The 219,262-nt window shown below is 37.7% G+C and overlaps 8 protein-coding genes and 1 non-coding gene across 18 annotated transcripts; 6 read left to right on the top strand and 3 right to left on the bottom strand.

Moving 5' to 3' along the window:
• The first annotated feature begins 6,335 nt into the window (after positions 1 to 6,335).
• Positions 6,336 to 20,035, top strand: Slc4a9 (solute carrier family 4 member 9). Of its 5 annotated transcripts, none has more exons than XM_078046356.1 (22): positions 6,336 to 6,580; positions 6,914 to 7,074; positions 7,331 to 7,438; positions 7,867 to 7,922; positions 8,042 to 8,199; positions 8,468 to 8,555; positions 8,887 to 9,041; positions 9,384 to 9,500; positions 9,665 to 9,839; positions 9,995 to 10,128; positions 10,290 to 10,552; positions 11,773 to 11,831; positions 12,057 to 12,245; positions 12,371 to 12,484; positions 13,671 to 13,832; positions 13,981 to 14,159; positions 14,896 to 14,968; positions 16,517 to 16,585; positions 16,858 to 17,031; positions 17,566 to 17,721; positions 18,097 to 18,197; positions 19,788 to 20,035. In XM_078046356.1, the coding sequence occupies exons 1-21, from the start codon at positions 6,387 to 6,389 to the stop codon at positions 18,148 to 18,150; spliced, it is 2,838 nt and encodes a 945-aa protein (XP_077902482.1). In that variant the 5' UTR covers positions 6,336 to 6,386; the 3' UTR covers positions 18,151 to 18,197; positions 19,788 to 20,035. The 5 variants fall into 5 exon arrangements, with proteins under 5 accessions (XP_077902482.1, XP_005327341.2, XP_077902487.1 ...); XM_005327284.5 differs by having other exon boundaries at positions 19,792 to 20,035; XM_078046361.1 differs by lacking the exon at positions 19,788 to 20,035 and adding an exon at positions 19,518 to 19,584.
• A 17,268-nt stretch (positions 20,036 to 37,303) lies between these two features.
• Positions 37,304 to 161,322, top strand: Ankhd1 (ankyrin repeat and KH domain containing 1). Of its 4 annotated transcripts, XM_078046339.1 has the most exons (35): positions 37,308 to 37,751; positions 72,089 to 72,242; positions 76,274 to 76,430; positions 77,998 to 78,145; positions 79,733 to 79,880; positions 84,355 to 84,588; positions 86,609 to 86,703; positions 93,249 to 93,486; positions 94,275 to 94,466; positions 99,491 to 99,600; positions 108,191 to 108,247; positions 117,210 to 117,297; positions 120,007 to 120,134; positions 120,314 to 120,457; positions 121,565 to 121,667; positions 129,944 to 130,702; positions 135,631 to 135,776; positions 135,911 to 136,022; positions 136,842 to 136,987; positions 137,971 to 138,113; positions 138,527 to 138,740; positions 140,493 to 140,668; positions 141,391 to 141,553; positions 144,657 to 144,752; positions 145,209 to 145,325; positions 148,989 to 149,163; positions 149,953 to 150,409; positions 150,906 to 151,052; positions 151,927 to 152,076; positions 152,241 to 153,853; positions 157,032 to 157,208; positions 158,478 to 158,729; positions 159,390 to 159,565; positions 160,378 to 160,542; positions 160,810 to 161,322. In XM_078046339.1, exons 1-35 carry the CDS (start codon positions 37,461 to 37,463, stop codon positions 160,867 to 160,869), a joined length of 7,731 nt encoding a protein of 2,576 aa, XP_077902465.1. In that variant the 5' UTR covers positions 37,308 to 37,460; the 3' UTR covers positions 160,870 to 161,322. The 4 variants fall into 4 exon arrangements, with proteins under 4 accessions (XP_005327349.1, XP_077902465.1, XP_077902467.1 ...); XM_078046341.1 differs by lacking the exon at positions 108,191 to 108,247 and having other exon boundaries at positions 158,529 to 158,729; XM_078046344.1 differs by lacking the exon at positions 108,191 to 108,247 and having other exon boundaries at positions 37,309 to 37,751.
• LOC120885927 (U6 spliceosomal RNA) lies at positions 41,012 to 41,116 on the top strand. The gene has a single exon (XR_005728726.1). It is a non-coding gene; the product is annotated as a U6 spliceosomal RNA (small nuclear RNA).
• A 2,581-nt stretch (positions 161,323 to 163,903) lies between the features above and the next one.
• Eif4ebp3 (eukaryotic translation initiation factor 4E binding protein 3) lies at positions 163,904 to 168,523 on the top strand. Its single transcript, XM_005327293.5, has 3 exons — positions 163,904 to 166,782; positions 167,848 to 168,021; positions 168,181 to 168,523. The coding sequence occupies exons 1-3, from the start codon at positions 166,680 to 166,682 to the stop codon at positions 168,207 to 168,209; spliced, it is 306 nt and encodes a 101-aa protein (XP_005327350.1). The 5' UTR covers positions 163,904 to 166,679; the 3' UTR covers positions 168,210 to 168,523.
• Positions 168,524 to 169,196: 673 nt separating this feature from the next.
• Positions 169,197 to 176,254, bottom strand: Sra1 (steroid receptor RNA activator 1). The gene is made up of 5 exons (XM_005327294.5): positions 175,569 to 176,254; positions 175,336 to 175,461; positions 170,737 to 170,942; positions 169,927 to 170,035; positions 169,197 to 169,776 (listed from the first exon to the last, which is right to left on the bottom strand). Exons 1-5 carry the CDS (start codon positions 175,627 to 175,629, stop codon positions 169,565 to 169,567), a joined length of 714 nt encoding a protein of 237 aa, XP_005327351.1. The 5' UTR covers positions 175,630 to 176,254; the 3' UTR covers positions 169,197 to 169,564.
• Positions 176,255 to 176,384: 130 nt separating this feature from the next.
• Positions 176,385 to 182,494, bottom strand: Apbb3 (amyloid beta precursor protein binding family B member 3). 3 transcript variants are annotated; one of them, XM_078046381.1, is made up of 12 exons: positions 182,391 to 182,494; positions 181,565 to 181,728; positions 181,406 to 181,482; positions 180,786 to 180,846; positions 180,445 to 180,591; positions 180,196 to 180,323; positions 179,673 to 179,787; positions 179,444 to 179,528; positions 179,097 to 179,180; positions 178,716 to 178,831; positions 178,400 to 178,591; positions 176,385 to 176,927 (listed from the first exon to the last, which is right to left on the bottom strand). In XM_078046381.1, the coding sequence occupies exons 1-12, from the start codon at positions 182,422 to 182,424 to the stop codon at positions 176,691 to 176,693; spliced, it is 1,440 nt and encodes a 479-aa protein (XP_077902507.1). In that variant the 5' UTR covers positions 182,425 to 182,494; the 3' UTR covers positions 176,385 to 176,690. The 3 variants fall into 3 exon arrangements, with proteins under 3 accessions (XP_077902507.1, XP_040129672.1, XP_077902510.1); XM_040273738.2 differs by lacking the exon at positions 182,391 to 182,494 and adding an exon at positions 181,979 to 182,189; XM_078046384.1 differs by lacking the exons at positions 178,400 to 178,591; positions 182,391 to 182,494 and adding an exon at positions 181,979 to 182,193.
• Positions 182,454 to 184,808, top strand: LOC101976450 (SLC35A4 upstream open reading frame protein). Its single transcript, XM_013359570.4, has 3 exons — positions 182,454 to 182,592; positions 183,580 to 183,678; positions 184,234 to 184,808. Exons 1-3 carry the CDS (start codon positions 182,578 to 182,580, stop codon positions 184,429 to 184,431), a joined length of 312 nt encoding a protein of 103 aa, XP_013215024.2. The 5' UTR covers positions 182,454 to 182,577; the 3' UTR covers positions 184,432 to 184,808.
• Positions 184,809 to 184,846: 38 nt separating this feature from the next.
• Slc35a4 (solute carrier family 35 member A4) lies at positions 184,847 to 186,761 on the top strand. Its single transcript, XM_040273739.2, has one exon. The coding sequence runs from the start codon at positions 184,847 to 184,849 to the stop codon at positions 185,816 to 185,818; it is 972 nt and encodes a 323-aa protein (XP_040129673.1). The 3' UTR covers positions 185,819 to 186,761.
• Positions 186,762 to 187,128: 367 nt separating this feature from the next.
• LOC101961911 (uncharacterized) lies at positions 187,129 to 200,820 on the bottom strand. The gene is made up of 14 exons (XM_078022317.1): positions 200,778 to 200,820; positions 200,519 to 200,604; positions 200,133 to 200,252; positions 199,514 to 199,591; positions 199,170 to 199,252; positions 198,521 to 198,607; positions 192,118 to 192,266; positions 190,592 to 190,800; positions 190,436 to 190,519; positions 189,850 to 189,910; positions 189,095 to 189,159; positions 188,596 to 188,757; positions 187,710 to 187,868; positions 187,129 to 187,627 (listed from the first exon to the last, which is right to left on the bottom strand). The coding sequence occupies exons 1-14, from the start codon at positions 200,818 to 200,820 to the stop codon at positions 187,415 to 187,417; spliced, it is 1,599 nt and encodes a 532-aa protein (XP_077878443.1). The 3' UTR covers positions 187,129 to 187,414.
• Between the last annotated feature and the right edge of the window lie 18,442 nt (positions 200,821 to 219,262).

The raw sequence follows: 219,262 nt of genomic DNA on the forward strand, positions 1-219,262 counted from the left end.
CTTTCCACTTCTGTGGATGTAACATCATCAGCTTTACTGAGGTTCTGCCCTTCATCTGTCCTGGAGCATGATGATAAGAATCTCCACCTCCCTAGGCTGCAAGGAGGATTAGGTAGGGCAGCAGGGCAGCTAGTGAAATACATACACTCTTGAGAGAGTCGAGTAGATGTGGATTAAAGTTTGGGTTCTGATTTTCTAACTTTGAACATGTTATTCAATTTTTTTTATATCCACAGTTTGCTCCTCTGAAAATTATAATATTAGTTATTATTGTGAGGTCTTGTGATGATTAAATCAGATCAGATGTGCATAACTTCAAATATGATGCCTGACACATAATAGGTACTAACTCAATGACAGCTGTTACTATGAACAAATTCCTTCCTTCCTTCCTTTCTTTTTTCTTTTCAAGTTGTAACTTGAATAAAATTTCTGCTTTACCATGGGCTGTTCTCAGAGATGATGAGGTCCCTTCTGGGAGATGGACATGCTTATCAATGAGATGGTGGAACTGCAAGGCTAACCAGAGTTTTGGAAATGCTACCCCAAGAAAGCGATTCCAGCTCAAAGCTGGGAGAAGCATGTGTGTAAGTGGATGGGTGGGGGGTTCAAGTGCTTTTTTCTTCCACTCTGACTAGGAGAAATGAGTCTTAAGTAGCCCCAAAGCTGTGTTGGGAAGAGGGCTAAAGGAAGGAGCCTCCACTGGGGATACTTCAGGTCACCTTAAGGCCAGAGTTACCCAAACTTGGAAGGTCAGGGTGAGGGATCATTGCTCCTTGACAGGCTGGCTTCTCTCACCTTGAGCCCACTGATCAGGAAGTTTGGGGGTGCATTTGGATTAGAACTCAGGTCTGCTTATTGGCGTTCCCTTGTACCTCCTTATACTGTCTGGGGGGCACCTCGACAGTGTTCTCCATGTGTGGATGGACAGGTTCTAATATGTGACTGTTTGGAGCCAAGATCCATTTGAATGGAATGAAGGATAGGAATGAATGATGTAATGAGAAGCCTTTTGGAGGGGGTGTCAGGAATTCTTGTTATCTCCAGAAGATTTCAAGGAAAGGGACATTTATAATGTGCTGAATTCCCTGCCATTCTTCTCTGTTTTCAGGCCTGTTTCTTTGACTTTTAGAGATTAACATCTCCAGACACAGAACTTTGCTCTTCGGCCATCCCCTAACACAGATAACTCTCTACCAGCAGAGAGCGGGCAAGTGATTCCTCCCTCACCACACAAGCCTCAGATTCCTTAGATGAAAGAGAGAGAGAGAGAGAGAGAGAGAGAGAGTGAGTGAGTTGTACCAGAAGCAACAGCACACACCTGTAATCCCCAGGAGGCTGAGACAGGAGGATGACCAGTTTGAGGTCAGCCCAGGAACTCAGCAAGATCCAGTGTCCCTGAGCTCAATTACAAATAAATAAATAAATAAATAAGGCTAGGATGTAGCTTGGTGACAGAGTACCCTTGGGTTCAATTTCCACTACCTCAAAAAGAAAAAAAATAGTTGAAATGATCATGTTATATTCAGGAACTGGCCAAAGTTGTCTTTCATGAATTGTTTTCTGTCATGTTGCTGTCAAAAGGCTTGCTTAGAGCTGAGATGTAGCTAGTGGTAGAGCTGCTTGCCTAGCATGCTCAAGGACTAGAATTTGACCCCTAGCACTGCCAAAAAGGGGGAGGAGATAATTCTATGACAATCTACAGTGCCGGATCTACAAAGCATGATAACTTTTTTCTCTGTGACTCAGCTTCCTCATCTATAAGTTGGAGAATAACAATCTTCTTAGGGGATGTTCTTGTGAAAATTGAAGGAGATAGCATCTTTGAAGTGCTTAGCAAGATGCAAAACTCTATAAAAACAGGTTAGTACTTTTGGTAAGTTTTTCAGTGCTTAACTTTGGAATGCAATCACATCATAATCTGTACCAGAAATATGTAAGTTCAGTTCTTAGAAATGCAGTCACAGAGCTGCACTTTAACAATTTAACAACCAGTTGCTCTTTCATAACTGAAGGTTGGTCTAAGACAATGATTTGCAAAGGAAGAGACACTGTCCCCTAGGGGACATTTTGGGAATTTGTGATAGAGTTTTTTTTTTTTTTTTTTTTTTTTTTTTTTTTTTTTTTTTTTTTAAAGAGAGTGAAAGAGGAGAGAGAGAGAGAGAGAGAGAGAATTTTTTTAATATTTATTTTTTAGTTCTCGGCGGACACAACATCTTTGTTGGTATGTGGTGCTGAGGATCGAACCTGGGCCGCACGCATGCCAGGCGAGCGCGCTACCGCTTGAGCCACATCCCCGCCCCCGTGATAGAGTTTTTGATTGTCACCAACTGGAAAGTTCTTAGGCATTTGAGAGAAAAGGGGTTCAGACTAGCATAATTAAGAATTGCCCCACTTTTCATATTACTTTTGAGTGTCCTGTTGAACACACATACTGCTGAAAAACTTGATTATGATTACTTGAACCTAGAACCATCTCTAATTTACACAAAAATATAAAGATTTTTACACTGACTTTTCCAGGAAGGAAATTAGTGAGAATTGTTCATTTTGGTAATGTCAAGTTGCCGATACAACATACCTTCATCAGTCAGTATTTACAGCTATTATACTCCAGGTAAGTTTGTGTAAGTATAAGCAACAGGCTATTTCACTGATCACTTTGCCTAGCTTGTTGTGGGTGAATATATACATGAGATAAAATTTCATAAAGCTATACACATGGACTGAGGGTATAGCTTAGAGGTAAAGCACTTAGCATGTGTGAGGCCCCAAGTTCAATCCTTGGCACTGCCAAAAAATAAACAAAAAACCTATACATACACACAAACACACACATTATATGTAGAAACTGGTGAAATCTGATAGGTATTTTACCCATGTCACTTTTCTGGTTTTGATATTGTACTATTGTCATGAAACATGTTACCATTGTGGGAACTTGAATAAAAAGATACCAGCTGGGGACCTCTCAGTAAATTTTTGCAATTTCTTGTGAATATATCTAGACCCACAAAGTTTTTTTTTTTTTTTAATGGGAGTTTGGGGGTATGGCTGGAGGGTAGAATACTTGCCTGGTGGTCCTATCTCCAGCACACACACAATTTTTTTTAAAGTGTATTAAAAACTTTTTGTAAGGGTTACATGAAATAATGTGGCTGGAATAGTGGTTGAACATAATCAGCATTTTAGTACCTGGAAGTTCCTTTCCTCCCCACTCTAGAGTGAATATTCTCTAGACTATTATTGTAGATAATAATGGCCTCCTTTTTTGTGTGTTTACTGTGAGGCCTATTTTGCATGCATTCTTTCATTTAATAAAGCCTACAAAGTGGGGACTTTATTTTTGTCATGCTGGGCTTGGAGCCAGGGCCTTGCACCTGCTAGGAAAATGCTCTATCACTCCAGTCTGTGGGTACCTTTATTATTTACTTCCCTTTTGCTCATAAGAAAAACTCAGGTTCAACAAAGATATTCTCTCCATTTACTAGAAAGTGACCACAACCAAGATTCAACCAGGCAGCCTGTTTGTGAGGTTACTTCTTCTCCACAGGGCTCAGATCAGTGCATAGGATAAAAGTATGCTTTGAAGCCTGGAAATCATCTACTAACTCGCTCTGTGTACATACAGGAAAACTGAGGCTCAGAGAGAAGGGCTTTGTCAAGGACAGACCCAATAAATCTGTGGTTGAGCCAGAATAAGAACCCAGTCTTTGAATTCCAGCCCACATCCAGAACTGCTCAACTACACAGCACACTTTTCTTGGGCCCTATCTGGGCAAACACTGGTGCCAACGGAGGGACTTGGGGTTCCTACTCATGCCCCTCACCAACCTGTCCAGCTCAGAGCACCAGGTCCAGAGCTGCAAATGAGGTCTGGAGAGGCTGACTCCTCTATAATGGGCAGCTCTGGGAGCCAAGGTAGTTGGAGACACAGGACAAGGAAAGATGCTCTGAACTTTGGCAAGAATTGGGATAGGAAATAAGGGTGTGTGTGGGAGGGACAGATATCATAAGTCCATGCTCCCATCCCTCTCAGGTTTCCTTGAGTCACTTGCCCCTAAGGTTGGGACACATTCTTTTTTTTTTTTTTTTTTTGGGGGGGGGGACACATTCTTGAAGGGAATGGTCACAGGGGTTCCTCAAAAGCCTCTGTAGGTCTAGGTCAGTTTCTATTTCTCCTAAGACTGAAACCAACTTCCCCCTCAGGCTCTGCACCCCAATTGGTAATATAGTGACTGGCTCCTCTAGACCTGAGGCTGGAGGAGAGGGACACCTGGATTCCATTTTTTCAGGGGATGAGTCCTTGCTATCCAGTGCGGGGTGGGGTAAGCGGGTTATTCAGATGAACCTGATTGTTCCTCTCTTCTTTATCCTGTTGTGCTCTCCGCATACCCCATCTCTCTAGATCAATTCTCGGTGGACTAGGGCAACGAGGAGAATCAAGGATCCCTCTCTCCATCCCTCCGTTCCATCTCACTATCTCGGAGCCCTGGCGGGGAAGCCTAATAACCACTTGGCTTAAGGGAGCGGCTCTAGCATTTTGGGTCTTGGGGAGCAGCGCCCTCGTGTGGCCTTCAGGAAAAGCGCGGCTCCTTGCCCAGCCCCCTTCCTTTCCTTGCGCTCGCCCAATAACCATTTATTGAGAGCTACCATATGCCACGCTGCTCTAGTCTCAGGGGGCAAGAAAGATAACATACTTGCTCCATGGACTGTACTTCTCTCTTTCTCTCTCTCTCTGTGAGTTTGTGTATGTATAGAGTCAGGCAATAAACGATAAACAAATAAATGAGGCAGTTACTAATAGTGATAACTACTAGGAAGAAAATAAAACAGAAATGTAATGGAAAGGGACCGTAGAGGGCAACCTGGGATAGGATGGAAAAGGAAGGTTTCTTTGGGTAGTTATATCCATGCAGAGATCTAGGTGACAAGGATCTAAGCAGGTGAAAGGGAAAGAGATGGGGGAAATATTTCCTTGCAAAAAAACAGTTTGCGAAGCCCCTCAGGCAGGAAAAGGCTTTGCATAACAGTCAGAAGGATGATGTGGTTAGAAATAAGGGAGCAAAGGGAGGATGGAAGGAGTTGTGGTTAGTGAAGTGGGTTGAGGTCAGGCCATGAATCTTGGAGCCATGACAATAACTTTAATTTTTCTTCTGGGAATGATGGGTACTCACTGGGTGAGTTTGAGTGGAAGAGTAATAATGTGGCTCTATTGGTTTTTGTTTGTTTGTTTGTTTTTGGTGCTGGGGACTGAAGCCAGGAGCGCTTAACCACTGAGTCATATCCTCAGCCCTTTTTTATTTTTTATTTTCAGACAGGGTCTCACTAAGTTGTTTAGGGCCTCACTAAATGGCTGAGGCTGGCTTTGAACTTGCAACCCTCTTGTCTCAGCCTCCTGAGTTGCTGGGATTACAAGTGTAGGCTACCACACCCTGCTTGATTGCCTTTTAAAAGGACTCCTGTGGCTGCCACGTGAAGGATGGACTTTGGGCAAGGAGAAAGAGTTGAAGCAGGAAGATTATTTTTTTGCAAGAAGCTAGAAGGCCACTGAAACAATTCAGCTGAGAAATGATGGTAGCTTGTGTCAGGGTAGTAGTGCTAGAGGTGGGGAAACATGATTGATTCTGTGTATATGTGGAAGGTAAAGTCAACAGTACTTGACAAGGGATCACATTCTCCTTTGCTCATTTAGTACAATGAGCATCAACCACCCCAATTGTCCCTTCCATCCTCAGCAAGTTAAAGGGGCAGGGCCCAGGAACATAGATAAATTGGGGGTTTCCAGATGTTGGACAAAAAAAAATTTAAGATACAGATGTTCTCTGTGACTTGCCTCTGTTTTTCAACATTAGCTCATTTAATGGGCAGGTTCTGTACCTGCTGTCTCCCTTACCCTGCCAGGTTTCTGTAAGACCAATTATTTAATAGGTCCCTATTTGTCCAAATGTGTGTATCTGTGACCCCCAGAGTGTGATGTTGACACCCCAAACAGTTCTGGATGTTTGGTGTTTGCATGTGATACAGGCTAGGGACAACATAATGTGGGGGAGTAAGTACTTAGACCTAGGTTAGCCGTCTACTCCTATTTATTTACACAAAACACAGTGGGGTCAAACCTGATCTCACAGGAAATGCACACATACACTTTGGCCCCAGGTTGGGCATTTCTGGAGAGCCTGAGGAAAACCAGGCTACAAACACTCTCATGCAACAGGGGTGGGGAAGCAAGTAGGGGAACAGGTGACCCGGTATGCTCTGGAGCTAGCAGGTCCTGTTCTGTTTGTGTTGTGCTACTGTAACTGGGGTTGAGGGTGCATTATAAATATAGCCAGAGGGCCCCTAGAATTTCACTGCTCCTGAGACTCTGTGTGATCTTCAGTAAGATGAAGCTGCCAGATGCCCATGAAAATGTTCCTGTAGAAGAGATGGACAGCAGCCTTGGCCTTAGCCCCAGCTTTGATGGACCCTCAAACATAGACAGCAGGGAATTGGGGATATCCAAGGACCCTCTGCTCTTCATCCAGCTGAATGAGCTGCTGGGCTGGCCCCAGGCATTAGAGTGGAGAGAGACAGGCAGGTAAGTGGGACCCAGGCTAGTTCTGTGAGGCCCTTCCCCAGCTGGGGCTTCTTCCATGACCCCCTTGTTCCTCCTATGGGTCTCCTTCCAACTTAAAATAAGGATTTTTTTTTTCTCTCTGCATTCTGCCTTTCATAATATTAGTGTCCTTTGCAGTCTAGCTCTGAGTTCCCCAGGTCCCAGGATGAGGGGTGACTGCCCAAGATAGGCATGCTTGGCATCACAGGGCCCATGACTCCCCCATTGCCCTATCTTCCCTGGCTTTGCTGTGTCCCAGCTCCTGGCTGTGGGAGACATTCCCCAAATAACACTATCCATTCCCCTCTACCACAGGTGGATGCTGTTCGAGGAGAAGCTGGAGGTAGGAGCGGGCCGGTGGAGTGCTCCCCATGTGCCCACCCTGACACTGCCCAGCCTCCAGAAGCTCCGCAGCCTGCTGGCCAAGGGCCTTGTACTGCTGGACTGTCCAGCTCAGAGCCTCCTGGAGCTCGTGGGTAGGCTGTTAACCTTTTCAGGGAGACTGCCATTTCCCTGGGATTTCCCCCAGTCTTGGAATCTTCTAGAGCCGACCTGACCCCATCCCACCCTAGAGATTGTTATAAGAAGGAGTTGGAAAGGAGTTGAAAGAAGCAAGTTCATGGGTCCCTACATTTCCTAAGACCCCTAGAAGGGAAATGAGGTGGGGAGAGGATGATATGGAGGTGCTTCAGAAAACCCTTAAGGACCTCAAGCCCCACATCTGTTCTCCAGAACAGGTGATCCAGGCGGAATCATTGAGCCCAGAGCTGAGAGGACAGCTGCAGGCCTTATTGTTGCAGAGGCCCCAACATCACATCCAGACCAGAGGCACTTGTTGGGGTGAGAAGCTCTTTCCTGGGCCCAGGATCAACACCCTGGGGTGGGAGAATCCAAGATGTCCCTTGCAACTTCCTGAGACAGAAGTGGCCTAGGTTTAGCTCAGACTTCAACCCAAGACTCCTGGGCAAGTTCAGGAGCTGGTGGAAATAGGGGAAGGGATGGTTAGGAGCCCAATAGAGCTCTGTGAAGGGAGGCACTTGGTGGGTTCTGTGTCAGGGGCTTTACACACTGTATCTCATTTAATCTTGACAGTCACCCTGTAAGATAGTACCACAATTATCCCCATGTTAGTGATGAGAAAACTGAGGCCGAGTGGGGAAGAGTGTGCTCCGGTTCTCATAGCTTGTTAGAGGAAAAGCTAGTCAGGGAGCCCTGGTAGATATGCCCCCAAAGCCTGTGCTCTTGACCACTGTATAATCCTTTTGTAGGATCTGCCCATCCAAAAAAGGCTTCCCATGATGAAAATATTCCCCTGAAGGAACAGGTTTGTGGCCCTTCGTTGGGTAGGGTTGGGAGAGGAGTCAGGAATTAAAAGTTCTCATCAGTTGAGATACTATCAGCATTCCCCTCCCCAAATAACCTTTCATACTCTGTGCCACACAGGATCAAAACTCCCTGAGACAGAAGCTGCCTCCAGGGGCTGAGGCAGCAGCTGTGCTGGCAGGAGAACTGGGCTTCCTAGCACAGCCCGTGGGGGCCTTTGTGCGACTGCGGGACCCTGTGGTGCTGGGGCCACTTACTGAGGTGCCCATCCCCAGCAGGTGAGGCTACTGAGGAGTCAGGGTCCCAGAACTCAGAAGAAGGGCCTGAATGGGGGTGGTTTTGAGGGGATCCCTGGGTCAGTCCTCTGAGGGTGTGTGGGGGATGGGTGTAGGGATAGGGAAGGTGAGAGTGGTCAGCCCTGCAGAGCAGGCATGCAATGAGTATATGTATGGAGCTGGTAGGGAGGGCAGAGCGGTGTCAGTGGGCAGAACTGCCTTATGAGAAAGCAGCATCCTGACCCTCCCTGGGATTTGGTTCCTTCTTCAGGTTTTTCTGCCTCCTCCTGGGCCCCCCGGTACCCAGAAGGGGCTACCATGAAATGGGTCGGGCAGCGGCTGTCCTACTCAGTGACCCGGTGAGCTGGGCAGGCATGCCTGTGTGACTGTGCACATAGGCTACTGTGAGTATGTGTGGACTCTGTTATGTGTGACCAAGTACAGCAGTAAGGCAGAGTGTAGCTTTGTGTCTGTAGTAGGGGAACTGAAATTTCCATGGTTACCAATATAGCCTCATTACTGGCCCAATGCTGCACACAGAAGTCACTCAGTACTCATTGAATGAACAAATGCACGAATGATTTGCCTGCCTGTGTGACCTGTGTGTCTAATTTTGAGAAACACACAAATGAAAATGCATGTGAGAGTCCAATTCTGTATTTACTGCCCATTCTGTGTTCCTAAACTCAGCAATTCCAGTGGTCAGTTCGCCGAGCCAGGAACCTTCATGACCTTCTGGCAGCCCTGGATATTTTCCTAGAAGGGGTGACTGTGCTCCCCCCAGGTCGGTGGGACTCAACAGCCCGGATCCCCCCACCCAAATGCCTGCCCTCTCAGCACAAAAGGTACCTGGGGGCCATCATTCCATACAGATCCTTCCTCAAAAGCAGTCTAGGGTCTAGAGCTACTGTGGAGGAGAGGCCGGTCCTATCTTTGAATTTGAGGTCAGGCCAATCTAACTCTGATTTCTGCTCTTTCACTGTCTTGTTATTCGATCTGGACAAGTATCTTCCCCTCTCGAGCCTGGCTTTCCCAGGGCGTGATATGACCTGGACCTTCTTTGCTCGCAACTCTGCCCTGTGAACCGGCCCCTCAGTGGCCACCAGGGGGCAGGGCGCCCCCAGCCCGGAGCAAAGTCGTGGGCTGGTTGGAGATTCTCCAACAGCCTGGGGTTCCCTTCTCCCTAGGCTCCCCTCGCATATGCAGGAGGTCGAGGGCCTCTCCCGCCAGCGCAGAGCCCGCACAGAGGACAGGGACAGCCATGAGCCACACAAGCCTACCCCGGAGTTGCAGCGGACCGGCTGGTGAGGCGAGCTGGTTGGGAAGGATTGGGGGCCTGGGGAAGGGAGGAGTCATAGGGGATCCAGATGTGTGCTCGCCGGAAGGGCTCACCTGGACGCAGGAAAAGTAGCGGGGATGGGGGCGTAAGGTATGGGAATCCGGATCACTGACGACCCACGGGCGGGAGGCTGTTTGGGGGCCTTGTCCAGGACGTGCGACGGAAGGCTCCGTGGTACCCAAGCGATTTCTTGGACGCCCTGCATCCCCAGTGTTTCTCAGCGGTGCTCTACATTTACCTGGCCACTGTCACTAATGCCATCACTTTCGGGGGTCTGCTGGGAGATGCCACTGAGGGTGCCCAGGTGGGTGGGGTGCAAAAGAGGGATTGACACAAGCTTTGGTATCTGGGCTGCCATTCCCTTCTCCTGGAACTACGGGTGGGCTTAGGAGGCTCCCCCAGAAGCCTGGGCTCCTGTGCAGAAGACTCCAGAGTCCTGAGCCCCATGCTGTCTTTCAGGGAGTGCTGGAAAGTTTCCTGGGCACAGCGGTGGCTGGAGCTGCCTTCTGCTTAATGGCAGGCCAGCCCCTCACCATCCTCAGCAGCACAGGACCAGTACTGGTCTTTGAGCGCTTGCTCTTCTCTTTCAGCAGGTAGGAGACCTCTCCCATCTCTCCAGCCCTTTACTAGTCACATCCTCAGCCTGGTCCTGGCTTGGTCAATAGGAAAAAATGAGAACTGTCTCTTTGGCTTGAGAGGCACCTGACCTGGGTTAGGTGGGGAGCAGACAATCCTGCTGTCTCTCACCCCACAGAGATTACAGCCTGGACTACCTGCCCTTCCGCCTGTGGGTAGGCATCTGGGTGGCCACCTTTTGCCTGGTGCTGGTGGCCACAGAGGCCAGTGTGTTGGTGCGCTACTTCACCCGTTTCACCGAGGAAGGTTTCTGTGCCCTCATCAGCCTCATCTTCATCTATGATGCCCTGGGCAAAATGCTGAACCTGACCAGAGCCTATCCCATCCTAAGGCCGGGGTCCCCTGCTTATGGCTGCTTCTGTCAATACCCAGTCCCAGGAGGTGGGTTGAGGGAAACAGGGAGGGACCTTGACCAGGTGAGAACTGATGTGGGATGGGGAGGGGTTCCCCTGGTTAAATTCAATGAAATGTGAACACTTACTTGATAACCAGCAGCACGCTTCTCCTCTATGGTTCTGAATCAATTGAGAAAAAAAGACAATAGAAAACCCAATATTGTCTTTATTTCTAACACCAATAGAAGAACATGGGTTATACCTGAGAGTGAATGGGATTCCTAAAAATAAAGACAAATTAGAATTACCCACTTGGTAAAGGCAGCAATGACAGAGATGATCTTGCCCCAGAAGAGCAGAGCTAAATACATATATCAGATAGGCAGTTTATTCCTGAGAAATGGAAGAGGCAGAGGCAGAGGCAGGGCTAGAAATACCTACCTTCATCTCCTAAACTCACTAATCAAATAAATCATAGTTTTTCCCCTGGAGGGAGTGACTGACCAGGTGAAGAGATTTGGGGAAGGAGTGTCCTCTAACATGAGCCAGATTTGTGCTAGGCATGAGTAAGACCAATTTGTCCCAACAGCTTGGAAAGCTGAGATAGGAGGATAAAAGCCAGGGATAGGCAGATAGGGACTTTGAAGACAACCTCGGCAATTTAGTGAGGCCCTAAGCAACTCAAAGGACTGGGAATTTGCCTCAGTGGTTGATTGCCCCTAAATTCAATCCCCAATACCAAAAACACAAACAAACCCAGTTTGTGCAGTGGTATAAACACAGATTTGGGAGCAGCTCATGCATTTGGCCAACATACATTTGCTGAGCAACTTCTGGGACCTTTTTCTATGATATGCACCAGAGTTACAAATGAGTAGAGAATTGAGGGGCAGCTGGGTGCAGTGGTGCTTGACCCTAATCTCAGGGAGTTGAGAGGTTGAGGCAGGAGGATTGCAAATTTGAGACTAACCTCAGCAACTTAAGGAAATCTTGTTTCAAGATTAAAAAAAAAAATTAAAAGGACCAGGGATATAAGTCAGTGGTAAAGCACCACTGTGTTCAATCCCCTGTACAAAGAGGTAGAGAGGGAGTGAAAACTTATGGAGATGAGGGCAGGAGGCAATGCCCTGACGTAGCATCATAGTTGGTAGTGATAGAGTCAGCAGACAGAGGAATCAGAACTCTGGTTCATCTATACCCATCAGATTAGAATCGTGAGGTTGGAGAAGGTTCTCAGGGGTTCTCAAGGTTCTTTCTGCTTCCCAGGAAATGAGTCTCAATGGACAAGGACAAAGCCAAAAGACAAAAATGACCTCTTAAGCATGGTGAGATCCTGCTCCTGAGAAGGCCTGGGAAAGAAAGGGTGGCAGCCAAAGCAGTGAGTGGCTCTTAACTCTTCCCATGCATAATCTAGATCACTGAGGCCTATGACCAAAGACCTCCCATGCTGGGTCCTCAATGTTTCTGTGGGTCCCCCTTTCCTCGAGGTTGTTCCAGGAGAATAGTATACTTACTCTGCTGCATATAATGCTATCCACCCTTTCATACAGGACCTTGGCCTGGTCAATGCATCCTTGCTGTCTCCACCTGAATGTACCCGGCAGGGAGGCTACCCTCGTGGCCCTGGTTGTCATACAGTCCCAGACATTGCCTTCTTCTCCCTTCTCCTCTTTCTTACCTCCTTCCTCTTTGCCATGGCCCTCAAGCATGTAAGGACCAGCCGCTTCTTCCCCTCCGTGGTGAGTAACACCTTTCTTTCTGTGTTAGAGGTTTGCACTTAGCCTTGGGTCCTGTCTCTGAATAGGAAAGTGTGTGGAAGGAGGGGGATGGCAGGCTGGAACCTGACTATCTACCATGTGGCTAGGTACGCAAGGTGCTCAGTGACTTCTCCTCAGTCCTGGCTATCTTGCTGGGCTGCAGCCTTGATGCCTTCCTGGGACTAGCCACACCAAAGCTCTTGGTGCCTAGAGATTTCAAGGTAAGAATTGGGGATCAGGAGAGGGGCCCGAGGGGAAAGCAGGGCCAGCAGACCCTGGAGGAGGAGGATGCATAAATATTACCCTTTTCTGAGCTTCTTTTCTTACACATAAAAAATAGTAATAATAATGGCTGTTGAAAGCATTAAATGAGGTACTGCAGCAGACATATAAGTGAATATAGAAATGTATACACAGCAGATAATTATTATATGGTAGGGGTCAGGAGGATGGGTTCTAGGTAGACAGATCTGCCACTTCCTGGCTGTCCATTAGGCAAGTTATTGCACATTTCTGAGCCTCAATTTCTTAATCTGTAAATGGAAATAAATAACAACAGTTCCTACCCCATAGGTTGTTGTGAAATTTACAGAAGATCACAGTGTACAGTACTGATTATTGTGCCTGGCACATACTCTCTCCTCAGTAAATGTTAGTCATTGTTGTTATGGGTTTTTCCTACCCTTGGCATGGCCCCACCCACTCCACTACTCCCCACTCTTCTTTGCACCACCCTTCATCACCTGCTCTGATTCATTACAGCTGGAGCTCCTTCCCTAGAGCATGATAGTGTGCAGGACAAGGCTTAGCCCAGATTCTTAGATTCTGCCTGCACATATGGAGACCTTCCACTGGACCCCCATTTCCCAGACAGGAGAGCAGAGGGGCTCCATCTAGGGCCAGGTGGCTCAGAACATTGGGCCACTCCTCCCCACTTCCCAAACAGACGCTTGTAATCAGAGCAAATGCAGACACACCTGGCCCTGCCCTTCCCCTGCCCCAGATCACAGCAGGTCTGAGCCTGAGTTGCCCCACCCTGGATGGGGGCTATGCCCAAGGAGGAGGGCTCTATTATATACTATATACTATATCAAGAAGTATAGGCAGGTTTTATCCACCAACTTTTCTTCTTCCTGGGAGGGAAGGACCCTGAAATCCAAAGTTCAGAGCCCCTGGTTCCAGTCGGCTTGGTGCCCCTTTAAGTCACTGGGATGGTGTATTTGAAACCAGATGCCTATGCATGTGCACGTGTGATTGTGTGCACACATACACATACACACACAAATCTGTTCCCACATAGAATTCAGTGTCTTGAGGAGGGGAGCAGGTTGTAGAAGAATACCAAGGTTGGTTGTACAGGTGAGGTGCTCTTGGTAGACTCTCCAACATGGAATGCCCTCCCCCCAGCCCACACTCCCTGGGCGTGGCTGGCTTGTGTCACCTTTTGGAACCAACCCCTGGTGGTTGACTGTGGCAGCCACCCTGCCTGCCCTGCTGCTATCTATCCTCATCTTCATGGACCAGCAGATCACAGCAGTCATCCTCAATCGCAAGGAATATAGACTCCGGGTAAGGCCTGCTGGGTAAGGTCTCAGACCAAGGGACAGAAGCTCCAAGGTGGGGCCTCCAATCCCTAGTCTTCCATGGAGAGGACAGAGGCCCCAGGCATGGGCTACCCTCATCTACTTCCCATTCTCCTCCTCCTCACTATCTGCAGAAGGGAGCTGGCTTCCACCTGGACCTCTTCTGTGTGGCTGTGCTGATGCTGCTCACATCAGTGCTTGGGTTGCCCTGGTATGTCTCAGCCACTGTCATCTCCCTAGCCCACATGGATAGTCTTCGCAGAGAGAGCAGAGACTGTGCCCCTGGGGAGGCCCCCAGCTTCCTGGGCATCAGGTGAGGCTAGTATTCAAGAGGCTAGAGCAAGAGCTGTACAGCAAGGTGGGGCACAGGGTATGCGACAGAGTTTCTACGTGGCTTAAACTCTAATCTTGTGCACCACAAGCACTGCAGTGGGGTAAATGAGTGGGTTCTGGGAACTGCAATGAGTAAATCAGATCTTCTCTCCTCCTTCAGGCATGGGGACTAGAGGGGCCTTAAGGGTGGAGGCAGCCAAGTGATTCCTAAAAATCCCCACTCAATGTAGAACACATGATTGATGTTACAAAAGATTCATTACAAAAACAATTCTGTAATTGTTGGAAAACCAATCTTTAAAGTATATGGAATGGATTTTGTAAATTTTGAAATGTAAGGCTTTTTTGTTGTTGTTTTTTGTGGTACTGGGAATCAAACCCAGGACCTTGTGCATGCAAGTAAGCACTCTTCCAACTGAAATGTAAGTCTTTATGGCAGTAAAAAAAATTACTAATTTTCCATCAAAATAAAAACAAAGAGCAGCTATGAACTTGAACTAATGGTGAGGCCTGGAAACCTCATTTTGAAGTGCTCTGCCATTTGCCGCCCACCAATACTTCACACCAAACTAAAGCCTTTACCCTGCCAGGTAACCTACTGAGTGATCCCTTTACTTTTCTCCAGCTGCCAGAGTCTATACTGGTGTCTGGTCAGGGTCTCCATCCTGACCCAGGAACTCTCCCAGATCCGGGCTAATTTCTCCTTCTCCCCACAGAGAACAGAGGCTGACGGGCCTGGTGGTGTTCATCCTTACAGGCATCTCCATCTTTCTGGCACCTGTGCTCAAGGTACCTGGTAGGCCAGGATCAGGGTCAATGCAGTAATAACAAAACAGATAGCAAAATCTGACACTGGTTGAATGCTTACTGTGTGACAGGCACTGCTTTCTCCATACTTGACCTCATTTTATCCTCATATTGACCCTAAAAGGTATATCAACTTTACAAACAAGAAACGCAAAGGTTAAAGAAGTAACTTGCAAAAGAGAGAGTTTCTCAGATCTGAGACCCCCAAACTCATATTCAGAAGGATTTCTATCCAATGGAGCAGAATGTGGGCATCTAACCATCCCCTAGGGTCCAAGTGCTACCCTTGCTCCAGCATCCCAACCAGCCTGAGACTAAGGCTTTATCATCACACCCCAGAACAACTTTGAGGCAAAAACCCTTTTCTTCTCCTTCAACAGACTTTTATAGAACATGTGCTGTATGCCACTTCTGCTGGGTATCTGGAAGAAGTGAGGGCAGAGGAGTATAGAAAAGAAATATGAAACTAAGCCCTCTACCAGAAATATACACACAAACAAAAATCAAGTAATAGCAGAAAGGCTCAATAAGCCAAGATAGTAAAACACTTAAGGAGGGTGTGGAGAATGTCAGACAAGAGTCATTGGCAGAAAGACAAGAGAGGTTAGGGGAGGGAAAGGTCATGGAGGCTGGGTGAGAGTGATTCAGTAGAAAGAGCCAGATGGACTGGATCATCCACTTACTAACTAGGTGACTCTCATAAACTATATGCCAAACATATAGTTCCAGGTACTGGGGATATGGTGGTGAACAAAAGAGGTCATGTCTCCATCCTTGCAGTCTGGTGAGAGAGGACATATTTTAAACAAATAAGGATCCAGGCACAACTCTGGAGACTAAAGAGTCAGGTGGATCCCAAGTTTGAGGCCAGCCTGGGCAACTTAGTGAGACCCTGTCTCAAAATAAAAATAATAAAAAAAGCTGGGAATATACTCAGTGGTAGAGTGCGCTGGGTTCAATCCTTAGTACTTAAAAAAAAAAAAGTAGTACCAGGGCTACTTTAGATTAGGTATTATCAGTGAAAGCCAAAGACCTCTCTGGGTTGTCATAAGATGAGGTATGTGTGGTGAGAGGGAATAGTCCATGAAGACATGAAGAAGTCTTATGGAAGAACATTTTAGGTGGAGTGAATAGTAAAGCAAAATACTTTTCATGGGGTAGAAACAAACTTGGCATGTTGAGTGACAGAAAGGAGGCCACTATACTGGGAACATACAGAACAGAGAGGAGGAATGTAATCACTAAGATTGGAGAGGTAAGCCAGGTAATGGGCAAGTTACTTACTCTCTCTCTCTGAAAATCAGTTTCCCCATCTGTAAAATGCAGACAATAATATAATTCACCTCATTTTACTGATGTGAGAATTTCATGCAATCAGGCGATCAGGCATGCATGCAAAATGAGAAAAGAAAGAAAAGAAAAGGCGTGGGCAGGCTCAGATGCTGGAGGCTGGGGTTGGAGTCTGAGTTGGGGCATCTGGGCACTGGCAGAGGTAAACTCCTTCACCAGCTCTATACTTCTTCCTACCAGTTCATCCCAATGCCTGTGCTCTATGGCATCTTTCTGTACATGGGGGTGACAGCACTTAGCAGCATTCAGGTGAGTCCATTAAAATCACCCAAAACCCCACTCCTCCTGTCTAAACTTGCCAATTACCCTTCTGCCCTGTTTGTTTTTTTTTGTTTTGTTTTTTTTTTTTTTTTTTTTTTTTTTTTTTTGCCTCTCTTGAGTGTAAAGAGTTGGCTGCCAGGCTCTGGATGGGGAGGAGAACAAAGGGACCTTTTGCCTCACCCCCTCTGGGCTGGAGTAGCTAACAGTGACACTTTCTAACTACCTGATTGCCCTGCTTTCCTTTTCCTCTCATCCTCCAGTTTATGAAGAGAGTTCAGCTCTTGTTGATGCCAGCAAAACACCAGCCAGACCTGCTGCTCTTGCGCCATGTACCTCTGAGCAGAGTCCACCTCTTCACAGCTATCCAGCTTGCCTGCCTAGGTCTGCTTTGGATAATTAAGTCTACTCCTGCAGCCATCATCTTCCCCCTCATGGTGATTTGGGGCAGTGTTGGGTAATCCTGGGAGTTTCTGGGAGACTCTGATCCTGAGAGGGTGGCCAAGGCCTCCACAAGTGGAAGTCTATCCCCTCTTCCACTTGCTCTAGCTCTTCTTGGTTGGAAATCCTAAGAGAAAGAAAGATGACTGAAGGATACTTACAGATAGGATAGGGCCAGGGTGCTTGATTCACCTCCTTTCCTAACCTCTTTGGGCTGATCTATGAACTCAAGACAAAACTGGAGTCCTGGGGTAAGACAATGTTGAGGGGTAACAGAGAAGGAGTTGAGAGCCATGGATTATGCAGTAGGACCAATCTGTTTACCATATCCCAGTTGTATAACCTCTGAGAAGTTTTAATCTTTTAGGGCCTCAATTTCTTTCTCTATACCATGGGAATAAAATATCTTATAGGGATGTGTTATATTCTGTGAAATGATACTCAATGTCTAGCATATAGGAAGTGCTCAATAAATATTACAGTTATTGCTGTTGTTGCTAACAACCTTGGGCTTGTTTCTATTTCTGCAGTTGCTAGGCCTGGTTGGAGTCCGAAAGGCACTGGAATGGGTCTTCTCACCACAGGAACTCCTCTGGCTGGATGAACTCATGCCAGAGGAGGAAAGGAACATTCCTGAGAAGGGGCTAGAGCCAGAGCACCCATTCAGTGGAAGTGACAGCGAAGATGTGAGCTCCAGGCTGGGTCATCCCAGGGGAATGGGGCAGAAGTTGGGAGCACACTCTGTCCAGAAGCTGTTTCTAAAGTTTAATATCTCCACTAACCCTGAAGATTTGATAAACACAATCACTCTCCTTAGCTCTATGTTGACATAGGCAGAATGGATAGTAAGGGAAATTTTTATTTGTAGGGCAGGGGTCCTGGTTTATGAGTCTATAGGGTGGAGAGGGCTGGATCACAGCTTTAAGGTGTGTCTTTTTCAACCTTGATATGGGTTTTTATATATATCACTGGGGTTTATATCCTGTCACTGGGTCCCTTCTTTGCTTGCCTCTCTATTTTTTTTTTTATTTCCAACTCATCTTTGGATCTCTCTTCCACAGTCGGAGCTGATGTATCAGCCAAAGGTCCCAGAAATCAACATCTCTGTGAATTAGCTGGAGTAAGAGTATGGGAGTGAAGATCCCAGGAAGCTAAGCCTAAGGTGAGGGTGTGAGCCAAGTAAGTGCTCCTAGCGTTGAGGATGGGAAGATGGGGAGGCTCAGGCCTTGGAAACTTCTTTGGATAATTAAGTCTACTTAATTATCTACCTGACCAGTCCTGTGTTCTCTTCATACTCTAGTACCTTATGAACCCTAGGGTGGGGGAGGAAGAAGAAGGATATTTTCAGAGGCAAGAACAAAACGGCAAGAGGGCATGGGCTTGACTCCGTGCAGTTCCGAAGTCTGGCCAATAGAGGGAGATCAAACTCACACCACGAGGGACGTGGAGGTGGAAGGGGCGGAGGATGAGAGGGAGGGGTGCGATGACAAAAGAGCAAGGAAGGAGAGCAAGGAAGGATAAAGCTTAGGCTCCTCTCTCTCGCCCAGGAGGCTCCGCCTCAGCTGTGAGCCACACTCCAGACCAGCGGAGGGATCCTCTATACCATTCGCTTATTCATCCATATATAATTTTCTGAGTTTTTTTTTTTTTAATTAAACAAGCCCATCACTGAGTATCCGGGAACTAGAGATAGAGTGGCAATCATAATCCCTGTCTTCAGAAAGCTTAAATCCCAGTGGCACAGTGGCAGCAGGAGGATCCCAAGTTCAAGGCCAGCCTCTGCAATTTAGCGAGACCCAGTGTCAAAGAGCTGGAAATGTAGCTCAGTGGTAAAGTGCCCCTGGGTTCAATCCCCAGTACAAAAAATAAAATAAAATCCCAGTGGGATAGTGCTGGATAAGAGAAGCCCAGGATGTGGGAGGTAGTGAAGATGGGATGGGTAGGAGTTAGTGAAGTTTCTAACGGGAAGTGGTCCATAATAAGAAATCTGAAGAGAAATTAGCCAGGACACGATGGAGGGGAAATGGTCTATGCTGAAGCCACAGCATATGCAAGAACCCAAAACTGTTTGCCCTTGATGATCTGAACTTTCTTTTTAGCCAAGAACACCCTCTCCATGTCTCTACAAGACCAAGAACCCAAAAGCCCCCACCAATTGCAATGGCAAGTTGGGCGTTAGTGAAAGGGCAATTCACTGGCTGGTCCAGAACAAGATCTCCTGGGCTTATCCCTTAGCATTCCTTTTGCTCTTTGTCCTATTGTGTCCTTGAGCCCTTGCTCTGGCCTCACCATTTCTTCTCCCAGTTCATATGTGTGTCCTCAGGAAGTTAGGACATTGTTGGCCTTTGGCTTCACTGTTATATGCTCTCAGCTGGGGATCTGGAACAATGGGACAGGACTGAAGGGCAGCTGGCCACAGGCTTTAGGCATTTTCTCTAGGTCAGTACACATGTGTCTAGGTCATTCTTCTTGTCATCTGCAGAGAATGAATATTTCCTGGAAGGGAATAGGCAGTTTTGTTGGTGTTTAGGAAAGGCTGGTGAGCCAAAGGGATTTACTTGCTTTCTACACAATTAATGGGACCTGAGCCCAGAAGCCCTTCCCATTTTGAACTATCTGTTCTCACAAATCCTCATTTATGGAATCTGGAGGTTGGTCATCTTTTCTACTTGCAAAAGAAGAAAAAGTCTCTTTCCAGAATAAGGATCCCTTTATGTGAAACTGCTTATTTATTTACTTATTTTATTTTGAGACAGGGTCTTGCTAAGTTGCTGAGACTGGCCTCCAACTTGCCATCTCCTGCCTGCTTCCTGAGTCACTGGGACTACAGGCCATGAGCCACTATGGCCAGCTTGAAGCACTTTTTTATACATATAAAAATAATCTTTCTTATTGTTTTGTTGACCACAAAAGTAAATGAAGCAACTGGAAAATCTCAAAACATTACAGAAATGGGTAATTTTGAAATGGAAATCATTCAAGAAATAACCATTATTCACATTTTGGTGTCTGTTGTTCAGATTTATTTCAATGGATACGTTACTATTTTTTCTTAAAAATAGTATACTATAAAGTTCTGTACCATATGTTTCACTTAATATGCACTGGGCATTTCTCCATGTCAGTACACATGTGAACTTCTCACTACCTCATTCTGTCATCTGCATAGAACAAATAATCTTATAAATTTGAAAAAGACCTCCCCAGCATATAAAGCCTTCTGCAAGTGCAAGAATTTCTCCAGAGTTCATAGCTAGGAGTGGAATTAAAGAATAACAGTGAAAAGAACACCTATATATTCCAACACTCAGGTTAAGAAATAGAATATTTCTAGTACCATAGAAGCCTCTCTCTATATGTCCTTCCCAGACTGCATCCCCACTTCCAGATAACGACTCTCCTGCATTTGATGGTAATCATTCTACTGCATTTTTTGAAACAGGGATTGAACTCAGGGGCACTGGACCACTGAGCCACAGTCACATCTTCAGCCCTATTTTGTATTTTATTTAGAGACAGGGTCTCACTGAGTTGCTTAGCACCTCCCAAACTGCTTGGATTACAGGTGTGTGCCACCAGGCCTGGTGATTCTACTGCTTTTTAAAAGAATTTTAACTTTCCTTATGTACCCTTACATATTTATTATTTTACATACTTTTGGATGTTATATAAATATAAATAGAACCATAGTGTAGAATTCTTCTGTGATGGTTTCTTTCACTCAGTATGTTTGAATCAATCAAGTTGATGCACGTACTTGTAGTTTGTTTGTCTTGTTCTATGTATGTCTCCACCAAAATTCAATTATCCAACTTTCTATGGATTCAAAGAAGTCACTGGTGAAGTTAATGCTCTAGTGCTTCAGCTGTGAAAAGTTTAAATAGGTTCAAATTCTTTAATTTTCAAGCTATCTATTCTTTAGCCAGTTTTGATAAGCTATATTTTTTTGGGTTATTTATTATTTTTTTATTTTCCTTTTGTGGTGCTGGGATTGAACTTGAGGGCCCTTATTGAGCTAAATCCCTAGCCCTAAAATTTATTAATTTTTATCTAAGTTCTCATATTTATTGGCATAAAGTTATTTTAATAACCCTTATATAATTTTAGCTGTGATTCTCTTACCATTTCTTTTTTTTTTAATTTGTAGATGGACACAATACCTTTATTTTATTTATTTATTTTTATATGGTGCCAAGGATCAAACCCAGTGTCTCACACATGCTAGGCACATGCTCTACCACTGAGCCACAACCTCATCCCCCCATTTCTATTATTATTTGTGCATTCTCTTAATTGCTCTTGCCTCAAGTTAGTTTATTTAATAGTATTTTCAAATAATTTTCACATTGTTGATCTCTGTTGAATATTTTCTATCTTATTACTTTCTTTTCTTTGTTATTCTCTTCTATTTCTTTAGATTTTCTCCAGAGTTCATAGCTAGGAGTGGAATTAAAGAATAACAGTGAAAAGAACACCTATATATTCCAACACTCAGGTTAAGAAATAGAATATTTCTAGTACCATAGAAGCCTCTCTCTATATGTCCTTTTACCTCTCTTCTGTTGTTTTTCTAAGTTCTTAGCCCCTACTAAAAGAATTTTTTTTTAGTTGTAGATGGGCACAATACCTTTATTTTATTTGTTTTTTAAATTTTTTTTAATGTGGTGCTCAGGATCGAGCCCAGTGCCTCATGCATGCTAGGCAAAGGCTTTTCCACTGAGCCAGAACTTGGTCCTATTTTGAGCCTAATTAGAATGCATCCTAATGTAAGCATTGCTGTCATAATTTTCCTTCTGTTTTAATTGCATCCTATAATTTTGATACATTATATGCTCAACATTTAAAAAAATATTTTATTAGTTATACATGGGCAAAATGCCTTTATTTATTTTTTTATGTGATGCTGAGAATTGGACCCAGTGCCTCACACATGCTAGGCAAGTGCTCTGCCACTGAGCCACAACCCCAGCCCCTTAACATTATTTTTAAGTATTTTCTATTAGATCCACAAGCTATTGAAAGTGCATTTTTAAATGTTCACATATATTATTTCCCCCTTAGTTATCTTTTTTTTTTTTGTAACTTATTTCTAATTTAATTGCATTTAGAGATTTTTGAGTCTAACTTTATAGCCTGGCATATGGTCGAGTTTTGTAAATATTCCATGGGTACTTAAAAAGAATGTTTATTCTCTTAATTGTTAGGAGCAATATTATATTAATTTCTATTAGGCTAGACTATTAATTATGCTGTTCAAAATGTTTTACATATTGGTCTGTTTGAACTATCACATTAATGTACCTCACATGATAATATATTTGTCAATATCAATTTCTCCTTGAAGATTTTTTTCCCCCCACATTGGGAACTGCACTCAAGGCAGAAATGTGTCTGAATCTACTTTTTAAAAAATATTTATTTTTTAGTTGTAGTTGGACACAATACCTTTATTTTATTTACTTATTTTTATGTGGTGCTGAGGATCAAACCCAGGACCTTACGCGTGCTAGGCACGCACTCTACCGCTGAGCCACAACCCCAGCCCTGAACCTACTGCTTTAATGTAGGTAGAAATTAGGAGAGTTCGGGTAAATCTTTGAATGAAGAGAGAGAGGACTTGCTGACTGGTGCAAAATGAGAGAAAAAGGTGAGAATGAGAGAAGCAATTCCGGTTTCAGGGTCAATTACTGCCTTTTACCTCTCTTCCAGGTGCTTTTACCTCTCTTCCAAGGGCTGACCAGGGATTCACTGATCGTTCATTATACATTCATTCAGCAAATATGTGTTAAATACCTATTGGTGGTGCATGCCTGTAATCCCAGCAGCTTGGGAGGCTGAGGCAGGAAGATCATGAGTTCAAAGCCAGCCCCAGCAAATGAGACCCTGTCTGTAAATAAAATTCAAAATAGGGCTTGGGATGTTGCTCAGTGGTATGCACCCCTGGGTTCAATCCCTGGTACCAAAAAATAAAAATAAAAAATAACCTCCCCCACCAAAAAAAAAATAAAACCAAAAAACAAACAAACAAAAAACTCCTACTATATGCCAGGTAGTGTTCTATGTGTAAGATTTCAGTGGTAAATAAGACAAGATCTTTACTCTCCTAGAGATTTTAGTAGGGAATACAAAATAAATAAGTATAATAATATATATACAATACAATATTGGACAGTGACCAATGTAGTAATCCAGGTAAATGTGATAGTGAGGAAGGCCTTGGTGTTGGCTATTTTAATATGGGGAGTGGTAAGGGCCTCTTTGAGAAAATAACATTTGAGCAGAGACCGGAATGACAAAAATGAGTCAGACTTGGTAATAGGAGAGAGGATATGGAGGGGAAGCATTCATGGCCAAAGGAATATGCTTTCAAAGCCTTTCAGTCAGTAAGGATTTTGGAATGTTTAAGAAACTGAATGAAGGCTCATGGAGCTAGAATGGAGTGAGGGAGAGAATACTGCAAGATGAGGTTGGGAAGGGTAAGGATTAGGGTTGTAGGCTACCATAATGAATACCTTAGAAAAGCAGTGTGGGCGAGGCCTTGTCACTTGGGGTAAAAATAGTAGGGCCCCAACCCAGGGTAGCCAAAACAAGGTTGAAAATAAAAAAAACAAGTTGGAGAACTTATAATTTCTGATTTTAAAACTTTCCATAAAGCTATAATAATCAAGACAGGGTGTGGTAGTAGCATAAGGCAGACATATAGATTAACAGAACAGAATTGACAGTCTAGAAACAAAACCTCACAATTATGGTCAATTAATTTTCACATGGCTGCCCAGATAATTCAATGGTGGAAAGATAATACTTTCCACACATGACACTGGGAAAACTGGATATCCACATGCAAATAAATGAAGTTGAACCCCTACTTCACACTATATGCAAAAACTAACTCAGAATGGATCAATGACCTAAATATAAGAACTAAAAAACACTCTTTTTTTTTTTTTTTTGTACCAGTAATTGAACCCAGGGCACTCTATCATTGAGCCACATCCCAGCCCTTTTTTATTTTTGAGACAGGGTTTCCCTAAGCTTCCCAAGCTGGCATTGAATTTGCAATCCTTCTGTCTCAGTCTATGAGTAGCTAGAATTACAGGCATGTGGCACCACGCCTGGCTAAAACACTTCCTTAGAAGAAAACACAGGCATAAATCTTTATGACCTTGGATTTAGCAATGGTTTCTTAGACATGATGACATAACACAAACCACAAAAGAAAAAAATTAATTGGACATAATAAAAATTAAAAACTTCCCTGCTGCAAATGACACTCAAGAATGTGAAAAAACACCAGGCATGGGGACACACACCTGCAATCCTAGTGGCTTGGGAGGCTGAGGCAGGAAGATCTTGAGTTCAAAACCAACCTCAGCAATTTAGCAAGGGCCTAAGTAACTCAACAAGATCCTGTCTCTATCTAAAATATAAAATGGGCTATGGGTGTGGCTCAGGGTTAAGCACCCCTGGACTCAATTCCTGGTACCAAAAAAAAAAAAAAAAAGGAAAAAAGAATGAAAGAAAAAGTGAAAAAATAAGACACAGAATGGGAGAAAATATTTACAAACATATGTCTGTACCTAAAATATACAAAAACAAATATCCCAAATAAAAAATGGGCAAGGGATACAGACAGACATTTATTCAAAGAAGATATATACATGGTCAGTAAACACATTAAAAGATATTCAACATTGTTAATCATCAGGGAAATGAAAGTGAAATCCACAATAAGATACAATTAAACCCACTAGGATAGTTATAATAATAATAAAAAAAAGTATCTGTAAGAATGTAGAGAAACTGTACCCTTCATACTGATAGTGGGAATATAATATGGTGCAGCTGCTTTGGAAAACATTCTGGGAGTTCTCTAAAAGACTAACATATCATCTGAGTCAGTAATTCTACTCTTAAGTGTATGCTCAAGAAGACTGAAAACTTAGGTCTATATAAAAATTTGTACACAAATCATAGTTACATTATTTATGATAGTCAAAAAGCGAAACAACTCTAATGACTCAACAACAAACTGATGAATGTGTAAATAAAATGTTATATCTATATAGTGGAATATTAGCTATAAAATAGAATTAAGCACTGATTCATGCTCTAGTAATGAAACTTGAAAATATTCTAAGTGAATGAAGACAAAAATTCTATTTACATCAAATACTCAGAATAAGTAAATGTATGAAGACAAAAGTAGACTAGTGGTTCCCTAGGCTTGGGTGCAAGATTTCTTTTAGGAGTGATGAAAATATTCTAAAATAGATGTGATGGTTGTACAACTCTGAATATATTAAAAGCCATTGAAATAAATAATGATCATAAAGGTAGGTGAATTGTGTGATATGAGAATTCTATTTTATTAAAGCTGTTAAAATTTTTTTTAAAAATGGAAGGAGAAAGAATCTAATATCTAATCAGTAGGGTCACAACAGAGAGAATGAATACCTCTAGGGCCTCCAAGACCAAAGGAATTACTATTGCTGGGCAAGAACTGGGGAATTCTCCAATACCAACTCCATAAACTTACAAGCTAAGTGAACCCAAGGGAAGAACTGTGGCCTAGGGAGGTTTCTACAAGTTGTTTTCAGAGACTTATGTTTGTTCACCTCCCATGAATATATCCACGTCCGAAGGGGATAATGTGCAGTGGTGCAAACTAAAGCTGGGTTCTTTCTCTAGATGCTCTGTTCTTTCAATGACAATACATTTATTTCAGAGTCTTTAGCTTTACTGGACTCATTAAATATTTATTGAGCATAGATTCAGAGAACTGGAAGATAGTCTCATTTTAGAGATGCAGACACTGAGTGAGGGCCCAGAGGAATTACTTGGCTCAAGATCATACAACCAGTAAATGGCACTAAGGGGACTCAAATCATGGTGAAATACCTTATCCTTAAATTCCCCATCCATGTCAGTATATCTCTAATGATTCAGTAATAACTTAGGGTAAAACAGGGCTCAGACCAGGGGAAGGAATGGATAGTAGGAGGGAAAGGGAAGAGGGATGATCGGTGGGTGTAGAGGGGCAGGTATGTGGCAAAGTAGTAGTAGTTACTATGTTGGTTTACTTTTTTTTTTTTAAGCTTGATTTCTTTCTATGTTGGCCTATTCTAACTAACCCTGATGCACTGTGGCCTGGAAGAATTATTGTTTTTTTTTTTTTTTAAAGGCCATTGAAAGTTTTCAAGAACTGGGCCAGAGAAGGAGGAAGGGATGAGTATTGCTGCTTTTTTATTTTATTTTATTTTTTAGTTGGACACAATATCTTTATTTATCCATTTTTATGTGGTGCTGGGGATCAGACCCAGGGCCCTGCATGTGCTAGGTGAGCGTTCTACCGCTGAGCCCCAGCCCCAGCCCCAGTTTTGCTGCTTTAGTTTTTGGTTCCTCTCAGTTCTTGATATTGAGTTAAATGAACAAACTGTGGCTTCTGATAGCGTGTTCTAACTTCCTAGCTTCAGGGTTTCTGAATAAACTAATTTCTGGGAAGTCCCCTCACTCCTACCTCCCCTTTCCTAGTTTCTCTCTTCATCCTTTACTCACCAAAGTCTTACCTGGAGACTCAGAGAGGGTGGAGAGACAGGGAATGCCTTTTCCCTTTAATAGTTTCACACTGGAGACACCCAGAGCACAGTTCAGAGTTCTTGCTCCCAAGGTTAGACTGCTAGGCTAAAAAAGATGACATTTGACTGAATGGAAAAAAAAAAAAAAACTGTAAAAAGCCCAGCAGAGTTTCCATATGTCATTTCCATTTCTCTGCCTTCAATGGAACTGCTACAGAGTGCTGCTAAAGTTCTGAAATCTTTTGATCTCAGAACCCCTTTACGTTCTTAAAAAATATCAGAAAGATATGCAGAAATGGTGGTGCACAGTGTAATCTCAATGACTTGGGAGGATGAGGCAGGAGGATGAAGTTGAAGGTCAAACTCAGCAATTTAGTGGGGACCTAAGCAACTCAGTGAGACCCTGTCACAAAAATCTCAAAAATAAAAAGGACTCAGGGTGGGGCTGGGCTGTAGCTCAGTGCAGAGCACTTGCCTAGCATGTGTGAAGCACTGGGTTTAATCCTCAGCACCACATAAAAATAAATACATAGAAAAAGGTCTATCAACGACTACAAATTTTTTTTAAAACATGGTATTCCATGAAAAAGTGGCTAGTTCAGCTTGCAACCAAAATAGTGGTACAAGGGACTGGGATTGTGGCTCAGTGACTGAGCGCTTGCCTCGTAATGTGAGGCCCTGGGTTCAATCCCCAGCACCACATAAAAAGAAAATAAAAATTTAAAAAAAATAGTGGTACAAGTGTTTTTCCCTGATGTACAGCAGAAGTTCTGTGCATACTTCCCATTCCTCACACAGAATAGTTAAATGACATATACTCAAGGGTTGAGGTTTTTTTTTTTTTTGGTGGTGCTGGGGACTGAACCTGGGCAGGGTCTTGTGAATGTGAGGAAAGCACTTTACCAACTGAGATATATCCCCATCCCAAGGGTACTGCTTCATCAAGAATTGTTTTTTCTTTTCGTGCTGATTGAACTCTGGACCTTATACATGCTAAGAATATGCTTTACCACTGAGTACATCTCCAATTCCAGGACTTCATAGTATTTTTTTTCTCTTTCCTCTTTAAATAATACTTAATGAGATAAAATACATTAACTGCTAGTAAAGTTTGATATCAATGCCTTAAATTATGCTAAGATACCAGCAATGTTTATTCCCCATATCATCAAGGCAAAAGTCAACATGGTAAAAAACAGTATTATAGCCAGGCACAATGGCGCATACCTGTAATCCCACTGGCTTGGGAGGCTGAGGCAGGAGGATGGTGAGTTCAAAGCCAGCCTCAGCAAAAGTGAGTCCCTAAGCAACTCCGTGAGACCCTGTCTCTAAATAAAATCCAAAATAGGGCTGGGAATGTGGTTTAGTGGTTGAGTGCCCCTGAGTTCAATCCCTGCTAATCCTCCCCAAAACAAAAACAAACCACCCCCCTAAAAGCAGTATTATGGAGTTACAATGAAAATTCATGGATTCCCTTAAAAAGTCTTGAGGCTTCCAGGAGTCTGTATAGATTGATCATACTTTGGAGAACTCTGGCGATATGCCTGTGTATATGTGCATGTGTGCTGAAGAATATGCAAAATATTTCACATTTCTCTTGAGTTAAATATAATTCCCTGGATTTGATCTTTAAAAAATTGCATTTTACATTTTATTTCATTAGTTTTTTTCCTTCCTATTTTAATTTGTTGGAAGAGAAATAAATAACAATAAAGTTTTTTTTTTTTTTTTTTTTTTTTTTTTTTTTTTGGTACCAGAGTTTGAACCCAGGGACTGAACCCAGGGACACTTAACCACCGAGCCACATTCCTAGCCCTTCTTATATTTTATTTTGAGACAAGATCTCACTAAATTGCTTAGGGCATTGCTGAATTGCTGAGGCTAGCTTTGAAATTGAAGGCCTTCTATCTCAAGTCTCTCAAACTGCTGGGATTACAGGTTTGTGCCACCAAACCCATCTCTAGCTTAATCTTTTATCTATCTATCTATCTATCTATCTATCTATCTATCTATCTATCTATCTATTTATCTATCTATGGTCCTTGGGGTTAAACTCGACCACTGAACCACATCCCCAGCCCTATTTTGTATTTTATTTAGAGACAGGGTCCACTGAGTTGCTTAGCACCTCACTTTTGCTGAGGCTGGCTTTGAATTTATGATCCTCCTGTCTCAGCCTCCTGAATGCTGGGATTACAGGCCTGCGCCCTATGCCCAGCTACAATTCAGTCTTGATTAAAAACATTAACAACTAATGAGAAGAGGTATCAGGGTAGTCTAAGGCTCTTAACCAAACTCCAGAGACCACGAATAGGCCCACTTCTCAAATATGTGTTCTAATCCACAAACCTTTACATCTACTAAATCTCTGCTGAAGTCCAATCCTGGAAGGTTTTCCTCTTTTGCCAGCAATGGAGCTAATGCCGAGTGTAAGGTGACAGGCTGGAGTCATGACCACAATTTCTTTTATAGCTCTGTGAACTTGTATCAGACTTATGTCTCAATTAGGTTTTCTATGGGCGTTGTTTTCTGACAATAGTAGACACAATACCACTTCTTTGGGGAAGAACACCTGGTAGGTGGTATTGTTACCTTGCCCAGTAGATGAATGCCATACTGCGTCTCCTGATTTATAGTCCTGCCTTGATGAGCATGGGGCGTGGCAAACTGAGTGGAGTTCAGAGCCTCAGAGATCAGCTTTGGATGACTCAGTCTTCACCAGTAAATCAAAATGGTAAGAAACTTCCAAACTGTGTTCCAAAGTGGCTGTACCATTCTATATACTCAAGAGTAAAGAATGTATGAGTTCTTGTTGCTTTGCATCCTTGCCAGCAATTGATATTGTCAATTATTTGGATTTTAGCTATTCTAATAGATGGAATACATTTTAAAGAAGGGATCTTTAAGTAGGGGTAGTGGTGGAAGTCTGTAAATCCAGCTACTTGAGAGGCTGAGGCAGGATGATAGTAAATTCAAGGCCAGCTTCAGCAACTCAGCAAGAATCTCAGCAAATCAGCAACACTCTGTTTCAAAATACAAAAGTAAAAAGGGCTGGGAATATAGGTCAGTGGTAAGGAACAAAGCACCTCTGGAGTCAATCTCCAGTACCTTCCCTGCAGAGAGAGAGAGAGAGAGAGAGAGAGAGAGAGAGAGAGAGAGAGAGAGAGAGAGAGAGAGAAAAGAAAGAGGATTTTGATACAAAATGCTACATTTCTCTTCAAAAATTTTGTGTTGATTCCTCTGGATTATGTATGTGAGTATGAACGTAGAGACAGTTTCCCTATGTTGCCAGGCTGGGCTCAAACCCCTCATCCTCCAGCTTTAGCCTCTGGAATATCTGGGACTAAAAGCATGTGCCGCTGAGCCCAGCTTTATCTGGTCACACTTTTGTTCCCATACTCCTTTGCATCCCACATTTAATCAGGCACCAACTCAGCTGACTCTTTGTTTCCTGACAGTTTCTTTTTTCTCATTCCAATTTTATTCCCTTAATCTATGCCTTCATTACCCTACACCTGGGTAACAGGAAAAACTGCTTGTTTCCTGGACTCTAGTATTGCCTAGCTCAAATTCAATTTAAAATATAGCTAAAACAAACAAACATGTTATAATCTTCCTTTAACAATTTTTATCTTGATTCACACCCAAGACCAAAACAAAACAAAAATTTTCTTGCTTTTTAAGAATCACAGTGAGTATCCTACTGGAACAAATTTAAAGCTCTCGTTCTAGTATTCAGTATCCTGAATACTGTATTTTAATATTTTCATTCCAGTATTTCTAGAATTAAATTTCTCTTTCTGACATCTTTGTAATGACCAAGTAGGTTTAACCTTTCTGACAAATAACTTGAGAACTTTTAATTTCTTCATCATTATTCCCATCATTCCTTTCCATTTAGAGTAACTTACATCTTGTTTGCCTCAGTGTATTAGTTCAAAATGCTCTTAATCCAAGTTTTTTTTTCTGAATAAACTTTCTCCATTTTGTCTTGTAATCTATTTAATACTTCTGCATGAGTTTATTATCAAGACTGTCTTGAGTTTGACCTTCAGTTATTTCAGACTTTCTTTCCTGTTTTGCTAGAAAAGTGCTCTCTATCACTAAGCTCACGATCTCCATTTTTCCATATGCATTTTGTCTACCTAATCAACAATTAATAAATACATGCATCAGGATAACAGGAAAGAAGTGCATTAAGTCTTCTGCCTCTTTTATGTTTTCTCTAAAGTACTTGGTACAGTGTCATGCATATAGCAAGAATTAAATAAATACTGGTTGATGAACAGATGAAAAATTACAACATGTATATCTGAAATAATATTTAAAATTTTTATTATGTAAAAATAATATGTTCACTGTAGAAACTAAAAATGAAAAACCCAGAAAATACAAATAGTCAAAAAGAGAAAAATAATTTTATTATTATTATTTCGGTACCAGGGATTGAACCCAGGGGACTCAACCACTGAGCCACATCCCCAGCCCTTTTTATTTTTTATTTTGAGACACAGTCTTACTAAGTGGCTGAAGTTGATCATGAACTTGCAATTCTCCACCTCAGCTTCCTGAGTTGCTGGGATTATAGGTGCAGGTCACCATTCCTGGAGAGAAAAAGAATAATACAAAAAAATCCCTGTATAATTCTACTAACCAGAGATAGTTGCTATTAATATCTTGGTTTTATGTATGATCTACTGTAATTTTTCTACACATGTATGACATTTAACTTGAAATGATAACTGTTTTGTGATACGAAATACCCCTAAAATTATACAACTTTAAAGTGTACCTCTAAAGGTCAAATGGACACACTAATTTTGTCACCTACAGAGAGTTGGTATTTCTGATTCCCAGCTCAGAAATCCTACCATCAAGTTCTGCTTCCTCTATAATCCTAATTCATATTCTCCTTGATAATGCTATCCTTTGTCAAAAATCAAGGAGTAAGAAATCCTGACAGTGGCTCAAGGAAGAAGGTGGATTTTAATTGTTCCCCCATTGTCTTTGTTGAGAATGTCAATAATTCCATAAGAGGTATTTTTTTTTTTGGTGGTGATGGGATCAAACCCTGTGTCTTGCACATGCTAGGCAAGTGTTCAATCATTGAGCCAAACCCCCAGCTCCCTTGCTTCATTTTCATTTCATAGGTAGCAAAGATAGAATGTGGAGTTGGCAAGTGGTCATTTTGTGTGTACATATATTTTTCTCTTTTTCAGGAAGAGTAGGTTCTATAGCAGACTTAATTCTAGGAAATTTTGTAAATAATCTGGTAAAATTTTCTTAGGCTGTGTGGTAGGGGTAGTTCAGTTGCAGGCATAATTTTTCTGTTTTCATATGCCTGTCTCACAGATGTTGTTAGACATCTTTCAGGTGCATTTAATTGTAGCCCAAACAAATGGTAGCCCTAAGTCTGGCTTTTTCAAGTAAACTAATATATGCCTAGCAATTCCTGCATGATAGAGAGTGGGTTAGAAAGTTATATTGTAGCACTGTTAATACACACACACACAAATGTGTGTGTGTGTGTTTATATATATTTCAATTAATACAAGAAGTAGCAAAAAAGAATGACAAAGCTCTTTGTATAAGGACATGGAATATCTCCAGAATAAATTAAGTGGAAAAAAAAAGGAAGGTGAAGAAGTGTGTGTAGCAAGTTGCCATTTGTGTTAAAATGTGAAAAATCAATTGACATATATTAAATGACTCACCTCTGTCTAAAAATCTCTAGAAGGATATTTTAAAAGCCTAATAATATGAGAGGGGATCTGGGTAGTTAGTGGGCAAAGTTAAAGGATTCTTTCCTTCATTGTATTTTTAAAATTCTTTTAAAAGTTTGAACCACATGATGGTATTAATCAAATATATTGGATTTTTTAGTATAATATTATGTGGTTTAAGATATGATAAAATAATATGATAGAAAAAACCAAGAAACAAGTTTTAAACTTAATGTTTTCAACTGTTATAAAAGAATAAGATATTTGGTGGTAATGAGGAATAACTCCCCCTAAAAAGTTGTGTCCTTTATAAGAAAGATATAATTGAGGATGTTTTCCTGATTAATGAATGGAATCAGCATGATATAGTGGCAAGAGCATGGGTTTTGGGATCAGGTGGAGATAAACCCAAATTTTAGTCTTTCCATATACTGGCTTTATAATGTTATGTAAGTTACTTAACCTTTTTGAAGTTCCAACTTCCTCATCTTTAAAATGATTGAAACCTGAATAAGATTATTACAAAGGTTTAATGACATAACATACAAGTGCAACAAATTTGTTTGCTTAGTTTTCCTTTCCTTATATAGATAGACTGACCTGAGTTGGATTAGCATGTAGAAATCAAATGTCTTGAGAAAATGCAGGTTTATGTTAAAGAACTACATGTAAACTAAGTCCCTGGATCTAGGATTTAGTTTGTCAATCTCATATAATGAGGAATGAAGCATCTTGTTACCTAAGAATTTTTAAAAATCCTTGGGATATAGTTTCCCTTTCCCCCTCTCTGTCTAAAAGATGGCCAAATAGAAGTGTATGCTTCTATGCTAAACATGTTACAAATATACCACAATAAATCTTCCCATGACCCAGGCACAGTGGCAAGCACGCCTGAAATCTCATTGACTCAGGAGATTAAGATGGGAGAATTGCAAGTTCCAAGCCAGCCTGGATAAATTAATCTAAAAAAAAAACCAAAAAACAAACAAACAGAGGGGAGGGGGGTTTGGGTATGTGTGCTGGGGTTGTGGCTCAGTGGTAGAGTGCTCGCCTGGCACACATGAGGCACTGGGTTTGATCCTCAGCACCACATAAAAATAAAATAAAGGTATTGTGTCCACCTACAACTAAAAAATATATATATATATATATATATATATATATATATATATATTTTTTTTTTTTTTTTTTTTTTTTAAAAACCTACAAAATAATAGTAGTTAAAAGGGCTGGGGATGTCGCTCAGTGGTATAGCGCCCCCTTGGTTTTGAACAAAATTTCCACCTGGTTTATGTGGGAAAACATTTTATTCTATTATTCATTTTTCATTTTCTGGGGATTGAACCCAGAGCATCATTCATGCGAGGCAAGTACTCTAACACTAAGTAAGCTACATCCTCTCCCCAAACCATTTTATTCTAATGCTCACTTCTAACATATTTTTTTTACTTTTGGCGGTACTGGATGTGGATTGAACCCAGGACCTTACACATGTAGGTAAGCACTGTACCTCTGAGCTATATCCTGTTTTTTCAATTTTGATACAAAATATCCCTAAGCTTCCCAAGCTGGTCTTCAACTTGTGATCCTCTTGCTTCCCAAGTAACTGGGCTTACAGGCATGTACCACCAAACCTGTCTAACAAATTTCTTTTAAAGGAGGGTTTTACAGTAGACAGTGGCTCAGTCTTTGAAGAAAAAAAAATCAGTGTATTAAATTTTTTTACTAGTATAGACTATCTTGGGGCTGGGGATGTGGCTCAAGTGGTAATGCGCTTGCCTGGCATGTGCAGGGTGCTAGGTTCAATCTTCAACACCAAATAAAAATAAAATAAAGATATTTTAAAAAAGCCATGGTTTAAAACAAAAAAAAAATTGTAAAAAAAAGAGACTATCTTAAGATAGAATATATTAAAACCAATGTTACCCAATAAATCAAATTAATACTTACCAATATAATTTACATTCAATACATACAATGTGATTTTACATTTACCAAATACATGACTTGATATGGTAATTTCTCAGTTTCTTTTTTTTTTGTAAAACTACAGGAATATAATTATTATATAAAGTATTAAATCACAAAATACAGACTCTACATAACAATCACCCAAATCAGACACTGAGAGTTCCTAATTCTCATATTGACAAACTACTGATAAGTGTTTTGGGAAAAGGTCCAGGTTTATTAAAAATTAATTATTTATTGAGGTACCGAAGATTGAACCCATCGCAAGGGCTCTTCCACTTAGTTATATCCTTAGCTCTTTTTATTTTAAAACAGGGTCTTGCTGAATTGCTAAGGTTGGCCTCAAACTTTTTTTAACAAAATTTTTTAAGTTGTTGATGGACACAATACCTTTATTTTATTTGTTTATTTTTATATGGTACTGAGGATCAAACCCAGTGTCTCATGCAGTGGTAGGCAAGTGCTCTACCACTAAGCCACAGCCCAGGCCCTGGCTTTGAACTTTTTTGATCCTCTGCTTCAGCCTCCTGAGTTCCTGGGATCAGAGGTGTGTGCCAGGTATCTTGGTAAGGTCCAGGTGAAATAAGGATTTTTGCTCAATCATCTCTCTCTGACTATACTCAGGGTTTGGTTGCTAGGCACTGAGAAGATACTATATTTTTCTCTTTTAAATATAATGGATAAAATGTATATATTCAGGTTTTCTTTCCCTCTGTCCTTGAGATTCATTACATTTGTTTAAAGAATTTAATGAGTTTGCTCAGGGAGTTGCATCAGAAATTATTTTTGTATTAGTGGTAGGAATGACAAATAGTTCCTTTGTAATGTTGCACCAGTCAATACCTGTTTTTGCCTAAGGATGTATCCATACCAATTCTGGATAATCCAGCTTTGAAGTGGGTTAGGCAGTGCTGTTTCTTTTATTATTGCTTAGTTTGGGCTGTGACCTAGTCACACATGTCTTGAAAACTTAAACAGCACTGAAGGTACAGCCTAATTAAGTTCACAAATTCTAGACAGTGTACATGACACTTAAAATTTCCCTATTTTCTACAACTTATTCTAAACTATACAGTACATTTACTCAATATGTACATAAAAAAACTCATTTTTTCTTGCATGTGAAATGTCAAAATGGGCAACTACCAAAGTCAAAGAAATGTTAACATGGCAGCATCAACTTTAAAAAAAAATCTTTATTTTTATTCATTTATTTTTATGTGGTACTGAGGATCGAACTCAGGGCCTCACACCTGAGAGGCAAGTGCTCTACCACTGAGATACAGCCCCAGCCTAGCATCAACTTTTAAAGTCATTTAAAAAAATCATTATATTCTTCATAGAATTTTCAGACTTCAGTTTAAAGAAGGGGAAATATTAAGTACTATACAACCAAGACAGGCAAATCTCTTAGTTTTAAGGAGAAAATGACACATCTTGTTTTTGTCAACCTTTGCTGTCATATGAACATTTTCTGGGTCAAAAGGCATTTGCCATACAAACTTCACCAAACTCCTTTGTGGTGACACAGGAGTAGTTGGAACCTGAATATTTTTTTAACTTCCTCTACTGATAAAGGAGATAGAGATGGTGAGAGAGGGAGAGTAGCGAGGTAGATACACATTCTTGGAGGAGGAGAATCCTCTTAGTTAGCTTTGTTTTGCATCAGCGTCTGGGTGGAATTGGTTGGTCTGGCAGAACCCAGGACTGGCAGAGAACTCCTGAAGGCAGAAGGGGCAGTGAGTACCAAAATTATTCTTTCCTTTGAATCTGGCACTTTAGGTCATCACCGAATTTATTCACAACCACCACCCATTGAGGCAGGTACTGATATTATTTCCATTGCACATGCAGTAACATCAAACCCATCAAGGTCACCCAGCAAATAAGTGGCGGCACCAGAACTCAAAACTCCTCCTTGGCTCAGTTCAGCCCTGAGGTTGGATTCAGCGCGCTGTTCGCGGCCTTGGTGGGACAGTTCCCGGTACTGATGGCGCTGTCCAGCCCCGCTGGCCCGACGCCTTCCACACGCAAGAGAACGCGGTCCCGCAGGGCGATCGCTCCTAAAGCCCGTAGAATCGCCGCGCCCAGCCACGTCCCAGCGTGCGGGAGGGCCGAGTTGTCTCAGGACGGCCATCTGGAGCTGCTCCCCCGGTTCCCTCAGCTCCGCGCGCCGGGTTCAACTTGGAAGGGTCCACAGGAAGCGCCCAGCCCCTCTCCCCTTCCCTCTCCGCTCTCTGCCTCCCACTCCTGACCAAAGAGGCAGAGAGGCAGGGGCAGAGGCAGAGGCAGAAGGGTTAGGCAGCCTCACCTGTCCCAGAGTGACTGACGCTGCGGTCCTCCAACCAGGCATTGGCAGGAAGGTGGGGTCTCGATGAGACCGATTGCTTCTTTCCTCCAATCCCGGTGCAGCTACTTTCCGGCCATAGTCTCGGCACCCGGCGGAGAGCGACAGGTGGAAGCTGCGTTACCTCTGCGCCTCTTGTATCCTTGGCATTCGAGTTTTACCAAGCGCAGGGTTAGGTCTACTCCAAATTATATTAATTCTTGCGAGTCGTCACTTCAAGCCCTCATTTTAATCAGAAGTGGAAATTCCCCAGCCCTTTCCCGTCACCTCAGATGGAGGCGGGATGAATAGCACCCTCACCGGCCAATTGTACCACGCGACGTCCTGTGACAAAGTGACCGACACTTTATGGCGCCAATGGAGTTTCCCATTGTTAGGGGTCACTATGACTGACCACAAGGCTAACTAATCCACTTTAAGGTTGTGACGCTACAGTCAGAGAGGCTGGCCAATAGACACAGAAAAGGACCGGAAGTCGGCTCGTGAGGAGTGAGAGGCGGGTGTTCGCAACCGCCTAGGCCTGCGCGGGTCAACGCAGCTTGAGGGCCGCGAGCCAGCGAGCAGCGCGTGACGGGGAGCCTGAGCGACAGGTCACCTTGGCCAATGATCTGCAGCCGCCGGAAAGCTGCAGCCAGTGGCGGGTTGAGGGGGCGGGAGGCAGCAGGTTAGGCAGTGAGAAGTTAGTGGCGCTGCTGGGACGGGGGGAAGGAGACGCTTCTTCCTCCTGCTGCTCCTCTCCTTCCCGGGATCAGCGGCGGCGGTGGCCGCGAGTGACTCGGCAGCGTCTCCGGCTCCGCGTGCGAACCATGCTGACCGACGGCGGAGGCGGCGGCACCTCCTTTGAGGAGGACCTGGACTCTGTGGCTCCGCGATCCGCCCCAGCCGGGGCCTCGGAGCCGCCTCCGCCGGGAGGGGTCGGACTGGGGATCCGCACCGTGAGGCTCTTTGGGGAGGCCGGGCCCGCGCCGGGAGTCGGTGGCGGCGGCAGCGCTGCGGGCGGAGGGGACGCGGCGCTGGATTTCAAGTTGGCGGCTGCCGTGCTGAGGACCGGAGGTGGAGGTGGTGCCTCTGGCAGCGATGAGGACGAAGTGTCTGAGGTACGGCTCCAGGACCCCCGCCTCCCACACAGCGTGAGGCATGAATTCTCTTTGGGGCCACCCTCCGGTTTCCCGGGTGCAGCCGTTCTCTGACAGCGGTCGGTTCCCTGGCGGCGGTGGCAGCCATGCGGGCCTCGGGAGCTTTCGGCTTACTCTTCAGCTCGTGGCTGGAGCGGGACGGGTTCCCGTCAGCGTCCGTAAACCCACAATAGGGAGTCCTTTGGTCTCTGAGCTTCGCGCGGGAACAAGGACTCCTCAGGCTACCTCCCGCCCACCCCGCTTTGGAGATGGGGGAGGGCGGGGTCTTGCCGGAGTCCCTGCCCTTGGTACTGAGGGATACAGCTAACTAGCCCAAAGAGCATTTCTGCTGTTGGCCTCTCAAAGTTGAGGCGTACATTTATTTACCTTCTACCTTACGTATGCCTTGCCTGCGTATTTTAAGTGGAGCTCTTATTTTCTTTCTCTAGTTTGAGACAGGTATTAAGTAACTCTCAGCTTTTAACCCCGAAAAATCACGTGACTCTTGCTCCTGGGACGTTTTGTGAAGTTAGGCAGGAAAAGGAAGTTCCAGTGCATCTCTGAGCTTCGGAATAGCTGGATAGCTGAACTCTTGAGATTTTTTTAGGCTGGGAGAAGGTGAGGCACCCTATGGACACCTTTTCTTTTGCAGTAAGGGAAATAAGTGATCAATTCTTTCACTTCTTTTAACTCTTCCGTGTACATATTTTTAGGTCTAAGCAATCTAGGATTGTAGGTATCATCTTGTGGGCTCTAGGGAAAACAACACACGCGTGTGTGTGCGCGTGCTTGAGCGCACGGGCGCGCATGCACACACACACACACACAGAGTTTTCTATTGACAATGACTTGATATAGTACTGTCCTGTGATGACCATTGTTTATAGTGCTCAGAGTGTTTCTTCTGTTTCTGTTCTAAGTAGGTTTATCCCTTGTGACCAATTATTTTAACCTCTGGTCTTGGTGTTAAAGTACAGGAATTTCCCTGTGTGTACTAATGATCCTTGCTCTTGCATTTGAGAGGAATAAGGAGAAACTGTGGGTTGCAGAATACAATTAGTGCACTGTCTTATCATCCTAAATTTGAATAGGGCTTTCTTTAGATTAAAAATCTTAGTATAAAACTGACTCCAACATTTGCTTTGGGAAAAAAAATGCAGATTATAAAGGGAATAGTCTCTAGAATGTCTGTATCCCAATATAAGAGGAATAACTTCTAAGGCAAGGTGAAAAAGGATTTTATTTGAATAGGCAGTTAGCGGGGAGAGTCTCTGGAGTACCCGTTTTTTGGGCTTGTAGAAGGCTTTTATCCTTTTAGTGAAACTTGATGAGAGATGAACCCAGAGCTAGGCAAATGAGGTGGGGGCTCTATAGAATTTATTTTTCTTTAAAACTTATAAGAGAGAATCTGAAAGGTTCACTTTGACCTAAATGATCGAAAGAGAATCTCCTTGATTTTTCTGGACCATATTTACTTGATTGTCGTGGATAAGATGAAAGATCACTCATTTGCTTTTATATAGGTAGTATTTAAATTTCTTCATAGGTAGACTGCTAGTGAGTCTCCAAAGTCATAAATCTCTCTCTCCTCCACTCTATATAATTTCGTATGGAGTCACTATACCATGTGGTTAAAGCTGTGAGCACAATCCACACCTTTTGTGTTTTTTGAAGTTTATTGTAGAGGTTACCTGTCTGTGATTCCTACCCATTAGTAGAAGAACAACTTATTCTCCTATTTATTTATATTTTCTGTGCCACAAAAGGACTTTACCTAAGTGTATATAAGTGTATATATAGTGTATATATAGAACTCATTAGGATACTCCATAGAAGTTAGCCTGATCTAAGGTGATGTTCAGTGTATGTGTAGATTCTTAATCTGTGAAGAAAAAATATTTTGTTTTTGTGCCCTATATTCCCTCAAGTCATCTGGAGAAGACATTCCGGAATTACCTTGTCTCTGTTATTTAGTGTGGTAGGGTATAGTCTATGCTTTTTTTTTTTTAATATTTATTTTTTAGCTTTAGATGGACACAATATCTTTATTTTACTTTTATGTGGTGCTGAAGATCGAACCGAGTGCCTCATGCATGCCAGGTGAGCGCGCTCCTACTTGAGCCATATCCCTAGCCCTAGTATATGCTTTTGTGAGTGAAATTATTATTTTTGTAGTTATAGTTGGACAGCATGCTTCGTTTCATTTTTATGTGGTGCTAAGGATTGAACCTAGTGCCTCACACATGCTAGGCAAGTGCTCTGCCACCCAGCTACGGCCCCAGCCCCAGCCCCAGCCCCAGACCCAGATGAGCTGTTTTCTTCCATATTATTGCTTTTGAATTTCCAGTATGAAGAGATCATAAATAATGTTCTTCAAAAGAATACTCCCTAACTGGCATTTGATGAAAAATACTAAAATCCTTATTTTCATCTTTCTAAATATTTTAGAACTATGCTCCTAGACTTCCTAAAAAATAATGAATTGTGTGTGGTTTAATAGGGCAGGACATGGTGAGAAGTGAATAAAAATTTGTTGAAGTACTATACCTTTTGTGTACAGAGGCCTAGATATTCTAAGGACCTCTTTTTCTCTATTATTAGAGCTAATAGCTGGAAACAAACAAACAAGCTGCTTTCCCTCATTGGGCAAGTCAAAAGACCTTTTAGTTAGTTTGAGGAAGGGACTTAGGTCTATTAGTAATTTCTTTTTAATAAATATTAGATTTGTGCTATTTTAGGGAGTGCCATTATTTGTAACCATCCTCCCCTTATTGGTACTGGGAATTGAACTCAGAGGTGCTTAACCCCTGAACCACATCCCCAGCCCATTTTTATATTTTATTTAGTGATAGAGTCACCATGAATTGCTTAGGGCTTCACTAAGTTGCTGAAGCTGGCTTTGAATTTGTGATTTTTCTGTCTCAGCCTCCCAAGCTGCTGAGAGTAGAGGTGTATGAGACCATGCCTGACCATCCTTATTTTTTTTTAAACACTGGGGTAAATATCTCTTTTATATTTCTTTAGGCATATTGAATTTTTTTTTAAATTTTTTTAGTTGTAGATGGGCACAATACCTTCGTTTATTTTTATGTGGTGCTGAAAATTGAACCCAGTGTCTCACACGTGCTCTACCACTGAGCCACAACCCCAGGCCCTATATTGAGTGTATTCTTTAGCTAAGGCCTTGAATAGAAGAGTCTTATTGAAATATACCAGTGATTAATAGTAGATGTTGGGTTAAATTTTTTTTTTAAAAACCAGCTTTTATTTGGAATGGTACAGAGAAGATATGAGTATTGGCCCTGTGCAAGGATGACACACAAATTTGGGAAGTGTTCCATATTTTTCTGGCACTAAAAAATAATAAAAATAAAAAAAACAGTTTCTGTTACTTTCAGAATCATAATCTTTATATATTTTTAAGCAAGTTGAAAGAAAAATAGAAAGTTCCTAAAGAACAAACTTGGTGAGGTTTATAATTTTTGTTTTTTTTTGTCATAAGAATGTATGCATATGCTTTCATAGTTATATATATAAGTATGAAATCTCCTTTTAAAATTATTATAAAATTAATACACTCTGGTGAAAAGTTCAGTGTATATATAGTAGATATAACATGGAAAGTAAAAGTCCTTGCCTCCCCTCCCCATCAACTCTTTAACTCTCTCATTTTTTTTTTTTTTAAAGAGAGGAGAGAGAGAGAGAGAGAGAATTTTCAATATTTATTTTTTAGTTCTCGGCGGACACAACATCTTTGTTGGTATGTGGTGCTGAGGATCGAACCCGGGCCGCACGCATGCCAGGCGAGCGCGCTACCGCTTGAGTCACATCCCCAGCCCTTAACTCTCTCATTAAGACAACTAAAATAAAAATTTTCTTTCAATAAATTTTCTAGGCCTGTGTGTGTGTGTGTGTGTGTGTGTGTGTGTGTGTGTGTGTGTGTGTGTGTATACATTCACTTTTGGGGGAGTACTTGGTATATGCCTAATGGCATTTTACCATTAAGCTACATCCCCAGCCCTTTTAATTTTTTCCAGTTTTGAGGCAGGGTCTTGTGAAGTTGCTGAGACTGGCTTTAAACTTGCAGTTTATCTGCTTTAGCTTCCTGAATCTCCAGGATTACAGACATGTGCCACTGCTTCCAGTTTCTACCTTCACTTTAAACATAAATTAGAAAAGATAGCTTTATACTTCATTGAAATTTCCTCTTTTCTTTTTTTTTTTTTTGAAGAGGAAAAGTTAAGCCAACACTCAAGGTTTCAGCAGTCTCAATCCATAGATGGCCAGCTCTGTAGCTCTGGGCCCAAGGCGAGGCAGAGCACCATGGTGGAAGGGTGTGGCAGAGGAATTTTTTTTTCTTGAGGCATGTATCAGAAATTGAATACATCTCCAAAATTATAGGACAAACCTTATAGAGATTTTTATTTTTCTCTGACAATTTACCACAAGGCCCTGAGTTCAATCCCTAGCACCACAAACCACAACAATAACAACAAAACACCACAGGCCAGCATAGAAATCCCATCCTGATTTTTCTCCAGTAGTAAGTCATCTGGGTCATTTCCTTTAGAGTTACTTAAAATCTATAATGTAGAGTAGAATTTCTCAACAGCAACATATTGACATTTTGGGCCAGATAATTCTTTGTTTTGAGGGGGTTTCCTATGCTTTCTGGTCTCTATCCACTAGATGCCAGTAAAATCCACCTAATTGTGATAGCCCAAAATTCTTTAAACATTGCCGTGTCTCCTGAGAGCAAAATCACCCTTGTTGAGAACCATTAGTTTAGAGGCCATTTTGGCAGGGATGGCAATTTTGTCCTGTATATTCTATATTCAAACTTTAGGTAAATAAGATGAGTCACTGTTTTTAATAGCATCTCAGAGCTTATAATCTGAACAAAGGAGAAATAGAAAGAAGCTACTGAAAAGTTTCCAGTGAAATTAGCATGTACTGCTGTAAATCTTCTATGGCAAATTTATCATTTTGGGGGCTGGAGTTGTCGCTCAATGGTGGAGCGCTTTCCTAGCATGTGTGAAGCACTGGGCTCAATCCTCAGTACCATTTAAAAATAAATAAATAAAATAAAAACATTGTGTCCATCTATAACTAAAAAAATTTTTTTAAATTACCATTTTGAGTAATTATGACTTAAGATATATTATTTTCAAGTTCAGTTATTTTCCATGAAAATGAACTTAAAAAAAAACCTTTTATGAAGATTTTAAGTTTGTTAAAGTGGAAAGGGTTTATTCTACAAAGTATCATCACTAGAAATACATTCATTATCAGAAAGTAGAATTTTGAAATTTTAGTAGGCAAAGTTTGAAGACATTGAAAATACTTACTGAATAAAAAATTACATGTTGTTACTGTAACAATTTGTTATATAATGCAAGAATATCAGCTTTGCACAAGCTTCATTCTGTAAAGCCTTAAGGCTTTAGTATAAACTGATGAGTTGATGATTCTGGTTATATGAATTAGGAATAATGGGTCAATGCGGAGTTGAGTAGTGTGGGTGGAGGAAAACCTTATTGTGAAATTTGGAGTGTCAGGTTTTTTGTTTTATTTTTATTGAGTACATTTTGAATAGGTGGTTACAATCATACAGCTTATAAACAAAAGTAATATAAGGGCAGATAAGTGACGTTTTGGTTCCACCCCTACTCCCACCTATCCTGCACTTTATACTCCAGTCATGTATTCTTTTAGAATTTTTTAATGAAAATACAGTTTTATTTTGTGATTCTGGGGACTGAGCCCAAGTCATCAGACGTGCTAGGCAAGGAAGGTATCTACTGCTGTGCTACACTCCCAGCCCCACAAGTATATATTTTTCCTGTTGTCACATAAAAGGTAACACATTATTCATGTGAGATTTTAAAAAAATTATATTCGTAGATGGACAGCATGCTTTTGTTTCATTTTTATATTGTGCAAAGTATCAAACCCAGTGCCTCATATGTGATAGGCAAGTCCTCTGCCACTGAGCTGCAGCTTCAGCCCCCATGTGAGATTTTTTTTAAATGACAAATTTGAGAGCGATTTAAACTAAAAAAAAAGGTTGGGGGTGTGAGAGCCCTAGATTCTATCCCTAACACTCACTTCAAAAAAGAAAAAAAGTTTTTAAGAGATAAATCATATTACGCATCCAGCACAGAGATGAGTTTAAGCAATTCTCTTTTTTAAAATATATATTTTTTTAGTTGTCAGTGGATCTTTACTTATGTTGTACTGAGAATCAGAACCCAGTGTTTCACACATGCTAGGTAAGTGCCCTACCACTGAGCAACCCCAACCCTAATTACATTCTCTCTCTCTTTTTTTTTTTTTTTTTTGTTGTGCTGGGGATTGAACCCAGGACCTTATACATGTAAGGCAAGCATTTTACCAAATGAACTATATCCCAGCTCAAGCATATTCTCTTTTGAGCCTGTCTGGTAGTAGTGGTAGTAGAGTGATGATGGACTAGATGACCTCTGTAAATCAATCTGGTATTTCTGATTCATTGATAGGTAAGATAATATTTCTTTAAAGAAAAGGCAGTTTTTAAAAGTATTGAAATGTTGACCTGGAGTTGGCAAATGAAGAGAAAATAAATGCCCCGCCTACCTTTTTTTTTTTTTTAACCATGGATTGAAACTAGGGGCGCTTAACCACTGAGCCACATCCCCAGTTCTTTTATGTTTTGTTTTGAGACAGGGTCTTGCCAAGTTGCTTACAACCTCACTAAGTTGCTGAGGCTGGCTTTGAACTCCCAATTCTTCTGCCTCAGCTGACAAACTGCTGGGATTACAGGTGTGTGCCACCATGCCTAGCTATTTACCTTCTCTTAGAACCAGGGTTGTAAGAAATATAATTGAACTGATTTAGTATGTCTTTCTTTTTGAATCTTGTTGATCATATTTCCGTCTCCTTTTGCTTATTTGTAGAGTCATGGAATCTTGGTGATAATCCTCTCATCTCATTTTAGGTAACTGCTAGAATTTATTGAGTGCTTATTATTAATAGTTTTGTACTAGATACTTTGTTATTTTGCTTTTTTTTCTAATTATATATCTTAGTTGTAGGTGGACACAATACCTTTATTTATTTATTTATTTGTGGTGCTGAGGATTGAACCCAGGGCCTCACACATGCTAGGTGAGCACTCTACCAATGAGCCACAACCCCAGCCCATTTTTGCTTGTTTTAACACTCCTTTGAGGTATCATTTACATAGATGAATAAAGGTAGGCTCAGAGAAATGACATAATGAATCAAAAATTAACAAAGTATTGAGGGCTGGGTTGTGGCTCAGTGAACAGCAATCATTGGGCTAAGTGATTTGTCTAGGATCATTACACAGCTTAAGGTGTAGCAGGACTAGAAAAGAGAGGTAATCTGATTCCCATTCTAGTTATCCTATCTGCTAGATTGTCTTGCCATTTCTTCTGATGCATTGTACCAATGAATTTAATTGCTCAAGCAATGGCTATCTTAAACTAGCATTATAATCCATAGTTGGCTTTGTTGGAAAAGTTTTTTAGTTTTGTTTTTTGGTGATACTGGGGTTTGAACCCAGGGTCACTCTGACACTATGCTACAGATCTTTTTATTTTGAGACAGGGTCTTGCTAAGTTGGTAAGGCTGTCCTCAAACTTGCAATCCTCCTGCCTCAGCCTTTGGTGCAGCTGGGATTACAGGTGTGTGCCTCCACACCAAGTTTGAAAAGTTTTGCATAGATCAGTTTATTAGGGAGGTGTGCCTTTGAGTACCATTGAGTATTAGAAGGAAGTAATTTTGGAATTAAATTACTTGAAAAGTGTGGGCTTTCATTATTAATTTTAAAAGGATTAAGAAATAATTAAAACCATTGATAATATAAAGACATGCCCAGCTTTGCATCTTAGAAACATTGGCTTTACAATATTGTTATATTTTAATTATTTTGTAAAAATTAAAATATGTGTGCTATTCTGTTACTAATTAACAATAGCTCTTGGTTCCTATAAATGAAGATCCATTGCCTTAAGGCAACTGATTAACTGGATTTTATCACTGCCAAGTTTACCTAAACCAGAAAGAATTGAAACATTGTATATAAATTTCTTTTTATTTGCTGAACTGAATTTGGCAACTGTTTGTCAAAGAGTACATTTTGCTCTTGTCCATGCTATTCACATGGTCTGTGCTCACAGTTACCTCCTTACTGAATAGATGCTGTTTTCAATAGTAGAAAGGGTGCTTTTTAAAATGTAGACATCCCTCTATATTCTAATGATTTGGTTCACTTTCATTAGTACACAATTGATGATCCCTTAGGACCAAAGATTTGAACAATAGAGTAGTTTATGAAGTTGCCAGGGTGCATTTGATGTGTTTAATAGTTTGTAATGAGAACAGTTGGACTGAGAATAAAGTTTGTATTTTTAAATTATGATAAAATAACCATAATATAAAAATTTACCATTTTATCTTAAAAAAGTGTGTTTAGTTATAGATGGACACAATACCTTTATTTTTATGTTGTGCTGATTGGACCCAGTAACTCCCATGGGTGAGGCAAGTACTCTAATACTGAGCTACAATCCCCGCTTTTATCATTTTATCTTTTTGTTTTTAAATTGTGCTTAAAAAATACATATACATATATATGTATCTATATTTAGATGTATATCTATGGTGTGTATATATTTGTACATATACATATATAATGGTGTATATATATATCTATACATATAGAGTATATGTATACCACATATATATAGTATATATGTATACCATATATGAATACACACATCATTTTAACCACTTTTTTTTTTTAAAGAGTGAGAGAGGAGAGAGAGAGAGAGAGAATTTTTAATATTTATTTTTTTTTAGTTCTTGATGGACACAACATCTTTGTTGGTATGTGGTGCTGAGGATTGAACCCGGGCCGCACGCATGCCAGACGAGCGCGCTACCGCCTGAGCCATATTCCCAGCCCCCATTTTAACCACTTTTAAGAGTATAGTTCATTATAGTTCATTGGCATTAAATACGATGACATTATTGTGTGATATCACCAGCAGCCAACAACTCCAGAACTTATTCAACTTAGATTCAGTACCCATTAAACAATAATCTCCCATTTTCCCCACCTGCCAACTCCTGGCAATCATCATTTTTGTCTTGTTGGATTTGACTCTTTGACTATCTTATTTACCTCATGATTGGAATCATGCAGTATTTATCCTGTGACTGGCTTTATTGACTTAGCATAATATCTTCAAAGTTCATCCAGAAGTAGCATGTATCAGAATTTTATTCCATTTTTAAGCTAAATAAAAAAATAATATTCTGTTGTGTGTGTATAAATATTTTATTTGTTGATGAATACTTGGATGGCTTCTACCTTTTGGCTATTGTAAATAATACTGCTATGAATAGGTCTATAAATTTTTTTTTGAGATTTTGCATTTCATTCTTTTTAGTATATAACCAGAAGTGGAATTGTTGGATTGAATGATAATTCTATTTTTAATTTTTTTGAGGAACTGCCATATTGTCTTCCATAGCAGCTATACTATTTTACATTCCTATCAGCAGTGCTCAGGGATTCCAATTTCTTCACATTTTAGCCAATATTTATTTTTCTGTTTTTTGTTGTTTTGGTAATAGCCGTCCTAATGGGTAGGACGTGGTATCTTATTATGGTTTTGATTTGCATTTCTCATGATTTGTAGTGTTAAGTATCTTTATGTGCTTTTATTGGCCATTTATCTGTCTTTGGAGAAATGTCCACTCAAGTCTTCTGCAGTTTAAAAAATTAATTTTTAAATTATTTTTAGATATACATGACAGTAGAGTGTATTTTAACATATATACATGGAGTATAATTTCCCATTCTTGTGGTTGTACATGATGTGGAGTTACACTGGTCATGTATTCATATGTGAACATAGGAAAGTTATTTCCAATTCATTCTACTGTCTTGTCTGTCCCTGTCTTCTATCCCTTCCCTTCATTCCCCTTTGTCTAATTCAATGAAATTCTATTCTTTCCTGCCCCGCCTTTGCACATTTTTAAAACGGGTTGTTTCATTATTTAGTTGTAGGAATTCCTTAAATATTCTGCATCTTTTTAAAATATATTTAGTTTTAGGTGGACACAATATCCTTATTTTACATTTATGTGATGCTGAGGATTGAATCCAGTGCCTCGTGCATGCTAGGAGAGCGCTCTACTACTGAGCCACAACCCCATCCCTAGTATTCTGCATCTTAACTATATCCTGCATATTAACTTCTTGATAGATACATGATTTGCAAATATTTGCTCTCATTCTATGGGTTGTCTTTTTACTCTGAGGATGTACCCTTTCATGAACAAAAGTTTTAATTTTAGTGAAGTCTAATTTGTCTATTTTTTATTATCGATATCTGTGTTTTTGGTATCACATCAAGGAAGTCATTGCCAAATCCATTATGAAGATCTTCTCTGATGTTTTCTTCTAAGAGGTTTATAATTTTAGCTTTTAAATGTATACCTTTGATTCTTTTGAGTTAATTTTTTTATATGTGTAAGTTAGGGATCCAATTTCATGCTTTTGTGTGTGTATATATCCAATTTTTCAAATGCCATTTGTTGAAGACAAATGGTAGTGGCAGTTTTTTAAAAAATCAGTTAACTAAAGCTGGATGTGAAGGCATATGCCTGTAATCCCGACTACTTTGGAGGCTGAGACAAGAAGATGGCCAGTGTGAGGACAGCCTGGACAACTTAACCGGACCCTGTCTCAAAAAAAGGGCAGGGAGCTGGAGGTGCAGCTCAGCGATAGAGCACTCTGGATTTAATTTCTTACTAGAAATTAAATCAGTTGACCATATATAGGAGGGTTTATTTTTGGGCTCTCTGATCTATTCCATTGGTCTGCATATTAGTCTTTAAACTGATACCACACTATTTTTTGGTTTCTTTAGTTTTATAATAAAATTTGAAACCAGGAAGTGTTCTTCAACTTGTTCTTTTTCAAGATTGTTTTGGCTATTCAGGGTCTCTTAAATTCCATATGAATTTTATGATGGTTCTTTCTACTTTTGAAAAAAAATGCCGTTGGCACTTAATAAGTATTGCATAGATCAATTTAAAGGAGAACATTTTTGTTTTTTAAAGACAGAGAGGGAGAACTGAGAGAGAGATTTTTTTTTAATATTTATTTTTTAGTTTTAGGCGGACACAGCATCTTTGTTTGTATGTGGTGCTGAGGATTGAACCTGGGCCGCATGTATGCTAGGCAAGCGTGCTACCTCTTGAGCCACATCCCCAGCCCAAGGAGAACATTTTTTAATACAAATCTTCTGTGTTTCATCACAGTTGATATTAACAAATCAAATGGCTTGAGCTTGACAAGGATTAAAAAGCATTTATAACAGAAACACAGTTGGAGCTCTATTGATGTTCTCCCTGTAGATATTGAACCCAAATAACATGAAATGATTACTTTGGAGTTATGATCCTTTATTTTTCATGTTTTCTCCTTATATTGACTAATTTGTGGTTGATCAGGATATTTCATATATTGATTAAATGCTAGAAAGAATATTTTTTAATCCTATATAATTAAAAATGTTTTACTTTTGGAAAAACTATTCTAATATGACATTAAACCTACATAAATATGTAGTGTTTTCTTTAATGATGTAGATTGAGAAGGTGTTGGCATTTTACAAAATCCCATGTTAGTTGATTATACAGAGTTTTATACTTTTTTTTTTTTTTTTTTTTGGTACCAGGGATTGAACCCAGGGTGCTTAACCATTGAGCCACATCCCTATCCCTTTTTTATGTTTTATTTAGAGCAGGCTCGCTAGTAACTTAGCACCTTGTCCAGTTGCTGAGGCTGGCTTTGAATTCAAAATCCTCTAGCCTCAGCTTCCCAAGCCACAAGTGTTATACTTTTCAGCTCTTATTAGCCTCTAATTGTGTTTTTTCTTTAAATGTTTTCTTCTGCTACATCTCTACCTTTTTCTTCTTTTAAAAATTGCACAATTGTTAAATTTAGTAATGTGAAACAAACTTTCTTTATCAAAGAACAAACACGAAGAGGGACAGTAGTCCAAATTATATTGGATACATTCATATTTTCTCTGTTTATATTTTGATATATTTTCTTTTTTTTTTTTTTTTTTTTTTTTTTTTAAAGAGAGAGTGAGAGAGAGGGGGGCACAGAGAGAGAGAGAGAGAGAATTTTAACATTTATTTATTTTTTCTTAATTCTCGGCGGACACAACATCATTGTTGGTATGCGGTGCTGCTGGGGATCGAACCCGGGCCGCACGCATGCTAGGCGAGCGTGCTACCGCTTGAGCCACATCCCCAGCCCCATTTTGATATATTTTCAAACTTACTGGAAAGTTGCAAGAATAGTGTAAGGAACTTTTGTCATATATCCTTTACCAAGATTCATCAATTGTGTTCATTTTGCCTTATTGTCTTTTCGTAAATTATTTTCTAAACTGTTTGAAAGAAGGTTGTAGATACTACGCCTCTATACCCCTAAATACTTCAGTGTATACCCCTAAGATCAAAGATGTTCTTTCAATAACCACAGTGCATTTATCAAAATGTGCAACAACAATTGTCTGAAATAGTTTTCAACTTCTCAGTTTTAAAAATTGAAATGTCTTACATATCATAGAATTTATTCTGTAGTGTGCAATGCATTGGTTTTAAATATATTTATAAAGTTTTGTGGCCATCGTCACTATCTACTTAAAATATTTTTATCACTCCAAAATTAGTAGACATTTCTCATTCTCTTTCTTTAGCCCCTGGTAATCATTAACTACTCTATGGAATTGCCTAGTCTGGGCAAATAAACAGAATAATATTATATGCGGTCTTTCTGTCTTTATGGATTTGCCTAATCTTATATAAAAACAGTTGGCAGGTGTAATCCTAGTGGCTGAGGAGCAGGATCAAAGCCAGCTTCAGCAATTTAGTGAGTCCCTAAGGAACTCAGTGAGACAGTCTCAAAATAAGATATAAAAAAGAATGGGCTGGGGTTGTGGCTCAGCAGTAGTGTACTTGCTTGGTATGTGTGAGGCACTGGGTTTGATTCTCAGAACCACATATAAATAAATAAAGATCTATCAACAACTAAGAAAGATATAAAAAAGAGCTGGGGATGTGGCTCAGTGGTTAAGTGCTCCTGAGTTCCATACTTGGTACCAAAAAATAAATAAATATAAAAAATAAAATAACAGGGGTTGGGGATGTGGCTCCAGCGGTAGCGCCCTCGCCTGGCATGCGTGCGGCCCGGGTTCGATCCTCAGCACCACATACAAACAAAGATGTTGTGTCCGCAGAGACTAAAAAAAAATATTAAAAATAAATAAATAAATAAATAAATAAAATAACAGAATAGTATAATGTGTGGTATTTTGTGTCTCTTTTCTTTTACTTAGCGTAATGTTTGTACTTATATCAGTACTAAATTGGAATAATTATTCATTTTGTGGATATACCATATTGTTTTCATCAGTTGATGATATTTGGGTTAATTCCATGCTTGGCTGTTATAATTAATGTTATGAACCTTCAAGTACTAGTTTTAGCATTTGCATATCTTCTCAATTCCCTTGGATATGTACTTAGGAGTGGAATTGCTCTGTCATAGGGCAACTTCACATTTAACTTTCTAAGGAACTGCCAAGTTGGTTTTTTTACAGCATCTGCAATGTGAGTTTTGTATCTTTAGCTCCTATATTAGTCTTTGATCTATTTTGAGTTAATTTTTATGTGAGTTGTGACATAGATATCCAGTCATTCCAGCACCATTTGCTGAAAAGACTTAAAAAATTTTTCCTCAGTGAATTGTCTTGGTATCCTTGTCAAAAATGAATTGATTCTGAGTTAATTTTTGGACTGTCTGCTGTATTCCAATGATCTATATGTCATCTTATACTAGTTCCACATTACAACTGAGTTTTGAAGATGGGAGTCTTAAGTCCTCTTGATTTTTTTTTTTTTTTTTTTTTTTGCACATGGACACAATGCCTTTATTTTGTTTCTTTATTTTTATGTGGTACTGAAGTTTGAACCCAATGCCTCACACATGCTAGGCAAGCGCTCTACCACTGAGCCAGAACCCCAATCCTTTGTTGTTGTTTTTTTTTTTTAAGATTGTTTTGGTTATTCTGGTTATTGAATATGTTCATGTTTTCTTGATCTGGTCTTCAGAAGAGATGTAATAGTATTTAAATGCTTGAGAGCTGGATGCAGTGGCACATTCCTATAATCCCAGTGGCTCAGGAGGCTGAGGCAGGAGGATCGTGAGTTCAAAGCTAGCCTCTGCAAAAATGAGAACTTAAGCAGCTCCGTGAGACCCTGTCTCTAAATAAAATACAAAATAGGGTTGGGATGTGGCCCAGTAGTCGATTGCCCCTGAGTTCAATCCCTGATACAACCCCCCCTCACCAAAACAAACAAACAAATAAAATATTGGAGAATCTGTGGTCACGTTCAAAAGATTCCTTCCCCTCCATCAGTAACATTCTAGTTCATGAAATTTCTGCTTCTGTGTATGCTAAAGTGGATGGGGAAAATTCATGTGATTTAAACTTGTGGTTTGCCAAGCTGCCAGAAAAGCAAGTTATTACATTATCAGTGTTTAGTTTTTTTGTGCATCCTCTGCACCCCCTGCTGCCTGCCCCTGCCAAGCCTGGGTATGGCTATTTGAAAGGAGATAAAATAAAAAGAACTCCTGCTCTTTGATGGTTGTTTTGGATAGTTATAGTCTGAGTGCATCTAATGTGGAATGATTGTCTCCAAGAAAAATATGGACAGAATTTCTTTTTCCGGGATAATGAGGGGATTCACGGAATAAAATATAAAGCATGGTAATTAAGAGTTTTTGCATCTGGTATCTTCTAATAACTGTCTACAAGGTATAAATTCAATATTTAAGTAACATACAATTTGCTTGGCACCCAAGTCACTCTTATCACTTGTGGGATTAAATGAGAAAAATAAATCTTGAATGTCACTACTCAAATGATCTTAATTATGTTACATTACCAGTTATTTTGACTCTATGATGAACAACAGAAGTCTGTACTATATTTTAGTACTTCTTTACTTAGTACTTGACTGATAGGTTAACAAAGAAAAGTTTATATATATTTTTTTAGTTTGAAGCTCTGATTATTTAAGGTTATGACTAAACTGATGAATTTGACCTATTACTATCCCCCCAATAGATTTGAAGGAATAAGAGAACACAGTATTATAGGTACTTACTATTGTATGTTATCTCCTTGTTAACAATTTGTTGAAATTATTCACCCATTCTCTACAGAAGAAAATCTGTTTTGTTTGAGGGTGGGACCTATTTATGAACTTACATCTTGCACAATAGAATTGTGTCTTTGAGAGTTAAGAGTCTTTGGTAGTCTGTTTAAGTATTCTGGTTGGCATTTTAGAGTGGATTTACTCATTCACAGTTATTTATTTGGGCCTACTATTTCTTATTTTTCTTCTTCTTCTCCTTTTTTTTTTTTTTCTTTTTTCTTCTCATACTGGGGATTGAACCCAGGGGAGCTTTCCCACTGAGCTAGCCCTTTTTATTTTTTATTTTGAGACAGGGTCTCACTGAGTTGCTTAGGTCCTTGCTGAATTGCTGAGGTTGCTTCAAACTTGGTAATCTTCCTGCCTCAGCCTCCAGAGTTATATGGATTATAGGTATGTACCACTGTGCCCAGCTACAGCTACTGTTTATTAAAGCACTATACTAGATTTGGAATTATAAGGATGAAAAAAATATGTTTCTTAACATAAGTCTTTTCAGCAATGTGTGAAAAACAGGGTTAATTATTTAAATTATGTTTGTCCTTTCAGATATTAAATTATAGTTTGAGTGTTCCAGGCATTGTGTACTTTAATTGCATTATCTCATTTAATTTTCTCATGGTACCAGATGAGGTGGCATACTGCTATAATCCCAGTGACCTATGAGGCTGAGGCACGAGAACTGGTAAATTTGAGGCCAGTCTCAGAAGCTTGGTGAAGCCCCAAGAGCTTAATGAGACCCTGTCTCAAAATAAATAAAAAAGGCTGGAGATGTGGTTCAGTGGGAATGTGCCTTGGGTTCAATCCCCACTACCCCAAAACAAAACAAACCTTTTTTTTTTTCATGGTTTTATGATAGTCCAAGTTACCAAATTCAGTATATGGATACATTATCCCATATTAGTAGGATGATTCTGTCAACTTGATTTTTTTCCAAATATTTATTTTTTAGTTTTTTTTTCTTTTTAGGTGGACACAATATCTTTATTTTTTATTTCTATGTGGTGTTGAGGATCAAACCCAGTGCCTCACGCATGGCGAGCGCGATACCGCTTGAGCCACATCCCCAGCCCTTGTTTTTTATTTTTATTTTTTTAAGTTTTTATTTTTTTAGATGAGGATCTCATCAAGTTGCCCAGGCTGACCTGGAACTCAGGATCATCCTGCCTTGGATTTCTGAGTAGCTGGGATTTCAGGCAAACTATCCCACCATATTCAGTTTGGTTGGATGATCTTTATAAAGGTTAATGTTAAGAGTGTCTTATTTTAGGCACTGGACTTTAAGTGGCAGGCTTAACAGGGCAGGGATTTAAAATAAAAGCATAGATAGTCTATCAATATAAGATTGTCTTGTGCTTATATTTCAACAAAACCACAACTGCTACTTTATTATGTTCTGTAAATTCTCTAGGCATGTCCTGCTGCAGGGCCTTTGACATTTGCAGTTCCCTTTGTCAGGAATTTTTAAATTTTGAGTTATCCATGTAACTTTCCTCTGCCTTCTTTTAGCTTTTAAGAGGCTTTCCAACTACCTATTGTATGTATTTTCCATAAATGTCTCAGGCTTGTCAATTTTAAAACTGGATTCTTCATTTCCCCTTCCTCTTCTATCCCCGCATGTCAAAGTCAAAGTCTTCAGAGACTGCATCTGCTGCTGGGTTTGATCCTCAGCACCACATAAAACAAGAAAGAAATAAAATAAAGGTATTGTCCAACTACAACTAAAAACAAACAAACCACAGTTTAAAAAATGTCCTTAGCCTTGATTGCCAGGTACTTTATTTCTTGTGACTGATTTGGTGGGGGGAGTATTGGGGATTGAACCCAAGGGTGTTCTACCACTTAGCCATATACCCATCTCTTTTTATTTTTTAGTTTGAGACGGTATCTTGCTAAATTGCTCAGGCTGTCCTCAAATTGTGGTCCTCCTGCTTAACCTCCTGAGTAGCTGGGATTATAGCCGCTTGCCTGGTTCTTTGTGACTTTTCTAATAAATATTTGAGCAGTATTCTTTTCTTTTTTTCCTTTTAAACCTGTTGTAGCCCAAGTATTTTTGTTGAACGTGAACTGGTTAGTAAGTAGATGTAGCTGTGAGAAATTTCTGAATAAAAGCATTATATGACTCTTTAAGAACCCTGATAGGGGCTGGGGCTATGGCTCAGTGACTGTAGCACACTTGCCTGGCATGTGTAAGGCACTTGGTTTGATTCTCAGCACCACATATAAATAAATAAAAATAAATAAAAGTCTATCAACAATTAAAAAATATTTTAAAAAGAGAACCCTGACAGATGAGTTAGTGGGCCTAATAATCTATTACTTTTAATTTAAAGTTTTTTTTTCTGACATTACTATTGTTGTTAATCCATGACCTTAGGATAGCTATAGATTCTCTGCTTACTTTATTGGTTAATATTTTTGGTTTAGTTGTTTAGAAGATTCACTAAAGGTAGTTTGGTATGGTGAAAGGTTGTGCTTTGGAGTCTGAAACACATGGCTTTAAATCCCTGCATGTTTATGAGATCTTAGGCAAGTTACTTAATTTTTCTGAGTTTCAGTTAATTAAGATGAAAATAATTTAATATACTTTATGGAATAGTTAAGATGATTGAATGTATGGAAAACAGATACACATGAAGTGTTTATTAATGGTAGCCTATTTTTAAAAAATTTTCATTTTTTAGTTGTAGATGGACACAATATTTTTATTTATTTATATGTGGTGTTGAGGTTTGAACCCAGTGCCTCCCACATGGTAGGCAAGTGCTTTACCACTGAGCTGCAAACCAGCCCCTATAGCCTACTTTTTTTTTCCTTAAAGAAAATAGTCATAGTAATTTTGAAAGATCTTTATCTCATCTTTAAATAGAGATTTTAGAAGACAATAGATTCTGTATTCAAATTCTACTTTAGAAATGGAGTTTTTGTGGTAGAACAAAGTGGAGTTAGTTTTCTTGTGCTTTGACTTACAATTAGAAGAAGCATAATAATTCTCTCTTATCATATATAAAGCTAAACAATTTCAGAAATCCCAACATAACATTTGTGTGTGTGGGTTTTGTTGTTTTTAAGTCAGAATGGTACTACTGGGGAGTGGGGGAAGGCCATGATAGAGGGGCTAAGAGTGCCCTATAGGCAGGTTCTTATAGTCTCTGGATAGCTCTTAGAAGAGAGGAGACCCTCTTTGAAAGGCTCCATTCTTGAAGTTTTAAGCATGCTCCATGCTGACCATGCAGGGCTCAGGGGCCAGCTTCTATGTCTTGCAGTCCCCACCTCCCCACCACTACTGTGGGTAATCTTTATCTTTCTTAGCTCCTTCTATAATTCTGACTCTGCCGCCACAACCTCCTTTGACTTCTATTAAGAGATCATTATGGTTCAGTTGTATGAACAAAAATCAGTGAGGAGTCATCCAGAGGTATGTGGTATCTGTTAAGGCTGAAATTTAATTTCTTGTAATACTTTTTGTTGGTTGGTTTTATAATGATACAGCACTCCTCTCTTTCACAGAGACACTGTAGACATTCTTACGGGAGATTTTTAATCTGTCACTGGAAACTTATCTTGATGTCCTTGCCCATGGTACTAGAATTTGTATTGCTTTCCTTGCTTAGTTGGGGCCCCAGGCTCCTTGCTTCTGGGGCTACTGGCACTTCTACTTTAAGCTGTACTGGCCCAAGGCCCAAGGCTTCATACCACTTTCCCCAAAGTAGTTTACTCATCTTCATATTCTTTTGCCATTTCCTTCCTGTCTGGGAAAAAATAGTACCTTTCTTCTCCAGCCCTGTAGTAGTGCGGTCCTCTTGGTTGTCTGCAGATCCTCCAACTGACTGATTGTTGCCATCTCTCCTCTACCCAGCAGTGTACCAAGTTCCTTTTTTTTTTTTTTTAACATTTCTAGTTGTAGATGGACACAATACCTTTATTTTGTTTATTTAGGTTTTTTTTCTTTTATAATTATAGAATATAGAATTCTTTTTTATGTAGAGCTGGGGATCGAACTGAGTGCCTCACGCTCTAGGCAAGCACTGTACCACTGAGCCACAACTCCAGCCCTCCCCTGTGTTTTTGGAGAAAAAGGATTTGTGGATCTGAAATTCAGAATACAGTTTTCCTTGTAGAATGAAACTTGAAAAGCTTTTATGTTAATGAATACATCCTGTTCATTGCAGTATTTTACAATGATGTTTCTGATGATTTTTTGTGATTTTTCATATGTATGTATTATATATGAATTACCTCTTGGAACACTGGCCTGTCCTTCTTACTGTTTTGAATACAAATTAATAGTAAATCACCAGCACTCTAAAATTGGTGTAAGGCACTGATTCTGACTTAAAGTAAAGAGCTTCTTTTGAATGGACAATCAATGGTAAGACATACTGGCCTATTCAAATATAAACTAGATAAGAAAGAATAAGAAAATTAGCAGGGACATATTTTTTACATATTTTAAAAGGTTACTTTCCCATTAAAATTTCTTAAGGTAATTTCATTTTTGAAAGGTTTGTGAGGAGAGAGGTAGTGTGCAACAAAGATTTAGTCATTTCTTAAAAACTTTTTAGTAGCTCCAGTTGGAATCTGCAGTGCTGGACATTAAACACAGGGCTTTGCACATGATAGGCAAGTGATTTACTACCTAGCTAATTGTGATGGTTATTCTTAAAGACTTCTGCAAATGAAGTTTGTGGATACTATTTTCAGGTTCCTAACTCAAAATAGAAGTTTGTTGAATATGTAAAGAGTTTCATAATCCATTTGTCTATTAAAAGAGAATCTATGAAAAGCAATGTTTTTTTGACATGTTTGAGAGATAGGTGTGATGTTCTTTGTTGGTTCTTTGTATGATATAACCACATGACCTGAGAATCATATTTTGTGATAGAATTTTTTTTTAGTAACTTATTTTCTCTGTCAGCTAGCAATTACCATTTCTAGAAGAGAAGGTGACATTTGGTTATTGATTCAAGTAACACAAGATTTTATTTTCCTGTTATAAGACTTAAACCATATTGGTATTATTGAAGTTTTAAATTGTTCTCAAGTGGAATTAAAGCTTGATCAAATCATAGCTAGATTAATAAATGATTTTTTTAACTGAATTTTGGCCAGGGTGACAGATGTTTTTTTTTTAGGTGATCCTAACTGGTACTGTTTAATTTCCCACTGTTGCCATCCAGTGGTCACTTCTGAAATGTCAAATGGGATAAAAATGGGGCGAAATAGTTTTCTCCTCTACCCTTCTTCCCCCTTGTGTTTCTTTAGTTGAAACTAAAACAAAAATAGAAACCCTCCTTCTATAAAAAAGGAGGGGAAGAGAAAGACTTTTGAGGAGGAAGATAAACTTTTTGGCAGATGGCATTTCAGGAGAGATAATCTGCAAGGGAAAATAGGTAGTTTTGGGTGGAACATAATTTCTTTCCACTCTTTTTCCTTTACCTTTTATTCTTATACCTAATCAAGGTAGGAGGAACAATTCTGCAATGTTTAGAACTTGAAATACACTCTCTTGCTATTGGCAAAAACGGTATTGCTATAGGTGAATATATTTATTAACTACTGAATATAGCTGGTGGAGAGACCGGAGCTATTAGGCATTAAGCACATTGCTATGATCCTTTAGCTGTATATAAAAAAACTGAGGTTTTTATACTCATTTGTATTATGAAGATTAATTAGATATACCGTTTGTTTTTAGCTTGTTTATTACATAGATAATAAGACTTTTTTTGGTACTGCATCAGCAAGATTCTTTTTTTTTTTTTAAAGAGAGAGAGATAATTTTTTTTAAAAGAGAGGGTGAAAGAGAGAGATAGATATATTTTTTAATTTTCAGCGGACACAACATCTTTGTTTGTATGTGGTGCTGAGGATCGAACCCGGGCCGCACACATGCCAGGCGAGCACGCTACCGATTTAGCCACATCCCCAGTCCTTAATATTTATTTTTTAGTTTTTTGGTGGACACAACATCTTTATTTTATTTTTATGTGGTGCTGAGGAACGAACCCAGCGCCCCGCACATGCCAGGTGAGCGCCCTACTGCTTGAGCCACATCCCCAGCCCCTCAGCAAGATTTTTAAAAATGTTTTTATTAGTGCATTATAGTTATGCTTAATAGTGGGTTTTTAAAAAATATTTTTATTAGTTATGATGGACCTTTATTATTTACTTAATTGCTTACATGTGGTGCTGAGAATCGAGCCCAGTGCCTCACACATGCTAGGCTGGAACGCACAACCCCAGCCCCTGGGTTTGTTTTGACATAGTCATACATGCATGGAATAAAATTTGTTCTATTTCAGTCCCCACTGCCTTTTCTTTTCCTCTCTTCCCCTATTCCCTTTCCTCTACTCTGTTGATCTTCCATTTATTTATTTTCATTTTTTAAAAATTGATACTTTATAGATATACATAAAGGTGAAATTCAGTGTGATATATTCATACATGTATATAATTTGGTCAGTTTCATTCTGCATTTTTTCCCTCTTCTGTCCCTCCTGCCTTCCCCTCAATCTCCTTTGTCTATTCCACTGATATTTCCTCTATTTTTAAGGGTTCCACCCCTTGCCCCTTTTATTCCCTTACTTTGCTCTAGTGTCTGCATATGAGAGAAGATACTGGATCCCTGAATCTGGCTTATTTCACCAGCATGATGTTTTTCAATTCCATTCATTTACTAGCAAACTTCATAATTTCATTCTTTATGGCTGAGTAAAACTATAATGTGTATACATCACATTTTTGTTAATTAATTTATTTTTTTTTTGTGCTGTTGGGAATTGATCCCAGGGCCTCATGCATGCTAGCCAAGCACTCTATCATTGAGCCACATCCCCAGCCCTTAATTGTTGACAGGTACCTCAGCTGGTTCCATAACTTGGCTATTGTGAATTGTGCTGCTATAAACATTGATGTGCCTGTATCATTATAGTATGCTGATTTCAGTTCTGGAAAATGCTGTGTGATAGCTGGGTAATACGGAGGGTCATACGGTGTTTTTTTTTTTTTTTTTTTTTAAGGAATCTCCATACTGCTTTTTAAAATGGTTATACTAATTTGTACCCCCCCAAACAATGTATGAGTATACCTTTTACCCCATATACTTGCTAGTATTTATTATTATTTGTATTCTTGATGATTGACATTCTAATTGGAGTGAGGTAAAGTATCAATGTAGTTTTTTTCTTAAATATTTATTTTTTTAGTTGGACACAATACCTTTATTTTTTTAATTTATTTATTTTTATATGGTACTGAGGATCAAACCCAGGGCCTTGAACATGCTTGGCATGAGTTCTACCACTGAGCCACAACCCCAGCCCCTCAATATAGTTTTTTTTTTTTAATACTTTTTAGTTGTTGATGTACCTTTATTTTTTATTTATTTATATGTGGTGCTGAGGATTGAACCCAGTGCCTCACACATGGTAGGCAAGCACTCTGCCACTGAGCCACAATCCCTCTCATTGCCAGAGGTATTAAACATTTTCTCGTGTACATTTGTATTTCTTCTTTTTAAAAGTGTCTGTTTAGTTTTTTTGCCCATTTATTAATTGGTTGTATGTTTTTGTGGTATTAAGTTTTTTAAGTTCTTAGTATATTCTGGATATTAATCCTTTCAGAGGAGCAGCTGACAAAGATCTCCCATTCTGTAGACTCTCCATGCTATCAATCTTTTCCTCTCCTGTGCAGTAGCTTTTTAATTTGGTGTCGTCCCACTTATTGATTTTTTTTTTCTTTTATTTCTTGAGCTTTTGGGGTCTTGTTAAGAAATTGGTGCCTATGCCAGTATGTTGGGAGTGTTGACCTATGTTTTCTTCTAGCAGTTGCAAATTCCTAGGCCTTTGATACACTTAAAAAATTTTTTTTCTATTTTTATAGATGTCAACAACACCTCTATTTTATTTATTTATTTATTTATGTGGTGCTGAAGATTGAACCTAGTGCCTTCACACATGCTGGGCAAATGCTCTACCACTGAGCCACAACTTCAGCCCCTTTAATACACTTTGTTTTGACTTTTGTGTAGGATGAGAGATGGGGATCTAGTTTCAGTCATCTATATATGGATGCCCAGTTTTCTTAGCACCATTTGTTAAAAAGACCATCTTTTCTCCCACATATTTTTGGCAGTTTTGTCAAGTATCAGATGACAGTAGCTATATGTGTCTTCTATTTTATTGGTCTCTGTGTCTATTTTGATGCCAATATCAAGCTGTTTTTGTTATTCTAACTCTGTAGTATATAATCTGAGATTCTTTTTTTTTTTTTAAAGAGAGAGTGGGGGGGGGAGAGAGAGAGAGAGAGAGAGAGAGAGAGAATTTTTTTTTTTTAACATTTATTTTTTGGTTCTCGGCGGACACAACATTTTTGTTGGTATGTGGTGCTGGGGATCGAACCCGGGCCGCACGCATGCCAGGTGAGCAGCTACTGCTTGAGCCACATCCCCAGCCCAATCTGAGATTGTTTATTGGAAAACGGTCAGCATCATTGTTCTTGCTCAGGATTTCTTTGGCTATTCTGGGTCTTTTATTCTTTCAAATGAATTTTAGGACTTTTTTTTTTTTGTAGTTCTGTGAAGAAGTAATTAGTGTTTTGATGTGGATTGCATTGAATAACGTTTGGTGACTTGGTAATTTTGACAATATTAATTCTGCCTATCTAAGAACCTTGGAGGTCTTTCCATCTTCTAAGTTTTTCAGTTTCTTTCTTTAGTGTTCCATAGTTTTTATTGTAGAGATGTTTTACCACCTTGGTTAGATTTATTCTCAAGTATTTTATTTTTTTGAGGTTTTAAATGGTATAGTTTTCCTGATTTCTTTCCCAGTAGATTAATTATTGAAGTATAGGAAAGCTATTAATTAGGAATGTTGATCTTGTATCCTTCTACTTTACTGAATTTGTTTATCAGCTCTAGAAGTCTTCGGGTGCAGATTTTAGGTCTTTTAGTCATTAGTTCATCAGCAAATAGATAACTTCTTTTCCTATTTTTTATCCCTTTAATTTCTTTCTCTTGCTTGATTGCTCTGGCTATAGTTTCAAGAACTATATTGAATAGGAGTGGTATCATCAAGCTTTTATGATATATACCCAGAATTGTAGCTATAAATAGTTTCCATATTGATTGGCTAGATATTTTGAGGTAAACAAATTACAAGAGTATATTTCTGCAAGTTCAGTGAGTAAGGTACTCACGAACTTTCAAAAGCAATCCTTCAAATATTTTTAAACATAATAAACATAAACAGTAATAAACATAACTGGATATTTTGTCCTTTTATTGATTCTACATTGAGACAGGCTTACTTTTGAGACCCTAGAGAGGTAGGAAAAGTAAACAGAATTGAATGCTACTTGGACTATCAAATTGCCATATATGTATAGAGTTTTGCATAACTGTAATTCATTCTAGGATTCTTCCCACAAGTGTCTTTTTTTTTTGTTTATTTTTATTTAAAATTTTTTTGGAACTGGGAATTGAACCTAGGGGTGGTCTATGACTCAGCTACATTCCCAGCCCCCCCCCCTTTTAAATATTTTTTGGGTGTAAATGGATCTTTAATTTAATTTATTTATATGCAGTGCTGAGGATCAAACCCAGGGCCTCACACATGCCAGGCAAGCACTCTACCACTGAACCACAATTCCAGCCACCTTTCCCAGCCCTTTTTAATTTTTTTTTTTTTTGAAACAGGGTCTTGCTAAGTTGCTTAGGAACTTGCTATGTTGCTGAGGCTAGCCTCAAACTTGCAATCCTTCTGTCTCAGCCTCCTGAGTTGCTGGGATTACAGGCGTTTGCCACTATGCCCAGCTTGTCTTTGTTTTTGAGGAAGAAATTGAATGTCACAAAGGTTGAGTGATACATCTGAGGTTAAAAATCTGAGATCCTGTATTGTGAAACAATATGGAACTTGTAGTTGAACCTAATTCTCCTGATCTCTAGTGCAGTATTTTCTCCTTTATGTCTTGTTGCCTATTAAGATGTGAATTTAGGGGCTGAGGATGTGGCTCAGTGGTAGAGTGCTTACCTAGCATGTTCGAGGACCTGGGTTTGACCCTTAGCACCATATAAAAATAAAATAAAGGTATTGTGTCCAACTGCAATTAAAAAATAAATATATATTTGAATTTACCTTTACTTTTAAGATATAGAACAATTAAATTTAGTGAGTTATGTATTGTGAATTTCAAAGAGAAGTTATAAGCCTTCTAAAGACAAAGATTGTATCTGTGTTTTGTTTTTCTTTTGAACTTAATTTTTCCCAAACACTTAGGAATATGTTTAAAAACATGATTCTTAATGTTCTTGGCACCCAGAAAGGCAGTAATGCTGTTCTTTTTCTTCTTAGCTGTAGGACTCAGATGGGCAAATGAACAATATGTTACCCTTTATATGATCTATTCAAATCCATCCATATTTGTTCTTATTGCCATAATTATATCTTAGGTATACTATGTCATTTTTAAATTGTGGTGTAACTCACATTCCTAAAATTTAGCATTTAAAATTATATTGCAATGTTTTTTAGTATATTCATAGATTGTACAGAGATGACCACTGTCTAATTTCAGAACATCATTATCATTTCAGAATGAAACTACAGACTCATTAACAGTCTTCTTTCCCCTACTCCCAAGACAATCATTAATCTATTTTTGTCTGTATGGATTTGCCCTTGGTGGACATTTCGTATAAATAGAATCATACAATATGTGAACTTCTACGTCTAACTTCTTTCACTAAACATAGTATTTTCAAGGTTCATTCACATTATGGCATGTCTTAGTATTTAAGTCTTTTTAAAATAATATTCCAGTGTATGTATATACCATATTTTGTTTACCCATTTATCTGCTGATGGACATTTGGGGTCCCCCCCACTTATTGGCTATTATAAGTAATGTAGCTGTGAACATTTGTATATAAGTTTTTGTATAAGTATTGTGTTTTAAGTTCTCTTAGGTTTGTATCTAAGAGTGGAATAACTGGTGATATGTTAATTTTATGTTTAACTTTTGAACTGTCTTCTATAGCAGCGACTGCACCATTTATGTTTCTACAAGCAGTGCATGAAGAACCTTACATTTTTTTGAGACTAGATCATTCATCACTTCTCAAATTCATCTTCTCATTTTTTATTTCACTCCTTTCCTCTAACTGAAACACATTTACTCTCCTGCCCTCCTCCACCCTTATGCCTAATCATCTATAAAAATCATATGCATCCTTCAAACCCTACTAGAGCTGGAAGTGATTTCTTGCTCCTTAATGCATATAGTTGTACCATATGTTTTTCTTTGAGGCCTTTTATAATAATTGAAGCCTTTATTTCTTTTATATTCTCATGGTGCTTTGTATATAATAAACCTTTAGCAAATATTGGGAAAATGAAAGAGAGAACTGAAATTCCTTAACTTGGATTTTTTAAATGTTTTATGAACATAATATTTTTTATAAAATGTTAATATGTAACTATCTTTCATAAGAAACATTCTAGAATGTTCCCACTGGAATGATGGTTTTATTTATGTTCCCAACTGGTGGTTATATATATCTGCAAATATAATTTCTCAGCTTTGCAATAAGCTCTTAGTATAAGCAGGTGCCTTTCAAGGCCATCGACAGCTGATTATATAATATATCTATTGGCATGGAATAGGATGTTATCTTTGAATATAATTAAATGTTAAAGTGTGTTGCAGTATTTTACATGACTTAGTGCATCACTACTAATGAAATATATCTAAATTATTTTAACTTTACTGTGTTTAGTAGGGTATCTTTATTTAATGTCCAATACAAAAATAGATTATCAATTCCACCTCGAGACCAGGACGCTGGTTTCATACAAGAGGTTCGTAGCATAGAAGTTAACTAGTGAGATCGAAGTAAACACACAAAACTTAATTATCTTTTTCTTTGACCAGGTCCGAGACGGCCCTCCCTCTAGCTCTTGCCTCAAACCACCCGGTGGGGCAGCAAGGCTTACTCAGGACTAGCAGGAGAGAGAGAGAGAGAGAGAGAGAGAGAGAGAGAGAGAGAGAGAGAGAGAGAGAGAGAGAGAGAGAGAGAACGCCAGAGAGTGGCCTTTTATTGGGGAACAAGAAATTTCAGGGAAAATTCCATCCAATGAAGGTCGAGTGGGGCAACATTCCAAGGTCAGGGTCAGTGATTGGTCTCAGGGTCAATGGTCAGTCACACCCCCACATGGACAGGCTCTCACACCTGGAGAGGGTGGGGATAGCTCCGACACAGTTTGGCCTGAATGCCTCACACCCAATCAGGGAGTGCCCAATCACGTGCGAGAATGGCTCCCCCCAATCAACTAGCCAAATATCTCAAATAATGAATTCCAAATATCGTGGTCTTTTGTAAAATGTGTGGAATAGAATATCCCAGTGGTTAACAGTACTTAACCACATGGGATGGTTAACAGAACTTAACCACATGGGACTCTCTACCCATATGGTCTGGGTTTGAAATCTGATTTTGCCATTTATTAGCTGTGTCCTGGAAGAAGTACTTAGTCTTTCTGTTTCTTTTTTTAAAATGTATTTATAAATATGTTAACCTACCTGGCTATGCTATTCACATATTATAGACATATAAGTATACAGATCTGTATTTAGGAGTGTAAACATGAATATGCATATGTTCAAATTTACATGCATGCACACATGTCCTTTTAGCAAAATAAGGATCATAACATTTTGTGGATTTCAGTTAATTTTTTATTTTTTAGTTTACTTTTAAATTTTAAAATTCTTATTTGTTACATATGACAGCAGAATGCATACAATTCATATTACACATATAGAACACAATCTTTCATATCTCTGGTTGTATTCAAAGTATATTCACACCCTTCTTATCCTACATGTACTTTGGATAATGATGTCCATCTCATTCCACCATCATTTTTAACCCCTTCCCCTCCCACCCCTTTGCCCTATGCTCCCATGCTCCCCTTTCCTACCCCACTATGAAACAGTGTGATGCTGGTTGTTTTAATCAGTTATAACAATAGCTATTATTTATCAGGTGGTTAGTATGTGCCCAATACTGTTAAAACACTTCATGAACTAGATTTCTTTTTAAAGTTATGTTTGTTGAGATATAATTTTTGTATGCTACAATTTGCCCTATTTTGTTTTATAGTTATATGGATTTTGACAACACAATATAAAAAATGACAACATAAATATGGATGTATAGTACTACAGTCAAGATACAGACTATGTTACTGTGTTCTCTTTTTCTTCTTTTTTTTTAAACAAATAGAGAAATTAATTTTAATATATTTTCATTTAACCCAATAGATTATCAACATAATTTGCAAAGAAAATAATTGTTTTGGAACCTAATGTTTATTTAACACATAGCACACCTCAATTCAGAGTAGACACATTTCAAATACTCCATAGCCTCATGTAACTAATGGCTGCCATATTGGATCTTTTCTCCATCTTCACCTTTTGGTGAGACATATGCTGTAGGCTGCAGGATAAGTCCCCTTGTCATGTGGTTTCTTGTTGAGTTCCATCAGAAAGGGGACACCAAAGAGATGAACTTAGAGTATACAAGAGTAGTGCGAGGTGCTTTATTCTTCCCTATAAGACTCTATTAGACTGTGAGTTGGTTTCTTTTTGCTTTTGGTAGGAATAACTTCAGTTAGTTCACCTTCTCCTACAAGTTTTTCATAATGGCTCTCTCTTCTTTCACCTCCTACCTCTCCAAGTCTACAGAAGGAAAGGTGTTTCACAAAATTTGTTGGTTTCTGCCTCGGTCCGGCTGCAGCAAAATAACGGGGGTGGGGGGTGGGGGGGGTATGACGAACAACTTGTGTACGTTGATACAGCAGGAGTGGGAGCCATTTATTGTAGGACAACAGAGGTATTTATACATTCCACACAGCTTATCTTAATTAACATAAACTAGATACAGCAGTCAACCAATAAGAAATCTCCACACTTAATGGCTTGCTGGCGCCACCTCACAAACCACTCCCCCTAGCAAAATACCAGGCGCCATCCTGATTTGTTTACAGACTCTAACATTTCCCCCTTTTGTTTAATTTAAATAACAACCATAGTGGTTTTTACACAAACACCATAAATAATCTGCTACAAGCAGAAGGGGAGGATACAAAATGTCACAATACCAAGCCAATTGATGGCTCTATGCAAGAAGCCCTTGGAAAAATTATACCAGTAATGACACCATTAGGAAAGATACCGAGTTACAATTTGTTGTAGATTACAGTTTGTTGTCTCAGTCCAGGTAACTCACAGTCCAGGTAAGTTCTGTAGGCAGCTAGCCTAAATCACAATCCAGATAAGTTCTGCAGGCAGCTAGCTTGGTCTGAAGTCTCGTGCGGTTCTCAGCAACACTGGAAATTCTTCCACCTTCGTCTTCACTGGCACTGGGATGAAGGCAAGAACTCTAGCAATGCTGGCTAAAGAAAATCCTGTAGTATTCCAGCAGGCACTAAGAAAACAACCTTCTGAACAATTTAGTACATTATCTCAAGGTTTTTTACATTTGAAATAAGCCTTACTGGCCTTGGAAATGATCAAACTTCAGGGACGCGGGCCATCTTCTGCCTGCAGCGTCCCGGGCAGCCCCAGATGGCCCCGGAGAGAGTCTGGGGAGAATCCCAGGAAGCGTCCCTGACTCAAACTGCCACTGGGCACAGGGAGCAAGAGCCTGCGAGACTGTGCCTCCAGGTCAGGTTTGGATTTGGGCTCTCACAGTGGCATCCCACTGCCAGGGCAGGGGGCGGGGAAGAGCCGGCTGCCGCCACTTGGAAAGTCTTTGCTGCGCCATGACCGGCTCGCGCACGTGGCAGCCGCCGCACCAGTTCACGCACCCTCCGGTAACGAAAAGTATTTAGTAATAGCCTTTTGCTGCAACTGTTTTCCTGATAATCCTTCTTCTTCTGAACTTTCTTTTTCTTTCTGACTAGAGTTCTTGGGCTTTTATCAACACATGCCCTAACTGCTCTTGATTCCACTGGGGTGCCTCCTTCCCTTAGTAATTTACTTAACACCCCTTCCATATTTTCATCACAAAGACAATACAACATTTCAAGACAAAACAAGACACAAACATACGGCATCAATCTTCTCCATTTTCTCGAAATGGCCATTTTTCCTCTCGCCCTTTCTGTCTAGGGATGAGGAGTTTTGCTGATGGGCAGCTTTTTTTTTTTTTTTTTTCGTCACCCCCGAGTGTCCCGGGTCTCTATCTGCTTCGGTCCGGCTGCAGCAAAATAATGGGGGGGGGTGATGGGGGGGTGACGAACAACTTGTGTACATTGATACAGCAGGAGTGGGAGCCGTTTGTTGTAGGACAACAGAGGTATTTATACATTCCACACAGCTTATCTTATTTAACATAAACTAGATACAGCAGTCAACTAATAAGAAACTTCCACACTTAATGGCTCACTGGCACCACCTCACAAACCACTCCCCCTGGCAAAATACCAGGCACCATCCTGACTTGTTTACAGACTCTAACGGGTTTCCCTCAACCTTGCCCTTACCTTTATAAATACCTTATTAAACAATTTTTACCCTTGATTTTTTCACCCTTGAATCTTGAATAACGGTTTTTTATAATTACAAGAAAGTAAAATATGTACACATACCAGATTAATTATATATTAAAATATAATGTATAAAATGCTAAAACTTTTAAAGAAAATATTTGTGTAATTTTATGAAGAGAAATGGAAAACAAAAAATACAAAATAAACAAAACCCTGAAAAATTAGATGATATTGTAGTTAAAATTTTTATGTGTAAAATTTATTGAAAGTGCTTGAAAGATATATGAATTGTATTACCTGTAATTTTTGTTTATTTTTGGTATTTAACTTGATTTAGTTTCTTCTTTGATTGGCTTTTCCTTTATTATAGTTTGCATATTTTCCTTGTTTTTCATTTCCTCCTTGTGGAATATTTTGCCAAGAATGTTCTGTAGTGCAGACTTTCTTGCTATAAATTCTTTTAGCTTTTGTTTATCATGGAAGGTTTTTATTTCATCATCAAATTTGAAGCTTAATTTTGCTGGATATAAGGTTCTTGGTTGGCATCCATTATCTTTTAGAGCTTGGTATGTTGTTCCAGGATCTCCTGGCTTTGAGAGTTTGGGTTGAAAAAGCTGCTGAGATCTGAATTGGTTTTCCCTTGTAGGTAATCTGATTTTTCTTGCTTGTGGCTTTTAAAATTCTATCTTTATTCTGTATGCTAGGCATTTTCATTATAATGTGTATTGGTGTAGATCTGTTATAATTTTGTACATTTGGTGTCCTATAAGCTTCTTGTATTTGATGTTCCATTTCATTCTTCATGCTTGGGAAATTTTCAAATATTATTTCATTGAAGAGATTGTGCATTCCTTTGGTTTGAATCTCTGAATCTTCCTCTATCTCAGTAAATCTTAAATTTGGTCATTTGGTGGTATCCCATAATGTTCATGGTTTCTTACCATTTTCACAATAAAGGTCAACTTTTTTTCAAGATTGTTTATTTTGTCTTCATTGTTTGAGATCCTGACTTCCAAGTCATCTAGTCTGTTGGTGATGTGATCTGTTGAGTTTTTTAATTGGCTTATTGTTTTTTTCATTTCAAGGGTTTCTGAGATCCTGACTTCCAAGTCATCTAGTCTATTGGTGATGTGATCTATTGAGTTTTTTAATTGGCTTATTGTTTCTTTCATTTCAAGGGTTTCTGTTCCACCCACCCCCACCCCCAGTATCTCTGTTTCTTGAAGTGATCTCTTGCAATCTGTCTTTGCTCTCTTTTCTCTTTGTTGGGGTGATCATGGTCACCTGTATTTGTTCTCTTATGTCTTTGTTGGAGTGATCCATTTTTGCCTGTATCTGCTCACTTAGGTCATTCTTTAATTCCCAGATCATTTTAGTTATGTATATTCTGAACTCCTTCTCTGACATTTCACCTGCTGTACTCTCTATGGATTCTGTTGTTGTAGTATCTTGGTTTGTTTGGGGCACTTTCCTCCCTTGTTTTTTCATGATGTCTATGTGTCTTCCTCTCTTGCAGTGTAGATCAGAGGTATTACAGCTTCTGCACTTTTGTCTTATAGTGTCCCTATAGATTACAATACCTCACTTTTTAAAAAAAAATGTTTTAGTTGTAGTTGGACACAGTACTTTTGTTTTATTTATTTTTTATGTGGTGTTGAGGATCAAACCCAGGGCCCCACGTTTGCTAGGTGAGCACTCTACTGCTGAGCCACAACCCCAGTCCCCCAATGCCTCACTTTTAAGGGAGAGATCAATCTTACAGCACTCAGTATACCCAACGTGCAGCCATATATCATTAAGCTTCCATTTTTACATTTAGTTTTGTCACTATAATCAGAAATGATGAGTTTGGTTAACTTCTACCATATAGTCAATAGGTTTGCATAATGGTTTACAGTTTCTAATGGTAGAAGGGGGTACTGGGGGGTTGGCTGAGGTATTTATGAGGTAGGATATGAGAATATGAAGGTATTAAATTATATAACAAGTGAGAGGGTAATCATTAGAAGTTGACTGTTAATAGGAGAAACGAGATAGGCAACCCCCTGCAAGACAGGATAACGTTTAGCACCCCTAGTAGAGAGAATCCTCTGGTGCAGCCAGGCCCACAGGGAACTTGGTGATGTCTTACCAGGTCCTTATTGTTGTCACTTGATAGAAGCAGCCATATCTCAGTTTCGTGGCAGTGGCAGCTCTCAAGCCTATATGTACTCTGATGTTGGGCTGTGGAGCCACACTTTTTTGAATAAGGAACCCCAGTATGGGGTGGTTCTCCTCCGGATCTCTTGGCCACGGTATGGTGGGGTGGGCGGGTCTCTCCTCTGGATCTCCGGCCAGATTTCAGTTAATTTTATTAATATTTTCCTGTGCCATTTAATATGTTTTCAAAATCTGTTTTTCGTTTTTTTTTTTTGGTGGTGATACTAAAGATCCTTTTTAGTTTGAGACTGTGTCTTACTAAGTTGCTGAGGGTCTGGCCAGGTTGCTAAAGTTGGCCTTGAATTTGCTGTCCTCCTGCCTCAGCCTCCTGAGTTGCTGGAATTACAGTGCCCAGCAAGGACATGAGTTTTAAAACATATTTTGTTAACAAATTTTCAAACTGCTTACCAGGGAGGTTGTGCATAACAAAATTCACTTGGAATTAACTAATTTTGTATGTTGATTTTTTTTTCTTTCTTTCTTTCTTTTTTTTTTTTTTTTTTTTTTTTTTTGCTTATATGGCTCATTCATTTCAGCAAGTATGTATTGAATACCTGCTATGTACCAGGTACTCTTAGTCCCAGGATAGAACAGTGAATAAATAGGTATTGTTTCTAAACTCATGGAGTTTTTCTATCTATAGGACTCTAGGTGTTTGTTAGTGTGTTTTTAAGACTTTTATTTCGGGGTTAGAAATTGGATAAATTATTTAGTAGAGAGGAAAACTATACCTTAATGACCTATCTGTGCTATCAGTTTTTTTTTAAAAAAAAGCAATTCTCTAGTGCTGTATACAGTATACATCTTCCTAGGGGTTATGTTCATGTATTTATTTCAGTAAAAGTATTGCTTAGACATAGAAGATAGAGTGTTCTCCAGGAAACTTTAGTATGTCTGGGTTTACCTGTTATGTTTGAAGATTACTTGATAGTCAGAATGCGTCCTCAAAGTCTGTGACCATATAGCCCCATGTTTCTAAAAGTACTGGTTATATAAGAAGACATATTATTATTATTTTTTGTTTTAGAGAGAGAGAATTTTTTTTTAATATTTCTTTTTTTTTTAGTTTTCGGCGGACACAACATCTTTATTTGTATGTGGTGCTGAGGACCGAACCCAGCGCCGTGTGCATGCCAGGCGAGTGCGCTACCGCTTGAGCCACATCCCCAGCCAAAGAAGACATATTATTACTTTACAGTTGTTCTAATCATATTGATAATCGTTTTTTGGATTTTACATGTTCAATAGGTCGAATCATTTATTTTGGACCAAGAAGACTTGGATAACCCAGTGCTTAAAACAACATCAGAGATCTTCTTGTCGAGTACTGCAGAAGGAGCAGACTTACGCACTGTGGATCCAGAAACACAGGCACGACTAGAAGCATTGCTTGAAGCAGCAGGTACTTTCTTTTCTTTTTTTTTTTTTTGATTACTTTATTTATTTTAATCTCTTTATAAAGTCTAGATCTCTCTATAAAGTTATACAAGATTATCCTCAAATTATGTAACATACGAAATATGCAATCACTGTAAAATTTATTTTTTATTTCCTAAAGAAAATGTTCACATTTTATATTTTAAAAAAATTCTTGGCTGGGGCTAGGGTATCTAGAAGGTAAATATTAAAAAAAAAATAATTCTTGGCTGAAGGCAATGAGTGACTCAACTGTAGTTTTTTTTTTTTTTTTTTTTTTTTTAATTTGGTACTAGGGCTCGAACCTAGGGGCAAACCTCAGTGCCTCACTGAGTTGCTTAGTGCCTCAATAAGTTGCTGAAGCTGGCTTTGAACTCACGATCCTCCTGTCTCAGCTTCCCCAGCCGCTGAGATTACAGTCATGCACCACTGTGTCTGGCCTACTTATTCATTTTAATCAGTGTGTAACTTAATTAAAAATAGCTCTTTTTATCTAATAGACATCTTTAAAAATTTTTTTATTTGTAAATGGACACAATACCTTTATTTATTTATTTTTATGTGGTGCTGAGGATTGAACCTAGTGCCTCACACGTGCTAGGCAGTTGCTCTACCACTGAACTACAATCCTAGTTCCTACATAATAGGCATTTAAATAAAAAAACGAACATAAACTTGTACTAAAACATGTCAAGCTATGTCAATTATTTGTTCTGAAGTATCATAAAAGAAAAATTTGTGATAAAAACATACCTTCTCAAAATAGTACATATTATTTTATATTGTATAATCTGCTCGTTATTTACTATACAAAGTTTTCATGGCATTTTAATGAAAACCTTTTATCACTCCTAAATGCAAAAATTTTTATAATCTCTGAATATGACCTTTTTGCAATATGTTCACTTTGTATAGCATTCCTTTTATTTGTTTAATGCATTTATGCATGCACATTATACACACATAAGAATTTCATCTAGATGAATAATTTATAACATTAAAAAAAGTGCATAGAAGCTTATTAGGGTGCCATATTTTTACCTTATCCTATATTAATGCTGTTAAGATGTGGAATACTCAAGGTTTAAAAATGTATAGAAAATTTCTTTCAGCTTATGAGTGAATACTTTAATAAACATTAAAGAGACATTCAGAAAGATCACAGCAGCCTTTAAAATAATAAGAAAAATTTGTATTTTGTCAGTTAAGGACTAGGGGAAAAGTAAAACATGAAGGAAATTAACATTTTTATATTGTTCTTGGAAACAGACATTGCATTAGGAAAATATTTACTCAATATCTTGAAACTCTTTAAACTTTCCTGTTATGGAAAAGCATAGTGGCATAAAAGCATATAATATAATTTGTAGCAGATTAACTTTTGGTCTTTGTGTCTTTTAAACTGATAGAATCTTAAGATTAGATGGAATAAAATACTTAAGTATCCAGCAAAGACTGATAATTAAAAAGAAACAAAATGTAAAGATGGATTATGTTGGATTTCCCTCCTAGTCTGGATCTCTTGTGAATCTCCTAGTTATGAGTTATGCATATATTGTATTAGATCTGAAATGTCATTGCTATGTTACATCTAATTTATTTATTTATTTTTCTGTGTTTTAGAACCTTACTTTGTTTTGTTTTGCTTAGATAAGAGAGAAATATGAAAGGTATTTCTCTTCTCCAGGTCTTATAAGGACTAATTTTCTGTTCCTTTCCAAGCCCAAATTTGTTTATGGTTGGTAGTATATATTACTTTCTGGTTTAGGCTACAAAACTGTTGTGAGAACTATTCTGTGATCTCCCCAGTTAAGAATTTTAAACTTTTTCTAATGTGTATATCATGATTCTCATTCAGAGTTTTTGGGGTTCATTAAGCATTCTTTCTCCCTTTTTCTTTGGTTTATAGTATGACTGATATAAATAGCAAGATATATCTTAGAGTGACTTGTTTTTATAACCTATATTATGAAAGAGAAAATAAATCTTGAAAATAATAGTTATCTTTCAGGAAGTATCAGAAAAGATTAAATTTTAAATTTTTGTATATTTTAACAATTTAAACTCTTGACATTGATGGTTATGATGTTGTGTCCAAAGAAACTGTCAAATATATTTAAAAATAGTGTGCCTTTTTCTAAGACCTATGCAAGACAGTATTTAAATTTTTTTTTCCTTTTTTTTTTTTTTTTTTTTTTTTGTGTGTGTGTGTGTGTGTGTGTGTGTGTGGTGTTGGAAATTAAATCCAGGGCTTTCACTCAAGCTAGGCAAATGCTGTATCACTGAGCTACATAACCCCAGCCTTTAAGACAATTGTTTAGTGAACATTTTTGTGTGTGTGTGCAGCAAATATTTTAATTTGCTTTTTGAACATTGTGTAGAGCCTATAGCATTCTAGTGGAATTTATAGAATTATTTTTGTGTTTTTAGTTATGAGATCATGGTAAACATTACCAACCTTTCTTAAGGAAGATAGCTGGATTTTGTTGGTTTGTTTGTTTTTGTGATATTGGGGAATTGAATAACCAGGGCCTTGCACATGCTAGTCAAGTCCTCTACCTCCTAGATCCATAGCCCATGAAAAAATTCTTGTCACTAATTTAACTTAAAGCAGAGCTGAGAATACTCTTTTCTTTAACATTGAGATTCTTAGAAAAAATTGAGACCATGTCAAGAACTTTAATCACATGCATATTTTGATCTATCTTTACTCTAGATACTATTAAAAAATATATATATTTTTATTAGTAGTCAATGGACCTTTATTTTTAATTTATTTATTTATATGTGGTACCCAGTGCCTCACACATGCTAGGCAGGCGCTCCACCACTGAGCTACAATCCCATCCCTACTGTTGAATATTTTTATATGTAATCATTTATGAAGTGCTAAATAAATTCGTTGTTTTTTTTTTTTTTAAGAACATTAAGGGCTGGGGTTGTGGCTCAGCGGTAGAGTGCTTACCAACCACATGCGAGGCCCTGGGTTCGATCCTCAGCACCACATAAAAATAAAATAAAATAAAAGGTGTTGTATACAACTAAAAATAAAACATTAAAAAAAAAGAACATTAAAACCTTCAATTTTAAGGGCTGGGCATATAGTTCAGTTGGTAGAGCTTCCCTTGCATGCACAGATCCCTGGGTTCAATCCCCAGCACCACAAAAAATAAATAAATAAAAATAAAAAATAAACAACAGGCTAGGGATGTAGTTCAGTGGTTAAGTACCCTTGGACTAAATCCCTGGTACCCCCCACCCCAAAAAAGCTAAAAACTTAAATTTTAAATACACACCTATTATAATATAGCTAAAGCAATATGAAATGTACTAAGTAGATAACAAGTAGATAGACCTTCATTGTCTATCAAGGGTGTATATATACTTCCTCGCTTTTATCCTGTAGTAATATAACTACATGTAGATGTTTAAGCATACATAATTAAAAAAAAAAAAAGAGGTCAAATGTGGGACTACACATCTGTAATAATCCCAACTACTCAGGAGGCTGGATAGGAGGCTAGCTTCTGCAACTTAGGGAGATCCTATCTCCAAAAAAAAAAAAAAAAAATGAGGATGTTAGTGGTAAAGTGCCTTTGGGTTCAGTTCTCTGTAGGAAAAAAAAAGGCAGGATCATACTATACAAAATATCTCCTTCATTAATACCAAAAATACCATAGACATATACCCTATACCAGAGATTTATGGTATGACTATTAACTTCTAAATCTTATTTACTTGAAACAATGAGCATCCTGTTAAGTTTTATTTGGAGTTAGGCAGAAGATAAATTAATAAGTGCATTGTGAAGATGGAAGCACTAAAATTTGGGTGGTTATGCCATAGTCTTGACATTAGTGGCAGAATTGAAATTATCAACCTTGTCTTTGACAATTAGCCATATCTATAGAGGCTATGTCCTTTCTTTGCCCTAGAAAATGATGTTTTGAAATGTAATTACAATTTGTACTTTTATGCCTTTTCTTCCCCTGTACTACCTGATTGACGGTCACAAAGGAATTGGCAAGTTGTCAACTGCTGATGGTAAAGCTTTTGCAGATCCTGAGGTACTCCGGAGATTGACATCCTCGGTTAGTTGTGCTTTGGATGAAGCTGCTGCTGCACTGACACGGATGAGAGCAGAAAACAGCCACAATGCAGGACAAGTGGACACGTATGTGTTTAATGCTGTTTATTAAACATCCTTGAGTGGATTTTACCAATTTTGGTTAAATATATCTTTTGGAAGAGTTTATAAACATTAGCCAAATGGATATTAGAATGGATATTACATTTTAAGTGAGTATATAAATGTATGTATATTATTTAGATATAAAATTGATCTTTTTATTCTTGCATCCAACTCCTATTCATTGAGTATTCATGTGGAATATATACTAGAGTATATAAGAAATCCAAATTCAACTTAGTGAGGCCCTGTCTCAAAAAAAAAATAAAAAAATAAAAAAAGTCTGGGGTTGTGGCTCAATGGTTAAATGCCCCTGGGTTCAATCCCTGGTACCAAGAAAAAAAGAAAAAAGAAATGCAAACCAAAAATCAGGTTTCTACTTCTAAGTTACTTATTCTAGAGGTTATAGTAGTGAACTCTAAACTGGCTGCTAGAGAAGTAATAAATGAAATGGGTTACTAATGTTGTAGTCTAGTTGCTTACTACTCAGATATTGCATGAGCATCACATCAGAGCTTGTTAAAAATACAGTATCTTGTTGCTGGGGCTGTAGCTCAGTGGCAGAGCACTTGCCTAGCGTGTGTGAGGCACTGGGTTTGATCCTCAGCACCGCATTAAAAAAAAAATGCTAAACAAATAAAAGCATGCTGTCCATCTACAACTATAAAAAAAATACAATATCTTGGGGCTGGAGTTATAGGTCAGTGATAGAGCACTTGCCTAGCATGTGTGAGGCACTGTGTTCAATTCTCAGCAATGCATATAAGTAAATAAAATAAAGGCACATTGACAACTTAAAAAAAATATATATATATCTTGGATCCTACCCCAGATTACTAAATCAGAATCTGCATTTTTTTTTTCCTTTTTGTGGTACTAGGGATTGAATTTACCAGGGGTACTCTACCTGGGCATTATGGAGCTGAACCCCTCCTTTCTTCTTATTTTTTATCTTGAGACAGGGTTCTACTAAGTTGCTAAGGATGGCCTTGAACTCGTGATCCTCTTACCTCAGCTTCCCGAGTGGGGGGATTACAGGAATTTACCACCATACCACCAGAATCTACAGTTTTTTTCCCCCAGTCATTCTCTAGTAGTTCTCCCTTCCTCCCTTCTCCTGAAGAATCTACATTTTAATAAGAAATGTGGGTGATTTTATGCACAATAAAATTTAGGATTCACTGATATGGTTAGTCATTTTATAGTAAAATTATTTTCTTAGATTTTTCACCTTCACTGTTACCAAATAAGATTGTAAATGGAAATTATTTGAAGCATCTAATACTGCAAAAGATTTTATTTAAAATCTATTGTAATATATTAGAAAATTTTGATTGATAAACATTGTTATTTTCAAATTCACTTTTTGACTTTGTTGATGTGAATAATTAGAGTTGCAGACAGGATGCTCAGCAAATAAGATGTTCCTACAATATAATTTTTCTCTTTCTGTAGTATCATTTTTGTATGTGTGACTCTATACTTGATGTAATTTATCATAGGATCCTGAGTCTTCTTATGTCAGGTAATTGTTGAATGGTTTTGTTTTCAGTCGCAGTCTGGCAGAAGCTTGTTCAGATGGAGATGTGAATGCTGTTCGCAAATTGCTAGATGAAGGCAGAAGTGTAAATGAACATACAGAAGAAGGAGAAAGCCTGTTGTGTTTGGCTTGTTCAGCAGGGTATTATGAATTAGCACAAGTAAGCAGAAATAATCTTTAGTAATTAAAATTGTGGAAAGGTTTTGATGTTTTATTTATTTTTATTACTTATAATTCAAGGCCAGGTTCTCTACTTCCCTTTTCCCTTTTTGGCAATAGGCAAAATATAAATTTACACAATTCATTTTATTGCCTGTACATGCAATGAGCGTGGTTCATTTTTCTACCACTTTCTCAAAACTAGTTCTAATGAATAAGAAACTGATAGAAATAATAATTATATTTTAAACTTTTCTTTAGAAACAATATGCAGATAAAATAGCAAGAAGTGCTTTATTTCCATTGCATTCAGATTATCCCAATTCTTTTAGTGTTTTTCCTTCAGTGTTAGAGCAATATTGGGAAAGTCATATTTTTATCAGTTTAATTTGTATCTAGTGAGTGTAGTTTTACTGCTGTCTTGTTAGATAACCTGAAACATGACACAACATTTTTTTGGGTGGGGCGGGTAGTGGTACTGGGGATTGAATCCAGGGGCCCTTAACCACTGAGCCATAATCCCAGCACTGCCCCTTCTTTTGTGGTGCCAGGGATTGAACTCAGGGCCTTGTGCATGTGAGGCAAGCATTCTACCACCTGAGTTATATCCCCATCCCCCCAGCCTTTTATTTATTTTTTATTTATTTATTTTTTAAAGAAAGAGTGAGAGAGAGTGAGAAAGAGGGAGAGAGAGAGAGAACTTTAATATTTATTTTTCAGTATTTGGCGGACACAGCATCTTTGTCTGTATGTGGTGCTGAGGATTGAACCCGGGCCGCACGCATGCCAGGCGAGCGCGCTACGACTTGAGCCACATCCCCAGCCCAGCCTTTTTTTTTTAATATTTATTTTTTACTTGTATTTAGACACAATACCTTTATTTTATTTATTTATTTTTATGTGGTGTTGAGGATGGAACCCAGGGCCTCCCACGTGCTAGATGAGCGCTCTACCACTGAGCCACAACCCAGCCCCCCCCACACACCCCTTTTTATTTATTTAGAGGCAGGTCTTGCTGAATTACTTAGGGCCTCTTAGCTAAGTTGTTGAGACTGCCTTTGAAAAACTCATGATCCTCTGGCCTCAGCCTCTCGAGCCTCTGGGATTAGAATTGCACCTGGCTTTATAACACAACTTCTTTGACCATAACAGTCACATTTTATAATAGGATGGCTAATGGGATCTTACTTTATTTAAAGATTAATATATTATGGCATTATAAGATATAGCATCTGATCTGGCATTATGAAAAGTAAAAATTTGTGTGTTTTCCTCAAAAGTGATTACTTTTGATTTTTCCTCATCCCTCCAAAATATCTTCCCCATTCAATGTTCTCTAGAAATACTATTAATAGTAAGAATTGATGGGCAGGGGATGTGGCTCAAGCGGTAGCGCGCTCGCCTGGCATGCGTGCGGCCCGGTTCGAGCCTCAGCACCACATACCAACAAAGATGTTGTGTCCGCAGAGAACTAAAAAATAAATATAAAAAATTCTCTCTCTCTCTCCCTCCGCTCTCACTCTCTCTTTAAAAAAAAAAAAAAAAAGAATTGATAATTTCTTTCTGTGTATGTTCTTTTGTTTTAAAGGTATTGCTAGCTATGCATGCTAATGTTGAAGATCGAGGGAACAAAGGAGACATAACTCCCTTGATGGCAGCTTCCAGTGGAGGTTATTTAGATATTGTGAAATTATTACTCCTTCATGATGCAGATGTCAACTCCCAGTCTGCAACAGGTATGCAGAGAATGATAATGTTCATTGGTATATAAATTGATAACAAGTAATTGTAAGCTGAGAGATACAAGTTTGATTCCTGGGGAAACCCAGTATAAACTGTATAGAAAAAATATCTTAGCTTTTCTGTAGAATCTCTGAAGAAAATATAAATTAATTTGATATCTTCTAAAGTCTTTAAAACAAATATAATTTATTTGGTCAATATTAATGCTTTTTCTGCTGCAGTTTCTTTTTTTTGCCACAATAATATGTAATGCCATAAGGAGGCAAAATTATGAAGTGTATCTCCTGTAATTCCTTGATTTTAGGTTATAGATTAACATGAGAATGTTTACCTGGTAGGGTTTTTCATGTGAATTGTGCTGAATACATTTTCTGGTAAGATATTCTTGTGTATCATAAAAGCTACCCTAGTAAGGACTACTCTTAGTTATTGATGTGTCACAGACTGATAGCTATGACCAGCCTTTGTAGTATGTCTTGAGCTGTAGATGTAGATTTGGTAATGAGTTTCCTTGAGTCATAGTCTTAAAAAAGTGTTTCCTGGGGCTTGGGTTGTGGCTCAGTGGTAGAGCGCTTGCCTAGCATGTGCAAGGGCACTGGGTTTAATCCTCAGCACCACATAAAAATAAATAAATAAAATAAAGGTATTGTGTCTAACTATAACTAAAAAATAAAAAATACAAAGTGGGTTTTTTTGGGCGAAGTTATGCAGATGGGGATATATACCTTGCTAAGTCACGTAGTAAATGTAGGTTACAGATAATGGTTAGGAGGAAAATATATCTAAAACAATGAATTGTCTTATGAATAAATCTGTAAAGATAAAGAAGTTAAAGAACATTAAGAAATAAATATGCATAGAAAGAAGGTGTCAAGTTTTTCTAAGTTATATAATGAAAGAAAAATAGTAATTGTGAGTAATACATTAGAATATTTTATGAGACTGATGAGTTACTTGTGCTGAGGAAACTTGCAGTAGAATATTTTTGATAAAGAAGTGTTGAAAGCAACTTTTCAAGATGACATTTAAAGTATTTGAAAAGTTGAGAAAATATTTGAATGTATTTTTGTTCTTCTGCAATTCTTTTAACACAAAGTTTTAAAAATTCAGTTTTAGGAGACATACATTTGTTATGGAAGAGTAATACAGACTTATTTAAAGCTTGCCAAATATTTTTTAGTATTTTATTTAATTTGATGAAAATGTATTTGTTCATTCTTATTTGCTATTCTGCACTTGGCTGGTTGAAGATAATATATCTATTATATTTTCACTTAGTTTATCAAAGAGACAATACTAAGAAATAAATGTACAACAACATAATTTTACAGTAACAGTTTTTCAATAGAATATTAAGTGGTTCAGTGCTATGACAATAATGTAAATGACTAAAAAAAACCATTATTGCTATTGATACTGTTGCTCCTACTACTACCATCATCATTACTACTACCTGATGTTTCCCTATATTTTTTCCATTTTTATATGGAATGAGAATGTTAGTCTTAGGAAAGTGGACTGTTTTGCCTGTCATTTAGTTCAGCTGATTAGCTTGACAAATACTGTGGTTGAACCCTTGAAAATGACTCCTTGTATTAATTTAATTTGGAAAATCTCACATTTACATAAAGAAAATACATTTTAGACAGTATTGGTAAACTACTAAATTTACTTACTTAATTTTTTTATCTGATTATAAAAGTAACATATGCTCATTATAGAAACATTGAAGCTAGATATGGTGGCACAGGCCTGTAACCCCAGCTACTTAGGAGGCTAAGGCAGGAGGATTACAAGTTCAAGGCCAGCTGGGCAATTTAGCAAAACCCTGCCCCCAAATAAAATAGAAAGAGCTGGGATATAGATCAGTGGTAGAGCACTTGTCAAGTGTGTGTGAGATCCTGGGTTCAATTCCCAGTAACTGTCAAAAAAATTTGAGAAATGCAGGAAAGTAAAAAAGATCAAGGAATATTCTCACAATCTTTGTGACACAGAAATACCACTATTGCCATGTTCCATTCGATATTTTTAATGTAAAAAGATGCATAGTTGAAATCATAACCCTATGTGCAATTTGTTTGACTTTGCTTTTTTTTTTTTTAAAGCTCTTTATAAACATTTGCAAGGTTTGTGTAATATTCTATTGTGTTGCTAGAACATCATTTTTGTTTTTTGCAGGGAGGGGCATTCATTGATTGCTGAACCACAGCAAAAGATTTAAATTAAGATGATAAAATAAAGATTTTGATTCTGGTTATCAATGTCATGCTAGGTACATACTCCTTTGAGAAATATACAACAAAATAGTATATTGAAACACAGATACAATTGTACACAGATTAAAAAAGAGATCTAAAGTAGATATAGGGCTGGGGGTATGGCTCAGCGGTAGAGCGCTCGCCTAGTGTGTGCGAGTCCCTGCATTTGATCATCAGCATCACATATAAAATAAAGGTATTGTGTCCAACTACAATTAAAAAAAATATGTAAATTTTTTTTATAAAATAAAGTAGGTATAGATGAGGGGGGAATGGGGTTGTGGCTCAGTGGTAAAGAGCTTGCTTAGCACATGTCAAGCACTGGACTTGATCTTCAGCACCACATAAAAAACAAATAAATAAAATAAAGGTATCATTTCCATTTATAACTAAAAATATTAAAAAAAAACAAAACTCAAATATTGTAGGTACATATGTAATTCCTAATCTCTGGCCTTGCTTGTCTTCTTTCATGGTTTCTGAGGAACCGGGAGGGGATAGGGATTCTGAAGTTATTTGAAACAGTTGGAAAAGCACTGGATTGTTCCTGTATCTTTAGTTTTTTAAAAAGGAAGTGCTGCATTTGAGAGAAAAAGACTTTCTTGAGGTCAAGTTTACTTTTTTTTTTTTTAAAGTTCAAAAGCAGACAGCATATACTTTAAAAAAATTTTTTTTTTAATTTTTGTACTGGGGATTAAACTCAGGAGTGCTTAACCACTGAGCCACATCCCAGCCCTGTTTTTCTGTTTTATTTAGAGACAAAGTCTCTAAATAGTTGCTTAGGGCCTTACTAAGTTGCTGAGGCTGGCTTTTTTACCTCGATCTTCCTGCCTCAGTTTCCTGAGCCGTTGAGATTATAGTTGTGTGGTACTGTGTCTGGCAAGCATACACTTGTTTGTGGTGCTAGGGATTGAAACCAGGGCCTTGTGCATGAGAGGTAAGCACTCTACCAACTGAGCTATATCCCCAGCCCAAGCATACACTTCTTGATAGGCTCCTCTCTACACCTCCAGATGCTCAATGGAATACTCTTCTCGACCATGTACCCCTTCCCATTTCCATTGATGGCTTTAACTTGTACTTCATTGGAAAAATAGAAGATTTCAGAAGGAAATTACTTCATCTTCTCACCAGTAAATTTGTAATCAGGCTCAGTTTTTAATTCATTCGTTCATTTTGTTCAACAAACTGTGCCTACTGCCTGCATGTTAGAATCACTTAGGGAAATTGTTAAAAATATAGGTTCGTGTTCCTTCCAGACTCCAAAGCAGTCCTCTAGGGAGAGGTCAGGTTTTAAAACCATAGCTCTGCACTTCAGCTCTGTTGGGGTATATGTTAACCATTCTAGTCACTTGCTTTTACTTCCAGTTTCTTTGATATTAGATATCCTTTCTTTCCTTTAGGAATCCTATTCATCTTTTCAAGTCCAGTACAAATATAGCTGTTTCTTCTTTGGAAAAGCATAAACCTAACAAACAAAAAAACTCGACAGCTTTATCGAGATAAAATTCACTTGTATAGGGTACAATAATGATTGTTAGATTTCAAGAGTTGTTCCATCATCAGTATAATCTAATAGAATTCTAGAATATTTTTTATTATCACAAAAGAGTCCTATGCCCATTTCAATAATTTCAGACTTAGCCACCACTTGTCTATTTTCTAACTACAGATTTATCTTTTCTAGGCATTTTATATTGCCCAGACACTTATAATATATGGTCTTTTGTACTGATACCCCCCAGTCCTTGGTGATAATGGGGATTGAACCCAGGAGTGCTCTATTACAGAACTACATCCCCAGACTTTTGAGACAGGGGCATTTTTTTTCCTTTATTTTTCTTTGTATCAAGGATTGAACCCAGGGACACTTAATCACCAAGCCACATCCTCAGCCCTTTTTTATGTTTTATTTTGAGACACAGTCTTGCCAAGTTGCTGAGTCTGCCTTTGAACTTGTGATCCTCCTGCCTCAGCCTCCCAAGTCACTGGGATTACAGGCATGCATTACCACTCCCAGCCGTATTGGACTTTTAAGAGCATCTTTTAATTAGGAGAAAATTAAGATAATTCTGTAATTAGTGACAACAACAATAACAAAAGAACTTGAGATGGTAGTTGTAGTGTTTTATGTAAGGGAATTAAAGAACTATAACTGATTATAATTATATTTTGTGTCAGTTTCATATTTCTCTTTGTTCTTCATTAGGAAATACTGCACTAACTTATGCCTGTGCTGGAGGATTTGTTGACATTGTGAAAGTGCTACTTAATGAAGGTGCGAATATAGAAGATCATAATGAAAATGGACATACCCCTTTAATGGAAGCGGCCAGTGCAGGTCATGTGGAAGTTGCAAGAGTCCTTCTAGATCATGGTGCAGGCATCAACACTCATTCTAATGAATTCAAAGAAAGTGCTCTTACACTTGCATGCTACAAAGGTACTCTCTATATATGTATGAATAGTAATAATTTTATTGACAACTTTGAATAGCAAGTATTGAGTATTTGAGTTAACTTTGTTTTATCTGTGCTATAAGATTATGTAGTTTATACGAGATTATATAGAAAGCCCATTTTTAGCCTGTATTTTCTGTAGTATAGTTTCCCAGTGAATGTTTCTTTTATTTTAATTTAAATTTATTTAATTAGCTCTGAAGTCAACCAAATCACTTAGTACAGACTGAGATGGTTTCCATTACTTAATAACTTTTGTTTAATATTATTTTTCCCCACCTTTATTTAAAAATAATACACACATAAAAATATTAATACACGCTTGATACAGAAAACCTGAAAAATATGTTAAAGTGCAAAGGAATTTTTAAATGACATATAATGTCACCATCTAAAGGTAAAGAAGCTTATAAATAATATTTTAGCAGTGTACTTCCAGTATGTTTTTAAGTATGTTTATAAAGAAGCACATGTATATTTATTAAAATAATCATACACTAACACTATTTTATAGGCTGCTTATTTTATTTAACAGTATATCATAAACATTTTCTCATCTCAACAAATGTTCTTGCAATATAACTATTGATGATCACATATAATTATGTGAGTAGCTTAGTTGCATGATTTGAAAAAAAGAGAAGTCTTAAGAGTATGTTCTCTGCAGCTAATATGGGGTTTATTTGTCATCATGATAGAATTTTATTTTTCTATCATCCTAGTATATGAATTCTGTCCTCAAAGTTACTTATAAGCCAAGATGGTAGTTAGGGTCCCAACAATTCATTTTCTAGGAAGGCTGAAAAAGGTAAGGGCAAAACAGGGAGTGGCCATGCCAATTTAGTAAGCTTCCTTTAAGGAATCTTTCAAGAAGTTTTTGCCTTATAACTCCCACTTTCATCTCATTGGCTACACATTGCTACAAGAGAGGCTGGAAAATGTTGATTTTCAGTATTTAAGCATGTTGTCACCCAGATAAAATCAGAGTTATGTTATTAAGAAAGAATAAGACAATGGATTTTGGATAGGTTACTAGCAGTCTCTGCCAAAGACATCAAATGGATACACCATTATTGCCTATTGTTGGACACTTGAATTGTTCCCAGTTTTTCACTATTATTAAAAACACTGTGATAACATTCTTGTACAGACATTTTTGCCTAATCTCTGATTATTTCCTTAGGATAAATTCCTGGAAGTGGAATTGCTGGGTCAAAGGGTATGGACATTTTTAAGGCTTTTGATACATATTGCCAAATTGCCTTCTAGAAAGGTTGAACCAATTTACACTCCCACCAGCAGTGTTTGAGAGTGCCCTTTATCCCACCCTACACCCTCACCAACACTGGGTATTATTCTTTTTAATATTTGCCATTTTGATAGTTAAAAAGTGGTGTCTCATTTTAGTGTTTATTTCTTTAATAGGAAGGTTTAATATCTTTTTCATCATTTTTAATATTCATTTGTATTTGTTTTTTAAATTACCATTTCATATACTTCACTTATTTTTCTATTGGAGTGTTTGTCTTTTTCTTACTCACTACTAAGGCTTTTTATATATTAAATGTTTCAAGAAGATTGGAATTATTTTAAAGGGATTTTTCTTTGCCTGCTTATTGCCACAGTGAGTTTATGGTTATTTTAAAGCTGTTTTTTTTTTTTTTTTTTTTAGAAAATGTGATCCAGAGATACTTTACCTGGCTTTCTATTTGATTGCATTGTTTTGATTTGATAAGTAATTTTATAGAGATAAAATTAAGAAATAATCATTATTGTATTACTTAAGTAGAATTTGGACCAATTTAGTCTTTAAAAATCTAGATAATAGGACCTTGATGAGAGCCTGCTTATTGTTTTTGAGTTTTGCTTTGTAGAATTGTCATTATTTATTGAATTTAAAATAAATAGTCATGAATTGTATGTAGACATCTGAAAGAAAAAGATGCTTTATTTTAATACTTACATATTCAATTGATAGTCAATTCTTAAAATTTTTTTTTAAAGGCCATTTGGATATGGTTCGCTTTCTACTTGAAGCTGGTGCAGATCAAGAGCACAAAACAGATGAGATGCACACTGCCTTAATGGAGGCTTGCATGGTAATTTTAATTGCACCTGCTTAAAATTTAATAAGAAGACATGTATTTAAATGTCTGAAAATTATTAATTAATGTTTGGTTTATATAATTTCTTATCTAATTCTCAATTAAACACAGTGAATGCTTGAATATCTGTATTTTGGGAATCGGACTGTAACATGTAATCCTAAAGTAATGTATTTGTCTTTAGAGATAGTGATAAAACTAATTTTGGAGATAGTAGACATATTTCTAATGTTTTTATAGCTTGATATTAAAACCTTATAAAGAAGATTAGTCTCAAAATATCCTCCTAATATTTTAAGAGTGTACTCTGGATAGTCTATATAACCTTAAAGACATTGCTTCTGTTGGATAAATTTTTAATCCAAATATTTTGTCAAAGAGAATAATCATGTTTAATTCTGCCAAGTACATAGATATCATACACATGTGTATCTATAAAAAATATATCAAAGACATTCAAAGCATTCTAAGAAATTCGAAGGCAGCTTTACTAGTGAGAAAATGACTCTCGAAGTACAAAGTTTGAGATATGATTAAGTAAACTTTTCATTACCTTTGTTAATTCTTATTTTGTTGACTGCTGCTGTGACAAATCACTCAAAATATAATGTCTTAATACAATAGGCACTTAATAATCTTCCATATTTCTGGGTTAATTGAGTAGTTCTCTTGATCTCTTTCAATAGGGGAGAGTTTCTCATGTAGCTGCCATCAGATAGTGACTGAGTGGAATTTCTAAGATGATATAACTCATTTGTCTGGCACCTTGATGAGGTTAGCGGAAACGAAGAGACTTCTCTCACCTTAGTTGCTCTCTCCATGTGACTTTTTTGGGCTTCTTTACTGAAAGCTGGATCCTAAGGATTGCATTTCAAGAGGCAAAAAACTGGCACAGTACCATTTCTACCATGGGGCAGCACAGTTCCAAGTGGGGGAGATGGGCATAAAGTTCATCTCTTAATGAGGTGGTGTGACAAAGAATTTGCAGGCATATTTACACAGCTTTTCAGAAATTTCGTCATTTTTTTTTAATCTGAAAAGTTCTTAAGACACATCTGTATTGATGTATTTCCAAATAGAGCCCTTGTATCCTGTTCTACCAAATATATATGAGATTTCAAGGTATTCAGTAGAGTGCATTGTGGAGAAAAAATATGAACTAATAATCTGTATAACTGATTAACAATTGGAAAATTTAATATATTTGCTTTAATGATTCTCTTGATTGCAGAGTAAACCAGGAATTTACTTTTAGAAACGACTTTCTCAAACTCTTAAAAATTATGAATAAACTATAATGTGTTTAAGTTAGGTACGACTTACATACAGTAAACTGACTGCCAAATCTCAAATGTAATGGCTTGAAATTTTATAATTTTATATATTTATATACCCTTATAACAACCAGATTAAGATATAGCACTCCAGAAAACTCACTTATGCCCCTCTTTAACAGTAAACCCTCTTGTATCTTCTGTCATCATAAAGTAGTTTTCCTGTTTTTGAACCTCATATAAATGATATAATACAATAAGTATTCTTTTGTGTCTGACTTCTTTCATTTTGTTCCATTTTACAGTAATTTTCTTTTTTCATTTCTGTTTAGTATTCCATTGTATATACCATTTTTTTTCTTTTAGTCTGCTATGATGGACATTTGTGTCATTTCCAGATCAAAAGCTGCTATGAATATTCTTGTATGTCTTTTGATTGATAATAGTAACTGTTTCTGTTGGGTATGTCTAGAAGTAAAATCTCTAGATGGGATGATTTTGACTATTAATTCTCTTTTCATTGGTCTATTCAGATTTTGTATTTTTTCTTGAGTCAGTTTTGCTAGTTTGTATTTTTAGGAATTTGTCCATTTCATCTAGGTTATACAATTTTTTGGCATAGTGTTCATAGAATTTTTTTATGATCCCTTTTATTTCTGTATTAATGTTCCTTCTTTTAATCTTTTTTATGATCCCTTTTATTTCTGTATTAATGTTCCTTCTTTTTATTCCTTTTTAGTAATTTTGACTCTTCTCATTTTTTCTTTGACAATCTAATTAAAGGTTTATCAACTTAGTTGATTTTTTTTTCCAGAGAATCAACTTTAGATTTTATAATTTTTCTTTATTTTCTATAGTCTATTTTATTTAATTCCACTCTATTATTTCCTCTGCTTTCTTTGAGTTTATTTTGTTATTCCTTTTCCATCTCTTGAGTTGGGACCTTAAAGATTATTGATTTGAGTTACTTCCTTTTCTAATCTGATGCTTAACTGTTGTAAATTTGCTTCTCAGCAGTGTTTAAGCTGTGTCCTACAAAGTTTGATATGTTTTTTGTTTTCATTCAATTATCTTTTAAAATTTTCACTTCCTCTTTGACTCATGGATTATTTTGATTAGTTTCCAAATGTTTGAAGATTTTCATAATAGCTTTCTGTTAATGATTTCTAGTTTGATTCCATTGTTATTACTTTGTACAAAGAAAGACAACACACTTTATTTCAGTTCTTCAAAGGTTAAGGTTTGTTTCCTGACCTGGAGGTGGTTATATACCCTTTGTGAGCACTTGAAAAGATGGGTATTCTGTTGTTGGGCAGAGTATACTTTGTAAATTAGATCTGTTGATTGATGGTAATTACTACTTTATCCTTTCTGATTTTCTATCTGGTTGTTCTCATAATTGTTGAGATATTGAAATCTTTAGCTATACTTGTGGGTTTGTCTGTTTCTTCTTTAGTGTCTTGACATTTTTATCATATTTCACATTTTAGAATTTTGTTATTTGGTGCATACACATACATTTTTAGAAGTGCTGTGTCTTTTGGGGGGGCATGGACCTTTTTATTATTATAGAAAGTCTCTCTGTTTCTGGTAATTTTCTTTGCTCTAGAGTCTCTTGTTTAATATTTATATAATTATTACTGTTCTCCTTTGATAATGCTTACCTATAAATGTTTTATTCTTTTCTTTCAACCTGCCTGTGTCATAATTTTGAAGTGTGAGTGCCTTATAGGTAGCATATATTTGGATCATGATTTGTAATCCACTTTGTCAAGCTCTGTTTTTTAATTGGTTATTTAAAATAGTCCATTTACATTTATATAATTATTGATATGGTGTTTTATGTTCTATGTCAAAATTTACTTTTTCATCCCCTTTCTCCATTTATTTATTTATTTTAACATATCATTAATAGTTTTAGGATCTTTTTCTGTTAACTCCTATATTTGATTCCTGGGATTGCTTTTATTGGTTTTTTGGTGTCTTGATTATAAGTTACTTTTTTCTGGTCTCTTACTTTATCTAGTAATTTTTTTATTGTAAGCCATACACTGTGGGTAATTGCTTTTAGAAGCTCTGGATTATACTATCCTCCCTTTAATACTAGTAAAATTTATCCTGACAGCCAGTTATATTGTTAGTGGATCATTTTGATCCTGATGAGGCTTGATTTTACCTTACTTCTACAGTATAATGACTAGTTCTTGGGAATTACCTATCATCTCAACTGAAAGTCTGGGGTATTTACCACCAATGGCTCCATTTTGACTTGAACCTGAACCCCCAATGTCTCTAGGTTTTTAGTAGCTATTTTCTGCTACGCATCCTGAAGTCTCATCCTTGGCCAGCTGAACTCAGGACTGGCCCAAGTATTGGTAGAACTTGTGTGTGTGTGTGTGTGTGTGTGTGTGTGTTTTGTGTGTATGTACATGGTGCTATGTATTGAATCAGGGACCTTGCATATGCTGGGCAAGTTACTCTGGTACTTAAGCCTATGAAGAGAATTAAGCCTATGTAAGAAAATTTTATATAAATTTTTGGGAGTTCACTGTTTTCTTTTTCTCTATACCCTGCCTCCATTCTCCAAGTCCTGACTATCTTAGTTACCTTTTATTCTGATATTTATTCCTTTTTCCCAGCCAAATTTTCACTGTTTAGGCTTTATTTCCTTTGGCCAGTTTGGAATATACACTGGGAAAAAGCTGGAATGAGAATGTAGGCTTTATTTCATGTCCTCTTTTCTTTCATAGCCCTGCTTGATTGCTGTTCTCTGAACAGTTGCTATAAACACCTGTGCACATGCTTGCACACACATGCATATATGAACATAAGCATAATACTGTTTCTCTCTCCTTTTTTGTGGTACTGGGGATTGAACCCAGGGGTGCTTTACCACTGAGCTACTACCCTGATTCTTTAAAAATTATTTTTATTTTGAGATAGAGTCTCATTAAGTTGTTGAGAATGGTCTTGAACTTGTTATTTCCTGCTGCCTTAGCTTCCCAAGTCTCTGGGGTTGTAGGTATGTGCCACAACACCCGACTTCCCCCAGCTTTTAAAATTGGGACAGTGGGTTCAATTCCAGCTACTTTTTCATGGCTAAGATCAAAGTCTTAGAATTTAAAAAAGAATAACTTTTTATTAATCTTTTTTAGTTGTAGATGAATACAACACCTTTATTTTATTTATTTATTTTTATGCATACTAAGCATAGAATCCAGAGTTTCATATATGCGAGGCAAGCACTCTGAGTAACTACTGAGCTACAACCTCAGTTCCAAAATAAACTTATTTTTTAAAAATTTTTTTACATACATGACAATAGTGGAATGTATTACACTCATTATTACCCATTTCCAAAACAAACTTTTCATGCTATTAGGCCTCTAAGATTGAATTGTTCTTTTTTTATATTAATTTTTAATTCTTTTCTTGGCAGAAATAATATTGTTCATTAATATCAGAGAGTAGCTAGTACAATTTCTCAATATATGAACTCAAGATATGTGAGCAGAATCCATAGTCTTCAAAAATTTTAGTAAATTCAAGTAAAACAACTTGTTGAAAAGCTTCAGGGTCTAGGTACCACAGCAATTCTCCAATGTGTAGGCACTTATAAATCCTTATTTCATTTTGAATTAAAAATGTGTTTCAAATACCAGATAACTAAATGTACTTTATTTTACATACATTTAAAGTATTAGTAAAACTAAAATTTTAATGTAAAACCATCTGTTTTTGGCATTGCATTAAAAGTAGTTTTAGTTGGGCTGGTCATTTAATTAATACATAATGAAACACTTGATGGATACTGAAATTCATCATTTAATTAAGGTTTCTTTAAAAAAAATTTTTTTTTGTAGTTGTAGATGAACAGAGTGCCTTTATTTTATCTATTAGTATGTGGTGCTGAGGATGGAACCCAGTGCCTCACATATGCTAGGCAAGTGCTCTGCCACTGAACTAAAGCCCCAGCCCTAATTAAGTGTTCTTTAACTAGTTCTATAATAAAAGATCTGCCCAGCCTTGTAAAATCTTATTTTTGTACTCAGCATGTGCTTTTTATTAGTAATATTTTGGTTATTTTTAAAACATAGAACAACATAGCATCTGACTTTATTGTCTCACAAGACACATTAAGGCCTACATCAATTTTAAAGTCAAGAATTTAAAACTCAGGACTAAAGGGGGTAGCTCATTGATAAAGTGCAAGCTAAGTATGCACAGGCCCTGGGTTCAATCCCCAGCACCAAAGGTGGAGGGAAAAGAGAAAGAAAAATTAAAAAGAAAGAAAGAAATAGAATTTGAAACCAGGCGCGGTGGCGCATGCCAATAAGCCCACCAGCTGGGGAGGCTAAGGCAGGAAGATCATGAGTTCAAAGCCAACCTCAGCAAAAGTGAGGCGGTGCTAAGCAGTACAGTGAGACCTAAATGAAATACAAAATAGGGCTGGGATGTGGCTCAGTGGTCAAGTGCCCCTGAGTTCAATCCCTGGTACCCAGACCCTAAACAACAATAACAAAAAAAGAAATAGAATTTGAAATGTGTTAAAGAAGGGTATTTATGATGATAAAGGGACAGAATGTATACCTTCCTTGAGAATGTTTTACTGTTAATTACTATCTATGCAGATAGATTTATGCTAAAATTATTTACAAATAATATTTTTAGTTTTATGTCTTTGTGAAGTTCTTTGCCTCATTACAACAAGCTATTGTGATAAGGAAAATATGAGATTGAATGAATTCACAGTGGCTTATTATCATAGTGACATAATATTTTACAGAGTTTGTTGTGTTATTTTTTTGCCAAGCCTTTGTTTATAAAACAGATCTAATATAGCTACCACAAGTGAACAGGATACCCTGTAAGTTTGAGGGTCAGCAATATTTGACCTGGCAGTTGTATAAATAGTATATTGAGTTTCTATTAACTATGGATTTAATAGTGTTTTGAACTTAAAAGAATGTGGAAGTTAAAATTATTTAGAATTGTAATTATATGACCCCAAGTCTGATTTCTTTTTAAAAATTTTTTTGACTTAATCTTTAAAATAAATTCTGACTCAAAATTAAGGAAAAATAATTTAATATTACTTTAAAATAATATTAGTGGACTTTTCATAAGTCTCAGATGGTATGCTGCCTAAACTAATTCTTCTAATCTTCCTTTCTGTCTTCAATCTATTGCTTCTCTTCTCCAACTTAAAAAAATCTCAAAACAAAAAAAAAAATTCTCTCCTTGCTTTACCCTGAAAATCTGCAGGATGGACATGTAGAGGTGGCACGTTTGCTTTTGGACAGTGGTGCTCAAGTGAACATGCCTGCAGATTCATTCGAGTCTCCATTGACGCTAGCTGCCTGTGGAGGACATGTTGAATTGGCAGCTCTACTTATTGAAAGGGGAGCAAATCTTGAAGAAGTTAATGATGAAGGATACACTCCCTTGATGGAAGCTGCTCGGGAAGGACATGAAGAGATGGTAGCACTACTCTTAGCACAAGGTAAAGTAGTTGTATTGCTTAAGAAAGATTTTTTTAAAAATATTTATTTATTATTATTATTTTTTAAATATTTATTTGTTAGTTTTCGGCGGACACAACCGAAATGTTTGTATGTGGTGCTGAGGATTGAACCTGGGCCGCACGCATGCCAGGCGAGAGCGCTACCACTTGAGCCACATCCCCAGCCCAAGAAAGAATTTTAAATTGGGCATGATGGTACATTCCTATGGTCCTGGCTACTAGAGAGGTTGAAGTGAGAGGATTGCTTGAAAACCCCTGAGTTTGAGACCAGCCTGGGAAACAAAGGAAGACTGGATCTTTAAAAAAAAAAACAAACAAAAACAAAAAACTGGGCATGGTGCCACATGCCTGTAATCCCAGTGACTTTGAGAGGCTGAAATAGGTGAATTAGAATTTCAGGGCCAGCCACAGCAACTCAGTGAGACCCCAAGCAATTTATTGAGACTTTCTCAAAATGAAAAGGGGGTTGGGATGTATAGCTCAGGGGTGAAACGCTCCTGGTTTAAATCCCTAGTACCCTCCCCTTCTTTCCTAAAAAAGAGTTTTCTTCATATGTTTTATGTCAGTGTCAGTGAAGGTTACTATGACTAGAATATTGTTTTTTGTTTTTTTTTTTTCCATTGATGATAACATAAATTCTCAGCATTCTGGAAAGAACCACCAAAGCAGAGAAGACAGAGTTCATAAAGTTGATTATTGCAACTAAGACTAATATTTTTATTGTAATTCTCTTGCATTTAGTCCTATCTATTTTTATGTTTTCCTAGGAGCAAATATAAATGCTCAGACAGAAGAAACCCAAGAAACTGCTCTTACCTTGGCTTGCTGTGGAGGATTTTCTGAAGTTGCAGATTTCCTCATTAAGGCAGGGGCAGATATAGAACTTGGCTGCTCCACACCTCTGATGGAGGCTTCTCAGGAGGGACACCTGGAATTGGTTAAATATTTGCTGGCTGCTGGTATGTGATTTTAAAAATACCTTGTGCCAAAAAAAGACATATGTAAATAATGATTCACTTATATGTAGTCTATAAAACAGTAGAACTCACAGAAATAGAGAGTAAATAGTAATTACCAGAGTCTGGGGGGAGGGATTTAGAGGATTAAAAGGTGGACAGGAAAAGGGAGACAGACCTTGGTCAAAGGAAATAAGTTAGGAGGAATAATTTTTAGTGACCTATTACATAAATAGTAACTATAGTTAACAATAATGCAGTATGTATTTCAAAATGTTCTCCCCATAAAGCAGTTTTGTAGGTATGCCAGAAAAAATTAATCCAGATAGTTGTAAGCTTTTATGTCTTTTGGAAATAATTCAGAATTTTTCATTTTAGCCATGTTTGATATATTGTTTAAAACTTGCTATATAGAGAAATGCATCTGTAAAGAAAAGTAAAATGTTTAGCAAAACTCCATTTACTTTTTAAACTTTTGTTGTTACCATTAGTTTAAATATAGCCCAGTTTCAAAATTTCCTTTCAATTATTTAAGTAATATTTAAAATCAGATTGTTAATGGTTTGGATGATTTACAGTTTGGACAAACCAACCATAAAACCGACCTTTTTCCTGACACAGATACTTGCATTATTATTCACTCTAATTTGTACATGTGTTATTTAGTCATTATTCCTCCATCATTTTCTGTGACTGTGTTCCATTCAAGAGTCTTTCTCTACCAATGGTTACCTTTCTGTATTCTTTCCACATTCCTCACTTAAGCTAAAGTCATACTGTTTCTAAAAGAAGGAATAAATGTTTATTAAGAAATCATTGCAGTTGGGTTTGATGACACATACCTGTAATCCCAGCGAGTTGAAAGACTAAGGCAGGAAGATTGTGAATTTGAGGACAGCTTGAGGAAGTTAGTGATATCTCAAAAGTTAAAAGTTTAGAAAAAGGTTAGGGGTGTTTCATACATAACATGCCTGGGTTCAATGCCTAGTACTGCAGCAACAACAACAACAAAAAGAAATAATTGAACACCAGGCATTCTGCTCAGCTCTTATGTTATCTCTATAAATCGTTCCCAGTCCCTGTGTAGAAAGACATATTAAACATATTCTTGTAGATCAGGAAACTAGTGCACAGTTATGTCACACAACTACTCTAAGGTAACCAGGCTAATAGTGATAGAGCCAATATTTAAATTTAGAACTCTAGACAATTATTGTTTCCTACTCTATCACCATTGATTCTCATATTTAGCTTCTTTTGCTGATTGGAAATATGTAGTTGCCAGAATTATCTCAGGAGTTAGAATCACTTTTTTATATGATTGCCAGCTAAAATTTTTTTCTCCTATTGGGATTCATTTACATGAAGATCTTGTAAGAAGAATCACACATAGAGTGTGATTTATTTACATGAAGTTCTTATAGTGTAGCACTAAAGAAAAATCCAGTAGGTATTTAATGCATTGCTTATATAATTAAAAAAAAAAACAACTTTAAACTTTTTCATTATAGTATTTTTTTAATATTTATTTTTTAGTCATAGTTGCACATAATACCTTTATTTTATTCATTTTAAAAATATTTTTTTGGTTATAGTTGGACACAATACCTTTATTTGGTTTATTTATTTTTTATGTGGTGCTGAGAATGAAACCCAGGACCTCACACTGAGCCACAACCCCAGTCCTATTTATTCATTTTTATGTGGTGCTGAGGATTGAACCCACGGCCTTGCATGTCCTAGGTGAGGGTTCTACCACTGAGCCACAACCCCAGCCCCTTCATATAGTATTTTTCAAATATAGTATAATGAACTCTTAAGAACCCCCATCACGCACTTTTAAGTAGGCAAATATTTAATTTTAATTCATGACCAATCTTATTTTATCTCTATACTTTCTATATTATTTATTGTACTGAGGATTGAAACCAGGGGTGTTCTATGTCAAATTAATTAACTTATTTATTTTTTTGTGGTACTGGGAATTGAACTCAATAACTTGTACATTCTAGGCAAGTGCTCTACTATTGAGTTACATCCCCAGTCTCCCAAACCATTCTTCTCAACCTTTTTATTTTTTTGTGGCAGGATCTTGCTGTGTTACTGAGACTGTCCTTGAATTTGGGATTCTCCTGCCTTAGCCTCTAGAGTTGCTGGGATTACAGGCGTGTGCCACAATGCCCAGCACCCCCATTTGTTATTATTATTATTTTTTTTAAAGAATTCAACCCAGAAAGTTTAACCAGTTTAAATTTTTTTTAAGAGAGAGAGAGAGAATTTTAATATTTACTTCTTTTAGTTTTCGGTGGACACAACATCTTTGTATGTATGTGGTGCTGAGGATCGAACCCGGGCCTCACGCATGCCAGGGGAGCACGCTACCACTTGAGCCACATCCCCAGCCCCCACCATTTGTTTTTAAGAAATCATTTTTATTTAAAAATAAACACTTTACTTTTAAAAATTTGAATATATTTTAAAATTTATTTTTGCTAAATTATCAGTAAATACATCAGTATGCTTCTGTAAAAGATAATTTTAAAACATAGCCATTGTACCATTTTCTACCTAAAATTTTTAGTATTTCTTAGCAGATATCTTAGCACATTTCATATTTCTTTGATAGTTTTATAAATGTGTATGTTTGTGTTTAATGATGAATTTAATCAGGTATCAAATAAGATTCACACAGGCTGGAATGTAGCTTAGTGGTGGTGTATTTGCCTACCATGAGTGAGGCCCTGGGTTTGATCCACAAAAAAAACCGATTCATACAGACACTATAAAGTAGCCTCCCCTTCATTTTTCTTTTTTTTTTTTTTTCTTGTAATGTTTTGTTTGAAGAAATAGTATATTTATCCTTTAGGTTTCCCAAAGTGTGGATTTTGCTGATTATATCTCCATGATTTTATGTATTTGTTTTTCTATTCCTTTCATGAATTAATAGTTAGATTTAGACACCTGTTTATATTCAGGTTTGAATTTTTTTTTTTAAGGGAAGATTTCATAGGTGGCATTTATGTACTTTTTTCAGGAGGGAATAAATGTCATTTGTCTCTCTTTTTGCAATATTATTAGCCGTGATCACCATTGCTTAGATTCCTTAATACACTAGGGTTGCAAAGTGGTGATATTCTAAATTCTATTATTCCTTTCTTGTTTATTAGCTGGACTATGTCTGTCTATAAAGAGAAACTACCCCATATCAATTGTTTAGTTGCCCTTAAGTACAGATCATATAAGAATGGCAGGATAAATGTTTAATTTGTTTTTTCCTTTTTAGTTTTCAAAATAATGAGATGGTACCCTAGCATTCATCAAAGGTAGCCATTGAAGTGGTTTTGTTTTTTGTTTTTGATTTGAACATCATTTTGAACTTTTAGATTTAAACATATATATTGGCTTTTACTTCACCACAATCATCATTCTTTTTTGATGCACAAAGAAAAAGGGACAATTTGAATATCATTTGTCAATAAAGTTGGCCCCTAAATCTTTTTTATATAACCTCACTAGAGTCTCTTGATAGTTTCCTTGCTTTCTGATGTGGCCAGGTGTTCCAGGCTCATCTTGTACAGTTCCTGCTCTGTACTTAGAGACCATAATCAAAGCTTGAAATGCTGCTTCTGCTTGGTTTATCATTGTCCCTAGGCATTTTCAATTGGTCAGGGATAGAAACTATGTATTTTTCTTATAGATAGAAAATACATTGTGAGCCAGGCATGGTTGGTGCATGCCTGTAAAACCAAGGACTCAGGAGAGAGGCTGAGGCAGGATTACAAGTTTGAGACCAGCCTCAGCAATTTTAGTGAGACTCTAAACAACTTATTGAGACCTTGTCTCAAGATAAAATAATAAATAAAAGGACTAGGAATATGGCTCAGTGATACTCAAGTGCCTCTGAGTTCCATCACCATACTGAATAAATAAATAAATATTTTCTATGGAAACTTCCAGTTCAGAATCTCAGGGTTTTTATTTAACCTTAACAATTATATCTGTATTTTCTCTTTATGGTTTGTTTGTTTGTTTTGTTTTTGTGGTACTTGGTGTTAAACCCAAGGCTTCAAGCATGCTAGATAAGTGCTGTCACTGAGCCATATTCCATCTGGCAGCCAGCTGTGGAGACTGAGGCAGAAGTCAGGCTCAGTAACATCGATGCACTGTGAAACTCAGTGAGACCCTGTCTCTAAATAAAATACAAAATAGGGCTAGGGATGTGGCTCAATGGTTGAGTGCCTCTGAATTCAATCTCCAGCACCCAAAAGGTAAAAAGCAAAGAGCTGGGGATGTGGTTCAGTGGTTAAGTGCCTCTGAATTCAATCCCTGGTACCAAAAGAAAGAAAAAAAGAAAGAAAGAAGGAAACTGAGCCATATCCCCATCCCTTTTTAATTTTATATTTTATTTTGAGATAGGGTCTTGCTAGGTTGCTAAGGCTTGATGTGAACTTGAAATCCTCCTGCCTCAGCCTCCCTGGCTGGCAGGATTACAGGGGTGCTTTTTCATGACTGGCACTGTTTTCTCTTAACTATGCCAAAAATTTGGGGTTTTTTTCTACTTATTTACTATTACTTATTTTACTATGATATCCATAGAATCATCTTAGAATACAAATCAACACTGCCACTATGACTTCCAAAAGTGGTTTCTTTATTTTTGCAACTCTTTTATTTCTTAGAGTATGTCATTTTTTTTTTTTTTTTTAATTTGTGGTGCTGGGAATTGAACCCAGGGCCTCACGTATATAAGCACACTCTTATCACTCAGATATATCCCTAGCCTTTAAGATATATCTTATTCGGGATGAGTGTATAGGCAAATTTCTAAGTTCTAAAATTATTTGATTTAGTTCTTTTCTGTGTGGCTAAAACATTTTTATGAAGCATTTTTAAAAGAAAACAAGGCTACTTACAGTGCATTCTGATAACGTTTTCACATTTTGAATTCGGCGGTTTTACCAGATTGTAAAAGTGAACTAATATAATTGTGTAGTTCACAAAATAAATGCATTATTTTTGTTTGCTAGGTGCTAATGTGCATGCTACGACAGCAACAGGAGACACAGCCCTGACTTATGCTTGTGAAAATGGACATACAGACGTTGCAGATGTTTTACTTCAAGCAGGAGCTGATTTAGTAAGATATTTTTTATTTCAAATATTTTTTTTATGACTCTTAATATTTGTAAATATCAATAGTTTGTATACTTTATATAAAATAACTGTAAAAAATGGTTACTTGTGATTCTTGCATGTATTAAATATATTTAAAAACACATTTAAAAGTGTTTAATAGGGCATACTGTTTCTTAGGTAAAACTATACTCCCAACTTGATGTTTCTGTACTTTTTAAACTGCCCTTTATTAGACAAATCTTAAATTCGGTGATATGTTCACAAAATAGAATAATATGTCAAATCAGTTTGATTTCTTTTGTTTATTTGATTTGACATTTAAAAACAAAGGTTTTTATTGTTAACCATCCTCCTAACAGCATTATTAAAACATTCTGTTTCACTGTTCTAGTATTTTTTGTTTACCGTTTAAAACTTTCATATTAGATGGAAGATTCATACATGTAATAATCCTTAGAACCATGGAAAATTATAAATAATACAATTAATAATTATAATGCTTAAAAGGTTCATGTTTCTTACTGAATGTGTGATTTGACTTATTTTGTGAGAGTTTTTAAAGAATTTTCTTCCAGAATTCTTATATATTTCTTAAAAAAACTGAATGAAACTGTGTACATCTATAATCCCAGTAGTTTAGGATGCTGAGGCAGGAGGATCTTGAGTTCAAAGTCAGCCTCAGCAACTTAGCAAGGCCCTAAGCAAACCAGTTGAGACCCTGTCTCCAAATAAAATACAAAAAAGGGTCTGGGGATGTGGCTCAGTGGTTGAGTGCCCCTGGCTTTAATCCCTAGTACCCCCCAAAAAGCTCTCCCACCAAAAACTGCATGAGACATAAAATAGCTATATAATAGAGAATTAACTTTAGTAGTTTTAGTTATTAAAACAAATACTGCAAATGTTTTTTGAATCATTTCCTATAACAAACGTAGATACCTGAGAATATTGTTGGAAAATAATTGACTAAAATAAATGTATAATGTGATTATGCTATTATAATTTTTACAAATACTATGTATTACAATGATAAGAGTGTCAGTCATTCTTTTTAATCAGGATCTGTGCTATCCGTAAAATTTCTGAGAGGTGTACTTTTTAGAATGAGAATTATAAAAGAGTAGATCTGAATCATCTGCCTTCTTTCTATCTTTTACTAGAGTTGCTTTGGGTCATCTATAAAAATGAGGAATTAAATATTTCATCACTTGAAATAGATAACATAGAGCATAAAGTTTAGATACCATAGCCAAAGTTTACTGCTTTTATCCTTTTATCTTTTACTTTTCTCTAACAAAGTCATTATCTTAACCTGTTTATTCAGAGTTCCAAAAATATTAAATAGGAAAAAGAAAAACTGTTAAATGTGCTTTAATGCACAGCAAAACTTTACTTACTCTGACTGAATTAAAAATCTGCTATGAAATATTTTTAACTATTTTATTTTCACAGTCTTTTAATCTTTAGGAAATTAGTGTTTATGATTTGGCTTCTTAGGAAAATTGTATTAAATGAATAGATACAACTACTTGAATTTACCATATTTGTTTATATTCAAAATACAGGGTTAACAAAAGGGTCTCTGGGCTGGGATTCTAGCTCAGTGGTGGAGCCTTGCATGTGTGAGGCACTGGGTTTGATCCTTAGCATCATGTAAAAATAAATAAATAAAATAAAAGTATTGTGTCCATCTACAACTAAAAAATATTTTAAAAAAAGAAAATGGGGCTCAGATAAATACATATCTTAAATATTAAGAAAAATAGTATTACTGTTTTGACAATTGTTTATTTTTCTATTTTACAATCTATTTTTGCATTCATATTTACATGTAATTATACAGTAATAAAGTTATTTTCTATTTTTTCTATTGTGTTCCATCAGTCTTTTCCATATAGATAGTCTCTGTATTTATGAGTATTGCATAATACTCCATCAAGTTGATGAACCATAATCATTCACTTAATTATCCAACTTTTGACTTGCTCTATGTTTTTCACTATTTATGTATGTTGTTAGATTGAATAAATTCATGTGCATAGCTTTTTCCTTTTTTTTCTTTTTTTAAAAATTATTTTATAATTGAGTTTGGCTTTGAAAAAAATGGGGCTCGGACTGTAGCTCAGTGGTAGAGCACTTGCCTTGCATGTGTGAGGTACTGGGTTCGATCCTCAGCACCACATAAAAATAAATAAATAAATAAAGATATTGTACCAACTACAACTAAAAAAAAATTTTTTTTTAAATATCCCATATTCCATGCTTTTGCTATCTGTGGAGTTATATCTCACTTTTAATATTAAGTTTTTCCTATTAATAAAAATGAGAGGGCTGGGGATGTGGCTCAAGCGGTAGCGCCTTCGCCTGGCACACGTGCGTTCCGGGTTCAATCCTCAGCACCACATACAAAGATATTGTGTCTGCCAAAAACTAAAAAATAAATACTTTTTAAAAAATAAAATAAAAAAATAAAAATGAGAAATTATTCTTTAGTATGAGAAAGTATCATTTTGATATTCAAAACCTGTAAGTTTTATAATTTCAAGCTTTACTGAATGCCAGAGGAAAGAAAAAGACCTAATCAAAAACAGGAAGTATTTGTGGCTGAGGTTTATCTCAGTGGTAGAGTCACCTGTCTAGCATGCACAAGGCTTTGGGTTTGGTGCCTCAAACTGTAAAAATAAATGAACAAATAAATAATTGTTTCCTATTCTTTTAGATATTTTTCACCAGAATGCATTAACATATTAAATATAATTATATTAATTTTTATTTTTAATGTAAATATTAAAATTATTTTAATGCAATAATTTTGTTTTTTAGTTTTATTTCCTGAGATGAAACTGAGAAGTTTTCAGACTTTATTCTAAATGTGTAATGGGTATCATTTAGAACTTAGTTTTAACAAAAGTCTTGAGGGCTGGGCTCAAGTGATAAACTGCTTGCCTGGCATGTGTGAGGCACTGGGTTCAATTCTCAGTACCACATATAAATAAATATGAAAAACAAAGGTCTATTAACAAATAAAAACTTTTTAAAAAAGTCTTGAAATTTTCTTATTTATTGCTTTTACAAAATTCACAGCCAGAACTGATGGCATACTTGAATATTTTCAGTATATCTTTAAAATATGTGCATGTTTTAGTTGTATTTATAAGACAGTTATTTGAAACTTCATTTTTTCTGATTCTAAAAATATTTTAAAGTAAAAATATTTATAGATATTTTCTAATCAGAAGAAAATTGAATATCCATACACTTAGAGAATATGGGTTGTATTTTGGCTTGCTTTTCTTATTAATAAGTGCATAATTTTGAATTATAACCCATTATTTAAAACTTTTGGACCAGTTTAGTATTCTTAAATAGATCACTTTGAATGTTCTTTTTGAATATAAAAATATTAAATAAGAGGTTGTCATTAAGTGTAGAGTTTTTTTGAACTTTTTTTGAAAAAGTTATGCACATGAATCTACTTTTCACCATGTAGAATCATTTCAACTACTCTATAAGTATAGTGTTTACCCCATACATTCTTAAAGATCCTTGTTTTGTAAATCTCTTGTTACTACTAATGTAGTGGGAATCATTCTTATATTGATTTAAAGGAAAGAAAAGACCTAATCAAAAATGCATCCTTTATGCATTTTCTTTGCATAGCATCTCTTTATTAGGTTTGGTTTATTTTTAGTATTTGTGGTGATTTGAGGCATAAAATGGTAGAGACCCATTATAAGAAAAATTTCATTGAAACATGTTAGCATTCTGTAGTACACAGATTCTTTAAAAAAAAACAATTAAAGCCTTTGGAAATCACTTTATCTTGTTGCTCTGAAAGGTATTTTTCATAGTATTACTGTCTATAAAATTTTATCTGAGCTATTTGACCAGAAACAACCAATAAGCAACCTTTTTCAAACTGAAGTTGACCAACTCTCGGAGTCTCTGGGCCACTGTTCTAGCATCCTATATTATTCCAGGCTGTTTTCCTCAACTTCTGGTCTTTAGAGAAGAAAACAGAACTTAAATATTTTTTACTGTTTTCATCTTTATAGGTTACTTCAACTAAAGCACATTGGCTTGACTTCCTTTTCTATAGTCCTCTAACTCTCCTTCATGATTCTCGGAAGTTTTGGTGGAAAACTTGTTTAATAATAACTGATTGACAGTATAATTTGGATTATAAATAGTACTACTCTCTTGCTTTCTTTCTCTTGCTTTCTTTCTTTCTCTTGCTTGCTTTAATTTTGTTCTGCTTTGAAGAAAGTATTTTCTAGGTTTCTATGCTTAGTCATTCTATTGTTATAGTCCTGATTCTTATTAATGAAAGAGAACTGTATCAGGTCAAAGTTCCCAAAATCACTTAATATTTAGGTGACAACACTGTATTGGCTAACATGTTAGAATTCTTTTTGATTTGGTATTTGTATTTTCCAAACCATTTGTGAGGATAATATGGTCTTTTTCTTCATGGCATGTTAATTTCAGTATTAAAACTTTCATACATTTGTTAAATGGAAGAAATGTTTGACATTTGTTTTGCCAACAAAGCTCAATTGGAATGGGAGAAAGAATAATATGTAAATTGGTTAATTATTCCTTTCTTGTTCCTAGCTCTTTGACCTGTTTTCCATTTCTAGAAGAGGTATAGTGTGATATAATAATAAGTAGCTTCTGAACTCAAAAGAAAAAAATATTTCTCATAGAAAACAACTAACATAGATATTAGAAAAGACAAATACATTCTAATTACGTTCATATAGAGATTCTATGAGCCAATTTAGTGTTTTAGGCCTACAATGCTATGTAAAAGTACATCTACTGAAAAGAAAGAAATATCTATGGAAGGTCTTCTGTAACTGTACCTGAATATAGAGGCCTTATGAATGACAAAGGCTACATTTAGTTGTTCAGAAAGTGTTAATGCCGCTGTATATTAAAAGAGGCCATCGTTGCCATCAAAATAATAGTCTGTAATCAAATACTTGCCTCACTGTTCTCATCTGTAAAATGAAATTTAATACTATCTACTCTTTTACCAAAGTCATATAAATATTAGTAATTTAGCATCTAGAAGAGAGAAAGTGCCTTTTTCTAGTGCTGAGGGGTATAAAATTTCTATTCTTACTTTGGCTGTTTTCATCGTCACTGGGCAAATCACTAGGTTGCTTTTATTCCCTGTCCTTTTTATCCTTTTCTTTTTTAAAATAAGGTTTTTTTTTTTAACTCAATGATATTTAGTAACCTAGCTGAAGAAATCTTAATTTTATGATTTCTAAAGAATATATTAACTCAACTCCCTGTGTAGAGATAGGGTAGATGGTCTGGAATGTTTTCTTAGCCGAAGGATACATTAAGTGCAATTGAAATCCTTGAAGAAAATGAATTTTTAATATATGAATCATTAGTGATAAATGTTATATAAATTATTCTCTTAAAACTTTTTGTATATGCTGGATGCATCATCAATTATTTCGAACACTTCATTTTGGGGGAATACTTAAAATGAACAGGTAGCAGATTTAGTTCATTCTAAAATAGTCTACAGATTATTTTAATAGATGAAAGATATTGATCTCCAAACCACACAATTAATTTACTAAGTCTACTTCAATAAAGAATAATCTGGCATTGTAATATTGCCATTATCTTTTCCATCCTAAGTGTTTTTTCTCTCATTGTTTTATCCCACTTAAATATTGTTGAAGAAGTGGGAAGATTTTGTTTGACTCTGAATTTTAGTTAGTTGTAAATATAATCTCTCCACTTAATCTTTGTCATTATTCAGTTAAAACTTTTTTTTAACTCTTTCAGCTCTCATTTTGTTCATTTATTTATTTAAAGAGTGCATATTCTCTTTAACTTCTTAGTTCATTTATTTATTTAAAGAGTGCATATTCTCTTTAACTTCTTAGTTAAAATTTTAACTAATTTTAAATTAGTTAAAATTTTTAACTAATAAAATTTTAGTTTAGATGTTTAACTAAAATTTTATTCAGTTTCGGTATTTGTAGGGAATTCTTGATAGGTTCCATTGTGATACTGTGTGCTTATTATTTGTTTGAATGGGACTTGCTATTCTTTGAAAATAATATGGGCAGGGAAAGGAAAAGAAAGTAAGCCTTGAGAGTCAGTGTCTTCTAATCATGTAATGATCTTAGAATACTTTCTTACTAAATCTGTAGCATATATCCCCTAGGGTAAACATATCTCTCAGGAAAAAGAAGTCAAAAAGATAAATACACATTTATTCCTTTGATTTTGAACAATATGTTTGATAAAATAGTTGACAAACAATGTTACAACTTTATATTTATAACATTTTATGTTCTAAAATTAATAATAGAACTGGATGTCTACTTCAGTGGTACAGTATATATTTAGCATGTGTGGAGCCTTGAGTTCAATCCCCAGCACCAAAAAAAAAAAAAAAAACTTTTAATTTAATTTAATAACATATTTCCCATAACGTAAAACAGATTGCCCCCAAATCTCTGATCATTAAACCCTTTAAAAACAGGAATCAAAGTTGTTTATACTAGGGGCTAGGGATGTGGCTCAAGCGGTAGCGTGCTTGCCTGGCATGCGTGTGGCCTGGGTTCGATCCTCAGCACCACATACAAACAAAGATGTTGTGTCCCCCGAAGACTAAAAAATAAATATTAAAATTCCCTAAAAAAAAAAAAGTTGTTTATACTAATTATGAATGTTAGCTTTATTTGTAAAGAGAATATTTGTTCAAGATTAATAAAATTTTAAGATATAAGTTATTTCCATGTTTTTTTCCTTCATAAACACAGAAAATTATTTTCTGAGGTTACAAACTTAGATGATGTGTATTTTAATGTTGTTTTTATGTCCTTGGGAATAGCTAGAACAATATAAAAAATAATCTATTCCTCATCCATTTAGCAAAATTTATTTGTAAATTGAAGCCCCATCTTGTCCCCCTTTCAGTCATTACCCATCACCCCTCAATGGGTGGCTTCTTTTGCTTAATATTATATTTGTGAGATTCATCCATATTATTGTGTGTAGTTATAGTTCATTCATTCAATATCACTTTTAAAATGGAAAATCTAGGGGCTGGGGTTGTGGCTCACTGGTAGGGTGCTTGCCCAGCATGTGTGAAGCAGTGGGTTTGATTCTCAGCACTGCATATAAATAAATAAAGTAAAGGTCCATTGACAACTAAAAAATGGAAATCTAGAAGACTAAGATTAATAAATATATATAGGTTAATGTAAGCATCAAATAATATCACTGTAAATCTCAAACTGTTTCAAAAACAGTTTCAATCTACTTCTAGAAAGTGGCAATATAGCCAGGTTTCAAAGTAGAAAAATAGATTTTTGCCTTGAGAGTCAGTGTCTTCAAATTATGTAATTGTCTTAGAATACTTTCTTACTGAATCTGTAGCATATAGCCCCTGGGGTAAACATACGACTCAGGTAAGGAGATTGGAGTCATTTGGAGGTAAAGCCTTCACTAGGCCACATTTCTTTTTAAAAATTTTTAAAATTTGTTCTAATTAGTTATACATGACAATAGAATGCACTATGATACATCATACATAAATGGAGTATAATTTCTCATTCTTCTGGTTGTACATGATATACAATCCTACCAGTCATGTAATCATATTATATTTGCACCGGGTAATAATACTTGATTGATTCTACTATCCTTCTTACCCTCATATGCCCTCCTCTCCCTTCACTCCCCTCTACCTAATCTAAAGTCACTCTATTCCTCTCTAGCACTCCCCACCATATCATGAGTTAATATCTGCATATCAAAGAAAACATTTGGCCCTTGATTTTTTGTGATTGGCTTATTTCGCTTAGCATGATACTCTCCAGCTCCATCCATTTACCAGCAAATGTCATAATTTCATTCTTCTTTAAGGATGAATAATATTCCATTGTGTATATATGCCACATTTTCTTTATCCATTCATCTGTTGAAGATAGGCCATATTTCTTAATTTAAAGGCTTTACTGATTCCATTCAATGACTGAAAAGCATGCTACCATTTCCTCAGTTGTGTATGTCACATCATTAGGTAGTTTCTGTCAGGAGTTGAGATTTAGAGAAAATACAGATATTTCATCTCAAATTCTTTGAAGGTTCTTGTTCAGTTGTTTAAAGGCAAGCATTAAGTACATTTATATGGGGGCGGCTGCTTATCTAATGAAATTACAGCATTTTTCTTACTATTTTCCCCCAATTTTTGATATTTACAAATCTTTTGATTTCTTTATTTTCCTTGGTTATTTTTTAAATGACACTCTTGCTTTTGTGCTTTTAATTGCCATTTGAAACAAAGGCATGAGTGCAAAGAATTCAACAGAATTACTTTTTTATTTAAGATGGTTTATAATGAAGTTTAATTGGAAGAAAATCACATTATCTTACCCTAAAAAAATCATACTCTGCTCATGAGATTATAGTCTCATAGAGCATCTTTTCAGTTGAAGATCCTGAGGTAAACAAAGCCCAGCACCTGAAATACCAGTCACAAGGTCTTCATGGCCAAATGTGATTTTCATTTTTGGAATAAGTTCCGTGAGTTCTTCTTTTTCCTTTCACAGGACAAGCAGGAGGACATGAAGACATTTTTGGAGGGCATAGATCCGGCCAAGCATCAGGTGAGGGTGGCCTTTGATGCTTGTAAGCTACTATATAAAGAGTAGATGCTATAGGTAACCAAAACTTTGGATATCTGAATTCCAGCCAAGAAGTTTCAGGACCCTGCTGGATGACAAAGAAAGTCCTTTTCAATTAGAAAAGAAGTCCCAATAAAAATAAAAATATTTTTATGAAGTTCCAATAAAAATATTTGCACTACTAGTAGTTTGTATTCCTAGTATTCTTCCTATGTGGTGTTCCTTAAAAATTCTTAGGCAAAATTAGATTTTATTATTCATATAGTTAATTTTCATTTTTCTCATTGGTAGAATTAGGATATCCCAGAGTTATAGAGTCCTATACATTCTAGTTTGTTCATCAAAAATCGGAAACTCTGATTGATGGTAATATATTGGATTGTTATTTTAATTCTCAAAAGAAAAAAAAATAGTTTCCATCTTTACATTTGCTGTTGTTCATGCCCCGATTTCTGTAAAACTAAAATTTTTTTTTCTTAAAATTATTTCATTCTGAAATTGGTTTTTAAAGAGGTGAATACTTATTCATAAGAAGTATTTCTTGCCAGTCACTCCTTAATCCCAGGGGCTAGGGAGGCTAAGGCAGGAAGATTGTAGGTTGGAAGCCAGCTTCAGCAACTTAGACAGGCCATAAGCAACCTAGTGACCCTGTCTTAAAATTTAAAAGGACTGGGGATGTGGCTCAGTAGTTAAGTGCCCCTGGGTTCAATCCCTGATACCAAACAAAAAAGCATTTCTTTTCTTTGCCTTATGATTTAAAAAGTCAAACAAATTTATTATTCATTGTAGCTCAGAGACATTTGTTTAAACTCAGGAGTAATTCTTAACTTTTAAATTAGGGATAAATTGTGATTGGGTCAGAAATAACAGGCCAGGCTAAAATAAATTTCTTAGTACCAAGCTATTCTTAATCAGAATGCATAATCAGAATATATCTTTATTATTGGCTTATTGAATGAAAGGATGTTATTCTATTTTGAACCTAGTAGGTAACTTTATTTCACAAAATATTTTTTAAAGTTTCAATTTTGATTCAGTTTAATATTACAGGCTGCTATCAATAATGTGAAATTGGGCTGGGATTATAGCTCAGTGGTAGTGTGCTTGCCTATCATATGTGAGGCTGGGTTCAATTCTCAGCACTACATATAAACAAATAAAGTAAAGGCCCATGGACAACTAAAACAAAATTTTTTTTTTAAATGTAAAGTCAAGTCTGTTTTTAGGTGCAGTTCTTCTTCCTGTTACAAAGGAAATAGTACTATAAATAATTCTATCTCTGTCTCTTTCTTACTCTAAGTCCTATAACTTTATTTGTTGTTTTTTAAAAAATGAGGTTTGTTGCTCTACTTTTAGAGTTCAGATTCAGTAGATCTAATATGAGCAGTCTTCATTTTAACTAATATCCCAGGCAATTCTAATATTTCACACTTTGAGATACTGCTGCAGTCTGTGCAGATGATTATACATCAATGTTGATTTCTGTTCTTTTTCCATCTTTACTTTATAATTGAGCATTCTTTCTCCATCCAAAATAAATATTTAGTTTTTTTCTTAATTACTTGTATTTTTAAGAAAATGAACTAAATACAAATCCTAGGGTGGTGCCTCTTAATGTTTTTGCCATCTTTGTTTCCCTAAGGGATTTGAATCTGATCAGTAACAGTAGATCACAATATATAGAGGTGGATTGGAAGAACAAACCTCCTTATGAGAAAATATCAGAATCCTCTGGTACATACATGACATAAAATAGTCTCTTCCCCTTTTCCCCCCTTCCTATTATTCTGGTCATTCTCCTTAGAGAATGTTCTCCCTTCAACTTCAAAAGATACTGTCTGTATGATATAGTTACATACCTAATATATATCTTGGCTGCTTTGAGGCTATGGTTTTAGAAAATAAATTTAAAGTTTAATTTTGCAATCTAAATCAAGCAGGAAAAAGTTCCACCTTTTTTTTTTTTTTCCTGCTCATTCACCAGAACCAGAACATTGCAATATATTTTTCATGAATAAGCTTTTAGGGAGCTTATGAACTCTAATTATACACTAATCAATATATTTCAGACAGGTGACTAGCTTACTTTAATAAACCTTAAGCATGACTTCTTGCTTTTTTAATGTTAACTTTTTATTAAGGAATGACATGCATACTTTTAAACATTTTGCCACAAAAATAATATAAAATAAAATAAATTTTGCCACTCAAAACTGGGACATTATTTTCATTTTTTTCTCTAAAATATCTAAAATACATGAAACTCCAAATACAGTTTGTTGGAGGTTTTTATTTTTTAAGGACAAATTCCCTCTAGGTTTTTATGTATTGAATGAGTCATTTTCAGTATCTGAAGGCTATTTAAATATAAGTACAAATGACTAACAGTCAAGAAAGTAAAGTCAGTATTAATGTATTTGGAAACTTCTTGGTGTAATAGAAATTTCTCGGGTATATAGAAATGATAAACAGAATATGGGAGAAAAACAAATCTAAAAATATGTAGCTTTGCCCAGAAACAAGATTAAAGATCTCCATGTGCTAGAAATGAAGCAAAGATCCATATCCAAAGCTATAGTCCCTCGGAGAAATAAGGCTTAAATATCGGGCAGTAGGGGCTGGGATTTCAACTTCATGCATCTCACATGTAGCAGACCAGTAGATCTAGTATACTTATGAAGCAAGGAACTGGAAACTTACTGTTCTACCTGTGAACCAACATGAAAAAAAGCCCCAAGCAACTACCCAAAGCTATTCTTTTAGAGGTAAGAAGCAAGGACAACAATGTGACTAAAAATTTGGGAGGACATCATTCTTTGACTTAGGGAACAGAATTGAAATATCTCCATGGATCAAAAAACCTTAAGATGCCAATGAAAGGTCTACTCCTGAAGTGGATTCTAAGAGCCAGACGGAGACAACTTTTAAACCATTTGATGAAAAGGGATGTTGTGGATGAAAAATAAAACAAAATACCTGCTATGCAAAATGAATTTTATCAAGAAAATTACAAAACTTAAAAGCAAATCTGTGACAAGAAAAATAGTCAAAATGCAAGCAGTCAAACAAAAAGCAGCAAAACAGAATATACACTCAAGGAAATTGTAATGAAAGACTCTAGTCTTGAGAGTTTTAGACACGCTATCTTACAGCCACGAAAAAATGTGAGATGGTAAAAAAAAAGCTGATAATGAGTTGATAACAAGAGTATATGCAATGAAACAAAGGTTTAGTTTGGTAGAGGGGGGAACATCAGTATATCTGACAAACAATATATTATACACTGTTGAACAAATTAGTGAGTGAATTAGTAAATCAGATGATAAAACAAGAAATAACACAATATTGCAATTTAGTCAGCTTTTTTCATTGCTGTGACCAAAAGACCTGACAAGAACAATTTTAGGAGGAAAAGTTTATTTTGGGACTCAACGTTTCAGAGGTCTTAGTACATAGGTGGCCACTCTTGGCCTGAGGAAAGGCAGGACATCACAATGGAAGAGAGTGGCAGAGGAAAGCAGCTCAGGACATGGCAATCAGGAAGCAGAGAGAGCTTTTGCTCACCAGGGACAAACTATATATAGCAGAGGCACACCCCCAATGACCACTGTCTCCAGCCACACCCTAATCAGTACAATCATCCCTTAATAGAGATTAACACCAGTTAATCTCTATTAAGGGATGATTGTACTGATTAGGTACAAACTCATAACTCAAAGTCATTTCACCTCTAAACCTTCTTGCATTGTCACACATGAGCTTTTCGGGGATACCTCAGATCTAAACTATAACAAGCACAAAGATAAAGAGATGGAAAATATGAGAAAGAAAGGATAGATTTAGAAGCTGCACCATCTATTTGGAGTTTCTACAGAAAAGGATAGAAATGGAGAGAAGGCAGTGTTTGAAGAGATTGATGGAGAATATTCCGGAATTGAAGGCAGACATAAATTCTTTATTGAAAACCATATTGATTGCTCAGGAGAACAAATAAGGCTTTAGAATTTTAGGACTAAAGAAAAATATCTTAAAAGCTACAGGGGGAAGGAGGGGGCACATTACTTACAAAGGAACAACCATCAAATTTTTGACATTCTCATCAACAATAATAAATCACAGAAGACAATGGGGAGTAATGTCCTCAAAATACCAAGATAAATAATGCAATATAGAATTCTATACTCAACTACTATTCCAGAGAAGGAAAAATGAGCATTCAGATCTGCAAAGAATAAAAGAGCTTACCATCATCAGATCCTTGCCAAAGAACTACTAAAAGATATATACATCAGTAATCAAACTGAGTCCTGGAGGAAGGCGTGGGATGCAAGAAGCTACGGTAAGCAAAGAAATTGGTTTTAAAACATTATAAATTTTTTAGTTTAAATTTTTGATTTTTTTATGTTTAAAACCAAAGTAGTCCTAAAATTCTAGACAATAATGTGAAATTTAGAAGAATGTGTTAGGTTAACAGTTATACCAGTCCTTTTGTTGTTCAGAAGGATAAAGTGCTGAATTAACCTTTAAGGATTTTTTTTTTTTAAGAAAAATGCATCAGTAATCAGAACAAATACAAAAGCCATTGAACTCCATTGTTAAGAGGTAGAATTTTGAACTAAATTAAAATTAAAAATCCAGCAAATGATGTTTATAGGAGATAAACCTAAAGCAAAATGATAGGGAAGATTGATAAAATATTAGAAAAATTATGTGAGGCAAAATATTAATATGAGACAATGGAATTTTAAGCCAAAAACATTCAACTGCAAAATTGCAAGGAAAATAGTAAGAATACCTCTATAGTGGTAGGATTTTTTTTTTCACTTCTCTATGAAACCAATAAAAGGTCAAACAGATAAAACAGTTAAAAACATAAAAATTATGGGCTGGGGTTGTAGCTCAGGGGTAGAGTGCTTGCCTAGCATGTGTGAGGCCCTGGGTTCTATCTTCAGCACCACATAAAAATAAATGAATAAAATAAGGATATTGTGTCTATCTACAACTAAAAAAAAAAATTCTTAAATGTATAAAAATTAAGTTTCTTATAGAGAGCTAGCATTCTGATTCCAATAAATATTTTTTCTTACACATGGGACATTTTATATAAATGTTAATATAATATAAATATAAAAATTGTCCATGTTTCAGTCCAAAAATGAAGTCTTAAGAAACCCTTAATTCCTTATATAATGTGTATTCTCTGATCTCTCTTGCTTGAAAATTAAGAGTCAGGGGTTGGAGATGTAGCTTAGTGATAGACTGCTTGCCTAGCATGTATAAGGTCCTGAGTTCAACATCTAGCATTTCAAATTTATTAATTAAATTTTTAAAATTAACAATAACATATATATATATTTTTTAAATAATATACATTTAGAAGGTAGGGAAAAAATCTGGGTGTGGTGGCACACTTCTGTAATCCCAGCAGCATTGGAGGCAGAGGCAGGAGGATCTGAGTTCAAGACCAGCTTCAGCAATTTTGTGAGGCTCTATCTCAAAAGAAAAAAGGGTTGAGATGTAGCTCAGTGACTAAGCACTATTGGGTTCAATCCCCAGTTTAAAGACTACATATCAAAATTAGAGGTGGAGAGAATATGGGACCTTTAAAATGAAAATTAGAGCTTTACACATACATATATAGTAGAATTTTAAAAATGAAAATAAATAAGGCTATTAAAGGAGCAATAGCACAAAAAGGAAAGAAATAACAAATATAAAAGCAAATGTTAATATAATAGAAAACAACCAAAAACCGATTTAAAAAAAAAAAGACAAAATAGGGATAGAGAGCAAAATTAAAAGCTGACATTTTTCAAAAAAACTATCAATAAGGCAAAAACCAAACCAGCCGTTTTTTTTTTTTTTTTTTTAATGGTAGAAAAGTACAGGTAAACAATGAAACTTAATGCTGGGAATGTAGCTCAGTGGTAGCACTTGCCTAACATGTGTAAGGTCCTGGGTTCAATCCCCAGTACTGAAAAACCAAACAATAGAAACTTAGAGTTATAATTATTTGATACAGTAGAGAATCAATAAATTTGAATACTCAGATAAAATGAATACAGATTTTTTTCCATAAATATATAAATTAGCAAAATTGACTTCAGAATAGGGAAATCTCAGTGAAACAATAGCCATTATACAAACTGAATCAGTAGTTTTAAATTATGTACCTAATGAAGATAAGAGTACCATATGGATTTACAAATAAATCTCACCAAATGGACAAAGATTAGATTATTTCTTATATTGTTCTAGCTATTCCCAGGAACAGAAAAGAAACATTAAGATACACAATATCTAAATTTGTAACCCTGGAAAATAATTTTCTGTGTTTATGAAAGAAAAAATTAGAAATAACTCATATCCTAAAATTTCATTAGTCTTGAACAAATATTATGTTTACAAATAAAGCTAACATTTATAATTAGTATAAACAACTTTGATTTCTGTTTTTAAAGGGTTTAATGATTAAATATTTTGGGAGTAATTTGTTTTCTGTTATGGGATATATGCTATTAAAAGTTTTTTGTGTTGAGGATTGAACTCAAGGCTCTACACCTGCTAAATATGCCCTCCACCACTGAGGTATATCCCTAGTTCTATTAATTTTAGAACATACAATGTTACAAATATAAAGTTGTGGCATTGCTTTATCAAACATTTTCTCAAACATGTTCAAAATCAAAGGAATTTAAATGTGTATTTATAGAGAGGAAAATAAAATAAATATCTTTTCAAACCTTTTATTTCAGGAATTTTATTAGCAAGTTGAATTTTAAAACTTACCTTGTAGTGAGGATCCAGGAACTATACATTCTGATATTTTATACATATGGTAATATTTTTAAATATATAGAATTAATAGTTATTTTTAAAAGCTTAAATTCTGAAGCAGGGCTTTTAAAATCTTCAGTCTTTGCCATTACTCATGAGACCTAGTTAGGCTGGTGGGTATTACTGTTAGGTTTAGAATGAGAAAAATGGAAAGCAAGGAGAAGTGACATTAATGTTGCCTGCCCATGTCCTATTAATAATGTTTTATCAAATGCATATCATCCCTGTCTTACTTTCAAGCTTAGCTACTAGTCCTTAATTTTTTTGTTCAGCTTTTCTCACATTTATCTAGTAGAAATAAAAACTTAAGACTTTTGTATGATAAGAGGGAGGATTTGAGAGTTCAGTTATGCCTAGATTCCTGGTTAGTAAACAATATTCAATTACTTTGTTGTTTTAGGCATTAATTGTACAATGGTGAGCAAAACATGAACACTATTGCAGCTCTCACAGAAGTTATAGTTTAGTGGAGGAGAGATATTTAAACACACAAACTAGTATATAAGACTATAACTTATGAAGGAAAGATTCAAGTCAAAACCAGGAAGAGTGGTCTGTGTAGTCAGGAAGCTAAAGGAATTTTCCTTTAGGAAATAACACTTGACCTGAGGTTTGTGGGATGAAAAGGAGTTTACTGGAGATGTGTTATAGAGAGACAAACATGTATAAAAGCCCTGAGGCAGGGGGAGAAATAAATTGTTAAAAGGGCAGTTTATTTTCAGGATTTGGTTGGTTGTAATGACAGTTCAGAAATAAGTTGCATGGGAAAACTAGACAAAGAGCTTTGTAGGTCTCTCTGATTAAGGGCTTCTTGGCGTATGTTTTATTTTGTTTGAAGTAAATTGCCAGAATGTTAGATTTACCTTCATTCGCATGTAAGTTCAAAATCCATTCTAAAGCCAAATTGTTTAGGTATTTCTATAGTTACTCATTGTTTAGTAACTTAGGGTTACTAGAGGTTTTTGTCTAATCAACATGTTTAAAAATTAAAAAGTCAAAGCATAAACTAATTTTTATAAGTTGAGTGATTCGGCACAGTCAAGATTAAGAAAGCAAAAAGCAAAACTCCACCTCTCTTAGAATGGAATTTTAGTCACTATACTTCAATTTTAACTTTCCATTGGGTTGATAATCTATTCTTTTTTCTTATTAGTTTGCCTGAATTATTCAGATATAGTTTTACAAATATACTAAATTCTTTTCTATTGGCAGATCGCCTATATCTGGTAACTAAAGGGTTTTAGGAGTTAATTTAGAAGAACAGAGCTGAACAAAGCCTTAAGGAATCACTTTTTCAGGTTTTTCTTAGTAACAAAACAGAGCCAAAACAAAAATTCATGTTTGCATACATAATGAAAAGGAGGTAGGTGAAAAAACTTTTCATGGAAGCAAAAGTTTCAACTACATTTCAACATTTAGGTGAATATAATAAGTAAAGGTTTACAATTCTCTTAGCATACAGTACTGGTCATCATACAGCCAAGCTTCTTTTAATGCCATGTAATATGAGGTCTCCTTGCTGGCAAACTTCCTTGGAAGAATAATGATCTCTCTGCTGTTATAAAACTGCATCTTTTGTCTTTGACTATTTAAATAACTAAATTCTACTCCATTAAAAAAAATCTGCCCTTTGGTATGTTTTTCTTTTCTATTTCCCTTTACTTCCCTTTACATACTATAACGTTTTAATTTAGGAATTTGTTGCCATATTTTGATAGAGCTCTTAGTAGCTCTTGAAAAAAAAGATTACAACCCTTCTTTTAAACACCTTATAGGACTAAGGTTTCTTTTTCATAGTTCAGATGAATTGTTAGAAAAATATCTTTTTAACCTTAGAATTAGAAAAAGGCAGTTATTTCTCTTGGGGACCAAATTGAACATTAACATTATCTTTAGTGATTATTGTTTGATATGTAAAACTGAACTTGCCCATCTCATGTGGACCGAAGTTAATCCTCTATATTGGAAAAATTGAGGTAGGTAGTATAAGTGGCTACATGGAGTAAGTATTAAATCCTCATTATTTCTCATATCATTAATACTAAGTGCTTAAAGTAGGTGTTTAATCAGTAGTCACTGACTGATAGATTCTTTTTCTGTTGAACAGGAGCATGAATCTGAAGGTGGAAGAACACCTTTGATGAAAGCTGCAAGAGCTGGTCATTTGTGCACTGTGCAGTTTCTCATAAGCAAAGGTAAAGAAAGTGCAATTGATCCTGTCCAAGAAACTAATTTCTGAAAAGTCTTAAGCATTTGCAATTTATGTTAAGGCTACTTTACTTGTAGTACAAATATTGTACCCTAGTCTTTTGTTGGTATATTTTATTTAGTAAGCATAGAGTTTGTGAGGTGTTTATTGGCAATTTTTGAATTTTAAAATTTTCATCAGCCATATGGTTTATGATTGCTTCCCCAAATTGGAAAAACAAATATAAACGCCTGTCTCTACTTATGTGGATGTTCGCCTTTTATTTTTATTTTTATTTTGTGTGTGTGTGTGTGTGTGTGTGTGTGTGTGTGTGATAGAGTTGTATTAACAGAAACTCTAAGTGTCCTTCCTAATTATTTTTTGATGAGGTTTTGCTGTGTTGCCTAGGCTAGGCTTAAACTCTTAGGCTTAAGCAAGTCTTCTTCCTCAGTCTCTGACTAGCTAAGGCTATAGGAACATGTCCTCATACTCAGCTATTTTTTATTTTAATAATCTAGAAATTCTTGTTATTTGTAGATATAATAAATTAGGAAAAGTTGTTCAACTGATGGATAAAGAACTAGTTCAAGACTGCTTCTAAAATACTGAAATGGTGCCAAACCCTGTGTTAGGTTGAACCATACTGAATTTATCATTTTCTAAATAAAATTGCTGATGTCAGAAATTTTGTTTGGTTCAGTCTAATTCTTATAGTATCAAAGGTACTATGATATCTGATAAAAGTTCCTAGAAGAGAATGCTAAAATACAAGTGGTGTTGTGTAATTAAAATAAAAATTTTTTATCTGTGTTTTAATAGAATTCTATATTTTTGACATTAAAAATGCAGTATTAGTCTCATTTTAAATTTACCTTTTTTTTTTTTTTTTTTTTGGAGGGTGGGTACCAGAAATTCAACTCGGGGACACTCAACAACTGAGCCACATCCTCAGGCCTATTTTGTATTTGATTTGGAGACAGGGTTTCACTGAGTTGCTTAGTGCCTTGCTTTTGCTGATCCTCCTATTTCAGCCTCCTGAGCCACTGGGATTATAGGCATGTACCACCACATCCAGCTATTTAATTGAATAAAACCAGGTTTATTTTCTTCAGATAACATTTTTGCTGCCAAATAAGGCATATTTTCCCATTATGTTCTGAGACATCATCTGGAAAAACTATTTACCTCAGCCACATAGAAGAAATAAATAGATGACTAACTTAGAGTTCTCTTATGCTTCTTTACTAAAGAGGACATCTGATCATATCCAACAACTCTGCTTGTCAGGAATAAGAACACATGGATTATATTATAGCCTTTGTAATCTATAAAAGCTGCTGAACAATACTACCATCTAAATTTATTGTTAACAACTTTTAAAAAATTTCACATTGCTAATGTAAGGATATTCATGCTGTGTCTTTCCCCAAATACTTTTTTGCAATTTGGAGTTGTATTCAGTTGAATATTTTCTGAAAACTAACTAAATAAATTAAAACATTAGTTTTACACACTGACCTATTTTCCTCTTATGTAAGTTTCTGGAATTAAAAGAAGAAGAATGAATATTTCTGTAGTTTTACCATTCTAGCTGAGACCTTTTGGGATTATAAAAAGTGGTTGAACTAAAAACTAGGTCCTATTTCCAGGGTTCAAAAACAATTTATCAAAAGAGAGGCTAAGAAAAGATTTTGCATTTAAACTTTTTTTCAGATCATAGTGTACAAAGGTATTGAACAGCTTACTAAGGAGTTTTTGGTTTATTTATTTTTGTTTTGTTTTGTGGGGCTGGGGATTGAACCCATGGCTTGCATGTGAGGCAAACACTCTACCAACTGAGCTATATCCCCAGCCCACTAAAGAGTCTTTTAAGTAAAATATTTGAATAATCTTCTGTTCTCTTTCCATATCTCAGTCATTCTGGCTTTTAAATACACAATATTATATTTCTCTTAAAATATTGTTTAGAAAATTTATTTTCTCTACTTTGAAACCTGGCTATATTGCCACTTTCTAGAAGTAGATCAAAACTGTCTTTGAAACAATTTGAGATTTACATACAGTGGTATTATTTGATGCTTATATAACCTACATATATTTATTAATCTTAGTCTTCTATATTTTTCATTTTTAAAAAATTTTTTTTAGAGAGAGAATTTTTTAAATTTATTTTTTAGTTTTTGGCGGACACAATATCTTTGTTTGTATGTGGTGCTGAAGATCGAACCTGGGCCGCACGCATGCCAGGCGAGCGCGCTACCGCTTGAGCCACATCCCTAGCCCCTAGATATTCCATTTTAAAAGTGATATTGAATGAACGAACTACAACTCCTCGAAACAATATGGATGAATCTCAGAAATGTAATATTGATCAAAAGAAGCCAGACACAAAAGAATATATTGTATGATTTCATTCATATAAAATTGAAAAACTAAAACCAGTTTGGAAGTCAGGGTAGTAGTTACTTTTGGGGGTGGTGGGTAATGACTGAAAGGGGCACAAGATGGGGCTTCTGGTATGTGGATAATGTTCTGTTTCTTGATCTGGGTGTTGGTTACACAGGTGTGTTCACTTTGTGAAAAGTTTTCACTCTATACACTTAAAATTTGCATAATTTTTTGTATCTGTGTTCGACTTCAAAAAGATCTTTAAAATGATATTGTCTGAACTGGTTTGATTTCAATCTTTGCCAAGATTGCTATGTTTTCTTTGAAGGTGCCAATGTGAATAGGGCTACAGCCAATAATGATCATACAGTAGTGTCACTGGCATGTGCAGGCGGCCACCTGGCAGTTGTTGAACTACTTTTGGCTCATGGGGCTGACCCTACTCATCGACTCAAGGTATTCTACTTAAAAATAAATAAATAATAATAATAATAATAATTATGAAAATATGGTTGGTCTCTTAATGCTAAATATTTATTACTGTTTAAATGAGATTCAATTTTGTATGAGTTGTATCTATCAGATTATAAGAATAAATTTACAAAGAATTAATTATGATATCAATTTTTTCTTAGGATGGCTCAACAATGCTTATTGAAGCAGCAAAGGGTGGCCATACTAATGTTGTTTCTTATCTATTGGATTACCCAAATAATGTTCTGTCAGTTCCTACTACAGATATGTCTCATCTTAACCCACCTTCTCAAGATCAATCTCAGGTAAAGTAAAATGGACTTTATTTGTTAATAAAAGTATTGTTTAAAGTTATTAACTTTTGTTTAAAATTTAGTTTCATCATAGTCATATTTTCTTCCAAAATACATGGAAATTCTTTTGTCTTATTTACTGAAAATAGTGGTTTTTAAAAATGACATAGATTCAAACACAAGTATTCTGTATTTTTATTTTACCACAACTAGGTTATTTGTGTTGTTGTTTTGAGTGTTACTGGGGATTGAACTAGGGCTTTGCATATGTTTGGCAAGCGTTGTACCACTGAGCTATATCTCTGGCCCTTTTTGTTTGTTGTAATGAATATATTGAGTATAATCTTGAACCATGGAAAAGCTTTTCACTTAACACCTCTCAAGACAGTATCATTAAGATAGTCATTTTTGTCAATAGGAAAGTCTAGTTAACTATTGTATATGCACCAAAAATCATTAAAATAAATGTGAAAACTACTTAATTTATGGAAAAAATATAGAGTATACTAAGCTTACCAAGCTTAGTGAAAGCCTTAATTATTTTCTTCAAAGTTATCCTGATAACTGTTAGCATACCCCAATTCAGTAAATATGTTGAATTTTTGTTTTCTCTCTTTTTTTTTAAGAGAGAGAGAGAGAGAATTTTAATATTTATTTTTTAGTTATCAGCAGACACAACATCTTTGTTTGTATGTGGTGCTGAGGATCGAATCAGGCTGCACGCATGCCAGGCGAGTGCGCTACCGCTTGAGCCACATCCCCAGCCCAAATTTTTATTTTCTCTTTTGAGTCATATAAAATTTGAATAAGGGTAAACTGCTCAGTGAATAGTATGTAACTTGTATTCCTGGCTCTAAATGGGACTAACAGGATCCTTTATTCAGCAAAAGACTAACATTAATTTCATTTAGCTTAAATTATATACTCTTTGCAGATTTTCCATTTAATATTCTCAAAAATTATTTCTTGGTGTAGATGTTTTTTATTTGTTAAGTTTTAAGAAATAAAGTGAATTTGTGGTATATGAAAAAAAAATGTAAAACAATATCTCTGTTTTATTTATGGGCCTTTGTTTCATTTTTTGATCTGAGATGATTTTTTTCTGAGTTGACTTTTTAGGTTCCTCGTGTACCAATGCATACACTTGCCATGGTTGTACCTCCCCAGGAACCTGACAGAACTTCTCAAGAGAACTCTCCTGCCCTTTTAGGAGTACAAAAAGGTTAGTTTTTGAATTCTTTGCTTTAAAATTGGTGTATCATCTAATTAATAAATCTAAAACTGTATGTTTAATGGTACATAGTTACTATGTATCTATGGTTAATTTGAGGTAGATAATTCTGACAAATTCAAATAATTCTCTTACATACTGTTGAAAATAGAAAAGACATAAATACTAGGAAAAAAATGAATATTTTCCTGTTAACATGCTACTAGATGTAATTTTTAGCTGGCGTAGATGAAAATACTTAGGAAACAAACTAAGTTTTTGATTATGTTAGGTAGAAAAATTTATTAGTTATTTTAGTTCCACTTAATTTTTAGCTAAACAATATTATACATATATATACACATATATATGTATATTCTTATTATACTAAGAATAAATATGTGTTTGCTGTCTGGTTAATTCTTTGTAGCAACTAATAAGTAAGAAGTTTAAGAATTACATTCAGTTTTAGGTATGTAATGCTGGAATATATAGTGGGTCAGTATGTGAACCTGAACAGATAACTATCAAAATGTGTATAAATGAGATTCAAATGACTAAGAAAGAGTGTAGACCATGTAAAGGACTCAAGTTTTATGAGCTCTGATATTTTTCTTTCATTTGTAAATACAAAGTGCCTTACTTCTACTAATAATATGTATTGTTCTAATTTCTGAATTCTCTGAAATAAAGGAAATAGGTAATTTGTAGAATTTAAAAATTTACTTTAGGCTGAGGATGTAGCTTAGTTGTAGAGCTGTTGCCTAGCATGTGCAAGGCCCTGAGTTTGATTTCCCATCACTGATGGTACTGCCCATCACCCAGAAAAACCTTAACATAAAAAATTTATGAATATTGTTCATTTAGTATATGACAAATTCTAGCTATTGAAATCACAATGAAATGTCTAAATATATATATTAGGAAAAATTATTATAGCAGCAAACAGAAGGTTTTTTCCCAAATCATGCCAGTTCAATAATTTAAAGTGTTGAGGGCCTTCACAAAGGATTACTTAATTTTTAAACTCTTAATTTCAGAGATGAAATATCTGTAGTCTCTTTGACTTAAACTAATCTAGCTGTTTTCCTCTGTATAATAGGATATTAGCTATTCAAAGCTTTCCTTCCTTCCTTCTTCTTTTTTTTTTTTTTTTTTTTAACTCCTGGTTCATTCCTCAGCCTCCCGAATGCTAGGTACAAATAACTGCACCTAGCTTTTTCCTGTTATTTTTAATCTTACCAATTAAAAAGCAAATTAATCATGTGTTTGTTAAGGAATCTGAAACATCATAACCAGCTGACAGCCTTTACTAAAATATTTAAAGCTAATTGCCTGTTTTGTTTTTTAACTTTTGTTTGTCCAAACTGAATAGAGGAATGTAGTAACTTTGGCTTGGGAAAGTCAGTATTAAATAAGAAGTCATTAAAAAAATTTAACAAAGATCCATAAAACAATCAAGAAATAAACTAGACAGAACCAAAAAATAAACTAATGCAGAGAGGACATAAAACATTTAAACATAGATTTAATATGTAAGTACAATGTTTGAGTGGTGACTTTTGATAATCAAGTGAGTTTTCATGTCTTTTGCTTGCTGAGCTATCTTATACTAAGTATCTACTTAATTTCTTCACTTTGATATTTTAGTAATTATGGAATAGTGTAAAAATGAACTAACCTACTAAGGGATCTTTCGTTTTACTGATTAGAGAAGGAAAAAATTAACATTCATATCTGAACCTTTGAACATTTCTGTTGTTAGCAACTTAACATTTATTTATGTAGCATCAAACTATGATAACACATTGTATTGAGATGTCATGTTAGCATAAATCATGCACATCACAGAATATGATACTATGAATTAGAGAAAGATTCAATTGATAATGTAAAAGCACATACTGAATTGTCAGGATGTACAGAAAAGTCTATTTTAAACAAAGATATTGAGCTGGGATGTAGCTCAGCAGCAAAGCATTTGCCTTGCCTTCACAAAGCCCTGGGTTTGATTCCCCAGTTTAAAAAAAAAAAAAACAGGGCTGGGGTTGTGACTCAGTGGTAGAGTGCTTGCCTAGCATGTGTGAGGCACTGGGTTCAATTCTCAGCATCAGCACCACATTTAAATGAATCAATAAATAAAGTAAAGGTCCATCTCAATTTTAAAAATATTTTTTAGACAAAAACCAAAGATATTATCAACTCTTTTCTCCTTAAACCTACTTTTTATTCTTAAAGTCTCCATGTTTCAAAAAAAGGTCCTCTGAGCAATGAAATTGCTGTTTGACCCTTTTGTTTTTGTTTCTGCTAAGTCAGTATATTATTTCTGTGTAGTATATATTATTTGGAATGGATATAAAGTTCTTATTCTCTAGTAAATCTTTTACTTTCCTCTTCTAGCAATCATCTTAAGTTCTTTCATCTTAAGTTCTTTTACTCCTCTGTTTTTTAATAATTTTTAATACATATTCCTGTCATTTTAAAATACATACACACCCTTAAATCTTGCCCAGATGTTTCATATATATATCCTACCCAGATATTCTTTTCTTTCATGCCTTGTGCATACCATGTACCTTGTCCTGGCTGTATCCATCTTTTTTTTTTTTTTAGGTTTGCAGATTTAAATCTACTGCTTGATCAATTCTTTATTTGTTATTATTTTTAAATCCATTTCTGGCTGTATCCATCTTGATCATATTTGTCTGTTGTTGGTTTTCAAGGATTCAAGATTATAGATGGTATCTAACAGAGATGCCTCAGAATCATCTCTATGAACAAAATATGAAATTAAGTGAGTGTGACATGCTTAGTTTTCTAGCATTCTTTAGCTGTTAATTGTAGATATAAATAATTCAGGTAGGAAAGGATATATAAGTAATGTAAAAGTTTTGCCTTTCCAAAATCAATTTTGTAAATAAATTTGTTGATTTGCAGGCATTTACATCTAACTTAACTTGTTTCAATTGGTCCTACAGAAATTCTAAAAGAGAAGACTCATTTTTGATCTTCTGCAAATTGTATATGACATAGAACTAATCTGCTGAAAGCATTTAAAATGATGTTGGGTTTGGGGATGTAGCTCATTGTTAGAGCACTTGCCTAGAATGTGTGAGGCCCTGCATTCAATTGCCAGTACTACCCAAACAAACATACATATCTTTCCTGTGTACATCAAACCCTCTTGGGAAGTAATTTATTTTCTCTGAACTTCTATAATACTTTACTAGATCTTCTTTTTGGCTCTGGTCACACCTGCTCACTCTTTTTCCCCTTTGGACCTCAAGTGTAGCAGGTTAAGTTAATCATTCTTAATTAATTCCTAGTGCTTTGTCATTATGGCTTTTTTCTTATTTTATTGATTCTTATTTCTTGGCGTATTTCCCTGTCCTCTATTTCCCCTATAGGCAATCATTCTAATGTGTTTGATGTGCATTATTCTTTGTTCTTAGGAAGTATTTATTACTTTGTATTTTTTATTTACATATATCATATTGTGCTGTAGATCCCATTTTGTGTTTTACTTTTTTCACTTAACATTTTTTTTAAGTTCTATCCAAATGTCTTCCTCTAGATTATTTATACCTATAGCATTGTGCTTCTTCACCCTGTATATCCTCCATCTTACCTGTTCTTTTTCTCAGTGATAGGTACCAGATTGCCTGTAATTCCTCACCACCACATATAATACTGTAATGGTAATCCTTGTACTGTCCCTTTATGAATCTTGTCAGAATTTATTTGGGATATTTTCTCCCCTCTTAGACTGTAAGCTCCTAAAGGGCAGGGTTTATGTTGCTTATCTTTGTATGGTCTACCATCCCTTGCTTGTGCTAGGTATATACATATTTGTTTAGTAAATTAGTGAATGCTGGGCTAAAGTTATGCTGAAGGCAAAAGAAAATTATTAAGAATTTTAAAGGAGACATATGTGATTAAAGATGGTGTTCATAAAGAAATAATCAAGAATTAGTATTACAGAATGGTGGAAAAGAGATTAAAAGTTTAAGTGTAAAGTAAGATTTAAATTAACATGCTACTTCATATCCCAAAGTTGTTTCGTGGAGTAGGAAACTTGAAGTTCTTGCATTATTATATCAAGTCATTAAAAGTATATTGAAAATTATATGTGCAGTGAATAAAGTTGAATGTTCCTTTGTAAATTTTACTACTTTTCTAGTCAATTTTCATTATGTATTCATGTTTATGTGAATTTACATATGCCCCAAATTAATAATGCCTTTTTATCTATAACTGCTTTTAATAAAAGGAGAAAGGTTGAATAAATCTGTTATCATGTAAAACAGTTGGTCTATATTTGGACACTCTTGGTTGAAGAGATTTCTATGTTAAAAATGTATGACATACTCTATTTGGGAAATTTTGAGACAAATATTAGCACATAAAGAAAAATGAGACTTCTAGGCCAGTGACTTTAATTTTTGACCATGAACAAAATAAGAAATACTTTATATTGAAACCCAGGATTATACCAGGTATGGTAGTGCATGCCTGTAATCCCAGCTATTCTGGAGGCTGAGGCAGGAGGATTGCTTGAGCACATGATTTTGAGCAGCCTCGATAACACAATGAGACCCCTGTCTCAAAAAGGAAAGGACACATATACGTTTATTTATCAAAGCATAAATTCCCTTAGATAATATATATTCTGCATTTGATGGATTGGTGTCATTTTTAATTCTATTTTATGTGGAAGATCCAGTCAGGAATGTTGTTTTAAAATCATTCTAGTAGGGTGCTATGTGATATTAGAAAGCAAGGGAACTGCAGATAGCATTGATGAGACAAAACCAAGTAAGGAAATAATGAAACCAAGTCCACATGCATCTATAGACAATGCATTATTTTCTGTTGCACAGTGTACTAATTATTTTAGATTTTAAAATGATAGAATTAAGTTCAGTAGTAAACTAAATATTTAACAAGGGTATGTTCACTTCATTCCCTGTGTATCCATAAAAAAATAAAGGCCATGTTTAAACTGTCTCTATATCATGATTTCTGCTGCAAACTTTTTCTAGTTTTGTTTTCAAAGAAAAAGTGGGAGGCAAAAGAAGTAGAATAGAAACCAAATCAAAAAAGATAAGATAGTGATTTAACCTATATTTCTAAATTGTACTTTCTGGTATACTCTGTGATATCAGTGAATAGATTTATTTGTTTGTATCTGGTAGTAGAAGATGTTTGAAGGAGATGAAACTCTTTCATTTTCTGATGCTCTATAATATTACCTAAAACCTATTAAAAATTTTTGTTATTAAAGGAACCCTTGTTACAGTCTATACCCAATATTTGGTGTTGATTTAGCTTCTGGAAGTGATTAGAGAACATTATCTATTTTTTATCAACCTGATTTCGTCTTGATGTTGTAGTCTGTATTTTAGAAAATTCTACTAATAATTAGTTATGAACACTCATCCATTGACCATTTTGGAAATTGCTTTTTGTGCATTGCTTTGACTATCCTAAATTTTTTTATGCTACATATATTCTGAGCTTGTAGTCTTTCTGTTCAGTTAAATAAGTTACTCTTAGTAATCTGTGCTCCAGGCTTCTTGCATATGTTCATTAATAAAATAGTGTTATTCATGTTTATTGCTGTCCTCAAAATTCTAGTCTTATTTTTAATCACCTTACTATTTATAGAGATTTTAAATCTGTGTAAATATCCAGTGTTGTCATAAATTTAATTATCATTCTGGTTAATGTTAACTCTGAATACAAATTATATAGTAGCTATACAAAGTTACTTTGAAATTAAATATTAAAAGAGAGTTCATTCTTAGCCTGGTGTGGTAGTGCATGCCTATAATCCCAGCAACTTGGAGGCTGAGATAAGAACAAGTTTGAGACCAACCTAAGCAACCTAGGCCCTAAGCAACTTAATGAAACTCTGCTTCAAAACAAAAAATAAAAGGGTTGGGGATGGGACTTGGTAGCTAAGCATCCCTAGGTTCAATTCCTGGTACCAAACATATATGTATTTTCTTTATAGAACTTCTAAATTTATTCTGCTGTTATGGCATTTATTACAAAATGGAAAATTTCCTTTCTGTGTTAGTGGATTTATATAGCTGTTTGCTCCATCTTCTTAGCTATTGATTATCATTAAACACTTACATGAAAATATGGGCTCCAATTAGGTCTTATGGAAATAGCAATAAAATTGCCTCTCAAATCTAATGGCTTTTACTTTGAAAGAGTAAAATCTTTCTGTACCACTTTGTTCAGATTGAAATTAAAAAAATGAATATAGACAATATTCTTTGCTGAAGTTTATTTTTAAGGATAAGTAGACCTTTGAAATTGCTTATAATAATATGGGAACTGTGCTTTTCTTACTTTTGTAGATACAGTATCTGATAGGGAAAACTTAAGTTGTATTAGTCAATAAATGTTGCGTGTTTGAGCCAATTCTGGCATTAGCAGATGAATCTTTGATCTAATTCTTAAATTACTTAAGGTATTTACATACATTAACTGCACTCTAAAATAATAGACAAGGTTGTTTTTGTTTGTTTGTTTTTGTTTTAAGAGACAGGATCTCACCAAGTTGCTTAGGGCCTTGCTAAATTTGCTGAGGCTAGCTTTGAATTCCAGGTCCTCCTGCCTCAGAGGCACATCCCAAGCTGCTGGGATTGATTACAGGTGCAGTCCACCATGCCCAGCATGTTTTTTTTAAACCCAGGGTTTTTTTGTTTTTTTGTTTTTGTTTTTGTTTTTCCCCTTCTTGTGGCACTGGTGATTGAACCTAAGGGTGTTCTGCCTGTAAGTTACATATCCAGTCCTTTTTATTTCTTATTTTGAGTCAGGGTCTCATTCATTTGCCAAAGCCAGCCTTCAATTTGCCATTCTGATTCAGCCTCCTGAGCCACTAGGATTATAGTCATGCACCACTGTGCCCAGCACCCAATTCTTTTTTATAAACAGCTTTCTTGTTGTTTAATTTACATTTCATAATTCACTCATTTAAAATGTATAGTGCTATGAATTTTTTTAGTAAATTTACCAAGTTGTGTGATCACCATCACCATCTAATTTTAAAATAGTTCTGTCACCCCCAAAAGCTCTCGTACCTGTTGGCGGTTGAGCCTCATTCTCATTGCTGTAACACCAGGCAGCTACTCTTCTTTATGTCTTTATGTATTTGCCTTTTCTTTATATATTTGATGCAAATGGAATTGTACAATGTGAAGGGTTTTTTTTTTTGTGCCATGCCTCTTTCACTTAGTGTACCGTTTTTGAGGTTCATCCATGTTGTAGAATGCATTAGTAATTTATTCCTTTTTGTTGTTGAATAGTCCTACTTATTCCTAAGCATCATTAATCCCTGAATTTGCCTCAGAGTAATACATTAAAAAGTATATTTCCTCCATTTCATGTAGATGTAAGACTGTTAATAATGATGGTTATTTTTCTACTGACTTGATATATGAGAGTAATAAGTACAATTTAATACCTTAAAATAGCATATATTTATTTCCATTGTTTTAAATGGAAAGATAGAATGAGTAATCCTATTTGGGAAGTCTGATTTTCTCCTAAGAACATTCACTGTTTCTCTCGTAAATGAACTTTACTTGAAGAGTTTAATTAAATGCAGGATATTGTAAGATATGTTTAATATAGTATTCAGGTATGGAAGTGTTAAAGACATTTAATGGAGAATTTTACAAAGATGTCTTGAAAATTGATTTCACATTATATTTTAATATAATATTTTGACAACTTGAAAAACACATTTCCCTGCTTTGATCCATAAGGTTTGGTTTCTTGTGATACCTTTCTTTACTTGTACAGTTATTGCTAAAAATAATCATTTTTGTACGTGGGCATTTAAGCTATCATTAACATGGTTATCCTCAATACTGTCTAGATTCTGCTTTATTTGGTATTCTTTTAAAAGTCCAATCTGGTCAGTAAATTTTGAGATTCTTTCCTCTTTGTTTTTTTTCCTTCTTGCCTCAGTCTTAATTTTCTAAATACTCCTAATCCTAAAGAGTAGATTTTTAAAAATTCACATTTTTTGACTTGTCAACATCCCAGTTTATGCTGCGTGAAACAGATGAAATAGTATAGGCTTTCACACGTAACACTGGTGTGACTCTTTGAACATTTATCCTGTGTAGCATTAGTTACAATGGTTTCGGGAGGGAGGACCACATATGTGGGGGAGGGAGGGTTCTGATTTCTTTTTTCTTTTTTTTTTTTCTTTCTTTTTTCTTTTTTTAGCATGGCACTTTTTCAAACATTTTTCATGTGCTTAGGTACATCCAAGCAGAAGTCCAGTTCCCTGCAGGTAGCAGATCAGGACCTACTGCCACCTTTTCACCCATACCAGCCTTTGGAGTGCATAGTAGAGGAGACTGAAGGCAAGCTGAATGAACTGGGACAAAGAATTAGTGCTATTGAAAAAGCACAGCTTAAGTCATTGGAGTTAATTCAAGGTGAACCTCTGAACAAAGATAAGATAGAAGAACTTAAAAAGAACAGAGAAGAGCAAGTCCAGAAGAAGAAGAAAATACTGAAAGAACTGCAGAAAGTGGAAAGGCAGTTGCAGATGAAAACACAACAGCAATTTACCAAAGAATACTTGGAAACCAAAAGTCAGAAAGACACAGTGTCTCTACACCAGCAGTGCTCTCATAGAGGAGTCTTCCCAGAAGGGGAAGGAGATGGTAGTCTCCCAGAGGATCACTTTTCAGAATTAACTCAGGTTGACACAATCTTATTTAAAGATAATGATGTTGATGATGAGCAACAGTCTCCACCACCGGCAGAACAAATTGATTTTGTCCCAGTCCAGCCTTTATCATCTTCAGAGTGTAACTTTTCCAGTGACTTAGGTTCTAATGGGACAAATTCTCTTGAACTTCAGAAAGTATCAGGTAATCAGCAAATTGTAGGACAGCCTCAGATTGCTATTACTGGACATGATCAGGGGCTATTAGTTCAAGAACCAGATGGATTAATGGTTGCAACTCCAGCCCAGACGCTTACCGACACTCTTGATGACCTGATAGCAGGTGGGTTAAGATATATATCTGTAATAATTTCTCTTTAATCTGTGTGCTCAGCTTCTTTGCACGCCCCTACAAAAACACAGATTTTGTACTTTTCCATTTTTTAGCTACCTTGTAAAATTACTCATTTCTTGAGGTATTTTGGAAATGAATTTAATTAACTAAGCTCAACAGCACTAACACATAAAGTATGCTTTCCCCTCCTCTTTTTTGTCACCTTTCAAAGGCAAAGAAATAAAGTTGCCATAAATCCTTTATTTTAGATATTTGTTATCAAAGCTGCCTTATATTGTGCCTTGGGTAGGAGCTCTCACACTAGAATTTCTTTGTACAGACTTCAGAGGTATTAACACAAGATTAAACATTAAATTTTCTTGCTGGTGAATTTCTTATTTGGAAATCATACTTAGAATCACGCTGCTTTTTAAAATTTATAATTTTTTAATCAATTATTTCAGTTAAATGGAATGTTTGGAGAAAACTAAGCATTCCATGTTATAATATTTGTGGTGAGGAAATAAAAGTACAATTAAACTTATCACCACTGAATGGTTTGTGATTGGAATTTTTCATTAACTCTTGATGAAAGCAACAGACACACCAAATATGTAGACATACACATACAAGAAAGTCCTAATAATCTTAAAGTATATGTTTTTGTTTATTGTTGTGTGGAAAATTACATCTACATATGAAATGAGGTGCACAAGTTTACTTTCCCTTTCATTGTCCTTGCAGCAGTGGGAAAACAGTGCAATTAATCATTTACCTTCCTAAAGATGGCTGGTGAATGTATCACCTCCATGAAAGCCCAGTTCAGAAATGCAGCCAGAATGGCTGTTGACAGTGGATGAAGACCAAGAACTAAGATGTAGCTGGAGTGATATTCAAAGGCAGGCCAGTCCTCTGTCTCTTGATTGCAACATTTTTTTCCTTACTGTTGTCTGTTTCCTCTTGTCATATTCTCCTCCCCACCCCCAACCCCAATTATGCTATCCCAGTTTCCTTTCTTTTCTTGTGAGCCTTTAGTCTTCCTAATCTTTACTGAATCTTTAAAACTGTGGAATAAGATTACTTAAATCAAAATCTTTATTGGGCATGTATATAACTTCCATTGGTTATAGTATTGTGACGTTGCCTTTGAAACTTCTGTAACTAGCATTATAATGTTCCTAATTAAGTACTCAATTCTAGTTTTGAAACCCATATTTCAATACAGTTAAGACTTTTTTTTTTAAATAAAGAATGTAGAGAGAACTCTAAAGGGATCTTGTAGGAGTTAACTTTATGGTAATATTTATAAATGGTTCTTGTAGGAAAAGTGTTTATTTCACTGAAGTATTTGTTAAATGGATATGGTCCTTTACAGTTCACACAAAACTTGAAAAAACTACCTTAGAAAACATTGTTTAATTATCATGTTGATATGAGCTAATAAAATTTAATTCCAATAATTTTACTTTTAAATCAGTTCAAAATTATCTTCATAATTTTTTGAAGGTTTATCAGTTTTGGAATATGTAGCAATAATTATATTTTCTTGGTTCAAGATGTTCACCTGACTCACTTAAAATTTTAAAACATTATTTTTTCCAAGTATAAGTTTCTTTTAATTGAAGGTAAAAGAAATCAGACAAGGTTAATACATTGGTATTTTGGTAGGACAGAAGAGGTCACAGATTTAATTAATTTTACCTAAATTAAACCTATACTCATCCTCGATAAGGAGAAAATTATAACATATAAAGTTTTACTTTAGAAAAATATCTGTATATAATAGCAGTAAATTTCACTCATTTATTTATCTGGTGCTGAGAATTATACCCAGGGTCTCACATGATAAGCAGATGCTTTATAACTGAGCAAAATCCCAGCCTCAAATTGCACTCTCTAAACATAGGAATGTTTTTTTTCTTTATTGCTATCCTACTCAAGATACTTCTCATGATAAAAGTTGGTTTCATATATAACATTAATGTTGTTACTTAATTAGCTAATATAGCTTTTAGTTGGTAATTTTATATGTTTTGTAGCTGATGTAGTTCTTGACAAAGTATATATAAACTCTTAATTAAGAACATGGTTTCTCAAGTCCTTTTCTTCTGAAAGTGAATGTTGGGATTTGGGCAGATATCATATAGCAAGTGTTTCTAAAAATTTACACATCTAGAAATTTAAAGCAATTTAAAGAAATTCAAATTAGCTTTGGCCATCGAGCAGCTGTAGAAGCAGTAAAAATTTAATTCCTATTTAAAGAAGATTGTTTAAAAATAAAGTAATATCAGTTTATTTACATTTATTGAGCATTTATATACCATACTTTGTTCTAAATGCTTTATATTACATTTTATCGTTGGCTATTTATAATTACCCTATAAAATAGATCATTTTTCTATCTTTGTTTTTCTGTTGAAAAACTGAAGCTTAGGAAAATAAAGTTGCTAGTAAATGCCAAGATTCAAACTTGGTTCACCTAGGTTAAAGAACCTTATATCTAATACACATGTATCTGATTCAACTTACTAAATTTATCTTAAGCGTATTACTAAATTTATCTTAAGCATATTACTATTTCTTAGGCTTCTAAATTTCATTAGATAACATCATTTCTCTTATTTTTTAATTAAGATTTGATATACATGTAAGTTTTAATATAGTTTTGTGACTTTAGTTCCTTGTTGTTGGCACTTTATTATGTGCTCTTAAAATATTTCAATTTTAAAGAATCTTGCTTTAAGTAACTCAGTGATAATCAATGTAGATTTAAGAATAAAAAGGTAATTAGGAAATGCTCTTATATTGAGAGGACTCAAAATGGCTCTAATAATTTCCTCTCATCAAAGTTATATTTTTAGGTTTTTTAATTTAAATAGAACTATTTAAGGAAGCTATTATTACATACAACTGATCATAGCAATAAATTTCCTAAAACCTCACAATAAATTTTATGTATACCTAGTATCTGAGTTTTTTCCATAGTGTGATTTATTATCTTTCATACCACTTACAAAACTATTTTTCTTCAATTTCACAAGTTAGAATAGAGCACTCAGTTTATATGTTGATCTTTGTTTAATGGTCTTAGTAATTTTCAGAGGCATTTTGTTTAGAGGTAGAAAACATTTGGGAATTAATGAAATGTCATAGTCCTGGTATAATGCTCTCATAATACAACCTTTATTCCACATGTACCTTTTACATCTCTTGCTATTTTCTTATTTTATTTTTATAACTTTTCATTTGTAATCAATCTCATTAAAGTCACTTTCTATGAATGTTTCTGATTGTCATTATTATAAAGTTAACTCTGTAAAGAAGACTTTCATAGCAACCCATTCCAGTATAACACTCGATAATCAACTATTAAAATTTTAAAAATATCTACTTTTCATTAATAAAAAGAGAACATGAATAAAAATGATAGAAAAGTAGTTCTTTATTAAGATATATGTAAATAATTATAAGACTAACCACTGTTAAAGTCTATTCTATTAGTAAAATAGTAGATATCAGTATATCACTCTATTGCATTTTTGTTTCTTTTTTTTTTTTTGAGCTGTTTTCCAAACAGCCATTTTGAATAGGTATACAGAATATTGTCTACTTTTAATTCATTGAATGACAAATTTTTAAAGCTTTGTCTTCATTGTGTATATTCTTATAGGTAAAACACACACATAATAGCCATTCTTATTTGTAATTAGATAGTTGAATCATGTTGTTTATGTGCTGACAGACGTTGAAATTTATATTGCTGAGATGGTGTTATATATTGATGGGGAGGAGGGGTGATAGCTCATGTAGAAAAAACTGGACATCTTAAATTTTGATAAGTTATTTAAACTAGTAAATAACTGACTATTTCAGACTTGTGAACAGCTCCTTGATTGGGATCCAGTCATATAAAAATTTTAAAGAGGGAACATTTTCCAGCACTTGAAATGCTTGTATTTTTCTTCAAGTTTTACGTGGTTTTGACTGACTTTCAATCTGAGGGCAGTTAGAAAGTTATTGTGATTACCAAAGCTTTTATTTAAAAAAAATTTTTTTTGTAGTTGTGTATGGACAGAATGCCTTTATTTTTATGTGATGCTAAGAAATGGAACCCAGTGCCTCACACATGCTAGGCAAGAACTCTGCCACTGAGCTACAGCCCCACCCTTTTTTCTGTTATTAATGATTGTTTTTTTCTGGGAGTTTTTTCTTTCTTGAGTAAATAATGCTTTTATTTTTTTATAAGTCAATAATAATACTAAAGTCTTGTAAAATATATAATAAGTACATTTATTGAGCACTCACATATGCCAAGCACTGTTAAAATGTTTTAAATACATATAATTTCACTTTAAAACATTGATTTATTTTAGAAAATTTTCAAAGTAAATATTGAATTTTAAAACATAAATTCCCTACAATTTATGTGGAAAATATTCTAATTCATTCCTCTCCTCTTTTTCCTCTACGCGCTGCCCCGCACATTTTTTTTTGCATTGTCTAGAGGGCATTTTTATCTAATTACCCTTTAAAAACTAAGATATAAAATTCATTTTTTAAAAGAATATTTTTTTGAAACTATTTTCTCCCTAATGACAAGGTAAAAAAAAAACTACTATTTATTGGCTCTGCACTAAATATTTAGATACTGTGTTAAGTATTTTACCTGTATTATCTCAAATGATTTTTCCGACAACGTTTCAAGACACAGGTACTATTATTTTCTCTATTATATGTATAAGGAAAATTGAGGTCAGTTACTTTAGAAAGTCAGTGGTCCAAAGCTTATGATTTAACTACTACATTATAGCTTTGCTATGGAAATTTCTGTAGTTTTTTCTTTTCTTTTTTTTTTTTTTTTTTTTTTGGTGATTTTCTATGTACATATTACTTTACTCTCTGAAATGGAATTTAGCGATATGAATATTGTTTTTCAGCTGTGAGTAGCAGAGTACCCACTGGTTTGAATGGTTCCTCTCAGACCACAGAATGTCTTACACCTGAACCCTGTTTGCAGACTCCCAGCAATATGGTTTCACAGTCTATGCCCCCTGTGTATCCTTCAGTTGACATTGATGCACATGTAAGTAAATCAATTAATTTAAACTTATTTTGCCCATTCTAATATTCTTTAGAAAGGAAAATTATCATAACTATATTAATAGTTAAAAGAAATATTATATTCTCTTCACTTGATAATCTTATTTTTACTTCTAGACCGAGAGCAATCATGACACAGCATTAACACTAGCTTGTGCTGGTGGTCACGAAGAACTTGTATCTGTACTTATTGCACGAGATGCTAAAATTGAGCACAGAGACAAAAAAGGTAGGAAATGTCAGTCCCATAATATATGATTATGGTTATATCAGAAAATGGTTGTAGCTTTTTTTTACTGTCAATAAGTAGTTCCTACAATCTCTCTGTAATGAGACGAGTAAACAATATCCGCATTCATTAATCTGCAGAGCCATGTAATTCTTTTAAAAAATCAAAAGTTAATTATCAGCAAAGGTAGGCAAGTTGTGGTTACAGGTTTAGTAGTGTGGCTTACCAGTAGAGTTACTACCTAGCATGTTCAAGTCCCTAGATTCTGTCCCCAGCAACACTGAGGAGAAAAATACTTGGAGCAATGGCACACAACTGTAATAAAAGCTACTCAGTGGACTGAGTCTGGAGTATCACAAGTTTGAGGATACTCTGTCTCAAGATAAAAAATAGGGTTGGGGTTGTAGCTTAGTGATACTGCAGGCGGGGGTGGGGGGGGTTGTGCTTGCCTTTCTCCTTAATATTTCCCCAAAGTGTTTTGTACAGAGGATCAAAGTTCATTGTGAATACAAACTTAAGTTTTTAGTTGACTTAGCATTTTTGGCAGGTGGGTTTTTGTCATGTAAATATTTGGATTTAGAGCATTTTATTCTAAATGGTTACTAGTATCTGCCCTAATACTTTTTTAAAAAATTAAAATAATAAGAGAATTGATGACAGTGGATTTAAAATAAATAAAAACCCACTAATTTGGGCTGAGGATATAGCTTAGTTGGTAGAGTGCTTGCCTTGCATGCACAAGGCCCTAGGTTCAAACTTGGCACCACAAAAATAAAACAAAAACCCACTAATTTGCTAGCTTTGTATTTTCTAATTTAGGTTTCACACCACTGATCCTAGCAGCTACAGCAGGGCATGTTGGAGTTGTTGAAATCCTCTTGGATAAAGGTGGGGATATAGAAGCACAATCTGAAAGAACTAAGGATACTCCACTTTCCTTAGCATGTTCTGGTGGACGTCAGGAGGTATGTCAACATTAATTTTCATCTTGTAAACATTTTGCTTATATTTTTCAACATGTATATGATTAGTATTTTAGCTACATGAATAAAACATGCATGTGTTTTGACACGTTCCAAATAATTTCCAAGGAGTAGGATACTTTGGTTAAGCTAAATGGGCATATAGTTAATGCCCTTTTAAGGAATCTGCTTGTATTAGTCAGCTTTTCCTGGTTATGACCAAAATACTTGATGAGAACAACTTAAAAGAGGGAAAAGTTTATTTTGGTTCATAATTTCAGAGGTTTCAGTCTGTAGTCGCCTATTTCCAAGGCAGAATCATGGTACAAGGATGTAACAAAGGAAAGCTTCTTGGCTTATGGCAACCAGGAAGCAGAGAGAGAGAAAGGGAGAGGGAAAGGGGCCACAGATAAAGTATAGTCACCAGAGGCCCGCCTCCAGTGACCTATTTACTCCAACCATGCCCCACCTCCCTATAATTTCTATTACTGCCTAGTAGTTCAGTCAGCTATCAATGGATTAATACACTCATGAGATCAGAACCATCTTGATTCACTCGTTTCCCAATGTCTCACCTCTGTACGCTGCTTCAGTAGGGACAAGCCTTCAACACATGATCTTCAGGGACATTCTAGATCTAAACCCTAAAACTGTTTTTTGCCCTTGAGGCTAATAAAATTTCTTTGTTTTTACATTTGTTGTGGTTGAATGAATCACAAATCTAAACACACAAAATGCACATTCATTGCTCGCTCAATAACTTACAAATGGAAAGGGTGACATCTTATTATTTCGGTATAATTGGGATTTCAAAGGTCTGAATTTCTTGATATGAAATTGAATCCATTTCTCTATTTAGGACATAATGGAATGTAATTCACATATTTAGACAAGGATGGAGTAGGTCTTATTTCTTTGTGCTTACTTCATTATAAGTTTAGCTCTTAGTGTAAACTGAATTTCTCTATTCATATTTTACTTTGCAGGTGGTAGACTTGCTGCTGGCTCGTGGTGCCAATAAAGAGCATAGGAATGTGTCTGATTATACACCATTGAGTCTAGCTGCATCTGGAGGATATGTTAATATCATTAAGATTCTTCTTAATGCTGGGGCAGAAATTAATTCAAGGTATCACCTGTTCATCCATTTTATCAATCATGATTATTTTGGAGTTAAGTGTCTTTCCCTTAATATCTGGGCAGATACCATTTTAAATTAAGATAGTACTAAAGATGCAAAGCCAAATATTATTTCTACAATGTGCTTTTAAGTAATTCCAGCTTATTTCAGTAATATGGCTTCTTTTAAAAGAGGTCTCATTCCAAAAAATACTTTACTATGTGTTGTGGAAAATTTGTAACCCCTAAGTAGGAATTGTGTTTTAAATTATGGGATTTTCCTATTCCATATTATTGGTCTAAATAATTAAAACTATTCATCGTTGTTCAAAACTTGTCTTTTTACTGAACCATTTTCATCTTTATTGCTTTTTAAAAACGCAGGCTATGTATTTTAATTTTCTGAGCACATTTTCCTCTTAGGACTGGGAGTAAACTAGGTATTTCTCCCCTGATGTTGGCTGCAATGAATGGACATGTTCCTGCAGTGAAACTGCTGCTTGATATGGGGTCAGACATTAACGCTCAAATAGAGACCAATCGGAACACAGCTCTCACCCTGGCCTGTTTCCAGGGCCGAGCAGAAGTAGTGAGTTTGCTTCTGGACCGAAAAGCCAATGTTGAACATAGGGCAAAGGTAAACATTTTATCATTTGCAAACTATTTCAAATATATTTCTATATTCAGATTGACTATAGTATTTTCAGTTATTAAGTTAAAACTGATGTCTCAATGTAGGCTTTGGGAATTATGTCATATAAAGGTCAGTGACATACTTTTCATTGTTGATAACTGTTTATTATGGACTGTAAGGAAAATAGAATCAATTTTTTTCCCAACTTGATACTTGTGTGCTCTGTTATCCCTATTGAAGTTTGCAACTTTTGAGTTTAATAAGATTATTTTATATAAGTCCTTTAACGTAGATTTTTAAAGAATTCTTTTAATGAGATATGCTTACATTGATAAAACCCAAGCAAAATTATTTCATAAATTATAAAATTAGGACAAAATAAAATTATATAATCTACTTTGACCGTAAAAGATTCTGACAGTTTTCTGACTGTTTGACATTTAGAAAATAGGAGTTAGCATTTCAGTAATTAGAAATCCTTTTATTTGAACTATTAGATAACTTAGAACCCTAGAAAAATGTGGCTAAAGTGATTTTTTTTTTTTTTTTTGGTACCAGGGATTGAACTCAGGGGCACTTAACTACTAAACCATAACCCTAGTCCCATTTTGCATTTCATTTAGAGACAGGGTTTCACTGAGTTGCATAATGCCTCACCTTTGCTGAGGCTGGCTTTGAACTCGAGATCCTTCTGTATTACCCTCCTGGGCCACTGGGATTTCAGATGTGCACCACTACACCCAGCAGGTGGAATTTTGGAATTCTTTATAGTTAGATGACAGCCAATCTGGTAGTCATTTCCAGTTGGAAAGGTTTGAATGGAAATTTCATATTTTCTCCCTTAACTCCATTAGCTATTATCCATCCATCCTTCCTCCCTCCCTCCCTCCCTCCCTTCCTTCCTTCCTTCCTTCCTTCCTTCCTTCCTTCCTTATTTTGGTACTAGGCGCATTCTGCTACATTTTATTTATTTATTTATTTGCTTTCTTGCTTATTTATTTATTTATTCATTTTTATGTGTTGCTGAGGATCGAACCCAGGGATGTCTGCATAGTAAGCGAGCGCACTACTGCTGAGCCACAACCCCAGCCTTATTCTGCCATTTTAGTTTGCCTTTTTGATTTTATTTTAAGATAGAGTCTTGCTAAATTGTCTATGCCAGCTGTGAACTGTGATCCTTCTTTTGAAGCCTTCACTTCAAAAGGAGTTGGGATTACAGGGGTGTGCAACCGTACCCAGTTTCCCTCTGACTTTTAATCATATATAGAGAAATGAGCCTTTCCTACCATCTGACTTTTTTTTTTTTTTTCTGTTACATTTGTGGCCCACTCATCTATTAAAAGTCCTAGGGAAATCCATATTGTTTTGAGAATGAGAGTAGGAAATGTCTTTCAACAAAAATATCAAAGAGATTAGTGTACAAAAGACATTAGAAAAAAATTATTAACTAGGATTTTAATCTACTTATGTTTTAATGTCTCTTAATTTCACAAAGTAATTATTATCTAATGAGTAGATTTATGATAGTTTGGAAGTTATGAAATTGTTTCTTTCTTGCATAGGGTATTAGGTTATAAAGTGAATTCTGGCATGTCTAAATTGAACCTAACAGTTATCACTTGCTATTTTGTAAAATTTAAGACAGACTATTGCTTAGCTCTTGGGAGAGGAAATCAGAATCTTCTTAAAAGTCAATTGCTTTAGTCTTTTTAAGAAATTATAAAATTTAATTACATAATTTATTGATTTAAACAGACTGGTCTTACCCCCTTGATGGAAGCTGCTTCTGGGGGATATGCAGAGGTTGGAAGAGTTCTCCTTGATAAAGGAGCAGATGTCAATGCCCCTCCTGTGCCTTCTTCAAGAGATACTGCTTTAACAATAGCAGCAGACAAAGGTCACTACAAATTTTGTGAGCTCCTGATTAACAGGTGAGTCATTTTCTATTTAAAAAAAATTTAAGAACACATATATTATTCATTTTATAACCTATGGGTAAATATATATTTGTATATGTGTATATATGCATGTGTGTGTGTGACACACACAGATTTATTTATTTATTTTCCCTATCTGGGAACAGTGACATATGCCTGTAATCCCAGTGATTTGGGAGACTGAAGCAGGAGGATTGCAAGTTTAAGGCCAGCCTAAGCAACTTAGTGAGACCCCATCTTAAAATTTTAAAGAAAGGGGCTGAGTGCAGTAGTGCACATCTGTAATCCCAGCATCTCAGGAGGCTGAAGCAGGAAGATGGTGAGTTCAAAGCTAGCCTCAGCAACTTAGCTGAAGCCCTAAGGAATTCAGCAAGACCGTGTGTCTAAGTAAATTACAAAAAAGACTGGGGATGTGGCTCAGTGGTAAGCACCCCTGGGTTGAATCCCCAGTACCAAAAAAAATTTTAAGAAGTGGGGCAGGGGATGTAGCTGCCATGAAGGGTTCTTGGTTTTATCAAACCAAAACAAAAAAACACCCAACTTCCTGTGGTATCTTTTACGTTTAAAGTATATAAAATTCTATTACTTTATTGACATTTTAATGTACACTTATTTACATGTTACTCTTTACAAAATAATGAAAGATGGTAGGGAAAAGTAAAAAATGTTAGCCTCTTCCTATAAGAAACAAACTGTATTAACATTTTTGTCTACAGGGGAGCCCATATTGATGTTCGAAACAAGAAGGGAAATACACCACTTTGGCTGGCATCCAATGGTGGTCATTTTGATGTAGTGCAGTTGTTAGTACAAGCAGGTGCTGATGTGGATGCAGCAGATAACCGGAAAATCACACCCCTTATGTCAGCATTTCGCAAGGTAATTTGATATAGGGGTGAGGGAAGATTTAATTAATTGATGTTGGTGAATCAATTATATTTCCGTAAAAAAATCACTACTGTCTTTCCATTATTTTGCAGCCAAACCTAAAAGCTATGGGGTAGTTCACTCTAAGCAGCTTTGTTGTTAAATCACTTGTTTCCTTGACTGTTTTTGTTATGTTGTACATAAAATATGAGACTTAAGGAAAACTATTGTATGCAGGTGGATATTTACCTGATGAGGAATAAAAAGGTGTGACCTTTCATAAAAACTTACACCTCTCATATAAATTAAGGCTCACTGTTCTGATATATTTTTTTAATCCTGCTGGATGCAATGGTACACACCTGTAATCCCAGGGACTCTGGAGGCTGAGGCAGGAGGATTGCAATTTCAAGACCAGCTTCAGCAATTTAGCAAGGCTCTAAGCAAATTAACAAGATACTGTCTCAAAATAAAATTTTTTTAAAAAATAAAGGACTGAGGGTGTAGCTCAGTGACAAAAACACCTCTGTGTTCAATCCCTGGTATGTATGTATGTATGTATATATGTATGTATAAATACCTGTCCCATTGCAGTTAATGGTAAACTATAAACTATATGGCCTACAAAGCTCTCATAATTTGGTTCATGTTAACCTCCTCAGATTGATCATTCATAATACCTTCCCCTTTTGCTTACATAAACTGTAGCACTGTCACTGACCTAGAATGCACTCACCTTTTAACTGCCTAAAGACTTTTTGCTCACTGGTTTTTCTTTTCCTAGGATGTTCTTCATTCCTGTTTACCTGGCTTACCTCCCTACTCATCATTTAGCTCCCATTTTATTTTATTTTATTTTACTCCCCTAACATTTATTTTAAAATTAATTTATCAACCCCCATAATATCCATATATTAAATTCCCAGGAAAATTTATTAATCTAAGATTATATAATATAGTATGTCATTTATGTTTACATCACTTGTCAACAAATTCAGTGGGTAAGTGGATACATAACACACATGAGCCATGTGTTGATATATAATTCTGTTTCAAATACTGACAGGGAAGATTCTGATATATGACTTCAGCTCTGTGGCCTTGAGGAAGTTATTTCACCTTCAGAATCTCACTTGGCTTTTGTGTGAACAGTGAATAATTATGCAGCTCTCCTGGGACTGGGATATAGACTACCTGGCTTATATTCACAGAAAGTCTTATAAATACCAAGCTTTGTTATAAATCAGAATTTTACTTCACATAGTTCATCTCTGCTTCTATAAATCTCCTCTGTGTTTTCAGTTAGATTCAATATACCTCATTATTTTACATTTAGAATCATGTTTGAATTTTCCTTTCATCCATTTTTATTCTAATTTAATTAAATTAATTTTAAGCCAATTTTAAGTTGAAACCATGGAGAATAATTAATTGATGTTCTACATATATCAGCAGAGTGCAATTCATTTCATATTATACATATAGAGCACAATTTTTCAAGATGCTGACTGTACACAAAGTATTTTCACAACATTTGTGTCTTATACCTCTCATTAACCAAAGGATAACTCATTCCACCTTCATTCCTCCCCACTTTCCCCCTCCTTTCCCCTCCCTCCCCTTTGCCCTATTTGAAGTTCCTCCATTCTTTCTATGCTCCCCTCCAAATTGCATTATGAGTCAGCATCCTCATGTCAAAGAAAACATTCGGCCTTTGGTTTTTTGGGATTGGCTTGCTTCACGTAGCATTATATGTTCTCCAACTTTATCCATTTACCTGCAAATGCCATGATTTTATTCTCTTTTAATGCTAAGTAATGTTCCATTGTGTATATATATCAAAGTTTCCCTATCCATTCATCTACTAAACGGTATCTAGATTGGCTCCATAATTTAACTATTTTGTGAATTGTGCTGCTTTTAACTTCCATTTTAAATATCACTTTTCAAATTCTTTCCCTAATACCCAACTTGAAAAAGGTTTCTCTTTTGTAGTTGAATATTTTCCCTTATCCCAACTTGTAATTACATATTTAATACCTGTTTTGTGTACTGGAAGGACTATGAGGACTGAGAGTTATGGCTATCTTTTCACTGCTTTTTATACCTACTTGTATAGCACAGTGCCTGGCACAAACTAGGTAATCATAGCTTTTGAAGGACAGCAGTATAAGTTATATGTTTTAAAAGAAAATCTTAAAATGTTTTCTACACTTAATTCTTTTAAAAAATTATGTTTTTAATTAAAGCAGATGTAAATATAGTAAAATGCATCTTAAGGTGCATAGTTTGGTGACATTTTATAAATGCAGATACCTGTGTCACCCAAACCTCCATAAAGATATGAAATAATGCTATAACCCTAGATGTTTCCAGCATTTCTGTTTTCATCAAGTCCCTGTCCCAGAGGCAAACACTTCTTCATCACACTTATTCTTGAGGATGTTTTAGAACCTTATTAGGAGGGGAAGCTATACAAGCTTGGTTCTATTAAAATAGATAAGCTTAAAACTTATTACAGATCCATGCCACACACATAATCCCAGTGACTCAAAAGCCTGTGACAGGAGAATCATAGATAAGTTCAAGGCCAACATGGGCAACTTAGTGAGACCCTGTCTCAAAATAAAATAAAAAGACCTAGGGATATAGTGCCACCATAGAGTGCTTCCCTAGTAAATACGAGGTTGGATCCCTAGCAGAGTACAAATAAAAAAAAGAAAGAAAGATTTTATTTCATCTTTTAGTCCCTGATAATGGCACTTATAAAGTGTTTTTCTAGGTTCACGTTATAGGGCTCCAAAAATTTGGTAGTCAACTTTGTTTAGTCAGGTGGAACCAAAATAATGCTTTGAAATCTGAAAGTTTTGTTTATGTTAGGACTAATTTCCTTTTTATACTGAGATTTATTTTACATTGTCAATTTTTTGTTAATAAATTTATTCTAAGAAGTACTATTTTCAACAGATTTTTCTATTTTTTATGGGTTATTGATTAAATTAAAAAGAAGCCATATATTCCTGACCATTTTTATTTATCTAGAAATCTTTTAAGTTGTTATGTATACGAGCAAAATTTCAAAGGAATTGTGTGTGTTTTGTTGTACTTCTCATAGGGTCATGTAAAAGTTGTCCAGTATTTGGTGAAGGAAGTCAATCAATTCCCTTCTGATATAGAATGCATGAGATACATAGCAACAATTACAGATAAGGTAAGTTTACTATAATATTGAAGCACATTTTGGTTCTTTTTAGAATTATATATCCAGATGTACAATTAAGAGTTTGTTTTTCTCCTCTGAGATGTCAAAAGCATAGATCTTTCTATACTTTAGTTTTTCCACTTGCAAAGTACATAGTACCCTAATTTTTATAAAAAATATTATTTCCCTCTTACTGTGGACCGTAATTGAAGTGACTCTGGTTATGGCTAATTACTAAACCATTAGTCTGATGAAAAGGTTTTCTAAGAACCTACAGATTTTTGAGGAAAGATGACTTAGTTTGATTAAAGTTGTATACAGGACTGGACTCAGGATAGCTTAATTTGGCTTAGCAAATTTTCAGTGTTTTGAGCTTTATCCCCCTAGATTTTGATGTGCTCATCTACTCATGTTTTATTTGGCCTCTATATATTATGTGTTTTTATATAATTCCATTTTCTGTAGGAACTATTAAAAAAGTGTCACCAATGTGTTGAGACAATTGTGAAGGCTAAAGACCAGCAGGCTGCAGAAGCAAATAAGAATGCAAGTATTCTTTTAAAGGAGCTTGATTTGGAAAAGGTGAGTAGGAAAAATAATTTTCCTTATTAGAAATTGTTCAAAATTAGGTAAAATAAATTTGTCACCTGTATGACCAATAATCTTAATAAAATTTGATTCGAGGAAATTGTTAATATATTCTCAAACCACCATCCATTTAATTTGAACTATCATTCATTAAAAAAAAAATATTTTGAGACCATATAAATGAAGGATTAGATTTTGAGCAAGATTACCAGTTTACCAAGTGACATTACTATCTAAGTGACTTTAACATTAATTTGAGAAGAAATTTAGAAAACAATTGGAAATCATTTGTTCATTATAAGATTTTGGATATAAGTTTATTAGATTCCTTATTAAAGAGTAAGTGTCAAGGATCCTAGGATGTGGGTACAAGGTAAAAACATTAAAAAAAAAAAAAAAAAAAGATTGCCATTCAGAGGCCCAGTCAGCTTGTTTGAAAAATAAGGATGTTGATATTTATTCTAGAAGTTGTAATAAAAGAATATCACGAATTGTTTAGCATTGTGTTAGGAATGCAGGACATAGCTGATCATGAAGATATTTTGTTGATGAAAAAGTATCATTTTGAAAGAGGCTAAAATTTTGATACCAGTTCTTAAAAAAAAAAAAAAAAAAAGCTATGGTGATGAACACCTGTAATCTCAGATACTCAGGAGGCTGAGGAAGAGGATCACAAGTTCCAGACCAGCCTTGGCAATTTAACAAGACCCTGTCTCAAACAAAAATATGAAGAGGGCTGGGGCTGTAACTCAGTATAGAACACTCCTAGGTTGTTTTATTATTATTATTATTTATGTATGACAGTAGAATACATTTGACAAATCATGCATAAATGGAGTATAACTTCTCATTAGTCTGGTTGTACATGATGTAAAGTTACATAGGTAATGTAATCATATTTGCACATGGGGTCACTCCTGGGTTTAATTCCCATACCACAACAAAACAAGAGAGAGAAAAAAAGATGATTGCATGAATAGGCAATTTACAGAAAAAGAAATACAAATGTGCACTAAATAGATGAAGATTGTTCAACTTCATTAGTAAAGAATTGCATAATAAAAGAGTGGCCTAAGTGTTTTTTTTTTTTTTTTTTTGTCCTAACTAGTTATACATGACAGCAGAATGCACTTCAATTCATTATACACAAATGGAACACAACTTTTCACTTCTCTGATAACTTTATTACCCTAGGTACAATCATACATGTACCTAGGGTAATGAAGTTCTTCTCATTCCACCATCTTTCCTACCCCATGCCCCATCCCTTCCCTTCCCTTTGCTGAGTCCAAAGTTCCTCCATTCATTTCATGACCACCCACCACCACCAACATCATGGATTGGCATCCACTTATCAGAGAAAATACTCGGCCTTTGGTTTTTTGGAATTGGCTTACCTTACTTAGCATGATATTCTCCAACTCCATTCATTTACCTGAAAATTTTGTATTTTTATTTTCTTTTAATGCTGAGTAATATTCCATTGTATATATATACCAGTTTCTTTATCCATTCATCTGTTGAAGGGCATCTATCTTGGTTCCACAGTTTAGCTATTGTGAATTGTACTGCTGTAAACATTGATATCGCTGCATATCAAAATCAGTATGCTAAAGTAAATAGATACATGTTCAAAGATATGGATATATAAGGATATTCATTGTTATTTTGCTATTGGGTGGAAAGTGTAAACCTTAAAACCTTTATCAATAGGAAATTAAATAAATTTTGTAAACTTGATAAACTTATATAGTTTAAAGCTAGATAGAAAATAATTTATACTCATTTTTAAATTTATGTATATATAATTTATATATATAAGTGTGTGTGTGTTTGCATGTGCATGCGTGCTTGGGAGTCCAACACAGGTTCTTAAATATGCTAGGCAACTACTCTACCCCTGAGCTACAACCCCAGACCATATATTCATTTTCAAATAAAGTGAAATTTGAAATTAGATGACTCCTAAGATTCCATTCATATCTGTAACTTTTTCTTTTTATGTAACTTCCAGGGATATAGTAGCAATTCCCTATGAAGTCAGATTGCTCTTATGCCAAAAAAGTGATGAAATCACTTTTAGTTGAATATACAATCTCTTCATTTTGTCTGCAACGCCCCCCCCCTTTTTTTTTTACACTGGAGGTTGGTAAACTTTTTCTATAAAATGCCAAATAGTAAATATTTTTGAATCTACATAAGATTTCTGTAATAAAAACTCAACTTTGCTACTGTAGCATGAAACCAGCCATAAACAATTGGTAAGTAAATGAGTGTGGTGGAGCTGGGGTGTGGCTCAGTTACAGTACTTGCCTAACATGTGTCGGGCACTGATTTTGATTATCACATAAAAAGAAATAAAAAATATAGGTCCATCAACAACTAAAAAAATTTTTTTTAAAATGAGTGTTGCTGTATTCCAATAGAATTTCAACTGTGGGCACTGAAGTTTGAATTTTGTATTATTTTCACATGAAATGTTAAGATTTTCAACTATTTAAAAATGTAAAAACCAATCTTTCCTTTCATACTACATAAAAACAGGCAGCAGACTGGATTTGTCACAGTCAATATTTTGCCCACCCATGATTGAAATGAATAAAAATTTCAAAGAATAGTCAATTTGTGCCTCAGAATGCTAAATTATGGTTTTAAGGGAAATGCTTTTCTTAATTACCAGAAGAACTGGGCTTCATGTACATATTCTTATGAGGCTTTTTTTTTTTGCATAATTTCCATAGAAATAGGGGTAATAATGTATTTTCTACTTCAGATTTTCATTGTTCTTAGGTAACCTGTTTGTTAACTATGCTCTTTTTGGCGGGGGTAATATACATTAAAAAGTATATAAGATATATGTGTTAAAAATAGATGTTTGCAAAACCTAAATATGGTGAGAATTTGATGTTTTAATAGTCTGTTTCTTAATTGGATTCTCTTTTCGTTAGTGGGCTATAAGATGTCATCATATATTTTCGATTTGTATATATTACATATAAGAATAGTTTGAAAAAATTTTTTTTTCCATTTTGTGGGTTGTCCTTTTACCCTTTTTTTTTTTTTTTCTTTTGGCACCAGGGATTGAACCCAGGGGCACTTTACCACATCCTTTAGCCCTTTTTTATGTTTTATTTAGAGACAGTGTCTCCCTGAGTTCCTTAGAGCCTTACTAAGTTGCTTAGGCTGGCTTTGATCTCTCTATCCTCCTGTCTCAGCCTCCCAAAAGCCCCTGGTATTACAGGCGTATACTAACACGCCCAGCCCTTTTAGTTTCTTTTCTTTTTTTTTTTTTTTAAAGAGAGAGTGAGAGAGGAGAGAGAGAGAGAGAGAGAGAGAGAGAATTTTTAATGTTTTATTGTTTAGTTCTCGGCGGACACAACATCTTTGTTGGTATGTGGTGCTGAGGATCGAACCCGGGCCGCACGCATGTCAGGCAAGCGCGCTACCGCTTGAGCCACATCCCCAGCCCCTTTTAGTTTCTTGATGGTTCTTTTGAAGCAAAAAAGTTTTCAATTTTGATGTTGCCATTTATTCTTTTGCATTTATAAATATTTTGAAACACATCCATGGAAAGCCTGTGTATCATGAACAAAAATGCCGCTTCATTCTTTAAATTATCACATTAATGTTAAAATGATAAACTGGCTTTATTTGTAGTCAAGAGAAGAGAGCAGAAAGCAGGCTCTTGCAGCTAAAAGAGAGAAAAGAAAAGAAAAGAGAAAAAAGAAAAAAGAGGAGCAGAAAAGGAAACAGGAAGAAGATGAGGAAAACAAACCTAAGGAGAATTCAGAACTAGCAGAAGATGAGGATGAAGAGGAGAACGATGAAGATGGTAAGAAATGACTGATTTGAATTAGTGAAAAATTTTCTTATTACTCATTATGAATATCTTTTGCTTCTAGTCAATGTTAGTTAAATTTTTTATTAAATTAATCTGAAATTGATAATTGACTTTTATAGTAAATAATTTTAATGTTTTACATTGTAAATTGATAGAGAAACAGAAGAGAGAAAACAAGCATATAACGTGAAGAAGTTCAGTTGTGATTTAAGTCACCTTGTAAAATATTGTGTGCATATTAAAAGCAATAAAATAAGAGATTTAACAGCTTTTCTTCAGGTTCTTCTCTACCTCTAACTTCCCTGATTAAAAACTAGAAAGAGAGAGAGTTCCTGAATAAATTCTATTAGCTAAGATTTAGGCTTGAAACTATAAAGGGCAAGCATGTCAGTATAACTGGAGTTCATTATTCTCAGAGTTGTTTATGATGCTATATGGCTGTGGTTGTAAGAGGCAAATTATTTTGCTTTACTTGAATTCTATTCTAAAATAATATCTAAAAAATGTCCTAAATTCAAACTATGTAGTTTTGATTAGTTCATGAGATTAACATTTCATATCTTAATTATATTAATGGGGTCTATATTTTCTATATCAACCTAGACATCCAATTATAATATTGTATATTCTAATGGCAGCAAATATTTCTTTATTTATTAGTGAACACTGGTGGAAAGAAAATATGACCTAAAAGGCTGAATTATTTGGTATATTTTGTCACAATTTATTTTCAGATCTGTGACTCTCAATGTGATTTTTATCCTTTTTTTATAATTTCAGTGGAGCAAGAAGTCCCCATAGAACCTCCTAGTGCAACCACCACCACCACAATTGGAATTTCTGCAACATCTGCAACATTCACAAATGTGTTTGGGAAAAAAAGGGCCAACGTGGTCACAACTCCCAGTACCAATCGGAAAAATAAGAAGAATAAAACCAAAGAGACCCCTCCCACAGCACATTTAATTCTGCCAGAACAACATATATCTTTAGCACAACAAAAGGCAGATAAAAATAAAATAAATGGAGATCCTAGAGGTGGTGGTGCAGGTGGGAATAGTGATTCGGATAACTTGGACAGTACAGACTGCAACAGTGAAAGTAGTAGTGGTGGTAAAAGCCAAGAGTTAAATTTCACTATGGATGTGAACTCCAGTAGTGACAGGAGGTACCCGTCACTGCTCCTCAATTCCCAAGAAGAGAAGATAATTACTACTGCTTCCAAAACTCAAACACGGTAAATTTTTCAGATTTGCTAACTCTACATTCATCTTTCCTTTTTCAGACTTGGCACAAGAATTCAAAGTATGTTATCCAAGTTGTGTTAAACAATTTAAATCTACCATATTAACTTGTCTTTAATATCCAAAACTAAAATTTACCTGTGTCCTCTTAATCATGTGCTAGTTAAGATTATAAAACAGGGGCCGGAGTTGTGGCTCAGTGGCAGAGAGCTTGCTAAGATTTATAGTTTGAAGTTGATAATATTAGCATGCCTTGATTTTATTTAACTGTCATTTTTATTGAATTTGGTCTAACTTTTGACTTCTGAATCCATTTTTATATTAAAATAGATGATGATTCTTTGGTCATTTCTATTTTTCTGACTTAGTTATTTGATGTGCCGGACTTAAATTCAAATATTTCAGCATAACTTTGTCTATAAAGGGGTAATCTCTTGAGTTTCTACCTTAACACTTATCTTTTGTTGAACCTGATATTTCTCTCTTCAGACTTGAAGGTGAAGCGAATTCTAATTCCTTGTCAACAAGTTATAAGTCAGTGTCATTGCCATTAAGCTCTCCAAACATAAAGCTGAATCTCACTAGTCCTAAAAGGGGTCAAAAAAGAGAAGAAGGGTGGAAAGAAGTTGTGCGAAGGTAAGTAGGATTAGTCTCATCTTTTTAACTCTCATAAATCATATAGGTTTTCCTTTCCATGCCAGATAGTTACCTAGTTAATTAATGAATAATTTGAATGTGACCATTATTGTAAACTATAGTGCCATACTAAATCCAGAATACGCTCAAGCACAATCAGAAGCAATACATAAATTTGTGTTTTGTATTTATATATATAAGTTTCTCTTCCTTTAGCTTATCCCAAATGTTGACTCTTTTGGATAACCTATGATTTGCTCTTTATGTAGATTAAATGTAAGACTTTTATTTATTTTTTTTTTTAAAAGAGAGAGTGAGAGAGGAGAGAGAGAGAATTTTTAATATTTATTTTTTAGTTCTCGGCGGACACAACATCTTTGTTGGTATGTGGTGCTGAGGATCGAACCCGGGCCGCACGCATACCAGGCGAGCGCGCTACCACTTGAGCCACATCCCCAGCCCCTTGACTTTTATTTTTTATTGATGTATATTTGAGTTATTGATTTTGATTTAAAATGAATAAGCTAACATTATTCAGTATGGAATTTAACAACATGGTATGCATTATTTTATTTTAGATAGAGTCAATACATGGTACTTGCAGTTTAGTTGATATAAGTGATATTTTGAGCAGATTTTGAATGCTTGGATTGAGTGAGTTAAATATAATTTGTTTTAAATGGCAATGTAAGTTTTAACTTACCTAAATTAAATTCAATATGATGAGAGATCCATTTCTAAGATAAAAAATTACAATAATATATTTTTAGATTTAAGAAATATTCTATAAATGTCTGTCAACTTATTGCTGAGATATCTTTTTTTAATAAAGACATCTAATTTCATAAGCTCATGAATAGTCCTCATTTTATAGGTCAAAGAAGTTGTCTGTTCCAGCCTCAGTGGTGTCCAGAATAATGGGAAGAGGAGGATGCAACATCACTGCAATACAAGATGTTACTGGTGCCCACATCGATGTGGATAAACAAAAAGATAAGAATGGCGAGAGAATGATAACAATAAGGTAATTGTGAAGAATTTATATTACTACTTCTGGGTATAATTTTATAAAAAGCAAGCTTTTGTTAGGTATAATACAATTAAGGATTTTATTTGATGGTTAAGAATACATGTGTTTTATTTGTTTTTTAATGCTTTTGGTCTTGTTTTTATTGGTTTTTTCCCCAGGGGTGGTACAGAATCAACAAGATATGCAGTTCAGCTTATCAATGCACTTATACAAGATCCTGCTAAGGAACTGGAAGACTTAATTCCTAAAAATCACATCAGAACCCCTACCAGCACCAAATCCATTCATGCAAACTTCTCATCTGGAGTAGGCACCACAGCAGCTTCCAGCAAAAATGCATTTCCCTTGGGTGCTCCAACTCTTGTAACTTCACAGGCAACAACATTATCTACGTTCCAGCCCACTAATAAACTTAATAAGAACGTACCAACAAATGTACGTTCTTCTTTCCCAGTTTCTCTTCCTTTAGCTTATCCCCACCCTCATTTTGCCCTGCTGGCTGCTCAAACTATGCAACAGATTCGGCATCCTCGCCTACCTATGGCCCAATTTGGAGGAACCTTCTCACCTTCTCCTAACACTTGGGGACCATTTCCAGTGAGACCTGTGAATCCTGGCAATACAAATAGCTCTCCAAAGCATAACAATACAACCCGTCTACCAAACCAGAATGGGACTGTTTTACCATCAGAGTCTCCTGGACTAGCTACTGCCAGTTGTCCTATCACTGTCTCTTCTGTAGTTGCTGCCAGTCAGCAACTATGTGTGACTAATACCCGAACTCCTTCATCAGTCAGAAAGCAGTTGTTTGCCTGTGTGCCTAAAACGAGTCCTCCAGCAACAGTGATTTCTTCTGTGACAAGCACTTGTAGTTCCCTGCCTTCTGTCTCCTCTGCACCTATCACAAGTGGGCAAGTTCCCACTACATTTCTGCCTGCAACTACTCCTCAAGCACAGCTTTCTTCACAAAAGATGGAATCTTTCTCTGCCATGCCACCTCCCAAAGAAAAAATGTCCACACCAGACCAACCCATGACAAACCTTTGTACCCCATCGCCAACTGCAAATAGTTGCAGTAGCTCTGCCAGCAATACCCCAGGAGCTGCAGAAACTCACCCATCTAGTAGTCCCACTCCTCCCTCCAATAACACACAGGAGGAGGCACAACCATCCAATGTGTCTGATATAAGTCCTATGTCAATGCCTTTTGCCTCTAACACAGAACCTCCTCCATTGACTTTGGCATCACCCAGATTGGTTGCTGCTGATAATCAGGATACCAGTAATTTACCTCAGTTAGCTGTACCAGCACCTCGAGTTTCTCATCGTACACAACCCAGGGGTTCTTTTTACTCAGTGGTACCAAATACAGCCATACACCAGGATCCCCAGTCTATTTTTGTTACAAATCCAGTTCCTTTAACAACACCTCAAGGTCCACCAGCTGCAGTGCAACTTTCTTCAACTGTGAACATTATGAATGGTTCTCAGATGCACATAAGTTCAGCAAACAAATCTTTGCAACCTACATTTGGCCCAGCTACACTTTTTAATCACTTCAGTAGCCTTTTTGACAGCAGTCAGGTACCACCTAACCAGGGTTGGGGAGATGGTCCTCTGTCCTCACGAGTTGCTACAGATGCCTCTTTCACTGTTCAGTCAGCATTCCTGAGTAACTCTGTACTTGGACACTTGGAGAATGTGCACCCTGACAACTCCAAGGCACCTGGCTTCAGACCACCTTCCCAGCGAGTTTCTACTAGTCCAGTTGGTAAGTTATTATTAAGTATTCCTAGAGCTTAAGTTGTAGGCTCTTAGAGCCTAACCTCTTATTCCAAGATAATAATAAAGCATTTTTGTACGTAATATTGCATGACCTTGTGTAATAAATAGTAGAGATCTGAGTAAATGGACAAAAAAGTAGCTATAGGTAAATCACTTACATATAATAAGCTAGATCTTTCAATCAGAGTAGGAGGTAATGCCTTGTATCAGCTTATTTTCTTAGAATTGGTGTCAGATTATGTAAATAAAAATGATTCATGGTATACATCAAGGATTCCAGATGTGTAGACTTTAAAAATCACAGTGATTGTATTAGATTTTAAAAATTAGAGTTACAAAAGTGTTTAGATACCAGCCTACAATTTATATTATTTAATGGTATTATATATTATTTATATTTATATTAGATGCAGCTATTTGAAGAGATCCATCTAGTCATTTATGGGCTCTTATATTTTTAAAAGAAACTTAGATTAAACTATCAGTTTCTTAGCATTGTAAGAAAGATGCAGATAGATTTGAATAAGTTTAAGAGCCAAATTTAATCTAATCTATGCTGTACAGAAAAACAAGTTAAAAATGGTAGCTGACCCAGATTGGGGTAAGGAACACTATTTTCACTTATTATATCTCTTCCAGCTACCCTAACATGCATGTTACCTTTTTGCTAAACTACTAATCTATGTTGTTCAGAATTGTGAGTTATGGGGCTGGGGTTGTAGCTCAGTGGTATAGCATGTGCCTAGCAGGTGTGAGGCACTGAGTCTCAGCACCACATATAAATAAATAAAATAAAGGTCCATCAACACCTAAAAAAGTATTTTTAAAAAATTTGTGAGTTATGGATATGGCATAGCCTTAACTTCCATTTCAGATATGTTTTATTTACTTGTCTTTCAGGAAAACAGTTGTTTCTATTTTATTTCTTTTTTTTCCTTTAATGTTATTTTATTTGTTTTAATAAATTATATATGACAGTAGAAATGCACTTTGATACATCATGTATAATGGAGTATAATTTCTCATTCTTCTAATTGTACATAATGTAAAATCCCACCAGTCATACAGTTATATATGTATATAGGGTAATAATGTCCAATTCATTCTATTATCTTTCCAACCCCACATCCCCTCAAGTAATTGTTTCTTGTCTTTGAAGCAGAAAGATAAGTCTCCCCAAGACCATCTATGATCTCCTTTTTTCTTTTTTTCTATAAATAGACATCAGTTGTAACTGTTCATTTTGGGAGACTAGTAAAGATCTTCAGAAGCCACAGGTTGAAAAAAATTGCTCATTGTCAGTGCTCGAGTTGTGATAGAAAATAGTATTCTTAAACTTGGCATGGTGATGCACACCTGTAATCTTAGATACATAGGAGACTGAGGTGGGAGGATTAGGAGTATGAGGTGAGCCTGGGACAGCATAGTGAAACTCCCTTCTCAAAAAATAAATAAATAGGACTGGTGTTGTTGCTCAGAAGTAGAGCACTTGCCTAGCATGTGTGAGGCACTGGGTTTGATCCTTAGCACCACATAGGTAGATAGATAGATAGATAGATAGATAGATAGATAGATAGATAGATAGATAGATAGATAGATAGATAAAGGTGTTGTGTCCATGTACAACTAAAAATATTTTTAAATAAATAAAGGAAGTATTCATCTTTGACCCTCCTTCTGGGGCCCAGGATTAATAAGCTTGACCTTATATTCTTTGTTCTTTGTTTGTTTGTTTTTAGTACTAAGGATTTAATCCAGAGGCACCACTGAACTATATTCCCAGCCCTTTTTAAAATTTTTTTATTTTGAGACAGGGTCTTGCTAAGTTGTTGAGGCTAACCTCCAATTTGTGATACTCTTGCCTCAGCACCTGAGTTACTGGGATTCCAGGTGTGCACCACCATGCCCTACTTGACCTCAATTCTTAACAGCTTGTATGTGTTGCTTTTATTCATGGTCTTCTTCCATGGGTTTACCCTCTTAGTAAGAAGTAGTAATACTTTAAGAAGATGGGGAAGGGTGTGAAGAAATTAAAATCATGATGGCTGCTGGCAGGAATGTAGGATGGGGCAGCTCTTTTGGTAAAAAAAGTTTCAGGGTTCATCAAAAAGAAATAACTATAATTTATACACCTGTAATCCCAGAGACACAGGATGCTGAAACAGGGGGATTGCAAATTCAAGATCAGCCTGGGCAATTTAGTAAGACCCTGTCTCAAGATGAAAAGGACTGGGGATGTAGCTCAGTGGTAGAGTAGCCTTGGGTTCAATCCCCAAAACTGCAACAACAACAACAACAAAAAACTTAACAAAAAAGAAGTTGGGATACGGGAATGAGAGGATCTGGTGATAGGTAATGGGTATGGAGTTTCCTTTAAGGGATACAGAAATATTCTAAAATTGAATATGGTGATGGCTGTGCAGCCCTGTGAATTGCTATACTAAAATCAATTGAATTTTATACTTCAAATGGGTGAATTATATGATATGTGAATTACATCTAAACATTGTTTTTTTAATGATAGGGAATTAAATTGTTTGAAAATCAGACTTTCCTGAGAGAAGTTTTGGCAAATTTTCATTTTCCTACAGTGAATACCTGTAATCCTTTCTTAAATCTTTGTCCCTTTTCCCTAATAAATTCCACAATCAATGGAATTTACGAAGGCTGCTAAGTTCAAATTTATCCAAAATAGATAGAAACTTTGGTATAGTTTACAATTATTGATTTTGTTTAATAGAATACCAAAATTACCCTTAGGTTAGTGGTATGCTTTTCCTCCTTGTGAGGAAGGAAAATTGGTAGCTTTTATTATTCATTTTCTATAGGAAATAACTCTAATTTTTTAAAAAGCTGTTGCTTTCAGGTTTTCCACAAGAGAGAATGCAGATATTAATAAAAGCTTTAAGATTTATCCAGAACATTAGTTTAGGTGACTTCCATTCTTAAACATTGTGTTCATTTTCTATATTTATATGTTAGATGATTTTCTTCTGATGGTAAGAAAATTTAGGTTTGGCCATATAGTATCACATAAGTGGATTCTTTCTGCTGTGATCTACAAAAATAAAACACATGCTTTCTTCTTTAAAAAATTAAGTAACCTTGGACTTCACATTTTAAAGCCTTAGCTAATTGGATATCTCGTACCTGTTTTATTTCAGGGTTACCATCCATTGACCCATCAGGCAGCTCCCCATCTTCCTCCTCTGCTCCTCTGACAAGTTTTTCCGGCATACCAGGAACAAGGGTTTTCCTGCAAGGGCCAGCTCCTGTTGGGACTCCTAGTTTCAACAGACAACATTTTTCACCCCATCCATGGACAAGCACCTCAAACTCATGTAGGAATCATGGAGGAACTCTTTCCAAAGAGTCTTAATTAAGTTATTAAGCCATTTATTTCAGGAAATACTATGTTATAAATTTAGTAAAATAAACAGTATGCAGATACCCAAAGTTTGTATTGTAGTCACATCAAAAAATTGACAGGCATTTTATAGGATTCAAAACTTGAGAAAGGGTCAAGCTATCATTATTCAAGAAGAGGTAATACAAAGCCAGGTACAGTGGTCCATGCGTATAATCCCAGCTACTCAGGAGAATCTTGAGTTCAGGGTCAGCCTGGGCAATTTAACAAGACCCTGTCTCAAAAAATAAAAAAGGCTGGTTGTTAGCTCATGGTAGTGTGTCCCTGGATTCAATTCCCAATAACACAAAAATAAATTTAAAAAATAAAAAGGGTTGGGAGTGCAGCTCAGCAGTAGAGCAGCCCTGGGCTCAATCCCAGTATTGAATGAAAAAAGATAATAAAATGATTGGGGGGTGGGTTAGTAAAATAATTTCTCAAATCTTGAAACTGATTTATGCATATGATCAACTTGATATGATATCTCATTTATGATTATTTATGATTTCTCATTTATTTTTACATTTTTATGGATGTATCATTGCCCATTATAAGTATTCCTTTGTTCTGAATTGCTTATTTCAATATTTAGAACAGATTATATATTTAGAATTTAACAGTATTTGATTTCCTTTCTTTAGTGAGAATTGTGAAGTAATTAACATTGGCCTTTTGACAAGGAAAACTAACCAAAGTACCTGAGCCCAATTAAGAAAGAAAACTGCCAATCAGTTTACTACAGTGCTTTGCTAACATTTAACCTTTCTTTCTTATGGACTAAAAGGGCAATTGAAAGGGTAAAAGGGCTATTGAAAGGGAAAAAGAGAAAGAACTAAAAGTAAGGAAGTGTTTTTCAGATAATAATCTAGATACTGTACAAACATTGCCATATTTGAGTTAATTTTAAAAGTAACTGTTTTATTTAGAACTAGATTATTTAGAACTAGAATAAATGAGTACTTTTTCCTTCCTACCCTTGTTTAATTCAACTAGGAAATTTTTTTAGGCTATTTGTTTACTTTTATTACAGCCAAAAATAGTCCAGGATAATGTTTTGAAATTATCTATTCTCATTTGAATGATCTCATAAAATGAAATTTTTCTTTACAGACCTATGTTGTGGAATAGATCTTTCCAACAAGGTTTCTCATATTTCTATAGTTTTTATATGTAATAAAACAATAGAGAAATATTTTGCCACCAGGTGACTCTCCTATTCCATCTGTTTCTTCGGGATCATCTTCACCTCTTTCAGCCACTTCTGCCCCACCAACATTGGGCCAACCAAAAGGAGGCAGTGCCAGTCAAGATCGAAAGATACCTCCCCCAATTGGAACAGAGAGACTGGCTCGAATACGACAAGGAGGGTCTGTTGCTCAAGCTCCTGTGGGAACCAGTTTTGTCGCTCCTGTTGGACACAGTGGAATCTGGTCATTTGGTGTCAATGCTGTGTCAGGTATGTATCTTTCTTTCTCTGCAGGGATAGCTTAAGTAAGTTGTGTAAGTTTGTCATTAAAACTCAGTTCCTTTAAAAATAAAAGAACTTAGTTCCTGTGCTTAACAAACAGGGTTGGGTGTTTGTACCTTTAAGGAATTCAGTCTAGTTTCAAAGTCTGGAATGTTAGTTGGGTGACATATATATTTGATCAAAAATAAAGATTCAGGGCTGAGGTTGTGGCTCAGTGGTAGGGCACTCACCTAGCATGTGCAAGACCCTGGGTTCAACCCTCAGCACCACATAAAAATAAATAAAAATGAAGGTATTGTGTCTAACTACAACTAAAAAATATATATTTTTTAAAAATAATAATAAAAAAATGAATATTCAAAGCATGCTTGCTTTCCTGCTTAAGCTTTCCAGGGTAGAATGGGATAATTATTTCAGGTATTTCAGAGAGTATAAGATGTTTGGGGTATTCAGAGGACTTCTTCTGGTAGTCTGGGAACTTGTTTTTTTGTTTGTTTGTTTGTTTGTTTTTGGGCTTGCAAGACAGTGATGAAGTTCCCTAAACTCTTGAGAGGAATTTATTTTGGTATTGAAGAAAGAATAAAATGATAATATTTTATTGTTTTATGCAAATAAATATCAAACCCTCTTTTCAATTCTTCTTTCCAGAAGGCTTATCAGGTTGGTCGCAGTCTGTGATAGGGAACCATCCAATGCATCAACAATTATCAGACCCAAGCACATTCTCCCAGCACCAACCAATGGAGAGAGATGATTCTGGAATGATAGCCCCCTCTAACATTTTTCACCAGCCTATGGCAAGCGGTTTTGTGGATTTTTCTAAAGTGAGTTGATAAACATCATTGTAATTTGTTTGGTACTTTGCCATTCAATGTAGTTACATGTTAAGGAGTAGTGTGTATTGAAATGTCTCCCTTTGTTTGCATCCCTGCCAGTTCTTTTGTTCAGTTTCAGTAGTGGGTCATAATGTCTACACCTTAAGTGTTTGAGTTTTTCTGTTTTTGTGTTCTACCACAACTTCGAGGGAGGCCTCCATATCTTTAAAAAGCTGGCTGTGATCTTCAATGCTTTCTTGTTTGCTCTGACAGCTTTCTGGCTGCTATAAAGCCAAATTATTGCTATAAACATTCACATAGCTTTTTTTTTTTTTTTAAAGAGAGAGTGAGAGAGGAGGGAGAGAGAGAGAGAATTTTTAATATTTATTTTTTAGTTCTCGGCGGACACAGCATCTTTGTTGGTATGTGGTACTGGGGATCGAACCCAGGCCGCACGCATGCCAGGCGAGCGCGCTACCGCTGGAGCCACATCCCCAGCCGACATTCACATAGCTTTACCCTTTTCTTCTTAGTACACTCTTATTCATGAAACTAAGATAGGAGAAAGTGTAGGGTATTGTTTTCAAACATAATACAGGAAATTTCCTGATGATATCATATTTCGTTTTTTATTTCTTATTGAAAAATGTTGCAGATGCAGAAAAACACTTTTTGGTTTGTCAGTACTGTACCACACTCTGCTTACAGAAAATCCTCTGATGTTTTCTGAAGGGAAATTAGAGAGGTCTAAACTGGTATTATAGAATCATTATGTGTAATCATTTTACAAGTGAACCATTTTTTTTTTCCTGCTGTTTTAGGGTCTACCAATTTCCATGTATGGAGGCACCATAATACCCTCTCATCCTCAGCTTGCTGATGTTCCTGGAGGTCCATTGTTTAATGGGCTTCACAACCCAGATCCTGCTTGGAACCCTATGATAAAAGTTATCCAAAATTCAACTGAATGCACTGATGCCCAACAGGTAAAATGGGCTTAATGCTCTTTCATTTTTCAGATTTGTCATGTCACTCAATACTGTGCATAATACAAGTTCTGAGTCAAAAGTCATGACTGACCACCTTGACCTGAAATAAGTTTTTTCAATATCAAGATGATGCAGCCATTTTATTTCATGTATGTGTATTCTTCCTAGGCAAAAACAGTGAATTGCCATTGCATTTTTATATTCGTTTTGTAAATGTCTAAAGATTCCTAATTAGAAATTCCAATTTTTCCTCCCCCTTTTCAGATTTGGCCTGGCACGTGGGCACCTCATATTGGAAACATGCATCTCAAATATGTCAACTAAGTTAGAAGGTCTTTACTCTTTAGCCTTGTTTGAGAAATCTATGACCTTGGAAGAACCCTGGGGAACTTTTTTTTTTTTTTTTTCTTTTTTAAATGTGCCTAACTAAGAAATTTTCTCTGAGGCTTTAGCAATGGAAATTTGATTTCCCATTGTATAAGAACAAATTGATTTCCTATCCACCTGATTATGTTCTCTGGTTAGTTTAGCCATTTTCAACTTAAGATCAGATGAACTTAGTGCTTTTGGCTAAACATACCGAATGCTACTTGTATGCAGAAGAGAATTAGATGATTACATGTTTCAACCTTTTAGGGTGGTAAATACATGTATAATTGTTTACATACTGGAAAGGAAAAAGTTGAGTAAATTTCTTGTCATATAATGGCTCTACTAAATGTAGCCTGTATTAATGTGAAATATTTACCAGAATATTCAATAAAAAGATGAACAGTGTTTAGAAGTGGGGTGTGATCCTTTCAGTGGTCATGGAGGTACTGCCCAATCCACAATCATACTGAACCAGATTGTTAATATTATGTACCATGTTTCTCACATTTACACTGCCTTGAAAAAGCACTGTTAAGACTTGTTATCTGTTTATTGTGTTTAATATTCCTGGTTCCCTTGTTGTCTTCCACATCATTTTACATGTAAGAAAATTCAAACCCTGGCACTGTATCTTGTCTGACTTTAGCACATAGGCCACTGATAGTTTCACTCTTTTTTATAGATCATGAGTATGGAAATAGGAACTTTTGGATTTAAATCAGTTAACAATGAACAAATCACACCCAAATCGTCAACTTCAGGTTCCTTTTGTGCTTCCTGACTTTTTTTAATCTAAAAGATGTAATTGGTTATGGGTGTTTTAATTTTATTTGGGTTGCGACAACTCCTGTTACTTTGTTGTATTGTTGAATCAACTAAGTAATGTTTATAAATATGTGACTTGTTCTGAGCTTAGTTCCATGGACCCAAGTATGAAAAGTCAGTATGTTTAACAAACTAAACACAGAAACACTGGAATGGGTTGGGAAAACCAAAAGTTATGCCAAAAATCTGATGCAATAGAGAAGGAAAAATGATCTCACTGAAAAGTATAGTCATCAATCTGTTTGTGTTTTAATGTAGTTGAATCTCTTGTCTTGTGTATAAGCATTATAAAAAAGAAAATAAGAAAATGTTTGGGGTGGATAGAGAAAGCAAGAGAGAGAAAATGCACACAAAAAAAGGAATAACCAGGAGCAAACTATACAAGCAGCACCTTTCTACTCTCATAATAGGAATTCTTAATCACTGCCTAGGTCCTAAAGCCAGCACCAGGTCAGATATACCATGTTTGTTCCGTGTTAGACATAACCTGTTCTTTTGTCTTCCATTTCATCTTATGTAAGAGAATGATTACTAAAGTTATTTCTGTATGTGTGTTTGTGTGTGTGTGTGTGTGTATTAGTTTTCAACAGACATTTTGTTTTATTCATTTATTTATATGTGATGCTAAGAATAGAACCCAGTGGCTCACACATGCTAGGCAAATGCTGTACCACTGAGCCCCAACCCCAACCCTTACTTCTTTTTTAAATGAATTTTGAAAGTTATCACTTGTATCATAGTTACTGCTTTTGTAGTAGTTGATAATAACATCAAATATTATCAGGAGGCCCCCTGATCCTGGAGGGAGGGGGAGACCCCTTGGATCACCTACATATCTTGCACTTTCTACTTATCAATAACAAAATTAATCACCTAAAACAATGAAATGAATGAAACTACTCTTTTTCTTAAATATTTTTGGTTGTAATGGACACAATATCTTTATTATTTTTTTATGTGGTGCTGAGAATCGAACCCAGTGCCTCAAACATGCTAGGCAAGCGCTCTACCACTGATTTACAACCCCAGCCCATGAAACTACTCTTGATGAAATATATACTAGTGAGAGATAATATTAAGTAAATTATTCAGTGGGACAAAAAGGTGAGTTTGGTTCTATTGTAACTATAATATATTTGAATTGTCTGGAAGAACCCTTAAATCTGCACCTAGAAAACAACAAAAGGAGAAAACCCTAGGAGAATTAGGAAGAAACAGGAGTTGTACAGTGAATGTAGTTCCTTAGGAACTACTACTCTTTTATCAGCCCTGCCTTCCTTTCTTTCTATTTGGATCCTGGTAGCCAGCTCCCAACCCCATTTCGCCTGCTATAATCTCTTCTTCCTCTGCCTGCCTCTTCCTGGCATTCCTTTACTGCTATTTACCAACCTGAACATTGGATAAAACTTAGCTCAGGTAAGAACTTGATTACTTTCAAAATATACAAGGGATATGGGGGGAAGCAGTGTGGGTATGGTAGAACAAGAGTCAGAAGCCTAAATTCTATTTTCATTTCTGCCACTTGAAGCACTATGACTTTAGGCATGTCATTTCACCTTTCTGGGCTTCGCTTTCATCATCTGAAAATGAAATTAAACTTAAATGAAACTCAAGAGAGTCCTCTAGTTCTAACATAAATTTTCTCCTTTTTCTTGTGAATGAGATTATATGGTCTGCAAATACTGGAAACCATTAAAATGTTTACAGTACTGAGGTTTGGTTCTGAGATGGGGGAAAAAAGCCTGCTATTCTGGGGATGAGTATTGATTTTGGAGATTTTAGTGAAGGTAGAAGAAAACCTTGCACATCCATAGTAGTCCTTCAAGTCATTAGAAACATCCTGCTAAAATAGAAGTCAAACTGCATGAGAGTAACAGCTCTTTCAAGGAATAAAATATATCATTAAGATTTCTAGACTCTCTTATTTCAAATAGTATTCAGTGTTAACAAAATTCCACCATCAATAAAATTATTGATGTTGTAAGACCCCCTTAAATCTATTGTGGCTACAGTGTGCTGACTTGCCCTTTTATAGGCCAGTCTGCTTTCTTCAGTCCCTGCTCTCAAGGGGGAAATCCCATCACCTCATCTAACCAGACCAAAGAAGAGAGTTGGACAGCCAATGGTGCCCTCTCCTAACCAGAGGTAAGAAATTTTAGGACTTGGAACTTCAGTTTCCATCTTTTTGTGTAGATTCTGGCCAAATCCTCCTGCTGATCTCAAAACTAGGGCACAAGGGGGACCATCTTAGTTAGAGTTAGGTTGTAGAAGAGAAGCTGGTCATATGATAGTTTCATGCTAAGCAGAGAGGAGTATTTGGTATACATGATTGTATCCCACTGTTGAAGACCTTTGGACCACATTGTAAACCCAGGAAGAGGCAAACAAGCCTGTAGGAAAACAACTTTGAACATCTTGTTCTCTGACTAACAAGAAGAATTTCTACAGAGAAGTATGGCTGGTCATGACGTCTTCCCAGTGGACCCTGTACTGGGGTGAAGGGCTCTGATAACGCTGTACTTTTAATTCACCTTTAATGCCTTGTCATTTTCCAACAGGCTAGTTCCTTCACCTTCACTCTTTCCTATAGGAAAGGACTGAGAAAAATGTGATTTGAAGTTTAAAATTCTTTGAATGTGTTAAGATCACCTCCAATAAAAAGGGAATTAGCCTAGGCTTCAAGCCCTAATTTGGAAAACAAGGTCATAAATCAAATCATCTATTGCATACTTATCCTTTATTTATCTTTGCATAGTGCTGGTGATCTAATGCAGGGTCTTGCATATGCTAGGAAAGTTCATCTTGATGGTATTGGTGTGACTTCAGCCAGTTTGCCTAGTGGTGGAGACCTGGTATTTCCTCATATGTTTAATGTAGTCCCTGGAGTGGGGCCTGGGCATAGGTATTTTTTAAACTTCCATATCTAGTGAGTATTAACTCTCTGATTTAAACTCTTGTTCCTTATTCAGGTTGCATGGATAATAAATCTGGTTTTCTCTCTAAAGCCAACAACCTATTTTCTAGTTCTCCAAACTTATTCCACCTAGTGTCTCCAAAAAGTTAGCTTCATGCAGTAGTGCAGATAGTAGTGATATCTACTGCTGCTATTTTGTAGTAGATATTTTTTAGACATGGATCCTTCTTGAAAACTTCTCCCAGATCTGTTTCTGACTGCTCTTTCTGTTTTGGTGAATCCTTCTTCCTTAAATAAATGTTGATGTGCTTAGGGCTTGTCTTACACTGAATCTTCTCCCAAGGTTATCTCCTTCCATACTCTGGGATTTCATTCCACTCAAATATGAAGCACTAGCCTGAGTTCTCCCTGTGAACTTCAGACCAATATATTTAGCTCCATGTTGTGCTTTACCTGGGCATTCCACACACAATATTCATTCCCCAATGCTCCTTGTCTTGTTTTCCCTATTATACTAGCATTCTAGCTACCAAGGCTGTCAAACCAGAAGATAGGGAAGTATCCTGGCTTATCTCCATTTCCTTCACCCCACCCTTAATCAATCACCTTGTTCTTTCTCCTCTTTGTATCTATCTGAGTCTTATATATTTATCTTTATCCCTATAGCCCTTTTGCGTACCTGCTTTCACTGTTGGGCTTCCCATCTTCAATCTCATGGTCCTCTACCCCATGCCTCCCTGAACAGACTTCTTCATCACCTTGCTTAAAAGATGACTTATCAGATGACTCTATAATTTGTTCCCAAGCCTTGCTCTCCATCTCAGTTAATGTACATCATTTAGGTGTGCACCACTTTGTAGGATGCTTTCTTCAAAACTGGAACTATTAAGCATACATATCCTTGCTGTCTGAAATATGATTTTGAGAATCTGCAGCACCTGTATTACCTGGGAATGTATTTAAAATCCAGAATCTCACCAGGACATAGTATATCAGAGTTCTCATTGAGGTCTGCAGGTGATTTATATGCACGTTAAAGTTTAAGAAGCACTGATTTATAATCTTTTTTTAAATGAGGGACAGAATTAAAGCTAAGGGAAATTCTAATGAATCAATAACTGAGGTAATACCAGTATATGCATGTGGTCAGGTGCTATACTTAATTTGGGGGGGTAATAAGGTTAGACACTCCCTCCGACCTTCCCTTTCACAGAGCTAAATGACCAGATCCCCTACCTATCCTCAGCTGTGATAGATAAAAGACCAAGCCTCCCCTCTTGATTTCTCAAACTGCAGCCTCCCCCTGTCCCTCAGGGCCCACTCATCCTTTAGCCCAGGTACAACTTCTTCAGAAAGCTCCCTGAAGAAAGAAGTCCCTTGCCGTGGTCAAGGCCATTAAGGCATTTTCACACCATATAGCAATCGTGTATTTCCTGTGCTGGGAATCAAACCAAGGGTCTCGCATGCTAATCAATCACTCTACCACTTAGCTAAGCCCACAGCCTCAATTGATTGTTTCTAGTGGCCAGTACACAGCTGTGTTGAAGGGACCAGGTTCTGAAGTGAGATACACTTAGGACCCCTCCAACAACATTTGTTTCTTTGAAACAGATTTTCCTGCCTGGGCTTATTTGCCTCATTGTAAAATATGGCTATTAATAGTGCTTTACTGTCCAAAACTTTTGAGAGGAATAAGCCAGCTGTACTCCCCAGGAGCCCAGGTGTAAGCAGTAAACTGCTAAACTGTTGCAGTATTGAGAGGAAAGCTGGCAAATGTTGCACCAGGTGGATCTGAAGGCTTGTGCAGAGTCTTAGACTTTCCCCCACCTCTAAGGAGTCTGGTTGCTCTCTAGCGAGTAGGTGGCGCCGTCGGGTTGAGTGACAGCGAGTGGCCCGCCCCGGGCGTGACGTCGTCCTAGTGTTTTTGCTGCGGCCGCACGTGGTCAACCAAGTCCGCCTCAGACTCAGCAGCATTCCGCGCCACAGCACCAGCCCGGTTGCCTTCCTGCACCTCCTGTCTGCTATGTCCACGTCCACGAGCTGCCCGATTCCGGGGGGCCGGGAACGGCTGCCCGATTGCTACAGCACTACGCCGGGGGGCACGCTATACGCCACTACCCCGGGAGGTCAGCGGGCCGGGTCGGAGTCCGCAGAGTGCTGGCAAACCAGCGCGTGCGTGCTGTTGCGGGCGGGGGTGGGTAGGCGTGGGCTGTAGATTTCTTTGTCTGCAGGCCCCTCTGCAGGTTGTAGGTTTGAGGGAGGGTTTTGGAACCGAAACTTAGTTCCCCAAAACCTGAAAGTGCTGTAACAGTACCTTGAGCCCATCTTCGGTGACAGTGAGTAGATTCCTCTCTCTGGCCTTGTTTCTGGGGGTTTTCCATATGCGCCTATCTTTAGCAAATTTGCTTCCTGGGAGTAAGCGCCTAGGTCCCAGTAGAAGGTGGCCTGAGCAGGAAGCACCAAATCTTTGTTAGAGCTGTTAGGGGTAGGGGGTTCAGGTATGTGCAGCTGGCTCTGTCTTTTAGCTGTGATAGATAAAAGTCCAGGCTTCCCCTGCTGCTGGTTGAGCCAGCAGCCTGAGAACTTGAGCCGCTGGGTTCCCTACCCAGCAATTCCTGGGTAAAGGGGAGGGGCGAGAACTGGGCAGTTCCCTTTGAGGTCAACAATGCTGGCTGATTTCCCTTGAGCTAGAAGGCTGAGACTTTAAGGACTTGGGAGTGGTCAGAATAAGAACAGTATGTCCCCCTTTTTCATGAGGAAAGCAAGTATCTGGAAGAACACAGCTTCTCTTTGCAGGAGATGAGTGCCCCCTTCACAGCTGTGGGGCAACTATATCCCACCTTGTGAACCAAACCAAGAAAATGTCAAAGCTTAAGAGTAGCAGACCCTGAGCTCAAAGTTTGGTGCTCCTTTTTAGAACTAAGACCTGAAACTCCCCCAAACCTAAGTCCCCTGGATGGACTAACTGGAAAGCCCAGTTGCTTTATGATGCTTAGACACATCTTGGTTAGGCCTGGTAGTCTTTCAGTGCCATGAAGCCTTGTCAGTAGAGGTCCTAGTCAGTCTACACACTGGGAAATGTGACAGTCTTACACCCCCCAACACAGTCCTCAAAAGGCTGATGCCTGGGATCCTAATCACCTTTGAGCCCAAGTTCCTGACTCTTAACCTCAGCCCCTACCCTTTAACAGGCACCAGGATCATCTACGACCGAAAGTTCCTGCTGGAGTGCAAGAACTCACCCATTGCCCGGACACCCCCCTGCTGCCTCCCTCAGATTCCCGGGGTCACAACTCCTCCAACAGTCCTACCCTCCAAACTAGAGTTGCTGAAGGAGCAGAAGGAGACAGAGGAAGAGATACCCGGTAAGGAAAGCAGTATCTAAAATTAGGAAATGCCTCATCCTTTGAGTTGAGATGCCTCTGTGAAGTAGAGTGGGGTTCAATTCCAAGAGGGGTTTCCACACTGGCCATAGGCCTACAGACCTTCAGGCTACCAACCAGCCCTGCTTTTTCTTTCTCCAGATGACGCACAATTTGAAATGGACTTCTAATCCAGTGCAGATGATCCCCCCGTGTGGCGTTATAGAGGGATCCCATGCCGCTGTTGCCACCACCTCTTTCTCGGATATCCAAAGGACAGCTAGCCTCATCTAATCTGGAAAGGAGTGACTTGTTGGTTGCGGACCTCCTTTAAATCTGGGGCAGCTAGACCAGGGATAGGAGTGGGCTACTTGCCAAGCCCTTAGATCTCCTTTCTCTTTGGTCTTTAGGTACTCCTCCCAACCCCCAGGCCTCTATGCTAAGGGCTAGGACTGAAAGACAGAATATGTCACCTTCTGGCTGCTTAGTAAATATTCAAACAAAAGTCTTGGCTCCAGTGTTCTCCTCAGTGGTGGTCTTCTCATCTTAGCCACACAGCTGAGGGCCCTAGCAGGCTTATGAGAGGTCCAGGTCTGTTCCCAGCTCCCCCTGAGCCAACTTCTAGCAGCCTGGGACAGACTGTAGGAGTCGCCAAATCATGAACAGCAATAGCCTGGCCCTTGCCAGGGGATATTCCTGTCTTTCCAGGAAGCAGTCTTCTTAGAACTGGGCCTCCCCAACAGCCCTCCCCTCTCCATTCCTAAGCAGCACTCTCTGGATGAGGTGATTTCACAGCCTATAGCCAATCTCTTGTCTCTCCTTGCTATTTCTACCTCCTACTACCTGTAAGTACCAATCCCCATTCCAATACTGAAAACCTCGTGCATTCCTTTCTTACAGCACTGTTGTTTACATAGGTTTAGAAGAAACCTTAAGGTCCACACTAAAGGCCAAAATGAGGTAGCAGTTTGCCTGATGAGTCAGTAATGATCCCAAATCTCAGTATCTGGTCATCGCCTTCATTCTCTATAGCAAAAACCACTCACTGGTTCTAATCTCTACTATCTGTATACCTCAAAGATGGAAGGTATATAAGGGAGTCTCCTTTCCTTGCAAGAAAAGCATCCACATGCTAGGCTATTTGAATCTGTTCTCATTCAAAGACGGGCTACAAGAAATGAGTTTCTTGATCTAATTTTGGTAAAAGTGGCAAGCAGCAATCTGATCATGCCCAGCTAGGCATGATGTGTGGAGGAAGGATAACAGAGTTTATAGGGTATGCAAGGAGTGGGCTGTCAAGGACAGTATTGGGGACCAGTTTGACATATGAAGGGTTCATCTCTTCCCACCCAGTGCCCACAACTGAGATGTTTTTATTGAAATGCATATGTTATGGGTTAACAAGTGAGCTCCCTGTACCCCAGATTGGATCTTGGGTCAGTTCCAATGGGACAGTCTCCCTGGTGGTAAAATAGAGTCAAGTGAGAGAAGGCCTCCACACCAAGGCATAAGAAACAGGCTAGGTGAGTCTGGGGAATCCCCAGAATTATAGCGCCTCTTGAAAGCCTGGTATAGTTTGGTTCTCCTCAGCAGCTGCTGCAGATTTCTCTTCATTGGCCTCCTCCTCTGAAGACATACTCCTCTTTTCCGCAATTAATCTTTTAACTCCCACCATCCACTGACTGACCTCAGTCACATGATCAACCATGAGGGAGCGATGAATGTCATCTGCTACATCCCACCGGTGGCTTGAAAGCTCTGAGGAGAAACAGGGCTTGAGCAAGCAGAATGTACTAAAAAAAGAGCTTTCATGCCTCCCATCTCAGAGTTCAAAATCTTAGCACCTGTTCCAGCTTAACCAACCATGGCAGGGCAAGAGATTTAGGCTATACCAGAAGCCACCCATACCTTGCACCAGTAGTGCCATCCTCTTCTTAACAGGCACTGACAACTTCCCTCCAGCCCACTGTTCCTGAAGCAGTGTTAGGCGTCGACTGATGTCATCACATACCTGCTTCTGAAAGACAAATGCCCTCCAACTCAAGTGGTGCCAGCCCAGTGAGGAAAGGGGAAGGCAGTATCATAGGAATGCATCTGCTAATCTCTGGCCCAGGACCTTACGTTTTGTCTTTTAGAGATCTGGTTCTTTACCCAAAGGTTAGAGGCCCTCACTGAGAACCTGTTGAGGCCTATGGATCTTCTTCCAAGAAAACATGCATGTTTGGCTAGAATTTTAAAATTTGGGGGGCTTCTCAGACCCTCAGAAGTCATAAGGTTAATTTACAAAAAAAAGAGACTTAAGAGCCAAATAGATGAAATTACTATGTTACTTCCTCTTTCCTTGATCCCTTGCGTCCGGAGAGCTTAGGAAACACCATAGATAAAGATTTCCTCTTCCCCACTGAGTACAAAACCAGCAGGGTATGCTCTGAATGGCCTAGAGATACTGAAAATTAAACTACTATTTTCCACTAATGGGAATTTAATTCAACTCATTCCTACAACTCTACTGTTGACTAGTTCTGCAGAAGTCTTGTGCACCCTCCTGAAATCCTGTTTATTTTCTTGGGAAGGCCTTAGCAGATTCTGAAGGGGTCCATAACTCTGACAGGATTAAGAATCATTGCCTACAGGGTCAGAAGGTCTACCTTTGGGAGCCATACTTGCATCTGGCTATGGAAAGGAGTTCTCCACACTCCCTGGAGGGCCAGGGCTTACCTTCATGTGGCCACGGCAATCCTCCAATGCCTGTTCCAAAGGTCTCAGCACATCCTCCATCAGAGCCTCAGACTCGATGACTCGGAAACCTGTGGGCTGCACTCTGGAGACAGGACAGCTCCCCACAGAGGGGGGACCAAGGGCCTTACTTGAAAGAGGTGGAGGGCCCATTGGAGGAGGCCCAGGAGAAGTCTCTGAGGTGAAGACTGAAAAAGTAAAGCAGGATTCAAGTAGCATGGCTCAAATAGGTAAGAAACTCAACACTAAAGTCACCCCTTCTAAGCAGGGATACTCTAGGACAACTCATCCACTTAAAAATGTGCATGAAGTTCCTACTAGGTGCAGACAATGTGCTAGGTGCCAAAGATAGAGTAAACCAGACAAATTAGGTTCCTGCCTTTAGAGAGCTTAAATTCTAGAGGGGTTGGAGACACAACTGCCAAATCATGTTACATGCTGTAAAGAAATAAAATGTACTATGTGATAAAGAGTATAGAAAGACCTAAGTTGTTTATACAAGTACAGCTGCTAGATTAGTGTGTAACAAAAAATACAAAGCTAACAGTTTTTATTAAGTTGAGAACTAATGGATACAATAGATGCAGCTATGAAGAGTTAAATGAGTACTGAATTGTTGGGGGGCAGGGATACCAGGGATTGGACTGAAAAGTGCTTCAATGTAGCTGGGCCACATTCCTAACCTTTTTCTGTTTTTGAATTTTGAGACAGAGTCTCACTAAGTTGCTGAGGCTGGTTTTGAACTTGCAATCCTCCTGCCTCAGCCTCCTGTGTGTTGTTGGGATTCTAAGTGTGCAACTGCCCAGCTTCCTAAGACTTATTAAAACTGAAGAAAGCAGTGTAAGCCATGACTGGAGAAGCAGTCCAGTTCCTGTAGGGCCTTGGAGTTTGATCTCGAGCCCTACAGTCCTGGGAAGCCACTACAGTTTTATAGAAGCAAGGAGTAATATGGCCCAACTTCTTCTTCTTCTTCTTCTTCTTCTTCTTCTTCTTCTTCTTCTTATTATTATTATTATTATTATTATTATTATTATTATTGTGGAAGGCAGGGTACTGGGGATTGAACCAGGGGCACTTGACACTAAGCCACATCCCCAGCCCTATTTTTATATCTTATTTAGAGACAGGATCTACAGTGAGTTGTTTAGCACCTCACTTTTTTTTTTTTTTTTTTTTTTTGCTAAGGCTGGCCTTAATCTCTCAATACTACTGTCTCAGCCTCTGGAGCCAAGCATGCACCACTCTGCAGTGCCCAACATTTCTTTCTTTCTTTCTTTTTTATTTTTAATATTTATTTTTCAGTTTTCAGCGGACACACCATCTTTCTTTGTATGTGGTGCTGAAGATCAAACCCGGGCCGCACGCATGCCAGGCAAGCGTGCTACCGCCTGAGCCACATCCCCAGCCCCAGACATTTATTTCTTATAATCTTTTTGTTGTTGTTGTTTATTTTTCTGTAGTGCTGAGGATCAAACCCAGTGCCTCACACACGTGAGGCAAGTGCTTTGCCACTGAGCCACAACCCCAGCTCTCCCAACTTATTTTTTAAGATGTATGTTTCATGACAAATTGATGAGAACAGATCGAGAATAGAGCCAGTTGATTAATGAGATGGTCCAGGAAAAAGAGAATGCCTAGCCATAACTATGGTAAAAGAATAGATGAGGGGGGAAAAGCAGTCCGAGATTTATTTAGGAGGGGGCAGCAACAGGATTTGGTTATAACAGTTGAGTGAAGAATCAAGATGACTTGTTTCTGACCAGTAACTGGAGGAAGAAAGTCAAGAACTTAAGTTTCAGGCATTAGCATCTACAAAGATGATTAATGCATCTAATAATTAGGCCTCAGTTACTTTACTCCTGCACCTCCAGTGATTTTTTTTTTTTTTTTTTTTTTTTTTTTGGTAGTTGTAGATGAACAGCATGCCTTTATTTGTTTACTTTTATGTGGTGCTTAGGATCAAACCCAGTGCCTCACACCTGCCAGGTGAGCCCTCTACCACTGAGCTACAGCCCCAGCACTCCAGTGATCATTTTGTTCCTCCCTTTTATTCCCCAATGCTTTGTCCACAACATTGTATCATCTCCAAAATTTGACTGCCCCTCCTACCCTTCCAGCTCAACTACTCAGATTCCCTGGTGCATAACAGCTACTCCCTTTGAAACACTTTTACCTCTTCCCTCTCTTCCTTTTGTCCCACTTTATTGGTTAAACCATAGTGCCTACACTTGGGAAGAAAACAGAACCAAACTGATAAATGATAACTTAATACTTTTAATGGCCACCGATGTTAAAACATACCAAACACTGCCTGGACACATGTCTTCTAAACTTTTCTACTGTCTCACTCTTTTGTTTGCCTACTGTCTCTCCACCTCTGATCCTGCCTCATGTTTCATTGAGAAAATACAGGTCATCAAACATGAACTCTCTCATCTTCCCACCACCACTTTTACTAGCTTATCTGCATCTGTGCCCACTTTCCTTCCTTCTGTAATAAATGAAAGCTTCCTGCTTCTATCAAAATCCATCTCCAGCTATTATTCCTTTTCTTCTGCATCATCAGTTCTGGTTCTCAGTCAGCATACAAACATATTGTATTATATACTATCAAAAGCAATCCTTCCTTCACATTATTGCATTTTCCAACATTGCCCCATTTTCTCATCTCTGCTTCACAAAACTTTCTGAGTGAAATGTCTATAATTACTCTGTATTTTTCATATTCTCTTCTCAGCCCATTCCAGCTAAATTTGTTTTCACCACTCTCTATAGAGACTGTTCTTGTTAAGGTCAGCAGTAATTGCAGTGTTTGTCAGATATAGAGGTCTCTATCTCTCTTGACCTCTGTTGATTCTTGATTTTACTGTCCCCTATTCTTCTTTGGCCACCGCTTAATCTTTGCTGCTCCCTCTTATACATAACCTTGAAATGCTAGAAAGCCCTAGAGCACCTTTTTAGGTCTCTATCCACAACCTCTCTTTATGTCATCTTATTCAAGCCATGCCATTAAATACCATCTACTGTTGGTGACTTTCTCTAATCTGATCTAGCCCTCTTTCTCTCCAAAGATAGCAGCAACCCAAACTTAAATATGGCCCAAACTGAAAACTTGCTTTTTCCCTCCCCACAAAACCTCTATCCTCCAATCTCCCCATGTCAAATAAACAAACAAAAAACCATATTGATTTCTATTTACTTATTCTTACTATTTCCACAACAAAACCTATGTACACCTAATTCCTACCATCCCCACTACTTCCTTCCTTGTCAAATCATTAAATCTTGCCAGTATTACTGTAATAGCTTCTTGATTTGTTGTTCATTTCTTCCCTAAAATCTTTTTCCACACAGCAGACACAGTGATCTTTTAAAGATGTAAATCAATTAGTGGTTCCCATGCTGGAGAGCAAACATCTGAACACAACTGACTGAACACTACTGGCATCTACTGGGTAGAGGATCAAGGGTGCTGCTGAAGAAACTACAACGCAAAAGAGAGTATCCAGCAAAGAATAACTTGGCCTAAAATCAGTAGTGCCATGGTTAAGAAACCCTGCCTTCCTTATCACTCCTTTGCAGTGAAAAGGGTGTAAAGGATGAAGAGATGCTAAAAGAAATTCACCTGAGCCCATTGTGCAGGTGACTGCCCACTTCTGTCCTAGGAAACTTTAAGAGGGAAAGACAGCCCTTCTCTACTTTAAACTTTTCAGTAGCTTCCAACTTTGTAGATTAAAATGCAAACTCCTTTTCCTGGCAAAACTCACTATGTTGTAGCCATTCTACTTCTTCAGTATCCAATCTTTTTCTTATCCCAGGACCTTTGCACTAGCTTTGAAATTTTCTTGCACCTGATCATCGACTGGCTTCTAGTTACTAGATTTCAACCCCTCAGATGCCTAATTTAGTCACCCAGTAACATATCACTCTGTTATTTCTCTGCAGAGCCCTTTGATTTAATGTCATCTTATTCAAGCCATGACATTAAATACCATTAAATATTAAATCAATATTTAATCTGTTGCCAACGCTAGGTAGTTAATGATAAATAGATGAGTAACACATCAAGTCTCAGAGGCCTACTATACCCAAGTGAAGAGGTAAAAGGGCTAAATCGATGTATCACTATGGGATTCTAAGAAGAGGACTAGATTGGAAACAACTTGAGAATACTCTTGATAAGATCACTTAGGATCAAGGTATTAAAGAGTCTTCTTAAATAAACATTTATTGGTCTAAGCGGCAGAGAGGGAGCTCAAAAACATCTGCTCTGGGGCTGGGGATGTGGCTCCAGCGGTAGCGCGCTCGCCTGGCATGCGTGCGGCCCGGGTTCGATCCTCAGCACCACATACCAACAAAGATGTTGTGTCCGCCGAGAACTAAAAAATAAATATTAAAAATTCTCTCTCTCTCCTCTCTCACTCTCTTTTAAAAAAAAAAAAATCTGCTCTGGGCCCCTTACTGGGGTCCCAGTCTTGTGGCGGGACGTCTCCTCAGAAGAGAGAAACAGACCTTTGGGTCACGCTTATCCCTAGCACCGCCCATTCTCCGCGGGACTCCGTGTATAGGGCCCCCACGCACCTCTGGGGGATCCATCCTGCGGGGCGGCGACCCTCTTAGTGAGCGGCGTGCGCTTGGGTCCGCCAGTCTGGGTCTGCAGCCCGTAAGAGAACTGCGGCGGGTCGTTCCAGCCGCGCTCCTTGTTGCCTGTGGAGGCGAGGGAATGTGTAAAGCGAGAGCCGGACTCCACCAGAAGGTTTCACTGGGGCTTGGGAAGATAGAGGTCCGCACCCGGCGCCCCCAGCTGCGCTCACCCGGTTTCACATACAGCTCCGCCATCTCCACTTCCGCACTGCCAGCGAGGCAGCGCGTCATTTCCGGGGCCGTCGATCACGCGGGCTAGTTGGAATGTGTGCCAGGCGGCGCTGGCTGCTTGGAAGCCTTGTTTGGACGGTTCTTTTCAACCGCCGAGAACCGCAGGGACCCTGCGCCAATTCCCTAAGGGACTCGAAATCGCCAGCTAAAGATCCTTCGGGACCCTGGTCACAAGGCACCAAACGATGCTGTTTTTCGGAGGACCTGGCGCTCTAGGGAGCCCTAGTCTTCAGGGTCTAATCTCTCCCAATTGTTCTCAGGAGCAAGTTAAAACCACCAAAAATTCAGGCCCCACGTGTACCCTGTCAGTGATCTAGCCAGGTCAACTCCCGGAGCCTCACCTCTGTCCAGTGCCCTACACATTCACCACATTTATTTTCTCTAGACTCACTTAGTACTCATCTTTCTTCAACACTCGGCTTAAATGTCAACTCTTCCAAAGTCTTCTGTAACACATTAGGCTAGGTTAAGTGTCTCACCGTGCTACCACAATACTCTTCTGAAGATTTCCTAGTTGTACTACATAGCATCTTCTATTTTGTTTGACTTGTTTATCTCCCCTAGGAGTCTCAGAAGGTGGGATCTGACTAGTACATCCCCAGCACCTAGCTTAGTATCTAGCACAAAGAAGACCTTAGAAAATGTTTGTTGAATGAAGTCAGGTGTCAATTACATCCATGCCCTCATAGTCACGCTCACCCCTCACAGGTTGTTAGCCCCCAACCCTGTCCCAGGTCCAATATACTCACACCTAGTGAGGTCACTGAGGGATTTTTATTTGCACTTATTTTTCTATAAAGTGTTGCTGAGGTAGAGCCAACTGCCCAGGGCTGGACAGGGTCAAGGAACACAAGGATCCAAGGTAAGGGGAACCAGGGGCCTAAGTTGTAGTGCAGGGCCTCTCAGTCATCCATATAAACAATAAGTTGGGCAATAAATAGAGGGTAAGCAAGGATCCCGAACAGCCAGGAAAGGTGAGAGGTTGCAGGCCCCTGGGACATGAAGGGGTACAGAGTTGGGCATGAATCCAGAGCCTCCTTCCCCAGCCCTCTAAGATCAATTTAGGGCATATGGAGTAGAGAGGGTTTCAGACGGAAAGCATCAAGAAAAGAGAAGACACCCCGCTTTCGAGGGGCTGCCCCTGCACCCCCAACCCCTCCTTTGAGTAGGGGCAGAGGCAGGGGACCTCCTGGGGAGTCCATGGAGCTGGTCCGCTTGAGCCGCAGGCGGGCACGGGCCTGGGCACCCCAGGCCTTGCCTCGAGCTGCAGAGGCCACAAGACACTTCTGGTACTGAACCTAGGGAGAAGGGTGATGTGAGGATACAGCTACTCTCTGCCCCTGGACTCCTTGAAAGCTTCTGCAGGACAGAAAACTGGACAAGGCTTCTATCTGATACAAGGCTGGTAGTTAGCCTATCTGCAGTCCTTACAATACTGTCAAGTAGTTCAACAGCAAAAACATAAAACTTGATATTTACTGAGAAATTAAGGAAGGCTGGACACTGGTAAGTGTTTGATATAATAATATAACTTAATTCAGCTTTTTATGAGGTGTTATTATCCCCATTTTCCAAATGAGGAAGTTAAGATTCAGAGAGAGTAGAAGACTTACTCAAGGTCATGTAGCCAGAAAATGGTGAACTGTCATTCAAACCTAGTTTTGACTATAGAGCCTGTACTCTTAACCACACCTACCACTAGGCTACCTCTGATCTGATCAGTCCTCACCAAAGCATATTCTCTAATCAAGGGGAGGGTCTACAACCCCAATACATTCCCAGTACAACTGCTCAAATTATCTCATTTGAACTATTAATGAGGGTCCCAATTAGCCTTCCTACCTCCTCTCTGTGTCCTCTAAAGTTTTTATCCATATTATAGCTTAAGTGGTCATCCTAAACCACAAACGAAACTTAACTGTCTTGCTCAAAATCCTTCATTGGTTCCTCATACCCCTGGATAAAATAAACTCATCAGCTCGACCCATGACCTGGTTTTTGCCTTCATCTCTCACTACACCTTCCCTTGCATTGCCACATACTCTAATCCACTAACACATCTCTCTCTCCCTCCCTTCCCGCCCCCCCCCCTCTCTTTCTGTCTCTCTCCTTTACAATTGAAGTTTCCTGTACTCAGCATAACTGTCCCACTCTGCTTCACGTAACTTCCTCTTAGGTCATCTCAATTTTCTCTCCTGAAGGAAATCTCCTCTATCACCCCATGGTATACAACCTCTTCCTGATGTGTTTCTGTTCTATCCTAAGTATTCTGTGAAGGTAAGATGTGCCTTCTATATTGCTGAATTACCAGGGTCAAGTGTGGTGCATATAATTTATAGGTACTCATCATCTGTTGAATAAATAAGTGAACTGAATTAGTGGAGTTTAAGCATACCACATTTGAATGCCCACATATGCCAAGAAATAACCTAAATGAGACAAACAGAAAAGACAATGCCAAACCTATGTAGCAGAGTCCCTACAGAACTCCACCTACATGCTGAAATTTTACATTTGAACCCTGTGTCAGACTCTTCATAATTTAAGAAATGCAGGTATAGTAATAACTATATAAAATCTTCTAGCCTGTAAATATTGGCACCTAATCAAAACTTACTAAAAATAGAACAAGGGCCAAAATACTGATGAACCAATCAGCCCTAGGGTCACTGGTTTGTGATTTGTGGCAAGGCTGCCAATCGTGAGCCCAGTCCATGGTATACAGCAGCTACAGGACAATTCCACCCATGAATGCCAACCCCCAACTCACCATACAGGCAGCCTGCACAGCTTCAGAGAGTCCCCCAGCATGAGGCTGGCACCAGAAGGCTGCACACTGGAAGCTCTGACGACCAAGGTCAGCGATGAGGCCAAAGGTGTGTGGGTCATGGCCAACACCAATAAAGGTCACAAGGCGCACAGGGCACTGCCACAGTGGCTCCTCCTCTGCACTGGCCTCTGCCTGTCCATACCAGGCCAGTCATTAGAGGATCAAGCACTGGTCAGGCCCACTATCTCTTCCAGCAGACCCCCTCAGCATCCTTGCTAACCCTCCACAGGCTCCCCACTTCACCCTCTTCTGGTACCTGAATGGAATGTGCAGTCATGAGAGAATCAGATACACTGAGCACAGCAGGAACCCAGGCATTCTTGTCCCCGCGGGCAGTGAGGGTACCAATGGCCTCGTTCAGCACATCCATTCCTGAGGGGACATGACAACTGTTATGTCTCCCAGTTACAAAGAAAGAAAGGGTCTGCAGAGAGTATCTAGGCCCTCTCACTGACTTGGGATTCAGAAAGATGAGAAGAATATAGCTGGGGCTGGAATTAGAACTTTGAGTTGGGAAAGCTGGTACATCCTAGGCTATGTAAGGCCATGGGAGGTCTCCAAGAAATAGTAGATCCCACCCTACCCACCTTCCCCTTGTCTTATGCATCCCAACCCATCCAGCCCCTTCAGTCCTCACCCATGGCTTTGGTGACTGGCAGGGTCCCCATGTACAGTGCCTCATATTTCTGAGCAGACTGACTCACAGCATCCAGCAGTTCCGCTAAAATGTAAACAGTAAGTTGGCATGGGAACTCTCCATTATACCTAGCCTACCCTTCTGAGTGGGCCAGGACCCAGGACAGAGATGTTGCTAATAAAAGAAAGCCCATGGATGTTCCTCCATTTTAGGGCTTGGGATCCCTGGGGCCAGACATCTCAGAAATCTCACATTTCTGGAGCTGTGCTAAATGACCAGGAACCTCCCCAACTCCCATCTTTCATCAAACATCCTGATGCTCCAATATAGCAGCCCTTTTCCTGTACCTTGCCGTGGCAGGTCTTCAGGGGAGATGGGATCTGGGGAGCAGCAAACAGAATCACCACTGACCCCTACTCGCTCTGACAAGATCTAAAATAAATGCAATCAGCATGAGACTCAGAGAGAAGGAGGAATTTGGGTGAAGGGGTCAATAACACCCTGACCCAACTATCTTGAAAACTCCAGCCCCAGCTCCACAACCACATGTCCTGCCCCCCGACCCTTAGCCCTTACCTGAGCACAGAGCCCATGTAGGGCACTTGCAATAGCTTTGGCAGGGACATCACAGCGAAACACATGGCACTTGAGCATACAGCTGTCTTTGTCACCCGCCACAAAAGCGAAGTCCCTGGCAAAAGCAGAGATGGGGCTGGGATAGAGCTGGTTAGAGGCAGGGGCCTATAGTGCCTACAAGAAGCTTTTAAAATCAGTCTAGGAATACAGCAAAGATGGAGTGGGGAGGTTAGGGCTGGGAGTCAGGGTACCTGGTTGTCACGTACCTGTCACTGTTCCAGAAGCATGTGGGAGCACAGGAGAGAATCAGCCCAGCCTTTCAGGCTGTCCCCTATCTGTCCCTGCTGAGCTGGGCCCACCCTCCCCAACCAGGGCTGAACCAGGCAGGGGAGGCAGTGCTGGGTCCATGTCAGAGGATCTGTGTCCAGGGGTTCAAGTACCAGGGATCAGCATCAGTGGGGATCACAGCCTGCAGGGGGGAGGGAGAAGCAGCTCTCGCTTGGGGAGATGCAGATGTCCTCACCGGCCCTTGGAGCTGCCCACGCCCCATACACGAATGTGCACCAGAGGCTGGCAGTGGATCAGACTATGGTCCAGTGGATTCACTAGGCTCATGGCATCCTTCTTCAGAATCATAAGCATGTTCTGGCCCTGCCAAGGACAGTCATCCCAAAGATCAGATAAAAGTGGTTGCCATAGGAAACAGGTAACTCGGGGACAACTACTTCTGCTGGTCCATAGACTGAACCCATTGGGCAGCCAGATAACTCACCTCACCCCAGGCACCATCTGGGGGCTGGCTACGGTTGTGGGTCTGAGCCAGCTGCTGGATACAGTTATTGACTGCAATACTACTCTTTCCTGGTGCCAGGTCTTCTTCCGGCACCTCCACCCAGCCCAGAGAGCGGACTGCAAAGCACTGACAAATTAGGGGAAGGGACAGGAGTGAGTAGGGGTGGAATGGGGTGGCAGGTACCACAGGCTCCACATGTACAAACCCTCTGGTAGTCTCCTCCTTTGCCCTTTATCACCTCCACTCAATCCAGGTCCACCCCAGTCTTTCACTAAGGATTTCCCAATGCCTTAGGTTGACCCTCGGGCTCAAGTCACTACCTTAGCCCCTGGCTCCAGGCTCTGGATATAGGATTCCTCACCATACCAGGTCAGAGAGTTACTGGAAAAGAGAGCACAACTGGTAAGAGAACCATACTTCCTACAGTAGGGGAAATGGTAAGGCCCAAGCTATTTGATCAGCACAGGATTTTGGACAAGATCCAAAATACAGCATCACAAATATAAACCCCAAGTGTGGTAAAACCCAGGATATATTAACATAAAATGTGGCTTAGAATTTGAGAGAAAATTCAGAACCCAAGGTCCAGACAGGACGTCGAATAAAAGTTAAAACATGAGACAGTGTATAAACTGTGAATCAGAGCCCCTAACCAAGACAAGACATCCTTGAAATCAAAGCCCAAAGACATGGCCAAGGTCTAAAACATGATAGGTCAGGACACAGAATATGGAAAAGAATATGTAACTAATGACAAAACTTAGTTCAAGGGACAAAACTCAAAATACTGATAGTCACGAACATGGGGCTGTGCTGTGCCCAACAACACAGAATAGGGCCCTAAAAAGTAGTCCAGAACCTGATCTGGAAAACAGACTGGGTTCAGCTGCATTTCTAAATGCTCCCAAGCCTTTCATTTTGCCTGGGCCATCCCTGTTACCTTCGGTCCAGTGAGTTCTCCAGGCTGGAGAAGGATCTCCCCTTGGGGGGCCGCAGTCCCCAAATCCTCTCTGTCCTCTGTAGAACGAGGGCAGTCAATTAGTATAACAAGCAGGCTCCTAGGGCCACACACAGCCTTAGGCCCCTTTCTCACACCTACCGTGCCTGGATCTTCTGCATCTCCTATTTCCCAGGTTGGACGCTGCCACTGGGTGCTACCGCTTGGTACATGCCAATAGTAAGTACCTGCAGCATCATGGATCTTCCTCCAGCCTGGGGGCAGGCCTGGCTCCCCCTCCAGATTCTGGTCCCCCCACAAGTCATCTACAGAAACGAGATTGGAGAGGGTGCACATATTATGCATGAGTTCAGAATAACCATTTCATAACCCTCCCTACATCCCACAAGGAACAGCCAGTTAGGCAGAAGCTCAAGGCTCCCCAATCTTAAGGATTGTAAGATCAGGGTTCATTTTTCTGCCGGTCCCCACACCACCCCCAATTTTGACCCTTTCTCCATTCCCTAGTCTCCCCCATCAGCTTCTGATTTTCCCACTAGGCCCCTCCGTGCACACCGTCGCAGTTGACCAGAATGATGGCCAGCATATAATCCTTGCCCAGCATAGCCCCTCCGGGTCCCCGCTGGCCCTAGCTGCCCTGCGCTCTCAGCTCAGCGCGACCTCAGCAGAGTTGCGCTGAAAAGCCCCGGCTCCCTGTGCCAGAGACCGCCAGACCAGCTGGCGCCGCAAACACGCGGGGCGGGGTCTGAGCAGCACCGCCCCTAGGCGGTGGTGTCTAGACGCCGAGTGGATGTGTGTTTCCGTGCGTCGGACCGGAGGAGGCGCACGGATGCCCCTGACTCACTGACACCACCACGCAACTATGAGCTCATCAAGAGGGTGGAAGACCGGTCAGGTGAACGTGCACCGCGCGCACTCGCGCATGAGTGAGATCATCGCGCGGGTCGTATGCGCGCTCACAGACAACCTGGTATCCGGCGGTAGGGGTCACGTGGTAGCATCTGTGAAAACTAGACTGTCAAAATTCGACGGCGAAGAAAACACCCAATCCTTTACAAAAATGCCCCGGAAGTGCCTCCGCCCTCAGTAAAGATGGCGGTAGGCCCACATAAGGGAGGCGGGGCTGCGCCTGCGCAACAAGTTCGGCGGGGAAGATGGCGGATGACAAGGTGAGTGAACGTGGGGGTGATCCTTAATTTTTTAAGATTGTCTTTAGACTCCATGGCTCTGTAGTTTTGGGGAAAGGTGACACTGGAATGTCCCAGAGATGGGGTGCCTCTTGTTTTCCCTGGAACTCTATCGACTACCTCAACAGGGAGGGGTGGCATGGGGGTAGTTTTAGGGAAGGCGGGCGGAGTCGGGGATCCCCCAGCAGTCCCCTCCCGAATACCATCATGATGCCCAGTTACTAGCACACACTCAAACACACTTACCCCGGAATGCTCCTCACTCTGCCTCATTCCCTAGCCCCCCAAATTTCCCTTCCAGAGATAGCGTTTCCAATCCACACGAACGGCACCCTCAAACACTTTCTTGTGCACACACTGAATTTCATACTTACATGTGATCAGAATTATTCGTCGTTTATGCATACTCTTTCCGACATTCATTATCTCTCATATCCAGTTACTCCATTTAGGTTGAGATGCTCTCAGAAACAGGGATACAATCCAGGCAGAAATCGGGTTTACCCTCAAATTGTCCAGGGAACGGCTTCAAGCTATTATTCTCCTTTGGTCTGGAAGCCCAGCATCAGTCACATTCACCAAGTGCCTGCCAGTCCCACTACCAGGCATTTTACAACAGACAAGAAAGACTGATCACCACTTTTGGGGAGCTCTTGGTTCAGTCAGTAGTTCTTTGCTCATAGACCTAATTGAAGGTTCCTTCTGCCTTTCCTGCACACTGATTGCTGTATTAGATTCCTGTAGTGATTATTACAAGTTACTGATACTGATTTCATCTGCCACCCCTCCCTGGCCCCATGTAACTCTGCTTTTCAATGCCTTTCTGCCTTTACCACTGCCATCTCAGGAAGGTTTTATAGAAAGATATCTCTGGCTCACCCCATTCCTCCCAACTCCCAGTTTCTGATAGAATTGAACAGGGAATGGGGCTGAGTCAGTCTGCTGGAGCCAGCCTCTCCCTTTTCCTAGGATTCTCTGCCCAAGCTTAAGGACCTGGCATTTCTCAAGAACCAGCTGGAACGCCTGCAACAGCGAGTGGAAGACGAAGTCAACAGTGGTGTGGGCCAGGTAGAAGTTGTCCTCCTGCCTCTCACCTTAATCTTCATTGTCCAATTTTCTCTTGAGAATGTTGAGTCAGTGGCAGAGATTTGTTCAGCAAATGGTTATTGAGAGCCAGTTCTCAGTTCCCTAGGAAAATTTCCCTGAGAAAATAGCTCTTGACCTGACATCTTAAGTAGTGGTTAACTAGGTGAAGTGGAGAGGAATGAAAACTTCAAACATATGCAGAGTAGTATTATGTACAAGAGGCGGGAAAGGAGGTCGGTTCCGCTGCAGTAGTGGGAAAATATGCTAGAAAATGAGACTGGAGAAATAGCAGGGCTCAGACTGCTCAGGAGCATCTCTGACATTTTAGCAGGAAGATTCTGTGGTTGGAGGGACTTCAGGATTCTGATATTGTGTGATCAGGACTCCTGAGTTCTTTTTTTTTTTTGAGCTCCAGAACCTTGAGAAAAATCTTTGGAGAAAATGCTACAGCTGTAGAGAGTGACCCTCACTTGAGTAGTTCCTGGGCAGAGAAGAGGGAAAACCTGCCTGAGTTTCCTTCTTCATTTTTCTCTGCAGGATGGCTCGCTTTTGTCCTCCCTGTTCCTCAAAGGATTCCTGGCTGGCTATGTGGTGGCCAAACTGAGGGCATCGGCAGTACTGGGCTTTGCAGTTGGCACCTGCACTGGCATCTATGCAGCTCAGGCATATGCTGTGCCCAACGTGGAGAAGACACTGAGGGACTACTTTCGGTCACTGCGCAAGGGGCCTGACTAGCTCTAGATCCTATGGGGGAAGCAGGATGAACAGCTGGGGCCTACAGGTGGAGGCCTTTCAAACACAGACACACTATCTGGCTTCCCCAGCTGTCATATACTTACTGTCTCCACCTGTCCTGCCACCTTCATCTTAGCTTCTCTTCCTGCAGAGGGTGCACAGTGGCTTGTCGGACTGTAATCTGGACTCCTTCCCTCCCCAGCTCCATGAGACTGGACCCAAGACCATGCTTCATCAGCCCCTTCCTCTCCCAGCCCTAACTGTGGAGTGTACAGATGACTCTGATCCTCAGTATTCTCTCTGGCAATGTACCAGCTCCTCCTGGGAGCTGGCTCCATAATTTAATATCCCTTAAATGTGCCCCAATTCCTCTGCCATTTGCTAGTTACACAGGCAACCAGGATCTGATGAGGGCATGAGTGTAGAGGAAGGTGGTATGCCAGGCCTGGGCCGTCCTAGGCAGGCCCGCTGGACCCTGATGCTCCTCCTATCCACTGCCATGTATGGTGCCCATGCCCCACTGCTGGCGTTGTGCCATGTGGATGGCCGAGTGCCCTTTCGGCCTTCCTCAGCTGTGCTGCTCACTGAGCTGACCAAGTTACTGTTGTGCGCCTTCTCTCTCCTTGTGGGCTGGCAAGCATGGCCCCGAGGGGCCCCACCCTGGCGCCAAGCTGCTCCTTTTGCACTATCTGCCCTGCTCTATGGCGCCAACAACAACCTGGTGATCTATCTACAGCGTTACATGGACCCCAGCACCTACCAGGTGCTGAGCAATCTCAAGATTGGAAGCACAGCCCTATTCTACTGCCTCTGTCTCCGGCACCGCCTCTCTGCACGCCAGGGTTTGGCACTGCTGCTGCTGATGGCTGCAGGGGCCTGCTATGCAGCAGGTGGCCTTCAGGACCCTGGGAACACCCTTCCTGGGCCTCTAGCAGCTGCTGCCAGCCCCATGCCCCTGCATATCACTCCACTGGGACTGCTGCTGCTCATCCTGTACTGTCTCATCTCAGGCTTGTCATCTGTATACACAGAGCTGCTCATGAAGCGACAGCATCTGCCCCTCGCACTTCAAAACCTCTTCCTCTACACTTTTGGTGTGCTCCTGAACCTTGGTCTGCATGCAGGTGGTGGTCCTGGCCCAGGCCTCCTGGAGGGTTTCTCAGGATGGGCAGCACTTGTGGTGCTGAGCCAAGCACTAAATGGACTGCTCATGTCCGCTGTCATGAAGCATGGCAGCAGCATCACACGCCTTTTTGTTGTGTCCTGCTCATTAGTGGTCAATGCCATGCTTTCAGCAGCCCTGCTACGGCTGCAACTCACAGCTACATTCTTCCTGGCCACACTGCTCATTGGCCTGGCTGTGCGCCTGTATTATGGTAGTCACTAGCCTCTGGCTACCTTGCTTCTGATTCTATAGATTGGGCACCACCACCAGAGTCATCTCTCAAACTTCTTCCTTTCCTCCCCTTAGCAACTGTAATAAGTGCCTTGTGAAAAAAGCTGGAGAAGGGAGAGCAACCAAGTTAGTCTTGAAGTGGTGTATGAAGGAGGCTTCTAGGAGACATGAAGAGTAGATTTGGTTAAGGAAACTTAACTTCCCCACCCACCCCCAAGTTCTTCCAAACTAAAGAATTGGGAGCATCAATACCTAGGCCTGAAAAATAACTCCATTCCTGATGGGGAAGGCCCCCTGCCTCATCTTCCATAAACACAAAATGAGATATGGGTGACAAGTGGCTTTCCTTGCCCACTGTGGTCACCCCAGTATACCCACTACCCAGGCCTGGTGTTGGTGCTCAAGCCCCACCTTGGTGCATGACTTCTTCATAAGGGACACTCACACCCAACAGTCATGCTGGAAGGCCCAATTGCTACAAATTATATAGCTGTCACCTAGGCCACTCTGCCAAGGTCCCTTAGCTCCAGCACTGCCTGGAGATATATCCCCTACCCCCTCCATAGTGCTGCTTCCCTTACCCAGCCTTTGTTCTGGAAACCCCACAGAGGGCTGGGGCTTGACTCATCTCAGGGAATGTTGCCCCTGGATCCTGGCTTAAACCTATACCTCTAACCCCTTTGCTCACCCAAGGGCCCTATTGAAGCCCACTGCCACCTCTAAGGCTCTTAGGAGGTAGCATCTTTCCCACTCTGAGTCCTATCCCTGCCTAATAGTGTCCCAGCTCCCAACAGCCTGGGAAAGCTCTGCACAGATTGACCTGGGACCAGGTACAGAAACTTCTATAGCTTAATCAATGTCTCTTTTAACTGCATAAGCAATAAGGTCTTAATAAAGTGTTCTAGGATGTAGGGTGTTTCCTACAACCAGTCAATATTGTCTTGTGTCTTCTATGCTGCACAGTTCCCCTCAAACATAATTGTCCCTTGGTCTCCTGAGTTAATTCTGGAGTAATTTCTGGACTAAGAGGACAAGTGGTTTTCTCCAAGCTGTTGCTGTGGATCTGAGATATTCTCTGTCACAGACTTTGAAATTTCCCTTAAGCACAAAACTTAGGCCCTGGAGAATTTTGGAGAGTCTTGGAAACAGAAGGTACTGAGCCCAGCAGGACAAACTAAACTAGGCTGGAAAACTTAAGACCACTAATGTTTTATGTTTTTATTAGTGCATTATAATTATTTATTAATGGACTTTGTTATGCCATATTCATACATGCATATACCATAATTTGTTCACCCTCATTCCTCAGTACCTTCCCTTTCCCTCTCCCTCTGATCCCCTTGCTCTATTGGTCTTTTTTTTTTTTAATTAATGCAAATAATGTGGGTTTTGTTGTTACTATTTTTGGCACTAGGGATTTAACCTTTTATTTTTTATTTTGAGATAGGGTTTAAGTTGCTGAAGGCCTTGCCAATATTGTTACTGAGGCTAGCTCAAATTTGTGATCCTCCCGTTTCAACCTCCCCAGTTGCTGGGATTACAGATATATGTGCCACTGCATCCAATTCTAACACCACTGAAGAGTTCCTAATCATCAGGTTTCACCCTAAGGCAGAGATCCAATCTGACTGCCCCTCCCTTCATTGCACCCTGCTGAAGCTGCTGGTTCTGGGCTTGGAGCTCCTGGTTCCTCGAGGCCAGGTCAATGGTGTCTTGCAGGACACAAGCCAGTAGGCTGCGGTGACGATGCTCTGTGGTCATGGCCTGCTCTTCCTGCAGCCTCTGCCAGGCTCGAAATACCTGTGGCCAGATTCAGAGACACCTGTCAGCCAGCCAGCCTTGCTACCAGCAGGCTCAAGGCCTACTGTCTGTCTCCACTGACCTGTAATATGTGGCTTGTCTGTGCTCTGGTGGCCTGCACATGCAGATCATAGAAGAATGCCAAGTCTTCCTCTGCGATGTCCCGCTCTGCCTGCAGGGCCTCCACCTGAAGTCTCAGTACTTTCAGCTCCCGGTGCCATCTCGGCCTCTTCTCACAGGTCTTCAGAGATAATTCATACCCTTTGTTGAGCACCACCTATTGCTGGACTCTGTGCCAAACCCTCCATGTGCATTATCTCATTTTGTCCAGTAACAACTTTATGGGGTAGTTGTCCTAACTTACCCAAATTCCCATGGCTAGTGAGAGACAGAGCTGAGATAACATATACCTTTCAACAGTTCCTTGGAGTGAAATCCAGACTCAGAGATGTGGTATACCATCTCATTAGCTTTGCCTCTTGACTCCACACTTGCTGTGTGGGTGCCAGACTTGTGGTTCTCAGAGCCCATTTTGCCATTGCTTTATGCTAGCCCATTGCTTATACAGTTTTTCCTCTCTGAGAAATTATCCCCACCACATAAAAAAAAAAAAGCTTTGATTCTTAATTTGTTCAAACAAGTTATGTTTACTGAGTACCTCTGTGATGAGCACTATCTGCCTTTGTGGAACTGAGTCTAGTGAATTCCCTTAGTGATTTCTGTTTGTCCTCTAAGTCTCACCTTAGATGCCATCTCCTCTGATTCACTCCAGCCTGGGTGAAGTGTACCTTTATATTTTCATCCTAACTCCCCTATTACAGCATGCAGCACTGAGAATTGCCTCCTCTATCCCCCACAAGACTAAGAGGGTATGGACCAGTCAGTTGTGACTGATGAAGGACTACCTTCTAGTACAATGACTAGCCTATTTATAAGGAATCTCAAGACCCCTACTCAGCCCTCCTCACCTCCTCTTCAGCCACCAGGCCTTTGACCTGTTCATGTACCACCTCTTCCTGTTCCAAATGCTTTATCTCCTCTTGGATCCAAATTTGGTGCTGCTCTCTCAATCTCTGCCTCCGAACTTGAGCCATGAGCAACTGAAGAGCCACATCTGGGGCCTGCTGGAACTAGATGGTATCAGTCTAGCTTACCAAGAAGCGAGGACCTAACTGGTCCGGAGGAATCTGTAACCTGGGAAAAGACTCAGGAGGCCAGGGGTAGAGGAGGTACTGGCTCTGCCAATAGTCACCATAAAGGCCCTAATAATCTCATAATCCAACCAAGAAAAAAGCTCCTCTCTATGCTCATCCTTTAGGGATCCAGTAGCCCTTCAAGTCCTTTATTTTCCAGAAGCTCCATATTTCTTCCTGTTGTCAGGCAGTAGCAGGAGGCAGATTAGCTGGGTTCTGGTACCCCCTCACACTCCCAACAGTTTCCAGTTGTTCCCAAAATATGAGATATTACCTGTTCCTCAGAGTTCCTGAGAGGATGCTTTTGGTGGAGACCAGGCCCTAGAGATGATGTTCTTTCTGCCATTACAGGAAAATATAATTAGTCACACCAAAGGTGAAGACCCTGTCCCAACTACCCCTCAAGTACCAGATCTACCAAGGACTTCCTGCTGAGGCCTGGACTATGGCTTACTACTGAATCATCACCTGCAGAGAAGTAATCTAGAGTGACAATTTCTCATCCCTCCCCCAAGGACAACATAGTTTAAGCTTGGGGCTTTGAAATCAAACAGATCAGAGACTCAGCCCTGCCTTTTCTTAGCTCTATGATGTCAGGCAGGCGACTAGTCTTTTGAGTCTCCATGCTCTTTTTCATAAAATAGAATGGATAAGTTAAGATCATGAAATAAGGTAACAAATAAAAGTTGTTAAGAGCATGAAATAAGGTAACAACAAAGCACTGAGCAGTCAGGCATGTGATCAATAATTGGAAACTAATGTGCTTAACTCCCCAGGCCCAGTGTTATAAAAAACAAATTGTAAAGATGTAATTATGAAAAGGGAAGAGAAGGACCTGAATACGCAGGGTTTGAACTACCCTGCAGCAAATCATGGAAGACAGCGCCCCCTTTTGTACAAGAGAGGTCATGCCATCCGGGTTGTTCCAGTTTAGAAATCTGAGGATTTTAGTGTTGCTCCTAGGCTGCCTCTGATTAAGAAAATGACCCTGGGCTACTCACATCTCTTCTCTTATCTCAGTTTTCTCACCTGACAAATGGGAATAATGTTGTCTTCCTTGCTTAGGATACTTCGTTGGCTCAGGCTTGACCTTCAAGACAGAGTCCAAACATCTCAGTAGTTTACCAAAGCTCTGTGTAACCTGGCCCTACTTATCTCACTATTCCTTCTCGCCTGACTCTAACTTAAACTCTATTCTCCAGAGAACTGAGCTGCTTGCAGTTCTCCAGAGACATCAAGCATTTGCTTACCTTTCAATCTCTGCCTCTCATTCTGTCTAGGTTGTTCTTCACTCATCTTTGCTAACCTCAGGAATCACTTTCTCCATGAAGCCTTCCTTCCCTTTCTTGCTCATGCTGACCCAGATGTGCCACAGAACCTTGTGTTTATAAGCCTTTCCGAGAACTGATCATGGTGTAATTGTTTCTTCCCAACAGATTGTAAACTCCACAAGATCAGGGAATTCCCAGGGTGGACATAGCCCTGTGCCCTGCACATGGTAAATTGTCAATGAATGTTTGGAAATCGATAAATCAATGGATAAATGGAATGCTCTGTGAAGACAGCAAAGAAAGACATAAATGGGGCTCCCAAAAGGTTGGAGGAAAAGATATACCTGTGGTTCTGGGAACCCCACGGCCTCAGCTGTAGCCCCTTTGGGTGTCCCTCTTCTTGGGCACTGGCTCCAGGCTTTTATCACCTATGGAGAAGGGGTTCAGAGTGGGCACTGGCCATTGCTGGCTCAGGTGCCCCTAGGCTTCACTTTGCTCACCTGTAGCTCACGCAGTGCCCTTCCCAGCTGGCTAAGCCCACTGTCTGTCAAGGTGTCCCCAAAGAGGCTCAAACGCAGGGTCCTCAGGCTAGCCCGGCGGGCCCAGGCCTCTTCTACCGCATCCCACCAAGTGGGCTTCACCTCTTTCATCTGCATCCTCCTTCCTGATGCCCCCAAGAGAGCAGCCTGAAGCAAAGGCAGGGAGCTGCCTAGTAAAGGAAAACTTGGAGTAGATTACTCCTTGCTGTAGACTCCAGAGCACACTGTTTGTAATAGTTCAGATTTCCATTAATAGTACTATTCTGGGGCTGGGGTTGTGGCTCAGTGGTAGAGCACTCGCCTCGAATGTGGAGGGCACTGGGTTCAATCCTCAGCACCACATAAAAATAAATAAAAGTATTGTGTCCATCTACAACTGAAAATATATTTTAAAAATAGTACTATGCTTCAAAATATTTAACCCCTATTAGACTTTCACATGTGCTTGATGGCTCTGTCCTAAGGCTGTTCATAGCTTACCTCTTTTTATCCCCCACAACTGTAATCGACCTAGCCCCCACCCCACTCCACCCATGTTCTCCAGATGAGGCAATTGAAACTCAGAGAGGTCTAACAACTTTTTGGTAAGTGTCAGAGCAGAAAATCAAGCCCAGTTTTGTCTGACACTAAAGCCTGTGCTCTTAGTCATGACATCACACTGGCCTATAGATAAACACGTCTGACCCTCACTGCTTTATCTTTGACGGTGTCAACTGCCACAACTTATCTTCCTCATTCCATAGGACCTGGCATAGGAGGACTGGGAATCTGCTGGCCAAAAGTGTGTTTGTTGATTTTGGAGACAGAGTGCCAGACATGTTTTGTTTTGTTTTTTTTTTAACTCTTACGGAAAATTTCAAATATATACACAGTGTAAGAAATCCATCTATCACCCATCTTGAACTATTATCAGCTCATGGCTCTTTTTTTTATGTGATAGAGGGAAGATTAAGCCCAGAGGTACTCTACCACTGAGCTATATTCCAAGCCTTTTTATTAAAATTTTTTTTAATTTTGAGACAGGATATTGCTAGGTTGCTCAGGCTGACCTCCAACTTGCCATCCTCTTGCCTCAGCCTCCTGAGTGTCCTGGATTACAGGCATGCACCAATGTGCCCAGCAAAGGCCCTATTGTTGATGGGTATGTGAAAATAGGTAAGTTCTTTTCTCTTTCTGGTCCTCTATTTCCTCTTCTATAAAATATACCTGCCTCCATTTACTCATTTGTAAATTACATTCTCCTGAGGAGGTTATGGTAAGAATTGAAGGTATTAAAATGCTTTGTAAGCCGTTGAAGCCCCCTAAGGGGAGGGGTTTGCTTTTACTATTGTCTTTGCCCTTGCCCCTCTAAACTTTGGCACCCTAGCCACAATGGCACCTTCCTAAATCCCAGAGGATAAAGTTTGCTCTCTGGGCAAGGGTTAGTTGGCTGATAGGATGAGGCAGGCCTAATGCCAGATTTCAGAGTTTCCAAAAAAACCCCACACCCTTGCCCCATCCATCTTGGGGGTCCAGGTGAATAAGGAGTCCACTGTAGTTGTTTCCTTCCAGAAGCCATGAGACAATCCAAGGCAGAGAACCGTCTACCTTCTCACCAACAGCCTCACCCGCCAACACCCGCAGCAAGGGGCAATCCCTGCCAGAGAAAAAGAAGATAATAGTTGTCCACTTGTGATTGAGAAAGAAAATGATCGCATCACACGCTGATAAAAAGATTGACTATTTCCATCAACTTTTGCCCATAACCAGACAGGTTCACAACCTGGAACTGAAATGGATGAAATGTCTGCAAAACAGAAATGTGTCTAGTGAACCACCTGCCAATCTTAACCACTGTCCAACTCATGTGAAATTCATGAAATGAGCACTTAAAGCAGTGGCAACTGAAAATAGAGAAATTTTGACAACAAACTCAGGGAGAGCTCTTTCTCTGACTTTTGGGAGAAATTATATATATATAATTATATATATATATATTTATATAATTATAAATTTTATATATATATATATATATATATATATGAAAGATGGGATGTGAAAAAGAGGCCCTATCTGATGTGTTCTACTTTGATTTTTTTTTTTTTTTGAATTTTTAATGTTTTATTGTTTAGTTCTCGGCGGACACAACATCTTTGTTGGTATGTGGTGCTGAGGATCGAACCCGGGCCGCACGCATGTCAGGCGAGCGCGCTACCGCTTGAGCCACATCCCCAGCCCTCTACTTTGATTTCTATCCTACAATCTAAAAAGTAATCAATGTGTTTGGCAACTTTTCAATTTTTATTTTGGGACAGGGTCTCCATATGTTGCCTGGGGCCTTCAACTTGTGACCTTTTTGCCTTGGCCTTTTTTTTTTTTTTAACTATATTTTTTTTTAAAGAGAGAGAGAGAGAGAGAATATTTTATTTTATTTTTTTTAAAGAGAGATTTTAAATATTTATTATTTAGTTATTGGTGGACACAACATCTTTGTTTGTATGTGGTGTTGAGGATCGAACCCGGGTGGCACGCATGCCAGGCGAGTGCGCTACCGCTTGAGCCACATCCCCAGCCAGAGAGAGAACATTTTAATATTTATTTTTTAGTTTTCGGCGGACACAACATCTTTGTTTGTATGTGGTGCTGAGGATCAAACCCGGGCCGCACGCATGCCAGGGGAGCGCGCTACCGCTTGAGCCACATCCCCAGCCCTGCCTTGGCCTTTTGAGTTGCTGTACCACAAGCCTGTACCACCATGCTCAATTTATTTTTTATTTTTCTTTAATGTTTTTATTTTTCTTTAATTGTCCCTAGGGATTTAATTCTATGTCAGGTCACTGGCTAACTAATGAGATAACAGAATGAAGACTTCAGTGGCCTCAAAGAATACTATCTTCAAAAATTGTTTGGAAAAATGACTAAGCAGGGCTGGGGTTGTGGCTCAGTGATAGAGCACTTGCCTAGCACATGCAAGTCGCTGGGTTCAATCCTCAGCCCCACATTAAAATAGATAAATAAAATAAAGGAATTGTGTTCCACTACTACTAAGAAATGAATATTAAAAAAATTAAATTAGGGCTGGGGCTGGGGCTGGAGCTCAGAAGTAGAGCACTGGCCTATCTACTTGAGGCACTGGGTTTGATCCTCAGCACCACATAAAAATAAAATGAAGATATTGTATCTACCTATAACTAAAAAATAAATATTTTTTTAAAAAATAAATATTTTTTTAAAAAATAAATTAAAAAAAAATAGAAAAGAAAAATGACTACGAAAACATTGTTATAAGCCACAGCCCATAACAAGCAACAATAATAGATCCTGGACAGTAGGGAGAATTTGATTTCCTGAGTTACCACATAACATCCTAAATGTCAGAGCATTAAACTAAAGAAACAAAGAACAATGAACAAAATATCAATATGACAAATACAGTTTTTTTTACAAAAAATATTAAAAATGGACAACTTCTAGCAAAAATTAAGACATGTACAAAGGAACAAGCAAGTATGGTTCAAAAGAAAAAAGAAATTAACAAACACTGTCCCTGAGGATGCACAGATGTTGAACACTGAAATATCTAGACAAATACTTTAAGTCAACTCTCTCAGAAAACTAAAGGAAATCAAGATGTGATGTTTTAATGAATAGAGAATATCAATAGAGAGGTAGAAATTATATAGAAGAACCAACTAGAAATTCTGAAAAGTACAATAACTGAAATGTTGAATTCACTTATAGGGATACAAGAGTAGATTTGGGCAAGTGCAAGAAATAATCTCAGTGAACTTGATAGGTCAAATAATCCTGTCTAAGGAGAATTAAGAAAAAGATGAAGGAAAATGAGTAGAGAGCTTAAGAGACTTGTGGGAGTCTGGATAATGCAAATACCAGAGGGAAAAGAGACAAAAGAACAGAAAAAAAAATATTTGAAGAAATAATGGTCAAAAATCCCCCAAATATACAACTATAATGCACCAATAAAAAATGTGGAAGGAAAAAACCTTCCAAATATGCTGTCTTTTGCACATGTACTCCTTTTGCATGTATTTGCTTCCCCTTTCCACTTCTCTACCATGAGTTGAGTAGTATGAGGACCTCACCAGAAGCCCCACAGATGCAGATATCATGCTCCTGAACTCTCCTTCCCCCAAAACCATGAACCAAAATAACCTCTTTTCTTTCTAAAGTGAAAAAAATCTTTCAAGTTTATGAAACCATGAATCTACATATGCAAGAAGCTAATGAACTCTAAATAGAAACTCAAGGTGATCCCCACCAAGACCATTATGATCCAACCATCAAAAGACCAAAAATCTTTAAAAAAAAAAAAAAAAAAAAAAAAAGCAAGAAAGAAGCTAACTTATTGTGTGTTGTTAATCTTCAGTAAGATTAAAAACTGAGGTCTGGGGATATAGCTCAGTTGGTAGAGTGCTTGCCTCCTATATGTACAAGGACCTAGGTTCAATACCCAGCACCACCACCACTGTGCTGACTCCCACATGCTTTCTTTGTCAAAAAGCAATGTCTTGGGCTGGGGATGTGGTAGCGAGCTCGCCTGGCATGCGTGCGGCCCGGGTTCGAACCTCAGCACCACATACAAACAAAGATGTTGTGTTTGCCCACCGAGAACTAAAATAAATAAATATTAAAAAAAAAGCAATGTCTTGTACCTGGCTTTAGTAGTCAGGATGTGTCACAGTCCTCAGCAAATTACCTGTTATCTTCAAGGAAACTCAGGCAGGAAACAATGTTGATAAGAACAACCCAAGTTACTTTGAAAGGAGAGACTTTTTGTGACCCCTTTCACAGACTAGATCTTGGAAGATAAGGGTAGTTCCTCCTAACCATAAAACCTGTAAAAATGATTTAGAATCTAATAAGAACTGCTCAGCATGGGCCAAGGTGACATAGAGTTGTCCTGGCAGTAAGCCTTGAAAGCCTGATGTCATCTTGCTGTCAATCAAAAGTTAAGAAGTAGACCTGGGCGGGACTCTTTGGAAACTTCCCTGGGATCCCCAATAAAACTGGAGTGCATGGAATATTGTTTGGGGTTTCTTTCCATGATGACAGCTGAGTCAGAGTGACTGTGAGGCAACTCTTGTTCTAAGATGGAGTATATGTTTCAAAAACAGCATTGCCTGTGTCAAGTTCTTCCTGATAGAGGTTTTTAAAAAAGTAATGTGGCTTCTTTTTTTATTATTTTATTTATTTATATGTGGTGCTTCAGCACAGTGGGTTCATTGTATAGTGCGAGAGCACTCACCTAGCGTGTGTGAGGGCCTGGGCTTGACCTTCAGCACCACATAAAAATAAATAAACAAAATAAAGGTATTGTGTCCATCTACAACTAAAAAAAGTTTTTTTTTTAATTTTTTGCAGTATCTAAAACCCTATCGTGATATAAATATTCAACAAAATAATCCCAACTACTTAGGAGGCTGAGAAGGAGAATCACAAGTTCAAGGCCAGTCTGGGCAACTTAGGGAAACCCTGTCTCAAATTAAAATAAAAAGGGCTAGGAATTCAGCTCAGTGTTAAAGCACCCCTGGGTTCAATCCCCAGTACTACAAGCAAAACAACAAAAGCAAAAACAAAAACCAAAAAAAATCAACTAAATAGGAATAAAAGGGAAATTCTACAACATTATAAAAAGTATATGTGCAAGGATTGGGGTTGTGTAGCTCGGGAAGCTGAGGAAGGAGGATCGCAAGTTCAAAGCCCACCTCTGCAACTTAGTGAGGCACTAAGCAACTCAGTGAGACTCTGTCTCTAAATAAAATACAAAATAGGGTGGGGGATGTGGCTCAGTGGTTGAGTGCCCCAGAGTTCAATCCCTGACACCAATAAATAAATAAATAAATAAATGGAAAGATGTGCTGATATATACTACAGCATGATGAACCTTGAAAACATTATTCTAAGTGAAGGAAGCCAGGTATAAAAGTCACATATTGCATGATTCTGTTTATATGAAAACATTCATATTAGGTAAATCCATTGGGAAATGAAATCATGTTCAGTAGGGGCTGGGAAAGGGAAATTGGAGAGTGACTGCTTAATGGGTACAGGGTTTTCTTTCAGGATGATGAAAATGTGTTGGAACTAAAGAGTTTCACAACCTTAATGTTCTAAATGTCACCAAATTGCACATTATATAATGGTTATAGTTAAATTTATGTTGTATGAATTTTACCTCAATAACTATAGACAAAGATTAAAATTCAGTTAGAGTGCTTGCCTAGTATGTGTGAGGTACTGGATTTGATCCTCAGCACCACATAAAAATAAATAAATTAATTAAGTAAAGTCATCGTGTTCATCTACAATTAAAAAAAATGTTTAAAATAATTGAGTTACCAGATTACCCCCCCACATACACACAATATCACTTCTTGCTATATATCCAGGAGAATTGAAAATATGTAAAAAGAAAACCTTTTATGTGAATGTTCATAAGAAGTAGTATTGTAATAATCAAAGGTGGAAACAGCTCAAATGTCCATCTAGAAATAAATGAATGAACAAAAGATGGGATATTCATACAATTGAATATTATTTGTCAATAAAAACTGAAGTTTGAGCCTTGAAAATGTTATCCTACATGAAAGAATGAAAGAAAGAAAAGACTGGGGCTGGGAATGTGGCTCAGGCGGTAGCGCGCTCGTCTGGCATGTGTGCGGCCCGGGTTCGATCCTCAGCACCACATACCAACAAAAATATTGTGTCCGCCGAGAACTAAGAAATAAATATTAAAAAATTCTCTCTCTCTCTCCCCTCTCTCACTCTCTCTTTAAAAAAAAAAAAAGACTTTGGAATAGTCTGGAATTTAGGGTACTTTATTTCTCCATTTTGTTTTTAGGCACTTCTGAATTTGGCCGTGTTTCCATGATAATACAAATTTTGCAAATTGGCTTGAAATGTTTATTTTCTTCTTTTTTTTTTTAATATTTATTTATTTATTTTTAGTTTTCAGCGGACACAACATCTTTGTATGTGGTGCTGAGGATCGAACCCGGGCCACATGCATGCCAGGCAAGCTCGCTACCACTTGAGCTACATCTCCAGCCTCTGAAATGTTTATTTTCTATTGCCACTCAATGCTTTCATATTTTTGGACAATGAGAAAAAGGTACAAAGTGCAGCATGAAGATATGGTTACTTGGGAATTTTCCAATCTTTGTTTTGGATATTTGGTTCTTCCCAAGTTTGCAGTCTGATAGATCAGAAGAAAATTAATTCAAATTGTAAAAATTAAAAAGAAATAGAAGGCTGGGCATAATGGCACATGCATATAATCCCCAGAAACTTGGGAGGCAGAGGCAGGAGCCAACCTTGGCAATTTAGCAAGAACTTCTCTTTTTTTTTTCCCTCGGGATTAAACCCAGGGCTTTATGCATGCAAGGCAAGCACTCTACCAAATGAACTCTATCCCCAGCCCTGTTTTAACATTAAAAAAAAAAAAATGGGGCACTTATCAATATATGAAAAAAAAATGACTGGAAAGATCTAATATTTAAAGATACTACAAATTCTCTACCTACCCAGTTGCTTTTGACCATGTCATTTGCCAACAGAGGGTCTTAGTCTGGAGTCTGGGGGAACCTTACTGTGAGAGCTCAGGAAAAAAGGAGGAACTTTGATGCTGCCCTGGGCATTCACATCCATATTCCAGCCTTGCACCTCACCTCCCAATGCAGCCAGAGGCCCTCTCATACTTACGGGGTCCCTGGGAGCTGCAAGATCCTCAAAGCACCTCGCCACACACCCTGGGTCCCAGGCCCCTCAGGAGGTTTAGGCCCAGGGCAGAACATGGTGACAGTGAGCAAAAAGCAGGTCCTGTAGGGGAAAGAGTAGGCTCAAGGCAAAGGCCCAGGGGATGAGGGATGACTGGTGCCTTCAGGTCCTCACCTGCCTTCACCCCCTGTAGCCTGTAAGTATAGCTCTGAGGCAGCTCTTGCGTCAGACACTTCCACTTCACTGGCATGTTCCACCACCCTGCAGGAAGGGGAAGTTGAGTTACCTCCTAAAATGATTTTAATTTTCTCCTGTGAGCTGGGCAGGGTGGCGCATACCTATAATCCCAGAGATGCAGGAGGCTGAGGCAGGAAAGTCACAAGTTTCAGGCTAGCCTCAGCAGCTTATTTTTCCTCCTCTGGTTTGCCCATCAAGGGAAACAGGATAATTGGGATTCCTCCCATTTTACAGATGAAGAAATGAAAGTCTTGCTCAGTAAAGTGCTCAAAATTACCTACTATGACAGCGGACTGAGTTGAGATGTGAGGATGGAGAATAGTTGAAATGGTATGAGTTGAAGAGTACAAACGGGGTGGGAGTAGTAAGAGATATGACCATACGGGATGAGGGTGTGAGAGTGTGAGGGTGCGAGGGTGCAAGGGGGTCCTGGTAGCAGACCCAAGGCCTGTAAACAGGACTCTAAGCTCAGAGCTTCCCTCTTCTGAGGTGGCAGCGGGTAGAAACCTCTAAAGACTTGACCTGGGGCTATTAGCCCTGCCTTAATACAAGCACACTCAGACCCCATTGGGCCCTGAACACTCACAAGCCTAGAGGAGCCACATCCAGCACCGACAGGTCCTCCACCCCTGGGGAGAGCAGGTCCCACGCCTTCCCGCTGGGGCTGATCTGAGGTCACACAAGCACACTTGTTACAAACTGAGCCTTTCCTTTTGTGGGTCCCTGTGAGCTCAGCAGTGTGCATGACTGAGCCATTCCATTGTCAGGATAAAGTTGACCCCACAGAGACAATCCTACTCTGGTGAGCCTCAGAGTGGGGCTAGACCCAAGTTCTTCTGGCTCCCCACAAGCTTCAGGTCCTTTCTTCAGTGTCACATGGCCCTGGCTCCCAGGTCCCAATCCCTTCTCCTCAACCCCCAAGAGTTTCACCTGCACCAGGCTAAGAGTGCTAAGCACATGATCAGAGCGGTGGAGGGACAGAGCTTCCTCAAACAGCATCTGCAGCAACTAAAGGGAGAAAGGGATCCAGTGAGGACTGAGAAAGAAATGACTCAGTCCTCAACACTTCCTGAGGGTGAGATCTATGCCACACCCTGTCTGGGTACTGGGGACATGGTGTCCAGAGTAGAAATAGCACTAACCCTCATGTTCAGTGAGCCAGAATGAATAGACATGAGTAGACATTTTCAGTGGGACCTGGCACAGGGTCCCATGACAAGGTTCTGAGGCAGCTGTTTTGATTTGGGGAAATTTTAATGAAGCCCCCCCACAATAAAGTTTTCAAGTTTAGTATCATTAGAGTAACCAAGAACTATGAAAAGCAGACCTCCTGAATATTTGATCTTCACACACCGCCCCTCTGACTCCCATCCCATCCTCATGAGTGTCCTGCCTTTCAAACCTGCCAGGGTCAAAATGTACTACATGGATCACAGTCCCCCAAGGCGTGTTACCTAGTCCAGCTGGGATGGACAGACAAAGAACCTCTAAAGTCCTGGAGAAGGTGACTCCTGAACCTCATGAGGTCTGTGCCCTGGTGGTTCCTTACCTGGGGCACAAATCGGGGGGCCTCTGTCTTCCTGCCTCGGAGCAGCAGAGATATACTGTACCCTTGGCCCACAGAGGCCAGTGTTGTTTGGACTCGTGCCAGTAGCTCCTGCTCTGCTTCCTGCGGGAAGACACAGGCTAATTCCCACTGTCTCAGGTGCCATTTCCCAACCTTTCCTGAGCAAAGGGGTGGGGAACAGACTGCACTCTCAGATCCAGGGCCCTGAAACCTCCCATCATCCTCCCATCGCCCCCTCAGTTTCCCTACCTGAGCAGCATCAGGACCCAGGACTCTGTCAAAGGTGAAGCATTGTTCCTAAGGGCAGGACTGGGGTCAGTAGTGTCATTTCCATCTTCCCCTATACCCACCAACTCCACCTGGTTTACCTGAGTCTCTAAGTTCCCCAGCTGAAGAAGTCGAAGGCTCTTGGGCCCCTCCAGAAGGATTGTAGGGCTATGGGTCTCCTCGGGGCCTGAGAAAGGCAAATTTCACATGAATTCTCATGAGGAAAACTGAGCTCCAGGATTCCCCAAGTCCTGCCTTCAACCCAGGCCTCAGTTTCTCAACCTAAGCTGTCCTGGCCCTGCCTCTCCCAAGAAGCTCCCTAGGCTATACTCCTGAATACAAACTTGGGGGGCTTCTTACCTGATCCCCTCTCCAGCTCCACTTGTACCACCACAGTCAACATGGCAAGTAGATTGAGAGACACAGTGTGGGTCCCTGGAGAAGGCAGACCTTCCTGGTCCACACAGCCCCTGTTCTCACCACTTCTGCAGACTCCAAGACTCCAGGCCTCTCAGGTTGCCCTTAATAATTCATGTCCTTCATGAGAGGGCTTGGGAGTAGGTGTCAGGTGGCTCTAGATAATTAAAATACCAAGAGAAGTGACACTCTCTTCTGAGAAAACATTTCCTAAATTTCTTTCTTTTTAATGAAAACTTTCAAACATATATAACAGTGAAGAGAAGAGTATAATAAACTTCTAGGTTTAGCTTCAGCAATTATAAATTTCCAGTCAGTCTTATTTCTTCAATTCCCCTCCCAAACCCAATGGATTATTTTGAAGTTGTTTCCAGACATCTCATTATTTCATCAATTATTTCTGCATCTATTTCTAAAAGGTAAACATTTTTTAATAACAGTTTTTGAGATATAATTAATATGCCACACAATGTACCCATTTAAAGTATAAGTCAGTGTATATACATAGATATACATATATCTATGTATATTCATAGATATATGCAACCAATACATAGATATATGTATTGGTTGCAACCACTATAACAGTTAATTTTAGAATATTTCCATCATGTCATTAAAAAAATTTTGATTTCCTTTAGTTATCAGCTCCCTAACCTCAAACCACCCATCTCAAGCTGCAACCCTGAGCAACTATTTATCTACTTTCTGTCTACAGATTTGTCTGTTAGACATTTCATATAATTAGAATTACACACTGTAATTTTTGCATCTGGTTTCTTTCACTTAGCATAATGTTTTCAGTGTTCATCTATGTTGTATCATGAATAAATATTTCTTTTCCTACAGCTGAATAATGTTCTATATAGGCTTCTGTCACAAATTACCCAGGATCGGGCTAAATTTCACAGTAAAGGGCGTGATTTTCTGTAGCATTCTGCTCACTACAGACACCACTCTCAAGCTCAGGTTTCCTTAAGCCTTTGCACTCCAACCACCTGAATATTTCTATGATTCTGGGTGTTTCCATTACTCCCTCAGGTTTGATTCACAAAAACAACTCACAGAACTCAGGAACACACTATGTTTATTTTATAACACCAATTTTCTGACATCAACTGAATGTTCAATTCAATTAATTTCTGACATGAACTGCCTGGAGTTGATGACAGATCCCACAAATTAAAATATAAATTTCTCAACAAAGCTGTCCTTAATTTAGATGACAGACACTTTAAGGTTACTTGGCTATCCATATTTCTGTCTGAGTTGGCTAAAAGTTTAGCAGTTCCAAAGACCCCATGTCAGGTTCAATAATTCACTAAAGGGACTGTAGTGTATAGCTCAATGGTAGAGCCTGTGTTTAGCATGTGCAAGGACCTGGGTTCAGTTCTGAACACTGATAATATTAATAATTCACTAGAATGACTCACAGAACTCAGAAAACTGCTCTACTTACTATTGCCTTATTTAAAAAAATATTTATTATAAGTATGTCCCAACTATTTTTTAAACTTTTTTGTTTATTTATTTATTTTCTGTGGTGCTGACGATGGAACCTAGTGCTTCACACATGGGAGGCAAGCATTCTACCACTGAGCCACAACCTCAGCCTCTAACTATTGCCTTTTTATTATAAAGGATATAAATGGATAGTCAGATGAAGGGCAAGATCCAGGGTACAGGAGCCTCTATCCCTATACTGCCATCTTCCAGGTTCATCAATGTGCTTACTGCCAGGAAGCTCCCTAGGCTCACTGTCTGGAGTTGTTGATTTTTTTTTTTTTAGGTTTTATTGTGCAAGCATGATTGATCATTGTCCATGTGACTGAACTCGACTCCAGATGTCCTCTTCTCCTCAGAGGGTTGGTGGGAGCGGGAAGCTAACAATTCTAGCCTTCTAGTGACATGATTGGATTTCTGGTATTCTACCTTTTCTATGCTACAGCTATACAGAGGTCCACAGCAAGGTGGTCTTGGACTGACTCAGTTCTCCCCTCTTCCTTGCTTATAGTTTTAAAAAATAACTGCAAAATGTGATGGGAATGCAGCATCCTGTGACAGGAGGGACTGGCTGGAACAACATAGGCTCTGTTCTGGTCCCTTCTAAAATAAGATATCTTTCAATGCTTTATCCCAGTAAGTCTGATTTTCCTTGGGGTATGAAACCCAAAGCATTGCTATACAGGGTTCCTCAGTTGTGGTGCCAGTGGGGTATGCACAGAAAAGATTCCATCCACCCAGGGAGCTTTCCAGAGCCTTAGGGGACTGGCCCACAATGAATTCTTAGCTTTTCCTATTGTTCCTTGACAATTTTTTTTTTCTATTGTCCCTCGATGCTTATCTCTAAGTAAGTTGTGTGCAGGTATTCACCAAAGTCAGACAAGTGGGTAACTAATACACAGTGAACTTGCTTTGCACACTTCATTACTCTAACAGAGAGACTCCTTTTTTTTTTTTTTTTTTTTTAGAGAGAGAGAGGAGAGGAGAGAGAGAGAGAGAGAGAGAGAGAGAGAGAGAGAGAGAGAGAGAGAGAATTTTTAATATTTATTTTTTAGTTCTTGGAGGACACAACATCTTTGTTGGTATGTGGTGCTGAGGATTGAACCCCGGGCCGCATGCATGCCAGGCGAGCGCGCTACCGCTGGAGCCACATCCCCAGCCCGAGAGACTCCTTTTACTCATGAATTCCAAAGGATTTTGAAACTCTGTGCCATAAAATGGGGACAAAGATCAGACATATTCTTTATCATATCACTGTCCAGTCCATGGTCTTTCAGCAAAAGGGTCATACCTGTCTGATAGTCTACATTTGGTGTATTATTGATATAGCAGATACAGCGGACTACCAACATGCATACACTTAATGTGCAAAGCCTAATATTTGGAAGTATCAGTGTAGGGTAGGGAAATAAAATCCAATTTTCCAACACCAGGCAACTATCAGTTTCAGTAAGATGGCCACTCAGATTTTTATGATTCTACGCAATCTTTTCAGGTTCCAAAACCAGGAGTGATCTCAGCAACCTTTGGCTTCACCCTTTCAGACAGCTGGTATGACAATATCACCTCTTGCTCTGGAATTCTTTTGAAGTGTTAGTATAATACTTGATTACTCTAATTGTATAACCCATTTATTCATTTATTTGCCATCCATCAGCTATTATTTTTCCTTCTCTTCATTTATATCCAAACTTTCCTACTTTTGAAGATATGTAGGTCTGACCACTGTCCTGGCGTACATCACTGTCAACAAGTGTCTCCCCTTCAGTCCTCCCCCATTCATGTAGAGTAGGGTTGTATAGATATGAAACTGGTGGGCTGTCTTAACCACTAGCCAGTACAGCAGCATTTATTGTCAACTCAAATATTTTACAGATAGGCTGAAGGCACAATATGCTCCATTAGGCTCTTAGGAATTCTGATAGAAATATTTAAAGAAACAGTTACGGTTTCTTGTTTGGGAATCATCCTTGCTTCTGGTATCTGCAGATTCATCTCTGGTCCTGAGATCTTTGCATCAGGTGGGAAAAAAAAGAAAGTTGAGGTCATATAGATAACAATCTCATAGTCATACCAGTATAGTCATGCCAGCGTCTCATTGGGGGGGTTCTTCTTCCTGCTGAGAAGGGTATAAGCCACCTGAGAAATTAAAGTCTACAATAATTAGTGAAGAACAAAAGACAAGAGTCAGAAAGATATTTTCAAAAGCGGAACCCCTGATAGGTTTAGTTCACACAGGAGCTTGAGCCAGACAAAAGAAAATGGCTCCAGTGGTTTATTTAAGGGGATACATAAAAGTCAGGGATAAGGTTTCAAGGGTGGAGTCTTGCTTCCTGATGTCTTGCAGTCAGCAGGTTGATTGACATCTTGGTAGGTCATACCCATCTCAGAGGGGTTGTGTGGCCATAGCAGGTCACCCCATCTGTCATCCCATCTCTTTTTTTTTTTTTTTAGAATTTTAATTTTTAATTTAATTTTTTAGTTTTCGGTGGACACATCTTTGTTTTTTTTTTGTATGTGGTGCTGAGGATCGAACCTGGGCCGCACGCATGCCAGGCGAGCGCGCTACCGCTTGAGCCACATCCCCAGCCCCATGTCACCCCATCTTCGGTGCTGTATGGGACTTTTGGCAGAGCTTGAATAGGGCTCACTATGAATCAGGGCAGTCAACCAGAGGATGTGTCCACTGGCCAGTCCCAGACACCAGATTCTTCTATTCAATAGGCTTCGATGTGCTGCGGCCCACATGCAGCCCACAGATGGCTTGCAACATACCAGAATCCTCCTTTACTCTGTTTTCCTCAGATCCTCTAGAAGGGTGGTAGAATCTGTCCAGAGGGGACTCTCCCTTGCCACCTACCCCTGCCATGTTGAACGTGAGCATACATTCTTATAAACTCATTCAAACAAGTGCCTCATGACTTTATTTTCCTCCCTTCATATTAGACAACAAATGTTTCAATTATTTGTTTTAATTCCCTATTAAAACATTTCAATTATTTGTTCTAATTCTCTGTGGATAATATGCAACATGATATGTCTATTTGATCTGATATCTCTTTGCCCACTGTTGGATGCTATGGGCTATAAAGTTTGATTCTTGGTCTGAAGATATTAACTTGGGGGCCCAAATTGGTACAGTACCTTTTTTTTCAATCCTTTAATAGTATTTTGAGCATTTGCATCTACCACTGAGTAGTAAAATCTAGCCAGAGTAAGTAACTATTCCTGTCAGGACCCATTTGTAGCTCCTCAGGGATTCCTGCATTGGTTAAATCTAATCCACTTGCCAGCTATGTGGGGGGACTTCCCTCTGGGGCTAGCGGCTGTACCCAGGCCAGTCAGGATCTAAGCAGTCCAGGGTCTTTCCCACTCATTCCTTTAGTAGAAACCTGAGAATACAGGCTATCTGGTCAAAATATCATCTTGTCTCTCTTTTACTGTCACATTAGCTATTACAAATAACCATATCCCATAATAAAGGGATTGTATATTTAGCTTTTATCTTGTTAGTTTACATTTTCTTATACATCCAGTTACCCAATTCCCCATGAGTTACATTAGTCATCTCTAAATTCCACTAGTAACTTTTACCTCTAGTATCTATTCATAGCACAGCTGCTGTTCTATATGACTGGTAACCCTGTGGTAACCCACCCAGGAACCAAAGTTCCTCATTCTCCTCTTTCATTCTTTCTCTTCACAAACTACGTAGAGTAATCCTCCACCCCTATTTTTATACACAGTTTTTCTATCCAAGGTTTCAGTTACCCAATGTCAACTGTGACTGGAAAATAGTAAATGGAAAATTCCAGAAATAAGCAACTCATAAGTTTTAAATTGCGCACTGTTCTGGGTAGCATGATGAAATCTAGTACCACCTCATTCCCTCCTAGTCATGATGCGAATCATTTCTTTGCTCAGTATATCCATGCTTGTGAGTACTACTGCCTGTTAGCTGTCTTGGTTGTCAGATCCAGAGTCATGGTATCATGGTGGTTGTGTTTAAGTACTGCATATTATAATAATTCTATTTTTATTAAAAAATTTTAGGGATGGGGATGTAGCTCAAGTGGTAGCGCGCTCGCCTGGCATGCGTGCGGCCTGGGTTCAATCCTCAGCACCACATACAAACAAGGATGTTGTGTCCGCTGAAAACTAGAAAATAAATATTTAAAAATTTCTCTCTCTCTCTCTCTCTGTCTCACTCTCTTTAAAAAAAAATTAGTTGCAGATGGACACCTTTATTTTATTTATTTATTTTTAGGTGGTGCTGAGGATCAAATCCAGTGCCTCACATGTGCTAGGCAAGCACTGTACTACTGAGCCACAACCCCAGCCCTATAAATTAGATTTTATCATAGGTATGTAGAGGAAATAATAGTATCATCAATAGGAGTCAGTACTATCTGCCATTTCAGGCATCTACTGGAGACCTTGGAACATACGTCCCAAAGATATAGAGCACTACCGTGCATGGTGGCACATACTGTAATCCTAGTGTCATTGAATGCTGAGGTAAGAGGATCATAAATTCTAGGTCAGTCTCAGCAACTTAGTGAGACCCTGACTCAAAATGAAAAATGAAAAGGACTAGGGATATAGCTCATTCCAGAATTTAATCCACAGGACAAAAAAAAAAAAAGATAAGGAAGAACTACTTACTATATTTTAATGAATCAGGTTGTTCAAGAAAATTCCACTTCTCCTATAAAAGACTGGTCTTACTTCAATTTCAGTCACAAACCTGAGAGTTCTCAGGATGACATTTCTCACCAGCAAGTAGAAATTTGGAAGTTCTCACTATCCCATCAGGTCAACAATTCACTAGAACCACTCTCAAAACTCAACAACGTACTGTATTTACTATTACAGCTTTATTGTAGGAAAGGCTACAAATCTGGACAATCGAGAAGGAAAGAATGTACCTCCTAGGGACCAGGAACAATTGCTGGCAAATCCTTTATTACAAATGACTGGATTTCACTTGATGGACTTTTGGGTTGACTTCATCTTTTGATCATTATGAATAATGCTTGTGTAAGCTTTGTACACAAGATTTTGCACTGATGAATGTTTTCATTTCTCTTAGACTTAGGAAAGGAATTGCTGGGTCATATGGTAACTCTGTGTTCCTCTCTCTCTCTCTCTCTCTCTCTCTCTCTCTCTCTCTTCCCGTCCCTCCCTCCCTCTCTCTCTCTCTCTTTTATGGATTTAACCCAGAGCCTTGTGCATGTGAGGCAATCACTCTACCAACTGAGTTATATTACCCAGCCCTCAACTTTTTCTCTTTGTAAAGGAAGACATTATTTATTGCAAGGAAACCAGAGAGATACTACAAATTAGATTCAGATGTGAAAAGTAAGTAGCTCAATGAAAGAATTGTTTTTCATCTTGGGACAGCTCCAAAATAGCATGTGTAACAAGATTTTCTTCTCTAGATATTATTAACTTTCATAATTTATAAAAATAAAAATTTTTAGCTGATGGCACATGTCTATAATCCCAGCAGCTCAAGAGGCTGAGGCAGGAGGATCATTCATTCAAAGCCAGCTTCAGTAATTTAGTGAGGCTCTAAGCAACTCAGTGAGGCCCTTTCTCTAAATAAAATATTAAAAAGGGCTGGGGATGTGACTCAGTGGTTAAGCACCCCTGGGTTCAATCCCTAGAAACCCCCTCACCAAAATAAAATTTTTTACAATAAGGACAAATGTGAATGTGCTTCTAAGGTGAATTTTTATCATAACAATGAAAACTAATTTTTTGGTCTTTGAAAAAGTCAGAGCTCTTGAAGTACAACAAATCTTTATTAAACCAGGTACTTACAGAACAAGTTAATAATTGGATTTTGTTCAATAAAGAGGCAACGAAACACATTATAAAAATCCTTACTTATAGCTGGGCATGGTGGCACACACCTGTAATCCCAGTGACTTGGGATTCTGAGACAGGAGGATAGAAAGTTCAAAGTCAGCCTCAGCAATTTAACAAGATTCTAAGCAACTTAGCAAGACCCTTCTCAAAATAAAAAATAAAAAGGGCTGGGAATGTGATTCAGTAGTTAAGCCCCCCTGGATTCAATCTCTGGGACTGAAAAAAAATACTTACTTATTATAGTTCATTAGTATACTTTACTATCCTAAAAATTAAGTAATCTTAAATGATGTAGCATCTTGCAATTTCTTACTATTGTCATTCTTCCATAAATATCCATGATGAGGTACTCAAGCTGATACTGGAATCTGAGCTGACTATACATTGACCTTAAACATTCATGAAAAACTGCTTTGTTGAATACAAACTGATTAGAGTTCTAATAGTCACTTTCCCCTTATTGCCAAAAGTAGATTGCAATAACTCCCCTCCCCGAAAAAGTTTGGATGGCTGCCTATTTTAAAAAGGTAAATGTTTAAAATAACAGATATTAACATATTGATAATTCAGTCTTGTCTTTTTTTCTTACTAAAGTTTTCTTTACAGCTTATTAGTTGTTTGTAAATATTTATTTCTAGAATCTGGCATCATCATAAAAGGACCAAAATAAAACTTCATTGAAAGGGCCTAAAGAATGTATTATTGACTTTCCTGTCAGGAGTAGTGTCAGCATGCCTATAATCCCAGTGATTTGGGAGGATGAGGCAGGAGAATCATAAGTTCAAGGCCAGCCTTGGCAGTATAGTGAGACCCTCAGCAACTTAGGGACATCTGCTCTCAAAATAAATAATAAAAATTGCTGGGATATAGCTTAGTGGTAGAGCACCCCTGCGTTCCCCAGTACTAAGGGGGAAAAAAAAGACTCTCCCTTACCACCCCCTTAATGTCAGTTAGTATCTGAATTTTTAATCTCAGATATCAGTTATAGTCGTGTATATGTGTGTGTGTGTGTGTGTGTGTGTGTGTGTATGTTACATGAGATACTCAAAACGGTTGCAAAGAAGGACTGAAAATGTCAGCCATAAATTCTGCTTATTTGTGACCTCTAAACTAAGAGATATGCTAGTGTCACTCAGTATTTAATTCCAGCTTCACCCCTGAGAGCTATACAGCCTTGGGCAAAAATTGCTTAATTTTCTATTTGTTTTTCCCTATGTCTTTAAAATGGGTATGGTGGTGATGATAATGCCATCTTCTGTATAAGGTTGATGGAAAACAGTGTTTCTCAAAATGTGTTCCCTGTGTCAGGAGGCTCAGTATCTCTAGGAATGGGATTAAAAGTAAATTCCAGGCCTCATTCATATTTTATTGAATCAGAAACTCTCATTTCTGTGTTTTAAGACTTCCATGTTTCAATCCCCAGCACCACCAAAAACAAACAAACAAACAAACAAAAGAGCTGGGGATGTGGCTCAAGTGGTAGCTCGCTTGCCTGGCATGCGCGGGGTGCTGGGTTCAATCCTCAGTACCACATGAAAATAAAATAAAGATGTTGTGTCCGCCAAAAACTGAAAAAGTAAATATTAAAAAATTCTCTCTCTCTCTCTTTATAAAAAAAAAAAAAGACTTCCACCGAATTCCCAGACAGCCTCAAAGTTAAGAGACATGATTGAGAGTAAGTGATTTTATAATAAACATAAAACAGTGCAAGGCACATGATAAGCAGTACATCAATGAATATTTAAAAAACAAGAGCAAGAGAATATTACCAAGATATAGAGAGTTAATTTGGGCAAAAAGAAGATCCTCATGTTGTTCCTTCTAGAAATAAATCCTGCTTGAGTCCTTGACTAAAGGCATTAATAAGGTCTTCCAAATCCCTCAACATCAGGCCCTGCCTTCCTCTCCTGATGTTTTTATCCTCTGTGTGCCTTGTGATTCTGACTTTCCTTCTGTATTGGAATTGCTTTCTCATGCCTTCAAGTCTCTGCCCCATTCTGTTCCCTATGCATGAAACTATCACTCACTCTTTTTCTCCCTTTTCAAAAAGAACCCCCTCTCTCAGGACCTATACTTGCAATCTCTGAATTTTTACCTTTTCAAAACCTAGTTTCAATTTCAGTGTCACCTTCTCTGTGATGACTCAATATTCATCCAGAGTCCATGGTTTACAGGATTCGCCATCTTTCTACACATCCCACTTATATCACGTAAAGAGGTTTGTAACTGTTTACGGTTTCCTATTCTTCCATTGTATTTTAAAAATCATGGTGAAATGCACATTCATATAATTAACCCCTTTGAATTGCATCACTCAGTGGAGTTGAGTGTGTTCACACTGTTGTGCAACCATCACTTCCCTCTGGTTTCAAGGCTCTTTCATTACCCTCAAAACACATTGCAGACCCATCAAGTAACATTTCTCCTTCTCCTTTTCCCTCCTCTGGGGGTAACCACTATTGACTTTCTGTCTCTCTATATTTGCCTATTCTGGATATATTATAGAAAGAAAGCAAACGATTTCTTTAGCATCTGTCTTATTTCACCTAGCATAAGTTTTTTTCTCTCCCTTCCCATAAAGGATTTATTACTTTCCAAAGAAAATAAAATAACACAGACTTGGCCCTAGGGATCTGTTATACTGAATCGAGCTAGTGTTTTCTTCCTCATCCTCCAGGGCCTTCGAATCATGACAGTAAAGCTGATTATCACCATCTAACACTATGAAAAGGTGGCTAGTTTAGAAAGTGCCAAACTGATTATGGCAGGCTCCAGCTTCAGCTCTTTCAGTTGCCCTACATGGTCCTCAGGCAAGTTCAAATTCATTAGCAGGACTCTGCATGATTCAGCTCTTGCCTGCCTCTTCAACACATCTTAGGCCCTCCCAAGGCCCCTATTGAGGGGCTACTGTTTTCTCCCCTCATGCTTGTTAATATTCTTTTAGCTGTAGGTAGACATAATCCCTTTATTTTATTTATATGTGGTGCTGAGGATGGAACCCAGGGCCTCACACATGCTAAGTGAGCGCTGAACCACGGAGCCACAATCCCAGCCCCTCCGCTCATGCTTTTGCATGGACTATAATGCAGCCTGAGTCAACTGTCCTCTGATTCTTCATCCCTTGTCACTCACTTTTTTTCCCACATTTTTTATTGGTGCATTATAGTCGTACATATTGATGGAATTCGTTGTTACATATTCATACATGTACACAATATAACAATATAATTTAGCCCATATCACTCCCTAGTACTTCCCTCCTCCCTCCCCACCTCAACATAAACTTTTGAGGTCCATCCAAGTGATGGCATGTATCAATACTTTATTACTTTTTTTGGCTGAATAATATTCCACCATATGTATCTACCACAGTTTATTTATTCATCACTTATTGATGGACATTTGGATTGTTTTCATCTTTTAGTTGTTATGAATAATGCTTCTTGCTGGGCGCAGTGGCACATGCCTGTAAACCTAGCAGCTGGGGAAGCTGAGACAGGAGGATCTCAAAGTTCAAAGCCAGCCTCAGCAAGGGTGAAGCGCTAAGCAACTGCGTGAGACTCTGTCCCTAAATAAAATACAAAATAGGGCTGGGGATGTGGCTCAGTGATTGGGTGCCCCTGAGTTCAATCCCTGGTACCTAATAATAATAATAATAATAATAAAATATTTGTATGCAAGTTTCTGTGTGGACGTATGTTTTGATTTCTGCTATTTTTATAACAAAAAATGAAATCAATTGATGGGTTTAACTTTTTGAGGATTGCCAAATTGTTTCCAGAGTGACTGTATCATTTTGCATTCCCACCAGCAAAGCATGAGGCTTCCTATTTCTCCACATTCTTACCAATATTAGTTATTTTATATATAATTGTATATAGTTGTAGATGGACACAATACCTTTATTTTATTTATTTATTTTTATGTGGTGCTAAGGATGGAACCCAGTGCCTCACAAATGCTAGGCAAGTGCTCCACCAATAAACCATACCCCCAGTCCAGATATTTTCTTTTAAGAACTTATTGGACTAGGGTTGTGGCTCAGTGGTAGAGTGCTCACCTAGTATGCAGGAGGCACTGGGTTCAATCCTCAGCACCACATAAATGTAAAATAAAGATATTGTGTTGGCCTAAAACTAAAAATTAAATTTAAAAAAGAGAATTTATTATAGCCAAGAGAGTGATTATGATGTGATATCTCATTGTGGTTTTACTTTACATTTTCTTAATGACCAGTGATGTTAAGCATTTTTTCTTTGGGTATTACCCATTTTTATAGCTTCTTGGAGAAATATACATTCAAATTTGTTTGCTTTTTGCCATTTGAAAAATTGGATTGTTTGTCTTTTGTTGTTGATTTGTAAGAGCTCTTTATGTGTATCTTATGTTTATGTCTTATCAGATATATGGTGTTTATAATTATCTCTTATTCTATAAATTGTCTTTTCACTTTCTTGATAGTGCCATTTAATACTCCAAAGTTTTTATTTTTTATTTTTTAATACTTATTTTTAGTTGTAGTTGGACACAATACCTTTGTTTTATTTACTTATTTTTATGTGGTGCTAAGGATCAAACCCAGGGCCTCACACGTGCTAGGTGAGTGCTCTACTACTGAGCCACAACTCCAGCCCCAAAGTTTTTAGTTTTTATGAGCTCCAATTTATCTATTTTGTTGTTGTTGTTGTTGTTGTTCATGCCTTTGGTATTATATCTAATAACACATTGCTAAGTCATAGGTCATAAACATTAATCTGTATATTTTTCTAATGCCTTTATAATTTTTGAGTTAATTTTCTTATATGTAGAGAGTAGGGGTTCATAAGTCTTTTGCATTTGATTAGCTAGTTGTCCAATGCTATTTGCTATTCGCTGTTCTCTTTCCATTAAATTATCTTACTTATGATTTTTTTAAGAGAGAGAGAGAATTTTAATATTTATTTTTTAGTTTTTGGCCCACTCAACATGTTTGTTTTGTATGTGGTGCTGAGGATCGAACCCGGGCCGCATGCATGCCAGGGGAGTGCACTACCACTTGAGCCACATCCCCAGCGCCTCCATTAAATTATCTTGACATTCCTATTAAAAATCAGTTGATGAGCCAGGTGCTATGGTGCATGTCTGTAATCCCAGCAATTTAGGAGGCTGAGGCAGGAGGATTGCAAGTTCAAAGGCAGCCTCAGCAATTTAGCAAGGCCCTAAGCAAATTAGTAAGACCCTGTCTTAAAATAAAAATAAAAATAAAAAATAAAAAAGGACTGGGGGTATGGCTCAATGATTAAGCACCTCTGAGTTCAATCCCCAGTAGAGAAAAAAAAAAAAGTTGACTATAGATGTTTGGGTTGTTTATTACTCAATTCTACTCAGTCATTTTGCATGTTTATCCCTATGTCCATACCACACTGTTTAATAGTTTTGTCATTTGGTGGGTGGTGGCAGGGACTGAAGATTGAATCAAGGGATTCTTCATCACTGAGCTACATCCCTAACCCTTTTCATTTTTTTTTTTTTTAATTTGAGACCTCATCAAATTGCTGAGGCTCTCACTATGTTGCTGAGGTTGACCTGGAATTCGTGATCTTCCTGCCTCATCCTCCCAAGTCACTGTTGTACTGTTTTAAAATTGGGAAGTATGAGTTCTCCAACTTCATTTCTCTCTTTCAATATTGTTTTGGCTATTCGGGACCCTTTGTGATTCTACATGAATTTGATAATTTGACTTCTCCATTGCTGAAAAAAAGGCTCCTAGACTTTTGACATTAATTGCACTGAATTTGTAGATCGCTTTGAGGAATAGTGTTATCTTAAAAATATTAGGTCTTCCAATCCATGAACATAGGATGTCTTTACATTTATGTACGATTCCTTTAATTTCGTTCAGCAATGTTTTCTAGTTTTTGTAAAAGTCCTTTATTTTCTTGGTAATTTTATTTTAAGTTTTTTTTTATATAACATTGTAGATAAAATTGTTTTATTTATTTGTTACTTTTTTTCCTTTTCTTTTTCTTTTTTTTTTTTTTTTATGCTGGGAATTGAACCCAGGGCCTCATATATGCCTGGCAAGCACTTTACCACTGAGCTACATCCCAACCTGTTAATTTTCTTTCTGGTTTTTATTACTGTTGCATTAAAAAATGACTAATTTTTATGTGTTGTATTTGTACCTGAGACTGATAATTTGTTTATTATCTCTAATAGGGTTTTTAAGTGTGTAAATTCTATGGGATTTTCTATATATAGAATTGTGTTATCTGCAAACAGAAGTTTTATTGTTTCTTTCTCTCTTTTTTTAATTTGGATGCCTTTTATTTCTTTTTCTTGCCTAATTGCTTTGGTTAAGACTTCCAGGACAATAGTAATAGGAATGGTAGACATGGCACCCTTGATTTCTTCTGATCTTAGGGGGAAAACTTTCATTCTTTCACCATTGAATCATATTAGAGATGTGTTTTAAGTACTCTTTATCATGTTAAGGAAATTCCTCTTCATTCCAATTTTGCTGAGTGTTTTTATTTTGAAAAGATGATGAATTTTGTCAAGTTGTCTTTTTCCCTCTGCTGAGTGGCCTGTCCTTCCAGCATCGACTGTGGGGAGCTTGAGGGCATGGAGAAACTCTTCCAGAGATGGTTTCAGAGAACTTTGTCTGCTTTATTGCTCAGCAAAAATAGCTTTTATAGTGGGTATATGACAATTTACATATAACAGACATGATAGGTCAGTGGTGATACACAATGTTTCATATTATGGGAGTCCAGACACCAGGAGTTCAGAAACTGCCACATAGGCTGACCTTGTACCAACAGGGAAATGACTTCTTGTCAAAGGAGCAAGGAAATGATGCTTGCCAGTGTTCCAACAACACTCTGTCTGAAAACTAGTGTTCTAAGTTAGGACTTCCCTGCTGCACAATGAGCAAGATAAGCATTCCTCCATGTAGATTGAAAGTCAGGCCCTGCAACATCCCTCTATTGAGATAATCATGTGTTTTTCCCCTTTGTTCTATTGATGTGGTATATTACACTGATTGCTTATATCATCATCATCATCATCATCATCATCATCATCATCATCATCATCATCATTTGGTACTAGGGATTGAACCCAGGGGCACTTTAGCACTGAGCTATATTTCCAGCCCTTTTTATTTTTGAGACAAATTCTCACTAAGTTGCTTAAGACCTCCCTAAGTTACAGAGGCTGACCTCAAATTTGCAATACTCCTGCTTCAGCCCCCCAAAGTTTTTGGAATTGCAGGTATGTGCCACCATGCCTGGCTTGCTTATCTTATTTTTAACCAAACTTTCATTTCTGGGATAATTTCAACTTGATCATGTGCTTTTGGATTTAGTCTATTAGTTATTTACTGAGAACTTTGCATTCATGTACATAATGATCTGTAGTTTTACTTCTGGTGTGTTTGCCTGTCATTGACATCAAGGTAATGCTGGCCTCACAGAACATGTTGGGAAATGTTTCCTCTTCTGTTTTTTTGAAAAGCTTTAGTAGGATTGGTGTTAACTTCTATTTAATATTTAGGAGACTTCACCAGTAAAATTGTCTGGTCATGAACTTTTCTCTGTTATGAGACTTTTGGTTAGTGATTTAATTTAAGAAAATTTCAGATTTTAGTTGTGTGCTTAACTGATTCTTTCTTTCCTTCCTTTTACCTAGATCTGCTTAAAGATTTGTCAATTTTGTTGTCCTTTTCAAAGAAGCATTGTTTAGTTTCTTTCTATTCCTTATATCATTATATTATATAATGATATTATATTATATATCCTTTATCTCTGTTCTATTTGTTTTATCATTTTCTGGCTTTTTCTGGCTTTGGGTTTAGTTTGCTCTTCTTTTTCTAGTTCATTTAGGTATAAAATTGGGTTCTTGATTTGAGAATTTTTTTTACTTTTTATTATGGTAAAATATACACTATAAATTTTGCCATTTTCACCATGTTCGTGTGTATAACAAAGTGGCCTTGATTTCCTTCATAGTGTTGTGCAACCATCACCACTATGTTTTTCATCACCCAAACAGAAATCTGCACATTAAGCAATAACTCCCCCATCTGCCCTTTGTTTAGACTCTGGTAATCTTTAACTTATTTAAGATATTTAATATAAATGGAATCAGATTATATCTGTTCTTTTGTGTTTGGCATATTTCAATTAGCATAATGTTTTCAAGGTTTATCTATAGCATGTAAAAGTACCTTGTTGCTTTCAATGACTGAAAAACATTCCATTGTGTGTATATAACACTTTTTTGCATATACATTCAACTTTAAATATATATATATATATATATATATTTAGTTGTAGATAGACACAATACCTTTATTTTGTTTGTTTATTTTTTTATGTAGTACTGAGGATCAAATCCAGTGCCTCACATGTGAAAGACAAGTGCTCTACAACTGAGCCACAGCCCCAGTCCAATATACATTCAACTTTTGATGGATATTTGGACATTCACCTTTTGGCTATTTTGAATTGTGTGGATATAAACATTTTGGTAATAAATCTTGCTTGAATACTCCTTTTCAATTATTTTAGGTATATAACTAGAGTTAGTATTGTTGGATTATCTGATAACTAACTATGTTTAGCTTATTGATGAACCAGTATGTAGATTAATTTCTATGTTTTCTTTTAGGAGTTTTATAATTTCAGGCTCTTATATTCAGGTCATCAGTATATATTAACTTAACTTTTTTATGATCTGAAGTAAAGACTCATCTTCATGCATCTACATGTGTGTCACCATGCTATTAATTGAAAAAAAACTAAAAAACTTTTTTTCATTTAATGTTCTTGACACTCTTGTCAAAATCAATTGAGGTTGATTTTTTTCATTGAGGTTTATTTCTGAACTCTGGCTTCTATTACACTGATTGCTGTGTTTATCCTTATTCTAGCACTATATTATCTGAATTACTGTTGCTTCACAATATTTTAAATGAGTCCTTTAGCTTTTTCCTCCTCCTCTTCTTCCTCCTCCTCTTCCTCCTTTTTCTTCATCTGATATTTGCTATCAAACTCAGGGCCTCATGCACACTAGGCAAATGCTCTACTACCAGCTAGGCAAATGCTCTACACCCCAGCCCCTTTGTTCTTCTTTTACTAGATTATTTTGTTTATTCCACAAGTGTTGAATTTCCATATGAACTTTAGAACCAGCTTGTCCATTTACACAAAGCCAGCTGCTTGACTGGGCATGGTGGCACACTTCTGTAATTCCAGCTGACTCTGGAGGTTGAGGCAGGAGGATGATAAATTCTGAGGCTAGCCTCTGTAACTTAGTGAGGGCCTCAGCAACTTAGGGAGACCATGTGCCAAAATGAAAATAAGGAGCTGGGGATGTGGCTCAAGTGGTAGTGCGCTTGCCTAGCATGTGTGAGGCAGTGGGTTTGATTCTCAGCACCACATACAAATAAAATAAAGATATTGTGTCCATCTAAAACTAAAAAATAAATATTTAAAAAAATGAAAAATAAAAAGGGCTCAGGATGTGGCCCAATGGTAAAGTGCTCCTGAGTTCAATCCTCAGTAGTAAAAATTAAAAAAAAAAAAAAAAGGATAAGAAAATAAATCAGCTGCTTAGGTTCTTATGCAAGAATTTCACTGAATTTGTAGATAAATTAGGGGAGAAGTGATAGATTTAACAATATTAAGATCCATGGGATGTTACTCCATTTACTTAGATATTCTTTAATTCCTTTCAACAGAAGTTTATAGTTCTAAGAGTACAAATTTCGCTCTTCTTTGACATTTTAGTCAGATTTTTTCACTGCTATGACTAAAATATCTGATCAGAACAATTTTAGGGAAGAAAAGTTTATTTGAGGGCTCATGGTTTCAGAGGTCTCAGTCCATAGAAGGCTGCCTCCAGTCCTTGGGGCTACAGATGAAGCAGGACATCATGGGGGAAGAGTGTGGCAGAGGGAAGCAGCTCACATGGTGATCAGAAAGGAGAGAGAAGAGAGAGAGAAGAGAGAGAGAGAGAGAGAGAGAGAGAGAGAGAGAGAGAGAGAGAGAGAGAGAGAGAGAGAGAGAGAGAGAGAGAGAGAAATCCACTCTCCAGATACAGATATATACCCCAAAGCCAGGCCCCAAATTCCCACCTCCTCCAGCCAAATCCTATCACTTCAGTTACCTCTCAGTTAATCCCTATCAGGGGATTAATTCACTGATTGGGTTAAGACTCTCACAACTCAATCATTTCTCCTCTGAACCTTCTTGCATTGTCTCACATGTGAGCTTTTGGGGGACACCTCACATCCAAACCATAACATTTGGCCATATTTATTCCTATGTGTTTTATCCTTTTTGCTGTTGTTGTAAATGGGATTTTTTTAATTTAATTTTCAGAATAGTCATCACAAGTGTACTGATATACAATAGATTTTTGTATATTGAACTTGTATCTTGCAACCTTACTGAACTTGTTGAACTGATATATTTTAGTGAATCCATAGGATTTTAATATACACCACCATATCATGTGTAAATTCAAACTATTTTACCAGTTTCCTAATCTACATGCCACTTATTTCTTTTTCTTGGTTAATTTTCATGACCTGAATCTCTAGTAAATTTTGAATAGAGGTGGTGAGAACATACATCCTTGTTTTGGTGCTGACCTTGGGGGTGCTGGGGGAAACATCTAGTCTTTCATTGTTAAGTTTATTCTCAGCAGATGTTTTTTTGCAGATGTCCTTTATTATGCAAGGAAGTTCCCAGCTTTCCCTTTTTTTTTTTGAGTGTTTTTTTTTCATAAAAGTTTGACTTTTTTGTCAAATACTTCTTTTGCATCTATTTAGACAATCATAGAGTTTTTATTTGTTATTTTATCAATATGTTGTCTTATATTGATTTTCAGATGTTAGGCCATTTCCTGGAATAAATCCCAATTGATCGTGGTGTGTAACTGCTTTTATACATTGCTAGATTTTGTTTCCTTTCATTTTTGTTGGTGATTCCTGTGTCCATATTTGCAGGGATATTGCTCTGCAGTTTTCTTTCCTCATGATGCATTTGTCAAGTACTTTTTCT

Source organism: Ictidomys tridecemlineatus, chromosome 1 (assembly GCF_052094955.1).
Source record: "Ictidomys tridecemlineatus isolate mIctTri1 chromosome 1, mIctTri1.hap1, whole genome shotgun sequence".
Classification (NCBI taxonomy): domain Eukaryota; kingdom Metazoa; phylum Chordata; class Mammalia; order Rodentia; family Sciuridae; genus Ictidomys; species Ictidomys tridecemlineatus.

Excerpts from the sequence above, each read along its gene's own strand:
- Slc4a9 (XM_078046356.1), top strand. The coding sequence starts at position 6,387 with ATGAAGCTGCCAGATGCCCATGAAAATGTTCCTGTAGAAGAGATGGAC. Across the intron at positions 7,439-7,866 it reads GACCAGAGGCACTTGTTGGG|GATCTGCCCATCCAAAAAAG; the intron begins GTGAGAAGCTCT and ends ATCCTTTTGTAG. Across the intron at positions 7,923-8,041 it reads ATATTCCCCTGAAGGAACAG|GATCAAAACTCCCTGAGACA; the intron begins GTTTGTGGCCCT and ends TGTGCCACACAG.
- Ankhd1 (XM_078046339.1), top strand. The coding sequence starts at position 37,461 with ATGCTGACCGACGGCGGAGGCGGCGGCACCTCCTTTGAGGAGGACCTG. Across the intron at positions 140,669-141,390 it reads TGTGAGCTCCTGATTAACAG|GGGAGCCCATATTGATGTTC; the intron begins GTGAGTCATTTT and ends TTTTGTCTACAG. Across the intron at positions 158,730-159,389 it reads TGGTGTCAATGCTGTGTCAG|AAGGCTTATCAGGTTGGTCG; the intron begins GTATGTATCTTT and ends TCTTCTTTCCAG.
- Eif4ebp3 (XM_005327293.5), top strand. The coding sequence starts at position 166,680 with ATGTCCACGTCCACGAGCTGCCCGATTCCGGGGGGCCGGGAACGGCTG. Across the intron at positions 166,783-167,847 it reads ATACGCCACTACCCCGGGAG|GCACCAGGATCATCTACGAC; the intron begins GTCAGCGGGCCG and ends ACCCTTTAACAG. Across the intron at positions 168,022-168,180 it reads GACAGAGGAAGAGATACCCG|ATGACGCACAATTTGAAATG; the intron begins GTAAGGAAAGCA and ends TTCTTTCTCCAG.
- Sra1 (XM_005327294.5), bottom strand. The coding sequence starts at position 175,629 with ATGACGCGCTGCCTCGCTGGCAGTGCGGAAGTGGAGATGGCGGAGCTG. Across the intron at positions 175,462-175,568 it reads GGAGCTGTATGTGAAACCGG|GCAACAAGGAGCGCGGCTGG; the intron begins GTGAGCGCAGCT and ends TCGCCTCCACAG. Across the intron at positions 170,036-170,736 it reads ATTGCCGTGGCCACATGAAG|AAGCAGGTATGTGATGACAT; the intron begins GTAAGCCCTGGC and ends TTTGTCTTTCAG.
- Apbb3 (XM_040273738.2), bottom strand. The coding sequence starts at position 182,027 with ATGCTGGGCAAGGATTATATGCTGGCCATCATTCTGGTCAACTGCGAC. Across the intron at positions 181,483-181,564 it reads ATGCAGAAGATCCAGGCACG|AGGACAGAGAGGATTTGGGG; the intron begins GTAGGTGTGAGA and ends CTCGTTCTACAG. Across the intron at positions 179,181-179,443 it reads TGAAGACCTGCCACGGCAAG|CGGAACTGCTGGATGCTGTG; the intron begins GTACAGGAAAAG and ends TTTACATTTTAG.
- LOC101976450 (XM_013359570.4), top strand. Across the intron at positions 183,679-184,233 it reads TCAACAGTGGTGTGGGCCAG|GATGGCTCGCTTTTGTCCTC; the intron begins GTAGAAGTTGTC and ends TTTTCTCTGCAG.
- Slc35a4 (XM_040273739.2), top strand. The coding sequence starts at position 184,847 with ATGAGTGTAGAGGAAGGTGGTATGCCAGGCCTGGGCCGTCCTAGGCAG.
- LOC101961911 (XM_078022317.1), bottom strand. The coding sequence starts at position 200,820 with ATGTTGACTGTGGTGGTACAAGTGGAGCTGGAGAGGGGATCAG. Across the intron at positions 189,911-190,435 it reads TGGGGTTCCCAGAACCACAG|GTCAAGCCTGAGCCAACGAA; the intron begins GTATATCTTTTC and ends TCTGTCTTGAAG. Across the intron at positions 187,869-188,595 it reads GCCTGGTGGCTGAAGAGGAG|ACCTGTGAGAAGAGGCCGAG; the intron begins GTGAGGAGGGCT and ends TTATCTCTGAAG.